The 275,598-nt window shown below is 39.0% G+C and overlaps 4 protein-coding genes and 1 non-coding gene across 8 annotated transcripts; 3 read left to right on the forward strand and 2 right to left on the reverse strand.

Moving 5' to 3' along the window:
* Positions 1 to 2,707: 2,707 nt before the first annotated feature.
* Positions 2,708 to 5,907, forward strand: LOC122970211. The gene is made up of 2 exons (XM_044336289.1): positions 2,708 to 2,821; positions 3,829 to 5,907. Exons 1-2 carry the CDS (start codon positions 2,807 to 2,809, stop codon positions 4,936 to 4,938), a joined length of 1,125 nt encoding a protein of 374 aa, XP_044192224.1. The 5' UTR covers positions 2,708 to 2,806; the 3' UTR covers positions 4,939 to 5,907.
* Positions 5,908 to 10,318: 4,411 nt separating this feature from the next.
* col22a1 (collagen, type XXII, alpha 1) lies at positions 10,319 to 71,812 on the forward strand. 2 transcript variants are annotated; one of them, XM_044336315.1, is made up of 65 exons: positions 10,319 to 10,515; positions 13,214 to 13,362; positions 13,457 to 14,023; positions 18,799 to 18,879; positions 27,436 to 27,547; positions 28,328 to 28,451; positions 28,902 to 29,177; positions 29,324 to 29,404; positions 33,919 to 34,035; positions 34,153 to 34,197; positions 34,310 to 34,372; positions 34,610 to 34,648; positions 36,319 to 36,372; positions 36,476 to 36,529; positions 36,625 to 36,678; positions 38,181 to 38,234; positions 38,345 to 38,389; positions 40,814 to 40,867; positions 40,988 to 41,041; positions 41,581 to 41,616; positions 42,219 to 42,248; positions 42,681 to 42,734; positions 42,915 to 42,968; positions 46,276 to 46,329; positions 46,994 to 47,047; positions 47,184 to 47,237; positions 47,358 to 47,411; positions 48,206 to 48,259; positions 48,374 to 48,418; positions 48,505 to 48,567; positions 49,012 to 49,065; positions 49,283 to 49,324; positions 49,483 to 49,515; positions 49,737 to 49,790; positions 50,221 to 50,274; positions 50,396 to 50,449; positions 50,537 to 50,590; positions 50,761 to 50,814; positions 51,430 to 51,534; positions 52,947 to 52,991; positions 53,530 to 53,607; positions 53,700 to 53,735; positions 53,819 to 53,872; positions 54,043 to 54,087; positions 55,938 to 55,973; positions 56,058 to 56,171; positions 56,459 to 56,512; positions 56,765 to 56,818; positions 56,958 to 57,011; positions 57,180 to 57,233; positions 57,403 to 57,456; positions 57,579 to 57,632; positions 57,758 to 57,811; positions 57,901 to 57,945; positions 60,165 to 60,218; positions 61,269 to 61,322; positions 61,481 to 61,534; positions 64,884 to 64,955; positions 65,045 to 65,080; positions 65,176 to 65,220; positions 66,388 to 66,567; positions 66,667 to 66,733; positions 66,847 to 67,029; positions 68,078 to 68,155; positions 68,258 to 71,812. In XM_044336315.1, exons 2-65 carry the CDS (start codon positions 13,272 to 13,274, stop codon positions 68,449 to 68,451), a joined length of 4,869 nt encoding a protein of 1,622 aa, XP_044192250.1. In that variant the 5' UTR covers positions 10,319 to 10,515; positions 13,214 to 13,271; the 3' UTR covers positions 68,452 to 71,812. The 2 variants fall into 2 exon arrangements, with proteins under 2 accessions (XP_044192250.1, XP_044192251.1); XM_044336316.1 differs by lacking the exons at positions 34,153 to 34,197; positions 34,310 to 34,372; positions 34,610 to 34,648; positions 36,319 to 36,372.
* Positions 71,813 to 72,041: 229 nt separating this feature from the next.
* Positions 72,042 to 102,355, reverse strand: LOC122970229 (collagen alpha-1(IX) chain-like). 3 transcript variants are annotated; one of them, XM_044336317.1, is made up of 38 exons: positions 102,164 to 102,355; positions 98,017 to 98,102; positions 96,468 to 96,539; positions 95,325 to 95,454; positions 92,719 to 93,115; positions 92,265 to 92,345; positions 90,123 to 90,140; positions 89,487 to 89,576; positions 89,324 to 89,359; positions 87,425 to 87,496; positions 87,023 to 87,067; positions 86,897 to 86,932; positions 86,760 to 86,783; positions 86,586 to 86,639; positions 85,709 to 85,780; positions 85,111 to 85,149; positions 84,854 to 84,910; positions 80,357 to 80,410; positions 80,060 to 80,113; positions 79,915 to 79,968; positions 79,750 to 79,803; positions 79,582 to 79,635; positions 79,431 to 79,484; positions 79,249 to 79,302; positions 78,664 to 78,717; positions 77,730 to 77,774; positions 77,529 to 77,582; positions 77,371 to 77,424; positions 77,179 to 77,232; positions 76,951 to 77,022; positions 76,817 to 76,852; positions 76,696 to 76,740; positions 76,541 to 76,573; positions 76,134 to 76,280; positions 75,769 to 75,823; positions 75,461 to 75,655; positions 74,858 to 74,944; positions 72,042 to 73,552 (listed from the first exon to the last, which is right to left on the reverse strand). In XM_044336317.1, the coding sequence occupies exons 1-38, from the start codon at positions 102,190 to 102,192 to the stop codon at positions 73,350 to 73,352; spliced, it is 2,850 nt and encodes a 949-aa protein (XP_044192252.1). In that variant the 5' UTR covers positions 102,193 to 102,355; the 3' UTR covers positions 72,042 to 73,349. The 3 variants fall into 3 exon arrangements, with proteins under 3 accessions (XP_044192252.1, XP_044192253.1, XP_044192254.1); XM_044336318.1 differs by lacking the exon at positions 90,123 to 90,140; XM_044336319.1 differs by lacking the exon at positions 85,111 to 85,149.
* Positions 102,356 to 111,023: 8,668 nt separating this feature from the next.
* fam135b (family with sequence similarity 135 member B) lies at positions 111,024 to 159,605 on the forward strand. Its single transcript, XM_044336632.1, has 20 exons — positions 111,024 to 111,365; positions 118,540 to 118,636; positions 123,085 to 123,164; positions 131,298 to 131,437; positions 136,171 to 136,241; positions 137,678 to 137,851; positions 139,325 to 139,451; positions 143,210 to 143,369; positions 143,758 to 143,807; positions 144,798 to 144,953; positions 145,983 to 146,056; positions 146,151 to 146,305; positions 146,384 to 148,388; positions 150,106 to 150,272; positions 150,577 to 150,668; positions 150,793 to 150,890; positions 151,825 to 151,976; positions 152,183 to 152,293; positions 152,863 to 152,976; positions 155,248 to 159,605. The coding sequence occupies exons 2-20, from the start codon at positions 118,560 to 118,562 to the stop codon at positions 155,451 to 155,453; spliced, it is 4,209 nt and encodes a 1,402-aa protein (XP_044192567.1). The 5' UTR covers positions 111,024 to 111,365; positions 118,540 to 118,559; the 3' UTR covers positions 155,454 to 159,605.
* Positions 159,606 to 260,132: 100,527 nt separating this feature from the next.
* LOC122970589 lies at positions 260,133 to 260,234 on the reverse strand. The gene has a single exon (XR_006399269.1). It is a non-coding gene; the product is annotated as a small nucleolar RNA U13 (small nucleolar RNA).
* Between the last annotated feature and the right edge of the window lie 15,364 nt (positions 260,235 to 275,598).

Below are 275,598 nucleotides of genomic sequence, written 5' to 3' on the forward strand. Positions count from 1 at the left end.
ATGTTTTCTTTTCTTTCTTTCTTTCTTTCTTTCTTTTTTTTTGGTGCGTGTGTGTGCATGATTTGGTGTGGAGGACTCCCTGGGTTACACAGCCTGGGTGAAGCCATAACACACTTGAATAAAAACGATGAGCCTCCTTCTGAAACCCTCTGTCTTCTTCTAACTGCCTAACATCTTCAGCTGCTTGACTGTGGAGTCATTTTTATTTCAATTCACAAATTCACCAGGTGAGTTTTTCATTGTTAAAAACTGTAGAATTCAGGCCTGGAGTTATATAATTACATATTCATTAAAACAACAGTTTCAATGATTTTCTAAATATGCTGTAGGCCAGTTTCTCAAACTTTAAACTTTCTCAACTTTAAAATTACTCATACTGTAATAATTAATTAAAAGCTAAAATGTTTCTTTCTTCCCAAGATATTCCTAAAAATAGAACAGGTTTAGAGAAGTGCGGCCTTCTAACATTTCAAGCCAGAGGAGACTGACTTCCAAGATTATTGCCAATAAACACTGTGAGCTCTACTGAATAAAACCTCATTCTTAAAAATCCAGACTGTCAGGCAAGGATCAGACCACAGTGGAACCAAATCTTTGCTGCAAAAGAAATAAGTTGATAATCCTATGTAAAACTAATCACTCTCTATCTTTTCATTAGCCTCAGTAATAAGGATCATTCCCTCATATTTACATCCTAAGAAAAAAGTAACACATCTGTGAGTCAAACCTGAAACCTGAAATGACAGTTTATGTATTCATTTAATTGTTCTTGAATCCTTCTAATTGGCATGAAAATAGTCTAAGACATGTCTAATATTGATAATATGCAACTGCAACTGGTATTGGCATACCAGTCTTCAAAAAAATGTGTCAAACCAACCTTATGGCACAAAATGCTACGTGTCACGAATTCTGGTAGAATGTAACTGAAAAAGGATCTCTGTTGTCCAGTCGCCCTCTTCTCTCCAAGTGGCCCATGTAGTGCAGCTGGATGTTCAGTAGGTGGGAGAATGAGCAGGCAACATCCCTTTTTATCCCTTCCCACACCGCAGTAATTATACTGCGTGAATGTCAGGCAACGCAGAGGGCGACACAATAAGAACAGTGGCAGAGGGGCGTTAAGGCCTTCTCTTGGCGTTAAGCCTGTAATTTTGCATCTTAAATGATCATGTAAGCAGAGCCAAGTTGCTCTGCAGTGGGACCATCTCCACCATGCCAATGATATGATGAAGCTTTGCAATAAGCAGGTGCTGACATCCTGCTTTTTTGGGAGCCCGAGGCGAGAGAACGAGACAATGGAGAACAGGAGATTTTCAATGATGATTGAGTCTGTCTGCCTGATGAAAAATGGATCTACTATAGGAAGCACAACTGCACGCTTACAACAGTCTCATCCATCGTAGGAAAACTCTGCAACAGTCTGCCTCTAAATACAATAAATGAGGCTGATGTGGGAGCGATGGAGCTAAAATTTAAAACAAGCTGCTGTCTGAAAGTGATTATGATCTGCAGATATTCCTGCAGGAAACACACCCCACATCATTGTCTTATCTAGCCTGTCTGAAGATATTTAAGCTGAAAAACTATTACCAACACCGGGGCTCGGGGGAGAATTAGATCAAAGTTAAACTGAATGTAGACAGTATAAAGGACATCTTTCTGATATTGAGTTGCAGCACCTTTATCCACAATTCAGTTACTTCAAAGGTTACAAATCCCTCTGTAACACCTTTGCCTCCTTTTGTATCTCCTCTTTTTTGTTTTGATCTTAAAAAGTAAAATCCATACAGAGTTTTACTTGGATTTACCTAAATGAGGGCACTTCATTAAAAATACACATTAAAAACGGTTGAATCTTATATTTGAAAACACTATAGAGGCACTTTGCTGCTGCAGATAATCACATATAATCATTTATTTTTCATTTGGCATATTTTCAATTAGGCTCTGACTTGCATTATCATTGTTGAATGCATCAATGCTAAAACCCTCAAGCATATTTCATTTGCTCATGTCAATTAATGAGTATCCCCCCCCCTCACCCAAAAAAAAGAGCCAATCTGAAAAAAATATGCATTATTAACACAATTATCTACCTGTCTCTGACCTGTCAATTGCCATTTATTTCCTTGGGGAGTCTTGTGAGGTTCTGACCCTGGGGTTGAGATACTGTGATGACATATTATGTACTGTTTATTTTTATGTGCTAACTCAAAATGAAAGGGAAACTGCATAGAAACACTGTAGCTTAAGAGAAATAGCTTCACATTCTGTATGTTACAATATATTCACACTCAAAGGTAACAGAAACAGAATCATAAAGGATCAAATTCAAATGATTCTACATGAGGCCACTAGCTTCCTGACAGCTGGCTGTGTTCTGCATGTAATGATGATGAGGCCACGAAACTCCACTGTTGATGCCAATATGCAAAGGAGGTCTCTGGCACCATCTAGTGGCAAGTGAAAAAGAAAAACTCCTGATTTATTTGATTCCCACATTATCAGCTTTCCATTTATTTTATGTGACTAAAAGATTGCCGTGAGGATGATGAACACAAACTTTTGTCAACAAAGGCATAGCTATGAGTGGGCATATTGGCTGCCACTAAACTGGAGATCATAAGAGATCACTCTACTGCACTGTGACCCTAATCTGCTTAATTACATTAAGTCTGCTAAAACCTGCTTCAACTGCAGTGTCATTGCCTTTGGCCAGGTGGCACGGACCAAACAAACACAGGCACAGTAACACCATCGTTCCGCTGCAGTGCAAGAAATGATTTAACACAAATTCAAGGAAGAGATGTTTGCCAAACCAGTGAGTATAGTTTTTAACAGTTTATTAATGGTAACAGACATAGGCAATGTTAGTTTGTGTGATACACAGTGAAAATGATGGAATATGCTTGTAATACACTTTATCGGTTACTTCTAGCACAAATATAATGATTTCATCATCTTCATTTTTCTAGTAGTGAATAGTACAGTAGTTACATGTATGCCACCTGTGCAGAAATTCTTTTAGAGGTTGGAGAACTTTGGGCACTGCTGGCAAATTACACATTATACATATACAATTATAGTATTATGGAATATTTTGAGTCAAGGTTTATGCGTAACTGTAATTGTTGTCTTGCAGTAAAGCCATGGTACCACCTACTGATAAGGCATAATTCATAAACAATTTATAAGTTGTAACTACTGGCTTCACTATGCTTTTAGAACTGTAACAAGCAATAACTGGCTGCTGATTGTAGTAAAGAACCATAACTGCAGACCATTTTTATTACAAAGTAAGAACCACATGACAGTTTATTGATGATTTACTTATTTTAATAATCCACTATGTCTGCAGTTATAAATGTTACTAGGCTACATCGTTCTCAGTTCATAATAATTTATAATAAGTCTGCAGTATAAGTTGTTGATAAATGGATCTAGGTCCAGATTGGATTTAGGTCCAGATGCTCTGCAGTTCTTCTTCAGAGGGTAAGTGGTCAAACAGTCCCTTGAAGGGGTTTTACTTATGAATTTGTCAATAGAACTTCCAAGAAGTTGTCTCTTTTAATGGCTTATTATCAATCTATAAAGCATTAATAAATGAAAAAAAAATCTATATACATAGAAATCTATAGAAAAATCTATAGACAAGAATTAGGGTTAGGGCTAAACCTTAAACTTGTTAGTGGTATTGCAATTGTTAAGAGATAAGTACCATTATTATTTTCAGTGTTCTGTTGAGAAATATGTCTATGTGGTAGCAGAGGCCACATTATCATTTTAATGATAAGATTGATATGAGTCACTGATTTCTCTTTTGTTCAGGGGGTTCCCCAGCAAGAAGAAATGTTGACCATCCAAGTTAAAAATACCATGTTGCAACTGAATGGTCAAAACCTTAAGCTGGAAGCTAAAAATGGCCGCAATTCAAAAACACCTGGCCTCCATCTGTCAACAACACATGGAAAGGAGGCAGTGGGTCGACTTACGGCCTCCTCACCGACCCAAGAGGGCACGGCACAGTTGGACTTGTTGCTGCTCAAGTCACCCAAGCCTATCTTAGAGAGGGAGGCCGAGAATCGACCAGTCAGACGCCCTCTGAAGCTTGCCCCGCTGGAGCTGCCAGAGGAGGTGAGGGAGTCTCAGAGGCAAAAACTTAAGGTTATCCAGCAGGAGGCCAAGCCTGCAGCCTGTAAGCTAGATGGGATAGTGAATGAGCCCTGTACAAGGAAGGCAAAATCCTGTGTGAAACAGAGACTGGTAAAAGCTGCAGTGTGCCCTTCTGCTTCCACTGAGCCACTCAAAGCCAAACAGCAAAAGAAATCTTCAAGGCCCCAGCTGACACGTTCCGAGCCCATAGAGCAGAATGCAGACAAGCATCTGGCGGATGTGGTGTGCCGAGGTACCCCAGCTCCTCTGTGCAGCAAACCTGTACCTCCTTTACTTTCTCCCCGAATTAAAGCTCAGGCCGCATGTGGTGGAGAGGCGGCATGCCAAAACCCCAGCACCCTCCAACAGGAGATGGGGAGGAGGCGTGTGAGGCTGAGGAGAGCACAATGCCTAGAAGAGGATCAGTGCAATTCAAACACGTCAACAGGGGGATTATCTGCAGATGAAGGCAAGCTGGCCCAAGGTGTCCAAGGCAAAGGGCAACGGGCAGACAGGGCTCTGAGAAGCCAGCCGCATGCTGGAAAAGGCATCAAAGAGTCTCCTGCAGCCTCCTGGGAATATAGAAGTGTCAGGAAGGGCCATCATGAGGATTGCAGTCAGCAATCTGCAAGATGCACTATGAATCGACAATCGGCTGAAGGTGGAAGCAGCGAACATACACTTGATGATGTTAAGCCAAATGCTTCTAACTGGAGATTAAAGAGGAAAAAACCCTTGATCACAAAGCATAACAATGCAGTCCCTCTGGAATGTCTCCAACTGTAATTATATTGGATCTGTCACTTGTGCAGCTTGGGACTTTGCAAAATGTAGTCATGCTTAGAGATGCACTTGTACAATGTGGAGACCCACCAGAAACAAGCTTATCACACATTTAAGCCGATTCATAGTCTAATAAACAGTGATAGAGTATACAGGGATACATGAACCAAGTAATGTGATTTTCTCAGTAGATGAAAAATCATAATTAGGAAGCATAAAAACTGGGCAAAAACTGTTCCATTACAAACCGCTTTACAGAATTAGTCCTTTTAATGAGCACAAATATCTCAAATCTGGAAAACCAGTTTTTTCTTTCTTTTTAAATATATGCATAAAAGAAGAAAACAAAGCAGGTTGCTGAGAAACTTGTTCTCAGGTGTTTTATTTAAACATTTGAGTCTTTAGTATTAAGACATGTTGCTTGCACTAGATTTTTCTTCCATGCTTTTATGAAATGAAATGCCCCGTGTAGTGCACTGTTGTGAAATATCTGAGGAAAGTAGCAGAGGTGTAATTCCCTTACATTTTGTTGGCACAGAGCCAGACCACTTTCAAGTTCATTAATGGTCTGGTAGTCTTTCCCACTGTGCTCCCAAAATAGAAAATAAATAAATGAATGAACAGCATTTCATAAAGTGTATGCCAGGTCCTCCAGAATTATAGATTGTCCCATTTCCAAAAGCTACTCCCCAGATCAGAGTACACACTGATTCAAGGTGAAGCAGATAAGGTACAAAGCAAAGCTTCTGGCACATCACAGGATGAGTTAGACCACTATAGTTGATCCAAGATAATGAAACAGCACAAAGATGCCTCATAGAAAAAATGTGAGCATGATCAGTAATTAAGAGATAAATTAATGGGTGGTTTCTGGTTGACCAGCACTCAATGAACATCAAAAAAGAATCCTGTACACGAGAATTAATACTGTGATATACTGTATATGTAAACACATTAAACATCTGAACCAACTGTTTTATCTGCTGAATGTCCCTCACTAAATCTGAACTTATGATTTATACGAGTTTTACCAAAACATGTACTTTTTCATATTTGTAATATTTCTGCTTTTCTGACTCAAAACAGAGATATCAGTATTGTTTGCTTTTAAAAAGGCAGGATCAGGCCAAGACAGTTGTTTATGACTGTCTAAAACAAATGAGACTAGAAGGAAGATCAGTAGGCCTACATGATTCCCAAAATTAAGGCCACCTCTCTTTTAAGCCCTGATTTGTGTTGTTGCAAAGAGCCATTGTAGTTTTTTTCTCCATTTTTCTTAACTTCACTGAAGAGGATAAACATGTTAGATGTGAGTTCACCCCGGTTTTTCACTCAGGGGCATCAGACCAAAACACACGCTCAGCACCTTTGAGGTCCTACAGACCAAAAGTTGCCCTTGTTCCACTTGGCTTTGTATCACAGTCTATTTGTTTCATCAGTCCTTCTGAAAAGCTGAAACATGGTGTTTTCTGACCATTTTCAAATCTGTCACTGGTTTATGAAGTTTCACCACCTGTAGACTTTAAAGGTGTAACTTTGAAAGGTTCCTCCACAAAAACTGCCATAAACTCTAGTTGTAAGCAAATAAATCTGGTGTGATGGCAAGAAGTCACACTTTTCTCAACCAAATAATTAATTAGTTACTGTTGAAATCTCTATATTTAACTCAGCTCATGGGTAAAAAATCCCCATAGGTTTAGGGGTACAGGTCGAGTGGCAACTACCACGGCTTGAGGCGGAAGCTAATGCAGTAGTACCTTAAAGTGCAATGCCACTCACAGCCACTAGATATGGCTCCAAACAAGCCTTTTCCCATTCAAAAAGTGTCAACTTCTCTCTAAAAATGCTAAATCGATCATTTTTTTCAATTAATCATTTTTGTCTAAATCGCTAAATTCAGGCCCTCTAATAAGTGCTGGTGGTCATTTTGGAAATTATTGCTCCGTTAATAAGATTTGAAGACTTACAGTAGCTTTGATATTTGCCGTGTGGGTGTTGATTGACAGCTGATATACAATTTGCTCACCTGCTGCCCTCCCCGGCTCCAGGACTCGTATGGAGTTTGACTATTGTCACAATATTTCAGTTTAATGTATTTAATTTGACTTGATTACAATGCCTGTCCTGTTATCACAATTTAGCTAAAGTAGCTAATGTTAGCCCAAGTGTGCACCGTTTGGTGTTCCCAGTCAGCTAACTTTCACTTGATTACAAGGTAGCCAGGCATGTTTCGAGAGCGTGAAAGGTAACACAGCGCACTCCTTATTTATAATGTTCCCGGCTCCAAACAGAAAAGATGGGGCCGACCAAAAGCAGCAAGCAGGCTCCAGTGAAACCAACGAATGACATCACATTTAACTACGTTCATCTTTATATATAGTCTATGGTACGGGTCTACGGGCAACCTGCTATTAGTTTGGTACTGGAAAAACAGTGTCATCTTGCTGTTTTGTGCTTTAAAGCAGAGCAGCAGATTTCCTACCAAATCTGAGATGGTGGCATCTTCTTGCATAATGAAAAAGAAAGACTAGGACAGCACTCCAAATTGACTTTTTTAATTGACTTTTTTAATTGCCACACGGATGATTCGGGAAAGATGCCTGTCTTCAGTGTGTGTGCTGGCAATTTCACGATCAATAGACACCGGTGGAGTTAATTATAGATGTCCACAACTGGCACAACAGGTCTATCCCAGCAGGGGGAGCCACAATCATATGATGTAAATTACTATCATAAAACAATTTATAGAAAATAATAAATAGAAGATAAAAAAAAAAAACAAGATAAAAAACAAACTACAACAAATTGCGTTCACTTTATTGGAAACAAGCAAATGAAATCTCCTCATTCAACACACTGGGAATGAGGGTATCAAGGGAGTGTATTCAATACGTCTCCCTCTGAAGAAGGATTCTGTCCCTGTTGCCACCTCTCCGTGGCATATTTACTGTCTTTATCTTCTGGCATACAAGGAAAAATGTTATTTATAGAGCAGTAAAGGTTGTGAAACAGTGTGTTTTTCTTTGCTTTCCCTTTTTTGGGGGCAGCGTATAAATTGTAATAATGTATACCACTGGCCACTGAAAATTCTTGATTCTGATTGGAGGCAACCCAAGGTGGGAATACCAACCGCACAAAGTGGCCAACTGTCTTTAACAGTGAACCTCGCCCAGGCTTACTTTGTGGGAATTAGTCTGTGGTCATTTTCTGGATTGCAATACTTTGGAAGTCTGCACTATCAAAGCAAAATGGAAACTGAAATGATGATGATCTTTGGGCAACACCTGCAGTTTTCCTTATCATGAGGGCCTATCTTGTACAGGTGCCCTGTGTCAAAACCTTGTATACCTTTATTTTTTGTGTTGATTTTATACAAACTTGCTGCCTTTTCCCCAAAAAATACCACTAACCAAATGATGCATTTTAAGCATGTGGCGGGAAGTAATTCCATCAGCGGAGTTCTGTTCTGTTTTTAAATGATGTTGCCATATGTAGTTTTCCATGTGCAACATACCTGATGATACTGAAAGGCAACAGGTTAGTACATATGCAATGCAAAGACAGTGAGAGGATGCAGGGTGTAAACAGGGGCCACGACTCAGATTTGCCCTAGACCCCCTAATGGTAACATCTGGCCCTGGTTGGTTGATGTCAAAAATAAATGTGATAATTACTGTGGCATGAGGAAAATACTAGTTCAGCCGTTAAAAATGCATAAAGTCTGTTCTGCCTCAACATGAATTCACAAATTAATATTTTGAACATAGTCTGAAAGAAGATGAGCCTCTTTCCGATGTGGGAGGTTGAAGTCTGGCTGTCAGTCAAATGACAGATGGCTTTCTCTACACTACATGGTGCTTGCAGCCTCTCGGTCACCCTGCAAGCTGGTCACCTCTTTAGCCCTCTCACATAAGGCGACAGACGGTTCCTCAGACTGACACCATCACTCATAATGTGCATCTGCCCCGAATCATCAGCCCACTTCCCATCCACTTCACACTGAGCCTATACATAGCCTGGCCTGTGCTCACTTTCCTTGGCTACAAAGGCACCGTAAATAGGTCTGGATGTAACGGCTAGCTTGTTTGTTGTCCCTGACATTCAAATATTGACACTGTGTTTTAGAGCATTTCGGTGCCTCAACAGCTCCAGAGCAGACTTAGATGTATTTCTAATGCAGCGAAAGCATGAGGAGACAGCTGTAGGAGCACTTTAAAGAGGAAAGTTCAACCAAGAGCTGCCAGCACAAGTCTTGTGATGCAGAGGACTTCAGAGGAGAAACACAGAATGTTTGCCAGCCAGGATGTCGGACACAGACAGAGACGGAACTGGCGTGTTTCACGGTAGCTTCCTCTTGTGCCAGAGAGCATGACCGCACATGATAACGACATCAGTGTACACTGAAATGTGAATCACAGACATCTTATACATCTCTTTATCAAATAAAAACACATGTAGATGCACAGGTTCACAAACAGGAGCAAGTTTTTATCAAGGCGGATAGGTTAGAAGTAAAGAAACTGCAGGGTAAAATATGGAAAATGTGACTTGCACCGTGTTTTGTGTGTGTTTGTTTGTTGTAAGTAAACAATCAGTTCTAAAAATGGCATTAGATAAAATGAAAATCGGATAAATTTAATAACAACTCATAATCTCTGAGGAAATTGGAAAATGACAGAGGGAAACAGTAAAATGTTACAATACAAGAAAACAGAACACAAATTAGAATTGGAGAAAATGGAGGAAAGTCAAATAAAAAACAATTGAGGAAGAGCTGCAGAAACTACTGAATGAAATAAAGATATATATGTATATACTGTGTGATTATATATGCAAATGTGTAAAATAAAGATATATATGCGGTCTGACATGATTGTCAACTTGTCAAAACAGCACGGCATGAGTAATATAGATCACAGAGCCTTACTGTAAGTCACAGCAAGGACAGACATTTAGCACAAAGCTGCAAGCACAAGTGTTCTGTAATCATTTCCCCAACTTAAATACAGCCCTTCTCCATAAGTGTTTGGCGGGTTGAAGCCAACGCGGCCCGGCCCACCACCATCCTCAGGGCGGCTCCACTGTGGCTATCGCAGTGGCAAAGGCCGGACAGTTGAGGCGGTTGCCAAGAAGCCATGCCTTTCTTTGAGGGCAACACTTCAGATGGGCGCAGCCATAAAGGAGGAGAAAAAAAGGACAAAAATATCCAGAAAGTTGAGTCTATAATTGGCTGCGCCTCTCAACCTTTTTTTATGTGTGAGCACGGCCCAGTCAAGAACAGTAGAAGCCACCTCGTCCCCTAGTGAAACCCTACACTTTCCCCCCCTTGCAATGCCCGCCCACTCTGTCCACACATCCACAAGGTTGCTGAAGCTCACCTCACTTTTTAACATCACTGTACACTGGATTGTCACCCTGGATTATATTATAATCTCATTTTAATTTCCTGCCTCTGGAGGGGAGATATTCTGGATTATTGTCACCTGGTAATGATGCTGCACTGCCACTGATTCAGGTTGTGAGTGCTGGAGGCAGAGAGAGACAGATTCCTCCAGTAGCGCTGACTGATTGACAGACCAGGTAAGAAAAAAATCAGCATCATAAAGTCACCAATCTATCACTGATATCCTCTTTAAAAATGGACTCTAAAAATATTTATTTATTCTTTATCAGTTTTGAATTGTTGGCAAGAATTGCTTTTTTTTTGTATCCACATGCTGTTCAGATGCTCTATCAGAGAACAGACTTTTGGACCAACTTCCTCTTTATTTTTCCTCTTCTTCTTGGGTTGTGCATGGGGAGAAAAAAAAACAAACTGTTTCTGTTTTTTACATTTTGGCAATGATAAATGTGGGACTTCTGTTAAAGACATCTACCATACATTGCAGTCCCAGGTCTGCCATTGAGAGAGGAAGTGGAAACAGGTCTGGTGATACAGACCAACAGTTTGTAAGGAATCTGGCTCCAGGATCAGATGTTGATAGAGTTGCAAACCAGCTTGTTTTTAGCTTTATCTCGGATACTGTATCTGATTGTAAAACTGAAAACAGATTAATTCAACACAACACTGGGACACCCATACAGTGTATTTAAATGTAATCAGAGTTGAAAAGGAGACGAATTAGAATATGTTAGACTTGTACAAAGTTGGGTAAAGAGGATTAGGAGAATGAATCCAGATCTTGTTCAGCTGCTTTCTTAAGGTGGCTGAGGTTTTTCTTTTTTTGACGTCTTGCTGGGCTGAATTTCTTAGATTTTAAATGCACACTAATTGGGGCAATTAGAGAGATTCAGCTAGTGTGCCTATTCTGCTCATTAATAGCACCAGTGAAACCAAGTAGCAGAAATAGCCCAATGGAGAATCAGATAAGGAAACTTGTAATTTGCCAAAGCGTTTTACTTCACCCACAGTAAATAATGCACTCTCTATTTCACAGGCTACAGTGCAGTAGGCCAAGCCGCAGTCAGCAGACAGCTGTGTTTAAATTGTGTCCCTCCACAGCATTTCCTGGAATTACTTTCAGTCTAAGTCACTTTCTATTTCAAAGTCATACAACAATATACTTGCGATACTTACATACATTACCCCTTCATATAACTAACCTTTGTAGTTATAAAAAGTCTAAAATAAGCAACATGGAAGCATTTTTGGCATAGATGGCAACATATTTATCTTTGCAACAACAAAACAGGTGAACTACTGCAAGTGTCAAGGGAACATAAATCATCACAGTCTGTATCTGTTATTAGAAATATAGCACAGAACAACTGGATCACATGATAACACCTTAGCTTTAATTCTATTATGTCTCAAATAAATTAAAAGTTTGGTATTTTGGGAAATAGTTAAGTCAAGGCAATTTATTTGTATAGCCCTATATCACAAATCACAAATTTGCCTCAGAGGGCTTTACAATATGTACAACAATATAATACCCTCTATACTTAGATACTCATTATATAAGGAAAAACGTATTCTTCTTAAATACACTTGAGAAGAATACACTTAAAGCTGAAATACACTTACTTGCTTTCTTGCAAAGTTAGATGAAAAGATTGATTCCACTCTCTGATATGAGAGTAGTATCAATCTTCTCATCTAAGTCTCAACAAGAAAGCAAATTAATGTATTTCTTAAAATGACAAAATATATTTTTTTAAATATTCCATTGAGCACATTCTCAAGGTTTGGTTGCCATTCACTTTTGGAAAACAATTACATTAACAGAATAATTCAATGGAAATATCAGAGAGTGCAAAAAGGTGGGGAAGGATGGTAAAGAACTTTTCAGGACATAAGTGACTCATATTATTGCTTTCCAAGTTGTGCATAACTCAGACTTCTCTCAACCTCCCCCCGGTGACCCCCTGTAATGAGACACTCCTCCAGTCAGGATGAGCCCATGTTATGGCTATGGTCAGTCACACATCAGTCCTAAGGTGGGCATCACAACCACTGGTGTACAACAAGGGCAAGAATAGTTTTGTGTTTATAAGACAGTTTTGTGTCAGTGCCACCCAGACAATGAATCCAACAGATACACCCTGATTGCTCCTTTGCAACAAGCTGGTGGATCAAAGCTGTACAACTTTTCACTTTAGCTGCCCCAAAACTGGACAACTAGAGATACCTGCATGAATTTCAAAATTTAAAAGAATGCCACAATGGAGAATTCTTGTATCATAAAATCAGCAAACTCAGAATCAGCAAACTGCACACTCCTAGTGTCTTTTTCTGGCTGGTGGGTGGAGATAGTTAAAAAAAATAGTTTGGCAAGAAGTTCCAACAATCTTTGGTGAGTCAAGTTTTCTCTGGATGGAGTACTCACTTGCTGTAAAGAGATGTGCATTTCAGTCATAGGTTTCAATTATCACATACTGAGAATGGACAACATTTCTTGTCAGTGTCCAAAAGGCAGAAATTCAAATAGGGGACAATGGAAAGATAATTTTCCTTTGTTGTTTCTTTATACATATAGAGTGCCTATTGCACATTTAAATCAGCTCTCACCAGTCTCTTGTCAGTATACAGATGTGGCACCTTTTGTGGCCTATTTTTTTACAGCAATCTCCCTGCACCACGGGAAATGTTTCATCCACTTTGGTTTCCCTGTTGGAGATAAAATTTCTTAAATTCTGGTCATTTTCTAGTAATACAAAAAGGTGCAAGGGCTTGACAAACAAGATTTATATTCCAAAACAACAGTAGAACATTTACTGCAGTGACTGATGCAGTACATGCAATAATAAAATGTTGTTTCCACTGACCTTTCTACAGATTGGACAGCTTGATGGTGGTAATAAGCTAAACAAAAAAGACCCAAACCAAGGCCAAGATGGAATTACGACTAGGATTTAGGATCACCCTGGTCTTGATCATTCTGGCCTTGACTCTTTCCAGCGAGAGAGTGGAAGCACAGAGGGCAGGTAAGACCATTAAAGCTGAATGTTTGGATATAAAATCAGTAATAGAGCCTATATTGACTGTATGTGACTAAATCCTACTATCTACCTATGACAGGATGTAAAAATGTCCACTATGACTTGGCATTTATCCTGGATACCTCATCCAGTGTGGGAAAGGAGAACTTTGAGAAGATCAGACAATGGGTGGCCAACCTGGTGGAGTCTTTCGATGTGGCACCTGACAAGACGCGAGTAGCCGTTGTTCGCTACAGTGACACGACCACCACTGAGTTCAACCTGGGGAAACACAGGACCCTGGAAGATGTGAAGCGAGCTGCCCGTAACATACGCTACCTGGGGGGAAATACAATGACTGGGGATGCTATCAGCTACACTACCACCAACATCTTCACAGAGCGGAACGGAGCAAGGCCCATTGCCAAAGGCATTCAGAGGGTGGCCATCCTTCTCACAGATGGCCGAAGCCAGGATTATGTTCTGGAGCCCTCGAAAGATGCTGCCAAAGCTGGTATCAGGATGTTTGCTGTGGGCATCGGGGAGGCGCTAAAGGAGGAGCTGGAGGAGATTGCCGCTGAGCCAAAGAATGCCCATGTCTTCCATGTGACAGACTTTAATGCCATTGACAAGATCAGGGGCAGGCTGAGGAGGAGGCTCTGTGAGAGTAAGTCAGCCATCAGGCTCTGTGCCAACACATCACTCGCACTGCATGCCACATGGCCTCTTTTTGAAGTGTTTGCCTCACTTTGAAGAGTGGGCCTCACCCTGAACGTGCACTTAATCAAATTAAATTCTTATTTTAACCTTTAACCACGATACCGAGGAAAGACGCAAACCACAAAACCCCACCCCAACCACAAAGAGCTGCTGCACATGCATGCTGTGCTATCATGGCTTCTTTTTGACTGAATGTAAATCATGTGAGGGGGCTGCTGCAAAAATTGTAAATGACAGTTTTCTAACCAAGGCATTTCTGTGGTGTAGCTGCTTTTTTGACTGCTGCTTTGGTGCAGAGGTGTTTAGCACTGGAAAGCTTGTCTTACGCTAACCTCAATGGTTTTCCCCTAGAGCACTGAGAAAATCTTTCAATACAGGCACATACGCTTAGAAAGCACTGTGATGTCACATAAATTTAGATAGTCAAATGAATTAGCTAAACTAAATAAAGTAGCAGTTTTATGTTGTCCAGGAGCTGTGTGGGAAAGTGAGAAAGTATCCGTGTGTTTTCATGGGGAAGATGGATGCTTTGCACTCCAACGCTTGAAATTCCTGACTAAAATTAGCCAGACAGGAAAGAAAAGGATGCCATGAGTCTTTCCCGCAAACAGTAAATACAAAAACGGAAATGACATGATTACATGGTTTCACACTCTGATGAGCAATGACAAACTCACAACTCTCACTTTAACCTGCCTCTAAACTGTCAAGTTTGACAAGGCAAAAGTGGAGATTTCTTCTGAAGAAATTGTTGATTCAGACTGTTTAAAAAAGCCTTTATTCTTTTTTGGGGGTGCATATCTTCTTGCAAAATGATACTGCATGTCTCTGACCTTGCTCCTTGACTCCATAGATTTTCAATCTGCCAACAAACGCAGGTTATATACTGTATGATAAAACATGCTGTACAGCAATTTTAGAGCATAATGCTTTGTAGAACTAACCAAAGGCTAAATTTACACTGAAAGAAAGTTTGAGTTTTTTCTTTCTGTAATCTCTAAAATCACCATGAGTGAGTCTCTAAGTATATCAGTGGTCAGCACAACTGGCTCACTGAGCAATGCAAGTTATTTCCACCCAGAAAATTATAGCTCTAATGTTTCAAGTGGGTTGACTGCAGCCGCTCCAGTGTCCACGTTACATGTTTTCACCATTTTTTAATCTATAGGTTTAAAAAAAGGCCATTATTTATTCTGTCCTGCACTGATTCATTAGAGTATATGTGGCCTCACATCAGAATACCAGCTCATAACATCACACACATGACCTTACATGACCCTAGTGACAAAGAACTCTAACACCAAAGCTCTAACACCTAAAGTATGTTTTAAAAATTCAGCAGCCATAATGATGAGAGGTAACACAAGTAATAGTAAGAATTAAAATTTTATCAAACTCTGGCTGCAAAAAAAAAAAAGAAAAAAAAAAGGTGTGTAATGCTTGGGCTTCTGCTGATACTATGAATCTGTCTGAGATATTCACTTCCAAAGGGCAGGTTTTACATTGCTTCCATTTTAACTCACAGTCACATCCCTAAATTATAGCTTTAGGGCCACAAGTGCAGGGAGTAGCTCAGCTATCTAGCATACTAAGTCTCAGGGCTGTGCAACACCACTGTCTTTAAAAAAGGGTGACGCACTTCCATTCATTCACAAAATGGTAATTTTTGGTGGCGTCGCTGGCTTTATAAACAATATAAACTATGTATCCCTTCTTCCATTATGACTTTATAAACACTTAAAGAGAAAAACAAGATTCCTTCAGTTGCACTGCTAAAAAAGCTCATACACAAACAAAGACAAACTTTACAGCTGAAATTAGAAATCAAGCATGTGAAATATAGATAACAGCACTTACCAAAAAAGCAACCGAATGCTGACAGTTAAATTAGCTGCTTGGATTTTCCCATTAGGCATGCTCTGGGCTTTGAATAGAAAAGAAAAACAAGCCATGTCAACAGAGCTGTCCTCACAATGAACACCACAAAGGTTAAAAGCCTCTCTGACTTGACGATTTTTATAGATGTGATTTAAGAAAATTGCAGGCTTTGATAGATGTTTGGCAGATACATGATCTATTAGGGAGCTTGGAGTGTCTCACTAGCTTTTTTTTAGCCACAGATAATATTTAAGGCTGACAGTCAGGACACAGATGGAGTGTTGGGCTAATAATAGGTTTAATGAGAAGTACCTCTGAACAGATTGATTACGAAGTGATGAAAGGATCCTGATTTGTTATTGTTACCTGATCCATATTATCAAAATGTTCCTCGCCAAATGGGATATGACAGGAAGTTTTAATTCTCCTATTGTAAAATGAATAGGAGCAAACATACATAGACAAACACACACAGAAAAGCAAAGAAAATAGTATGACTGTAGATGATGGTGGTTATGTAGTAAAACTTTAAGGGGTGAAAGGGGGAATTTCTCATGTTGGTGAGTCCAGGTTTGCTTATGCCTTGAATCTCCATCTTAATAGCCAGATAGATTTGGGTTGATAAGTGGAATGTATTTTTCCATAAAATCATGCCTCCTGCAGCTTTAAAAGGTAAGTTCACCCCAATTTGCCTTGGTATCTAGCCATGAAGATATTTTTGATTTTACTTTTTGGCTCAACCCCAATACAATGGCGGTAATCAAAATTTTGTTTATGATGCTTGCAACATTGAAAAATTACATTAAAACAGCTATGCTAGCAGCTCTTTGAGCATATATTCATAGACCCACAGGTACTTTGAGCTGAATGCTAACAGTATGCTAACATGTTCACCATGGCAGTGCTAACATGCTAATGTTTAGCAGGTATAAAGGTTACCATATTCACCATCTTAGTTTAGCGTGTTAACATGCTCACATTGCTAATAAGTACAAAACAATGTACAGCTGAGGCTGATGGGAATGTCATTAGTTATGCAGGTATTTTGTTATAAACCAAAGTATCAGAGTGAAATTTTGACTGAATTATAGTGCTGGTAAAAAAGTCAGAGAATCAAAAAGTTACAATTACAATTCATTTATCTTAAGGCAGATGAATGTCTTTAGTCTTGAGACATTTTACTCATAACCACAAATATCAACCTCACAATGATGCAAGAGGAAATGTCAGGGCATCAGCAAAGTCACTTGGACTCATACTTTGGGCAGTGTGAATTCTTGCCAATCCATCCAGTAGTTTTTGAGATATTTCAGTCTGGACCAAAGTGGTGGACCAACCAATGGATTGACATTGCCATCACTGTTACTCCAGAATACCCACAAACCTCCCTACCAACAGGGAGTATTTCTCAGCTATAAAGTTTCAATAAAACTTTCGTAGTGAGGTCTGTGGAACTCTGTTTCTGAAAAGAAAACATTTTGTTGTTCAGAATTTTAAATGTAAATTTTCAATGCTGCAGACAAAATTCAACACCTTCAAGTGAGAAAATGTGTGTGGTTTTAAGATCCTTTGAAATTGTCATACTCATCTCTAAACCAATGTTTACATCTATTAAACTAAACTATCTGCATTCTTTAGTGGAGCACACAAATAGCAAATACCCCTCCTGTCAATAAAAACCTAACCTGATGGTGTTGCCTTTCTCACTGTCATCACCATCACTGAAATATGTGTGTGTGTGGAAACATAAAACTGTGACTGCTTCTTGGGCCTGTGAATGTGCCCCATGCTGTAGCAGAACCACTCTCAACCACCCACGCACACCACCCTTCCCCCAGACATAAGTCAGGAGAGATGGAGGGCAATCTGTCTGTGCTGGTGCTCTTCAGATCACATATCAGTCATAAGGCTGCATTTCAGTGAGATCACCACTTCCTAAAACAACAAGCCCTCCAAATTAAACGACCAAATAGGTCATTTGAACATGCACTCCAGAACGACCCATAGGAGTGTTTTCTAAACCAGCGCCTCTATTGGCAGTAATTGATAGGAAAACATCATTTGTCTGTGCTTTCCAAAACCATTACAAATCAATGTTAAAAAACAACGATGTTTTATGGTGTGACGACGCTGTGGTTAAGGTCTGGTTAGGTTTAGGCACAAAAACCACTTGCTCAGAGTTAGGGAAAGATCATGGTTTGGGTGAAAAGATCACTTGCAACGTAGTGTGGGTTAAAGTTCCTACTTCCTTGAAGTTATGCAACCTTTGTCGTCGTGGCAACAGTAAACACCACAACAGTCATAGTTATGGTTTTTAAAAAACTGTCCTGACTCATGTTTGGAAACATGACACTCGCAGTTGGAAACGGGAAGCGAACAGCGGCGTCCTGCAGCAAAGTCTAAAGTATACTTTTTGCAAGTTACGATCTAACCAGCCACCCAACCCGCCACCTCTGAATATGGAAATTTGTCACCTTATATAGATGTCATCCGAACTGTGTCACTTCTCTGGGTCATAATTACTACGGCCTCTAGATGCCATCTGTCACTCAAATATAACTGTAGGTCGTTTTTGGCGACTGACATTATAACCTATAGTGTTGTTTTTCTTGGGAGGACAGGTTCTCCTAAACCAATCCAACACTTACAACCCTTTTCATCAAGCCCCCCCATAAAGTATTTGAATGTCTGCTTCTCATAATAAAACAATAACACAGATTTCCAACAGGAAGATAAAAGGTTACCAGTATTTGAGAAGTTCACTTTGCCTACCCTGTGTTCCCATAAAAACCTCACATCCTGACTTACAACGTGTCTAACTGATCTATTGTCCTTTCTCCTCAGATGTACTGTGTCCAAACATGAAGGTTCAACCTGATCGGTTTAAGCCCGACAGCACCAGTTATGGTCTTGAAGAGGTTCCAGGTATGTGCAAACTGCTACTTTCTTCACAGCAACAGTTGGTGCTGGCAACACTTGTCAACCACAAAGTCAACTCTTTATTTTTCAAAGCATTTCCTACACTCCCACGTTTAGCTTTTTTACATGAAGAGAAACAAAGAGATACTTTTTATACGCAAAGATTAAGACCGTTTTCACCCACCAGTTTCCTCTATTTCTATGTGATTGGAAACCGAAATGGTTTTATTCATGACTTGCAATGCGCTATTTTTCTAAAAGGATTAGAGAAGGATTCATTTTCTGTCTTATCTTACAGTGCCATCATAAAAACAAAATGCTGACAGGTTTGAATTTAACCACATTTACCCACTTTTCATCACAGCTAACCATTCTGTAAATGTTTCGTAAATGTAGATGTATTCTGTCTACAGTTTCAACCAGCCGTTGGCTTCCATTTCCATAGGATATGAAAATCCATTAGTAGATTCTTGAAACTCTATCATCTGCATAATTTTTAAAAAAATCAAATTTGCAACAACATGCATTCAAAAATGGTCAGAAAGTATACATGACTTCTAGTTAAAGGAATAATTTGATGTTTTGGGCAATACCTTTGCTTTCTTGCTGAGAGTTAGATGAGAAGATTGATACCACTGCAGTTTTTGTACAGTAAATATGAGGCTACTATCAGCAAGCAGTTAGCGTAGCTTAGCATTAGACTGGAAACGGGGGAAACAGTTAGGTAAAGGTAAAAAACCTACCAGCTCCTCTAAAGCTCACTAAGTAACACATGATATCTAAGTTTGATCAAACAAATAAGATATAACATGTTAATTAGTGAGATTTAAAGGTAATGCTAGGTGTATTTTGTCTTTACCTTTGGTAGGGATAACTATTTCCCCCTAATGCTAAGTTAAGCTAACCAGCCGCTGGCAGTAGCCTCATATTTACTGTACAGATATAATAGTTCAATCTTCTCATCTAACTATCAAGAAAAAAGTGAATAAGCGTACTTTCCAAAATGTCAGACTATTTCCTTAAGGAGGTGAAACTGATACAATCCTTTAAATGGAGCTGGGAGTTTTAAATTCAGTGGCTGAACTAGTCCTCTACCAAGTGAAGTGTGTGACTAGTCCTCCATCATTGATGTTTTTATTTCATAAATTCCAAGCTGCTGTGTTTAAAGTTTCTCAGAACTCCTGAATAGCGTTTATCCAGAAAGGTCGGATGTTGTTATATGAGTGTCTTTTGGGGATCTGAGTTCCTGTCTGTCTCCCACCCACATCCATCACACTAAGAGAAAAAACAGATGCACAGGCATGACTGTTGGGGCTCCTGCTATGTTGAACTTTGTGGAAAGAAAGATGTTCGACTGGTGAAAGCAGTGTTTTACAATTTCTGACTTTTAACACATTTGGCTGGCACAGTGACACATGGTAATCTTTGTCAAAACAAAGGGTCAACTGATATGAGATTTGAGGGCAAATGACATTTTGCCTTTTAGCTGTTATTTTTTCCCCAAAATCAAGGAGTCTGTGAGGGTTGATTGACCAGCGAGCCCTGTCCCAGAACGTGCGCAGCACGCTCTCAAGTGCACCCCGAATGACAGGAACACAGAGAGGGCCAATAAAGAGACAGACAGGGCTGGTAAAAACTTAATGGATTTTTTGATGGTCCACCAGCCCACCGATGCAGCATCCCACTGGGATTTGTCCTGGTATATGGCCAGTACACCACTGATCTGCTGTGTCCATACTACTATTTTAAAGCACTGGTTCTCAAACTTTTTCACATCAAGGACCTCTAAACTGACACAAATTAGACCACAGACCCCCATTTAGTAAGATTTTGTCCCACAGTCCCCCATCTGATAAGATTTTTGCTTTCAGATGTTTTATTACAGAGAACGTATTAAAACCCATGACCAAAATATTCATACATTCTGTCATTGTGTTATTTCCATCCATCCATCCATTTTCTTTACCGCTTATCCTCTAGAGGGTTGCGGGGGGGCTGGAGCCAATCTCAGCTGACACTGGGCAAGAGGTGGGTTACACCCTGGACAATTCGCAAGTGAATCACAGGGCTAACATATAGTATAGAGACAGACAACCATTCATACTCACATTCACACCAACAGGCAATTTAGAGTCACCAATTAAAATAACCTGCATGTTTTTGGTCTGTGGGGGGAAGCCAGAGCATCCGGATAGAACCCACGCAGTTACAGGGAGAACATGAAAACATGCAAACTCCACATAGAAAGACCCCAGCTGGCCAGTGGGTTCAAACCCAGGACCCTCTTGCTGTGAGGTGACAGTGCTAACCACTGCACCACCGTGCCGCCCTATTGTGTTACTTATGGATGGAATTATATTGAAAATAAATGATTCCCCTTTTTGGTGGGGACCCCCTGAAACCTTCTCAAGGACCCCTCACTTTGAGAACCACTGCTTTAAAGGAATAGTCTGAGGATTGATACCACTCTCATGCCTGTATGTTAAATATGAACCAAATTCCAGCAGCCAGTTAACTTAGCATAGATCTCTTTAGTAAAAGTTGGACTACTTCCACAATGTAGAAATACTAATTTCCAAATGGCCCTTTGAGTGTTATATTATTATGCATGTACTAAATAGTGTTACTGGATTATTAGTTAATAATGAGTTAATGTGTAAGCAGCATTTTAATCTCAACAAAAGCCCTTTACTACTTTATATACTGTTGGATAGCTCAACTTATATTTTGTAAACTGATCACGTGTTTTGTATATACAATCTTATTCTGCAAAGTAATTAGTAACTATAGCTGTCAAACAAATGTAGCTGAGTAAAAACATTTCCCTCTGAAATATAATGGAGTAGAAGTACAAAATAGCATATAAAGGACTATAGTTACTTTACTACATCAGTGAAGCCATGTTAGAGGTAAAGAAAGTTTTATATCACAAACTGATAACAATATTGACATTTCTCACCTTCTCAAAATAGGTTGCTGAAAGTTGAAGTGACTTTTTGGTCCAAGTGGGAGACCATCCAATCAGCAGTGATTTGTTAGTATAGAATGGAAGAGTGTGTGCTTCTGATCAGAGGTGACAGCATCACTTCACACTGTCGAGACACATTATCACATCCTTGCCATTGGGCAAGTGCTAATTACGTGGTTATGCTTTCCCCCAAACCGCAAAGGAATTAGAACAAATTTTAGATAAATCACTGAAATCCACTCATGTTTTCTTAAGCAGACGTACCATTTTGTCAGATGTGCTGTAAGCACCCTAATTGGAATAAATCCTTTGGGCTGTATTTTGTTTGTCTTTCCAAGTCAGATCCAAAATCCAAGTCATACTCCACTGGAGAATTATATGAGAAAATCCTTTTTTAAAACTGCAAGCTATGTTATTGAGGAATAGACCATAAATATACACTAACTCATTTATACTTCATTTACATTCAGCTACAGTAGCAGCACCACAAATGAAATGGTACTCCCAAAGAATTACTATAATCACTTTAAATCCTTAGTTTCATCATGATGTAAGCTTACTAATTTACAAATGGATTTCTATACAATAACGGTACCCACAGTATGGTCCAGGTACCACCAGGAGTACAAACAATAAGGAGGCGAATCATGTGCCCTGAACAATTTTACTTTAGATGTTGGCACAGTGAGAGAAAGTACAAGAATGATTATTGATTTGCTCTCTACAGTAGAGATGTGCAGAGAGCCCAATATTTGTATTTGTATCTATATTTGTTGAGGCAGCAAAATTATTTATATTTGTATTTATATTAATAAAAGTGGAAAGAGGCATAAAAATCCAGTTTTTGTTTTTATTACACTTTTAATTTTAGGATATTAAAGTGTTAAAAAAAAGTCTCCCAGATCGTAGATGACTGTGCTGACTATTGAGCTAAAACCTTACTCATCACCTCCTTGCAGACAGACCTCTACCTATTTATACACCCATAAAACAGAGACAGCACATCGTGTAATGTGTAGGGAAGAACTTCAAAGGCGATTCTTGCCTTGCACTTTTCATTTACTGCCTATTTTTTACAACCCAACTTTGTGGAAAGGAGAAGGGGAACAACAGATTATGGAGAGTCCCTTGAAAGCACTTCACGTGTGTCAGTAGCTCAGCTTTATCTCTGGGGAACACCCCCAACTCCGGGAGTGATGTCAAAATTAGCAATGTGCGTCATGTAGCAGATGGATGTGATTCCCCTCGTTGAGACTTGCTAATAGATGTAACAGCAGAGCAGAGGAGAGAGACTGAGAGGGCGATGTAACTGACCTGCGCACTGGTATTTTACTGGTTTTTAGCAGGTTTTTTTTTATCTTCCTGAAAACAAATAATTTTTAAAATATTTGTATGAAATAATTATTTGTAAAAACCCCTGCACACCCCTACTCTACACTACATATAGCACTAACAGTTGTGTCATGATCAGATCTACTGTAAGAGACAAAACCTGCATTGGGCCTCTCATGGGGCAAAATGTTATCAAACAGCAGTCTGAGGTCTGAAGCTCCTTGACATGACAAAGATGTCCTGGGTTTTCCAAACTGCAGTAATTCTGTAACTGCGGCATTGCCTGGAGAAATACATTGTCAAACTTTCTTGAGTAAAGTACATGTTTTTTAGTTTGTGGCTAAGCACATAGAGATTTTCTCTACATACAGAGATGCACTAGACAAACAGTATTTATCGTCACTACACCAGCAGCTCCTGTAGGCTTATAATTACACAACAAATTTTCTCTAAACTCTTTCTACACTGGTGCAGAGAGAATGTAATTCTCCGTGAGAAATGTCAAGACTATTTGCCACTGATTATGATTTGACAGCCAAGAGACCTGTGGTTTGAATCAGACTTGTATTTATCATGGGCTGTCTGGTCGGACCCCTCAGGGTACTGAGCACACACAAGAGGCTGCAGAGTGTCTTTGCGGCTCTGCTCTCACTATCTACTGCACAAATGCTGCCATCTGCTCTGATCAAAAGAAAGCTGTGTGTGTGCATTCGCCTTTCCCAGTCAGTGAACTCATCTGGCTTTTCCCGCAGATCACCCCACTGGTCGTTTTTGGCTGTCCAAAATAACTTTTTGGGTTGATTATACGCTATTCACTGCCAGTCCAAATTACAGCTCTGCGCTGAGATGGCCCCCAAACTGCCACAGAAACGGCGCGGTGAGCGAATGTGCATGATGCAAACATGGTGACAGAGAGAATCGAGGCCAGCAGATCTCACAGCTGCATGGCTTCCTTGAGAAACCCTTCAGCAAGACTGATAACCAGCAAAACATGACTTCTGAACCTAACAGCATGGCCAAGGCTCAAACAATAGAGCTGAAGCAGAGTTAGAAAACATTAGTTGCTTTACTTTTACTTACTTTTAAGTGTTATTTAGCAAAAGTGCTTCCGGGTTATCCATTTGAGAACATGCTGAGGGGCTTCTGCATCTATTTGTATCACTGGTCATTGTATAATTGCTAGACTGCTGTTCTGATTCAGCCCAAGCCCTTTGAACATGTGCATGAGTCTCAGTTGATCCTTAAAGTTGGAAATTTTTGAATTTTAAAGACAGTAGGGCTATCATTAGACGATGAAGCTACAAAGCCTTAACAGGTAGGCCCATTACGCTGATTGAAACAATAGCCGTGGATAAGTCTAAATTCTAGGATGGTTAAAGCTCACTGGATAGAAAGCATGACACTGTTTCTATAAAAAACTGTGCTGACAACATATGAATTACCATGAAATTAAAATGTAAGTAATTGCAGTTCAACTAAAGAAATGACAAAACTTCAGCAGTTATCTTTGACTTCCAAGTTATACAAAAATGATTGGCTTATTTCAAATTTTAGGCTTGGTAGCTGTTGTGTGTGAAGTTGAAAAGTAATAAAATTGATCAAGCATATAAGCTCAGAACTGAAAATGATTCCCCACATTGATGCTTAATTGATGTCAACATCACAAAAATGATTAAAAAAACCATAAGACCCAAGGCAAAATGGTTGGCTTTTAGTTTTGCCAAAGAAGAAATAGCATCACCTACTGACCAGTGGAGGTAACTGGCACATAAAAGTGAATCAATGGCATCCAAAATGATGATACAGTGCTGCTTGAAAGTTTGTGAACCCTTTAGAATATCTAGTCCTAAAACTAGATAAAGGGAACTGAATTAAGCAAATGAGACAAAAACATTAAACTTATTCATTTATTTATTGAGGAAAATTATCTAATCTTACATATTTGTGTGAGGCAAAAGTATGTGAACCCTTGCTTTCAGTAACTGGTGAGACCCCCTTATGCAGCAATAACTTCAACCAAATGTTTCTGGTAACTCTGTAGCCCTGCACATTGGCTTGGAGGAATTTTAGCCCATTCCTCCTTACAGAACAGTCTCAACTCAGGCATGTTGGTGGGCTTCCACAGCAATTCTATAGGATTATGGTCAGGACTTTGACTCGCCCATTCCAAAACATTAACTTTGTTTAATGTTTAGGGTCGTTGTCTTACTGCATGACACACTTTCTGTTTCTGAGCTTCAGTTCACAGATGGATATCTGGACATTTTTCTATAGAACTTACTGGTACAACTCAGAACTCATAACTCCACCAATGATTACAAGCCGTCCTGGTCCAGAGATACTGGTCCTGGTCCATGATACTGCCACCAACATGTTTCACAGATGAGATAAGGTTTCTTATGCTGGAATGCAGTATTTGTTCATTGCACCACTAGCTTGCTAGCTTAAACGTGTGTTCTTGAGCAAACTGTAGATGGCAGCAATGTTCTTTTTGGAGAGAAGGGGCTTTTTTCCTTGCAACTTTGCCATGCACACCACTGATATTCAATGTTCTCCTGATGGTGGACTCATGAACATTGACTGTAGCCACTGCAAGAAAGGCCTTTAGTTTCCCAGATGTTACCCTGGGGTCCCTTGTGACCTCCTGGTATTTTACACGCCTGCTCTTGGTGTGAGCTTTGTTGTTCAACCACTCCTTGGGAGGGTGACAATGGTGTTGGATGTCCTCCATTTGTACACGATCTACCTGACAGTCGACTGGTGGTGTCCTCTTTAGAAATGGTTTTGAAACCTTTCCCAGCCTGGTGAACATCAGCAATCCTTCTTCTAAGGTCCTCAGAAATATCCTTTGTTTGAGCCATGACACACTTCCACAAATCTGTGTTGTGAAGCTCAGACTTTGATAGTGAAGACCCAAATTTCTCTTCTTTAAATAAGGCGGGGCCTCCCAGACTCACACTTGATTGTCAACCCATTGATTGAAACACCCGACTCGACTAATTTCCCCTTCAAATGAATTGATAATCCTAGAGGTTCATATACTTTTGCCATGCACACATATGTTACATTGGATCATTTTCCTCAATTAATAAACAAACAAGTGTAAGGTTTTTTCTCATTGTTTAATTGATGTCTCTTATCTAGTTTTAGGACTTGCATGGAAATCTGATCATGTTTTAGGTCATATTTATGCAGAAATAGAGCAAATTCTAAAGGGTTCACAAACTTTTAAGCAGCACTGTACATGAGAGCTGTCCCCCCCAAAAAGGTCTTCCTCACGTACTAACCAGGACAGAGAAACTCTCCACCTTGTGGTCATAGTAATCTGTTATCCCTAAGAGTGCATCTGAGACACTTGGTGGCTCTTGCTGACAGACAAAGTAGTTGTGGTGGATGGCTAATCCCCTCGGTAATTCAGTCTGTTATGACAGCTCTTATTTTTTATGTTATTTTTTACTCTGTTGCTAATGGCACAGCAGCAGCCTGCATTGTACCACCTGTTTCAACGCTATTTCTAAAAACATCCACTAAGCTTTTGTAAGACTCTCACATTACTGCCTTTATGTTCTGGTGTCCTATTTTAAAGATAAGTGCATTGGTCTTAATATTCCCACCGGAAACCTTATATTTCAGAGATTTTGTTGCATTACTATGGGTTGCTGGAATATGCTTAGGCTGTCCCCATCCTGATGACTCACTAATGGCACAGTCTGCTTTCAGAGGAGCTCAGTCCACACAACATAACCACCAGCTTTCAGTGAGATTGGCTGGACAAACTGGCAACATTAGTGCAAGTACAAACTCTGATCCTGCTGGCATCGCCATAGCTACAGCACTTGTTTGTTGTACAAGGGAGTGTCCTTTCTAAACCACCTAAATATGGTCTGTGGTCAGACCACTTCAAATCACACACTGCAGGGCAGCATACACACACATGCATGCACACTCAGACTCACACTAGGAGTTTACCAGCGATGGCAACTAATTTTTTCCTCTGGCAGAAAACCTAACAAATGTTGGACTGGTAACAAATGGCTCTATTTGCCATCAGTTCAGTAATACTGTGATTTTCATCTCACTCCAAAAAGCCACAAACACAGGGGCTGCAGGGTGTGGTGAGACTGACCCAATTAAACCTCAGTATACCCCAAGAAATGTGACAAAACCATAACTCAACCTCACGACTCAAGAGCCTGGTGTGCTTATTTATGTGTGTGAGACTGTCCTGAGTCCAACTAGGCTATTTTACTGTGTTGCTGCAGGGTTCGACCTGATGGACTACTTCAATGTGAGAGATATTCTGGGAACCAGAGTTGATGATGGCCAAAGCTCTTATGTTCGTCTTGGCACCATGCCCATTGTACAGCAAACAGAGTAAGTGACCATCAAATTATACTGCAAAAAATACATTGCACATGTCAACATATTTGTAAGGATGTGACATATTTAAAGTGGGGGCCCCAATTTGATTAGACACAACTTTATTTGGGAATATATACCATGGAAGCACAATATTGCCCAAAATTATAATGGAAAATGGAAAATATGGAAAATGGAAAATTAGATTTTGATGATGAGGACCTGTCCTTATTGATACTGTACTTCAGTGGTGTTCCAAATTACCAAAAAACAATTGACATGAAGGGAATCTGTGGTTTTCAGAGGGAACAAAAATTGACCACAAAAGGTTACATTTTGATGTGGATGATTTAAACTTTAAATACATTTTGGGAAAAAAAAAAAAAAAAATTTAAATCCTCCCTAGTAGGCTGATAATAGTTTTGATAAAATGTCATCTACATATACACAGTTTTAGCTAATTATTGTAGATAAAAAAAATACAAAAAAACATAATAGCCCAGCATATTCACAAGAAACTATGCAAAACATATCACATACAAAATAAAATGTTTTATCAAGATAATAGGGTTAATTCAGCCCAACATTTATGAAATATGATCAAACATTTATTTCTTAAAAGGATTGGAGAGTAGGAACAGTGGCTATTAAAAATGGTAGTTAGGTGAAACATAGACTATGTCTTATTTTAGGTTTGAACTATTACTGTATGTGGTCTCTGTGTGTTAATCACATACCTTGAGTAAAATAAAGTACAGTTTATGTTAACAATAACAATGTGCTTCTCTTCCACAGAGATGTGTTTCCTCAGGGGTTGCCAGATGAATATGCCTTTGTGACGACATTCAAATTCAGGAAAACCTCAAGACGTGAAGATTGGTACCTCTGGCAGGTTTTTGACAAATATGGAATCCCACAGGTGGGTCAGCCAAATGTAAATAGTAATAAATGTGACTATTATGAGTCCAGTTACAAGGTCAACTCATGGCTTTTTTAGCTCCTTTTTAAAATTATTGGTTGTTATACATATTTATCATTCTCAAGCCATCTAGACTCCTTGTAATCCTTTTCAAATTTTCAAAATGAAACCATATTTAACAATGCAACATGATTCAATCACTGTATAGCTCTTCTATAATGTAATAGTTCTGCAAATTTTAAAGCATCCTTAACTTTTTTCTAAAAAGGACCAATTGTTACACGACAAGGACTTTATGCCTTATTTTGGCTGAATTTACTTCCATTATTTGCTTACACTCTCATAACACAAGCTTGAAATTAAATGTACTTCTCTATATGTTGTCTTGAACCTGACTGCCCTTATTTTTCAGCTCCTACTGTTAACGTTATCCTGCCTCTGACTTGTCAGGTGTCCATCCGTCTGGATGGTGAGAACAAGGCGGTGGAGTACAATGCTGTCGGGCTGACAAAGGACGCTGTCAGAGCTGTGTTCAAGAACCCTGAAGTTGACAACCTGTTTGACCGCAACTGGCACAAGATTGCCCTCAGTGTGGACGCCAAGTCTGTGTCTCTGTACCTGGACTGCAAACACATCCAAACTCTGCCAATTGGAGACAGGGAGGACATTGATATTCAGGGGAAGACAGTCATTGGGAAGAGGCTGTATGACAGTGTGCCAATTGATGTAAGTCTAAACCTGCATTACTAAATTTACAATTCAATTTAACAATATCCTCTACTCTGGAAATGTTGTGATGTATGTAAGCCATATTAAAGTTTTAAAATTGATCTATTTATCGATGATGTGTCTGTCTACCTGTGACCATACAGTTTGACCTCCAGAGGATGATGATTTATTGTGATTCCAAGCATGCAGAGCTGGAAACCTGCTGTGATCTACCCAATGGGCCTGTGAGTACTATAGAGCTACTGCCTGTACCTTTTATTGAATGTGAAACCAAGTTTTTGGTTATTATAGACACTACAATGCCACAAATATTGTCTCTGTCATATCTTGCTCCACAATAGAGATTCATTGGCTGTCTACAAATATCGCATTGTATCTGTTTGTAGTAGATTTGTTTCTAATTGTAGGTTACTTTAACACAGTAAACTGTCTTGTCTTACTAAATAGTCTCTACTTTAAAACACTGATTTTTAGCTTGACACACAAGTTTACATAAACAATCTGTTTTTGGCTTTGTTAGCTAACATGGTGCCAGCTTAATTTTGCAATGCAACTGAATACCGTTACAGGCTTCCACAATGGTGCTAGTCAGATTTGCTCACAACAAGGTAGTGATGGTTAGCTGTTAGCTAAGAAGTTAAAAAACAAAATGTGTTAACTGTATTAGTGAGAAAATTTAGTTTTCAGTCAAAAGAGCAAGTAAATCAATCACTAATATTTGCTCAAGACAGGAATAATAGAATGGAATAGTTCAACATTTTGGGAAATATATGTTTAGTCTCCCCTGGTTGCCTCACCTCATGGTGACGACACAACTCAGGAAGTTACTGTGCCAGGCCACTGTTAGCCAAGAAATAGGGGAGACTGGGGGCAAATGTTACAAGGGGCAATTGTAACATCCCAAATCGCACCAAACAGAAATGAGACAGAACCATGAAACCCATTATACACATGGTCTTTGATGATCCCTCTCTGCCTGCCAAAGGACAAACTGATGTCTCATAAATGTCAGAGTTTTTCTGCCAAGACTCATTTTTGAGGCATGAAAGTAATTTTTATCTATCTATTTCATCTACTATTTTCCTCATACTGTCTTAACCTTTAATGTCTATGAATTAAAATCAGTCTAGATGACCATTCTATTGTCTATCATTTGATATCTTTCTCAAATGTTAGCTTCATAGTTTCTAGCCAGCAGGGTAGTTTGTGTCATGGGTGGTACGGTTGGGGGCAACTGTAACACTGTGTTACAATTGACCCTGATACTATCTTAATGTGTCCGACTTAGTAACGGCATCAAAATATATATATATATTTTTTCTAATAATTTAAGAAAAGGGTTGTGTTCAGTTTAAATGTCTATATATACTCTAATTATTATATGTTTTCTGGCATAGTCCAGTGGATTAGCCTTTTGTCTCTCTATCTGGGGACCCAGGTTCTATTCCTGCGGTGGTATGGTTGGTGGCAAGTTACAATGGTCTGTGACACCCTCAGAATGGTGTCTGGCTTAGTAATGATATCAAAATAGATAACTGTTGTTTCCTAATAACGTCAGAAAAGTTATTCTGTGTTCAGTTTAAATATTTATGTATATGAATGAACCATAGCCTACTGTACTATGCATATTGGATGATTGATACATTTAGTAGTCCTACGACATTTGTCATGTGACCTTGTACTGCTTCATAAAAAAAGAGTTTCAGGCAAGAGAAAGACAGGGAACAGCAGCTCCAACTGCATGTTACAACCCAGCCAGTAGGGTTTTCTCAGTGGAGCAAGAGATCAAGTTGGTGGATTACCTGAAGGAGGCATCAGACCTGTATGATGGGTTGTTCCTAAGGAGGTTAAGGATAATAGGTCTACACAGAGGCCACACAATGCATTTTATAAGCTATTAATTATTATGTTGTGTGTGTGTGTGTGTGTGTGTGTGTGTGTGTGTGTTGTGAAGAGTCTTAGGGTTGGGCATGTGGTGGTTATGGTGGTTCTGTATAAGTAAATGTAATGGTATTTGATTGTGGTTGGAATGTTTTTGGGCCAAAACATAACCATGTTTAGGGCTACCATAAGTCTAGGGCCAGCTCTGGATCGACACAGTGAATGCACAGAATAGTTACAGTGGAGTAACATGCAGTTGTTATAACAAGAACTATCCTTAATGAATATTAATATTAAAAACAGTACTACACACACACACACAAACATATATTTATATATATGCAATCTTGCCTATCAACTGGCTTTGGCTTTTGATCTTAAGTTCCCAGCTTCATGGAGTGCAAAGGACATGGCAGGGCCAGATTGGCTTACTGGCTTTCTTCAGAGGCACCCTACACTTTCTATCCACAGTCCCCAGGCTACAAGCCTTGCCAGAGCCACAAGCTTTAACCAAAACAATATGGGGAGGTTCCTGAGTAATCTGGAAGAGGTCATGGAGAGATACAGTTTCAGTGCAAAAGACATATGAAATGCAGATGAAACTGGTATAACTATGGTTCAGTACCCCGGCAGGGTACTGGCAAGATGGGGGGCCAAACAGGTGCCAAAAAAAAAAAAAAAAGCTGTGACCTCTGCGGAGCGTGATTCTCTGGTGACCACGATGGTAGCCATCAATGCCTTGGGTAACACCATTCCTCCTCGCCTTACCTTTTCAAGGAAGAACTTCCATCTTTGTCTGAGATGGACCACATGGATCTATTGAGACAGAGAATGGCTCTGACAGGATGCAAGAAGAAGATTTTCTTGTCTTCCTGTGCCACTTTCAAGCTCACACAAGATCCAGGCCTCAAGCCAAAGTCTTGCTAATTCTGGACAACCATGCCTCCCATCTGTGAGTGGAAGGGATTGATTTTTGTAAGACATGGAACTGTGCTCTTATCTTCCCCCCTTATTGTGTCACATAAACTTCAGTCTCTGGACTGCAGTGCCTGCTGAAGAAACATGTCAACCATTTCCAGGACAAATGCATGAAGACACACCCTGGGCACCCCATTAGCATCTATGACCTATGGTGAAGGATGCCTTGCCACTGGCTCCCACTACCACAAATGCCCAGGCAGGCTCTAGGTGCTCAGGAATCTGAATCCTTTAAAAAGGGATATTTTTTCTAATCAGAAATATGCCCTTCACGTGTCACTGACTGTCCATGCCCACCACAGCCCTCAACCTCTGCCTCAGAGTCTGCACCTCTTCCCCAGACCCCCCCATCTCAGGCTCGTCTGCCTTGGGCTCCTCCATCTCAGGCTCCTCTGACCCGGGTATTCTGCACTGTCTGCCTGGAGAGCTACTCCAGATCAAGGGGGGGTTTGGATGTCCTGTGTATCATACCACTCCTGGGCCCATGAAGCATGTACAGATGGGAGCAGATATTATTTGTGCCACAACTATGAAAGCAACTGAGACGTGCCCTGCCAACCTCACTTCATAAAATGATAAGGATAAGATAAGAGAATAAGAGTTCCTCCATTTGTTTTGAGTCTCATGCTTTGTGTTGGGAGCACAGTCACATTTTGTCAGTTTTCAGTTTTCTAGCTGTTTTTTAATAACTGTTGATTATAGTTTTTTCTGCATTCTTCTCAAGAGATAAATTTTCTAATTCTAATTCTATGGATTATCAAGTTGATATGTTGTTGGTCAAATGGTTTGTGACTCACTTCTTTATGTTGTCAGTTACACTGACTTTTTAATGGTGATGAGGAGGAAACCCTTTTTTTGTGTGATGCCATTTCTGTTGTTTATTAATCATAACTTGTTTTTATATTTATATAATTAATTTAACAATTTTAATTAAACTGGAATAATTGTTGAATGGAGATAAAATTGTTTTAACTATATCTAAATGTTGATGAGGGGAAACCCTGTTTATGTGATGCTGTTTCTGTTGCTTATTCATTAGAAATTGTTTTATATTTGTATAATTATATGATTAATCATACTGTCTTAATTCAACTGGAATTAATTGTTCAATGGATATTACATTGTTTTAACTAGATCTATATTCTTGGGAATTTGTTGTGGTCCTTGGTATTTATATGAAGGTATTACGTATGTTGTAACAATTGCCCCCATATGCTGTTACAATTGCCCCTGGACATGGGGGGCAGGTGTAACATTTGACTTCTAGTGTTTCAATCAATATTGTAACTCTAACATTGCTTGAAAAACATTTGATGACTGTTAACAAGTAGAACACGGATACTAGTTACCTACATAAAAATTGTACCTAAATAGTTCAAGATGATTTGAGTAGTCACATCAAAACCAAAAAGTTTTACAATTGTCTCCCCTAGTTCACAGCATGTAATTCCCCATAAACACAGCTGTTTTTTTTTTTTTTTTAAAAAAATATATGTTTGCGTATGGATTGAACAAACAAGATAAAATGTTTTAATTGTGCTGAAGTGGTATTGGTTGGTGCATTTTTGAACTTTGGACAAAGCTAGGCTAGCTGATTACCCCTTCTTACAGTCATTCTGCTATGCTGAGCTAATAGCTTTGTGTCTCCAGCTATGTATTTGACGCACAAACATGGGAGTGGCATTGTTCTACTCATAAACACTTAGCAAGAGTGTTAACAAGTGTTACCAAAATGTCCAAGTTTTCCTTCCATGTTAGGTTATAATCAAGTCAGAGCAGTTTGATCCTGCCACTATCTGATTAGCATCAAACTGCTCATTCATACTATCATGCTATCATTTTTTGACAATCACCATGTGCTTACATTTTATCATTTCAGTGCCCTAAGAAAATTGTGACAGAGGCCCCCCCTCTGGCAATCCCCACTCCAACACCTACAAGTGTGGAGCAACAGAGAGGCCCTCAAGTCAACTGCTCCTGTCCTGCTGGAGAGAAGGTAAAGCCTGTCACCTGGTTTTTACCAGACTTTATCCCTGCCTATTATTTCCACGGTTGAGTGGGCATCTTTTCATTAATGGCTTTTGAAAGATGTCTGTATGTTCATTTCTCACAGGGAGAGACTGGTACACGTGGCGTTGCAGGTCCCAAGGGTGAAAAGGTCATCTATCATTGCCTTTAAACCATAGATTGTGTGCGACAAAACATCACAGTTTCATTGTGTTGCAGAGCTGGTCTGTGTTTTTATTGTGTGAACATTCCTACCTTTACAGGGTGACACTGGCCCTCAGGGCGCCATCGGATCACCTGGCCTCAGAGGACAAAAAGGAGAAACTGTATGAAAACTTAGAACGTCCACATTTACAAGTGTAGTTTCCTTTTTAATGGAAAGATAAAAGATAACAATAATAATAATAGCTAATTAATTGACTTTCGGCATATTAAGCTTTGTTAGTAGATATATTGTCAAACACACTTCAGTCATTTCAGATTGCATGCCTTCTAGCTATAATCTCTTCTGCTTTTCTTCCTGCCTCCATAATAATTAATCCTTATCGATTAATTATTTGCAGGGCAAAGTAATCTCTGTCAAAGGTGACAGAGGTGAGAAGGTAAGTAAACCTGTCCTTCATGATTCTGCATGGGCATTATCTTAACCCAGACATGTTTGTCTCCATGCATATTGTATATGCATGTATATCTTCGACAAAACATTCTAATTCTTTCCTTATAATAATATATTTTCATATATTTCTTTCTATCTATATTTTTCTCTAGTTTTCTTTCATATGGTATTACATGTTTTACCTCTTTTCTGTCAGGGAGTGGCCAGGAAAATGCTTATAGCTATTATTGTCAGAATTACAGGACAGGTCACCACAGAAGTGTAGCAGAGAGGGCAGGCCCACACAGACGCCCACCCAGTCTGTTCAAATCACAGCCTCTGTGCTGCCTGGCAGTGCCAGCTGGGAGTCTCAGAGTATAATTTATTCCTCGAGACAAAATCCTCAGCATGCATCATTCAAGCTGTCCAGAGGGGGCCACTTAAAATGGTCATAAGAGGTCCAGAAGAACAGACATATATCTTCTCACTTCTCTGTGTTATCTTATCTACTTTGGTTGTGAGAGTTTGGAGGAGGAAACCGTAAATTCGTTTGTATCATAAAGGTGTGCAAACATAACTGTGTTCTCACTTTTTAAAAAGCTATTGAGTTTTCTCATTTTGACGACAGTAATGCAGAACTCATTTCATGATAAATTTGTTTTCATTTTGTAGTTCTTTCTGCTGAAAACTTCACTGTTTTGATAAAACTGCATTAAATCAAACTTTAATGTGGAGCATCCCTGTTGCTTTTCTATTTCTTACTTTTTGCATGAGCATCTGTCTTTCTGCCGCAGACGGCTGAAATTTGTAGTTGTAAACCTGATTCAAAAACATGACGTAAGCCCTCCCTGCGTAATGGTTAAAAATGGCTGTCGGTCATCGAGTCGCATGGGGTGAAAGTGAATTCATCCCACTTTGATTGCCTCTAATTGCATTCTAACCGACTAGAACAGGCAATTTCCCATGTAGCAGTGTTGTTATAGATAATGTCTCTTTCATTGTAGGGCACGCCAGAGTGGGGGCCTCTTTCCTAATCTCAGTGATGAAAGAAATGACGTGTGTTAAAATGATATAAGCTCCTAAAATAATTAAAGGGCAACCTTCTGTGACTTGTAAAGTGGTTTATGAAGCAGAGGGAAGTCTTGCGGTGGGCAACTATGTAATTTAACAGCCATTACTTTTCACTCAGTCCAGTTTTTCGAATTCCAAGGGATTCCTTGGCACAGCAGATGACATCAGTGAACAAACCAAAAGTCAAGACTCTGAGGACAATGGAAAGCCATTGTTCCTTGAGTCTCTGGTTGGACGTGTGACCTGACCGTAGTGGGTCTTTTTGAAGCAGTTGACAGTTGTTAGCATATTCTGGCTCCCAAGCCTTCACTCAAAAGTGTTTTTGTGTATGTCCATCTCTGTAACTCTTTGTGTTCTGTGTGTAATTTTAACTTCTGTCTTTTATCCGAATCTCTATGTTATATTCCATTGTTTTTTTTTAATCAAGACCATTAATTTGTCTCTAACACTTTGTTCTACATTAATCCTCTGACCACCATTTACTAAACCATGTTCTGCGATGCTACCAGGTTTTGACAGCACGCTGTTGTCGCCCGCATTACCGGCCATCATGCATGCTTGTATATTGCAGCACAGACAAAATAAATAAATACTTTCTGTTTACAGGGTGATAGAGGCAGCATAGGGTCGACAGGTGCTCCTGGACAAAAAGGAGAGAAGGTGTGGCACTTGTGGACCTGGACATGTGGCGGATTTGGTTTTATATTTGAATATTAAAAGTTCACTTGCCGGTATTAATTATGTGTTTCTAATTAACTGACAGGGACTCGGTGGTGTGCCAGGCATTGATGGGTTACCTGGAGACAAAGGAGACAAAGTAAGACATATATTTATTTATATCTCAGTCTAACGCACAAGCTTTGCTATGTAAATGTGTATGTTTTTATCTGGTTATTTTTCTTTTTTTTTTAGGGTGCAGCAGGACAGCCTGGTAAATCAGGACTGCCTGGTCCAGCTGGACAAAAGGTGGGTGAATGTGGTATTCCAATTTTTAACCCATTCACGAGTCAGTGCACATCCATTTGGCTCAGTGTTGAAGGATTTTAAAATAACTTGGTTTGGGGAAAAAGAAAAAAAACAATACGTAACTTTAGTCTGTTTTTGGCAATGATCTCAGAGACGCACTTGTACTGTTAAGTGGGCGTACATATATTTTTCTGGACCATTACCTCTCAGCTTGTTATTGATTTCCTGTGAAAAAAGGGGGCCAGTTTGGTTGACTTTCCGTTGGATTCAGCACATGGGGGAAGAGCCAGCGTTAGGAGCATAGGAGGAGGATGAGGGGTGCTGGCTCTGGCTTGGCCAATGGACTGTGACAAGCTGGCTGAGACAGCACTGGAGGGAGTGATCACCCCTTTTTGATAAAATAATGGAAATACTAAAACAGTGAAATACTACTCTTATGATGTGGAAAGTCTGCACATGAAAAATTGTGAGAAAATACTACTCACTTAGGCTTTGACCTGGGACACAGAAGACCTGTAATTGTTCAACGATAGTTGGGTTCGATAGTTTTGGCTAATCTGCAGTATGTGTGACATACTGTATATGCACAGTATATACAGTATATATATGTACGCACAGAAACAGAAACATGAATCTGTCTAAATGAATGCTAGTGTAGCTGCTTGTCTGCTGGATATGTAGTTAGGCAAGCTAAGAAGCATATAAACAAACAAAAACAATTAACACAGATTTAAAATTAGGCAAACAAAACAAAACATTTTGTTAGTAGGCTGTTAGCTTAACTCTGGAGGACAGAAAACTTATTTTGTCTCATAGTACAGTATGTCAAAATGGATCCATTCCTCTCAGCAATACATCAGTTAATGCTCTGATTAAACTAACAGTTAATACACACCTATCAAAGCTATTTTACTGTAGAGCACCAGAGCAACATATAGATGAGGCCAAAAAACACAGCAACGGCAATTTTTTTTTCTAAAGCCATTAACTATCAAAGTCACACTGTCAGTATTGGGGAATCTACATATTAAAAGCATATTTCTCTGTGTCCGATGATGATGATAGAAAGTGTCTTCATAGAACTTGTGATTTTATGAATAAGGCTAAAAGTTATCCCCATGCATTCATTATTGCAGTAACAGAGAGCAATGCACACTGTGGTATACAGTATATTTAAGTTGATACCTAATTGAAAAAAGAATAGTGATAGAAGAAACTTACACTGCAACTTAATATTTGAAGATACATTTCTGTTTTTTTTCAACATGAGAACAGAAGGAAGGAGGTCAGAGGTCAGAGTTCAAGGTTCTCCCATGTGGTGGTCTTGTCACTTACAGCTGCTGTTTCCTTTTTGGGGTTTTGGATTTCGTACTTGGTCAGTCAAATTTCTTACGTTGATTCAGCTCCGACTCAGCAGGTCCCAGCTGGCCTGCAGTATATTGCTGAATCAGCAACAGTAACATGGACTCTCGATTTATAATGCGCTCTGTTATACTACATAGGGAATTCAAGGGGATGCAGGAACCCCTGGTGCACCAGGACCATCAGGTGTCACTGTGAGTATAATCTGAATGCACTTCACCATATGATCATTTAAGATCTGATATTAATAAGTGATAATATTGATTTTGGAATTATATTATGATGTTGCTGTGTTTTGTCATAGGGGCAATCAGGTATTAAAGGTGAAAAAGGAAGTCCAGGGTTCAAGGTGAGTAATACTGAAATGTATTCTTGATTAATAAGGATTTATTAAGCAGATGAATGTAAACAGATCACCATGCTTCACATTCACACAGTTCCACATTTGGGAGCTTCTTGCTATAATTGTTGCCTTTGAACACACAGCTCCACTGCAGCAGATACATTTAAGGAGAGTTACTCCCTGCCCCATGTTTTCCCAGCATGTCCTGGGATCGGAACCATAATGTCATGTGAGGTTTAACCTGTACAAAACACGGTTCATACTGCAAATCCTGACGACAGGGTTAACTCTGAGAGAGAGAGACAGAGAGAGACCATTCTTCTCACAGGAACTCAGAACTGAGGGGTGTAATTGTGCAAACAGATGTGGCTTCCTTGATTCACTCTCCACACTTCCTGTCTGGGACTGTGTGGGGGCGTTTGGCTATAATGCAGCTCATTCAGGCCTACATAAGCTTTGTTGATGTCTGAAATTTCCTCAGAGCTGCTAAACACCTTCCTCCTGTTGCCATCACAATGGTAATAGACTGCTAATAAATCAGTTTAAAGTTATCTCCTGCCATAAACAATTGTTTTTAACCACAGTCACATGAGACTTGTTGATGCTTTATATGTCAAGATGTTCTCGTGATCATGATTTCAATGAGACTTGAGTCTTGGGTAACAGATCAAGTAACCACAGCTGGAAATGACAAGAAACAGTTGAAACTGTTTTTCACTTTTTATCATGCTGTCAACTTTTTTAAAATTAAAATGACTTAAATAATCTTTAAGTAGAATGTAATATACACAGAATCAGTTCACTGATTACTTTGCCATATGACATGAGGATGTGTGGCAGGTTCTGGGCATACTGAAACTCCATTCAAACCTGCTGATGCCAGTGCTTTAACATGTTTAGAGCAGTATGTCCATCAGTCAGTTAGTCAGTCAGTCAGTCAGCAATTTCCTGTAGGTGAAAGCTGGAAAAGCACTTGCCTCAGTGAAGTGATAAAGGGAGTTTAAGGTTTAGAGCAGGCACCTAGGGAAGAAGTCAGGGTGGCGTTACCTGACTTAAAAGCCAGGGATGTGTTTTGGCTCTTTTCTTTATCTGCACAGCCATCAGTGGTGGAAGAAGTACTCAGATCCTTTACTCAAGTAAAAGTATCAATACAGCAATGTAAAAATACTCCATTACAAGTAGTAGTCCTGTAAAAGTCCTACTTAAGAAAAAGTACACAAGTATTAGCAGCAAAATGTAGTAAAGTATTGCAGTAAAAGTAGTGGTTCGGTCCCTCTGACTGATATATTATTATATATGACATCATTAGATTATTAATACTGAAGCATCAGTGTTACAGCAGCATGTTACTGTTGTAGCTGCTGGAGGTGGAGCTAATTTCAACTACTTTATATACAGTTAGCTAGTTTAGTCCAGTGGTTTCCAACCTAGGGGGTGGGCCCTTCCAAAGGGTCACCAGATAAATCTGAGGAGTTAATGGGAGAGAAAAGAAGAAAAAACATACTTATGATACACAAATCTGGTTTCAGTTTTTTAACTTTTTCTCTAATCTTTGATTTTTGGTGAAATATTGGATCAATTGAACATTTATTGAAATGAAACCATGTGATAAGTTTAGAGGGATAAATCTGTATTTGGTGGAGCTGTTAACAACTCATAGACATCTGAAATGTGACCCTGACTACACACTTTGTAAGACATCAAAAGCCAAAAAGGTTGGAAACCACTGGTTTCATCTTTAACAATGTGTTGTATTTTAAAAGCTTGTTATATTATCCATTGTGTCAGATCTTCATCTGAAAAGTAACTAAAGCTGTTAAATAAATGTAGTGGAGTAGAAAGTACAATATTTCCCTCTGAAATGTAGTGGAGTGAAAGTATAAAGTAGCATCAGATGGAAATACTGAAGTAAAGTTCTTCAAAATTGTACTTGAGTACAGTACTTGAGTTGCTCCTCATGCTAACTGTACAACTATACATACAGTAGATCTTTCATAAAAAATACCTAACAAACAGGGTGTTTGGATTCAGAAACGTAAGAACTTTCATGAGCTGTTCACTGTTCGACTGACATTTATTTATATAAAATGGCCTGGATTATTATTTAAAGGGACACTTCAGTGATTTATTGTTGCATAAAGTCAGAGGTCTTGTGAGAGACAGATTTTTAAAAAGAATGGTCAAAGTGGAAGCAGCAGCAGGGATATGGCTCAAACTCCAAAAACACGATAAAATAACCCTGATGACATCACCACCATTATTTTTTCAGTCTTTAGAAAGCTCCCTTTAGAGCCACAGACACATATATCTGTTCTCAAAGGCAGAGTAGTACAGTACTTTTGGTGAAGAGTAAACTGATAATCTTTATATTTTATTTTACAGTGTAGAATATGTTTGACTTTCTTTCTTCTACACTTGTTTCCATTTTAGGGAGAGGCTGGTTTGGATGGACTTCCTGGAAAACCTGGTGTTCCTGGGAAAGATGTAAGTTGTGAACGTCTGTTAAGCTCCTGTAGTAACAAACAGATTTCAGATATTAAGACTCTGTTGCAGATTTGGTGAGTCATTTTTGTATTAACGAAGTTTTTGTCTGGAATTGATTAGGGTTTGAGAGGACTGGTTGGTGCACCTGGGGCCAGCGGAATAAAAGGCACAAAGGTATGCCCCCCCTCCTCTACTGTGCTGTATGCAAAACACCCTGTTCACTTGATTAGAAGCAATAAAAAGAGGATATTGCCGTAAGCATAATGTTATTAAGCAGTGCTGATATAAATCATTTCAAAGAGGTATCATCAGTTTCCCGAGGTACTGTCTGTACTCTGCAGACATTCCTCAGTCTCCTCCGTGTACCATCAAAGTCAGCCCACTCATTTGTCTGAGAAAATAAAATGTAGAGTTCATTTGTCTGTCTGTAATTTGTGACTTTGATGATTCTTCCAGTGGTGCTCTCATGCATATACCACACCCATATGCATGCACAAGGATGCACGCATCCACACATATGCACACATGCTGCATTGCCTTGTACTTAAGCCACAAGTTTTACTTTCCTTTAGGCCTACAGTACAGTGAGTACACACACGTGGCAGCACATAAATTATGGTTGTTGCTATATCATTATCATATTGCCTAAGGGAATTTGCTCCGAAAGTGATTTTAATGACAGGGCTTTCATTCTTGTGTGAACTGTGTCACAGGGGGAGAGAGGCCTTCCCGGATTACCTGGGGATGTGGTAAGTACCAAAAAATAAACCAGAGGGATATAAGAAATAAGAATTACATTCCCCGGCAGACTTACTTAGTGATAATGAAGTTAGTGAACTGATGGAGTGAGAAAGGTTAACACAAGTTATTAAAACAAACAAACAAAAACATATAAGTCTTATAGTACATTTGAAATATGATCACTTCTACATTTTTTTGATTTTTATTATAAACAAACCAAATCATTATATCCAAGACTGACCTGCTGACCTTTTGCTTCAACAAGAAGCACTTAACTAGAAGAGGGTGCTATTCTCCAGACAGAAGAAACTAAATTATTGAATGTCTGTCACTAGCAGATTGTTAAGCCAGTAAAGGACTAGAGCTAAAACAATAAGTTGATTAACTCGTTAGTTGACTGACAAAAAGTTGATTAATCCTTTCACCATTTTTCAAGCAAAAATGCTTCTCAAATGTGCTATGAAACACTAACAGTAGCACATGGGTGAGATGAGGGTTTACCAGTCTCGACTGGAGCCCTATTTCTTCATAATTAGACCAGGTGGCACAATGACTTTGAAGATGACATATATATTATTACCTTAATATTCCTTCTTTCATTTGATTTCAGTATCAACAAGAAGGCTTAAGGGGAGACAAGGTGAGTGATTGATGAATAATTAGTCATGTTTTATAAGGATGTCTCTGCTTGATAGTATTAATTACTATAAAGTATAATTAATTACTGTATATATTGTGTCGAAATGCTTAGCAGATGCTTTATGTAATATTGAACTTCAGTATTGAAATATATTGGTCAACAGGGACACAAAAACAACTAAATACACCACTATAGACTATATGTTGATGTACTTTGTGCCATTTACTTTGTCTGTCCAGTGTGGCTAGGTAATTTGTTTGTTATCAATTAATACCATTTTCATTATACTGTATATGTTTAAGTGATTCATTATCATGACAAATGTAAAGTGTAAATTATGACAGTCATCTAAAGTACTGTAATAATAGAAATTATATGTATACTGTACTAATACAATGTGTAATACATACTAATATATTTTACCTGTTTCAGGGGGAGCCTGGACCTCCTGGGCTTCCAGGGGCCGATGGCCCCCCAGGACCTCCTGTAAGGATCATGATTTATTACTTCCTTCCTACATGTTTCCTCCTTCCTGCTGTTTAGCTTTGGAAAAGTTTATTGATGTGGAAAAGCCACCTGTTCAGATGCATGTAGTGCAGAGCTGTTCATGAAAACGCCAGTTGTGCTGTATGAACTGTAGCTGACTGTTAACATTTCACTCCCAAGGGTCCTCCCGGTGTTCAAGGTCTACCTGGTGAGCCTGGAGAGTTCGGCCAGAGGGTAAGAATCTCAGTTTGATGGAAAACTGTTGAAGGTCACTTCCTGACATTTCTTCATCACCTCAGTATTTAAGAGAAGCTCAAAGATGTACATAGTTGTATATGTAGTCATCAAGTTTAACAAACCACAGTCTTGTAACCACAAAATAATTTGTTTTTGACTCAAAATTAAAACAGGTTTTTGTAATCACAAGAAATCAAATCTTATTATATTGAAATAGGGAGAAGTATTTTCTTAACACAAAATAATCATTTTGTGATAATGAGAAATATTTTCATGCATGGAATGTTGCGAGTTCTGCTTTTTTTACTGCCTAGTCTGACTAAACATAATGGTGTACAGAAAAAAAAAAACTGTTTTTCCTTAGCTCTGTCTACTGAGTTTTGACTAAAATTAGATAATTTTGCCTCAAGAGATGCTCTTGTAGAACAAAAACTCTGATTTGCAGTCAGTAATTGGAAATTTATACTATAATCCCATGGCTGTGTGCATCATATTCCAATGGGATTATTTAGAATGAAGAAAACAGATATTTATTTTTCATGCTAATCAGAGCTTTCTGTTATCGGCGCTTGTAGAAAGCAAAGTGGATATGCTTGTAGAATTATCTAGAGAGGCTGTCCCCAGTCTCTCATATGGTCACACTGGCCCAATCACACAGCAGTGTGTAATTAAAACAGACACAGTTGTTCTACATAATTTGTTCTTCCAAACCATTAACAAAGATAGTGACCTCTTTTACCCTTTCTCTACTGGGAGCAATTAACTTGTCATCAGCAATATGTTGGAATCAACTCAGTTGGGCTGCAAAGTCAAGCCAAACCTCCTCTGGCCATGAATGGAAGACTTTCTACCACCAGAATGCACTTTGTCCTCAGCCAGACAAGTTTCCCTGAGGTCGTGGGATTTATAGTTTATTAACATGAATAAAGCGATTACATTGTGTTCAGATTTCACAATATCTAGAAAACCACCCTCTGTGTAGCATTGGAGGTCCTGCTGAAACATTTTACAGCCCCATAAGATGCTTTCCAAGTGAATCCTTAAAAAAACAGGCAAATAGAGAGGAGCTTGACCTATTTTCGTGGTTCAGGGTTGTTATAACTCAGCTGAAGATGCACAGGGAGAGTGTGTGTGTGAGGAAGGGGGGGGGGGGGGGTAAAAGGTAGGCTGAGAGCTGTGATAATAGGGTGGTCTCCACTTCTGCCAGCACTGATAGAGTTGGCTGAATGGTTCAGTTGCTATAGATTGAGCTGCTCTCACCTCCAGTGCAGCAAAAGCTCTCATCAGTTGCCTGTGTCACCGCTGCTGAGGTCTGTCTGTTCACCTCTTTCCTGATATGACAGCTGAGCGCAGTCTGAGCCTGAATGTGGACAGTCTTAAAGGACTGCAGAGGATAGCATCAACAAACTGTAAGAAGAAAAATAAGAAGATAAATTGAAATAGCCAGAGCTGTAGCCAGCATTTTGTAGACTGAGAAAAACACAATATCTTTTAGCTTTCTTGTCCATTTTAACTAGTTTAAAATACAAACAACCAAAAAAAACAACTATCTCGACTTGAGGGATGAAATGTAGGCTTATCTCATGAGTTAATTTATTATTTGAATCTTACTTTTTAAATATGTATTTTGAATTTTTTGCATTACCAAAATCAAATCACATGAATTGTATGCTAAGACTGTCACTGCTACACTGCTAAGCAAGGTAGGCTACATTAGCTATAGCAGGAATTTTTCTAGGTTTCAGTCCTTTTTCTCCTTTATGACTGGATTTAGCTGCTGTTTCATTTAGTTAGGTGACTGGCTGTATTACTAAGAGGTTGGTTCACCAACGTGGATATTTTTATAGTAATAATAGCGCTTTTTAAAACAGTTACAAAGTGCTTTACAATAAAAACAGAACACATTTAATATGCCAAAACAAACTGAGAGCCATAAAAAACTAAAGACATTATAAAAACACAAATAAAATGAAAATAACTAAAATGCCATAAAATATAATAACATAACCAAAAAGCAATTTTAATTTTTTAAGTTTTCAACAGTGGTTTAAAAGATGACAGAGTTGGCAGCCCTGATCTCCTCAGGCAGGTCAGTCCAAAGTCTAGGAGCCCTGACTGCAAAGGCTCTGTCCTTCATTATGTATCAGTCTGGACCTTGGAATAACAAGAAGCGACGCATCCAATGATCTCAGGGAGTGAGAAGGGACATAGGGCAATAAGAGATCTGATAGATAGCTCGGGGCAAGGTCTCTTGGGGCTTTGTAAGTAATCAATAAAATCTTAAAATCTATTCTAAAAGTGACAGGTGGCCAATGTAGGGAAGCCAGGATCGGTGAAATGTGATCAGGTTTCCTAGACTGAGTTAAAATCCTGGCAGCAGACTCTTGGATGAGCTGGACGTGGGAGAGAGATTTTTTGCTGATGCCAGAGTGCAGGGAATTACAGTAGTCCAATCGACTGATTATGAAAGCATGAATGACAGTTTCCAGATTTTTGGCAGAAAGAAATGGTCTAATCCTTGAAATATTTCTGAGATGATAAAAACAGGATTGAACCATTGCATTAACATATTTATCTAGGGTGAGGTTTTAATCAATATACCAAGGTTTCTTTTAAGTTATTTTTAGTTACAGGTAACAGGTGGGGGAAATCTGTAATTAAATTTAGTCTTAGCTTTAATGTTAGCTAAGGCTAGTTGTGGTTATCTCACCAGCTAGCTTTTTGTTTCTCTTTCTGTGTGAGTATGCAGTGCTGGGCGGCACAAACATTTTTATGAAAATGAAATAATTTTATAGCACAGTCATTTTTTTAAATTTTAAAACAAATGAGAAAAATGTTGTAGGGCAAAACTGCTCCTAAACTCAATGCAACTTAATTTAACCTCTCATAACTTTATTTACCTATAATTTATAACATAGGTCTTCCCAGGAAACTTTCTAGGAAAATACTTGTAAATTTCTAACATGTAAAATTAAGTTTGACTATTTTATTTCCCAGATTTAAGGTTAAGGTCTTGTTTCAAAGCATTCTCCTTGCTGCCAGTTCTAGTGGAGAAATGCCACAGTAAATCACAGTGGAATAATAATCAAAGAATACTGGAATCAGTCTAAAAAGGTGTAAGATTTTAGCTGTATAATGTAAACTCCACTAAGGTTGCTAAAAAAACTAAATTCTCAGAAAAAGTACAGAGAACATGACCTGAGAGTCCTAAATGGCTATGCTATAGCCCAAATGGCTGAACTCACTGTATGCATTAAATGTTTTATAATTTAGTGTTTGATTTAATTTAACCATTGTCTTTCAGGGAAAGAAAGGTGAAAGCGGCTTGCCTGGAGTGGATGGACTTCCTGGACCTCCTGTAAGGACAATTTCATAGCATATAAGCAATAAGCACAAATATCTGTAATACAAAAGAATCACTTGTTCAAAATGACCTCTTATTTATGTACGGCTCATGTGAGTGCACCTTAACGACCTCTCAAGGAGAACTGAAGAGAATTCATTTGTTGTTTTAATTGTGTGGGCTGCTCAATGTTTGATGTGCCCCACATAGCAGAACATTACTGCTCTCTGAAAGGTGTCTTCACTGTGTGTTTTAATAGAGGGCAAATAAATTGGCTAGATTAAAACCAACAGGTTATGCCAATTAATTTTCCAAATTGCTCCCTGGAGCAAAATAGAAATACATCTGTCTTCAAGTGGTATCCAAGGCTGAATGAGCTGTTAACAGTGTCATAATAGCCCCCTCTACTGGCTACTTTCAGGTACTGACACTTATGTTCACTGTCTGATGGAAGTGTGGGAAAAATCGGAATATTTGTTATGAACATTTTTGGAAAGAAAATATCTGGGACATTTGGGACAGTCTTTCTATTATACATCAATACAGCCAAATCTAAAAAAATAATAATAATAAAAAAAATATATATAGAAAGGGACACACAGAGAGGTAATATTTAAGTATGTAGTATTACTATGAGATTATGATAAAATGTTTCAATTTTCATTTTTTTACTTTGCAGGGACCTCAGGGTCCAGCTGGGCCACCAGGAAACCAAGGACATACTGGACCGCCTGTAAGTGACCGCAAACAAATATCAAGACACAACAATTATTCCTAATGAATATGATAACTTGCTACTGTATGGCAGCGACAAACTGTCTGTTACTGAATGATGAGCATGTTAAAAAATTTCATCTTTCATTATGAAGGGTCTACCTGGTGAAATTGGATTTTCAGGCAAACCTGGAGAGCCTGGAAAGCCTGTGAGTTGCTGTTTTATCCTCAAATAAAAGCATAATTTGTTGTTAATGGAACTTTTAGTCATAAGTGCTCAATCATTCTTGTCTCTGTTCATATCACTAAATGTCAACTGATCTTCAAAGGGTCTTCCTGGTAAAGATGGCCTGGATGGTCTTCCTGGAAATGATGGTGGCATGGTCAGTATAACCTTTAGAATAACCTTTCTTCAAACCTTTTTTTTTTTTTAAATGAAAAATGTGTAAGGCTGAAAGTGTTGCTCGTAATAATGAGGCCACAGTTAATTATTACCTGACTCTGCAGGTCCCCACAACTCTACTGAGTGTTTTAGCATTTTCAGCTCATTGTTATGACATCTTTACTGTTGTAGTTTACTCTTGCCGCTCTTATCAACCTTGCTTCTGGCTACAGCAGGCAGCTGTTGTCAGGGAAAAGGTCTGATAGGCCCACTCTACTACCTGTTCTACCTTCCCAGCACCAGGCAACTGTTTGTTAACATGGTAGATTTAACAACTTTTTTAACATGTGTGTATGTTCAGCTTCCTCTAAATGGCCAAAAAATAGATGAATGCTGCATTAAGTGTAGTCCATGTGACCACTGCAATATCAGTCACTGTAAGCTACAAGCCGTAAGCTAGCAAGAATAGAAGACTTCTGCATAACCTAGAAAAATGTACTATTTAAAACTAGCCTTTTCCTTTTAATTACTGCCCACATCACGATTTGTTCAGCAACTCATTTATGAATCAAGTGTCTGATTATAATGTCTGATTATCAGTCTAAACAATTACCAGTATAAGCAAAAATATATGCTTGATAGATTATTTAAAACATGGATTTTAAATTGATATGAGTAAATTTTATGTGAGTTGTGTTGTTGTACCTTTACCTACATGAGGTACCTGGCAAATTTGTCTGGTAAACACAGATTTTGAAAGTATGACATCTGAATCGAAATCTTGTGTCTCTGAAGGGGCCCAGGGGAGAGCGCGGAACAGATGGTTTTCCTGGCAAGTCTGGACCTAAGGTACTGTGACTTAATCTTACCCAGAAACAGACACTACTGAAGGCACATGCAGCTCATGAGATAGTGTGTATATTTTCCATATGCATTTTAATGGCCAAGTGTTCTTCTCTCTAGGGTGATGATGGGCCTCCCGGACCAAGAGGACCTCCAGGGGAGAGAGTAAGTCCACAGTTGTTGACTTTTCTTTAGTTTGCTAAGGTAATGAAACATATATTATATTATGTCATGTGTGTGTTTTTCTGTAGGGAGAAGCTGGTTCACCTGGACAACCAGGAGCTGATGGATCAAGAGGAGACAGGGGGGTTCCTGTATGTGTGACTATATGATTGGCAGAGCACTTTATTACAACTGGGGATATTTAAAAGCACAGTTTTCAATGATTTTTATTTCAGTGACTCCATTACACCTAAAGACCCTCATTTGTAAAGATGATAAAATGTTTTTGATTTAGTTTTGAATTGTTTAAAGTCTACAACGGTGCACGGGGAGACACTCGCTAAAGGTTGCTCTTACACGTTAGGTAATATAAATGATTTTTGGTTAATAAACTCCTGTGAAATGAACTGTTCCTAATTTGGCTGGGTAACCTCCTTGGACCCTCTCCTGTCCTCAAATGTCACTTTGATACCCACTGCTCTTGGAGGAATGTTCTTCCAATTAAAAAAGTTCTCTCTTTGCCTCTGCTAATGTGCAAATATCATCTGTGGTCTGTAGAAATATGTTTGATTTTGAATTTGCCTGCTCTCTCACAGGGAGAGAGGGGAAAAGATGGACCACTTGGGCCAAAAGGTGAAAAGGGCGACAAGGTAAAAAAGAAATGAGGCCTCTTTTATATGTTAGACTGTTTTATAAGGTGAAATTAATTGCAAAGCATATGCAGGCTGAATTCTCATTGTGTATCCTACCGTGTTACAGTAGTTAGAGAGTTGTCCTCCTCTGTCTCAGTAATGATCAGCCTGCAGTATTAGCTATAATAAGGTCATTAGTATGCAGACAATGTGAACATATTGTCTCTTGCCTCAGGGTGAAGTAGGAGCCAGGGGACCACCTGGTGCTCCAGGAAATGTAAGTAAAGTTTCTCCGGTTTGTAATGTGCATGGTAACATACTGTACATCAACAGGCCTGCAGTATATGACATAACCACGATGGATGACATGGAGCCAGTGATACTGTTTTACTCAGCATTCATGGAGATGTGATAGAAATTGTTTTTGCCTTACAGGTGGAAAATGTTATTCCTGAGCCTGGTGAACCTGTAAGTAGATGGACCAAACTCTACTGTGAAAATCATTTTTTAGAGAACACAGTTTTTTAGTATTAAGCTGGTACTTTAAATGTAAATATAATGTTATGTAGATGGTATTATCCTGTGCTGGGTTTATAAAGAGTTTAATCTTCTTGTGCTCTTACTGTTCCGGACCACTACCTCTTCTGTTTCATTAAAACTTTAATTGCACTGTTTGTTATTACTTCTAGGGAAAACCTGGTGAAAAGGGAGAGAAGGGGGAACAAGGAAAACCAGGAGAAATGGTGAGATTTTACTCCCCAATTTGATGTTGCTGTCTTCTCTTCTTCCTTTAAATGTAACCAAATTACATTTGTCAATATGCAGAGGAATCCACTAGATGTCAGTAGAGATTCAGTATGGAAATAGTGACAGAAACTCTCTACAATGCGAGAGCTCAGGGGGCGTTCTTTAATTGGATGAGTAAATTAAACTGTACTAGACAGTAATGCACTGGCCTGATTATCTATCCACTTCACTTTATAGATGTAATGTATATTATGTGGGCCAGAATAAAATGCAGAATATATTTGTGCATTTAGAATGAGGTAGACCAAACCCCTTTCTGTACAAATAAATATCTGCTAAAATGAGCAGTCTTGTAATAATAGGCTTATTTGTATCTAGATCTACACTATTAATACTAATGTGTTAATTCATGTGCCTTCTCTGAAGGGTCCAAGAGGATTACCTGGTGAACAAGGCTTTAAGGGACCACCCGGACTACCCGTAAGATGCTAGCAATCCTTTTACCCTCCAGTAAACCTTTGAAACTGTGTCAACTGTTTAGGTTTAGGTAATGTATTGTCATTTTAAATAGAATATGTCTGATCTGCCATTTTTATTTCAGGGTCCAAAAGGTGACACTGGACTTACAGGAGAGATAGGACGTGTTGGAGATCCTGTGAGTCGTTTGATTTCATGTCATTCACCTTTTTACACCAAGCAGGAAGATGTATATCAACTGTAATGGCCGATGTGTTTTTCCCAGGGTCCACCAGGCATAGCTGGTCCTCCGGGTTCTCGTGGACTACCAGGGGGTGTGGTAGGTCTTTTCAAATCTTTTAATTCAAGGTGCAAGTCATCGATGTCTACTTGCATTTTATTTAACTAAATAAGCATGATGTTAGTACAGTATCAGCTTTGAAAATAAAAAATGATGTGAAATACAAACAGAAGCCACTGATATTGAATCACTTCTGTTCTGTCTTCTAGGGCATACCAGGAATCATTGGGCCCCCTGGTCCAGCTGGACAGAGAGGAGACAAGGTCAGTCACCTGTTTTTAAAGCCATGGGTATATTTGGTCGGATGTTATTTTGAAAGTATTCAGACTATGTTCAGAATAGTTTTGGCATTGCAAAGTGAAAATAAGACTGCAGAGAAGGGAAAGTGACCTTGTATGTCCCCCAATTATTGTTTTTGTAAAGAAGTCTTTGAACTTGTTTCAATCCTGCAGCAGCAGCTACATGTTAGAGTTTCACAATAGCAACAGCACACATTCCGCTGTCTTTCATGGCTTTTCATTTTCTTTGTTTTTGGTTTCCACAAGTTGCTGCAGTGAATTTTTTTTTTAAATGTGTGAATCAAAAAATCATGTATGTCCCTTGCTCTCTCTAATGTTATCACGATCCACTCACCTAAGTTAGGATGACAATTTAGCACTATACAGGACATGATGTGTAACTGTCTTTGATCAGTGCCATTGGAGTTATCAGAAGGAACCTCTATACCTCCTGATTTTATGAGATATTCTTAGTAAACATATAATTCAATTTGCAATGAAAAGTAGTAATCATATTTTGTATTCTGAGCAGCAGGGTTTCATACATCTGCTGATGAAATCTGTTCTTATCTTAACACTTGATTGTAACATTTGTTTTAGGGTGAAGCAGGTAAACCAGGACAAGCAGGTCCTGCAGGCCCACCCGGAGAGCCTGGTTTGATTGGACCCCCAGGACCAACAGGGAAGGGGAAAGATGGGCAAAATGTAAGACACTCATGTTTTCTGTCACTCTATTTTTAAATTTCCTCAGCCATGCTCTTAGTTATATTGCGTATGCACAGAACAATAATTAGCCATATGTTTAGTGAAATAGAGTAATTTTTTTAATGTTCTAAATTAATTGTGAAGTAACTTATGTTCAGCTGATCTAAACTGAGGCACATGAAAAAGGGTATTAAAAGGAAAACAACACAAACAAAACGTATAAAAAAAAATAAAAAAATCTAAAATTAAAGGTCCTCTTACTAACATTTGGAGCTTTGAACAACATCTCATGGTCTTGGTTGAGAGCTCTGAGACCTAGCAAGTGGACCGTTGAGCTTAGATTTACTGTTCCATAACAGAATTGAATGATTTGTTGAAAATGAAAGTGGTTTTGTTGATATTAGGGATTGTTTGCCTTGTAATGATCATAGTCACAATTCAACCTGTTTTCTATCTAATCACTGGAATAAAAAAAAATTATTCACAGTTTTTCAACCCAAATCACAAGTAACCCACAACTGTATGGCAAAGAAAAGGATATTTGGTCATGTAACATATAAAACATGAGATATTCACTTATTTGGTGTATGATCAAGGCTTTATAGCTCAGTTTGTGCCAAGGGGAAGAGTAACCGCTTCAATACTTTTCTACACATTGGGTTTTTACTGTAATAAGGTTAGAAGAATATGAAAGAATAGGATACACATACATCAGCAGAGTTGTTTCTCTTTTTTCGTAATTGGCATCATTTGTAGATGGTATAGAATGTAACCACTGTACTTCAGCTTCTCACTGGGCTTACACTGGGCTAGTATAGTCCAATGAGGAAATGTTTTAGTCCCTATAAAACCTTTATGAATCATGTTTTTCTCCAACTGTAAGTGGTAAGTTTCTCAAAACTGAGGGTATTATTACTGCTGTATATAATTATAAGCGTTCATCAGTTCACATTCAGCTATTCTTAATAGAAATAGAAACCTCATTCATTTATTCCACATGTGTTCTGCTTCATCTACTCGCCTGTGCTACATGTTGAACCACAACATAATATGACTGGCTGTATGGGAAGAAAACGAGCCTGAGTAGGCACATTTTACGCTGTAGCTCAACATGTTCCTTCATCATTTTTCACCTCAGACATGTGGCCGACCTGCTGACAGGGCAGGAAGAAACAGGAAAAACATTGTTAAGACATATCGCGTTAAAGCAACACAGGAGCACAACAGATTTGGCTCACAGCAGTCCTGTTTTTTACAGCTGCCAGGTGTGGCCCTAAGGCCTTGCTACAATTATGTGCATGAAGAATAGAAACTCATACACACTTTCTCCTCTAAATGATTTTGTCTAAAGAGGCCTAATCCCAGAGTTTGAGTACTAAGCATTTTAATTCATGTCATTTGTGACATTACAGGGGGAGCCAGGACCACAGGGTATTCAAGGACCCCCGGGGTTAAAGGTAATGTAATTTAAGACGTTTGCAAGAAAGCTTGTGTGTATGTGTGTGTGTTTGAGCTTTGTAGGTTGCCTCAGGTGTTTTTTTTTTATCATGCACAGGTGCACTTTTGTTGATGTGAAAAACTTTTTTCCTGGTACGGATGAGAAAAACAATTCATTTTTGTTGAAAGCTGCAAAAGCAATTTCTATGTCCACTGCACTGTGACTGTTGCTCTGATTATGACCAGCTCTTTGCTGTGAAGAGCTTGATGTCGAGGGCACAGAATGGGAGAGGCTGCACAGGGGCATTTTCCTGATTTATGGTGTCAAATCGCTCACCCTCATCACCGATACATTTTCTCTTCTGAGTACCAAAATGTCAACTGCAGATTGTATTTTTTTTCATCACAGATTAAAAACAGAGTGTTATTTCTGGGATCAGCAGCCATCACTGAATGTTACAGTTTCTGTGCCAAATGAGACTCTTAGCCAAACAGTATGGCTGGACTGACATTATCTGATGAGCAGCATGATGAAATAAACTTTTTTTTCCCCCCCAGGGCCAACCAGGGTCACGAGGAGAACCAGGGTTACCAGGGGACAGGGGTCCTTCTGGAGAAGGAAAAATGGGACTTCCGGTATGAACATCAATGCCAATTTTACTGTAGATTATATTCCTTCAGTGTATTTATTTACATATTTCTAAATTTACAATCTTTGTCTTTTACAGGGGTCTCCAGGAAATAATGGGGAACCTGGACCTGCAGTAAATATCTTCTAAAGATTAATATTGAATATGTTTATGCCTAACAAATGTGTTTTCCTAATATCTGTTTATCTGGGTTTCAGGGCTTAAGGGGTCCACCAGGAGTTGCCGGTCCTCAGGGCCCAGCAGGACATAATGTAAGTCCAAAAATGAATAAATATATTCAGTATATACAATATATACACTTGGCTCCATTTGTCTGTCATCTCTAATTTGGATGACATTTTAGTAGCTAACAAACAATATATCTAATATACAACTTACAGCTGATAGAAAATGTAATTCCTTGCCTTTCCACCAAATGCAGGGTCTACCTGGAAGGCCAGGAGAGAAGGGATCACCGGGAGAGCCTGTAAGTATAGACATAGGTACAGCACTATCGGTGCTAGTCGTTGTGCTGACATGTAATATATGAAGTGTTCTTTTTCTTCTCCGGATGTTCGATCAGCTATAGTATCTCCATTGAATATGAAGTGGCATCTAAGGAGAGCCTAATTATGTACTAAAAAACTTAAATTTCTCCAACAAAAAAAACCAAACACTTATTAGGCATGTCACTGAAGACTTTAAAGATGCACTGATCAAAATTTTAGAGGGGACCTATTATGCTTTTCCTTATTTTTAGTCATATATATAATATTACAATAACGGATGTTAAAAGTGGCTGGTGTGTCAAATAATGAGGTAAAGGTATGAAGAAGTAATCTCTGTGAGCAAAAACCAAAGGCTTCAGACTGCTCTGAACACTCGGTTTCCGGTGATTTTTTCTACTTTCAGCCTGAGCTGATGTCGGCTTGTGACGGATTTCTTTATATGCTCATCTGCTAAATGCACAGCATGCAAGTTCATTGCTCCACTCCGCTAACATTATGGCCTTTTTCCATTGTTTTGGGGGTAGTCACACTGAGCCATGACTCCAGATATCGTCATTTGTTGTTGTTTTGACTGGTTTTTAGAAGCACTGCTAATTCAGTCAGGAACACTTTCCACTTCCTGTAAATTCTTCACAATAAAAGTCTCCTGTTATTTAGTTATTTAAAAGCTTTTAATTTGAAGCAGTAAAGCAGGAAATGTTGGGTTAGCATTGGCAGCAGCTTAACACAACTCTGATACTTGCTGCCTCTCGGCAGCTTCAAAAAAGCTGGCTAATCAGAACAGAGTGGGCTCATCGGAAGGGGGGCCTAAGAGAGACAGGAGCTAAGACTGCCTGTTAAGAGACAGAGGCTGAACTGAGGGGCTGCATGAAGGGCGTATAAGATAAATAAGGAGTTTTTTTGAACTGTGAATCATGCAAAGCTACTCTAGTGGAGTCCAAGAATAGAGTTAAAAGGAGAATGAATATTAGACTTAGATTTGCCAGGTCACCAGAAACCCCAGAAGTTCTCTGAGTATGCTGGATGTGTAAAACAGGCAACAGTTTTCTAGCAAATTTGTCTTAACAACTTTATACATTCCATAATATATGAAATGTGTGTGTGAGTTCTACCCCCAAGTGGCCAAAAATATTACTTGGGCTATTTAACACATAAGTACACTAAAACATAATGAATATAGAACAAGGTCCATTTAGTGGAGGCATTCAATCCAAGGACCCAATGAAAGACATTTAAAAACAATTTTAATTGATTGTAATTGTTTAGTTTATATTCATATCGTGTTGATCTTTATGTGTGTCCGTCTAGCTTATGACTATGTTACTTTCAACATTTTGTTTTTATTCTTTTTGTGTCCCCCTGCCAGCTGCAAGCTTTCTCATCTATTGTTTTACCAATTTTCATAATTGCCAATCAAAGGGCATTTTTTCAAGTTAAGGCTTCCATCTATGTGGCAACAGTTTGGGCAAGTCCCTTTCCTGTTCAACCATGGCAATGCCCCATGCACAAAGTCAAATCTGTGAAGAAATTCGTGGAAGAACTTAACTAGCCCTGACCTCAGCCCCATCCAACACTTTTGTAGTGTTCAACATCAGGGCTTTATGGTATTTATAGTCGTTTGTTGGTCACATGATGAATCAGTTAAATGCATATAAGGGAAACGAAAGCAGTCTTAGACAGCACCCTGATGAAGGCGAGATAGCTGATTTGTGCAACGTGTTTAATTTTGATGGATTCAAGTTCACACTGGTCTGCACCTACCGAACAGAGACTCCTAATCTAGCATTCATTTATTCATTAATTCCTTCTTTTATTCACTGTCTCTCAGGGGAAGGCAGCAGACCTCTCTGACCTAAATCTCAAGGTAAGCACCATCTCCATTCTTGTTCAGTGAGAAAAATCCTGAGTCCAATCACTTTATTACACACATATCTCTGCCATCTTTTAGGATGTGTGCTCAGACTGCCCTGCAGGTCCACCCGGACAACCTGGTCTTCCAGGAATCCCAGGGGACAAAGGACACCAGGGACCTCCGGGGAAAAATGGCCAAGATGGTTACCAAGTAGGACAAAGTCATTAATATCCAGTCTGTATTGTTCATATATGACTGGTCCTCTAATGTAAAAGCTATTATGATAACTCTTCTTCTCATCTATAAAGTGTGTGTCTCCACTATATTAGCCCTAAGTGAGGTATGAGGTGCAAGCTACACATTAGTTATCATCAATCACAGTTGGTGTGACAGATGGAGAGGCTCTGTCTGCATCATTAGCTCGGCCTCCTCTGGGGGCAGCAGTGAACGATTAGGACTGCCAGGACAGAGACTGATGGTCTGTCGTGTCATTACAGGGCCCGCCGGGACCAGCCGGACCTCAAGGGCCCCCTGGAGCTGATGGAGGAAAGGCAAGTTTGCACAATAACCGCAACCCATAATCGCTCTCATGGCTAAATGCTGATTAGTTGCTTCTATCAACAATTCTTCAAAGTTCAGGTAATAGGGTGAAAAGTTTAATTTCAAAATATTGTTAAAAAAGGGTGTGACGAGACTACAGCCTCCTCCCTACTAATTTTGGGCATTTTGAGTTTTTATTTTCTTTTGAAAAAATGTTTTTCAGATGGACATTTCACATGACATTTCTCTCTTTTTCACCACAGGGAATAAAAGGTGATCGAGGACCTACTGGAGCCCCTGGAGACAAAGGGGAAAAGGTATATTTGTTGTTTATGAATCATGAATCTCACACTTTACTGTGGCTTTTTCTCTGTGTTTAAAGAAACATCCATTACAGTATTATCTGGTATGAATCATGTAATTATATTTTAATCACTATTTGTTGTGTATTAACAGGGTCACCCAGGACCCCCTGGCCATCCAGGTGCTGCTGGATTAATAGGCACACCAGTAAGTTGCTATTTTGGTCTCATTTTCTCTATTTTTTTTTGTAATATTTGCACTTGAAATGGTCTAAATACTTATGTTGTTAATAGGGCTCATTTGTTTGGATTTTGTCTCACAGTCAGGCATTGTATATCTGTTGACCTCCACTGACACTGTCTCTTTCCTCTTCAGGGTAACGATGGACAGCCTGGCCCTGTCGGTCCCCCAGGATCCCCTGGAGAAAAGGTCAGCCTGCACCCCATGTACTTTCCCCTTAGAAAACATATTACCCATGTGTCATTATTGCACAAACCTCCTCCCTCTAGCATGTAGGTCAGCTAGCCTGTGTGGTAATAGTGGCCATTAATCATTTCTTTTTCTTTGTGACGATGACCTGTTTGTTTGTTTTTGCTAGGGCAAAGAGGGTCTCAAAGGAATCCAGGGACCACCGGGTCTTCCTGGCTTGATAGTAAGTGAAGTGATTTAATGTACAGTTTCATGAATATACATAGAGTTCTTGCAGTGTAAACATTCTTAATTGCCCAAAGTTTTTACAGCTGCAGCTAAACAGTCAATTCCACTAATCTGCAGGGTCAACCGGGAAAAATGGGAAAAGATGGCAGACAAGGTGAAACAGGAGAACCTGTAAGTAGATGGAGATAATCCAAAGAGCATATCAAATTTAAATATTGGCTACAAAACATTGTTTGTTTTTAGATGATAGGATAATGTGGTTAGACATGATGCTGTAACTATTTCTGTCATTCCAGGGCAAACAAGGTGAACCTGGACCACCAGGAAATCCTGGGCTCCGGGGACTCCCGGTAAGTAACCACCAGTAAAGATATCTAATGGAAGGTGCTAGCAGAGCAAGTGACTGTGGCTGATTCACTGCTGTTTCACTTCTGTACAGGGCTTTAAGGGCCACAGGGGAGAACCTGGTGCTCCAGGACCTAAGGTAAGTGTGGCACTTTTTGTTTTTCACGTAGGGTTTGGTTTGATTTTCTGTCATATTGCTCACCTAGTGCTATGATAAAAATAGGGGGGAAGGGACATATCAGTGTTGACCTAACTTATATGAAACTGTACTAGAGTAATTATTTCTCTTTGTTGGACTCACGGAACAATTTTTTGCTTGCAATTTACTTTACTTCCTCAAAGTAAATGCAATGCCATTGCAATAGAACTTCACCAATTTCCGCAATACCAAGAATAATTTAAAAGAACACATAATTAGGATTTTGAAGCACAGGAAGCAACAGCATATATCATGACTTTTTTTGGCAAGGCCATGCAGTGAAATCTTCCTCACTTTGTGACAACAGTGCTCAATTTAATAGTTCAAACCTGAAAATTGAATAAATAAAAAGCAGAAAATCCACCTTGATGCAGCTTTGTCTATGTTTGGTGACAGTGGTTTCACTCTGTTTTGATGAGGTGTGCAGTTTTCCAGACAGCAAGTCAACAGCACTGGATGCTGGAGCAGTTACACAAAACAAACTTAGTGTCTCAACAGGCTTATCGCAGTCATGTTTCCTTCAAGAAATTTAAAATAAAATGTGACTGTAATCAACACAAATCATAATAGCACATCTCAAAGTGTAAAAATGCATTTATCCCAATTATCTTTCCTATACACATATCGGGGCCACTGTGCAAACATTAAAAAACATTAGATTGTGCCTTTAGAAAGGTAACCCCCACTGCTTTAAAGCCACAAAAGGAAGATTCACTGCAGAAGTTCAGGGAATAGCACACAGCTACAGTCAGTGTTTGGCATGCCGCACTGCGATGTCAAGATATGTCTGACACTTGCACTTTTTACACACACCTACTCTGGGAGGAACCACTGCACCTGCTGCTTTGTCTCTCACACAGCATACACCCGCAGGAAAGGTTTCTGCTACAGTGCCGTGACCAATAGCATGGCTCATTACAGACAGCTCTGACTGAGCCACAGCGAGGCAGGCAGCCTCTCAGCCCTGCAGCCTGCACTGGCACACTGACAGCAGACAACTTATTAGAGGAACTGTGAAGTGTTTCCATAGACACATTGAGAATTACCCTCCACTTCTTATAATTACTGTCACTAAATATCTGTCGTACGGAAATGATATTCACTATTATTCAGGAAATTGAAAGTAAATGTATACAATGAGAAGTACATTTCTGGCATAGTGCCTCTTTCCATTTTTGGTAGTGTCATATAGATCTTGATGATCAAGCTGCTTTCATCTGTTCTGTGGACAATACAGTACTTTGCTATAGAGCCCCAAAAGGACCGAAAGGCACTAAAAGGTTATCTGATAAAACAAAAATATAACTGATACATCAATTAGAGAGAGTTAGTTAGATAATTGAAATGGAGCGTAAAAAGGAATATAGTGTTATGGCCTACTTTTCCCTTAACCTCCAGTTCATTGGTATAAAGAGAAATGTTTTTGTGTTTGTTTTTTTTTTTTTTACTTTCAGTAAGTTGATAAACTAAATTACTCTTTGAGATAATCTTTGTCCTTTACCAGCCCATTTTATTTTTCAAATCGTAATTTTTCCTTACCACAATTCCAGTTTTCCTCATGCTTAGTAGCTATAGATAGCTATAACATGGGCATGACCATGTGAGTATGCAACATCAGTGGTGAAATCTTGAGGGCTGTGTGGCTAGCTAGCTTACCTGAAAACACTATTAGCTTAACAAATTGAGCATTGTGTCAGCTTACCTAGCTGCAGCTAACTTTCATAAAACTATACACCAGTACAGGTAATGTTAATCACCTACAGTATAGTATATTAAGTACTGCTGAAGAAAACTGTATAAAGTCCTATAACAGCAGCTTAAACATGTTAGCTGGCAGGCTAATGCTAAAAAAAAGGTAGTTAGCGTACACTAATATGCTGTTCAAAAACATATCATATCAACGTTATCTTCAAGTAGCTGTAGCATTAGTTGCAGGAATGCCATAATTAAGCTATAATAGCTCTAGATAGCTATAATCATAGAAATTAAACATATATCACATAGAACTGAACCAAAATTAACCTGAATCAAAATATTCGCTTTTATCGTGCAGCATTGTCTCTCTGATCCATGACACTTTTCACCTGAGGGATCAAATAAACCTCACCTTAAATTAGGCCTTGAAGTTCCTCTTATTTGGTATATTTTGTCTTAAACAGGGAGAAGATGGAAAGTCCGGATTGCCTGGGCGTGACGGCAAACCTGGGAAGGAGGTATGCTCAATCATATTGATTGTGTCTTTTCATGACTTGCAATGTTTATTTTCCTGCAATGTTTATTTTCCTGCATGCATACACATAAAAATTATAACAACCCCAGGGCAAAAATGCAACTCAGTATTTTTTCCTCTGCAATTCTCTCAGTCCATATTTCATACACAGAAAAAAGGGTGCAATAAAGGCTTTATTCATGTTTAAAAAATATACAATACAGAGGAATAACTTCAAAAGCATAAAAGCCACATGAGAAAAAACAAATCAATACACCTCTACCATGGCTTTATCTTAAAAGCAATATACATGCCCGCACTGCAAATATTTGTCTGGCTTATTAAAACCTTATAGGACATTCTTTGTGATGCAGCATCCCCTCCTTGCTCTGTCACCCAGCTCTGAAAAAGATCAGCTTCTGGCACCTTCCAGTTCCTGAAAATAATCATTATTGCTGTCTGGAACTAGTCCTGCATTGACTAAAGGAATGCAGATAATACTCCTAAGAGAATTTAGAGAGTTTTGGGCAGAATTGTAAATTTCAGCATAGCAGAGAATCTTTAATTATGTCTATATAACGCTGGAAGTCCAGTAGTAGCTGTGTAAAATTTTAAACTGTAGTAGCCTTATTTCTTTTGACTTGGTAAGAGAGTTTTGTCCCATTCATCTTCATCAAATGACAAACTGAAAACCCTTTCACATACACATTTAAAGCTGCAGCACTTTTATTCCTCCATTTGTCTAGTAGCAGGATGTAACACTTTGCCAAAAACCCTTTTACCTAAGTCATCCCCTGACTGTTAGGCTTGGAGACATGTTCTCTGAGCACAAGTCTACCTAAATTAAGAATACTTTTTCCTCCTACTCCTTCCACAAAAAGGGCAGTTCAGCAATGCAGAGCATCAGATACTAGAGGCTGCATTTCAATAAAGACTAAAAAAGCTTTCAGTTTTTTTTCTCCGTATGTCCTGAAGATGAGATATGAAGATGCAGTCTCAGTGTTTCCAACATGTAAAACATGCAATGAAATTGTCTGCTGTTTTGTTAATGCAGGGCTCTAAGGGACCCCCAGGACCCGAGGGACTTATGGGACCAAGGGGAGATTCGGTGAGTCATTTCCAATCACTGTCAGGGCTTTCTGACGCAAACAGAAGACAGACACAGCACAGTGTCAAACAGATAAATAGATATGGACATAGAGTGGCACTGAAGTCATTTCTCTTGCTGTCCTTCCCTATCATTTTTTTTTTTTTTTTGCCTCCCAGGGCAAGCCAGGTGAACCAGGACCATCAGGAAAAGCAGGTCTCCCTGGAACTCCAGTGAGTTATCTGTTCCTACTCTACAGTATATAATCTTTGAATTCAGTTCTCTCTCTGTCTAGCTTTTTGTATCCTGGATGACTAACAGTGAGAGAAGAGCCGTGCTCTGATAAAAATGGGAACTGGTGTTCTCTGTTTCACAGAATTATCATGTTTCGTTTTCAAGAGCTCCAGAATAAATAAGAGGCAAGAAAAAAATGAGGGAAGGGCGTTGTCAGAGCAGGTGGATCAAGCAGTTTCTGCACAGGGGATGTAACAGAGAGTGAGAGGAGGATGTGAAGTATTTCTTGGAGAGATGAGCTGTCAGAGTATGATGGAAGTAACTGTTGTCCTGATTAGTGAGGGACCATCGCTGTCCTATGGGTGAGTTGGGATGGAAAGGAGTTGACCAGGTTGCTATGAGAAGGAGAAATTTGATTTCCAAGTAATATCAGAACACAGAGAACAGGTTGGAGTGGAGTGTATCCTAGAGGGATAGGTCTATAATTCCCTCAGCAGGTTTGTGCGCCATGCAGAGGTTTTGGATTTCATAAGTGCAACCATAGACAAATACCTACACAGAGTCCCTGGTGACAAAGGGTCTGATTCATCTGATGATTCAGAATGCTAACAAGGTCATGTGGGGATTGGGAAAATGCATCAGGGATGCCAGCCTTTCATGCCAAGTGCGAGGATTTGTAATAAAAACAGTGGTGGTGGTTTTTAAGGTACATTTTTCCAAATTACCTGATCATCCAAACCAACTATGAGAGTAACCACTAATGCCTCCCATTTGAAATGAAAGAGAAAAAATACCCTCAGTGTGAAGTGTTGCCTTGAGAGGCTGACTTGCATTTCTACTTGAGAGAGGCTTTAAAGTAGAAACATGTCCTATTTGACTTGGGGTGCTGTTTTGGAAATTTAAGTGGAATTCAAGTATGGTTTAATACTTCAGTTCACATTTTTTGGTGTCTTTCAGCTGCAAAATGTCTTTGTATAAAGTAAAGTGCACATCAATCAAAGGGCAGCTTGGATAGTAACTGTAACAGTACACAATTAATCATTGATGTTCTTCAGCACTGTTTATAAGAAGAGTGTCAGTGAGCTTAGCAAAGTGCAGGCCTTAACATTCAAGATCTGATTAAAATTTATTTGTTCACTTATCTCATAACTCTCTCACTGTGCTGACACATCATGTTTTTCTCTGGAAGAAAAAGAAGCCAATTTCATGCCATATTTTTAGTTTCATTTTAAATATAATTATATAACTGTAATATAACTGTAAATAGCCAAATCGTCACACAATTGCACAATTTGGGGGTGTAACACCAGGTGAAAGGGGGGTAGTAGGGCCAAGCAAAAGAAGGGGAGATACCAGGACTAAGTCACAGTGGACTGGACATGTGTCTATGACAGAAATCAACTTTGTCATAACTACCAAGTGAGGCACAGTGTGAGCCTGGGCAGGTAGGATTACAGTAAAAAGCCAGTTTAAAAAGTTCAAATCAGTCTTTAAGCCAGCAACAGGAAAATGACTAGATCAGGTGATCTACAGAGGAGAGATACAGCGGAAGCAACTAGTCGGCAAGTGAGGAAATATTTAAAGAAATATTCAGAATCTGCATATGCTGGTTTCAGTGTCCACCCTTACAGGCTTTGACATGTTGAAGTGTGTTTCCAGTAAGTCTACAGAGCTCAGGACAGCCTTTTAAGCCTTTATATGCACCTCCTTTAAGCCTACTTAAATAACTTTACTTGAGAGAATTGCCTACAATTCAGTGTTCTAGTGTTCATCAAGCACCGTATATAATTTTTTATTCCATGAAAGCATAATCATGTTATCTTATTTAAACCACTTATGATATATGAGACTTGCACTTATGACCACAAAAAGGCCTCTGCCCAGGTAACATGTCCATGTGCTGTCCCAGTCCTCATAAAGCCTTTGAAGCCTTTGCACTCTATGGACTGGTACAATTTCGCTGAGCACACAGATGATGTTAATTAAAGTGTGTTAGGGTTCAGTGATTAGGGTGACACTGGGACTGAGGCCTGAACATGAAGAGTAAGGTGTGTGAGACTACGCAGGGGAAACCATGACAGGTATAATATGTAAGGGGAATAAATTGCAGTGGATAATTCCACAGTAGAGATATTGAGCATAGCATTAGCTCAGACAGGCCATGAAGTCAAGCCTTGCTCACAAACCCAGCTACGTTGGTTAACAGCAATTGATCTCAAAGCCAGCCCACATCAGCTGATGGCTCAGCTGATTCTTTCTTTGCATTCAATAGGCAAAACCCCCAGCTCCTCCTTCATGCTGTGTCTGACTAAACATGTCATTTCTGTTGTCATTGTTGCCTGCTCTGTTCTGTACCTGGAGTCTTTGCTGCTGCTCTACCAGCCTTAAGCTTTCTATGTGGGCGCATGGAAGTGCAGGGAGGTCCCTGGGGGGTCTTTGCTGCTGCTCTTCCTGCCTTAGACTTTCCATGTAAGCACATGGAAGGACAGGGAGCTTCCAGAACAGAGCCATACCACCAAATTTAACGACTGCAAATGGCAATAAAAGTCTTCTTTTGACTTAAGTGGTTCTGACTGAATTGTAATTGAGGAGATTTTATTTTGACACATTGCTATCATTTGTAACAGAATGCTAACATGTTTTTGAAAGAAGCCAGCTGAACACTTTTGTGTTGGCTGATGGATGGTTTCCTTGGAGGAGGAGTAACTGTTGCTAACTTGAGGGCAGGCAGTGTACTATCAGAGAGGAGTTGATGGTATCAGTCAGCAGAAGGAGCAGATCACCAGAAATAGCCTGGAGGAGGGAGGAGGACCGGAACCAGATGCAGAAAGGTTAGAAGAAGAGATAAAGTGATTTTAGTGGAGGGTGAAGGTATGTAGAAGTAGGATCAGATATTGCCAAAAATGTTATCAGATGGCCAAATTTACCACACAAAGAAAGGAGGTTGTAGTGAGTGGAAGCAGGTGCAGAAGACAGAGAAGAGTATCCATTTTAAGAATATAAAGCAGACAATTTTTAAAAAGTGGACATTGAAAAAGATGTAGTGAATTAATCTGTGATTTCTGCAAACATCAGTCAACCCTTGCTCACTGTGGCTACCACAACCAGCTTGTCTTCAGGCCAACATGTCCCTTGTAAATATGAATTTTAATCCACTCGAGCTGGCATGTCCCACCACAAGATTTCTTCATGAGATTTTTATCCAGGGCAATGCTGCATGGCGATAAGAAATCCAGCTAAATGTTAATCTTGCTGAATCCTCAGTAATGAGCAGAGCTTTTAGAATTCAAGTTCAGTATGCCACGTGTGTGCCATGTGATGAACAGTCATGTCTCTGCCATCATACAGGGTCTTAGCGGACCCAAGGGAGAGCCTGGCAACCCAGGATTACCGGGCTTTAGTGGTCCTAAAGGCCCTGCAGTAAGTGCTTGTGTTTTAATTAAAACAATAATTGCTGATCACACCTCTGAACAGCTATTGGTAATGATAATTTTTTCCTTGATTTCCAGGGTCCACCTGGTCCAGTTGGCCCAGAAGGAAAACAGGTAAGCAAGACCTTTTATGACTGATATTATAAAATGTACATGCTGTATACTGTAAGTGGATTTCTTGCTCACATCCACTGTCTGGTGTTTTGTAGGGGATGCCAGGCAGAATTGGTGATCGTGGCCTCAAAGGAGATAAGGTGAGTATTAGGGATGTAAACAAATACAAATACATTATTCAGATATGAACAGATAATGCACTCACAACAAACAGCATCAGAATATTTGCATGAATATGTGTCACAATCTGAAAACGGATTTTCATATGTGTGTCGATAGCTTTCTCATTTTTTCATGGACACTGTAACATTGTCTATGGGAAAAATTACTGTTAATCACAACTCTATTAACAGTTGCACAAATTTAATATAAACTCAGTTTAGACTGACTTTTTTTTGAAGGTGGGAATCATATACACAGAACCCCTGAAAGGTCATGGTAGGACTTTTTTTTCTGAACTACTTTTGCATTCCCTGGTAATAAGAGGAAAGCTGAGCTCTGACAGTATACATCCTCTGGCTTTTTGAACGACCTTATGTACAGTTAGCTAGTCTAGTCCAGTGGTTCCCAACCTAGGGGTTAAGCACCTCCAAAGGGTCACCGACAAATCTGAGGGGCTGTGAGATGATTAATGGCAGAGGAAAAAAGAAAAGAGAAAGTTCTGATACACAAATCTGTTTTCATTTTTTTTTAAAACTTTTTCTCTATCTTTGATTTTTGGTGAAATACTGAATCATTTGAACATTATTGAAATGAAACCATGTGATAAGTTTAGAGGGAAAAATCACTATTTGGTGGAGCTGTTAACAACTCATAGACATCTGAAATGTGACCCCGACTACACACTGCTTTTTGTAAGACATCAAAAGCCAAAAAGGTTGGAAACCACTGGTTTCATCTTTAACAATGTGTCGTACTTGAAAAGCTTGTTATATTATCCATTGTATCAAATCTTCATCTGAAAGGTAACTAAAGCTGTCAAATAAATGTAGTGGAGCAGTACAATATTCCCCTTTGAAATGTAGTGGAGTGGAAGTATAAAGTAGCATCAAATGGAAATGCTCAAGTGAAATACAAGTACCTCAAAATTGTGCTCAAGTACAGTGCTTGAGTAAATGTACTTAGTTACTTTCCACCACTTCCCTAAAACAGATAAATAGACACTGATACAAACAGATAGAAGCTTTGTATTACACCCCTAGTACATCTGGTACATAGGGAACATACTCAACTTCTCTTATGGCTCTCCTCAGTGTTCAGTAACCCATTCAAGCCTAAAAATGTACAAATACTGCCATTTATTCCAGGGTGATACAGGTATTAAGGGAGATAAAGGACATTCAGGAGATCCAGGTATGCCTGGAAACCCTGGACCCCCAGGCAGAAAGGGCCACACAGGGATGATGGGAATGTCAGGACCACCAGGAGAACTAGGATCTCCTGGACCACAAGGTCCCCCTGGAAACCCTGGTGCCCCAGGCCTACGGGTGAGTCACATCCCTGAGAACATTAAACTTAGTTTGATTTTGAGGATTTTAATTAAGTTTTAATAATTGAGTACATCATGAACATCTCTGTTGTCTCAGGGAGAGTCAGTATCACTGGAGCAGATGAGACGGCTCATCCAGGAGGAGCTGGCTAAACAACTAGATGGTGAGGCAGTAATGTTTTGGGGTGTCATCTTGCCTGTAGTGCTCATTCAGATGTTTCATTCATTTGGCTTTTGAGATTAACGGCTGTTTTCCTTTCTGTGCATCTATGTCCAGCCAAAATAGCTTACCTCATGGCTCAGATGCAGCCAGCCCACGTGAAAAGTACAGCAGGCCGCCCAGGACCTCCTGGCCCGCCAGGTAAGGACGGCAGTCCTGGACGAACTGGCCCCCCTGGCGAGCCTGGTATGCCTGGACAGAATGGAGGAGAAGGACAGAGGGGACCAATGGGCCCTCAAGGTAGGACAGTCTTATTGGATGTGTGTGTGTCCTTTCTTTTTATTCCTTCACTGTTAATCACAACACTAGCATGAAACTGTGGTGATATCACATTACTTATATCACTCTCTGTATTAGTAGTGAAATATATGATTTAGCAGGAGTTAAGGCTGACCTGGGATCATCTACATCAGAAAGCGGAGAGGACATAGTCATAAGATGGATGGAATGTTGCTCATCAAAGAAACATTTGTTGCGAAATTTAAATGGGAAACTGAGAAGCATTGTCATATATGTATGAAAAGACATCTAAGATGCATTGGGAGTCAAAAAATCAGTCAAATCAGTCAATTTCAGGTTTCTCATAATCAATAGATGGCACCATAGGGCCCATCTGGGATGCACGTTAAAAAGTATTCAAGGGGCATTCAGTGGCCTAGTTGTTAGGACATTCAGTATGCCCTGGCATGAGGCACCCCAGTACCCACTCTTTCTCCATATTTCCTGTCTGTAAAAAGAAGAAGGAAGAGTTTTTGAATGAGTTTCTATTACACTTCCAAAAAATGGAGAGTTGAGAGAGACAAATTGAAAGAGTAATGGTCCAAATTGATGCAGCAGGAGCTGCGATATCCTGGCTAGTATGGTTGAAGCGCCAAACACATTGGATCCTACAATTCCCCAGTTTGCAATACAGGCTTTCTGTTAAAGATTTGTAGTCCCCGAGCCCAAGCTGAGATACTCAAGTGACATCACTTGACGGATTTTCTCAGACTAGACAGAGCTGCTCTGGACCCACACAAGATATTATACAAGTGTTTTCATACACTATAATGCACTTCCTAGTAAATTGACTTGTAAAATCTTGGAAACATCCCTTTAAGTTTACTGTTTAATCCTAAAATAAGAGAAAAAGCTGTGTGTAGCAGATGAGTACTGCTCCAGAGGTTCTGACACACATAAAAACATGCCTGATGTTTCCTGATGTCCATGTTTTAAGTTCAGGTTTTCCACAATTCAGACAAGATGACTAAATATCATGGTGACCATGTATTTTACCTGTTGCTTCCAGGTGAAAAGGGAGCAAAGGGAGAAAAAGGAGACACTGGTGTTGGTGACAGAGGAGAGCAGGGCCCTCCTGGTCCAATAGGTAACCAGTCTCTGAGTGTATACATTCATTTCATTAGGTCTGAGCAGTTCTGGAGTGTTGCTGTCATCTCAGGTCTCTAACTTACTCCTTTCTCTGCTACAGGTCCAGCTGGTCTGCCTGGTTATGGTAAAGATGGAAGCCCAGGACAATCTGGAGCCCAGGGAGAGCCAGGAAACCCCGGTCCACATGGTCAGCCTGGCCCTCCAGGTCCTCCTGGCCAATGTGACCCCACACAGTGTGCTTACTACGCCAGCCTCGCACACAGACCCCACACCAAAAATGTCAAGGGGACTTAAAAAAACAAAAGAGACACAAAGAGCTTGAAGTCCAGCTGTATTTATGAACTTGGTCGTGTCAGTCCAAATCAAGAACTTTTCTTTTTCAAGATAACCTCAGCGTGGAGGGCTGAAGCAATATGTGCTGCCGGTCAGATTCTTTGTTCTGTTTGTTTTTGGTATGAAGCTTGGGATGGATGGGGATTGAACAGCGGGGACTTTTTCAGCTCTAATATGGGGTAAAGAGGGCAGCTAAACACTTTTTTTCCCCTGACATGCATGCTTCCTGTAAAACATATAGGGAGATAACAAGGATGATGTGATTCCCTCCTCTTAACCCCCCCGTCGGGAGTGAAGATTTGGGAGTCTGATATTGTATCGTTTCATCAGTAATTATCTCAGAAGTTCAGCTAGGCATTTCTTGCAGGAATATGTCAGCACCACGGTCTTTTTTTTTTTCCTGCCTCACACCATTTTGCATCAATTACCCCTCACAGCCCACACTGTACTATGTCATACGATAGATTTAGCACAGTGTCACTTACTGCTCTCTAAATTGATCTGTTGCTCTTCTACCAGTCTATTGGTTTAATTACTTAGTCAAGGGAATTATCTGTTTTGTTGTCATTGATGGGATTGATGGGGGGGGGGGGGGGCAGTGTGAGGCGCAATCTCAAATACTAATAGTGATTTAGTGTAGTAAGTGTTAAAGAGTTAGTGTGGAGAGTGATCAATGACCACATTCATGCACTTCTTGCCTCTAAGCTGATAGCTGTGTTTCATGCAGCCTTGTCTCTTATAGTATAGCACCCTAAAACAGGCAGAAAAATAAAAGTATTTTAAGACAAATCCCCCCTTAAACAAATTGGAATTTTGCTTGTTTTGTAAAAGTGAACAAGTCTGATTTATTTAGACAGACATGAAACAAGACTTTGTTCTGGTAATAAACTCAAGGCTGCAGATATCACCTGTCTCTTTCACAACCCATAAATTAGAGTCTTGGCAATGTTTTTTCTAGCTTTGGAAGAGATTGGAAAGGTTTCACTCCAAAATTCAGTCTATTCATTGCAACACAGTGCCCATATTATCAATCATTTTGTATGAATTTGTATCATTTGAAGGTGGATATCTAATTTTGTATACTTATCTGTCCAGAATAGGAATACATAGCATGTATACGTAACTCATATATGCCATGTAATGATTTGTTCCAAGCTCACCCACAAGATTCTTATTAAACTCGAGTTTAAAAGACAGAATAGGAGACAGACAGAAATGTTACTGTTAGATTTGTACTTTTATGTTTAATGAAGTGTCTCTGGTCATTCTGTCTTTGAGGTATGCATAGACTCGAGCAGTAAACAACTTTGAGGAGGTGGTATAATTGCAGCCTTTGTTCACCTTTCTTGAAAAGCTGCTTGTTTCACACTGCTCTCTCTAAATGTGTCACTTCCTTTCTGTTTGGTGAAGCTTATTAAGTGCCTACGCTGCGGCAGGCCCCGGCCAGCTCAGCCCTGCTCTGAAAAGACATTGCTTTTCTTATTTGTCCCCTGGAACTTAAAATTGGAGAGTTGCTTCCCTGCATCCTGATGACCAGACCATTGTGTTAACCATTTGAAAGATGCTTGCCTTATGTCCCTCATGGACCAATTACGCCTCCCCCCATCCTCAGATGTGCTGGTCATCTAGAACCTATTAAATAGCCTCCGCAAAGGTATCACATTTGTCATACTTTCAAAAAATGAAGAAACACATCAATAACCACAAGAGCAACGGGCAGGTGAGGGAGCAATTTTCAAGAAGTGGTGTCACCGGAGGATGCTGGTTCACCATAAACAAAATATAAAGATCTTATGTGAGCTTCCCAAGACATGACCTACAGGTCAGAGATTGTCACTGGATGGTGCCAGTCATGCTCGCCATCTTTAGCTCAGGTTACCTAATGGAAGGTCATTCATGAAGAATGTGAAGTTGTGGCTCTGACACTTTGAAGATGTTGGTAAAGCAGACTCAGTTTCAGTTTGAGCAGTATTTCTCGACTGCTCTGGAGGCAGAAGAAATCTAATTAGTTGAGTCAACCCAAGACTCATTTTTGAAAGAGAAAATACATTTTTCACCTCAGAAAATGACAATTTGAATTCATAAACAGTAAAACACCCTTTCTTGATTCAATAAAAGTAAGCAAGTAAGGCTGTTGCTACAGCCTTACTCTGGTATGACCAGTAGCTTATGGTGGCTTATGTTAGCAAATTTTAGGTTGAAATTACTGTGTAACTGACATTACTGAGTCAGCTCACTGAATTACTCTACCTGTGCTACTGTATGCTACATTTGAACATTTACAGTCAACCTGCTATTCTCACTTGTTGCCACAGTAACTTCTGTTCAGCATAAGTTACATAAGCTTTAAACAACATCAGTGTTATTTCTGAAAGAAAGTTGGTTAACTGGTAGCATATGCCAGAGGAAAAGTGTGATATTACAACAGAATGAAAATATAAATGGAACTGACAAATGTTTAATTAATTTGTGGTCATGGCGTAAAGTTGAGCAGTTAGCAGGCTAGCCTGTTAACTTATCCAGATACCTAAAATGGCTATAAATTGGCTGGATAGGTTAGATAGGCTATCTAGCTATGTAGACAGACCTGGATAGATCATAATATTGACTATTTTTTCTTTAACATCATTTAACATGTGGTCACCACCTTTGATTTAACTCAACCAATGAATTTTTAAATTTTTTTTTATCTCCAGAGCAGTTCTGCCTCTGAGAAATGTTACTGAAACATCAGTCTGCATTATCAAATACTGTACTTGTAACTACAGTAATTTATGGTTCCTCTCATTTAAGCAAAGTGGTAGAGAGCAGCTTTAAATGCAATGAAGTTCAAATTTACAGTATGTTCAGAGTCAAATTGGTTCTAAATGTGTGAATGGAATAAATGACCTGCTCTGTCATCATTGCCATACCATCTAATGTGTCTATTAGCTGCTTCTGTGTCAGTGGTTTACTATTGAACAATCAAACCGTATCAGTATTGCTACACCAGTAGACTAGAATACATGCGTTACAGGGTGGGATGGTTTGTTGCTGCACACAGCTTAAAATTTTAAAAATCTATACAGTAGGCCATACATATTTCATTATACAAATTAGCTCTTTTTGCTGATTGATTTTTTTTAAGTTATACTGCTAAATTATTAATGATTTGAACCAATGCAAATGTGTTTTAATGCATTAACTGAAATTTATTAACCTGTTTCATTTTTTTCCTGATAAATTGGTGCTAAGATATTTTAAACCAGTAACATATTGTAAGTATTGGAAAGACATGTGTACTGTATTGTATAATAAAGACTGGAATGGATTCATTTTATAATACAGACCTTGCTTAGTTTTTTTTTCAATAGGTAACACTTTTCTTACTTTTTTATACTTAATGCATCATTTTAAGTCTAACGGGTCAGTGAAAAGTGTGCAATAAAAATTAAGTTCAACCATTATTACTGTATCATAAAAGGAATGTAAAATGTACATTTCTTCAGTGACAAATTTATTCAAACTTTTTGAGAGTTATGCCACTGATGAATTTAAAATAAGGTCTATTTGAAGTATACTCTTTTCCTCTGCCATCCATCATGTTTACTGTCTGCAAGCTGAATATGCAAAACAATCACCTGTCCTTTGCTGAATCTAATTCTATGAGCCTTGTGCATCCTTCTATTTACACACACAACCTAAAAACATCTATTAAGTCAAAGATCTGTTAAATCAGGGGGATGTCCCTGAGATGGCTGCTATGCTGACTCTTTCCAGCTGCTTGGTAAAGGTCATATTTGATCTGTGAATGTATTTGTGTTGTGCCGACAGAGAAAGGGATGATGTTGACTCTCCTTTGTATCTAGGCAACAGTGAAATACCCTCCTGACTCCTGATTATATCCATAACAACCAAGGGACCTTGTTTTCAATACAAGACCATATTACTGTAGAGCAGCTGTGGAATTTCATTGATTGAATTTTTGCCACACGCATACCAATCTTCTTAATTCTCTAAATCATGCAATGTAATAATATGACTCATTGCCACCTGCACATTTTTGAATGGTAATACTTTCTAAAAGAAAATAGTTTATATATGAGTCATCTTCATTTAGTACAGCTATGCAACACTTCCAAAACATATCACTTTATTACATTGTTTGAAAAAGAACATTAATATGACAAAATCAGGAGAAACAAAGTCATGATCCTAAATTAGAAAGTAAATTGTTGGAGTTGTCAGCTAGTTGTCAGCTCCGGTCTGCAATTGTAGCGAAATCTTAAGATGTTAAAATTAATATTTTTTAAGTTTTGTCTTGGAAAGCAAAGACACAAAGCATAGTTCCACTTCACCAAACTCTGCTCCTAACTGGCTCATTATTGCATTGAGAGTCACTGGGTCAAAATGGCAGCTGGTATGCAGCTACAGTAAAATAGCAGAAGTAATGTTTTCAGTTCACTTATTCAAGAAATTAAAAAAAACATGCATATCAGAGACATGTACCTTTTTAATACTTTACTATCTGCTCGTATTTGTTTTCATGAAGGTACAGAAGGACAGCCAGGGGTCAGCAGTTGTAATCGGACAATTCATGGGCCTGTGGGCCTGTCGTCAGCTGGAAGAAGTTGCTTTGGCATCAGTAGCAGCTATCTTTGAGTACACACCATCAGATAAGCTCTCACTAAAATCATATACAAGTTAAAATGTCTATACAGTATTCTACAGTTGTTGCTTTGTCTCTGTTTCCCTTTGTGTCTCTTAGATCCGTGGTTCCAGTGGAGACTCCCAAAGATCACCACGCCTGGAATTCTGAGAAGTCCTTAAACTCGGTCACTGCAGGATGAGATCTGAGTGTGTCAGTGAACTGTGATGTTTCATGGGTTTTTGTAGCTGGCCGACTTCTTTCCACTGACCATGTAGAGAGGTGGAATTCGGCCTATGCAGGTTGATGGGTCACAAAGGCCTGGTGGCCCTGAGGGCCCCCTTGGACCGGATGCTCCTGGGGCACCGGGACTTCCTGTGTCACCACGCTCTCCGTTTTTGCCATCCTTACCAATACCGGGAGCACCTGGAGCACCTAAGATGGAGATACAAAACGTGATAAAGTCAAACTGAAATTAAAAATATATCATATATATATATATATATATATATATATATATATATATATATATGAATGATATATTTTTAATTTCAGTGTATATATATATGTTTTGTACCATAAAATATCATCCTCTCCATCGTTATTATTTATATTTCTGATCAAATGAAGTGCAGTGCAGAACTTTTACATATAAATGAACGTCTGTGACATTCAAGCCCTTGCCAAACAAGTTCACACTGTGCTGATTAAGCATATTACCGCCAGGTAAATCTCTCTGTATTTCACAGTATACTGGAGTTTTCAATCTGTTGCTGGTGGCGACATTCCTGCGCTGGCTGGATGAATGCATACTGCACATGCTACCAGAGACTTCCTCCAGCCAAGAGGCTAACTTCTGGTTAGCTCTCTGCTATCTTGAATGGGGATAAAATAATTCAGTCATGCAGCTCTTCTAGATTTTCCAAATGTTATCGGACCGAATGGATCAAATTCCAATGGTGAAATGAGTCATTTCGCGATGCTTGTGTGACACTCAGAACAATTTATCCACCGTTTTATAGCAGCAACAGTAGCAACGGAGTAGGCTGTGGCGGAGCCTATGATGTAAGCAGGTGTTGACAGTGTTTTTGTAATTACTCTCACAGCCAGAAGGGGGAGACAAAAGTCCTGCACCCCAGCTTTAAGAAGAGTATATGTATATACCTTATTAGCATGGATATAAGACTACCCTGATTATAAGACAACCCCCCCTTTTTCATGACTCATTTTTGGAAAAAGACTTACAACTTGGATGAACTTACTCTTATTTGAGTTGCTGTTAGTTATGGTCATGCTGAGTTTCACTCCTCACCACGGGCGGAGCTGCCCTTCCACACACACGCAGAGCTCCGCGGAGCAGAGGAGAGACAGTGAAGTAGTCGAGTTGACGACAACACTCATTATGTTACTGTTACTCAATTGTTTGCCTACTTTTGAGCCACTTTGTTCAAGACAATCACTGTGTCTCTCCATCTTTCAGGCCCCCTGGCACTGTAAGCTAGTTGTGTGAGATGATGGCTCGCTTCAGTCAGGAGGGGAGTGCTCGTTTTACAGATTTTTAGCACCATCTGTTGTTGTGAATGTATATTGACATTTAAAAGTCTAGACCCCAAATCTAAGACAACCTCACTTTTTTCAGACGTATATAAACCCCATCTTATGTTCGGACCAATACAGTACATTAAGAAGACCTGAGGTTTGTACTCTGCAACTCTAACTTTGACAGGAATGTAGCCTTACCCGGTACACCTGGTGCGCCTGGGCTTCCTTTGACTCCTACACCGTCCTCTCCTTTGTCTCCCTTATCTCCCTTTTCTCCCACATCACCTGCAGAACAGAGCGATAGACAGAGAGGAGACACAAATTAATGGTGAGATGAAATGCAGAGGCATACTGTTTTCACAGTTATGGAGATGTAATTAGGAAACTTAATGACTCTGCTCTGATTCAGCCTTGTTTGGTGAATCATTGATTGTATAATGTTATGCATGGGTGGATCTCTTCCATCCACAGAGCGCTCTACACAACTTCTTTCAGTGTGCTGTAACTGTGTGAAGACAAAAGCTTGCTGCCAGCCTTGTTTTCTTTAAAGGCTTCATTTAATTGCTTGCCACTGTATGCTTTCTGGATGCTCTCCAGGAAAATAAAGGAAAGGCAAAAAGCTATCGCAGCAGCACAGCTTATCTGTCATGGTGCTGGTGAAATACACACTGCACAATATTTGCAAACCACTTAAGGGTTTTCTAAAAACTGCTGAAGCCAGCAGCTTTGGTTATATCAGGACTGGCATTGTTGCAGCTCAGTATTAAGCAGTGGAGGATAGATATAAAACACGTGACTGACCTTTCTTGCCTGGTGCACCTGGAAGTCCAAAGAAGCCTGGATGGCCTTTGAGACCCATTGGCCCTGGAGCTCCTGCTGCTCCTGCTGCTCCAGGTGGTCCAGCGGGGCCAGGAGGTCCTGCCGGTCCAGCGATACCAGGGGCACCAATGGCTGCTGGCCTCTTCAGAAACTCTTTCATAAACTCTGCTAGTTGTTCTAGACAAGCAAAGAGCAAATCTTCTTAAAACTGAAAAGCAGTTACAGTATTTATCCACAATAACATGTTATCATCATATGGAAAAGATGTGGTCAAAGTGAAGAAATTGTACCTTCAACAACGACTGAGCACATTTCCCGAAGCTTCTCATCACTCACTTTTGGGCCCTGTGAGTTAATGAACGCACATTAAAACTTCAAAAATAACTGCTCATTGTATCAGATATGACCAGTTTCTTACAGTTGCAGCTATTGTATATATCATCTATTAGCAGAATACACAAACTGAGATATGGTGGCTTAATACTGAAAGATATAAAGAAATCTCAGAAAATGTCAGAAATGTACTTCGATTGACAGTAAGTAAATATTCTGCACAACTTTCATGAGCAAAGAATCATCAAATGAATTTGGTACTTGAAGGCCACTACTGACTACTATGTCTAATAGTACATATATCAGCAATACCAACACTTACAGGTAGACCTCTGGGGCCTGGTGCTCCAGGAAGGCCTGGTTCTCCCTCCAGCCCTCGAACTCCCATTGGACCAGCCAAACCCTCATGGCCTGGCAGGCCTGGTCTGCCATCAGCTCCTGTTGATCCTCTCTGGCCCTTCTCTCCATGCTTAAGGTGAAAAAAATCAATCATTACCAGACTACTATGTCCATGTGTGATTTCTAGTTTGTTAGTTCGTAGGTGTTATATGCAATTCATGGGAATGTGTATCGTTGTAAATCCTTACTGCAAAGTTACTTCCTTCAGTGTTTCTTCTGGAAGTGTGGGGTAATGTAATGTAATGTAAACCACTCCAAATATGTGGTGATTTTGTGGAAGCATTTCAATGTAAAATATCCTGTAGCAAGAGTTTTGAAACAGAATAATACCTCTCCTTTCATTCCAGAAACACCAGGAGGGCCCTGAAAGACACAAAGATTTGTTTGACTTCTTTCAAAATCACTGATAAATGTAAAAAAGAACAGCAAGTATATTTCAAAAATAGTTAACTGTGGTTATCAGAGCAAAACTCTGAAACACATACCTGGTCTCCCTTGACCCCGGGATCTCCTGCAAAACCTGTGTCCCCCTGGTCAGAAAAATAACATGTTGAGTATCCATATGGTCTGTATATAGATGTAAATGTAGATTAGAATGGTTCTCACCATGCTTCCTTTTGGTCCCACTGGTCCCATAGGTCCCTAAACACGTGAAAAAATGTTATATTCACTGCACCTGGACATTCTCATGATATAATCCATGTTTACAAGTAACATTGATAAAATGAGATTTGTCTAACCTGGTCACCTTTGTGTCCAGTATGACCTTTTATTCCTTTAGCACCAGTGTCACCTTTATCTCCTTTGTCACCCTGTAAATACAACATAAATTCCATAGTTTTGATATTTTTTCAAACCTTGTTATTATTTCCATAATTGCTGTAGATTTCTTTGTAGAGCATTTTGGGTAACACTCTAATATTTTTATGATTAAATATTAATATATCTTTATAATAAAAATGTCTCACTTGGATGCCTGCTGGACCTGCAGGCCCCACTGGCCCTTGTTTTCCTGTTTCACCCTGGAAATTGATTATAGATACAGGTTATACATGGTAACACTGATGTACCTTAAACCTCTTTGAGCACAGAATTCAATAGAAAAACACAAACTGAAACCTTAAAATCACCCACACACACAAATGGAAATGTGAACTCACTGTTGCTCCTTTATCTCCTGGTTTGCCATCTTCTCCAGCTGATCCAGGCTCACCCTGTACCAAAACAGATGAGGACATGACTCATGCATCACATTAACTGGCAAACAGACAATTAGACTGTGACAGGAGATTTGATGGGAGAGGGAGGGGTATCTCACTGTTTTTCCAGGAAGTCCAACTGGCCCGATGGGTCCCTCGGCACCAACATCACCCTAAATCCACAAGAGCGATTGTGTTTCTAAATGATTATTTCTATTAGCTTCATTGCCTCGCAAACAGTGAGTTCTAGTAGTGCAGCAATAACATTTTGGATTTACTATGTGGACATGCTTCATTAAATAGAAGATGATTCCAATTACCTTTGCACCAGGGGGTCCAACTACTCCCTGCTTGCCTGGAAGCCCCTGGAAACAACAACAAATCATATAAAAGGAAATTAATGTATTACTCCTCCATGGTACACACTTCAATCCTGGAAAGTTTATGTGCGCTGTAAAAAAATTATACTTAATAGAAGGTATAACACAAATCTCTGTGTAATGGGTTTGTTTATCATTTCTGTTTCTTATCAGTTCTGATTTGTTTCGTTTAACAACAGATATGAACACACCAATATAGATCTGATCATCATATGATGATGTATATCATATATCCAGATTACCACCAAAATCAAATCAACTGATCCTCAGGTCAAAGGATGATTGCTACATTTCATCTAATTCATTATTTCCTAATATATAATAGTAGCAAAAACAGACATGTGTTCATATTCTGACATATACATAACCACCCTTCAATTTCATTAGTAGAGGTTATCAAATAATGCATTTTTCTGCTGAAATGATTCACTCAGTTCTCAGTGTGTAGTTAAGAGTACAGTTGACATTTGATCTAGAAATTTTCTATCCTGGAAATAAAAGAGGAGACTGTGGTTTTTTTGAGGATATCATGCTGAAATGGTATAAAATATATTGTTTTACTGTGCTGCTTCTAGTGTCAGGTTTACTATTCAAATCATACTTGTAGCCTCTCACCTCATACCTCTATAGGCAAAGGTAGATGTTCTCTTGACCTTAGATTTACTTTCTTTGACTGTAATGTTCTATTTATCTGATCTGCTATTATATGAAGCTTCAGAGATGAGCTTATCCTCCATTCATTTCCCTGGCTTTGACTTACTTTACTGTCATAAGTCATAATTAGCAATATAACATGTAATTGATTGATTGATTGACTTGCAACAGACTGTTATTGTCAAACAAGCACATATAATCAAAATTAAATTGGACTTACTGGAATGCCGACAATCCCCCTGATACCACCAGCTCCAGGAGTACCAGCCTCTCCCTGTTGGGTAGATTCAAATTTTATGCAAGTATAATCATGAATAGGATGTGAACAATATATATTAGTATTTTATTGACTTCAGCTAAACATTAGATAATTGCTGTCTTGTGGGCCACTGCTTGCCTGACAGCTTCCTTTTTAATTTGTGGATATTTTCTTTCACTTTTTAAAAAAAATGTCATTAAAATGTTGGTAAATTAAAGCACTACAGTAACTTTTGAAAGAAGAAATAACACAATCTTCCTCTAACAAATGAAAAGGTGAATTCATAAGAAATCGTATCAGTTTAGTATACTGATTGGCTGATACAACCTGTCTTGGTCTGGTATGACCACTAGCTTATAATTGCTAACAAACACTGCGTAGCTGACATTACTTAGTCAGTCACCTAGCTGACAAGTCATTGAAACAGCTTTTAGTTTAATGTACCATAATGGTCTAAACATTGTATTACTGGCTTTACATCCTATTAAATAAAAAATCTTGGGGACTTGGTTTAATACTGAAACCAAATATTAGCTCGGACGTCACCTTGGCGCCATCAGCTCCAGGAAGCCCATCCAAGCCATCTTTGCCAGGCTCTCCCTGTAAAGTCGCACCACACAGTTATAACACAAACAGAATAACCAGTGCTGTGCTGAAAACTGAAGCTGTAGAAAAGTTCAGAATTACAGAAAATCAACAAATCCAATCAATTCCATTAGCATACTTACAACATCTCCTTTTTCGCCTGCAGGACCCCGCTCTCCTTGAGGTCCCACTGCTCCCTAATCAACATCAAACCATTGATTTTTAATGGAAATAGTCTTTCAAAATATATTTTGCAATACATTTCAGTGGAATATCAATAATAGTGGAACTCACTTCGTCACCCTTAGGCCCCTCCAAACCCTGACGTCCACGGATTCCCTCCACACCCTCAGAGAAGAAATACATTTACATGCATTTACATTTCATCCTGTTGCTCTTAGAATAAATAAGAGTAAAAACAGAATAAAAAGATATAGAGCTGATAAAACTAAGAGTGCTTACAGGAGCTCCAGGTGGGCCGGTTGGTCCGGGGTTGCCATTGAAACCAGGAGGACCCTAAAAACAGAGAACAGGTTTAATATGTATGTTAAAAAAATGTAGAAGTCACATCATCACCTTTAGGCTCTGCCTGCTTACAAAATGTAGACAGACTTTGGTTGAACTTACTCTGTCTCCCTTCTCTCCTGCAGCTCCTGGGAATCCAATGGGCCCTCTTTGCCCCTAAATAAGACAAAAGACACATATCACATATTCTCAGAAAGATACACAGCACTGTCAACCCAAACTGTGACTGTGGAATATGTTTCCTTACATCATCTCCCATGCGACCTGGTGGACCCTGAGCACCTTGTGGTCCAGCCTCTCCCTGTGGAAAAACAAAGACAACAAATTAATTAGGATGCAAGAACAGATATAATTATATTAAATTGTTGATAGGCTGCAATCAAATAATTTATGCACAAATTGTTCTTCTCTCTGGTATCAATCTCTTTTCAGACACATGACAAAGGAACCTGACTTTGTCAAGTCTTAAAGGTAAGAAACTGTTGCTGAAAGGATATGCCTTTTTGTAGACAAGATATTTTTCTATTTTCACTCTTGTACATACCTTCTCTCCAGGCTCTCCATCTTTTCCATTCTCACCAGCCGCCCCTGTGTGTCCCTGAGGGCAACAATCATATGTATCAACATTTTCTTTTTAATTTATTAATACATTTATTTGATTTAATTTTATTAGAGCCACAGGTCCATCTTGTATATTAATTGTAAAGTGAAAAACCTGAATGTAAGTAAATAAGTAAGTAAGTCATTTTATTTATATAGAACCTTTCAAGAGCAGAGACATCACAAAGTGCTTCACAGAGGAGGTAAAGCAAAAACATACACACAGACATAAAACACAATAAAAAAGAATAAATAGAAAATAGAAAAAATACACAAAGGCAAGTCTGAACAAATGGGTCTTGAGCTGCTTTTTAAAGGTGTCCACAGAACTTAAATCCAATGGGAGAGAGTTACAAAGTTTAGACCTTAGAGACCTGCTGGTGACATAGGACTGCAGTAGATCTCTAATGTAGGCAGGTGCCTGACCATGCAGACCTCTGTAGGTGATCACAAGAACTTTGAATTGGATTCTGAATTTGATGAGGAGCCAGTGAAGAGCAATCAGTATCAGTGTCACATGAGACCTTTCGGAGGACCTGGTCAAGAGTTTAGCAGCAGCATTTTTGGACCACTTGAAAATGATCCAGGCATGTTTTGCTGAGGCAGGTGAAAAGGGAGTTAAAATAGTCAAAATGGGATGATATAAAAGCATGAATTAACATTTCCATCTCTGCTTGAGACACAATGGGCCCGAGCTTTGCAATGTTTCTCAGCTGGAAAAAACAAGAGCGAATCAGACACTTGACATTTTGGTCCAGAATCAGAGCCTGGTCCATAGTGACACCTAGATTTCTTATTGATGATTTAACCTATGATGTAAGAGACCCAAGACCATCCTTTATCTTAGAGACAACACTAGGAGGGGCAGAAATAAGGATTTCAGTTTTTTTCTGCATTTATCTGTAAGAAATTATCTGCTATCCAGTCTTTTATAGTGTTTAGGCAGTTATATAAAACTGACAATTTGGCTATGTTTTAAGTCTTAAATGAGACATATAATTGAATATCATCTGCGTAGCACCGATAGGAGACACTTTATTATCTGTCCAAGGGGAAGCATATACAAGGCAAATAGAATAGGACCAAAGACTGAACCTTGGGGCACACCACAATACAGAGTTTCAGATAAGGAGGCCAAGCTGCCAACAGATACTGCAAACAAGCAAAGATATCGATGTACAGTGTAATGTATGTATGTATGTATGAGTTTCCTATCCTAAAGAAGCAGATGTAACATTACTAAAAAAATATTTTTTGGTTAGATTTCTGACCTCCTGAGTAGCTAGTAGTTTCCATTCCTCTCATATGTAGGTAATGTTTGCCATGTTTCATCTTAGTTTAGTGTAAAATCTTAGCATTAGGTTGTTAGCATGCTAACATTTGCTTATTGGCACTGAACTCAAAAAAGTTACTGCAATTCATCCTGAAGGGGACACGAATATCTGTAGGCTACTAAATTTCATAACAATCCATCCAGTAATTGTTGAGACATTTCACTATGAACCAAAAATGTAAACCTCTTGGTGCTGGAGGAAATGCCAGGGAATCGCAAATGTCTGTAGGATTCTTCCTCTGAGAAACACATACCTGTCAAAATATTTCAGTCTGGACCAAAGTTGTGGATGGAGAGCATTGCCATTGCTAAAAATCTATTTGCAAAGAATATTTTGTTTGCTTTTTAAAATTATTTTATTTGCTTAAATGTTTAGTCAGATATAGGTTTGCCTCGTGCAATAAAAGACAGTGCTAAGTGGCTATTCAGGAATTACTTTGTTGTTGTGTTCAGAGATGCTCCAACATCTAAAGTAACGGCTAAAAAAAAGCAAACATTTAAATGTAGGATGCTACCAAATTCACATTATCTCTTTCATGATGTCCATATTGCTTAGTGCTTATCTAGGTTTGTTTTGCTGTTAATGCACTTTATGAGTACAATGCCGATAGTCATCACAGTTGCCAAGTCTGCTTACTATAAGTGACTTTGGGCTTGTTTTCCTGTAAAGTCACTTACAAATGTTGGTCGTTGTGGTTTGTGTTATTTGGACTTGTTTTCTAAAGTGTAGGTGCTTATTTGGCCTGTATGTCCAACATTAAATAAAGTTTGAGCTCCATCTAAGTTGTCAAATATGCTGCCTGCTGTCAAAACCACGTGTGCACTAATTGACATTAAAATTCTTGGCGGTGCCCTAGTGGTTCACCAATTAGTGTGAGTACCACGTAATGTTAGACTTTGTCCTTAGCGCAGTGGCCCGGCTTTGATGCCAACCTAGACCCCTTGCTGCATGTCATCCCCTCTCTCTATATCCCATCCTTCCTGTCTCTTTCCACTATACCTGCCTTATGAAGCAAAAATGTGGTGCTACTATACTCTTTTTATTAGCGCCATACTAGGATACTAAGAGAGGAAGCTTATTTTATTTATTAATTAATTTATGAATTACATACTAAATATTTGTTGGTAAACGCCAGTAAATAGTTGGTGCCAGGATGTTTTGCTAGCCTGCAAAACACTCACACCAGAGCAGCGTCAGCCGATAAAGCATGTTTTTTGCGTTTTTTAATTTGGCATTAAATAAGCAGCTTTGTGTGTCTGACTGTGGATGGTGGAGCTGTTAAATGGATTTGTGGAGTTTGTTGGTTGTAGTGGTGGCTGTTAGCGGTTAGCTCCGCTCGTTAGCATGCAGGCAGAGGGTGCAGCCGCTGGACTTCACTTGGTACCACTCAGATCTGGACTGTCTGGAGAAAGTTTATGGTTTGTTTGCTGTTTGACAGACAAGTATCATTTATCAGTGAGTGTATTGAGCTGTAGGTAAGCAGTCTGAACTCAGCAGTGTTTTCTCTGATGGAGCTAAAAGTCCAGTTTTCATGTGGTTTGTGGTCCCGGTGTTAATTACTGACATTGTGAGAGGACATGAGTTTTAACCTCCAGACTAACAGATGTTGCAGATTTAGAAAGAATTCAGGCTGAAATTAAGTTATTTTTCTGCCTCTAAACAGTGAGATCAATAAGTCAGAGGCTACAGTGAACCAGGGTACAAATAGTCAAGTGAAGTCAGGTCAAGTCAGTTTTATTTATATAGCGCCAAATCACAACAGAAGTTATCTCAGGGCACTCATCACATAGAGCAGGTCTAGACCGTACTCTTTAATTTACAGACACCCAACATTCCCCCATGAGCAAGCACTTGGTGACAAAGGAAAAACTCCCCTTTAATAGGAAGAAACCTCAAGCAGAACCAGGCTCTAGGTAGGCAGCCATCTGCCTTCACCAGTTGAAATAATTTGTCTAGTTGTCTCAGATTAGTTTTGAGCTTTTCAAATGATGATCGGTGAGTGTGTAATCGTAAATCATCTTTTAAACCTGTGAAAAACTCTTGTTTGCAAGTTTGTAAATGTGCTGAAAATATTTGTAGTTATAAAAACAAAAATGTCTAAATGATATTTTGTGCACAAATTATATCACCAAGTTTCACTGCTCACTGCTCGTGCTTTTGAGAACACTGAATAATTGATTGACAGAAAATTATTTTGATTATCATAATCGTTCAAGTTATTGTTCAAACAAAAGTGCTTAAAGCTTGCAGATTCTAGTTTCTCCATGTTAAGGTTTTGATGCTTTTTTCTGTTTTATATCATAAACAGATTATTTTTGGGTTTTGCACTGTTGGTCAGACAAAACAAGACATTCAAACATGTCACCTTGGACTCTTAGAAAAGTGAGATAGACGTTTTTAGCTGATTTCTGTCACCTTACGGACTGAGCAACTAATAATTTAATTGAAAATATAATCCATATCTGATTAAAGCTGTGACAAAAGATTATCATCATTGAATAAGATGACAATTAATCATTTGGTCTGTAAAATGTCAGAAAACTGTCCAAGGTGGCTTTTTCAACCTGCTTGTTTTGTCCAACTGACAGAAAACCAAAAATATATAATTTAAGATGATTTAACACAACAGAAAGCAGCAAATTCTCAGATTTGGGAACCCAAATCTATCATAAATGATTTATATGGCTAAGTGTGTGGGGTTGGGATAACCCTAAGTGTGTGTGGTGTGTGTGTGTGGTTGTGGGGGGGGGGGGGGGGGGGGGGGGGGGGGGGGTCTGCACTCTGTATATTTTCCAGCTTTTTTGTCCTTTGCCAATCATATGTCTGAGAACTGCAATACACATGAAAATAATGCAACTTTGCGATGTATATAAAGGTTCAGTGTGATGGATTGAGCATCTGGATTTATAGATGTTGGTTAAAACATGCAAAACTACTCCTTTGGTTCTTTGAATAGCTCTCAACCCTTACGGAATGAAATTTGGGTGAATATAAATGGAGATTTTTACAGTCCCATTATAATATAAAAGGTGTAAACAGCTTTTCCACCCTAACAAGAAAATGGTCATATTGGTAAATACAGAACATCCGTCATTAACCTCCCTCACCTTCACTCCTGGTGGCCCAGGCATCCCCCGAGGCCCAGCAGGGCAGGCAGCAGGACACTACAAACACACACAGTGAGACAGACAGGATGGAAATGAGACATGGGACAGACACAGCAGACAGCCAGATCCTCAACAAGCACAGCTGCTGCAGAGTATCTTAACTTTAATGATTCAGTTTGATGAGAAATTCACTGTCACCAATCCAAATACCATGCATCCAGGAAACATTTGGCAGTGTGAAAGACAAAAACACTCACAGCTTCCCCACTTCCCTCATTGCTGGCACCAGGCGGTCCCTAAAACACAGCAGAGTCACATCTAAAACATCTGCAGGGGTTTAGATGTCTACATAAATCCACCACAGCCGAAATTCCCAAAGAGGTAATGTGTAAAGAGACTGCAGCATGCAACATCGTCATACACTCATGATTTCACATGGAAATATGAGCTTAAGAAGAAATGTATGAGTTAGTATGAGGGTTTTAAGGGTTAGTCCTGTACAGCAGATGTCCAGTATGTGGCTGATATTGGCCAATCAGTGTTGTCAACTTTGACATAATACATATGAATCATTTTGTTTGAGTCTACTTTTTAAATTTTAGATTTGATCATGGCTACATTGGCTTTTAATCAGAATTCATGTAATGAGTCATTCTGATGAGAGATAAATAGTAAGAGAACAATATAAAAAGTAAATACTTGTAATTTGTGGTATTGGTCTAATTCAAATACATGGATATCAGCACAAAATACTGACCACCAGCAGCTGTAATCCCAAATATTGGTATCTGAATAGGCTTAAATAAATAGTAGAGGTCAACAACAATAACAAAAAAGGTTAGGTGTGGCTCTTACTGCTGGCCCTGGTGGACCAGGAGGGCCAGGAAGCCCTGGGGTGCCGGGTCCCCCTCTGGGTCCAGGTTGACCCTACAGGTGCAAGAAATGTTATCATAACATGTGATATCAAACACATAGAAGGAAGAATTTGATATACAGCCAAACACAAAATATTCTTAACAGTTTTATGTTGCTGTAAAAATCATATTTAGAGCTTGTTTGGCAACTTTTTTGAACTGATAACATATGTTAGGTACAGATTCCAGATGTTGATGCTTGCATCCATTTTAACTTGTCACTATGTTTACAACTACTTTAAGTGATGAAAGAACACCTTCCACTTCAGTAAATGTTTGAATACAACAATGTAAAAATACTCTATTACATAAAAACACTAGTATTACAAGTCCTTCATTCAAAATCCTACTTAAATAAAAGTACAGAAGTATTATCAGCAAAATGTTATTAAAGCATCAAAAGTAGAAGTACTCATTATGCAGAATGGGGTTGAAAAGTACAAAGTTCTGCTCCACAAATTTATATTCAATTCTTGAACTTCACTCTAAACTTTTTGTGAAATATCGGCTAATTTTATATAAATAAAACCTTCTGAGTAGTTCAGAAGGAGAATGTAAGTTGGGTGGAACTTTACTTTTACTAGTACAGGTCAATATTTCCTTCTGAAATGTAGTGAAGTAGAAGTATAAAGTAGCATAAAATGAAAATACTCAAGTTAAGCACCAGGGTGTCAAAATTAAGACATACAGTACTTGAGTAAATGTACCTACTTTCTACTACTGACTATTTTCACATTGGTGCATATCAGCATCCATTTAAATTAAAAATGTTTGTTTGCTTTATCCCTTCAGGCTTGTGTTTTAATTAGAACTCTGACCTCAGGCCCAATATTTCCTTCATCTCCTGGGATTCCTGGTTTCCCTGGTGGTCCCTGTCAGAAACAGACACACACCAATTGGTACAGCAGCATGTTCACTGCTAAGGCCATGTATAAGATCATCTGAACAAGGTTTCAGAATAAAAACAGAACACCTAAGCTGTAAATACATACAGGGGGTCCTTGACTTGTTGGGCCCTGTGAAGCGAGAGACAGAACAAGATATCAGTCATTTGTAGATTTTTTTAAAGAATACAGACTACAGTTAGAGACATTATAATCAAACATTGATAAGAAACTTGTCCACTTACAGGTGGACCTTGGAGCCCAGGAAAGCCAGGAAGTCCCTGTATTCATGGGGGGGAAACAAATCAGTAATATTGTCTCTGTTTGTTGAAAGATAAATGAAAAATGAAAAGTTGTAAGTGGTTACTCACTCTCTCTCCCACAGGCCCTCTGGGTCCCATTGAGCCAGGAGAACCCTGCAGACAACAAACACCTAATCAAATCAATGTTGACACCTATTGCCCAAAACTCACCTCACCCTTACACATTCACACTCAATCATACACGCACCTAATTGCCAACCTTCATTGACCATACTCATAAAGTTATCCCTTGGCCCTGAAACATGACAAAAACTGCTCACTGTTATGGATTTAGCTCATATTTTCTATATTTCTCCAATTGGACTCAGGAGAATACACACAAACTCGCACACACACACACACACACACACACACACACACACACACACACACACACACACACACACACACAGACAGTACTGGCAGATATTATAAAGAGTGTGTGTCAGTGTGGGAGGTGAAGTTTCCTACAGCTGGTCCTGGAAGGCCAGGCAGGCCTCTCTGTCCAGGAAGACCGATCTCCCCCTGCTCCCCTTTGCTGCCCTAGGAAACAGACACAACACAAGAATAAAACAGCTTTATCTCCTTCCTGCATCTCCCCACACTGTTGCTAAGATACACAGAGGCAGTGACAGTCAACATTTAATCAATGAAAGGTGGGCCCCTTTCGTTGTTACTCAGATCAACGACAACCCAAGCTCGTGTAAGGCTATGCAGATAACAATTGGGCTGGATGGCAAAAAAAGCTACAATTAATGACAGGCACCAGTAAATATGTCCAGTTAACTCTTAGGTTCAATCAGTAACGACTGCTAAAAAGGTCTTTTTCCAGTCTATATCAGTGCAAATATAATAATAATGATTTTCAAGAAAACTAAAATGAAAGGAATGAAAAGTAAATAAAATATAAGGTACAGTACATTGATCATTTGAGAGGTTACAGAGTGAAATTTAAAAATTGTTTTGCTAAGACATGGACGTGATGCCTTGCGAAAAGACCCACTAGAAGCAAACAAAGCTGGTTGGCAGGTAGCTTGCTTGTTAACAAGTTAGCTCAGGGAATTTTGGTGACTTTGTGCTAAGCAGCACTACATTTTTGTAGCTTCGTAAGAGAGGAATGTATGAAGAGAAATCCCAGAAACTACTATAATGATCCTCCTATCCTCAGACATTTATTGTATCTACTGCAGGTAAAGTAACAGGTTTAGAGTTGGGTTTGGGTTGCTTTGTTTTGTAAAGCTTAGGATTCAGGTATGGTTATTTTCAAATTAATATTTTTAGTATTTCCGGCATGTATATTTTATATTCGCTTTTATTTTGTGATAGTAAACAGTAGAGGCAGATAGGAAATGTGGGGAGTGAGGACAGATGACATGCAACAAAAAGTCCTGGCTGAACTCAAATTGAGGACGTTGCAATTAAACCTAAGGGCCAAAGTATGTTTTATTTATGAAGAAATGTTTCTCCTTCTTTCTCTGATTGTGCCAATCGCATGTGTCCATGCATGTCATGTGTCTCCAGTAGATTTGAAATGCCCAATAGGAAGAGGGAACAAGACAGAGGCTTGGTTTGAGATCACTCCCTCACAGAGGGGTGACCATTCACTACCTTCTTCTTTAGTAAGTAGGAACTGAGATTGCGGAGACTTATAAATCATCATCATTTTTGCATCATCACTGACTATTAAATGCATTGCATTGTGGGATTACTAAGAATGAAGTGTATATGCCATGGACAATACCTTTTTCGATACATTGTAGGAAATTTTGAGGGCCACATTGTATAAATTACATACATTTCAACTCAGAATTTGGACTCTAAAAATGACAGATAGTATATATAGTGCACTATAAAGCAAACAGGGAGTGATATCTGACACTCACAGAATGTAGCCAAAGGGTTGCATAACCGGGCCAGGCTATCAGTCATGGATGTAATGAAACAGGATTTTAGCTTCCAGTGTTCCAAATTTTGGCATTACCATCGGGTTTAGTTGTTTAAAGGCTTAAACACACAGGTATGGACAAGGTTAAAGTGTCAGTTATTAGCAATTATCTTAGCAAATGTCTGAATATCATGAGCCAGTGAGTGCTATACATCTTATTTTCTTAATTTACCCTAAACCCAGGGCAAACATTTCATTGAAATTCTGGCAATGGGGACCCCTAGCAGAAGTAACTTCTGGGTTGACTTACAAAAATATGTCAACAATAGGAAAGATACACATCAGTTTTGAAATTCTTTGAAACTCTGGACGTAAAAAGAATCCTTCCCCTGAGGTATCACATGGCAAACAAACAATTGCAGATAAAGGGAGAATGGATCAACATCCTGCAAAAATATTTTGTTTGTACATCATTTAATACTTACCGGATTGCCTGGGCTGCCAGAAGACCCTGGAAGACCCTGGAGAGATGATGAAACAACAAAGTCAAAGGAAACAAAGATGTAAAGAGCAGAACACTTGCTGTATCTTAAGATACTGTAAACATTTTGTAGAAAGAATTCCTATTAATAAGAAGGAAACATTTACATCTCTTCCATCTCTGCCGTTTTCTCCTGGGGGCCCACGGGGGCCCTCTGGGCCAGGGGCTCCGGGGGGGCCTTGGACTGATTTGTCAGGCTGATAGAGAAGACAGTCAGTCAACAAATGGGACAGATACTAAGGACTCTATAATAAAAACTATGAAGATAGGTTTTCAGAAGAGACTGTAAAATTCTAAAAGTTACACCTTCAAGGATTGGACGTTCTATTTTCTTACATTGTAGTAACACAGAAAATTGGATAAAGGCTTGGACTAAAGAGGTCAACCAAATATAAATGGTACTTACTGCATATATAAATGTAACCTGCATGCTCTTGTAAATGGGGTCTTAAATTCTCATGTACATGTGTCTCAACTGCATGTTTCTAATATATATACAGTATATATTCTATATATCTTTATGATAACTTGATTTACAGTCTGAAGTCACTGCCAATAACATGTGAATTGGTGCAGAAATTTATGAATGTCTATGTAAACAACCTGAAAATACAAACAAAACCACCACCATAAATTAGATATAGAACAAAGCAATGAGGCAATTAGGCACCCGAAGCACTGAAGTAGATTATTGGCTTAAAATCACAAAGCAAAAAGAAGGTAGAGTAGAATTAAATAAATACCTCAGCATTGGCATACATCTGAAGAAGCAAGAAGAAATCAGATAAATGGAGAGTTAGTGAAAGTTGTCACACCACCCTCACTAAAAGTGTCAGCAGAAGCGAACCTGTTCATAATCATAGTAGTGAGTATATCATGCTGTCATTTCAATACAAAGCCCATAGTACCAACACTCCCCATGTACAGAATCACCTCACAGCTCGATGAAGACATGTTAGCCTGAAATCTAATAGAGTGCACCAGGCCAGGAAATATTTCTGTCTACAGTGGGTAGAAACATTAGCATCTTGATTAAAGTGATTGAATAAAAACACTCTCTGGCTAATCCTAATTCATTGCATTGCAGACTTAACACAGAATGTGAAGTGAGACAGCAGAGTGGCATTTTCATTATAGGCTACAAGTATTTCTCTGAGGCAGAAATCTCAGTAATTGTGCGAAAGTGACACTGAATTGAAAGATAGTATCTAATCATAAATGCCATAAACCTTATACAGCCTTAAATTACACAATGTGTGTGTGTGTGTTTTCATTTCAGGATCTCATTTTGCCATATATTCTCTGAAACACAGAATGTCTATGCTGTAGGCATATAGACACATTTCAATAAAACACTTTCTCCCCAGTTTACAATATTGAATGATCCCTATCCACCTTAATGCTGAAAATTCCCATGTTTACAACTTGTGAATGTTGTATGATTGCAGAATTGGTTGTGTGAAGGTTAAAATGCAGTGAATTGACAACAAAGCACTATCTCCATTCCATTAGGGTTTAATTACCTTGATTATGGGTAATGTTGCCTAGCGCAAAGTCTGAATCAGTGCGTTCAGTTTCCCAGTAGTAATTACAACTTGTGTGTTGACATGAATACTAATTAGGATAACTCATATATGGATCCAGTTTCATCAGGAAATCATCATTTTACAGATGCTAGATTTTTTCAAAATGCCATTTCTGACTTTTGACTTTGAAATTGTAACTAAAGAGTAACATTGTGGCCAAACAGCATAAACCTGTGAAAAAGGCAAACAGTAAGAGTGGATAGAGCTAACTTATGAAGCTTGTTAATGAAGCTAACTTATGAAGCCTTTTGCTTTTTTTTTTACTAGATAAAAACGCACACTAAGCTACACTAGTTTGGTTAGCTTGTTAAGCTAGCTACGTATGCCTGCAACTATGACTACTTCCAACTTTGATATAGTCATGGTTGCCTATGTAGCCTACTTAGTAAGCCTGAACGAATGAAAGAAAAAAGTCATTTCCATTTGTAGTTTTTTCTTAGAGTACACTGTTTGGTTTTGCCACATTGTTGTATGTTGCATGGCAGTAAAGACTGGAGAAATAGTTTTTTAATGGTCTTAAACAGCAGCTGGCAGGTGTTACATTGCAGTCCTATCAGCTGATGATCAAACAACAGCAGGTTGTGGCTGCACTAGCAAAAGGTACAGTATAGTATATTAGGTAAAGAAACACATGTAACTTGCTAAATAACTGTATAAAATAACTGAATAACTAAATAACTGGACTTTTAATTCATCTTTGCACAATTTGTAAGTGTGAGTAAAGTTAGTGCAATTCTTTGCAATTTAACCTTGCAAATGGACACTGTTGGAAGGCTACATGTGGTACTTCTGTAGTTGTTTTCTTGCTTCAAAAGTTGTGGCACACACCATTTCTGGCTGAATTTAAATGACATGGTAACCACAAATATCTGGCATTACCCGCACTGTGCAGGTTGTGTTTCTGATCTCAGTTTTAATTTGATCACACCTCTTCTTTGTTATTCAAGTTTGCTGGTTAGCTAACTGAAGTTTGTGTTTTGGCTCCTTATACTGAGGTTTAACACAGCCAATGAGATCATGTCTGCCTGGATCTAAACAGCTCTGCTTCAAAGAAATGTTTGTAGAATTAAAACTCCAATCTGCTGTTTGACAATTAACTGGCAAAATGTTGTGGTTGTGGAACTACAACCTCTGGATGCACTAAAGGAAACTGCTTGGCAGAGTATTTTTTACACTTCTGCAACTCTATCTCAGCATTTCTGCCTTGTTTCCTTTCAGCACACTGGAAGCTCTATCAAACCTGAATAAAACCACAAACCACAGCAGATGCTGAGCAGATCCGAGTCCTTGTTACTGTACCTCGGTGGCAGGCAGCTCATTGCAGCTCTCTCTCTGGGCTCTCTTTGGGTCGCAGTGAATCAACATCCACTGAAGCTCAAACTGAAAAGAAGTGTTAATATTAGTGCATATACAAAATGTGGCATTCATTTTCAGATGTGACATTGAGTAAAAATCTTGACATGCTTCTTCATGGCGCAGTTATTTCTTTGTAGTTTTGAATCAATGCCCTCTATGGGTTGTTGAGCTTGATTTTCCACCAATGCGATTTTCTGCAGGGATTAAGTTTTTTTTTTCACCGGAATCCAGCTGAGCAGCTTTGCTGTGACAGCAGCACTTCAGAATTATAGCAGAGCTCAGCACACATATAAACCTGAGCATGTTTGTTCGCAGAGAGCACTATTTCACTAGTAGTTTGTAAGAAGAGTCAGTGAACAGGATTAAATATAGCAGGCAATTCTGCATCCTCGCTTACCACTACGGAGGAGTCGGGATCAGCATCCAGCCTGCCAATAAGAGTGTCTCCCTCTGTGTTGATGGGGCCTTTGCCCTTGATGGGTTTCTGATCCACGGGTTGGCAGTCCACATACAGAGTGACCTGGTCGCGCTCCACACCGATCATGACCTTGTGCCACTTGGTATTGAAGAGCACAGACAGGCCAGGGAAGGTGACGGTCTGCAGGTTGCCATCGGCACCCATCAGGAAGTACTCCAGAGCCTGCTGGTCACCATTCAGCCTCAGTCCGGCTTGTTTGTAGCCGTCTTCGTCGACTATTTGCCAGATGTTCCACACCTTATTCACTGTGTTCTTGATCATGCGGAAGGTCGCCATGAAGGAGTACTCGTCAGGGAAACCGCGGGGAAAGTTCAGCCTGAGAGGGAAATGGGGTTCAAATCAGCTGAAGTATTGGGGTACCACCTACTACCAACATAATGTTCAAGTTTGTGAAGTTTGAGAGATATTTTAGCATGCTTTTATTGATTGACAATCAAAAGAAAACCTCAAAGACATCTCTCACCCAGCCAGATTATAATTTTCAAAATAAATTTCATGTCAAAGTTAATTCATGATCACAAAATAACCGCTAAGAAGAACTATCCTCAAATCAAGCGTGAGATAAAAATAACTTCAAAGGTCCGTCACCCATGTCTTTGAGATTCAAATACAAATGAATTAAAGCTACATGCTTCAAAGAATCAAAGACAGGTTTTAAGGCATGCTATTATATCACAAATGAGATACTGTGGAAGAGGCTGCCTAGGTGCATAAATCACTATTTCAATTACAATGTGCAGTCCTAGTTAGCATCTGCAGTCTGGTGCTTTCTGTGTTTTTAACAAGCCAGATTCTCAGTAGGTGGTGCATTCATAGATGGGCGCTGCAGCCGTGCTTTTACCATCTTGTAAATGATCAAGGTGAAGCAATAAAGAAGGAGTTTCCTGTAACCCAATAAAACAAATGAAGACCACTCTCTAGCTTTGCCTGAGGTGAGAAAGTCTAAAGTATGTGCTGCTTTTGCCCTGCAGAAGAGAGGAGGGAGTGCAGCTAAAGCTTGCTGGCGGGGACAGACTTCAAAGCACAGTCTGTGCCACTGGACTCGTAGGGAAATAAACATGTATTTACATTCAGTGTGACAGGCCCGAGTGGCGTAGATACAGGGTGCCAGTGAGTTACATAACAGCCTCTGAGAAAGCTGGCCTGCAGGAAAAGATTAGCCAAAACAGAGCGGAGCAGGCACACTGGGAAACACCAGGAGACGTCTTTGGTTATGTAAAGTGATGCAGCCACTAACCTGCACACTCTGTCCCGCATCCAGTTATTTGAAATTACGCTTTGAACAGCATGCCTTTCACTCGTGTTAGATAAATACAAAACACCAGATCTAAATCTGTAACATATTATCTACCAGGGCTACATCATACATGTTTTCATTATGAATGAAACTGTTGCTTAATTAGTCAATTCATCATTTTGTCATAACAAAATTCCCCTAACAGTTTCCTAGAGCCCCATACAACATCTTCAAAGAGTTTGTTTTGTCTGACAAACAGTCCAACACACAAAGGCATTCATTTTACAATCATACAAAATGCTCACAGTTTGGAAGCTGTGACTAATTGAGAGTTTGCCATTTTTGCTTGATAAATAATTTAAAGGGGCACTCCACCAATTTTATACTTGAAGAACAGTTCAATCGCAATTGGGAGCATGTGTTACTAATTGGAACTGTGGTCTTTGAAAGACATGGAGCCTAACAGAGAATACTATTGCTTGCATTATGGGAAATGTAGGATCCAGTGACCCATACTTTGAAGTATGGTTAAATTACAAGTCTAGGTCTCTCAGCTGCTTCAATTTTGACTCCTCTTTTTAAAATTCTGAAAATTCTGCAAGTCCTCCAAATCTTTAGAGGTGAAATATTAAATTGCTTCCTGAATACCATTTTAAATGGTTAATTAACAGTTATCAAAGTTGTCAGTTTTCTGTTTAGACTATTGGAATATTTGATTAATTAGCTTATTGTATCAAAAGTTTGTATCAAACTGATTTTTTTCATTTTTCTAAGGGGTTGGGCTTTCCCATTAGGAGCCTATGATAGTGAATTCATAGCTCAAGGCCACCAAAACGGGCTAATTCAACCATGCTGCTATGGCTTACCTTTAATTACAAACTAGGGAAAATCTTCACAGGAAGCCAGTGATGTTGTCAGCACCTGTTATTTTACTTTCATTCTACACCATTTAAGGAGTCTGTGCAGCAGAAGATAAATCATTACCAAAAAGGCACAGTGAAATATGTCTCTTTACATCTCCCAGAGATAGAAAATGTTTGAACACGGTCAAGAGGTGCTTTTCCAATCTCTCCACTGACACACATTACAAAAAATGCCTTTGTGGTCTAAGAGAAGCAAAATAGGTTCAGACATGTTTTTCTCTACCAATTATATGCTGCTTGCCATGCAGTAACATCTGTGCCGGACCTGTAATAATGCAACACCTGCATTGGGAGACCACTGCTGCTCTCCAGCATTCGTGAGTGTTTTTATCTGTTTTTTTTAAAACCCTCTTTACTGTACTTACATGGTTGGAATTTGGAAGTTGGCCTCCCTGTCGAGGCGGTAAGCCACCTGGTGGGGAGTGGAGCCATCCACCTTCCTCACACCTTTCAGAGGGATCACATCCAGCTGGAACTGTGTGATCAGATCAAAACCTATAATGGATAATGAATGACGCACATGATTGTGGTGATGGTAATAATGATCAGTATAATGTACTGTATGTGATAAATATAGCAATGATATATTGAAATAACAAACATATTATCCAGTATTAGAAGCAATAATTGACATTATTAATATGATAGGTAATAGCAGTGCTAGCAGATGTAGTGACAGCAGTTGTTGTTGCTTGATTATTAGCATTTGCACCACTACTGGTATTATGAGTGCATGAGTGCTGTTCTGCATTATTATGTAGCAATGATTAAATGATGGTGAATGATTTTAATATTTTTGATGATGGCTGTCATTTGATGAGTTTATTGATTGATTGAGTCACTTTTATTTATGAATAATATTTTTTCAGGTCATGATCAAAAATATTTAGTTAATTGGTTATTAAGACATAGATATTCTCTATGTATCTCCACAAAGCTGTCAAGTTTTCTCGTGACTAAGGCAAAACCATTTTGGTAACTTAGAACATCTTGTCATGATAAAGGAATAATTATTTCATGATCACAAGAAATTTATGATAAAGCTTATGAGGAGAGAACAAGATGAGGAAGCAACAAAATGAATAATCTTTAATCCCATGTGAAATTAACAACTTTTAAAAAAGAATGAAACACACATTACTTCATCAAACCACAGAGCAGAATGTGCACAGATGTGTCAGAGGAGTGAACTGTTTCCAACAGGGCAGTGGCGAGCAATTACCATCTTGCTGAGTTTGAATTGTTCCAACTAAAAAAATTCTGTAAAGTTCAAGTGGAACATTTTATTTGCCTCATTTGAAATCTAAAGGTGTCTTGGGGCATTAGGCGGCCCACCCTGTTCAACTAATTAAACTTACCACCTTCCTTTGGATAGTCTATTTTCTCTTTTATGGATTTTAGCGGCTTAGGCTTGTGGTTTTAAAACTGCTGCTTCTACTTTTGTTTGAACACCCCCACCCAGTTATGATAATCTCCACGTGTTCCAGTATCACCAGAGAGTGTTTCACCTGGAAGGTCATCTTGTCCGCTTCTCATTGGTGGGCAGACGGTATCGCCATCCAAGCGGTTAAGGTCCAGTTCTGATAGGACAAAACAACAGCAATAATCTTGTTACGCTAGTTCTCCGCTGAAGTTGACAAATGCAATATATTACCGGTCCCTTTAATTCAGTTGGCGTATTCCAGGAGACATATACAAGGGAAAAGCAAGGTCTTTAATGCCAGACTGGATTAACATCACAATGCACTGTGGTGCATTTTTAATGTTGGGCTTTCTTACAACCACACTTACAGTGTTTCACATATTCATATATTCCAAACTAATCAACACAGTCTTTCAAATTTATTGCAGACACCCCTTTTGATCCAAATATGTCATCAAAGATGGAAACATAATGTTGATAAATACTGTGGCTAGTGTTGCATGACTGTGGACACATAAAGCCAAAGCCATAAGTCATCAGAAATGTTTTAGAAGGTCAATATGGCAGATGGCAACTTCCCTTTTTATTTATGTGTGTATGATTTATAAAGATGGAGGTCCCCTTTGTTCGAAACTGTAACTTGCAATACATCATACTGCCATTTGATTTCTGCTTTTATTATTAATATTTTTCTGTTGTTTGAAAAATCTATAATTTTATGTTGGCAGTGTGTTTGTGTTGTTAATCCACTAAAGAAAACAGTGGCCTAGTTTTTCTTTGCCATTAACAAACTGTCATTAATATAAATTATGTGTGACTTAAGATATTTTCTTTTCATGCAGTAGAAAATCAATTCCTAGGCTGTATCAGAAGAGGGCGCTATCCTTGAGTTGCTAAACTGCACTTCTAAAGGGGAAAAGCCTCTCGAAAAACTCCATGGAACAAGCATGGTGACAGCCAGAGGGGCTCCCCAGTCAATAACCTGAGTCAGCTCATTTACAGTGAGAAGCGTGAACACAACACATCTGGAAGCTGTTCTTAGATCCCACATAACTGCTGAGAAATGAGATAAAGTGGTGAGACGGTATTTATAATCCCATATTTACTACGACTAAACACTTATCTGACTGTGCATGTGGGCCTCAAGTTGTTAAAGTTACTGCCTGCCGCAGCATTACGCTCAGAAAGCCAGTCATTAGTGCAATGAGCGAGAGATGAACCACAATTAAGATGTCACATGCAGTTGCATGTGCGCTGTGACAATGAGGTAAATTTTCAAAAAACAGTACACCTACTGTATCTGGCACTCACTGTAGGTTCATGTTAGATTTATTGTGTCCCCAAACAACTGCAGAGAATGGGCTTGTGATTATCAGAGGGGACATTTAATCTGATTTAATCCTACGACACAGACCAGCACAGCATGTCTGCTATTTCTGGCGTTTGCTTTGTGAGTTCTGATAAAGAGAATGACCCAGCAACAGTCAACACACAGGCTTTAACATTAACCCACGTCTTCTTTGTCTGTGTTTACAAGACAAACAGATTCACTGTAATAGTGGCGTCCATGGACTATATGGTACATTGAGTTTGTGATGTGTCAATGATTGTGCATTGCGCTGTGGGTGACTTACGTCCAAGTGCTGGAGCAAGGAGGAGGGACAGCAGAGCCATACAGACAGGGGAGTAAGCCGACATCGATAGATACCATGGTTGCTTTCTGTTCAGGAATGACGGAGAAAATCAGTATTCAGTCATGCATCTAATGATCTTTGACAGTTTCTTTGTGTCTTAATCAATAAAACACCACAAGGATGACATGAAGCTATTTCTGGTGACCTCTGTGGTCATCCTGAGTACATGGAAGTGAAGAAAAAGTTAACATCGTTCTTGCAAAATTGTATTTGCGTTGCCTTCCAGTACAGATACAAAAAATTACAGTCAATGGCATATGACTCTAAACGGCAAGTCAGACAGTTATGATATTAGCTGAATAATTTAAGTTCAACTTCAATTGGTTTGGAGGGTTAGCCATGAAATCACCATTTTATGCCATGCTAGTTAGCTAAACTAGTTAGCTACACCCAGAAATGAGCTTAAATCAAAATTGCCTCACATATGGTGAAAATATTCAAAAGATAAGTAAAGCATGATACTTCATTCTTGACCTCAGAAATAGTAGTCTGACAAATCAATCTCAACTCAAAGTCCGCTTGCTAAATTTTTCCAGAGCTTTCAGCCTTTTCAGCAACTGCGTACCGTATTTGTTAATAACTGACACATCATATAACAACAGATAAACACAACATTTATTTAAACTAAGCAACTGAGCAAATTCAATTTTCTGAAGAAGCTTTGGAAAAAAATAGACTTTAAGTTTGGGGTTCTTTGTCTAAAAATGAATTATATTTTCATTCTCAAATAGCTTTATCATTCATGATATTGAAAGATTAGCAGGCTAGCTAACTAGCTTACTAACTGTTTGGTACTGTAGCTTTAAACTAATAAGGGTACTTTGAGGCCAGGTGAGTGAGACTTGTAGTCCTTTTGACCTCTTGCCTTTCATCTTATGCTGCTCAGCCAGACAAACTGTTGTTTTTTGGCTCCGCCCATTAAGCTCTAACTTGACCAATGACATTTCTACCCTTAAAGCTGCCTTGTTTCCAAGTCAGAGACAGTCACCAGAATAGCTTTCTTGCTGAGGATATGAATCACTACAAGCCTTCAGAATCATTTACATGAACCAAATACATAAATAAACATAGATAAAGTGATTTATCATGGCATACATCAAAATTGCAGATGTGGGTTTCTGGAAGAGGTGGATGATAAATGGTAGTAATAGTCATGCAGCTTTTTCAAGGTGATCTTACACAGCAGAACATGTGTCTCTGCAGTGGTACATTTTGTCCACACTTTCACTCGCATTATCACACTTTCCTCCTTTAGCTTCCTTGTATGTGTTTCCTGAGCTGTGACAACTCTCCACAGCAATCCCAAATCCATCATCAACATGAGTGATAGTGATGGGACCATCTTCGAAAGGCAGAGGTTGTAACTCGTCAATCTGGGAAATAGATGAGGTGGAGGTGGTGGTGAGGGCGTGACCTATCTCCAGTGTGTGAACTCTTACAAATACATTTGCTTGCTTGAGGAGTGTGTGGATGATGGTGTTTAAATGGCATTTAATTAGTCTCAAAAATCTGTGCACATACACAGGCCATTTTTTGTGTTTTCACAAATAGAATAAAGGTCTCACAAATCTGAAACTGTGTTTTAATGACTCTCTGGAGTCTCCTTGGTAATCTGGTCCAGATTTGACAGGTCTAAGTATAGTGGTTTTTGATCTGGACCTACTCTAATGTGGTCTTGATGAAGGAATATCAGTGAAATCATCCTTTTTTCTGTTTTCATAAGCAAAATAAAGGTTTCACAAATCTGAAAATGGGTTTAAACAGGGTTTTGCTACCAGGTTGAACACTTTCACAAGTGTAAGTGGCAAAAAACAACCAGACAAAAAAAAAAAGAAAAGAGAGAATCCGCTATCATTATTTATGTTTCTCTTTCTTCTCTCAGGCAACTGCCTGTCTTCTACTGTTTCAGTGATCAAACCAAACAGCCAATTAAAAGTCATGGTCAGTATTCAAAGTGACCAATCAAAGGAGCGGAGACATCAGCCACTGTCTATTCTATCCCAGCCTGGTTTTTATGTGCGCAGATTTTGAGATTAATTAAAGGCCATATGTTTGTGAGTGTACTGTCAGAGAAGTGAGTAATGATTAAGTCAGCAAGGTCTCTTCAGAGGAGGCACTGGGCTCTAACATTATGCCTTTCAAGTTAAAGGAGCATCTTCAGAGCCCCAGAGGGACTCACTGGCTGCCTTCTATGCCAACCCATCTACAGTCTAGACCAGTGCAACTACACATCAATGATGAAATCTCATATGAGGGAAGCTTTCTCTGTTCAAATGTACAATTCCATAGTTATATCTGTCTGTTAAATATGAAGCTACAGCCAAGAAACTGTTAGCTTAGCTTAGCAAAAAGAGTGGAAGCTGGGGAAACAGCTAGCCTGGCTGTGTCCAAAGGTTAAAATATCCACTGTTTTTTGTACAGATTAAACAAACAACATTTTGCTGCCAGGCTAGCTATTTCCCCTGCTTCCAGTCTTTATCCTATGCTAAGCTAACAGACTCTTAGCAGCAGCTTCATATTTAATGAACAAATATGAGAGCGGTATCAATCTTCTCATCAAACTCTTGGCCAGAAAGCGAATAAGCATTTCCCAACATGTCTATTCCTTTAAGTCAGGTGACTATAACCATAAAGCAAATAAACACAAATATGAGTCAAATCAAATCTTTTTTTTCTGCAAACTGTCATTTTATACTTTGTTTTCCTTAATCTGGATCTCCTCACATACGATAATTATAGACTATGCTTGTCTTGCATTTCCTCTTTTATAGTATGTGGTCATGCTTTTAGTTCTGTAGATGACTATTGAAAAGAAGAGAAGAGAAGGAATCAAAACCAACAAAGGCTTTGCATGTTTCTTTGGCACAAAATGATTATAGGGCATTTCAGGTTGCATCTCAAATTGTAACAAACTTACAAAGACAATAGCTGCTTTAATTCCTTTGCATAACAGCCAAAGAAATCCACAGGGCTAAGTTGTCACTTTAAATAAAGACATCAAAGCTATTTGAAAGGTTGATGGATTTAAAATGTTGACAGTTGCTGTCTAAATGTCAGCTTTTGAGCTTCACATTTTATTTGCCCTGAATCTGACACGATATGCTGTCAAACATGCATCAGTATCACATTTACTGTAAATATAAATTTGTGTAATGTGCATCCTGAAAATTCAGAGATTTGTTTGTACTCTCTCTCTCTCTCTGTGTCTCTCTCTCTCTCTCTCTCTCTCTCTCTCTCTCTCTCTCTCTCTCAGATACTGTATTAAGAGTTGTCAAAGTTCAAAAGTAAAGAAAAATACATGTAAATTAAACATCTTGGGACAAAAAATTTCCCAAATATATTCCAGTAAAAGTCTTGTCATGTAATCAATCAGTCAAGTCAATTAAATAATGACATGTCATCTCCTTTCATTCCACACATTCATCAACATTTGATGGGACTTCCCTTTTGCTGCCACCCATGTCGTGATATCCCTGAGGTCCTCTCAGAATGCTGAGAGTGAGCCAACACTCCTTGCACGATTTCTGCTCTCTCATTTGTCTTAATTACCCAAAATGGATGAAGCAATCAGCCGTACAATTGAGTCATGTTAAAGTTGATTGTTGCAGAAACAAAGGCTCTGAGCAATAGATGCGTAAATGTGTCCTTACAGATGATGATGATGCTGGAGGCGTTACTATTCATTCAGGCTGTTTCTAGACAAACTGAACAAACACTGAAACACTGAATGGCTAAAGTCACTTAAGAGCTTTTTTTTTTTAAAACTTTTGCTCTGTTGAAATGTCACGCAATAGAGATTTATAGGCTGCATGTGTGTGTGTGTGTGGGCCAGATTAAATTGCAAATGGCCAAGATGGCTAAGCTACAGATCTTCTTGCACTTATCAGAGGGTTGCACAGAAGAAATAGGTAGATGATGTTTCCTCTTTCTAAATGAAGATTAAAAATAGCTGCACACTGGGAACCACTATAAGTGAACACCTAGTCTGAACTGGGTGTTTATTATAATGAAAAGTGCCACACTCAGAGATTAAAGATAAAACTTGCTGATGAAGAACCTTGACAGAAATTCAACATGACATACTTACCTCATCAAAGCAGAGCAGTGGAAAGCCATGTTTCACTCCCCTTCCTCTTGACTGGGGACAGACAGGCTCAGCAATAACGCGCAGTGGTGAGATGCAGGAACAGAAGGAGCCACAGACATGAAATTCCCCCCTGAAGTCAGTCCTACCTGCGCATGTTGGGGACTGACTGAGAGGAGCGGTGTAAGGGATGCTCAAGCATTTTCTGTGGACATATAAAAGTTTGTTCAATGGGTTCCCATTGGCCAGGAGTTCTTAAGGAGGTGGTGTCTGTGTTTTATTACCAACACTTAAAAAGATGCAGAAGCCTGTGGGCCTCTATGTGTAACCCCCTCTCCTCCTCCTTTCTCATGTGTTTTTTTTCACTAAGGTGCCCCCTAATGACATATGCTGGCTGTATGTAATTCTCCTAATAATTATTGTCAGGATAGGGAAGCCACTGAGTGATGAAATGTGGATTTCATAATCACGTACACTCATCAGTTTAGCTGAAGAATGCATGTTAGCCTGTAGTGTTGACATGAACAAACCTTGTTATTACCTGAACAGCCTCAGGCGGATGAGCTGTTTATATATCCTGCATGTTATGTAATTGCATTACACCTATGATGTTTAATCTGCTAAATAAACTAGATTTTTATGTTGGAAGATCTGAGAGTCTAAAACTATCTGTGATAGGCTGATTTGTGGTAGGGAATACTCTGTGACATTCTTCATTGCTCTGACTTTATCTGGCTTGTGCAGACATTCTGGCATTTCTTACAGGTATGACTTTCTCATCCTCAAAGAGATTCACCAGCTGCTATGGTAAACAACAATTTTGAAGTGACAAGAACCACTTTGCCCGTGGGCAGAGATGTCTCTGAAGCACTAAGAAAATGTCGTTTGTGTTTTAAAAGGATGAATGTGTTACAAATGTTGCAACACTTGCGTTAAAAGGAAGATCATTTTGATCTGAGAAAGTGATAAACACTGTTGTCCAGCAGCATAATGACTGCTTTGACTTATTTTTGCAAGGATGCATGCCACGGCATAGAACTTTCATTAATATTTTTATTTATAAAACCTGTTTCCTGTGTGTAAATCTTAGATTATTGATTTATTGATCCTGGCAGTTGCTGTCCCTGCTATATGATATTATATAGTAGATGTTCTACGATTAAGGATCAGTAACCTTACAGTCATATGACACTCTGTAATTTACTTTAGCCAATAATATAAAGGTCAAGGATAAAGTATTTGTTATTATATCATATGACTTGTATTGATTGCTTTTATAGCTACACCACAATGCTCGCCTGAAAGAGCTGTAAGGGAAACATGATACAGTGACTGGGCCTCCTCAGAGATCTGGCAGAGAGATCATGTGTCCAGCCTGGATAATTGAGAGCTCACGCTCTCAATGAGAGAGCAGGCACAGACAGTGCGGGCAGAGGGAAAGAGAAAACAATTTGTGATTATTCATCCACGCGGCAGGCCCCATGACTAGCATACTTGTGACCTGGAGTCGCACACACCAAGGCCCTCAAGAGTACAGCTTGATACTGTTGTGGAAATGTAAAAGCAGGGGTGTTATGATCTTAAGCAACAATAACAAGCTTTGGTCCACCAAAATTTAAGCGGTGTGAAAGTGGCAACTTTGCACCCTGGTAGGTTTTAGATGCAGGAAAAAACTTTTTTGTGGGTGTATATTTCTTTTATGAGATGTTAGAAATAAATGTTTGTCGTTCAGTGAGGATTATGTGTTATGTGTTGTGAATTAATTGAGGTCAGTATGACATAATAAACTGTTGTGTCTTTTGCTCTAATCTATTCAAACACTGTGGCTTTTCAAAAGTCAGCTCAGTTATCCTGAACAAACTGGCTTACAGTTTTGTTAGTCAGCCAACAGTGACATAATATGGGAAAGGATGCAAACAATATGTTAACTAGCAACAAACCATAGATTGGATGCAATGAATGTGACATCACTCATACTGTAGTCTGAACAAGCAAATATAGGTTGAGAGTGCTAGCACACTCCCAAACATAACTTTCTTTAAATTAGCTAAATTTTGATGAGGCAACTGTGACTGTTACAGGAAAACACAGAATTTTAAATTCTGTAGTGTAACATTAGCTCATTAAGTCAGTGAACTGATTCAGTTATGTTGCTTACACAGCAATAGCTAATAGTTAATCTAAAGCTTGTTAACTTTATCACTAGCCACTATAAGCTATGTTATTACTCATACCACACCATAGGCATATTGAATTGAGATTCAAATTACAAATTGAACTTTTCATTTGTAAGAGGAAGAATGTGTTATATCTGCTTTCAGCAGACAGACTTGTATATGTCTGTCTGCTGCTGTCAGGAAATGTTTAGTCTACCTTAAAAAAAAAAAAAAAAAACTGGAGCCAGAGGTATAGCTTGAAAAAGACATTTAGTAAGTCAGGTAGTGTTGCCCAATTGTTTTTTCACATGTGGTTCTTTGCTGCTTTGGCACCTATGGCTGGTGAAGTAGTGACAGCTGGTGCACTAGAAAGAAGGAAGGAAACAGCTAACATAGCCCTGTCCAAAGTGAGAAAATATGCCATAAACTGTGGTGGCTGCTGTTTACTGTTAATGTTAGCTTGTGAAAGATACAGTAGGTTAGGAGGCAGAGGAGATGTAACAAGCGGACAGTGATGATCGTAGTTTTCAAGGTAACATTAACTTCAAACAAATGAGGCAACACTCTCATCAAAATAAACTGCCTACTCTATTCACTTCTGATATACTAAACTTTTGATTTATGAATGAATTAGCTGTTTGTGACACTAGCTTGAGACCTCAAAAACTGCTACATGCATGAAGGTCTGTTTCCAGGTTTCTCCAACAAAACACTGAAGAAATGAATATGTTTGGGAATCATTATTAGCATGATTTTGATTTATTTGAATCTGAGTCTTTTCACAAAAATGTAGGTTAGTTATGGAAATGACAAATTAAAAGCAAAAGGATCGTCTGTGTTTTGATGGTGGTGGTGGAGAGTGCTGTCCAACATGCCACTCCAAATCTGACATCGGTGTTCACTTGGGCTGAGATTGATGACTGTGAAGCACATCATTTTCATAACCACTCAGTGACTCTTTGTACCCTGTATGGAAGCATTCATTATGTTTCTTATTCATCCTTTTGTCACTTGCCTAGACAACATATTAGTTTGTCAGACAATATGAACTGAGTTGAGGGTGAGGTAGATGTGTCCATGATCAACCACTCTCTGCATTATATCACCAAAGAGCACTCTACATAATTTACTCAGACAAAATGTCCTGCTAATAATAACAACTGTACAAAAACTGTGTGATATCATGATGTTGATAATGAGGATGTTGAGCCAAGTCAAATTAAAAGCTAAATGCAGCTAATAGAGCCTACAACAGCAATCATTTGTAATATTCCTTTCCTAGACTAGAAATCATCATGCAAGTCTGATATCGGACTGTGTGAAAATTAGTGTCCTTGGTGTGCAACCTTTCTGAAATTTCTGCCAATTTTTTTCAGACTATATGGTCACCTGGGCCTGCCAACTGTCTGAAAAAAAAAAATCAATAGTGCGCCTCTCTTAATCAAGAGTACTTGGAGCTTATGGCAGAATGCCATGAGAGAAAAGCAGCAATTGACTTTGGGTTGTTTTAAGTGGAAGGTGAACAGGGAACAGTGGAGGAAAACAATCATCCAGGATTCACTTGGTGCATCAGAGGCACAAAAGAACCAACAAGGCCAGGCAAAGCAAACTAATTTCCTACTGTTGACAACAGTTAAACACACAGTTACCAAAGCCAACAGCTTATGGCCCATGGACATTTTTATTCATACGTTACATAATCCTCCCCTCCCCTTTATCTGACAAGTGATTTGTCTGTGAAGAGTTGTTTAACTAGGACAGATGGCATTTTAATTGCAGTACCTGACTGCCAGGACAACCCAGTCTCACATCAAAATGTGTAACAGCTACGTTGATCCACAGAGCAAAACATATTAGTTTCACAATTATGGCTCTAAAATTGTGGGATCCCTACAATTTTTTTTCCTTTTGGCTTATTCTTTTCTATTGGCCTGCATCCACATCATTTGACTGTCAAGTTTCTGTCTGTGAAAACGAAAAAATGGCTGCCATTCCATTTATTCCATGGATGTATTATAAGAGCTGGATAGGGCTCCACAGCTCAGCCTTGCAGCCAATTTTTCCAAGTGGTCATTCGTGATATTGCAGCAAAAAATTCCCTTGCAGCCCAAATAGCATTTTCCCAATAGACCACTATTTTAAAAGAGATATGTGTAAAACTGTTGACAGGACACCATGAACTGCAAACAAGTTCAATTATACCTTTTTCTATTATGAATTTTTGATCTATGGAGATATTATATTTGCAAAACTTTCTTCAAGCCAATGCACCATCATATGCACCAGCTGAGCAATTCTTATTGGACTGAATGGGTGCCATTTTTGTCCAGTAACCAGCTCTTATAATACATTCATGTTTTATTCTAAGTGGAAAATGCAATATTTTTTGTTTTCGACATTAAATTGCATTTTGATAACATTTCTAGAGAGAAATATGCATTTTATTTTCATAATCATCATTCAGTGAATGTATGATGTTTAGTTTGTCAGTTATTATGAAATTTTTTAGGCTTTTTCTGGCTATTGCTGCTATGGTGGTTTCTATGGACACTGTTATTACTGAAACCACGTAGTTGTATGTTGTCTGAATCATTGTCTTTGCATTGTGTAGTTATCTGAGCTGTTGTTATATGTGTTATTTTATGTAACTGTTTGATGATGTTCTTTCAATAAAAAGTTAGATTTTGGAGCACCCCAGGAATAAATCCAGAATTTTAAGCTTTGCAATCGCCTGACTAGAGGACCTGCCCCGAAGTATTTCCCTAACTGTCATCATGTTAAGGTTTTCTTTTAATGATTTCTTTAACATTTCTCAAAACAAAAACATGAAAGAGTCCTTAATAACTCAAAAATACGATAGGTTAATGTTACGGCCATCACTTTTAGTTATTTCTCCTTCGATTCTGATAAATAAAGTTGTTTTTGTCAGTTTTTAATAGCGGTAGGCTCAGGAAGTGCATTGTGTTGTGGGCTGACTTGGTGCTTTGACTACTGTTTGTCTGCCGTTGGTGGACTTCATTCCATTTCAAATTGCCGCCAGTCGTCCGCAACCCAAATCCAAATGACCTTATCTCTGTTAAGAGAAGATGTTTTGTAGCCTGTGATTGTAAAATGTGAAATTGCTCATGTAAGTTTATATTTCCAAGAATATGTGGATGAGGATATGCAATATCAAATCATCTTTCTTAAAACATAGAGTCTTCCTCAATTAATATTGATCCATGTTATCCAATAAAGCGCTCCAATGTTGTGTGTGTGTGAGAGAGAGAGTGTGTGTGTGTGTATGTGTATGTATGTGTGCATCAAATCTTGTACCATGGCCATATAAACAGGATGAAGATGGTGTTATCAAACTGGACTTTACATTTCACATCCCTCATTTAATCCCTGCTCTTGTCACTGTCATATATTTCATCAAACTGGATTTGTGTCTATGAAATGAGAAAATTAAAACTTTGTCGTAGAGCTAAATCAAATACATCGTTGGAAAGCTCTCAGTCTGGAGAGTAACATATGTCAGGATGAAGATTCTACATGGCTCCTGTTTTGAAACACTGACCTTTGAACCTCGACCTTGGTGCATGTTTGAAGGCTTATAATTCAGCAATAAAAGGGGCTTCAGACATGGGACCAAGTGTTGTAGAGAGTTCTTGACCTCAGCTATCATGTGAGGATAGTCAACAACTGAGGGCGTTGTCACGTGTGGGTAAAATGTGGTTAGGATTCATTTTCACCCATTTAACAATTAGATATTTAAAATCTGATTACACAAGTGTGTTTACCATCCCCTTAGGATTCAAAATGTTTGTTCAGCCACATCATGCATGTATTAAACTGCCTCCAATATGTCAATAATTGCAGTAGATTAATGGCTAACTTTCCTGCAATTAGAACTGATCTCAGAGCAGTTTACATGGTAACATACTTTGAAAAGTCTACTTTAACTGCGGGGGAAACTGATCTGGTGCCAGGAACAGCACTATTTCTGGCCTTAACATTAACCTATTGTATTGTTGAGTTATCAAAGACACTTCAGTGTTTTTGTGTTGAGAAATGTTAAAGAAATCATTAAAAGAAACCTTAACATGGTGACAGTGAGGAAAATACTGGTCAGCCAATCACAAAGCTTCAAATTCTAGATTTCAAATTGAATTTATCCCCGGGGCGCTCTAAAATCTACATTTTTATTGAAAGAACATCATCAGACGGTTACATAAAACAACACAAATAACATAACAGCTCAGATAACTACATAACGCAAGGACAGTGATTCAAACAACATGCGACTACATGGTTTCAGCGATAGCAGCGTCAATAGCAACCACCATAGCAACAATCAAAAGCCTGAAAAATCTTCGTAATAAATGACAAACTAAACATCATATACATTCACTGAATGAAGATAATGAAAATAAAATGCAGATTCCTCATTAGAAATATTATCAAAATGCATTTTTAATGCCAAAACTATCTTAAAATATTGCATTTTCCACTGTGAATAAAAGGAATGTCAGCCATTTTTTTGTTTGTTTGTTTGAGCAGACAGAAACTTGATAATCATGTGACATGGACGCAGGCCAATAGAAAAGAAAAAACAAACAAAACGTAAGCATCTCACGTTTTGCACTGAGGACCAACTAACCTATTACACTTTTGATGTGAGACTTGGTTGGCCAGGAACAAGTGCTGGTTAGTGGCTCTATGTCCATTGTGACTTTGTTGGTTCTTCAATTTGATTAATGATGCCAAAAAAAGGAAAAAAAAAAAAACATATATATGTACACACATATATATATGTATGTATATATGTGTATATATATATATATATAATTTTAGCCTTTTTTATCAAGTGTTGTCTTCATTTAGCTGTTGATTGTAGTAAGCTTACATACTATATAGCATAGAGATAAATTTTAATGTGTCCAGTTATTTGTGTTCTTAGTTTCCACTTAAAAGTTTAGCTTCCACTTGTTCTAGAGCTCTTTCATGCACATTTCCCAGTCTCTGAAAAAATATGCTTTTCACTTAATCATTATTCATATTACTTATTACTGCAAGGTGCAAGATTTCACTGCACCTTACACATGGCCAGATAGATTAACTTTATGGGCCTCGGGGCAAAAATAAGATGCTGGACCTCTATTAACCTCTGTTCTTCCCCTGTGGAGAGTGTGGAGTTTTTCTATATTGTGGCCACAGAATTGCTGTGTGCTAAATTAATTGAAAACATATATTTAGTAGTATGCAACACATCAGCACAAAACTCAAATAATGAAAGTCTTAAAAACTTATTTTGACACAAGGCCTCCCTCCGAAACACAGCCTCAAGATCAGGTAATGAGGCAGGATCCATTTTAAAGCTGCAATATTCAATATTTTAATACTAACATTGGGAAAAATGACTGTGTGTAATATGAAAGGTGGCGCTTACAGTGACAAACCCACAGGGAATAATCACCCCACTCCGCAGTTTACCTAAACTCTATGAAACGTTTTAGTGTCTTTCATCTTCCTTTACATACATGGCCACAACTTTACTCTTTTGTTTCAGTCTCAGTGCTCTCATCAGTGTTGTCAGCAGTAGTGTTCAGCTGTTAATAATGAAAAAAAAAAAACAAAAACAAACAGCAGACAGACATAGTTAGCAACCAGCTTGTGAACATAGTGCAGAATTTAGCAGTTCAAGAGCCAGATCCCTTTAGAGCTGGTGGAGATCAAAACAGAGCTAAAAGAAGAGAGAATATTAGACTTATAATCATCATGCTAATCTTACTCCATGTCTGCTGCATGAGCAAATAAGATATGTTTGTTAAAATGTCCCAAGTCCCAATCCCAAGTTGCCAAAAAACATTTAATGCAGGCTTTAGACCCTTAGTTCATATTGTGCTCTAGTGGGGCATATTAGGTGGGTATCTAGGTTAAGTATTTCAGTATCTAGGGCTAGGTAGGTGTCAAAATAACATAGTTGTGCAGGGTATCTTGCCTGCCTTGCCTGGTTGGTAGTCCAGTCCTGATCTTGCATCATGTGTCTTGAAGTCATTTTGGTTTTGAATCTCACTGGCATGAAAGCTGGGAACTTTATGAATATTTTTGGAACTTCTGTCATGTTATGTTAAATAATTCTGTAAATTGTAATGTAAATTTCCCAGATTGAGTTCCCATGGACAAACCCCTATTATCCCAGTGTTGTTATATCAGTTTCATATAGGAGCTATCCAATAAATTTGAGACTGTCATCTCAATGGACCAAAAATAAGCTTTTTTTTTTTTTTTTCAAATCCATGGAGCTACTCGTTAATTATCATCGACTGTGATAAGGGGCACATTATAATTAGGTTAGTGGCCCACCCATTCCATATTCCCTAATGGTCTTACTTTACTTTTCAGACGACTGTATGATGATGACACACTGGGAGAAGTTTATTTTTGCTTCTCTAATTCTGCCATGACTCCAAGTCACGTGACACCCGCACGTTTATTATTCCATTAATGTAATGTTTGCATGACACTACCCATCCTTTGTCTCCTCGCATGGTAATTTCCCACTGCACGGTTCACTTCAGCTTTTAGGGGGCAGTTCTCTGACGTCAGCTCGCCCGCTGGACGCACACTATAGTGCAGCAAGCAGCAGGGCACACAGTGGCTGGGTGCTGACTATTAATATTCCCCTTATGAAACTATCCACACTCTATAGCCTATGTATTGTGTGCAAAACGCGGGGCGGACCCGGAGGAGAAACACAAAGCCAGTTCCCGAGACAGACGCTGCCGCACTTTCTCAAATTGAAATCCCCGTCAGGAGAGAGAGACATAAGGGGTTGATAGAGAGAGAGAGAGAGAGAGGGCGAGAGAGAGGCAGAGAGAGAGAGAGGAGGGGGGGGAGACTGCAGAACATACAGGGTCTGGATGAATAACCATGGCAACAGCAGCAGCAGCAGGAGAAGCGGTGGTATAAACATTGCAAACCGCGCATCCATCCGCAAACAGCGATTTACTCAGTGAAGGCTGGATCTCGACCCTCTGCGGATATTAGACTTCATCACTGTTAAGGTGAGGCTGCTGTATTGTACGTGTGACACCCTCCCGTCTGTTTTAATGGGATGGTTGTTGCCTGCATGTGTGTGAAACATGAGAGGATTGGGAAGCTCGTTGTATTGTACATTACAGCAGAGAAAGCAGCTAGTGGAGACTGCTGGTCGGTTACTGTGTGAAAGGGGATGGATTTTATAATAGAGACAGAGAGAACAGTTGGCTGAATTTCTACATCATATGTGCATCTTCTTTTTGGCAGCTAGTGTATGTGTGTTCAACTTTATGCATGTGTCCTTTTGTAAATAGACCCAACAACACTACCCACTGATAAGTTAACAAAGCAAGAGGTAAATTAGATTTAAATGTAATATTGCAACCTATTAGAGATAATCCCCGGTCAAAATAAATGCATGGAAATTAATTCAAGCACTCTCATGCTCAAAAAGATGTTAATGAAATATAATTGCATTTAAATTGACAGTCTAAGCTGGACACTGTGGGCTGTGCAGTTCTCTATGTCAAAGCTGCTCTTGACTCTGCAGCAGTGTGTGCTGTTTGTCATCAGTTTTACACAGATGCTGTAGTCTCCTACACACTGTCTGAAATGAACAAAGACTTCAAAATGCAACAATGCAGTGCACTGTCGCCTTTGTCACAGCAGGCTGCAAAGTGATAAAAATAGAAGTTAAACAATGATGCAAGGTTAAATAGATTACAGTTATTGAAGGTTGCACGTTGCATTCAGGAACACAGCGGTACAGCCTATAGCTATCAGGCACTCATGTGACTGATGTAAACATTTCATTAGAGCAGAAAACCACAGGATCATGTTAAGAGTACCAGAGTGTGAACAAACTCAAGTAATTCGACCAAATGTCTATCTTTACACGTTTCAATGACATCTTTGAAGAATGCATGCACACACACGCTATCGTATAGTACAATGTATAGCGCTGCACTGTCACACAAAAATGTTTACAGTTGTGAATACAAATGGAGTTGTGAATACAAATGGAGAGTCTGTTATGATCTTGACTGTAGATTGCACGCTTCTTTCTCAGCTCACCGAACACCACAAAAGAATTCTGAGGTACACTGAAAGTAGGATTTTCCAGCTGGCTACTTTATTGGCTGTTTTTGCAGAAAAGCCCTTTGATGATGAGAGAATCTCATTTGGTAGATAGTGAGGATGCCAGTCACATCCTCTCAAAGTCATACTCAGAGTTATTTAACTCTATAACTCAGAGTACTCAGCCTCCTGTCCATCTTTGCTGGGACTGGGCATTGTAATTTTAACAACAAAGAGCCTGTAATACAGCATCAGGAAGGATTTTAGCAAAATGCTGGATTATACCATCACATGATTGCTGGCTGAGTGCTTTCCTGTGAAGGACACACTGTCTCCTCATATCCAGTTTGTAGAATAGTCTAAACTTTGATTTGACATAACTAAATATCTGTACTTGAAACCTGGCCAGAAATCCACAACTGCACTATTTCTATTATTGGAGGAAGTTGTGTAACCCACTGGTGCTTTGTCACATATCACTATATTTGGTGATAGTCCTGTGTGTGTTGTTCCGCAGAGAGAGTTAATGAATAGAAAAATGCCTGAGATTAATTTCCAGCCCTTTGAGCTGTGCTCACAGCAGCTTCCAGTCATGGCACAATGACTCTCTGTGTTACATTGACACCTACGCCCACGTAGCCTGCAAAATCAGCTCATTCCACATTCAGTCGCCATATGAACATGTTGCCTCTTCATCCTCCCAAATTGAGACTGGAGATATCAGTCAGCATTCCCAGCTGAGCTGACACCAACAGGAACAGCTCGAAGGCTAGGAGGGCAATTTAAACGGCAGCCAGGAGTTTTTTCTTAAGGTGGAGGAATTACTGAGGCTGCAAACTCTAGTCTTCAACAAGGCCTGTGACTGTGTGTGTGTGTGGCCTACATTAAATAGTAATCAGAGAGCAGATGGCTGTTTTGTAATGATTAGTGTTTAATGATTCGCAGCAAGTAGAAAATCAGAAAGAGATAGTTTGTAAAAGTGCACAAGCAGCAAATCATAAGACTTGGCTGGGCTACAGGTTGTGCATATCTGTGTTGGGCTCAGCAGCATTGTACAAATATACAGTGCAACAGCACAGCATGCATTATATCCAGGATTTGTACAACAAAAGGAAGGTGAGCTGGGCACAGTGGGTATTGTAGAAAAATAATCAACATCATGACTTTTGTTGGAACCTTTAACAGGTTAGTGTGTTCTACATGTTTAGCGTGTTTTCTATTCAGTGTGATTGCTCAGCAGTCTTTCATGCCATCTACAACCTTTCAAATTGAGGCACATAACTCAAAGGAAGATCAAACAAGCTAGTTACAGCTTTTATAAAAGAGAGAAAGATTAGAAAAGAAGGAAACTAGTAGCCACTGGCAGGGCTGTGGCCAGAATTGTAAAAATACTGGAGTCATGTGGAGGTTCCATATCCACTCATAAAAAGGGAGCCATTACGTTTTGTTAAATATTGGAGTTTTTCATAGTTAGCAGTTCAATTCTATTTTCTGCAAGACTTATGTAAATTAAGCAGTTGTATCAGGGAAATTTCTCTAGAAATCAACAACTTCATGTACAATTAAAAGAAATAAATAAACTCTAATGCAGAACGTTGTCTCTATTCCCCCTTTAATTGATCAATTAGCTTTTTCCAGGGATGATATTATCAAGAAATTACAGACATGCAAAATAAAATGTTAACACTTTATGTCCTAACATGAAGGTCTAAGTGCTGCTTCAAAACCCTGTAAAATTGTGGTGGGGGAAATACTGGATTCTGGTTGAAAAAGCTAAAAAATAAGCCTTCTGGGAAAAGTTAATATCTGTAGGATGTTGCTGAAACCTATAAATTACCAGAAAAATGCAGAGGACATGACCTTGGTACCCTCAGTCATAGTAACAGCCCTGGCCACTTGGTGTAGTGTCTCACCTGATTCACCTCTGAAAGGACAAGGCTGGCAATATTCTGTCTTTTTCTTTTTCGGCAACACATTCAACAAAAAGACCAAAGCGAAAAATGAATTTATTCTACCAATACTCTGTGTAGCCAAAGCCTTTTTTAAAAACCAAACTGTAAATTTGTGGCCGTGTACATCTTATGTAGCAATGAAAAGGCAGGAGGTTGAGTGCCAGAGTCAGGCCTCAGAAACTGGAAAATTTTGAAAGATGGTGGATTTGGTCTTTTCATGAGATTTATTGACAATATGAAAATGACAGAAGAACGTCAGCCATGACCTTTGAAGAATCCTCTGCAGTTCTGCTTTTGCTGATCAGCTGTGTTGTTTCATCATCGTCCTGATCCTCATTGTCAACGTTGTCAAAGGAAGAACAGTGTAGATGAATGACAGCCTTTGAAGTTGTCAGTGTGGGTGTTGTGCTTTGTGCCTTGCTGATTTGATTAACTTATTGATGAATTTTTGTGAGAGGCTGACAATTAATGGATGTAGTCTCTGTGTGTGTGGGTCGATTATGCTACAGCCATATTGGATAAGCAGAGATTGTTTTGGGGGGAGACCATGTGACTGTGAGCCTTTATTTACAGTACACAGTGTTCATTCTTAATGCCTAACACATTTCTGGAGAAGTGAGCACACTCTCTCTTCTTTATGAGACAGCAGGTAACAGATAACCGGCACTTTTGGACGCTTACAACTCAGTGAATTAGGGAAGCAATAAAGCTGCTTAATCAGCGCTGAAAGAATTGTAGGGTGTACATACTCCAGTGTCTCACTGTCTCACATTGAATTACCTGTTATTGGCTCATGATATTATGATGACTGCCGTCATCTGTGGTCACCCTGGTACAAAGCTTCGCTCTAATGGAGCTGCAAGTGTGATGAGTGTGTGTGTCAATGTTACACAAGAGTCAGCAAGAAGAGGCAAAACAGTGGTGTCATTTCTTGTCTCTTCTGGCCATTTGTGGCAGTGGCCAGCTAATGTACAACGTAAGAGAAGTTTATTGTGCTTCTCAGGCATGTTGGACTGTGCTACCTGGCATTACTTTCATGTGCTTTAACAAGAACATGGTTGGTTACCCCTTTCTTCTCCTCTAGACTGCTGGTTTTTTGGGGCAGAGGTTCAGGTTTTATTGAAGATTTACCAGTCCTTCTTTTTCTACACTTGACAAGATTCTTATAATATCAGGATGATTAAGGTGGAGAAAAGTGCTTCCCTGCCAACTGAGAAGAAACCTTAGAGTCACCCTATTTGCACAACTTTGGGAAAGGACACTAGAATAAATTGCTCTGCTCAGTGAAGTGGAAGGACGTGACAAATCAGAACTTAATCAAGGTATTTTTACATTAAAGGGAACAAATCCTAGACCAACACCCTTAACCAAAGTGGTTTAACCTAATCCTTCACTCCAGACAACTGCACCAGAACTAAAAAAATAGTTCACATTGAAATATCAAACATTTTAGACATAAATTATAAATTGACTTTTCGCTAAACCCCTCCCCCAACAGTGATTGTCCAATCATAGCTTAGTAGACATGGCATCCCTGTCAAATGTTTCTCCACATGGTGAAGTGGTGTGCTGGTGGTGGATGTTTTGAGCCTCTGCATAACTAAAAACACAAGAGAAAAAGTGTGTTTATCTGCTGTTAACTAGCTAACTAGCTTACCACCTACAGTAGTAACTAAATTGTCAAGGACAAGGGGATCAGTACGAGTAACTTAAATAATTTGTTTGTGGGGTTGCAGTTCATGCTAAAAAAAAAGCCCTGTTCATGTCTACCACATCCACTGTGTAATATTTCCCCATTGCATGGAAACCAGTCTTGCTATTAGAGTTTTTAGGGTAATGTTAACGGCTCTGTCCTCATCCTAAAAGCCTTTTCTCTTGTTTTATTAAAAGTGACAACAGTATGCTTGTGCTTCTGTTTAATCTACGCATCTGAATAGACCTAATGTATGTAAGAATGGATCTTACATATAATCATAGATCATACATAGGCTTTAGCCTCAGCCTGTTCGGACAATGTCATGTAGGCTATGTATTCATCAAGTGCACTCACAAGACCCTTTTAAAGGATTCTTGTTTTAAATTAGGTTGGATGGAAACTCTGAAAAGTCAGCTGAAGGTGATCTTTTCAATCAATTCATGGAACTAACATTAGCTTAGGTAACTCACTTGCTACAACTGATAAAATCAGTTGTCATTTCAGCCAACGGCAGCTAGAAATGAGGACATGCTTTTGTCTACCTCTGTCTGCAATCAAGAACCATTGTTTCAAAAATTGCTGTGAATTTCATTGGTATCTGATCTGGCACATAATCATCATAAATAGCATATGCACCATGTGAGAATGCAGTGCTGGGCAAGCGTAGCAATAGTAATAAGGGAGGTGGGGATTAGCAAACCGTCAACTGCTGATAGTAGCAAAACATTTTTGTAGGTGATGATGTGAAGACCAGTGGTATTCACAGGATGTCTGCAAGCTGCAGGATGTCTGCTGTAGCTAATTATCACTAACTTTTGCATTTTACTAGCAGTGAATGAACTCACAATACCTCTGTGTGTAAGCCCTGCTATAATAAAACAAGCCTGTCTTGAGAAATCTACACTGCTTAAGGAAAGTGTACTGAAACAGTATGTACAGTATGTTTTTAAGGCAGCTAAGTTGAGGACTGGTTGTAATGCACAAGTGAAGTTGCATTTCTGAAAGTTGGTTCACAGCAATAACTCTGTTTCTGTAACAACACATCTTCTATGCACATCTTCCCCTCTAGTGATTGTCCTCCATGTTAGTTATAACACTCATAAGAACATTGACCGAAAACCACACACATTATGTTTCAAAGCATTTAATAAGCAGTTATTTGGTACACTTTACTCTAAACTCTGTCAGTGTTTCATCTCCCTTCAGTTGGTGGCGGCTCAGTTTCACGTCGTTTCAGCCCTCAGATCACTTTCACTGAATGCTTTAGAGTATAAAGTCCATATTTATTTTCTCCTCATGGTTTCAGACATTGTGGATTTAAAGTTGAATCAGCTGGTTCATGTTTGGAAGTGCTGTTTTTTCCATCAACAGAAAAAACACTCCTCATATGGGTGTGAATTAAGCTTCTGAGTGCTGGGATGTGCTGATCACACATTCATTTAGACAAATCCATTTTTAGTGGTCTGATGCATTTAGCCATTTAGTATTTGCCTACATTTGTCTCAATGAGCTGAGGCAATGAATAGAAGGCTGCATGATTGCATGAGCCAGGATTCCTATCTCGTAGGCCTTAAATACAAATGTGAGGGCCTGAATGGATGTAATATTGCGTTTGTGTGGATCTAATATTGTGCTGTGAAAGGCATAAGACGAAGGTATTAGACACCCACATCCAGGAAAAGATGCAACTTAACAGATAAAAATAGGAATGTAGGTATGAGGAAGATGCATTTTATTTATTACCAAAGACAGAAAGACACTCAGCTGATCACCTGATCTTAATCATGTTAAATAGGCTTCAAATTAGCCTTAAATTTCAACATTTTTGTGTCAACATGAATGAAGAGACCTTTGTTTCTGAAAATCACAGGACTCTAAACCTCTCCACTGAAGCAGAAGGAGTGCTTGGATACATTAGGCTTTTAAATAAAAACATAATGGTGTACTAAAATTATAATATAAGTGTGCAAAGAAGATAGCCTGTAATTGTCCCTTTTGCAGGTATCTGATGTTTAATTAAAGGACAACATACTAAAGTAGTGCAGTGCATATAGATCTAATTGTACTAATGAATAATTATACTAATGATGTACCGGAGGGGTGACATTTACAGTAATAGAAGCTGATTCTAATCAGCTCACAACATACCTTATTAAGACAGATACAACAAACGGAGCAGTTTCCACTTTCACACATCACCACTCTGAAATAATTAGATCACAGGGTGGTGTTCATTTTTCCAACAGTTACCTGGACAGTGATGATAATAACTATATTCAGACCAAGATGTCTGTCTTGGACTTGTACAGTCCGTTCTCCACACTAGACTGTGTGAGTCATATTACCTCAGTGGAGAGAAGAAATAACAGTGTGAGCTGGTTTTAGAAATGTCATGATTTGCCTTATCTTTCTGCATGTCTTCTTTTGGCCTATTTATCTGATATGTCTAATTTACTCTGTCCTATCTTTTGACAGGTGATGAGTGGGATTATATCATGTCTGAAGTACAGGGAACACTGGAGTTTTCTGTAGAGTTGCACAAGTTTCACAATGTGGATCTTTTTCAAAGGGGGTAAGCAATTTATCTTCACAGAAATCACATCTTTGGAGTCATGATATTTGTTTATGTTATCTGGCTTCACAACTGGCAACTTACTCACTGCACATATTGATGTGGACTGCTTACAGGCTCAGATATATTTTAATATTCAAGCGTTATGAAGGGTAGCTGTTTTTTTATTCTTGTCATTTTTTTTTTTACATAATATGCCTTAAACTGAATTCAAAAAGTTCTAAACAACTGAACTCAAAACTTTGAATTTGTAAGATACAAAATACCGTACAGCCAAGTACAATGGTTTTAAACTGAGACTGACTATAATTATGAGGGACATTATACACATGGACTGTTGCTCCCTGAGCCATGTCTGGAAGGTGTCACAAAATAAGTTAACAGTTCATATAAGCAAAAACGCATATCCGTGCAGTTCTGATATAACCTTTACTAATTGATACAGTAGTTGTAAGTTAGGGACAGAGTGCTTTGACCTTTATATAAAGTACATTTTCCCTCTGACCAATTAAACAACACATTTATACATAGGCTACCTCTATGAATTCACTGTGATATGAAAATGTAAAAGAGGATGAGTGTAGATTTGACTCATCCTGCAATGATGACAGCACACTTTCATTTATTGGATAAATCAAAATTATGCACCCCCGCCCTCTGTCATTGCTGCTGGATGAAGATTACTCTATGATGAAAGCAGAACAGGGTAGCTATATATTTGGTCAACAATGAGTTAAAGAAAGAGTATTTAACTTTTGAAAGAAGAAATAACACAATCTTTACTTTACAAATGAAAAGTTGAATTCAGAAGCAATAAAACACACCTTTGCTCACTTCAATGCATCCAGGCATTTTGCAGCTACAGCCTTGCTTGGTCTAGTGTCACCAGTAGCTTATGGTGGCTAATGTTAGCTAAAATTAACAAACTTTGTTTTACCATTTAAAATTTATATTATGTCACAGAAAATTATGATTTCTATGAAAACATTATGTGCAACTTGTAGTAAGTACAAAACAGAGCCAAAAAAAACAATCCATTCTGCAGTTACTGTATTCTCAGGGCTCTAAAAGCCCTCATCACACTTACTGCCAATCCAAATATCCATTCTGATAAACTAAGGTCTTCATAATTCAGTTTGTCCACATCCCAACTAAATAAGACAGCAGCTAAATCTGATCAAGATGGGAAAAAATAGCTGAACTAAAATTGCTAAAAGTTAAGTAAAATTATTTATTGTATTGATTTCAATATGAATAGTAATAGTACTGTAGATAGACACAAAAACCTTTCTGTCTGCCTTTGTAGGGCAGTACTGAACTGATTATGGTAACACAATATACATACATTACAACAACAGAAACAACAACTTTAAATTTAATGGGTACTGTACTAATAAGTAGGTAAGAGTGTAAATAAAAGACATGATCAACAAATTTTATTTTTCCAGTGAGTTTCACATGATATTCCATTACATAAAATGGGCCATGTTTATCCTGCCATGATGCGTCTGCAGGGAGATTAAGACCGTGGCCTCGGGCTGGCTGAAATGCCAGCTTTATCAAAAAGATTTCCCCTCTCCAAATGGGATGGGCTAAAGCTTCATCATGGTAATCCCTTCAGCTGAGTGCACTAATATGTTTGTTTTTTTACTGGTTGCCATGTTGCTTCAGATAGCAGAAGAGATATGATGTGAACACTCGACAGAATTGGATCCCAATGTAAAGACGAGGCTCCGCGGAATAAGAATAGTTCAGTTAACAGGACCTACACATCTTGTCACACTGAAATGTAATTGTTGAAATCGATACTAATCCCTGTACCAGACTGGAGGACCATGCAGCTGTACACTGTGAAGGGCCTAGTACACTGATTCCATTAAAATTACTGATTAAAGGGCCGCTCAGATGTTGCATCTAAAAATGTGTGGAAAACGACAGCTGTGCTGCTTTCATCCTTTTATCCAAGGTGCATGGGAGGTTGCACTACTGTTGCACCTGCTGTTCCTAAGCAACCAAAACCACTTGTATCTTTTTGGTTATTAACTGCGGTTAGCAACCAGCGGTGGCTGACCTTTCAACTGGATGTTGTGACGTCCTCGGACGGGAAGGGTGTAGCAAGTCCTGTGGAGCTGATTGGTTAACTCTTGTCATATGACCTGCGGTGTGCTTGCTGCAATCGAAAAAGTTGAGATTTTTCCATCTCGGTGTGCCACGGAGATGCACGGAAAAACAAGTGCGTCACAATAAATGCGTGCCACAACGGCGTTGCTCTCGGTTTTGAGCATGCATTTCCATTGAAAATAATGAATTAGTGTGCGCAAAAGATGCAACATCTGAATGGTCCCTAAGTATGCATTTGATTTGTAAAGAAGGCAACAGCGATAAGCACGGTGCTTTTCGTTTCCACTTATGGAGGCAAAATCAGAGTCCAAGATACTCCCATTACAAGCTACAGCTGCATTTTTGTGATATTATTTATTCTAATTTAATTGTGCAAAAAAACCAAATTCAAACTACTGACCAGTTTATATGTCCATTTTCCTCTGGCATCTGCAATTTATACAAAAATGTTTTAGATGTTCTTAGCCTATAACTTCTAGATAGATAGACTAAGTAATAATGTAGTTTATACACATGTTGAGAAATAAACACTGAGCACAAAAGTCTATAAATCACCACTGTAAGAGGAATTGGATCAGCTCCTGACCAGTTACTGGCCACTGAGTTGACCTATTTCATGCCATAAACATCCCTTATTTATTTATCAACCTTCAAAACCTTTTCTGTGCTCTTCTCTGTCAAGCCTCCATCTTTAAGAGGGCTGTCACTAAAACGCTGATGTGATGACTGTGTTCACAGCCACGCTTTGGTCTCTCAGATTGCCAATGTGTCCCCGGAGAGCCGAAATGGGCTTTTACACAAAGCTGCGTTGACTTGAACTGTCAAAGTGACCTTTTCAAATACATGTTTTCCATTGCTGTCCATGCCTATAGTGTGAAATGTCATGTGAATAATCCATATTTAAGTCACTAAGACTGTTCTGCTTCTATTTTATAGCCCTGTACTGATATTCTACAGTAAATATTTTCTTATGATTCCATTCTTTTAAATTTCCCAACCGGGATCAATACACTATCATTAATTTTACCTTAAATGTTTGCCAGTACTGTGGAATTCTAGCACTACTAGTGTTCTACTATACAGTATACTTTACAGCCTTTGGACAGAGGTGCATTATCATGTCTTCTTTATTATTTATAACCCTTTATCCTTGAATAATTTAGCTACATTTGTACAATCCATGGCCGATTTTGTTTAACATGGCATTGTTAACTTCTCATCCATGTTATGAAGAGCACTTCTGAAGCTTTAAAGCTGCACGTGTCAAGATGTTTATGTAAAACCTGTCATGTCAGTGCTAAAATAGAGCATCCCATGTAGAAATATTACCAGAATGGTCAGTTTGAAGTTAGTTCACATTAGCGGTGGCAAAAAGGCAACACCACTGTAACAAATATGATTTAGGTCATGTAAGCAATGCAGGTACATTTATTAGACTTTATGGCCTTATGTTATTATGTCATGTGGGTCCTGTTACATGCTGGTTACATCAAATCATTTGTTATAGTTTTATTTTCATGAAACGGTTAGTCACGGAAACTTCAGCTCGCTTACTCAGTCACAGAATCTTGATTAGATTTGTCCTAGTTTCTCCTGGTCAGTGAATTGGTATTTTGCTGAGTCATACTACTGTATATGTTCTCCTGTTTTGAAAACATGTCAGCCACCAAATGTTTAATAAGGAAAAACCATACCTGAAGCAAATGGCCCTTGTGAAGTTTATGTTTTGACACTTGAATATTGGTTTATTTTTGGTATTACTAGTTAACACAATTCTAGGTAGCTAGCAAGTACCCAGCTAACTAGCTAGCTAACTTCAGCACTATATTCAAGCTGTTGTACTCTTCCTGCAATTGTTATTTTGAAAACTGTAGGTAAATTCTACTTGAAGTCCTAACTTGTGTATTGAAGAAATACTAGTTTTATACAGTTTAAAATTCCAGGTAAGGCTTCTGACCCAAAGTCAAGATGCTGTGATAATTATTGGCGTGAATGCTGGCAAAACGCCATTGCTCTCTTTGCTCTTGATTCATTTGCTATTCCATAGATTCACCCTACCTGCCCTCCACCCTGTGGCTCATTAAAACTCACTTGTGAATTAGTAATGTCTTTGAAACAGCAGCGATTGAACATCCTTTCTAGACAAAAACAAGATTCTTGTTTTTGCTTGTATTAAGGATGACACACTGGCAAATATCATTGTGTGAATTTAACTGTACTATTCACATTATATATTTGTCTCCAGGAGCTTTGGGTCTAGAGTATCAGTATGTACGTAAATGTGTGTAGTGTGGCTCTAAGTGTCATATTTGTATCCTTTCCATCAGGTTCTACCAGATACGAGCAGGGTTGAAGGTCTCACCTCGAGTGCCCCACAGGTTGATAGTGACAACACAAGACAATACAGGTAAGGGCAGATGATATTTAAATCCTCAATCCACACATAATATTTTTAGACATCTGACTTTTATGTCAACACTGTCCTCATACTCGTCTGGGGATAAGCTCCCAATTTGCTATATTGGTTCTCAGTAATCATAATTTGTTTTTGCACTTTAGCTGGATGAACCTGTGCTGCCACATTTGTCCAGCAAACGTTAATGGTTTTGAAGCATGTCTGGAGGATTTTAGTTGTTTTAAGGCCAGGGCTTATATTCAGTTATGCATATGTAATAAAGATACATTTTTGTGGGATATATCAGAAAAAATGATACATGACCAACACATTTAAAATACATTTATATTTGAGCATTAAGATAAATCCTATATAAATAAGTAATGTGTTTTTAGGGTGTAAATATTGGTTAAACTCCACAAAAGCCTCAAAAGTACAATCTACTGTACTACTAGAATGAATATAAATTATGCATACATGAACTTTACCACAAAAAAAAAAAAAAAAAAAAAAAATTGACAGGTTAAGATATTTTTTTGATGTTAGTTCCTGTAGTTTGGATCATGTTTGAACACGTTGGGTTTCCTTCACAGTGTCTAAGTCCAAAGGGGAATGAGTGTGAGAAAATCTCACTGTCACAGGGAATAGTTTCATGACTACACATTCTGTGTCTGAATTACACACATTGTGTTGGACATGGTTGTCTTTGAAGTTTCCATGAAAACAGTAATCTTTCACAGTGTCTTGTGTTAAAGTGCATGGTAGTCCAGAGTAGCCTTATTTTCTGCCTTTGCTGGAACAAATGAGCATCGTTTTACAGTGTCGTGTGAATGTGGAATATGAACATTTTCTACAGTGTTCTGTGGGTTGTAGTCTTCTTACAGATTCCTTCACGTCTTGGTTGTATTTCTGACATCTGTGGATTCAAAAGAGTTTCAATTAGAGACATGACCGAGATTTTTCTTAAAATAGAGAAATCCACAAATACCAAAGTAAAGCAACCATACATTATGACATCTGCTCAATAAAGTGTAGTCAATTTACCTCAGAATGCACAATAATCTTTCATTTTAACCATGCCTGAAAGAGAATTAAAAAGAAACATTCATGTTAAAAAATATGTACTCAAAAACTTACTGTACAAAATAAGTGAATCTACTGGTGTGTTCCTGCCATCGTTCTAGTTATTGGAACTATGTATCAGAGAATGAGAGTGGTGTCTGCAAATTTTATGGCTCTACCTTGTCTCAGTGATTTAGGACATTTGGCCATCCTTGGTTTGAAGACTGACTGAGTCACACTGCAGAAAATGGCTTTCATGTGATTTCACTTGTTTAAAATGTAAATCAAATTCAGTTTCAGTATTCTTACATCCAATTATTAGTTGATGTTTGCACTTTGTGAAACAGTATTTTTTTTTTTTGCTCTTGGAGGAACATTTTTCACTTGTTTTACATGAGGGATTAAAAACTGAATATGACAACGTGTCTCTGCAGTTCAGCATAGAACACAATAGAGCAGCTTATCTTTAAATGCCTTACTTACTTCAAAGAATACTGTATTAATTTGTGGCCAAAACACACAAGTTTTAATAGTTTCTTCATGTAAAATTCTTGGCTTTTCATTAAAGGTTTGTTGCTAATTAAAAATAGATGATGACCAAAAAATTTACCAGCTAGGTAAATGACAATATGCAACCAGTTATAATAAAAACATAAAAACACAAACGCTGTACTTCATGCTCTGTGCAGTTTACATCCTTTAATTTTGAAATGTAATCACATGCAGATGGTTTCTATCATAAAAGACTCTTCACGTGTCTTGTCTTCTTATGTATTCAAAGGTTGTGACACAGTGTGTCTGAACCTACCCGAGCGTTAAAATCTGGATCTCTGGCAATGCAGGAAGCCGTTTCACTGGAAATACTGATTTGCAGTAATAACGGCTATTTTTAGCTTGTCATGACTGGTGCACCGTGTGTGTGTGTGTGTGTGTGTGTGTGGTCTGATTTAGCTGTACTTGTGAGGACCACTTCTCCACAATGCAGTCTACTGTTCCTTTGAAGAAATTTTGGATTTAGGTGCTCATTGTGATTTCAGGCTCAGCAGCAGGTCATATTAAGATTAGAAACTTTGTGTTGGAGTGCCCCGGTAGCCTAATGGTTACTGTGCATAACTGCAACGTCCCTGGTTCTATTCCAGCCGGAGACCTTTGCTGCATGTCATACCCATCTCTCTCTCCCCTTGTTTCCTGACTGCATCTTCGCTGCCTGCTGTCCAATAAAGGCAGCAATTTTAAAAATAAATAAAAAAAAACTGTGGTGTTTGGCATATGGCACCCTACGATTAAGGTAAAAGCCACAAGGGAGCGGCAGTTTAAACGTGACAGCCATAGCAGAACCAACACGTGTGCATGTATGTGTGGTGGCAAGGACACGGCTGATTGTGAAGGCGAGATGTGACAGTGATTCATGTCATTTCGAGGGTTTTCTCCTGAAACACAGTGACAGGAATACCAGCAGGGAAGATGTTTTCCTTACCTCATTATGGGTAAAGAGAAAGAGAAATCCTACTTAAGTAGCCAAAATATTAATAGATTGCAATGGAAATGATGAAAATAGCAGTTCGGCAGTCTTGCTCTCAGTAGTCTATTTTTAGGGTCTTAAATCCTGGAGGTTCAGTTTTATATGCTGTCAGGTGAGGATAAGGAGGCAGAGTACTGACCAGCTGGAGGAGGCTGAAGGAAAACAGAAAGTTTTTTTTGCTGTACACACATCGTTTCAGTCTAATAATGTGAGAATACAGACAAATCTGCTTTAGTTCACACAGTTCAGTAGTATTTTTTCAAATTTTGCAGCATGTGATGTTGTTGTACTAAACTGACTAAAACACCCAATATAAAAAGATATAATTTGTACATTCACATGTATTTCTTTTTGTATTTTTCTATTTGTATTTTTCAGCAAATTACTACATAGATAATTAATGGAATAGTTTTGTTAAATATGCTTATTTGCTTTTTTTCTAGGGGTGAGATAAGAAGACAGAATGCCAATCACATGTCTATGTGTTACGTACAAAACTGGATTCAGGATGTGGTTAGCATAGCATTAGCAAGGGAAGAGGCAGGGGGAAACAGCTAACCTGGCTCTGTCCAAAGTTTAAAAATATCCATGCCACTGTTGACAGACTGGGCAGTTTTCTGCATTCTACGTTCAGCCTTAGTGTCTGATGAATAGCAGTGGTGCTCAAAACGTCACCTTGGTGCAATAAATAAGTGGAAATTGGAGCCCTGCAGTGTGCAAGCTATTTATTCTGTTTATTTCACGTTCAGCCTTTGGGCACAATCGATTCAATTATCGTATTCTAAGTTGAGATCACAAATTTGGACACTATTTGTGAGGTTGCCAGGTTTGGTGCCATTGTGCTGGTGCTGACACCAAAAGCAAAACCTGTGCTCATTGACCATAGCTGGCAACCTATGCTATAACTGGAGAGGCTGTACATAGGTACTGGGTGGATAGATAAACACTTGCGTGTCAATAAGTAGCTTCAACACGCAACCTTACCTTAAACATTGTCATTCTTTTCATTTCAAACTGCTGTAGAGGTGTTGGTTGGCATATTTTTCACACTTTGGACAGAGCCAGGTTATCTGTTTCCACCATCTTCCAGTCTTTATGCTGATCTGGGGTAAACACCAAAAGCAATTAGATTGATAATGATCTTCTCATCTCAGAAAGCAAATGACTGAATTTCCCTAAATGTAGGGAAACTATTCCTTTAAGATTTACATATGTCCATATTGGTAGATGGGTACTTGATTAGATTTACCACTACATTCCTACGTTCAGTGTAAATTTCTATACTCCTAAAATGCGGATATTACATTCCTACATTCAACTCCATAAACCACGTCACATATTCCGTAGCTCATCCAAAGCTCTGCTGCCTTTATCTAATCCACTGACTGCAGTCCTATATTTCACGGGGCAATAGCATATGTGGTAAATAAGGAACATTGCAGCAGGGTGCATAACTGTGAGGATCATATCCATATTGTAATTGGAAGGCTGCTGTCCTTCCCCTCCCCTTTGCGGCTCCTTCCACAAGGTCATGCATTAAACCTCACAGGCTGAATCCTGAGCATAAATATGACAGCGGCAGGGCACTGGCCAGCCAAAGGAAATACATTCATCATACACAGACACAGGAAATAATCCCTTACTGTGTTCTCTGTGAAAGTGTATGCTTGACATTTCAATTGTCTGTGCCCTTCATACAAATGAATTGTGTGTGAAGGATTGTGCCAAACACTCAACTGAAGCATTTAATGACTGTGATTCACGCGCAATAACATGGTGATTTTCAAGTCAGAATGTTAAGCGGGAGAATTGGATTGCTGCTTACGGTGTCTCCTACTGCATGGACTAAGATACTCCTTCATATTAGTATCATGAAGAGCAATTCTGCATTGAGAGTTTGGTGGGTTTTACTGATAGGGAGTGACTAGCACACACACATACACACGCACGCACACACACACACACATGTGCACACACTTTCACACACAGCAGATGTATAGTACCAGAGGCTGTAAGAAGATTATTTCCAGCACTGAATCACTGTGGCTAAAGCTTAGGGGCATTTCAGCAGGTTTTAATGTGCAGGATGTGATAACGCCCCAACACCTGTGAGGACTGCAGTATACCATAATGCAATAACTGAGTTGGTTTGATGTGTCACTGCGAACATGAACGCAAGCAAGAGAATGTATTTCAGTCATGTTTATATCTAGCAAGAAAAGTGAGGGGTCAACGTTTTTGTTGCTTTTGTTACTTTGTTTGACATTATGGAGGACGATTTCTGCCAAGAAATGAAAAACAAAAAAGCTGGAATGTCTTTATTGACAAGAATAGAATAGAAATAGATGAAAAATTATGAGATACTTATCTAAGTTGAAATTATGACTTTTTAATCAATAACAAATTAAATAATCAGATATTAAGTAAAAATTGGGACTTACTAAGACAAAATTATAATGTACAGTATATCCAGATATTTAATTTAGTAAGTCAAAATCATGACAAAAAGCAAGAGTTAGAAAGTTAAAAAAGAAAGAATAAGTCAAAAATCTATTTTGTAAATTAACATTATGACATAATACATCATGTTTACTGTAATTTAGTGAGTCAAAATCATGACAAACTAATGTACAGTTATTGTTATTAGCAAATTTTTAAAAAAGAATTTCTATAATTCTGACTTATCACAAATCAACTTGTGTGTATTTATTTTTATCATCCCTGACATTTTCCTGACATTTCATCCATTTTTTCCTGGCAGGAAAGGGCCTCTATATACATTACCCAAACATGGAAAACATACTGTAATTTTGGAAACAATTCTGACAAAAAATTTGGTATACCTTACAACATGCATCCACTGTAACACAATGCGCCATCAGCATAAAATACAGCTTCAAAAATAACAATTACCTGTCTGTCTCAACCAAACTATAACATTATGTTACATTACAATGTGCAGGTGCTATGTTCTTTCCCCATGTATGCCACCATCTTTTCCATCAACATCAAAGCAGAGATCTCATTCAGATCTCTTATCAGGGTCTATAATCTCTTCCGCTCCCTCGGTACAAAATGTAACATTTAATCAATCCTGTAAAACAAACTGGCATTCAGAGGAGTGTGTGAAAGTAGCAAGGTCAACTATAGCAGTTACCGTTCATTAATTTTGTGACTTTGACCACACTGAAGGGCCACCCAAAGGACAGAGGGCATGGAAGCATCTGGGTGAGAGCACAAGTCGTTCAGGTCAAACACACATAGAGAATAATTAATGTTTAACTCCTGCACACGATAAAGAGTCTCTAATCCACCTAATTTGTATGTCTTTAGACAGTGGGAGAAAGCCAAAATGAACACAAGGAAACATGTAAAAAACAAAAAACTGAAAGTGACATTCTGACTGTGAGGTGTCAGTGCTAACATAGAGCTACAACTCCTTCCACATACAGTGCATCCCCAAAGGGGTTACGCTGTTTCTGTCACACATCCAACAACAGTCGTGCTCCCACACATCCGCCATCCTTGCTGGGGCTGCTTGATGCGGCAAGTAGTGACAGCATTATCAGGAGGAGGCCTGCAGAGAGAAGGAGAGTAAGAATGAGACAGAAAAGAGCACAACCTCAGCAGGGGATTTCAAAGACCTCTCACGGCTCGCAGCTGGACAGCAACTCTGCCTCTATGACTGCAGCCCTGCAAGGGGAAATGTGCTAGTGGCAGAGAGTACACAGCCATTGTATCGCAAAATTGCTGGGACATAGGAAAGGTTGAAAATTTGAACACCAGGGGTCTGATTTATCAACGATGCAAATGCACAGTTATGTGCATAAACCATAAATGCTTTTATTTCTACACACAAAATCAGATTTATCAATTTATTTCTTTTGCTTGAGAATGTGTGTCCATTTAAAATCACTCCTGACAATGTGTAGCCTATCAACAACCCCCTAGTGCTATACAGTTGTAATCATAGATAAGCCATTTCCTACATTACAGAAGTTCCAACTCTATCATCAGCTACGTAAGCATAATTGATAGAATGTCTACTATTGTACCATTTTTATTTGGAAAGCAAGGAAATGATTACTTTCAGCGTGAAATTATGTTGCCTGTATTTTGCCAGTATCACTGCATCACTGAGCATCTGTGTCTCCATTTAAAAGATCTGGAGGACCTGTTAATAACAGTTAATTGCAATCACTCTGCTTGATCTAAATAAAACAGGCATATTTTAATGCTGAAACTGTCATAAACTGCAGCAATTAAAAATCTGATTGAAAGCAAATTATGAATTATATTAAAGTAGTTCTGTGCCCAGTGATCATTTTGTGTACTTCAAGTGTTTTCTTGTTTCATATATTTTCTTCTTATTTGACCATCATGTAAAGTAAAAATATTTTTGCTTTGTCATCATGCTGTATACATTTTTTCTTCCCTTTGGACAAGTACTTTGTGGAAGCATCAAATAAAACAGTTTGGTTCATCTGAATTTCATTTAGTATTACGGCATTCCAGGGTTCTCAGTTAAGATAATGTTAACAAGGAGGACCTTGCACAGTATATTTTTAGCAGTCAAAGGAAACGAACCATGCACGCCACATCACTTGCAATCGAGGTGCATTCTCTCATAAACACTTTTTTTTATAACAACAAATGAAAGGTGGGAATAGTGGGAATATTGTAGAACACAATGCCAAATACAGTAACACCAGTAACACCTCAGGAACACACATAAAATGAGACTTATGCCCATCTGTCTGCTGCCTGTGTTCATGCTTAGAAGCTTTCCCACATGCGCACATCCAGAATGCTACAGTATCTTAACCTCATTGTCTGTTAATGGTTTCCATCTTTAGCTTTTAATGTGTGGTTCCTTGTAGTTCCACTACAAGGAGCAACACATTAAAGCCACTATGTCTGTCAAAGGGATGTAGTTGATTGTATATGGAATTCTGTATGTTAAAGGAGAGGTTCACAGATTTTTAAGTCTGTCTCAGGTGCCCATATGAACACTGAAAGAGGATTTCCTCACTGTAATCATTCCTCCTGTTCATACTGGCTATTAAAAGATCCCCTTCAAATGCGCTTTCATCGTAAGTGATGGAGGCCATATTTGACTTGGATCAAACATGAGCTTCTAAGACTAATACACATTTCAAATCTAGAAACATATGCACTTAGTACACATTTTCAAATCCAAGTATATATGCTCAGATCCCTTACAAATCCTGGTAAACATTTGAAAATGTCAAATCAGACATTCATGAGTGTCATTATGCATTTTCAAATCTGGGTACATATTCACAAATCTCAGTACACACTGCAAATATCAGGTGATGCATTTGCCAAATCAAACCCTGGCTTTATTTTCAGTTTTCATAATTGTGTGCATTTCTTAGACAACTGCCTTGTTTTATCAATTAAATATTTATATTTAGTACTGTTTTATTGTTTAAACATGTGTGTCATATGTTATTTCTGTAGTTAAACCTGCAGTTGCATTTCAGTGAATCACTGTTATAGCTGATAGTTATTGTGCATGTTGTTGTGTCCCACATCAGGAGAATGCAGCTTCAGCTCCGCGGGGGTTTACGACGGCACCGTGTTCAGCCGGATATTTCAGATCCTTTACAGAAATGAGGAGATTGCGGTGAATGATTGTATGATCTTCAAAGTCCACCTACTATTGGATGGAGAAAGGGTGAGTCATGCTGGTGACATTTTCTACACATGCACACACACACACACACACACACTCACAGAAAAACGCATTTTGTGAGAGCAAAAGACAAAAGGAGAGAATTGCGAATGCCATTTGGTTGCTTGCGTTTTATCAGTGGTCTAACTGTAAAATGCATAACAGATTTACAGCTGTATGATAGTTTGTTCCATAGCTGCAGCTTGTGAGTGTCTCTTTACACATTTGAAATATTAAATGGCCATTAATTCATACAGTTTATCATCTTCCTCCTACACATGTTTCTGCTAGAGTCGCCATTCCTACTATTACACAAACAATAAATACACCCTTTTTATAACAGAGATTTAAGCTAGCTACAGTAATTAGAGCAGATATCTAACAGAACTACAGTATGTAGTGAAGAAGTAATATCATCATACTGAATAATGGAATAGTAATATTACGCTGGCATTTTCTCAGTCTTGAAATGTCAGTGGGTGGGAGGTTTTTGTCCAGCAGACTTCCTCAAGGTGTTTCCAGCTTGCTAAATCTTTTGCTATACATTTAGCAGCTTTACAGACTCATACATCCCTGGTTACTCCATGTCTCAAAAGCAGCTAGCAACACATTTTGTAGCATTTTTGGGTAATAAGGAGGAGTGTTACAGAAGATTCTCAAAGTTTGCAATACATTTGTGTATCTGATGCTCATTTGAGTTACTTGCATGTGTCCAGGCTTAGGCTTTTTTGGCTTTGGACACCTTAAAATGAAGCTACTTGTGAAGTGTATCTGAAGGGTTGATCATGTTGCATATGTCTGTGAGTTGTGAGCAGTTGAGCTAAAGAGTGATGTTCCCTCACACTGATTCCTTTTAATTGTTATGGAAGTCTGAAAAAGTATAATCTTATAGGATTATGTGAAAAAAAGCAGATTTAAATAACAAAAACAAACAAACAAAAACATACATTTTTGAGGCAGAAATATTTTTTGTCTCCATTAATCATTTTACACCTCCTCAGATTTATCTTGCAAGCTGATAGATGAAGTTAAAGTCTGACCCCTAAATTGGGAACTATGATGATTTTATGTTGTATGTTTCTGTGGCAACATGGCTTTAGTTAGATGCAAGCAACATGGAGAACCTGTCCAGCCTATGAGAGACAGCCATTAGCTGGACACAGGCAGTACTATCACTGCCTCTTCTAACACAGAAAGACTTACTTTATGTTGAAACCTTAGTTGCTGCACCTTCTTAAGGTTTGTCTAGACAGAAGGTGGGTCAGTCATTTTCGGTGGTCCGTCTGAGTCCAGTGGAACATATATGCTTGTATTTTACTCATTACAGTTGTCTACACAGGCTGTGTGACCACAATCCAAAGTGCATTTTTGTTATTCAAGTGTAGTTTATTCCCTTTTACACACATAGCTACAAGGATTGTGTATTAGGGTTTTAGCTCTGCCAAAATGCAGGTGACCTACACAGTAGGACTGGGCCTGAACGCATCCTGTGCAGACATTGATGGAGGACTGAAGCTGCTGCTGCTGTACTACTGATGTGCTGCTTGAACTACACCGTCTGTATAGACACAGTGTTAAACCCTGTGCCACAGACCTCTTCACTGCAGATCCTGGGAACTATTGATTGTTGTGCTTCACAAACACAGCATAGCCCCTCCTTCTGCAAAGTGCTGAAACTGTAGCAAATAGAGGCATAAGCAAATTAATGATCAGCTGTGATCTGTACTGGCATTTGTAGCCAGTAGTTACTTTCCTTGTGTAGATTTTTACAACAGTGAAGGGTACAGGCCTTAAAGAAACTCTTAAAGGCAAGAAATCTCAGCAATTGACAGAGTAAGTGTAAAGTCAATAACAATGATTGAACCCACCAACAGAATTGGCCTGTGGCACAGTGCTTTGTCCTTTCCTGAGGGCCCCTATTTTTTTGTTTTTGTTGTTGTTCTTCGGGGAGATTTTTCGTCTTTTTTTTTAATATATAAAAAACTAGTGATATTGATGGTTTTGAAAAAGTAATGAAATGAGTGGGTAGAGTTTGGGCCCCCAAATGCCCCAGGATGTCATATAAAAGTATTTAGTGTGAGCCATTATAGACATAGAAACAATCATGGAGTTCAACAGTTTGCCTCTTGGAATTAACGTGCTTTAATTGACAGACAAATGTAAATTGCCTGTGCCCCACACTGCCCATGTTTAGTTCAAATGATCAGGCATGTAAACCTGCCAGACAGTTATTGATGTACTGTCCTTTATGGTTTCATCGTGGGCACGACCCTGAAAATCCACTCTGCCTCTCTTTGTTGTTGGGAGCCATTGGAGCTCAAATTGATCAGCGGTGACAAGGATGAGACAGGCCCGAGGCTGGGGGAGTTAAGATGGCCCCACTCAAAGCTAATCATCCATATGATAGCCGTAGCTCACATATTGACATCACCCTGCACCATCGCTCAGCTGCTCTATGACATATACATAGGTCTACAGCAGAAGCCTGAATTACTGTAGAGGCTTCAGTCAGAATATTCTGTCTCACATGACTCTGCGCTCCTAATTTTAGAAGATTTCATTAAATGAAGGCATTCATGTGGAGGTGTGGAGATAGAGGAGCTTAAAGGCATATCAGATTTCAGCTGTAAGCTCTCCCGAAGGCTCCCCGCTCATTAACCTTCCGGAGGTTATCTGCTGCTCACAGCTACAGATAGCATGGACAAAAATAGCTCCTCATTTCCCCTGTGTACACCCGTATGTATGCTTAATCAATCAAAGCATCAATATTGGACAGAACTGCAAAGATTTGTGTGTTTACTGAATGTCTGTCTGCGTGTGTGTGTGTGTGTGTGTGTGTGTGTGTGTGTGTATGTGCGTGTGTTTTAGAAAAATATGAGGAGAAAGAGAGGAAGAACTGTGCCTAACCTTTTATTATAATTAGCATCACTGCACCTCAATCTTCAAAAGACTACATTACATCCACTCGCAGCTCCACCTTTGTAGTTTTCTCATGCCTTTTGTTTTTCCACTTTGTTGTTCAAATGTAAATAGGTTCTGTATATTTCCATAAATCATGAACTATGGCACTTTGAACATGAGTGTAATTGAATTCTGTTCAACCTACATTAGATAAAAAGAAATACAGACCTTCAGTTAGTATAGAACACACAGAGAACATAAACAGAACTTTGATGTGTCTAATTCAGCGTTGCAAACAAGGTTGGTCACATTTGGGTTGTGTGCCAAATAGCAGTATTTATCTACTCCCCACTGTATATAATGTACTATAAATGTCCCCGTTGGTTGTTTACTCTTTGCTGATTCTGATTTTTTATGTTTTTACATACAGATCAGGGACAAATTAAAGGAAAACATGAATAAATACAACAAAAAATGCAGATGCTTTAATACACAGCTTGAGGGCTCACTGAATGGTTTGATGTTGCATGTTTGATGGAACCTCTCACCACCATCATCAAAACACCAAATGACTACAAAACTCCCCCAAATTACGCAACAGTCCATATTGAAAGGAAAGGAGAGAGAGAATCTGGCCTGGGGATTACTGAGAAAGATTGGACTTATGGGAAAGCCAAAGACCACCAATTCAAGGTCCTGGCAAGACTTCTGTTGGAAGAACATAATCCAACATTTTATGACTCCAGGGCTGAAATTTATACAAAGAGGCTCTAATTGGTAAAGTCAATGCTGGTGGCAATATGGTAAAAATTGATGTTGATATTCCTTGGGGTTGTCTTTTAATTTAATTATTTTGGCAAGAGATTGCTAAAGAGATAATGAAAAACACTGTAATAGAAGTTGACTGCTCTTTTGGCACAGAGGAATATCTCTTTAAAATAAGATGCTATGAAAAGCCCTCCAAACAAGGATGACTTAAGTACAATTTAATAAATTGTTTGGAGTGTCTCATCTTTAGCTTAAGACTATAATATGAGCAATCAGAAAAATTTAAATACATATTTTATGTGACTCTGCATCTCAGTATCCCAATGAATTATGTCCATATCATGATTTACATCCAGTGCAAACATTCATTGCCACTGCAGGAAGTAGACTGCATTTTATGTAGCGAGATGGAAAGTAAGTGAGTGTGTAAAGCAGCAGAGTTTAATACGGGGGACCAGAGATTGCGTCCCGCATACCTGCAGTTAACGTTCACCTTTTTCTTAACTGTAACCATGATCTTTCCCTAACATTAAGCACATATTTTACGTGAATTTTAAAAATGTTGGCATTGGATGTAAAAAAACAAAACAAAACATAAAAACTTGTTGTTACTGAAGGTAATTTGGGTTTTTTGCAGAATCATCCAATATGTTCTTGTTTGGTGATAGGGCTGGCTTATAAGATGCAACCCATTACATACAGGGTGTCATTGAAATATCTTGTCTCTGTACAATTATTGTGTTGCTCATGTCAACAAACATATTTTGCATGAAAATTAAAAAGTAGAAAAAAACACTAGATAAAGGAATATCTTCAGAAGAGTTCTAGAGACTTGTAGAATCTATGCCAAAGACATTTGAAGTTGTGCTGGTGACCTGTGGTGGCCCTGCACACTTATGTTGGTTTGACTCCCACCTGTATGTTTTCAGGAATTTTGAGACTTGTCCCACCATTAAACCTTTAGATTCCTTGGACAAAGTCCCTTTCCATTATTTTGTCTAACCTCTCCATGTCATCTTGTTCAAATAGTGTCCATGCATTCACAACACTGCACCAATGTTTTGCAGGTGGAGGAAGCCTTGAGTGAGGTGGACTTCCAGTTGAAGCTGGATCTTCATTTCACAGACAATGAGCAACAGTAGGTTTTGAAACGTGTGTGTAAGTGTGTGTGTATGTGTTTGAGAGGAAGAAAGAGTTTTCCCTTGTGCAGCTTTTATGGAAGAGTGAGAATGCAAACGAGGCATGAATAAGGGCTATTATGTCTTTTGGCTCATAGCCATCACTTTAAGCACCTGATCACAACTTTTGTGCTAGCAATATGTGATTACTGTGATTTATTTGTCTGTTTGCTTGGGACAAATAGAAGGATAAAAGTGTAGTCTGCATTAGCACATGCAGCAAAACACACCATTTTTGTAGGAGCACCACTCTGGTATCAACCAACAGCTGTGCATTATTGAAGTGAAGTTAGTGTGTTTCTGTATTAAAACCTTTAAACCTATTGACATGCCATTTTTGTCATACCTGTGTGATGATAGTACTTGTCAACCCTACACAGGAGTGAATTTTGAAGCTCCTCTATATCATTGTCATCCTTGTTTTTACTAAGAGTTAGTGTAGAATATCTGGTCAAGTCAAGTCAAACTTTATTATCCCACTAGGGGAAATTTGATGCAGCCAGGTATATAGAAACACACAATCATCATAAAAAAATAATGCAATAGATCAAATCAGATCGCAAGGACAAACAGTACAATTGATCACTTTAAAATGAAGACAGTGCAAAAAAAGCAGCTAAATGCCGAAAACATGAAGTGCTTAGGTGCAGAGATCACATGTGCAAATTCACAATTCTAATTGCAAACAAAAGAGTCTTTGTAGACTTTTTGTCCTCTGAGCAGGAACTTTTATCTAAGGCCTGAAGGTAGGAGGTCAAACTCTCTCTGCAGGGGGTGATCAGGACAGTCCAATATGACCTGGACCTTCCTTAGGACCTGCCTATAGTAGAGGTCAGAGAGCTGTAGCTGACTCACCCCACACCTGCTGCTGGTCCCCACATGAGCAGCGCCCCCTGAGAGATCTACTAAGTCTGTATTATTATTCCAGTCAAGATGCAGACTCTTTCACTGCAAGGACAATACACATGTCCTTAATAATGACTAAATAATGGTTATTAATGAGCAGCAGTCCACATTCTCAAACACAGATACAATAGATATAAACATTCCTTTTTAGTATGTGTAATAAATTCGCTTCATTCGTACTCCCTTAATTAATCTATACTACCTGTAGTTTTGAATACAAACCCAGTCTTACTGATTTAATGATTTTTTTTGATCTAGTGGTTTTATTTATGTTTACCTATTGTTTTTTTTTTTTGTTTTTTTTTAATTTTCTCATTTTTAATTTGTAGCTCTATTTTATTCTGTACATTGCAGCTGAGTCTGTTTAACTGTTCAGTGAAATTAGCATGAAATATGAGGAAAATAGTAAAAACAAGAATTCAGCTGCAATTTTAGAGTATTTGTATTTATGTATTAGTTTAAAATATATCTCTCCTCTTCCATTCCTCAGGTTGGCAGAGATAGTCACCGTCCCATTGATCAGCAGCCGGACCCTCAGCCTCCACTTTCACCCGCGGAGAGGCCTCCACCACCATGTCCCTGTCATGTTCGACTATTTCCACCTGTCCGTCATCTCTGTCTCCATACATGCCTCACTGGTTGCCTTACATCAGCCGCTAATCAGGTAGAGCGAAGCAAGGCTTTGCAAACATTTGCATGTCACGGACTTTGAAATCACACAAAGCACAAAGACCTTTTCATCTTTCATCTGATTGTCTAATTGACCATTCACTGAGCACTGACACCCAAGTTACTGTTGCTACACCAGTCAAGCTTTCCACTCTAGCTGTCTGAAATGACAATTATCACTGGCAGATATTACCTGCTAGCAAGAAAATTAAGCTAACTTTACCTCCATGAGTTGGGTGAAAATGCTAATATTGAAAAACCCTCTCATGATGATAATATTATGGTGAACAGAATATTAATTTTGCTTGAATTTTGTTTTAGTATTTTAGTTGATGTTTGTGTCATATTTAAACACCATTCAGGTTAAGACAATTCAAGTCAAACAAGTGTTTGTGAATAAAGTAGAATCTGTCCAGGACTTATACAGCAGGTCTTGACCACTTGTAAATTCCATTCATACCTAAGAGAAAACTCTTAAATATGAGGAAATAGATGAATGCCAGACATTTTCTTAAATCACTCATATGTGCTTCTTAGAAACATATCTGTTCATAAGAGTAGTTCTTGCATGAAGCCCATTGTTCTTGTATTGCAGTGTAGATCTAGTTACTCCTAGTATCTTAAGTATGATAAGGAAATTGTAAGATCAGACTCTTTTTTTGTTCTAACATAACCCTGTTTCGCTGCTTATATTATTACTAGGCTTTTTTGCAAACTGTTGTAACATTCCTTGAGTGTTATCTTCCCCAAATTCCAAAAAAAAAAAAAAAAAACAGCAGCTGCTACTAATATAAGTTAGTTAATGATAGACTCTTTGGTTTTGAAAGCTTGGTTAGGCAGTAAGCTAGTTAGCCAGACATGCAAACATTTGCAGCTCAGGAAATAGCAAGCAAACACTGTTTTTAACTTTTGCTCTTGTGTTTTTGGTTTTGGAAAGCCTAAAAAAGACACCACCCTCCAAACTCTTTAAATGTTGAGGTTAACTCTTACTGTACTACAGCCTGATGTACACTGCTTCAGCATGGGAACAAATCCAAAGCTTTACTGCTATGACTAGTTACAGTTTCTAAGTTATGATTGGGAATAGGTCCTTCTTGTTCATTGTAGAACTGTATACACCGGTGAGATTTAAGGTGAAAACTCTAATTGCAATTGTATCCATAATATCAATGGAGACAAACTTGATAGAATGAACTGCTAGCACAGCTTTATCCTCCTTGTGCTTGTTTTGGCAGACACAAGAGTGTATTGGTTAGCTGCTTAAGTGGATAGTTTCCCAAACACTTATCTGATGAATTCAGATGTCAATATCATAAACTCAGTGTTTAGCCATGCATTACATAGATTACTGCAGCACTTGATTGATTAGAACAGTAGCAGCTCCCATCTCTCAGCTTATCTGTCCTCCTTCGCATGGACACACACTCATGATTTGTCCCTGTATGTGTCCTCCCTGTTCTCTCTCCAGCTTTGCACGTACAGGGAAGGGCTCCTGGCTGGGAAAGGGCTCGCCAGAGAGCGCGAGCGACCCATCTGCCATGTCTGTAGAAAACCTTGTGTTCGGAGCTGGCTACTGCAAGCCTGTCATCTCTGAGGTATGTTAACCTTTAGCAGTTCAGCAGTAGAAAGTCAAACCCCATTTTGTTTCACAAAGCTGAAAACTGCTCAAAATGAGCAAGGCATTGTCCCCATTTAGCTGGTTGTTCCCTTTTCTTTGTAAGCAAGCAGCTAAATGCCAAGTGGTGACGTAAACGTGATCTCAGTTTAGGGACAGAGGCCGATGGATTTAGCTGTGATTTGTTTTGGCATGTCACACAAGAAACAGGATTCAGTCCAAGAGCTGAGCAGACAGTTCTGATCTGGATTATAGATCCTGGACCTGTCTGCGCCTCATCTTCAGAATCGGTCATTTGTCAGGGCTCTGTGGAGGCTTAAAGACTAGAGGCCAACACAGAGATTATTATGGGGCTGCACTATGGCTTTTCATAATATCTGATTAACCCACCTGCCCAGGCATGCAGGCTCCAAGCTTAGCATCTGGAAATGATACCAGCTCTCCCTGGAAATGATGGTGTAGGCTTGTCGACTCCCTCTCATGCCTCTGTGCTCATTAACAGTACAGTTAAGCTGCACAAATACACGGTGAGAGATTTAATAATCCAATTATTGTTATCATAATGATTAATCCTGATTATATATGTCTTATTTTACAAGAACTCAATTACTTTATTACTTATTACTAAACTTCATTCATTTTAAGAGGCTGCTAAAAAGTACAGTAACTACTACACATAATCTGGCCTTGTTTGCATTGATTGGTTTAAAACCAAATTTTCTACAAATTATAAATGGTGATCTAGTGTCAGGGAGTGAAATTATATATTTCCATGATCTGGTTTAGTCTCCAACATTTAACCAATCTATTCTTTACTACAGAGATCAGCTGTGTTCTAAGTCTATACAAATTGTTGTAATCTTCATAGACGTCATACCGTTACTGTTACTAGTGAAAAACTCTGGAAAAAGCTAGTAAGTGGATCTAGAGTTAAAGGTACAGTTCAACATTTTGGAAAATACACCTGTTTAAGAAATACTTCCAGTGCATAACTTCCTGTAAAACCAGAAATTAATGTTTTTACAAGTTTGTTTGTTTTGTTTTTTTTTTTACCAATTAAATAATCAGTTGTTTTCCCTTGCTTTCAAACTTATGCTAAGCTAAGCTAAGCTAAAAATCTCCTGGCCCTAGCTTCACATTTAGTGTACAGACATGATGGTAGTATCATCCAGCTTGTGGCCAAAAGTAAATAAATGCATTTTCCAAAATGTTCCAAAGACAAAGATAAATGTCTTTATAAAGACAGATACACATTTTGGAAATGGCATTGGCAGTCAGGCCTCTAACTATACTTTGGTTCAAAACTTAAATGTCTCAACTATTGGATGGACTGCAATAAAATTTGATACAGACATGCATGTTAGCATGATAACATTTAGCTTAAAGCACTGCTGTGCCTACAATAAGTACAGCCTCAGAGGACTGTTACCGTTACTGTAGAGGTCTTGCTGGAGTTGTTTCACTACTGTCTACAATTTGTTTTATTTTTTTTTAGCTGTAGGCAGTTTCTCCTGTAGAGTATATTTAATTTCATCACCTCCCAGTGTCACTATATTCAAAACCTGCTTAGTATTATTATAGTATGCAGCTCTTCCTGCCTTTTGAATGACATTAGTAGCAGGTCGACATTTCCCACCCCTAACAAAGTAACTGACTCATGATGTAACCATTATCTTTTATCAAAGCCATCTCTTATCTTTAGTTTTATCTTGTGTTTGCCAGTTGTTCCCAACTTTGTATAGCTGTGAAGGTGTTGGTTCTATTTTTTTCATCTTTTTATAACATAGATCTCTCAGGTCCCTGTGGACGTCAGTCTACACTGTAAATCTTAATGAGCGCCCCAGTTGCCCCCCCTCTCTCCTCCTGGTTTTTACTCCCACCCCTAGCTGGGCACTTTAATAAGCTCTGTGTTTAGCCAAGCAGGGGGGAATCGTTTGATCACAGTAATGAGTTCTGCTCACAACTGCCACGTACTACATAGCTGCAGGTGAAATCTACACAGAACGCCTCCTCCTCCCTCACCTTTATTTATTTAGAGCTTTTTACCTGCGGCTACACTACGTTTTCAGCACTTTCCCCTTAACACCACAGCGTTTCCTCAAAGTGTTATGCTGTTTTTTTCTTGAAAAACAAAAATCACATGTTGTAGATTTCCACTGATATCAGCTGAAGTGCAGTTACATCTCAAAAAGGAAGGAAAAAGTTCCCTCAGTGGAAAATGATGCTGTTGGAAGTGAGATACCTGAACGTCTTTGGTCTTTTTGACGTAATACATGGTTGTGCAGATAACAAGTCAAAACTCATGTCAAAAATACTATCCTTTCAGCATCTTGTCCACCTATACAAAACATCTTTGACAGCAGCAGTGATTAGACTCTTGGACACCACTACCACACACTGTGATGATGAACTGTAAAAGTTGCATCTACAGCAGTAAACAAAAGCAGAATTTCTCATGTCAGGTGAGTTAGAACTGGGGCACATCCCAAGCATTGTCATCAGAGAGAAACTATGGTTTTAGGATAATGACTAGTTCATACAGAAAAATAGCTATTTTTCTTTGCACTTCAGTCGCAGATCCTGGCAGGCCTCTATAAAGGTAAAGAGAATTATGAAAGTAAACATACAGATGTTCCTTCCTGGTTTGGGTATACTGCACTGCTGCAATTACAGAGCGCTCACAGGTATGATGATAGGGCCGGAGACTGAACTTGCTCAGGGCAAATTATAGTACATCCCCAGATACTCAGGCATTACATGCCTGTCAAAGCTCTGAGCCCCACTGGCGCTGCCAAAACATCCCAGCCATGGGAAGAACTCTGCTGGTAGCTGTTTCAGGTCAGGGACCAGCGGAAGAGGGCAGCCGCTGGTAACATTCAAGGCTCCCTGGCTCCACATATGACGGCTGGTGTCTACAATGTTAGTTGTTTAAGCAGAAGGCCATTAACTCCTCAAGAAGATAAATGAGACACACACCACGTCTGTGGTGATTTGTAGCTGTTTAGACAGACACTTGTGTTACACTCAACACATAGTGTAGATTGCGGTCGTGTAATACAGTCAATATTTTACTGTATTGTTAGAGAGCCATCTACTGGAAATATGGCCTGTACTGCAGATCATATACAGTATTTAGGTAATAGACTCAAAAGCAGAGGATACTGTACTTTAGCTACTTTATTTTCTTCTGCATCATATGCATCACAGTCAAACTGCTTTCAGCCTTTAGCTTTGCACCTCAGTTATTATCTGAAAATGTGTCAGTGTATGATTTTATCTCAACAGATTTTCAGTTTCTTAATCATTTTCTTAAGCATCACTTTGTTATACCCCTTACTCGTCAAGTCCCAAATTCAAAGCATCACAAATGGTGATGCTTTGGACTTTGAGTCAAGTTCCTATCCTTGTGAACTTTTAAAGGTCATAACAGGGATGCTTTACATCCTCCTGCGCCAAGTACACTTATTGATCTGCTTTTACAGCGCACAGCAAGCTGTGTTTAGGAGCCATTTGTTGCTAACGTCTTATTTGATCTCCCAAGTAATTATCATTACCTTGCCAATGCAGAAACAAGCCGCTTTTAACACAAGGGCAATGACAAGCCTATACAACTGTTGCTGTGGAGGCTATAAAGTTCAAGTATGTGTACATGTCCATTATTAAGGCAGGCCATTTTGTGAGAGGTGACTACTGACCTACATAGTAGCTGACATTTCCTCTGTGGCTTTTTCTCCGCAGGGAAGCTTTTATGTGCCCAGTGAAAACTGCCTGCAGAGAGCTCATACGTGGCATCGAAGGCTCTGTCGCCTCCTGTTGGTTGCACACAGAGGCCTGCACACCTACTATACTGCTCTGATGAAGGAAATCCCACAGCTCCAGCAGACTCCACTGGACTCAGGTGAGCATATGCAAAGCTCTGTGCTGAAACTCAAAATCGCATTAGTGGAAAATTATGTATAATCTTACAATCCTCTTTGTACAGTGCATGTCCATGTAGATTAATACAGAATATGGTTAATAGTGCACAATTAGACGTTATGCCCTCAGCAAATTATTTCATTATGTTGTTTTTCTCATTCACCCTTTTATACTTTAAGTGTTTTGCCCCAAAGAGACTCATTTGAATGATTTTTGTTTTTATTCAGGTTTGGTCCTAATTAGTAATAAAAAGATTTTCAACACCATACATTTTTGACTTCCAGAAATGTGCAGTAATCCTGTCTTCTCGCTTGGTACACAGTGTAAGCCTTTGCACTAAGCTCTGCAAATAATTTTCCCTTCCACAGAAGTGCTGCCTGTAGAAGAAACTCTTAATCAGATCACAATAGAGTTACAGGTATGTGTCGTCCAAAGTGTACATTTATCCACTCATTACAGCTTTTAATGTTAGTTAAAGAATAGCCACATTCTTTTTGATTCTTTTTGATTTGCCATTTTAGTGATGAAATTGTTTATTCATTCTAAACTTAACTAAAACATCCAACTTACACACTATACTGTACATATTGTATGTTAAATAATGCAAAATTGCCAAGTTGGTGTGCGGCTCTAAACAGTGAATTCTATGTTCAGAGGAATTTCTGTGGCTTGAGAACCAACACAACAATTTGAATTAATTGAAAGAAGCCCTGTCACTTTTGTCACCTTTTACATAATAGAAAGACTACAATAACTTACAGCACATCTGTTAGTGTTTTCTGTTGTACTGATTATTTCTTAGTTTACTCAGAATAAACAGGATGTTTAATCATTTGCTATCCATCTCACAGCAACCTATATTAATGAATGGTACAAAACATACTTCATATAGATAATACTGACTGCAAATAGCTTGTATTTAGTTTTTACCTTTTACTATGAGACATTTGATTTTGGCTTAGACACGGCTAATGTTCAAGGGGATGAATATGATTGTAATATTTGCTTTCTTAAAATGTCTTAAAACATTTTTGTTAAAGTCATGAAGTGGAACATCGATGCATTCAATTCTGAAAATAGCAACAGTTGATAAAGATGGCTTTCAGGTATTAAAGCAAGTCTCTAAAAATATTGTGAAATGTATGTGTGAACTGATGTGGTGGCCCATGCGTTACAGAGAACAACATGGGTTGATTGATTTAAGTTTAACATGAGTTTCCTACAACTGTCAGTCATGCAAGTCAGATTCCAGACTCAACACTGTCGACTGTAAATATGTCAGCAATAAAACCAAGGATCCTAAAAAAAGAATAATGTAAATGGTGTATTTTGGGAAGTCTTTGATAGTTAATGTATTCAGTTGATAACATAGAGATATGTTTTTCTCTGACCCATCTCTGTCCATCAGCTGCAGGAAGGCCATGAGAAGGTAGCAGAGCAGATCAGCAGGGACGTGAGCCAACTCTGCACCCAGCTGGCTGCTCTGTGGAGCCGCTTCCTGGAGGCGGCTGTGCTCAACCCCCACATCCTCTCCTATCTGGCCCAGGAGCACCACACGCTCAGGGTGAGAGTCACACTCCATCAGAGGCGTGCTTATACAATGCTCAAATGTTATCATTTACTGTTTGTTCTCTGAACTACAGTGCCGATAGTGTCCATATCAGAGTGCAATGACGACCAATTGTGGAGATATTTTTAAATTTAGATATTTTCATCTTCAGCACCCACGCCGAAATACAGAAATACTACAGAACAATCCAAATAGTTTCATAACCACTGACATGAAATTCTTTTAGCTCTGTCCTTAAGGCATGATGTGCCAAATTGCCCCAAAAGGTAAGGGTTCTCTCGTGCCACACTGAAATGATCTCTCTGGGCAGAACAGAAAATGTACAAATACATTTTAACAAGTTGTGATAAGAGAGGAGCTCACCCCATCATGCTGTTCTAGGAGAAAGGTATCATATGAATTGTAAGTAAGAATTATGACTTAAATTGACCAAACTACACAGAGAAGTAGTGAAATGATAAGACGCCATTCAGGACCTCAGCAGCTTAAACCCAGCTGAGCAGGCTAATATAATTTCCAATGCAATTTCTATCTAATCACTGGGCTGTTTAATATGAATATGAAACCATTCTCTATGTGCTTCACAGTGGAGTAGCTCTCCAGGCTCTCTTATGTGACAGTTTTTTCTCAGTTGTCTGAAAATAATGAACATGTTTGCTTTCGTATTAGATTACCTCGGGGGGATACTGTCATGCCTCCACCCACCAGCGGAGTTCGGATTTCAATTAACACTTATTCTGTAATTATTGTGGGGTGAAAATACACCAGAAATCGTGTTTCTGGTGATTTGCCTGTCATGGTGGCTGGGTTTCGAGGATGATGCATTTCTAATTGGAACTGGAGAAGCACAAAGCTTTGGGTCAAGCTTGTGTCACATTCGAAGAAGAGATTCAAATCTCTCTTCTTTGTGCACATTTGGATTGTTTGAGACTGACTGCTTTCATCATCTTGTGTTGTACTGTCATTAAAGATCATATTGAGGCTCAACCAAGGTGAAAATTGTTTTGTTTCTGGAAACACCAGGTCAGGAGGTTTTCAGAAGCATACTTCTTCACTGAGCACCCCAAAGAGATATCTCTGACTTTTCAAGAGGAACTGTAAGTATCAAACTATCAGAAAAAGAAGAATTAATTCAATGAATGAAAAGACATGCATTATTCATGATATTGTAATTATTATATTTTATATTAGAATCAACAGACACAGCCAGATAGCTGCAGAAGTCCGGAGCTCAGACTACCTGACCAAGATGCCTCCTTTACCTGTTGAGTGCCTGGACATTGATGGAGACTGGAACAGTCTGCCAATCATCTTTGAGGACAGATATGTGGAGTCTCCTCAAACAGGTATAGAAAATGTGGATCCTAAAAATATTTAAAATATCATTTATTATGTTTCAGACTGTAATGTCCTTGTCTTTCCAGAGTGGATATCACATGTGCCAATCCTTGCAACCGCTGATGAGCAAACCAGCCCAGATCCTGCCATCACTCCTGCCAACAGGATTCTTGAAAGCAGCCGGGGAGCCAGATCACCAGCAATACCCCAGGATCCCTTGGACAGTGATGACTGCATGGACTTGCCCACATATGTATCACTCATAGCAGAGCAGAGTAAGACCAGACCCAACATCAGTGGTACCCAGAACCTCATTCCAACTGAGGAAAGCACTGAACCCTCTCTAGTAGACGCAGAAGGTTTGGAGGAACCAAAGGAAAAACAAGCCCCAGTTGAGAAGAGCTGTAGTTCAGGTCTGAGGTATATTGCAGTTAAACCTTCTGATGTTGACCCTTATAGAGAAGAAGCAGTCCTAGCTCTCTCCTCAAACCACAACCCCCTCACTGACTCTAATAACAGTAGTAATGAATCTCCTGCTCATCGCGTAACAGAAGATACCATCCAACTTTGTGATGCCACAAACGACAGCAATGCCAGAGAAAATGAGAACAACGAAGAAGAGTCTGATATCGCCATGCCATTAAATCACTCCATGGATGATGAGAGTGAGGATGTCCCTGTCATCAGCCTACCCCCTGCCTATGCCCATCCAGTTATACCTTCCTTTCCTGGTGATCTCAGAAAAGAGATTACTCACCGAGGAGGCCTGGTTGGCTCCAAGATCATGAAGCGCTCGTCCTCAGTTATTTCTGACTCAGGTATCGAGAGTGAGCCCAGCTCGGTGGCATGGCCTGCGGAGGCCGCACTGCGAGGCAGACCTCCTCTAGACTTCTCCAGTGAAAGGGAGATCCCACAGCAAATAGTGCGTCGGCACCCAGTCCACCGCAGCTCTCTGGAAGGCCTGCAGATGGAGAGCAATGGTAGCCTTCCAAGTGGAGGCATACAGGCCTCACTAACCTCTATCAGCTCGCTGCCCTACGAGGAGGACCAGCAGCAGAGGCAGCTCAGCAAACTGACCAAGTCAGTCTCTGCACCACAGATAAGTAGCCCAGAGGACACTGAGGAGGACCATGTGCTGCTCAACCAGGAATTGGATACTAAGAGCTTAATGCAACACCAGAATTCATGTAGAGTCAACTGCTCTTCTTTGAAGAGCAACTTAGATTCAGAGCAATCTGAATCATCCCTATTAGACATGAGTTCAATGACAAATCTTGGCAATAGTCATAAGGAAAATATCAGCTCTGAAAAGTCAAACTCTCCACAGTATCTGTCAGAGACATACGGAATGAAGTCAGTGTTAGGTGGAGTGTCTGAAGTGTTGCTTTTACAAGAGTCTGTAGAGGGCCCTCATGTGAAGGAAGGCACTGTTATTAGCAGCCAGAGGGAGAATATCAACCATCAAACACACATCAGTGGGGTAAGCGCCTCAGTGGAGGATGTGCATCTTGTTGAATCGGAAGCAGCGTCCTGCAGCTGTGGAAACAAACCATGTGTGCATAAATGTGCAGCAGATCTGGAGAGTGTTAATAGTGGAGATGAAAGATTCCATCAGACTGAACAGCTTGGCGTTGAGGACCAGGAGGGTTTGGATCCTTCCCAAAGTCCTCTAGAGCCCGATGCTTCAGGACACTCCAATGACCGCCCCAACAGTACCACCACCACACAGAGGCCGAGTGACCTCATAGGGCTGACAGCCAATGATGTTGCATCATCTGTTGACCTCAATGGGATATCAACCAGTGAGAAAGAGCCGTTAGACAGCCAGACAAAGCCCTCTAAGATCCCCAACTCGGGCCTGGCCTTTATGAATAAGAAGATGGTAGAGGTGGTGAACATGTCAGTATCCTGTGCCCCGACCTGTCTGCCGTTTTCTTCTGCTCTGAGAGACTCTCCGTCCATCAGTGGAATGTCCGCTCGCCAGGCTACCTCACCTATTACCCATCAGCCCCTGGGCTCTTTTGGTATCATCTCCTCATCTTCACTCAATCCCCTGAGCATGGATGACGAAGCCAATGAACGAATGCTGAAGTGAGCTTATGTTTTTGCTAAACTTAGTGTCAATAATCAAAATTTGCTGTAAATGTGCTTTAAACTCAAACTGAAATCACATAGCATGTTTTTCCTGCTACACCATACAGATCTGCTTTCTAAATGACACTTGGTGTACTCTCTTTAAATTTCTCCCTTTTGTTTTTGCATGTACCAGACATGGTACCTGCAATGCCATTGGTTCTCTGTCTGCAAAGATAGATATTTGCATATAGCCAATCAAATCGTTTAAATTTAAACATTATTGCATTAAGAAATAGCATCACCGTTCTGTTGTTGGTGACACTGATTAACAGACAGCAGCTGGTCACACAACACAAAAGAAGCGAGAGCGACACACATCAGCCTTCTAGCTTTTTCATACCACAGTTAAGAAAACAGTCTGCTGTTGTCTTAAAGGATAGTTGCACAATTTTTTCAATTCTGAACACTGAAAAAGGTTTTCCTCGCTGTAATCATTCTTCCTGTTCATACTGGCTATTATAAGACCGCCTTCAAATGCACTTTCAATGTAAGTGATAGGGGCCAAAATCCACAGTGTGTCCAGTGTGTGCAAAAAGTTTATCTGAAACTTATATGAGGCTTCAGCAGTCTTGAGTTAGTCATATCAAGTGGGTATCTGCCACATTTACAGTCTTTTTAGCATCAAATTCCCTCTTTGTGTTTCCTTGGACAGTGTTTCCCTGTTGAGCTGCGGTGGAACTATAGTAACAAAAAGAGAGACTTGGGTACTAAAAAGACTATGTTGAAAGATATCTACTTGATATTCAGAGGAGGCTAAGGGAGCATATCTACAAGGTTTTTTTTTTCCTTTTAGCAATTTAAAAAATATATCATCTCTTCGAGATCTTTGACTGAAAAAAGTCCAGTGAAAATGGTCTTTCAATTGGACTTTATGCATTCATATATGTTTAAATGTGTTAGTTATTTATGTTCAGGCAGGTGAGAAGACTGATGTCTTTCTAACTTGGGTGAAATAATGTTTCTGAAAATGCAGGCCCTCTTCCAAGGAAAACTTTGCTGGAGTGAGATTATAATCCACACCAACTATAGGAAATAAGGCCAAAACACAAGGTTTTATGGGTATGTGGAGACGGCTGTTGACATCTGGTGCAGTAGCTGGCAGTTACTCATGCTTGGAAAGCCTAGCATAACAAACATAAGTGAGGGCATTTGAAGCAAGGAAAGTCAAGATGAGGTGAAATGCCTCCTGAGTGTATTAAATCACATCAAAGGGTGAAGACAAATCCATTAAGATTAGCTTAAAGTACAGTACTGGAATCGGATTTGTTTTGACTCCTCCACGGCTAAAATCTGTAACCTGGCTGGATGACAGGGTAATAAAACTTAGAGGACTTACTTGTGAGTCTGTGAGACTTTTGTTTATAAGCCTTGGTTCCTTGGAAGTGGGCAGTGTGAACTGAAATTAATCAAATATGTAAATGTAAGGCAGGTTTTCCATTACAGTTTGGACCAAAGGGAGAAAATTGATGCAACTTTAAGAGATGCACTGGTAGTGGCAGTTTTTTTGTAAAATGAAATCTTAGATCAGCATTTTACTTGTGTATGTGTAACTAAGGTTGTACATTATTTGCTTGTCTATGCACATTGCTGGAACTTATTTTTCAATTTATTGCTATCATACAAAATATAATCCCTCTTGTTCTTTTCTGAATGTCATTCCCATTTTCTCCAGTTTCTTCAAAGCCAAAGAGGAGCTGTTCAAAGAGTTGAGCTTTCAGGCCAGCTTGTACAGCGACCTTCCTCTCCTGGCATCAGATCTGCCCTACTTCCCCCCCGAGGAGGACGATGAGGAGTTTGATGATGGCATACACCTTGTGGTGTGCGTCCACGGGCTTGATGGTGAGTCTGCGTACAGCTGAATGTCTTGGTTTGTACAATCCTATTCCGCTGAAAGAACATAATAGCTATTAAGGTGACAAATCTGTAGCATACTGCGCAACCTTTTTTTTGGTGTCCATTTAGCGTTGTAATTGTAATGTAGTCTCTGAGAGTATGTCCTACAAACTTAAAATGTCACATTGCACTATGTAGTCTGCGAATACTAATTTCTTAACACATTCCAGGAGTCTCTTAAATGATTAATGGGCACTCTTCATAAGAGCTGAGGCAGAAACTGGATTTATAATTTCCTTTTTACTTCCAGGAAACAGCGCAGACCTTCGGCTGGTGAAGACTTTTATTGAGTTAGGACTTCCAGGATCGAGGCTTGACTTCCTCATGTCTGAAAGAAACCAGGTACATCTCTAGATGACAGCGATTGCAGCAAATTGATAACATGTACAGTGACATTTTGCAAAAGTGCTTTAAGGCAGTTTGTAGAATACTGACAGCTGTTCTTTTCTTTGCTGTTTCTCTGCAGATTGACACATTTGCAGATTTTGACACCATGACAGACAGGTTGCTGGATGAGATCATTCAGCATATCCAGCTGTACAATCTCACCATAGGCAGGATAAGGTCAGTTGTTCAACTTTGATACTGCACAACATACACATTACTGACAACTCTCCTCTTTGACTGATTTTGATTGATTAGTTGAGGCAAGTCAGAAGAGGGGCAATCATCAACTTAAGCAGCATTTGCTTCGGTCAGTAGATGGCAGCAGAGACTGTAAATTGATTCTTGGGCTCAGATTGCATGTCTTAACATCTGAGAATCACTATTCATGATAATATATAGACTGTACAAACTCAAAATGGATAAGGACACAAAATGGATGAAAAGCTCTTATCTTACAGTGCCAATAAGTTTCTGACTTTCACTTGATAGACTGTACACTTTTATGCAGCACTGGGCTGCTTAGTTCCAATCAAATTAAGCTATTCATCTTCCCACTTAATTGCCCTCAATGTGCCAATTTATTTTTTGTAAGAGTTTCTACTCAAGTTTATTAACTTTCTTTATTGTGGGGTATTCTCTGGAGAGAAAGTATCAAAGACAAAAGCAATGGACTGCCACAACAGCATCTGGTTCATTCCACATTACCTCTATATTTAGTTTTGTAGGAGACAGATGAGAAGGAGCAAACATGGCGATGAGGGATCTTGGGTTGAGCATAACAGTACAGTAATTAAACTAAGTGACAGACATAGCTTCATGAATCTAGTGTTTTTCACTGCTGGGAAAGTTATTATTTCTTATAGTATGTCCTATGTGTTAGTATCATTAAATTGTCATTGCCTTTGAGAACATTTGAACATTTAACAAGTTAATTAATTTTCTGTAATTACCAGTGCAGTTGCATGAATCTACAAATAGCTCCTGTCTGTACAAATTCCTCCAACGCTGCTGACAGTGTCGCAGGTCAGCAGCGTTGGAGGCACTGTTTTTCCAACCACCCACACAAGTTGCAAGTTTATCTCTCTGAAAGTTATTTGTCTTCGGCCAACAGCTTCATCGGACACTCTCTGGGGAACATCATCATCCGCTCGGTGCTGACAAGGCCTCGCTTCCGCTGCTATTTGCCCAAACTGCACACTTTCCTCTCGCTGTCAGGCCCACACTTGGGAACACTGTATAACAACAGCACATTGGTCAGCACAGGTGGGGCCACTGCTCAGCTCTGGGAAAAACATACACTGAAGATGTGCTGTATTTACAATGTGCTATATTTCTCAGCGCTGCATTTCGATGTTTTCTGCTGCAGCATCTAGTCTTTTATCTAAGAATATCATCCATACTACGCAGCTTCTATGCTGGGTTTTCAAAAAGCAGGGTGTCTGATTGTGTATGTGTGTGTGTTCGCTCAGGTCTGTGGTTAATGCAGAAGCTGAAGAAATCAGGATCCTTGCTACAGCTCACCTTCAGAGATCATGTTGATCCACGGAAAACATTCCTCTATCTCCTGAGTCAGAAACCAGGTACAGTATGAAAGTGACTAAATTTTAAATATAGATAGTATATTGACTGCCTCACTTTACAGACTATTACTTGAAGGCAGTCTATTCAAATATTCATGAGAATGTTGTCATCTTGTCTTTTTTGTCAAATTTCTGTACGTCAGCTCACTAACACTCAAACCCCTAACAGCGAGCTGTGAGAGGCCTGTGAGAGGCCTCCCCACTGTGTGAGTGGAACAAAGCAGTCGTTTGTCACACAGGCTTGAAAAAGATAAGCCTGAAAACTCTTTTTTCCCCCCTCCAGAGCTGTGGCAGGCTGACAAAATGATCCAAACCCTGTCATTGGAAACCCACCAGTGCACTCTCTTAAAAGCACACTGACAGGAGACTAGAGAAAATCACAGTTTTATCGTATCAAGCCTGTCACTGTACTTTGTGATTGTACTCAGTTTTACAACCAATTCACTGCTTTCCTGTCTTCCTCTCTCACTACCTCTCTCTCTCTCACACACACACATACACACACACACACGCTGACACACACACAGACAATCTGCAGTCATTTACTCATTTGTTTTGTGTCCTTTTAGGGCTCCAGTTCTTCAAGAACGTGGTGTTGGTGGCGTCTCCACAGGACCGTTATGTTCCTTTCCACTCTGCCAGAATAGAGATGTGCAAAACTGCTCTCAAAGACAGAACCACAGGTTAGACGTGCATTTATTATTGCTATCTTGGACTCTTGTTTGTATTTTTAACATGAATTTTAAAAATATTGACAATATCTTACAATATTTAAAAAAACAGTCAGGGATGGACCAATTCTACCTTTTCTTTTCTCTACTGATACCAATGAGTATGCTGAGTATCGATCCAGATACCCATACTGGTGCTCTTTTTTGCTTTTGTCAATTTAAAGTCTGTAAACATCACTGTGTTTAACTGATTGGGGTCATTTAAAGTGACGCCTGGGACACACTGGATGCGTGAGCAGCGCGTGTGTCGCTGAACTGCTGCGTCTCTCACGCTTGCAGCCTCCACACTGGACGCCACTGGCAGCCCTATCTTTCTCGTTTTCGCATGACACGCACGTCTCATGTGGGCAGTGTGGCCACTCTAACCTGTTAACATAGGCGCCGAAATGAAAAGCAAGATGTTCCGCAACGCACACATGCTGCTCACGCATCCAGTGTGTCCCAGGGGTTAGACTATGTAACTTTTGAAAAAAGAATAACAACTCTTCAATCAAAATATTGCATTGATCAGAGTGAAAAACATTAGGGTAACTGCTTCCAGCATCACTGCTGCAGCTTCTGTGTCAAATGAAAATTATGTTGGCAGGATGGATGTGTCATTTGCTACTGATGGTTTTTACAAAATAACCCCTCTCCCAACAAGAAAATGGCAGTCATGAACACAACATCAGGCTGAGTGAAGGAATGAAATGAAATGAAATGGAATGAAATAAAATGAAATGGCGATTCAGTTTGATTATTATATTCAATGTGGATCGATCACGTCTGGTCCATACTCAATTCGCTGCACAGATACTGATCCAGTTTATCATGTTGTCATCACTAATAACACATTTCCTCATGCTTTGACAATTTTCTTAACTGTTTTGTTTTAAATCTAAGGTTCAGTGTCTCCACCATAATTTTGTTCTTGGCAAAGTTCATCATAAGACACTAAAACTCAACATCTAAACCCATACAAATGATGTTATCCTTTTAGTTCAACCGGGCATTCTTGGGAGACTGTCCTGTTAATCAACTCACCTGTTAAGTGATGAGAACATGCATGTCGGTCCACCACTTTGATCCAGACTATTTCAACAACTACTAGATTAATTTCCATGAAATTTGATACAGACATTCATGGTTCCCAGACAATGAATACTAATGACTTTGGTGAGCCCAGCATGAGGTTGACATTTGTGGTTTTTAGTGAAATGTGTCACCAACTGTTGGATGGACTGCCACGCATTTGGTACAAATATGTACAGATGGGTGACAAATTAAAGGAAAAAACGGTACAGGCCTGAATGCTTGACCCCTACAGTGAGGGGATCCGGTGGCTCTGTTATGCTTTGGGGAGCATTTTACTGGCATGGCATAGTGTTCATCACTCCAGAAGAGTTCCAGAAACTTATAGAATCAATGCCAAGGCTGAAGAACACAATTTTTCAAAAAGTTATTCCCTCATTTGGTGTTTTGATGATGGTGGTGGAGAACGCTTTCTAACACGTCAGTCCAAAATCTCCCGTAGGTGTTCAGTTCGGTTGAGATATGGTGACTGTGAAGGCCATAGAATATGATTCACATCATTTTCATACTCAAACCGTTCAGTGACCCCTCGTGGCCTGTGAATTGGGGCATTGTCATCCTGGAAGAGACCACCCCCATCAGGATAGAAATGTTTCATCATAGGACAAAGGTGATGACTCAGAACAACTTTGTATTGATTTGTAGTGACCCTTCCCTCTAAGGGGACAAGTGGACCCAAACCATGCCAGCAAAATATCCCCCACAGCATAACAGACCCACCAGATCCCTGCAATGTAGGGGTCAAACATTCAGGCCTGTACCGGTTTTTCCTTTAATTTGTCACCCATCTGTATGTCCCTCTCAGGATAAATTGTAATGAATTTCATCTAGCGCTACCATCAGGTCATAATGATCAGACATTGATCAGCAAAGGATCTTTCTTCTAAATATGGATAACGTGTGAATATAAAGAACTATAACCAGGGACATGTGACTATATGCTCATCACATACTTGTATTATGCAACTGGTTTCATTCCATTATGTTTTGAGTTCAAACACACCACAAGGGACAGTTTGTGTCGTCAGCAATGTGAAATAAATATAATGGGACTATAAGCTGTTGAGATAACCATGGCACAATGCTCTTATGAAGTATGTCTAGTCATGGGCGCAGTAGCAATCACCATAACCTCTTATTTTTGTACTAAAGGCCCTGTATACACCGAGATGATCAACAACCTCCTGCAGCCACTTGTGGAAGCTAAAGAGTGCCGGCTAATCCGCCAGAACGTGTTCCATGCTCTGCCCAACACAGCTAACACCCTGATCGGCCGGGCTGCCCACATTGCTGTTTTGGACTCTGAGCTTTTCCTAGAGAAGTTCTTCTTAGTGGCAGGGCTCAACTACTTCAAATAAAGGCGCTGGTGCTGCAGACCAACTGGATACACCCTGTTGGTGGCTGGTGGAGCTGATTTGGAAGATAAGGTCCTTACCATCAATATGTACAGTATATGTAATGTATATAAACCCTTGTATTCAAGAGGCAAGGCCTGTATATCCAATTTGTTAGGATTGTTAGCAGCTGTTATCAAAAGATAAGTGTATTGTGACTGTTTAAATTGCTAACTCAGAGGTCTGAGTTTGGCGTGTATGCAAAACAAAACATCTGACATGTATCACTGGATATATTGCAGATGTTTTGTTGGCCTTATGAATAACCTTTCAGCCAGAACACTAACAGATGCTAATTGTGGTCTAAAGCATTTAACTACTTTACCTTTATAGTTGGTTTAGAGCCTTCAGTATCACTGGTTGAATGAATTCTTCTTTAAGGTTCACACTGATGATAGTCTTGAACTATTCTTAGGACTGAGGCAATAGATGCGCAGCATTTATCCCCTTGATTGTACAATAAGTATTTTGTTGGACAAAACATAGATGTTCCTTTATACAAAAATGAATATATTGTTTAAATTATTTATTTTTTATCTGCTTCTGTATCTATATTGTAACTAGTCCATCTAAATGTGATCTTTTTTGTGTTGCTATCATCAAATCCATCAAATGAAAATCAGTGTTTATAAAGTATACAATGCAGGTTGAAGTGTTACCCCATGTAGCCTATAATTCAGTACACTGCATATCTACTTACATATTGTGTGCCCCTCTACATCAGTTCAAACTGACTGAGCTGGGCTACAGTATAAATTAGCATTACAGTATCTTTGATACTAAATGGCTCTACTGGTTGTATAGCCATTTTTTAGATTATTGTTTGCACTGATTCATTGAAAAGTTGATTGACTAAATTCAATTAAGTAACCATTAGCCAACCCCCCCCTTAGTTACTGTTCCTACTCCTGTCAAGCTTTCCAGCCTTGCATGGCACATATGCAAATTACAATGATAATGGTGGCAGATTTGCCGTCGAAATTTGTAGTAATTTTTGAAACAAAGGTTCTTGATTTCTGACGGAGGTAGCCAAAAGGAGGCTTCCCATTTCTAGCCAGCAACTGTATAGTTTTCTGCCTGAAATTTCAACTAGCAGATATGATCAGTCATGATCAGCTTTAGCTAGCCAACTAATTAAGCTAACATTAGCTTAATGAGTTGGTTAAAATGCTGTCTCTGGCAGACTTTTTAATATTTCTGACTTGTTTCAAAATGAAAATCCTCTAAAAGATGTCTTAAATATAGACTTGATGCCTATATACATGATATAGTGCTAAAAGACTGAGGTTAAAGCTGCATGTCAGCATCCATACTGGATGATGATCCATAGAAGACATGGAAATAAAGAAACAGCATTGTTCATGTATTGCACTAGTCCTATTATACGTTTGATAAGAAAAAATGTAAGACTGTTATTTCAGTCTAACTTAATCCTGTTTGTCTGCTTACTTGTTTTCAAGCAGTATGTTTTTACTCTTAATGTTAGAAAAGAAAGCTAGGGCTTTTAGTATGCAGACTGATGTGTAACTGAAGTGTTTGGCAAATGTAATGCCATCTTGGGTAATGCTGGCTGGTGCTGCTGAAGTGTGAACTTTCCCAAATCCAATACAGAGCAGGACAGAGGTGCTAACGTTACCCTAATCTCCAGGGCCAACACCGGCTACTACACATCGGATGTGCTGGTTGTGAACAGGGCTTGTTTTAATGTAACATTTAACCCCACAAATGAATGTAGTTAGTTAATGATGTGCTCCTTGGCCTTGGAAGTAATGTTCAGTTACCCCTGTAGGTAGTTTGCTAGTTAGCCAGAAATGCTAATTTTTGCAGCTGATAAACACAATGATTACTATTCCTTACACATTTGCTCAAAAAAAAAGGCACCACTTCCCCAACTCTTTGAATGCAGAGGATCACACTTACTACAGCCCCATGCACACCATTTCATATGGAGAAATCAAAAGCTTGACAGGTTACAGTTACATTTCCTAAGCTATGATTGGACAATCGCTATTCTGGGGAGGGGTTTAGCAAATGGTCAATTATTTTGATAAAATAACTAACAATACTAAAGAAAATCTTTAGCATTATAACTACCACTATAACACAATTCATGTGACTTATTGCCAGTTTACTCCTTAAATCATGTGATAGACAGGCAGGCAGAAAGCAGGCTTACTGATATAATCAACTTCAAATATACTCTATATATAATGAGAAAAAGAAAACGCATTATCCACTATACAGTGCAATCCTATGGTCTAATGACCATCATGTTCTTAATGAGCTGTTTTAAATTGTAGATTAAAATCCTCTACACAAGGATAGACTTCATAAGCCACTATGGAGCTCATTATTTTTTTTAAATGGCGTTAACACCTTCAGGGTGAATCAGGGTGTCATTGTTGCTTTTGGAAAATGGATGATTTTGCTTAATACCGACTCACTGCCAAGATTCTCCCTCATACACTTTCTATAAACCAACTACAATATGATGCATGATGATAGCAGGGAATCACCGTCGTAGCAGACGCTGTGTCGCGTTCTTCAACATGTCACGATGCCGTATTATGAACATCTCATCAGCTAATTCAGATCTATATTGTATAAATGATTTTTATTCTTCTCCACAAACTTTGCTGTCACATTCAAACATGACACAAGAGTTGTCATTTTCCGGCATACTGGCAAGGGCTGTTTCCTTGCCACTGTGCTGTCCATCAAATGATGTTTACATTTTGACATTTAGAGAACTGTTATCATAGATGTCTCATATGCAGCGGTGGTTGTGCATCTGCTGTATATGTAGTTATGTACATACAGAGAGCTATATTCAACCTTTGCACTGGTTTGATGGCAAGTGCACTTTATTGACAACCTTGAATCAACCTCCACTAGCTTTACAAAATCAATTTTTTCCTGTATTTTTGTTGTTGTTTATACATGCACAGCTTCTTTAGATCTGAAGGTCATGTCCTGCACTCATTGTAAACTGACCTTGGCTGTCTGTCTTGGCCATTCAAGCATTGTATCGTCTTCAAGTGTGCTGTCTCAGAGTGCAAACGATGGCAGCGCAAAGTGCTCTTTTCTGTGTGGAAGCTGTTGCCGTGGCGCTGCGTGGTAAGCACAGTGTCACCGTGATTGACTCTAATCAAATGGGCTCCTTCAGGACGCAGAGATCGTTCTCAAAAAGCCACTAAGCAAAGCTGCGTAAGCAATCTGTAGGGGCTGCCATGCATCATGCATCATTTCCCAACCTGCCCCCCAACGCACACACACACAAACACATACTGTATATGGATGAGGTTTTAGCTTGTTTGCTTTTCCTCCCCATGTGTGTTTAAGGCCATGTGTGTTTACCCAAAGGGGTCAGTGAGAATCAATGTGGGGGAAAAGTGTTTGTGGTATTGAGCATGGCCCCTTCAAGGGCAAATACAGGTTTGAAATTGTTTCATAACATGGGTGTCTTGTAAAAGGTTTCACATGAAAGTGCGGTATGAGATCTGAGAGAAATGTATTTACATTGTGCTCAACTCCATTCACGCAGAGCTTTTTTTTTTTGACTAAATATGTCTCTGAGAGTGTTAAGTGTACATTTATGCTGCTGTCATAATTGAGAGTGAACTCAAAGGTGATCCATAAATCCAATAGATCCTTGCAAGTGCTGTCAACCTTCAAAACTAGCTGACTTGAACCTTTTTGTATTTGATTGCCCTTTACTAAGAGTCCTGTTCCTGTGTAGTGTGTGTGTGTGTGTGTGTGTGTGTGTGTGTGTGTGTGGAGAGAGTGGAAGAAGGTGTGTCATGTGAATATGTTTCAAAGGCCCCATGGCAGCTTTCTGTCACGTGTATGAAAGGAGATGTGTAATCATTGTCTGCTCTTTGCTGGAACATCCTTCATGTGTTTAAATGAATGTAAAAAAAATGTTTGACTTCACTGTGAGGAACATGTATTTATTTCATTCTGCAGTTATTTTGCTGAATGTATAACATGTAAAGTACAGTAAATACTACTTCATCTGTGCCAATACTACTCTAATATTTTTCTATGTTGCTGACTGTACTGTATGTATTCCTTAGTAGCTTGTGTTCAATGTAAAAATATAAATACAAATATATATATAGCATAGTATTATTATAACAGATATGATGTTACAATAAAAATGTTTCTTTTGCACAATTTTCTTTGCTGTTTGTGTTTTAATTCTGTGTTTAATTTCTTAGTGTCACTTATGACATTTCAATCCTCAGGTTTACTTACTGACATCTGGAGATGCAGTATTAGATACAGCTTTATAATTGAGTCTGTTGGGGAAAGCAACATGATCTGTGAGACTAAGACTGGATTAGTGGAAACCAGACATTGCTTTTTAATATCAAAAAATCTAGTTTAACCCCAGTTTCACACCCAGTGTCTATTGTAGCCAACATCAACATTCATTTGTCTCAGTCAATGAAATTTCAAAATTTGACTTGGTCAAGTAAACTAAAGAGAGTTGTGAAATTGAACATTCTTTGGAGTATAATATCAACATACTAAATTCATCAAACTGAAAGTTATTTTGCTGATTTCTTAAATGTGGAGAACATGGGATTTGACAGTAGTGACATTTAAAAAGCAGCTGAAGAATAGTTAGAACAACCATTTCAGCCCTAAAACGTGTAATTTTTGATTATATCAAGTTATCAAAGAAATGGAAACAGTGGTGCGGTTAGCACTGGCTCCTCACAGCAAGAAGGTTTTGGGTTTGAACCCACCGGCTGGCTGGGGCCTTTCTCTGTGGAGTTAGTATATTCTCCCCATGCCTGCGTTGGTTCCCTCCAGGTGCACCGGCTTCCTCCCACAGACCAATAACATGCAGGTTAGGTTAATTGGCGACTCTAAACTGCCTGCAGGTGTGAATGTGGGTGTGTCTGTCTTTATATGTCAACCCTATAATCGACTTGCAGCCTGTCCAGGGTGTACCCCGCCTCTTGCCCAATGTCAGCTGAGATCGGCCACATCTCCCCTGTGACGCTATAGAGCTGTATCTATAGCTGTATAGAAAATTGATGGACGGATGGATCAAAGAAATTCCTTCATGTTTTACATTTAGAGTATACAGCCACAGAGGCTATTGATTAATGTCATAGGCCATTTACAACCATGTTCATCTGGAGGCATTTGAGATGCCTCCAGATGAACTCACTCGACCTCAAAACCCATTAAATGTTATGTGTCACATGAGGTGTTTGACCTAGTGGCAGACATAACCAACATACAGTACATGCTTTGTGGTTTTCCAAAAATCCTTTTGAGCTAGCTTATGACTCTCCACTCCCACATGGACAACGCTGGTGCAGTCACTTGATTTTCCCCAAATTATTTGGTTTAGATAAACCAAAGGGATTTAGGGATTTTTTTTTGTGTGTGTTGCCTTTTGGATTCAGTTGAAAAGCTGCATCTGCCAGTGTTGCAGCATTGAGAAGCAGGTGAAATATTATCTTAAACAACAGGATTAATGGCCACAAACTACAAAAATAAATCCCAGGTTGTGACATAGAATTATCATGTGTTTGACACCAGGATTCCTGAAGGCAAATCCTAAAATAGTATAGCATCATATAGAATCATAGTTTTTGTTGTAGAATGTATGGGAGACACAAAATGTTTGGTTAAAATATTCAAGTTATTCCAAGTTTTCTTGTCAGAACTTCTGAAATAACATTTCAAGGATAAGGCTGGCGATATTCTGTATTTTTGTATTGTTAAAAATCACATAAAAAGACCAAAATCAATAATGTGTTTCTTAATACTTTGACATCCACACATATGACATAGTGCATTTGATGGGGACTATTTTCAGCTGAGGACTAATACACATTTAGTGCTTTAGTAAGTACCTATGGCAGCAGGATAGTGTCCGTGTTCATTGTAGTGAAGGAACATGTCACCCAGTGCCACAGTGTGGCTCACTCTGCTCCATAGAGGAATAAGATATATCAGGCTTTGGATCAATTCATTTATGTTTTTTGGCATTTTCAAGGGATTTGTTGACAATCGGAAATATTTATAATATCAGAAAGAAATAAGAAAGAAAATTAAAAACACAAAATTAAATTGTCATTCTCCTTATAATGTCATTGGTAAATGATCAGTATTATTGATATTAATGCTGTTCTTACTGATTTCACTAACAAAGACCACGCCATTTGAACGGTATAAAAAGTAGATTTATTTGGATTGTCGAGAGGGTTCAGGATTGGATGAGGATAATGTATGGTGGGCTGGATGGGGGTCGAGGAGAGGGATGAAGGGGGTCGAGTGCCAAGGGATGAATCGGAAGCTGAATGTTGGTCCGGGTTGTGTACGGTGGGATGATGGGGTCGAGGAGAGGGATGAAGGGGGTCGATGGCATGGGGATGACCAGGGACCAAATGGAATCACAAAGAGGCTGGAGTGTCTAGGAACCTGGGGGTCGAGACTCAGGGTGGGGGACATGTCTCGATGAGCTTTCTGCTTCGTCATCCCCCAAAGTTATCTTCATTGGACTAAGTGAGAACGGGCTCTTTGAATGTTGCTGAGGTAGGTGTGGAATCTTGGGAAGACTAGCAGTCGAGAATTTTATGTATTTGATTTTAAGAGGTGGTCTGGGATTTCGTATTTTGGAAGCGGTTGAAGCGGCTCCACCGTGTAAGAATTGGCCAGAGTACGGTTAGGAATGTGGACTGACTTTGTTGATGTGGGGAGACAGGTTTCCTGTGTGGAGAGTTTGGTAGTGGGCCAGGAAGTCTGAAGTGAGGGGCAAACGTTTGGCATAAGATGTAGTTCGGACTTACAGATAACATGCTGAAGTGTGCGTGAAACAAGGCTAGGTATGGTGCCCCTGAGGACAGTGCCAAGGATTTAAATTTCTAGTTTATTATGGTCAACGACGATGTAGTAGGCTGTATGAACGAGGATGACTGGAAGACCACTCATGCCCCCAAAGAAGGGCTGCGAAGATGATGTGGTATGGTTCATAGAGGGGGGGGGGGGGGGGGGTACGGCAGGATGTCATGGGATTGGGTAGTACGGTTATCTCGGAAAGCACTTGGGGGCGTCAGAGGATGAGGGGGTAGGATAAGTGGTGTGAAGAAGGGTCAAGGGATGCAGGAGCGATGAGGACTAGTTGAAAACCGCAGATGGACCAAGAATAAGAAAACGGGCAAACTGGTGATTGGGATGGTCAGTCGGAGCATGGTTTTGGGCATGTGATGTTTATGAGTGTATGAGATATCAGCGTGACTGCAAACCATGCATGGTGGTGGGATAAAGGAGGGTTGAGGGACGGGATGGAGGAGGTTCGAGGACTGGGTGGAAAATGTGATTGAACCAAGGGTGGAAAAGCGGATGGCATGGTGGTCGGGATGGTCCACTGGCGCATAGTGTAGGGCATTTAACATCTACAGGTGTTAGAGATGATGGCACGATTGTAGACAGTGTTCAGTGGTGGGTCGGGGGGCAGGGATAGAACAGGAGGAAATGGAGTGGGTCCAGTAGAGGGAGCACCGTGGCTTGGTGCGACTGTGGCTGTGGCTGAGGTAACAGCAGGACCAGTAGTGGCTTTGGGAAGAAAGAGAAGAAAAGAGCTGCGGGGGTGGAGCCGAAAGCGCTGAGGTAACTGCAGCTGAAGGAAGGGAAGAGGAAAGGATGAGGGGATGTATGTGCAGAGGTTGATTGTGCAGCCTGCGGACATGGGGATGAGAGAAAAGATGAAAAACAAGAGACAGATCAGACAGGGGGGAGCAGGCACAGGCGAAGATACGACCTGGCCCTGCGAAAGGGCTGAAGCAATTGGCTGCGTCGTGACATCATTGATGTGCGGCGTATGGGTGGCACTGGTCGGGGAACCCGGAAGTGAGCGGCCGTCCAGGGTAGTGGTGGAGGTGGAGGCAGAGAGGAGCAGGAAGAACCTGGCTTTGTTGTCGGTTCGGCGAAACGGGATTCGTACCTGGAGTTCAGCCTGGCCTTCAGCCGGGGCTGAAGAAGTCTGGGTTCTGTTGTAGTAGGCGGCATCGTGACGTCATCAGTGTGCGGTGTGCATTGACCCGGCGGCGGACAATGAACCCGGAAGAGCGGGAGGATTTGAGCTGCCAGCTAGAGAGTTGATGGAAGTAGAGTCTGCATAGAGTTGGGAAGTTTGTCTTTATCATCGTTTCGTAGGAGTGGGAGGACTGTCTCCTTGAGAGCTCACTGGAGGTGAGCAAACATTTGGTTGAAGATGTTAATCGCTTGGAAAAGAGCCGCGTCCAAGTGGGCATTGCGTGGATGCGTGTGGAGAGTCTGGATCCCAGCTGATCAGAAGCGCGGCGTCTGGAGGAGAAGGGTTCCATGTGGATGTGGTGAAGGAGATATCACGTTGGTACTGCTGGATCTGGTCGTGGGTGGTATGTTGCCGAGGAACGTGGATCACGGAGCACGGGCGGGAGGTAAGCGTTTGCGATGCAAGCGTGTCGTAGGTCGCGTGATAACTGAGACAAGCGGGAGAGAAAGGGGGTAGACATGCTTATATAGGTATGCATGTATAATTGAATTAGTGAGGCACAGGTGACTGAATTTAGTGAGAGAGAGAGGGGCGTGGTCTTGTTCCTGAACCTTTGTTATAACACTAACTCCATAATATAAGCTGAAGTCACTGGTGTATGCTCTGATCGAAATGTCTTCACAAACAGTCAGTGGAGTATGGATCAGCTCTGACAAAGATCCTTAATGTAATTATCCAAACTGTATCACATCCATCATATCAGAAACTGATTGTCTGTTGCTTGATTTGTCCTAAAAGACCAATAGAGACCCAGTATAGCCTGCCTACAGACCAATATATTCACTGTCACTCTGTCAGTGTCAGTGTCTCTGAGCAGTGCTAGTGCTTGTGTGCAGATATTTCCAGCCCCCCCGAGCCCCACAGTCCACAGAGGCAGATTTGTCATGGCCTTTAACTTCTGTCTGTGTATATTCTATTAACAAGCCCTGTAGTGGGACAACAATGACTCCCAATTTGTATTGTCCGTTGGTGACACACGCAGTAAACGAATCATAGCAGCAATCCCCCTCTGACGCCCCATTTCAACTGCATCAATTTATGACTTCCAGGTTTGGGATACCCCAGAGCTATAAATCCAGGCCGCAACAATCCATACTCAATTTGATTTCAGGGTGTTCTTTCTCATTCCACCGTCCATTTGTCACTGCATGTTGAACTCATGATCCAACTGAGGCTAGTTGGAGTCCCTCTACTTGCTTTTTTCCCTTCTTTCTTGCCTTCCTGAAATCAATAGAGCTCATTTTTCCACCCTGACCCGAAAGACATCACTCCATTGCGGAAAACTGATGAGGGAGCCGTGCTCACACATAGTAATGCATTTCATTTGCTGCAAGTTAACAGCAATTGGTTGGTCACATTCACTTATCATCAAATGCAATGAAATCACAGCAAATAAAAGCCACGCTCTTGTTTACAGCTCAGCTCTCGCACAAACACATCCCCTTGGAGACCTATCTTATTCTGCATGTGTCGCTCCTCCTCGGCCATAAAGTGGAAGAAAAATGATTTTGTCATTAAATCCATCACTCAGAGTTGATTGAAGCGGTGTTCATTCCATTGTTTGCCTTGTGAAGGAGGGAAACCATTAGTCCCAGAGTGATACTTTGGGCAGGCATCGTCAATAAGCAAGCCGCCAGTGGGAGTAATTATTGCTGCATGAAACTGTCGGTGCTGGAAGGTAATAAGATCACACATGGTCTCATTATCTCCCATGACACTGATGAGCAGGATTTCACACCTAAATATCAGGAAGATAAAGCAGCACAAATGCGGCAGAACGGGACTTCCAGTACAGCTTTGAATGATGTCTCTTTATCTTGAGTTTTTTAATCTAGAAGTGTAAAAGATGCTACAGGGGAAACCAAATCACTACAGATCTTCCTGCGCCATCACGTGTGTGCAGTTTGTTTGGAGAATTATTCTTTGAAAGCATGTTCCAAGAAAGTGTATTATATTATTATGAACAGCAGACTGCAGGAAAATAAGGAGTACGTCCAAAACAAATTTCTGCCTTTCTACTCACATTCTTTTCTGTAATCTGTCTTATCATGGGAATTTCATATCTTATTTCCAAGAAAGTATTTTGAAACTGACAACTTTGAACCTGCAATGGTGCAAATGAGAGAGAAGTAGGGCTGATTGTGTCTGTAGACCATGATTTAGATCCTCCAGAAATCCATCATTTTGGCTAGCCTCACTTTGTGCCTCTCATCACATCTGAGTCACAGAGCTAAACATCCCATTATCTGAAAATCCAGAAGGTTGTTAAGCAACACTTACTGCTGTTCTAAAAGTATTTCCACAATCTTTAAAGACTCCTCTAATGTCTAACTAATCTGGATGAGAGAATACTGTGTCTGCTGCACAATAAAAAAAGATTTTTAATTCTGTAAATACCTGCAGAACAGTGGTAAGTGTTGTTAAAGGACCTCGGGACAATTTGGAAAATCACATGCTTAACTCTGTGAGTAGAGAGTGATGGTAATACATGTGAGGCATAAACAAGGGCTATATTTTGACCTTTTACTTTCCACATCTTTCAATTTTGAATATGCTTACAAGGTTGGTTGATCTTATAGAAAGTATTACTTCAGCATTTACGTATTGGACTTTTAAGTTGTGGGACTTGTGAGAGACTTGTGATCCTTATGTACAAAATGGGTAAAGTTCCTCCTTGCTAAAAAATGTAGTAAAACTTTAGAATAAAAAAATAAATCTTCAGGTCTAATTTTATGAAAATGCTGTAATTTCATACCAGATCACTCTATTTCTTCTGAGAACAAAATGACCTGCTGCTGGCAGAATTTTAGCTGTCATCTGGGGCCTGCTGTTAATGCAGCACACCTCCAGCCAGAGCTGAGGACATCCAGCTCCTTAAAATGAAAATTCCATCTGTCACTCATGGGTGGACATTTGCTCAGACAGAAGGTCATGTCTACTCTACCATTAGTGTTTGGTCTCCATCAGGAAACCTATCAGAGCTGTTTTCCTAGAGAGGTAAAATTTCAGGAGGTGCTTTAATTGCTGGAGACATTTCTGCAAAATCAAGAGAAGTCATGTCTTCTATAAATCATTGAGTAGTTTCTCCTAATTGAAACCAGAGTCACTCAGACTGAATTCCTTGTGAAAGAGCAGACGTCGGTGACATTTCTCATATATATACCAAGAGTTCATGTATGTAATGAGATAAATATATTTTCAGAATTTCTCCCATTTCTTCCAAGGACATGACTACTTTCTGTTATGAAAACTCTCTCCAGCAGATGGTGCTACTACTCTCTGTTCTCATCTGTTATGTGACACAGGCAGCAGTTATTAAAAGGTTCAGCAATGAAGCCATTTTGTTAGTAATATGAGTTTGTTAGTAATATGAGGCAAAAAAAAAAAAAACCCAACCCACAATTGGTGTAGATTGTCTCATTGCTTTTTGTGTAGGCCTAGTCTTTGTGCAGCTTTAGATACAGACTGAAGAACTGTGGAATAATGCGTGTGTGTGTTTGTGTGTGTGCTGAAAGCAGGTTTACAGGTATCGCTATCTGCCACCAGTGAGCTGATGTAAGCCTATAGGTCAGACAGATCTCTAATGAGCAGAGCAGAGTGAGAGACTCAGTACAGTGCAGAGCTATGGGCAGTGATATTGATCCAGAGACATTTAACATTTACTGTAGCATCAGCATGGGCAATAAAGTGTCAAGATGCCTCCTTTTCTCTCCAGTAAGTGGTTAGAGAACAGGGAAAAACTTCTGATTAACAAAAGAAAGAATGAAAGGCCATGAAACAACACATCCATCTGTTTTAGCTTTCGGGGCATCCAGTCAGACAGAGAGTGTTGCAGTAAACTGAACTTTTTATTTCACCTTTCCTCTGGTGTCGGGATAATAATATAGGGATATATTAGGATAAAAACATAAAAGTGAGTCAACAATACCCACGAATTTCATTGCTGGCAGAGGTGTGTGTTCCAATTTTATGCCCAAGAAATGTTACCATATTGGCAAATTTTCTATAAAACATTTACCCCCTGAAAGCAGGCAAAATGTACATGGATCGTTGTGGTACAGTGGCAATAATTGTAGAGTGAAAGTAGTTGCTAAGTGGCCACCAAAAGATACTTTTAAAAAAACATTTAGAAACCGCTAGCCTAGCCCAATCGTTCTCAAACTTTCTCACATCAAGGACCCATAAAATAACACAAATTAGACCACAGACTCCCATTTGATAAGATTTTTGCTTTTAGATGTTTTATTACAGAAAGCGTATGAAACCCAAAATGTGAGTGTGCTACCAAAATAGACATACATTCTGTCAATGTCATTAAAATAAACTATTCCTCTTTTTGCTGGGGACTCCCTGGAAACCCCTCAAGGACCCCTGGGGGATGCCACATTGAGAACCACTGGCCTAGTCACTCGCCATCAGCAGCTGGCTCTCTGCTACACTGTATAGCGCATGCTCCCGGCCAAAATACACAGAGCTACTTAAGGCCATAGCACCTAGTGGAAACATCATGCCATGCCACTGATTGCTGGTGAACACACATCACCAGTCACGTCCATATCATTTCTCAGCTACGGTAGGCTGTAACTGTAGAGGTCAGTGAATCCTGAAACCAGATATATCTGTGGGGGATGACAGGCTGTCAAGAAAGAGAGAGGGAGTGATACTATGAGGCACAGAGGGGACAGAGATGGTTAAAATGATGTTGAACAATGCAGATTTAAAGGAAAAGTTCAACTATTTGGGAAATACACTTTGTTCTGTGTGTGAGATGAGAAGATTGACAAGAATCACATTTTTGTGCATTATGCACATGGAGTCAGGACATGGTTAGTCTATTTAGCATGGGGAATATAGCAGATGGAACAACTAGCCAGGCTTGCCTCCAGAGTGAGAAAACGCAGCTATTAATACCTCTTAAACTAACACCTAATCATTGAAACCTGAACACAAGGTTAAATCTTGGATCTTTTTCTTAACTAACAATTTATCTGTCCGCACAGGAAGTGTGTGCCCCATGTCTATGTATGTTATGTATGAATGAAGTCAGGAGGGGTTTAGCCTTGCATTAACATGTGGTATCTTGTTGGTTTAATTTGTACATAAACAGAAATGTAAAAATGATGAATGTTGTGGTTTTAGGGATTACTTTGATCAGGTGGAGGCTTTGCTGTCACAGTGAGGTTTCCAAGTTTGGTACCTGTACAAAGACTGAAACCATCACAAATTTCAGATTTGATTTGATTTAATTTATAGGCTACTAGCTTTAAAAGAACCTTCTGGTATTTTTCATCCTGGTATTTTTCTCATAATTACGTCCAGTCTCACTAATTCATGCTAATTTTGCACTCGCCTTCTCCGTTAGACTCCAACTAATTTTATAGGGAGATCTTTTGAGGCCTAACCGAACTTATTCATCTGCGACATACACTGATTTGTTTACAAGTGTGAGGCTGTTGGTCGCTGTTGATTCAGAATGTAGCGCTTGCTAGAAAAACAGCAGTTACAATAGTCAATTCAGGGGGCTAATTTCTGTGTTTACTTTTGGTCAGACTCAGAGCCCAAGGTTTTTATTTTAGCATGTGAAATTGAAATTTATTTGGAAAGCTTGAGAGTTGTGCTGCTTGTCCTAATACTTTGTCGAAGTTTGCCTTCAGCCTCCAGTCTTTATGCTAATCGCTAAACACATCCCAACTCCATCTTCAAACGCACAGACATTAACATCAATATTCTCCTCTCAATCTCAGAAAGAAAGCAATATATTTCCCAAAATGTTTAATTAGCCCTGCATGTAGGGCCTAATTCATAAACCAAACCAATTTTTTATTTTTTATTTTAGTATCACATGCTAATTTTTGTTATTTTAGCTTCACATGCTAGTTTTTTTTGTATTATTTTAGCTTCACATACTAGTTTCCATTATTTTAGATTTTCATGCATCATTTTATTCCAATCAGCCATAATGTGTTGATTCTATAATGGCATCAGAAATATCATCAGAACAAAACCCTCACATTTACTCATTATAGCTCCTTGCAATGATGTGTTGTTTCTTACATAGCACAGCTATAGGCTACTTTCTTCAAAGCCTTAGGGACACAGAGCAAGTGACAGCTATGATATGATTCTTGAGGGAATTTTCAAGCTTGTTTGGTTAATCAGTATGAAAAATAACATATAACATGACATTTGGTCTGTGAAAAGTAGCTGGAGGTTCTCTAAAATCATTAAAATGCAGAGGAATGCATATATATCACAGGTTTTACTAATGCTGAGAATGTGGAAATGAATTCCCTGAGAAGTATTCAGGATGGTGGAGATTCAGCGTCTCACCAAAAACTGCCGGATGGAAAAGATAAAGACAGATCTGGCACGGGGGTTTTAAAAATATGAAGTAATCTCCCTATAATCCTAAGAGATCCCAGCATGCAAAGAAATGGTAATCCCATGTAATGATAGATGATCCTTACAAAGGTCCACTCTCTATCATGCAAAAGAAAGTCTGTAAAAGAAAGGTGAAAGAGGATATACTGTGCTGGAAAAATATCCATATGGGCTTTATGTCTGGACTCTCAAGTAAGTCATCATGACTTTCGCCCTTCAGCTAAATGTGCTGTATTGGCAAAACCACAACATGCTGAGCAAGAGATATTGTGTCTTGATATGTTCTGAATCCATTTCATTTTTAACGACAGATTAACCTTGATCCTGCATATCTCGGGATTATCCACTCAGTGACAAGTGCATATGGTGTGCTTTTCTGAAATGCATCCAAATCCAACATCACAGCCTCATGCATTCATACACATTCATTTTCCCCCCCTTGTCAGGATCTGCCTCCTGATCTGGAGCAGGGCTAGGACTCTTGGGAATCAACATCTCTGTCTTTAGATGTCAGGGGCCGCTGTGATCCTCCTCTAAACATCACACAACTCCTCCAAGGCAGAATCAGATGCTTTTTTCGCACAACATTTGTCCTCCAGTTGCATTCTTGTTTACTTCTATTTCTCGCTGCAGTCTCAACCTGTTTTTTTTCTTGTGTTGTAGAAGCTGCAAAGGTGTAAACTCCTTTAACTCCCTTTATATGGAGCTGCAGCAGTCCTGTAGCGCCCAAGCCCTGTAGGCCAGCCTCAGGCTGCAGACACAGGTGATGAGATACAGGTGGAAATAAAAACTGAAGTGAAGATTTTAGTTGAATAATGCATAATTACATAACAATATAACAGTAAGCAAGATATTATACCTTCCAGGAGACATAATCATGTAGAGAATGCAGAGAGAGGTGACTCGAAGTTCTTACTTCAGAGCGCTTCAACACAGAACAGTCAAACAAGTCTGTTTTGTTGATGTTTTATATTCCATAAATAAAGGATGACAATGGATTGAAAGAGACAACAGATCTAATGTTGATGAGTCCAGCTTTTCTCCTGGATAGAGTTCTTGCTCAGTGCTGTATAATGGAGTTGTTTTTCGCTGAGGTTTTGATTTGTCACTGTCTAGGATTAGAGAAGGAACTTTATTTGACACCAGACATTCTTTGAATAAAATAACAAATCTGCAACACCTCAGAACGGTGTAAGTGACAGAGCAGGCAGACACAAAGACACAGGTTTTAGATTTCAAAAAGGTGGGTTTTTACTTACCCAAAATGTGAGTGCAGACAAAACAAGAGTGAATATTAACTAAATTGGGCCTTAAAAGGGGTCAATAAAGTAGAACTGAACGCAAAAAAGAACTAAACAACTGTATGTTCTTGCTGGCCAATCCATTCATTTTAACACATTAGAGGGAACAAAATGTTGCAGCAGCTACAAATAAGCACTAGGCAGGCAGTTTGCTACCAACACAATATTAATTGTGGAAAAAACTGACAAAGGTAAAAAAAAAAAATAAAGTAAAAAGTACATCTACCACATTTTAGGATCTTTAATCTGTGCAAAAAGAAAATGTGTTGAAGAAAAAGTATAGAAATGGTTTATGGACTTACATGCTGGACTATTGGCCGGGTGCAGTGACTTGTCATGACCTTGAGGTAACCAAGCAACCAATTGAGACTCCAGGAAGTCACTGTATCTTGCTCTTTTTCACTTTGTTTTTTTAGCTTTGCACAAAGACAAGTGTAGAAACTACAATTTACTGTTTTATGGTGGTTTATGTGCCAGACTATTTCTTGGCCAGGCACATGAGCTACCTGTAGTCCCTTCTGGTTACCTGGCAACTGCTCAATACCAAGAAATAGTCTGGCACATAACCCCTTGTGAAATGGTGAACTATCATTTTTATACTTCGGTTTCTGGATTAAACAAACAAAATTTAACACACTAAAGGTTGGTGCTATAACCGTTGGACAGAGCCAGACTAGTTGTGTTCCCCTATTTCTAGTCTTTGTGCTAAACTAAGCTAACTGGCTACATAGAGTGATATCAATCTTCTCATCTAACTCTGCCAGAAAGTGAAAAAGTGTATTTCTCAAAATATTGAACCAGTCATTTAAGATTAATTTAACAAAAACTAATGTGGACATTGGACAACTGTAAAAAACATGTTTACAAATGGCTGTTTACCTATATAAAACTTGCTTGTAATTGAATGGAAACCTAAATGGGAGAAAAGGTCAATTAAACTAAATAGGTAAGGGTGAGTACACATGATTTTATCCTGCTGGTGGAGCTGTCGGTGTGTCACCCATGACGGTTTTCTCTGTTTAGTCTTGACTTTGTGATTTAGACGAAAGAGATCTGTACATAAAATAATGCATAGTGTAGGATCACAACACTGTTCAACACTGCTTCTTCTTCTTCTTCTTCATTTTTTCCTGAATGCTTTTTAACACCTATTGACACAGGGCTTCAACAGGGATAAGTGGGGGAAGGGGTGGATTGAGATGGATGGTGGGACAGATGGGGAAGGATGGATGTAATAGCTGTTTCAGTTGCCATGCCAGAGTGGTCATATCTGCAGGATCCTGTAATCAGCTTCAGACACAGTACACAAATTTGCTCACCTCTTATGTTCTCCCCCCATAATCTGTGAATATTTAGCTGTACATATGCAGGTAAATAATTAAGCATCAAAGCTTAATTCAAAATTAATTAGCACATTAGTAGATGAAGGTCATCCTCAGAAGATTTTTACTTTCCTTATTGTTTCATTAATGCGAGGAAGAGGAGCAACTGGGATCCATCAATTCTAAACATGTGGCCTCCCCCGCTAATACAGTTAATTGGCAATTTGATTAAATTTCAGAATTGAATTGAGAAGTTGTCTATTCATCCCTTTCATTTTACAGAGATATAGTTTTTTTCTCTCCAGACTACGTGGGAGAAGTCTATTAATAAAAAGTAATATGATTCTGAGCTAATTTTTAAAGCTACTGAGCCGTTTAATCACTAGCAGATGTGGATTCTCAGTAAAGATAGTTGAGACAAAAGATTTTTACCAGGATTTCTTTTAAATGTCATCACGGGTAACTGTGTGATTTTCATGTGGAACAGAAGAGTTTGCATTGTTGGCAGAATTGCTTTCATGAGGAAGCAAATGGAGACGTTAGCTCAAACACTAATGGTTTTTAAACATGAAGCCTCACTCTGCCTCAGCGAAGACTTCCAACAGGGATTCTAGCAAAGACAGGGGGGATAGACCACTTTATGAATTTGAAAGGAAGGGGGAAAAAATATGCAAGGAGGAATCTGTATTGGCCTGTTCAGGCTTCATTGTACCCTCATGCTAACCCTCGCAGAGCAAATCAACCAGCTGGTTGGTGTTTTTTTGTGCATATCGTATGAGGCGCAGTCAACCACATTATGCCCTCTTGCATGGGTGTGGACGACGACCTGTTGTGACCACTCTCAGTTTCATTATCATTTCGAAGCCTAACAGTGCGGTCGATGTGAGGTAACGCAGAGTCAGACACCAGGAGAGCAAGAGAAGAAGAAATACAGTGAAAACCCTGCGAGGTGAATTAATGAGGGGCAGGTGATGAAAGGGTTACAGAGAATTCACGAACACAGGAAGCTCAACAAAGAACAGTCAGGAGTCAGTTTTAATTGAAAGGAGGCCTTGTCTCATTTGGGTAGAAGCGGTGCCAGCGGCTTTGATGTCGGGATTTCTGACTGTCAGGATTACATTTTAATGGTGACCAGGTAGGACAAAGAATGAATAACAGAAATAAAAGAGGACGGTTTGTTCAGGAGAGTCGATGTTATGCAAGATTTGCAACAGAGAGGAGATCAATGCTGATGCATTTTTCATTATCCAACGGTGGGAGGATGTCAGAAACTTACACTGCTACAGAGCTGGACTTCGGTGAGGAGCGCGTACATGCTGACTTTGTACCTGTTGCTCCAAAGTCAATACAGAGCAGTAAAAACAATAGTAAGACTCAGTTTTAAAGGTGATGCAATGTTTTCTGCATGGTGGTGTTTTCCTTGCTACCAGCATAAGTACCAAATTCACAAAATTTTAGGGATACAGTTGTAAAAGCATGATGGTCATCATTACTGTTTGACATAAAAGACTTTTGAATGGTGTGGAGCTGGCAGCCACACAGCTGGGGTCTTCTGAGGCTAATACTGTGCCAGCATAATTCAGATTTACTGAACCTGCAATGTGATCTACTGTGATGAACAAAATCAATCCGGTGTGGGCGTACCGTCTCCCTCCCACTGTGGAATACTGCACATTGGTGAAGTGATCTGAAATATGACTTACTTCACTCTCTTTCTTTCTTTTTTTTACCCCCCCCCCCCCCCCACACACACACACACACACACACACATACACACCAAATGTCAAGGGAGAGGAGAGATTCGGCGAGCTCCAAAATTTACACAGTTCACTATTCAAACAGCACCTGTTCAGTAATGATAGATCAACACTGCAAGGAGAATGAGAGAGCATATTTAATTGGATGTTTACATGAGGAATAACTTCAACCATATGGATTAGATTATTGAACCATATGCACTACTTGCTGAAGTAATACATAGCTATCCATAACCTCCAGAAAACAACTAAATGCAGCTTCAAAACCCATACAAAATACCACACATCTCCTTAAAAAATAAAAATGATAAAAACAGGGACATTAAACACGTCTTTTTAAAACCTTACAAACATCACCATATAGTTGCCTGAAGACTTAAAATAAACAAGAACTGTGAGTTATGGCCCATTAATAGCAGAGTTTCATTGGAGAATGAAAAGTATCAAGTGAAATTAAAAATATGTTCAGGAAAAGGCACCTTTGCTTTTAATCTCACAGTATTTTTGGGATTTACACTCAATGTGATCTCAATTAGCAAAGAGAAAGAACATCTATTGCACTACTGTGTGGATGATGTATTTGCATGTGTTTTAGTCATGGCCATGTTAACCTGCTTGGTGGGCCCTACAAGTAAACATATTAAACATAAATTTATTAAGTAATATGTAGTTCAGACACAATTAATCAATTAGTCAATTGACAGAAAAGTAACTACAATTCTGATGATCATTACTTAATTATTTAAATCATTTATTGAGCAAAATGCCAAACATTCATTCTAGCTTCCCACATATTTGAAAAAATTGCTTTTCCTGGTTTTGAACTGTTGGTCAGACAAAACAAATTCAAGAAGTAGTTGAGTCAAACATGTAAAACATGTCTTTATGTTTACTGGTGGAGTCCACTTGTGGCTATGTGAATAGTTTCTTCTAAAAATGAACACAATCCTTTTCTAACTTAGCCACTAGCGTTGTGGTTCTAGGGATGATAATGTCTGTCGGTTGGTCAGTTGGTCCAGACTAAAATATATATTAGATGTTTGCCATGACATTTTGTACAGACATTCATGTTGCTCAGAGGATGAACCCTACTGACTTTAATGACCCCCTGACTTTACCCCTCTCCGCACCACCATGAGTTTGACATTTATGGTTGTGACTTATATATTTCAACAACTATTGGATGGATTGCCAGTTGGTTGCAATCTGCAACCTCACTGCTAGATCCAACTAAATCTTACACAATGGTCATTAAAAGGTACTTTGTTGACCTTTCTTGTAGAAAAAAAAAGTTTACATTGAGTATTCCTTACCAAAACACATTGTGAGGTCTAACGAAAATGCTGAATGCATTTCCTTCCTCACAAAGCTGATTTTTTGAATATTTTAATTTGTGTGTTGTACATATAAAACCTGGACTCACTCATAAAAACATTGCTCCATAGTGGTGCTAGTGGTCAGTACTCTACATGGTACCTTTAAAGACTCTTATCACTTTTGTTAACATTGAAATTGGTGGTAATTAACTTATTTTCAGTTAATCTAATTACCACATACCTAGTGCACTCACTGAAGTTGGATCTTTAATGTTCCCAGAGCAGCTCTCTGCTTTACCCAGTTGATAATCCTTCCTTGGTTTCAGTCCTACAGCATATTACAAAACCTCAAAAGAGCAAAGAGATAAGATGGATATGGTCTATGATTTACATTTTGTAATTTTCTATATATACTTAACTTTGCCAACAACCACTGCATGACAAAGTGTTCTTTCATTATACTAATATACCATTGTGTGACCTAAAGTTCGGCTGCGCTCCATTTGTCAACCCATTTACTAAAGACAAAACTGTCCATTCTAGTAGTTCAAATAAATATGTCCTCATGTATCATTGCTTTAAGATTACAGCCATACCATTATCCATTGCATAAACTCCAGAAATAACATGTCATTAAAATAAAATTCTGTAAATTTAATTAAGTGAAATCATTAAAGGAGATGACTCTTTCTGGTTCATTCATCTACAATGGGATGCCATGCATTACTGAGCAACACTGCAAAAGCAAAATATATTGTAGATCAGTTTATTTGATTTGATTATGCTTTGGTTCAACAGGTAAAGGCTACGGGTTTTTATGATGGCCCGATCTGTAAACAAAAACCCTATTAGCTCATGATAAATGATTGTCTTTCTGTGAAAAAACTGTTCCATCTTTTTACCGTGTGCCTCTTAATTATGTTCCTTGGCCCCGGTGAATTTAAAGAGGTAAATAATGATATGATTTTTTTATTACGATTCATCAACTTTGCCTTTTGCTGCCGTTTGAGCTGGAGAGTGCCCCGAGTCATCATCTCTCATTAAGTAATGAATAGTGATTGGTATGAAATTACTTCATCCCACTCTGCCGCCTGTCCATTAGTCTGTTAATCAACAGCATATGACTGCCAGGCTGCACAAAATCCTCTTGCAAACAAATCACCCTCGCCCTCCATCCCTTCCCTTCCCCTAAAATACAATTCCTAATTTGCATAATGAGGGCCAAAGGAGGGCAATGTTTGCTCATAATCAAAATGCATTTATTCACAGGAAGCTATCCTGTTGCACCCGCTTAATTCACACCTGCTCTTTTCTGTAATCAAAGCCAGGGTTCAGGTGGAAGCACAGGCCTTGTAATGTGTTCTCATAGGGCCCAGAGTCTGTGAACTGACAAAAGAAAGATGTTTATGATTCAGAAAGCTTCACAAGCTTGGAAAACTACAAGAGAATCAGGAATGTTAACCTTGGCCAAGAAGATGTGAACATAACCAGCAATAATTCTCACACTGGGGTCCCAACACTGCTGGTCTGACTAAAATTGATTTAGTCAGTGAATTAGGATGGTAATTGGTTGGTAGTCCACAAACTAATGTTTCTTACTATATGTAAGGTAACATTGTTCTGGCATGCTCTCCTTGACGTGACCTTTAGTCTTTTAGTTTTTGTGCTGATACGTTGTAGTTATTTGTCTTCTTAGTCTTCTTGCAACACGAAATGTGACAGAATATTCAATAATAATGTACACATGCCCACCATTTCATTTTCACCGTTACAAACATTTTATGATTTTTTTTTTCACTTTTGTTTGTAATTGCATAGTCATAATCTAAAGCAATTGTGCTTGACTAAAGTGAAATTTAAATGATACTGATGCCTTCAAGTGTTCTGAGGCATCCTTAAAGCTGCTCTGATCACAATTATTTTTAACAGTGTGACAATGTGTAAGTTGCTCAGGGGTTTGCTCATAGTGATGAGAGAATAATCACTGAAATCTTCAGTTCTCCTCAGCTTTATAGTGTTTTAGCATCTTTCAGCTAATGGTTTTGGTTCACTCTCACCGCTCTCATGAGCAGGTAGCCATTTTCAAAAAAAATCTCATAAATCTATCGTGTGCTATCTGCCAGGTGCCTAACAACAGACAAAGTAAGAAACTACATGGTGAATATCTCGAATCTTTTAGCAGCTGAAGAGCTAGATATGTCCCTCATAAGTGGGTGGAGACCAAACCAGAGCTAAAAAGAGAGTGAGTATTAGTCTTACAGTCATTGGATGGCCAGAAACACAGCTCTAAATGAATGATAATGTTGCTCTTTACCTGCAGGATGTGCAACTGTTAATGTTTGCCATGTTAAATTTATGGTGATGTCAGTGTTGTGTTTACAGCTTGTTGCACTACCTGCAAGTAGCCAAAAAAAAAAAAAAATCTATTTATGCAGGTTTAAATAAACTGTAGTATAAGAAATATATTTTGCTGGCATTTTTGTAGGAATACCCCTTTATTCTTTAAGCGTGTCTCTATAAGAATGTTTTTATGTATGTTGTTATATATACAGTATATATACATTATATGCACACACACACACATATATGTAAATATATATATATATCGTATGATGATGCATGTTAGATTTGAAAGAGAACATCTGTAGGCACACTGCAGTTCACTGTGGTAACAGTCCTCTAAAAGACACTTGCTGCATTCCCAGTTTAACAAGTTCCCAGTTTAATGCAGATTTGTTTGGAGGTGCAGCTGTACAGTGAAGTCTAATAAATTTCAAGCAGGACCCTGGAAGGTAAATCATTACTCCCAAAATCTATGATACTTTTTACTTTTTAAAAAAAAAAATATTTGTACAGTTACTATCCATAGATAGTGTTAAACCAACAAAAACAGATTATCTTCAGGGTTCACAATTGAACACTAAAATAACCCCTAGAACATAAGGGCTATAGTTATAATAAGGCGGCTATAATATCAGCTTAGCCTATAGTCACCATGCATTAGAAACCCTTGACCTTTTTCCATAAAAATGCTGAGCAGTGCGTGACACACACATCTGGTCAAAAGCACTGTGGTGAACCAAAGTTCTGAAAACCTAAGCTTTTGTGGACTGGCCATATGGAGCAGAGGGAGATTTACCAGTGCACCGGTTGACCTGTGATCCAACAGTGAGTCCAATAGAAACAATGCAGAAGGAAAAAATCTCATACTGTTTGATAGTTCATACTGCATCCTGGATTTGACTGGTGGGCTGGTTGGGTCTGTGTGGCATGAAGTCATTAATTAATTACATCTTCCCTGAAAACATTACTTTGCTATGATCCACCTTTAATATGATGATGCACAACACAATCAGTCTGTCATTGTCACTTCAACTGATGTACAAAACGTTTCCAGAACCATCAGAAATGCTGTAATTGCCTGGATGTATGTTTTGAATCCAAATATGAAAATCCTCAATCAGAAATATGATGTTGTGTTCCATATTATGTCCACATTGTTAGGTGTTAAGGATATGTGATGGTAGGTGGAGTATGGGTCACTCTGTGTCAAATTTCCACGTCCATTCTTTTATCACAGTCTGCCACTGGATGCCACAGATCCCAGGTGCTAATCCTGATTAGCATCTTGCTGCAGCACTTCTGCACTGCGCCTCCCAGAGGTCACTTGTCAATCAAACTGTGTGCTTGGTACTGTGACGTCTCTTTGATTTACTGCTCGACTTTGTGTAAGAACCAGCAGCACTTTTTTCTTTCACTGTTTAGTTTCTGTTGCCAGAACCTAACTTGCTCTTCCATTAATTTCAATATGATGATATAGACAGACATTTATTTAAATGTAAATGTCACAAATTATTACTTAAAATCATTATACACTGACATTTCAAGACGAAGAATCAAAATAGATGTTAAGATCTTTTTCTTATAACCAGTGTTTTTCAGTACACCAGCAACCAGAGCAGGTCATGTTCATTATGAGTTCACCTCAAATGTGACAGTCCCAGTGTAACATGTAAATGTGAATATGCTTTGACCTAACAAGGACACCTTGTTAACCAACATCATTCTATATGATGAAATGAGAAAAAGCCCCCTTATCCATCTCTGTCAGAAAAACAAGAAGCCTAATAGAAGGGATAAGGTCAAAATCAAATGTCAAACGTGTTTACCCTCCAGAGGCAGACAGATTGGCCATCATAAGCACAACAGGTTCCCATTACTGAAACATTCGCTCTTCCCATTTTGAGCTGCTCTGGCCCCTTACTCGGGTTTAATTGTGTGAAAATAAAACGAAAGAAAAGAGATGCAGGAACGGTCCAGTGCTGTCTTTTCCAGCTAAACGCTACATGGTGTTTAAGGACAGTAAAGGTCATCTTTTCATGAATGATGACACATTGTGGGCCTATAAAGCGGGGATTTTCCCTGTGATCGTTCAAGGCACGTGTGAGAAGGAATGTGTGTACGTGTCTGCAAAAAACAGATAAAACACAATTGATTGTGGTGCTCCTTGCTATTATCCACAAAATATTGGAGAACTACGAGCAGCCAAGTGAGATGGATTCTCCTGTTTCTCTTCTGCTGTTCGAGAACATACAGTGTATCATGTGAGGACAATCCTCAGTGGTACTGTACATCTGCTGTGCATGGCAATCATGAGAGCGAAATTGCTCTGTAACACATTTTGAGTGATAAAGATTCATGGCAGGGTGACCTGAAATTCCCTCATGTCATTGTGTAATTCCTGTGCTTCATTACATGTATAATGGAAGGTGAATGTTTAAAAAGAGTGCAACCGATGCTGGGGCAATTTATTATTCGCTACGAGGCCCAAACTGTTGGAGATCAATAGAACAGGAGTTAGAAGAGGGCTAGGGGTGCAATGTGTCATCATTTTAATGAAATATAGATTTGGGACTATTAAACAGCTTGCTAGTGCAGGTGAAATTGCTCACTTTCTCCCTGCTAAACAAAGCCATCCATTTTACTGTAGAAAAATCAATAGCGGGCTGTGACCAATATGTACCTTTCAAATGTGGGTACAGTTACATTGAACAGTAGCTTATGAATCATAGCAAAGGGGACCGCATCTTTTATAGTCATTGTATCAATATAAACCTCTGTTGCTCTCCGCAGAGTCTCCAGCAGAGTCTTTCATCATGCAGCACCACTGAAACAAAGCAGAGAAAAAATGAAGTCTCTGTCCCTACTAGCTGCATATTATGTGCAGGTATGTACAGGATTGTCTATATATTTGTCTAGATAATGTATTTTACATTGTTAGTATGGTTGTCATATGGAATGGTGTGATGACCCCCAAACTAACCATTTTTTTTTTTAAATCAAGTCACAGTTTAGCATGTCAACAACAAGACCACAAACCAACATCTGATCAAACCATTTGTGATGACCATTAGGGGCTGGGAAGTAGAATTCTAATATGGAGTTGCAATATTAGATAAATAAAAAGTTAAGTACATACAATGTAATATTAGCTATTGATTGTACATTTTGTGATTCAGAAGTTAGTGTGACTAACACCAAAACAACTGTACTTCGGATGCAGTGACATATGCAGAAGTCACACCAGATCCCAACTCCATTTCTATAGTAAAACAGTATAGTGGAAAATATTTGGTGGTGCCACTGTTAAATTTATTCTGGGCTAATTTACCAATCCAAGCATTGCTCTGTTCCTTCGATGCACCAATCACAGCATAAACTCAGACATCATCATTCATCTTTCTGTTCTAATGCCTCGACTACCTTTCACATTGACTGCAAGCTACAATAAGCCACTTTGAAGATGGTGAAAACATGTGCAACACTCTGATTGTGTGGACGGTGTTGTTTTCATTTCATTGCCACAGCCTGAAACAAATCAAGTTAACCGTCAAGAGTGGATTACACTGTGGAAGAGATCTCACAGTCAGGTCAACATCAGTATCAACACTAAGAACACTTAACAGTACCTTAATGGTATTAATGTTGCTATAATGTTAACTGAAATTAGTCTTACATAACAATTACAAAGAGGGAAGGGATGGGTTGCTTCTGATTAGTCAAGTGTTGACAATGGTCAGCCTCAGGTGGATGTGCTGTTTTACTATTACTATCTTGTTGGACCTCCAAAATTAATAGTGTCAGTTTTTATGGTGCAAAATGAAAAGGGCACCAAAAAAAAGTCCAATTTCATATTTCTGTAAATATTGACACCTGGGGATCCTGGAGATTGTCCATTTTACTGCCGTTACTCATCTATGGCTTTGTTGTTTAATACGTGCAGTTTCATATGAATAAGGGAGTTGAGGCTTGATGAATTGTTGAACATTTGGATAAATCTCTTACTATTTAAAATTTAGAGGGGTGATCACAAAGGTAATTTGGGATATTTGTTACAACAAAAAAATATTATGAAAAGCAATTATATTAATGTAATTCCTTTTAACTTCACAGCACTGGATGTCTGTCAGCTGACACTCTGTGAAGCAGTAGTTCAGTCAGGTCAAGTCTAACCTATTCATCATGGGCTTTTAGGCAAAGGAGCCTGACATAAATGGACTCAAAAACAAGCCATCAAATAAAAGTAAAAACAAGAGAGAAAAAACAAATCACTGTTGTAAAGTATCTACAATTAGAAGATGCGCATGAATAACACAGCAGGACTCAGTATATAAAACATCAAGCATCACATTGTATGCTTAAGTCCTGTTTAATAATAATAGGCTGCTCAATGTAAGTAGAGTGGATTCACTGGATGCATGTGGTGTGAGATTTGTTATCTAGACACATTTTAATTTAACTCTGTGTGATATGTTTGTTTTAGAGTTGAAGTGCTGCATTTAGACAGAAAGATCAGAGGAGGAGAGCTCTTTGTATCAAGTGGTGCTCCTCATACAAGAGGTCTCTGTCTCTGAAAGCTGTGCTAATGGCCACTTTTAAGGCAACCTAAGTGACCCTCAAAAGTGTGGGTGATGTTAAAGTGGAATAAATGGTTCCATAAAAGCCAGCTAGGATGTTTTGTCATCCCTCTTGAAAAATATCTTTAGGAAACATGTATTTTTCTTTGTCACTTTTGTCAGACAGATATGAGACCCAAGACCCCCTACTTTATTTTGAGGCTTTCAAATAACTATCCAACCTATGATTTGGAGATATCAATTTGAGCTTGGCTGGACTGAATCTCTTTTCCATTTTGCATAAAATTGACAACCATCTGGGGAAGCCTTGGAAAATTGCCTTGCACTGAATAAGTGATGAAGAGATGAGTCTACTGTCAGTTGTAATAATGTGGCTGCTTTAAATGCATTGGCACTATTGCTGTGCATAATTACAGCGGCAGGGGATGCCATGTCTTTGATCTGTATCATGTAATGCAACTGAGCTTAATGTCTTTTCATAAGCGATGTACCTCATTTTGGGTGGTCGGTTATCATATTAGTCTCTCTTCAACAGATGTGCTGTCGATACCTATTCACAAGACACGGTGAACAAAATGCTTTGTCTGAACTCATATAACTACTTTTAGAGAAATGTCAAAACCAATCCCAGCATTGTAAAATTGGGCATTAGCTGACCCTAAGTGCAGTTGAGGCTGACAAAGCACAGGTTAGAGTTATGTTAGAGAGTAATGTTGAGTATAGCTCTCGGAAAATCAAGCAATGCAGATGTGAGCCTGATGAGCTGAATTGTCCTACAGTGGCCACTGTACAACGTACTGACAAATTTGATTAAGAAAAAGGCCTTTCCTTTACGGCCACTGTCAGAACAAGCTTCAATTTGTTGCCGCACTACTGGTAATGATTTAAATACTTTTTAGACATCCAATAATTTTGTTTTCTAGAGAGTATGGACATTACAGTCTCACAGGGTTGCTAGTTTTATTTAATATTACACTATATGCTAATATATGCTTGTGTTAATGCTAACATTATCATGATAAACTATGATTATATGATTAGCATTAAGTTCAAAGCACAGCTGGGCCTAAGTGCAGCTGAGGCTGACAAAGTACATACAGATTAGACTAATGAAAAGTGAGAACTGAGGATCTGTTACTGAGGAGCTGAGCCTCATGAGTGGAATGCCTGTGCAGCAGCCCCTCAGAAAGGTTCAATTAATTCATCAATGGGTGCCTGAGTGTCATTAATGTAATGACATTGTTGACATGTAATGAAAAGAAGTGCATTTGTAGTTTTTTGATGACTAGGTCTTCATGTCATGCAGCTATTCTGCTCTGTTGTGCTGTTTAACAAAGATACAAAAATAATAATAGCAACCTTTATTGTCATGGCCTGCGTGTAGGAATCAGATGTCCATCCAATTAATTTTGCACTCATAAAAACACAAATGACTGGGATGAATTTAGTCTAATAAAATGAATCAGAATTTTTTTTCAGAGAGTTCTAACAAAAATTTACGTCAAATTTTTATTTGTATTCCCTGATATGACAATCTGTGTTTCATTGGGCTTTTACAGTTCATTAACATTTCCCTGCCCAGCCCAAGCTATGGACATGGCAACAGTTTTGCAGAGTAGAAATGTATGATTCAATCCAACAGTAAATCAATTTAATTTAAAATCCTTCATCAAATCTGATCTTCTAGCTTGTGATGGAAAGTAACCAATTACTGCACTACAATTTTGTGGTACTATTTTACTTATTATGTATTTCAATTTTATACTACTTTACACTTTGTAAGTGTATAGTACTATAGGTAACGTGCAGATTCATATTTGCCACATATGAGCTTATTATACAACTTACAAAATATGTGTTTTATTGATTCAGTTGCCCAACAATATATGAAATAATTGAAATTAGTCCTACTTTGACCAGCTACAACATTAAAATGCTGCAATATGTAAAATATTATTACATAACAGGGGCCAATGCATAATGCATAATGAGTACTTTTACTTTTGATACTTTATTTTGCTGATAATACTTAAAGATCCCCTCCAGACATATCTGAGGATATATAAAAACAGTCTGATTTGAATAATAATTTGTGTCTGATATGTGTTTTTCTCTAAAAAGTTCAATTAGCTCCATAAAAATCCTTAAATTACATCTACTCTTTCTCCCTCATTGAAAAATCCAGAATCAAAGAATATGGAAATATTGTTCATTTCAAAAGTTGAACTGCTGGATACAAGATGTCTCCTACTTCACTGAAAAGTCCATTGTCAGTGTTTGTTCACTGGAGGCTTCAAGTTTCAACATCACACCTGCGTAAGTTGAATACTGGATCACGATTGGCTCCAAAATTGTTATGATGTCACAAATCATACTTAAAGGTTCACACCTTAAACTCAGATTTAAAGGGGAGGTATTATGCTTTTTCTTATTTTCAGACATATATATAATGTCGGATGTTCATGTTAAAAGTGGCCGACGTGTCAAATAAGAAGGTTAACGTATGTAGCAGTAATCCCTGTGAGCAGAAAGCAGCAGCTTCAGACTGCTCTGAACGCTAAGTTTCCAACGGTTTTTTCTACTTTCAGCCCGAGTTGATGTCAGTTCGAGACAGGTTTCTTTATATGGACATCTACTACGTGCACAGAGCGTGAGTTCGTTGCTCCGCTCCGGGAGTAGCCACGACGCCATTACACAGCACAGCAAAGTAAAATAAGTAGTTTACCTGTTGGAGGTGTGCTGGTTGTCTGCAGCTCTTCATAAAACATCTCACTGTGGTTTCTGCTTGTACTCCTCCTCCCTGCATTATTTCTAACTGATCGGCTGAACAAATAGCTCCAAATAGCTCCATATGTTGTTGTTTCGCCCGGTTTTTAGCGCTGCTAATGAAGCTCTGCTAATTCAGTGAAAAACATGTTTTACTTCCTGTAAATACTTAATAATAAAAGTCTCCCATTAGTTAGTCACTTAAAAACTTTTAATTTGAAGCAGTAAAGCAGGAAATGTTTGGTTTGCATTGACAGTAAAGTTACACAACTCTGATACATAAAGCTGGGCTCATCAGGAGGGGGGCCTTAAAGAGACAGGAGCTAAAACAGCATGTAAGAGAAACTGTGTATATTGAGGGACTGCATAAAGGGCCAGTATAAGATAAATAAGGAGTTTTTTGAACTGTCATCATGCAGAGTGGAGTCCAAAAATAAGAATGTAGAGCTGAAATGAGCATAATAGGTCCTCTTTAAGGTGAGCACAGAGAAACTTTCCACTTTAGGCAGATGAATGTGAACAGTTTTCTGCTGTCAAACTCTGCACATACTGTACATCATCCTGCACAGTGAAGCTCAAATATTCAACAGAAGGAGCAAGAAGAAGAATACATTTTTGACTGGAGGGGGACTTTAATACTTTAGTATACTTTACTTTACCAAGTAACATTTTAAATGCAAGACATGTTAACTTGTAGTGTAGGAGTTCTTTCATAGTGGTATTGCTAATTTTACTTAAGCCTTAACTTTTGCCACAGCTCAACAACTAACTGCTGTTTCTTTAGCTGCTAATATTGAACTATGTTCATCAGCTACTCTCTAACCTTGTCTGTCTGCAATTGGTGCTGGACACGTAGCGTACTGTGGGTTTTTTACAGTTTTTTTCACTGAAAACAGCTGCTACCTGAGTATGGAAATGATGCTGATAAAAACAATGAGATAGAACCAAAACAGTGAAGTTGTGAGCCATAACACCAAAACAATGATTTGAAACATGCTGAAACACCTCGTAGAGGTGAGGAGAACTACAACTGCGTGATAATTCTCTGTTGATTAATTGCTACAAGCAGCTTTCACATACACATACTCAGTTTTTTGTATGCCAGTTGTAAAGGTGGGATTGTATTGTATAGATGTGGATATACATATAGAGATTTAGTGTCATTTCCCACTTTGTAGCACAAACCTACTCCAGTGCTGCTGTAGGAAGTGAGGGGAGGGGGAACAGAGATTGAGCTAGGTGCTTGAATAATGCGTTGCCTCATGGAGTGTTGATAACCTTTCAGCTTATTATCCCAATTAGAGTACACAGCTGGAGGAGAAAATTAATTCAACACCGGGCAATTTTGTTTGTTTATTTACCGATGTGTGCGAATTGGAATGGGATAAACAGAGCTTGATGATCAAGGCTTCTGCTTGGCGCCGCAATGATTGTCATCGTTTTAACCAGACGCACAATCCAACCATTTAATTTCCACAGCAACTTTAAAGATGCATGAGGTCTAATAAACACTCTCCATTCATACTCATGTGGGCAAATTAAGCCAATCATGAGCACATTTGTATAATTACATATATAACAAAGACATGATTTTATTGTCAGAAATATCTAGTAAAAGATGTGACAAGTGAGTCACAATAGATGACATTAAAGACTGTGGAGACAAATGAAGGCTGCTACAGTCAAAAGGCAGAAAGCACTAACTATAAAGTAAAAGAAAAAAAAGAAAGAACGGGGGAATTTGTAATCAACCAGCAGATGGAAAATTTTCTTTTGAGATCACACAGTTGGCACATTTTAAACTGAAAGATGTATGTGAGCCAAGAGGAAATGGTGCTTTCCTCTATTCTCCTCATGCCATAATGTGGGTTTCCTCTGAACTGGTGTAATTCCCTTCCCAAGGGGACAAGGTTGTTCCACATGAGCTGGTTCCCTAATAACCAACCCAAGCCTCCCAGTGAAAAAGCCATTAAGGTCAAGTCATGCATAGTTGATTGAACATCTCGTCTGGTGGTCTGCTAAGGAGAGCCAGGAGCCTAAGAATACCACATTAATCAGAGGCAAAATGTTTTTATGGTTATGGAGCTGCAGATGTTCTTTAGGGGACTTTTTGGCACATTTGTATCATTAGTGCACAAGTCTGATTTAGCAGCATATTTTCAGCAATGACTTGATGTATGAGCATGAGGATGCATGTAAACAAAAGGAAGGGATCTTTCAATTGAGCCCAAACAGTCCAGAGGGATTGTCGATGGTTCTAGCTCCCAGGGAAGATCCAGCAGCTCTCTCCACTAGATATTACTCTGCTCTCCAAAAACCATGATGACAGTAACCTGCTGTTGTGCAAATGCAAAGAGGTGCTTCAAGAGCACCCTGATCTCTCCTCCACCTCCTTCTATTCACCGCCAGCCTGTGTTCTCCCTGCTCCATTAGTCCAGACACCACATCCATCCCGCCGAGCCTCGCACGGGGGAGGCAGAACCAAGGACGCCGCTGTCTGTAACTGTGGGTGTTGTGTGTGTGTGTGTGTGTGTGTGTGTGTGTGTTGTAGCATGGTGATGGTGGTGGTGGTGGAGTGTAGCACCTACGAAATGATGCAGCCAAGCATGAAATCACCTCTCTTCAGCTTTAAAGGGCTTACATGGATTTTTAATGATGAGCCCGTATCTTTTATATGCCAAATATACTCAATGACTCCATTCTTTTTAATGCATATTTAACAGTAAGAAAGAGGATGGGACTATAACAAGATTAATGGGATATGCATAGACGCAGGTGTCTCTCTCTCTCTGGGTTAACATTGAAGGTGTCATGTTACATGAGGCAATCCTTTGCATTTTTAATTCAGTGATTTTTGTGGGTTAAGCACAAACTGGCCATCAGACTGACAAGAGGACAAATTCAATAAGCAACCGTTCTTGAATCATAATGAAAATGTTTAGTTTAACACTTTATTTTGCACTTAGGCAGTTAAGCATTATATAATCAGTTAATTAATGTTATACAATATGCTGTTGATATAAGTTATAAGGAGATTTTTGTGTTTTTTAATTCCTTTGTTATTACTAAGTCCTCATATCCATATACATCCATAACAAGTGTATAAATAGCTAATGAATGTGTAACATTGCAATCAATAGTAATTATATACAATAATACGTCTTTGATAGTTTTAGACATATCATCAAACTGCTGCACATATGCATAAACAGTAATACATATTTTATTTTATTTTTTTACTATTTTAAAGCCTAACACTAGGATTTGTGCATGTGCTTAATTATTTAATACATACTCTACAAAGTTGTAGTACGGTATTATAAGTATATCTTTAAAGGGGACCAATTATGCTTATTTCCAGCTCTATATTTTTATTCTGGGACTCCACTAGAGTAGCTTTGCATGATTCATAGTTCAAAAAATAACTCCTTATGTATCTTATACTGGTCCTTTATGCAGCCCCTCAGTTCAGCCTCTGTCTCTTAGCAGGTAGTCTTCACTCCTGTCTCTTTAAGGACCCCCTCCGGATGAGCCAACTCTGTTCTGATTGGCCAGCTTTCTGGAAGGCTGAAAGGGGCAGCTGTATCGGAGTCATGTTAAGTTACTGCCAATGCAAACCCAACATTTCCTGCTTTACTGCTTCATATTGAAAGCTTTTAAATTACTAAATAATGGGAGACTTTTATTGTGAAGAATTTACAGGAAATTAACCAAATTAGCAGAGCTTTGTTAGCGGCGCTAAAAAACGGTCATACAACAACATATGGACATACAGTATTTGGATCTATTTGTTCAATGGATCAGTTAGAAATAATGAAGGGAGGTGTGTCTACCCCCAAATCAATGGAAAAATGCCATAACGTTAGCAGAGTGGAGCAGTGAACTTGCATGCTGTGCGTGGAGCAGATGACCATATAAAGAAATCTGAAAGTAGAAAAAAACATTGGAAACCGAGCATTCAGAGCAGTCTGAGGCTGGTGCTTTTTGCTCACAGGGATTACTATTACATAAGTTTACCTCAATTTTTGACACTTTGGCCACATTAAATATGAACATCTGACATTGTTACATTATATATATATGACTGAAAATAAGGAAAAGCATATTTAAATTTATGAATAATTCAAACCTTAATCAAGCATGTGTATCTGCCCATCCATCCACTCATCAATCTTTGTTTTAGAACACCAAAATGCATTGCTGATTTGTCCACTTACAACTACAAATTACTTTCCAGGAGTGTGCTGTTGGACAATGATTATTTATAAACCAGAGTCGGTGTGTATTTTCTGCTGAGAGAACTGTGTATTGTACATTTAGAACCGAGGCCTGTTCCAAGAAGCAAGTTTACTGAGTTATGTGGACAATTTTTCTGTGAAAAATCAAGAACCTCCACCAAACTGGAACATGGACTCATGTAAAAGAGTCTGTCTCAAAGGATGACGCAGCCAAGTTTTCCACATTTTCCAGTTTTCCTCAGTAAACCTTATTAATGCACCAGTAAATAATGTTTTATTTACATTGTTGTTAACGAGTTATTACCCTGAAAATGGGATATTGTAATTTATACTGTACTGTTCTTCTTGTTTTGTTGTGCATGAAAGTATATCTTATACAGAACTTAAATCATTAGAATGGAAGCATTTCCTGATTGTAGTATATTCATTCACCAGTTAATTATTATTAATGTTGTATAAACATACAAACATACAGACATACTGTAAAATTTCACATTGTTTTATTAAAGAAGTCATTTTCCACAGGGCACAATAATGTTGGATACCTTGCTGAGGAGGTGGAGGTGTGCAGCCTGTTGCCTGGAGCTCTTCATCTAACAGCTCACTGTGGCTGCTCCTTCTTGATCTGTTACTCCCAGCAATATTTAAAACTTATCCACTGGCAAAAAAATGACAATATAATTGCTGTCTTTGTGGTTACTTTGCAGCACTAACCTCACAAATACATTGAGCTTCCTGTGAGAGCAGCAGTAACACTGAATTACATGCTTCATTGTTTCCTGTGACTCCCTCGTGCTTGTGAAGGCAATTTGAATCTTTCGGGGGAACGGCGGACTCTGCCACTACTGATCATAAATAGTATCAAAAATGGGGTTTGAATTCATGAAAATTTGAATAAAGGAAATTAACAATAATGCACGGAGAACTTAACAATTTCTTAGCAATTTCTCAGCAATTTCTTAGCAATAGCAAAACATAAAAACATAAATATAAACAGTGTCTGTGACACTAACACATGCTATCTGCAATGAAAAATTGAAGGAGGAAAAATGGACCTAAACTGGACACACAAGTTGTGCTTAGGCCACACAACAGGAGGAGGATGTGGTTTTACTGCAACAATTTTCATTATTCTAATCATGGAAATCATTTAAAATGTTGATGCAATGTTTGTGTGAACTTCAAAATTGTTTATAATGTCCTGATATGGATTTGAATAACCAATTACAAGATATAAATATTTTTGGCTGATAACAATTTTACAGTGTGTTGTAAGAAATGTATTAACTATTTATAGATGCACAAATTATTCACAGGCAGGCTTAAACCTGTTAATACATGTACTTAAAATTACTAGTAATAGTATATGTATATAGATATGATTACAGTGTTGTCAAACATTCATTAACTGTATCAGCTGTCAACAAATACATATCTGCTTACAAAAACACTAAAGTGTTATATGCATTTATAATTGTTTAGGTACTGCTCATAAATAGACAGGTGAAATAGTTCAGTCTTATCATTTACACTTTTGCAAAGCAATTAAAATATTTGCTTCTTTTGAATAGTACTGTGATATGTTTCATCAACGGAAAAAAAAAACATGTTAAACAAGGTGTTTGTCAAAGTACTGCACAGAGGTGAGATTGTACTTGCATAAAATTTCATCAGGAGCGTGGTAGCAGTTCCCATCTGCTCAGCACAATGAAAAAAACTCTCACCCAAGTCTGAGGCTGTACTGCTGGAGGGGAAAGCCAATCAAATTAATCACTTACTCTTTAACCCTACTGGGAATCACTGTGTGCATGAATAGAGAAAACTGTATTTATAATGGGCCATGACCCACTGATAAGTACCATGGGTGAAGTGTATGATTAAATTAATGGGAGCTGGTGACATGTTGCTTGTGGGGGCCAAGAAGCCCAAAAAGCCCAAAATACATCTCAATGTGAAGAAAAAAAAATCAACACCCAGGCCATTATAAGGAGTTACAGAAAACTTAAATCATTATGGGCTGCTATTCAAAAGTCAAGGTGGAGTTTCACTTCAGGTTCTAATTGTGTCAAGAAGAGATGGGGGACACTAGCCGTCAATTCCCCATTTTTCATCTGTACGGACTGCCGAAAATATGTTTGCCTTTCTGCTCCTTATCTGAGCAACTGTGTCTGCACATTCCAGAGACAGTAGTGAGTCAATTTGCATGACATTTCTGCAACAAAGGCACTTTTTGTCATTGTTGGTTTGCATCCCTGTGGTGACCTGAAGAAGAGGGAAATCTTGTTGTCTGGGGAAAAATGAGCTTCAGTCTGTGTGACAAACACTTGAGCGGGAGTCTTTACACAGCTGAGGGCTTCCTCACCAGCGCTCAAGCATGTTGCTGCTGTCAGTGGGAGTACTCGCTTCTCCGAGCCGCCATTGTTGAGGTTACAAGTCAATAGTGGGAAATTGTATGCAAATGTGACCTTCAGTTAAGTTGCCCATCTCCATGCAATTTAGGACAGTTTGTTCAATTTTTATTTAAGTGACTCAATAATTGCTCTACTTTCCAGACTAGAGGGAGAGTCACTCAAGCTCTCATTTATCCATAGACATTTTAAAAGAGTGAAGAGAGAATTAAAAAAATCAAGACATTGGAGAATATATTAAAATCATAATATTTTTGCAGTAGTGTTCCGTAGTAGAGTGCACAATGCTAGATTAGAGTTTTTGCTCTAGTAATCCAAGTTATTTCTCCTTCTTCACACCATAGGTTAACATGTACCTAAGTCGCAATCTTGTCACCTGAAAATACCCTTTTTGTTTAAAACAATAAAAAATGCACATAAACTGCACACAGATAAACTGCATCACATTGTATTTATACTAGAAGAGCTATGCAATCATGAAACATATGTAACTCAAAGAGGTCATGCATTACAAGTATTGGGAACACTCTTTTGAGATTTTGAAAATAGATTCATAAAACTTTAAGGAAAATTTTGCAAAGCTGTAGTTTTAGGACGTGTTATAATATCATAAGAATGAAATTGTAATATGAAGGCAAAAGTAACATTTGTCATGATGTATTTAGCCAAAAAAGTTGGAGTGATATGGGATTAAATCAGATTTTAGAGAAAACCATTATGACATCACAGGAAAAACTTTTTTCATTTGAAAAATAAAAAAACATAATGTTATAAGAATATAATTGCACATTTAAAAGAAGCCATAATATTATGGCGGAATATTTTGATTACATTTTGTTTTGTTATTTATTTTGAGAAAAAATATATATTACAAGAAAAAGTTGTGGTTTTATAAGAAGAAAATCAGTCTATTTTGAAACAAAACATCATAATGTATTACATAGATAAAATCATAATTTTGAGGGAAAAAATCTTTAAATTACAATAAAAGGTTTTATTTTACTGGAATGAGTCCATGTTTTTCTTATATTAAAATGTAGTATTTTGCCTTTATTGGACAGCTGACAGTGTAGATACAGACAGGAGATTTAAGGAGAGAGAGTGGTATATGGCATGCAACAAATGTCCCACCTGACACTCCAAGTTTTTGGATGAAAACAACAGAATGTTATGAGAATAAAGTTGTAATTAGGGGTGGAAGTCATAATACTTAATAGTTAATTAAGTATTGATAATTTTTCAGTAATTCTTACTTAACAAGAATAAAGTCTAAAATGAAAATTAAAACAGGCAAAATATTTCTTGGATTTCTCTTTTACTGACATTGAACATGTCTGACTGAGACCAAGAGAGGAGTGAAGAGATATTAATTTCTTTAGAAAATGTCATCTTTCATGTCAGCTGTTTATGATTGACTGTGCTATGGACTAGATGTGTATATAAACCATGTATATAATATTGTTTAGTTACATTTATTGATTATACTGCTTTCTACTGTAAGCTCTTATTTTGTCATTTCTGAGGTAGTGGTATAACATACTCAGAGGATTGCCATCCAGTCCTATTTGGCTAACTGTCAAGGAGTCAGCTTTGATGGGTTGTGAATGTGGGCTGATGAAAGCCATGTCCTGTAACGTGCAAACTGAATTAGGTCCATCTTCCAGTACATTATTCACTGTCAGAGTCACATTATTTTTTAATGGACTATAAGAAAAGCTTTCTTTGAGGAGATCCTATGCAAAGCCTTGTGTACTGAGTACAACTTTTCAGGAATTCTTTGGACTGAGAGGTATAAATCAATAAACACAGGGTCAGGGTCTGGGTAAACTTTCAGTGGTTGCTTTACTTTATGGAGCTTCTAGCTGTTACAAACTCTGGAAGCCCACACAATGTCATCACTTATTGATGGCCAGACTTTCTCTTGCCCTTCCTTTGCTGCTTCCACTCCTTGGTGCCCTTTGTGTAGCACTGTCAAGTACTCTGAGTGCAGTGATTTAGGTATAACTGCTCTGTTTCCTCTCTGTATATTGTTGTTTTCGACAGTGAGCTCATCAGGGAAAACAAAGATGGTCTCATCTCTTCTGGGATGCTTCATGCACATGTTGGCCCTCCTTTTTCATCGCAATGAAGTGTTTGTGAATCTGCAGCTGTGTGTTTGCAGACTCCTTCCAGGCCATGTGGGGATATCAACTGGACAGCCATGACCTCAAAATCTTCTTCTTCCTCTTTCTGTGGGAAGAAGTTCTGTCTTGCAGGGCTAGAAAGAGTGTTGGCGATTGACCTTTCTTGTAAAGTAGAGAATTAATTTCTGTAACCTCAACAATATACGTTGCAAGTGTTTGGGAGCTGTGTAAAATGGCCTCTTATGGCTTGTTACCAGAGGTTTAAGGTTTTATTGTGATTCCAACACACTGCACGAAATTCATATTTCTTGGGTCCCTGTGAGGCTGATGGTCAGATTAAACAACAACTGGTTTTACAGCAAGTATAGCCGCAGAACTTGCACATGCAAAGCAACTACATTGCTAGACAAGAATGACTACATTGGATGATTGCGCAAAACCCAAAGTCCAATATAGACATTATTTCCTGGGATACTGGGCTGTGCAAAGAAACTATTTCAGTAGGCTGAGCCTGATTTCTACCTCCCTAACCTGTTTATTTCTTCACTTTCTTTTTGTGAAAAGCCCCAACCCCTAAAGTCACTACTTTTAACCAACCTCTTTACCCTAACTAACCTTAAAGTTCCCCTCCAGACATGTTTTAAGATTTATATAAAATACTCTTTTTTGATAATAATTTGTGTCTGATATAGTTTTTTTCACAGAAAATGTTCAACTATCTTGTAAAAATCCTTAAAATGACATCTCCTCCTTCTCCCTCATTAAAAACTCAAGAATCTATACATATGTAAATATATATTCATTTCAGAATATGACTGCTGGACACAAGGGGCTTCAAGTTTCCACATCCACCTCTTAAAATTAGATTTTCAATGAGTACAGAGAAACTTTCCACCTTCAGCAGATGAATATGAAAACAGCCTTCTAGTGTCAAACTCTGCACATATATCATTCTGCACAGTGAAGCTCAAACATTCAACTGTAGGAACAAGAAGAAAAATACATTTTTGAGTGGAGGGGAGGGGGAGTTTAACTTAACCCTGAATGCACCTTAACTTTGAACCAAGTCTTCTTAATCCTAACTAAAATGAATGACTCCTATGGCCACTGAGTTGCTGAACACAGTGACAGAGAACTTCAAGCTTGATACAGAAACTGGGAAGAAGCAACACCTCAAGGTGTCCCAAAGGACACCTCAAGTGGCAAAAGTGCCTTTCGGGAAGTTTTCTGCCACTCGAGGTGTCATTTGAGAATTTTTCGGCCACTCGGGGTGTCATTTGGGAAACCTGATCACGCAATTGAAAGCATTTCCAAATTGGAGATTTTATTCATTCCCTAATATTTTGCTATTTGGAAATGCTTTAAATGGGCAACCCTGGTTTCCCAAATTACACCTTGAGTGGAAAAAAGTATGTTACCAAATGGCACTAACTCAGGGTGGTCCACTGACATACAAAAGTCTCTAAAATGTCACCAGGTAATCCTAAATTTCTGTTCTGCCTTTCAGGTTACTCCACTGAAATTTTTATCAGTTTTTAATACAGCTGGGAAGGTGGAACATTTTACAAGTCAAAGTTGGGCTTGTAGAGAACAACTGACCCTAATTTGGTGGTCCTGGCTACACGTTAAGGCCCCCAAAAGCCCACACGAAGGTCCCAAATGGACAATTACAAATGGTAAAAATATTCCCAAATTTAAACTCAAATGGCAGAAAATGTCCCCAAATGTGCACAGACATAAGGAAACTGAAAAGTCAAAAGGGGTCTTGTTAAGGTCATTTCACTTGATTTCGACCCTTTATACTAGAGCTGGAAAGTTGCAACTTCTTCCAACTTACAGTTGGTGTTGAATTGAAGTGCATGAATTGGTGACATGAATTTGGTGGTTCAGGATGCATGTTAAGACTCCCAAAAAACAGCTCAAAGGTCAAAAGGTCACTAGATTCCATTATGTTTAAGGTTAGGGTTATATTGAAAAATTTAAAATGTGCATATTTTCCCATAGAAAGTTCCGGAAGACCCCAGATTTTGTACAGACTGTGTGGATGGGGCCTAGAACAAGCCCACATAACCAAATCCCCTCTGTGCCATCTAGAAAAAAAATAGGTTTATTTGGAATAATCAAGTGAGGAGGGAGTGAGGAATGACTTGTGGAACACCCTCTGTCAAAGTTGGTCAGTTTGGAGACAATTTTTTTTTAAACATGTTGGAGCCGTGATTTTTTACTACGTTTTTTATTTTGTCCCATCTTGGTTTGACCCCATAACACCTAGTACGCCAGTGCGGGAAGCTTGCCACCCCCCATTATTTTTGAATGGGATTTTTTTATAAGGATAAAAGAATGGGAAGATATGGCCAAATGGCAAATATTCAAGTGCTCATAAGTAAACTAATTTCTTTCAGGAGCATCCGTTGGATGTGGAACCAGGTCAGCCTTGAAGTTATACTACATTACTACATGCCATGTAATAAATATACCCCATTCATTCAAACGGGATCATTTCCCTTATCCAAGTGAATCCAGACATCTGAGGGATTGACACTGTAATACCTCGCCCATCCCGACATCTGAGATGGATGTCTCTGGATGGATTAATTTAATTTTTTATTAAATGATCACATCATTAAATAGATAAAGCGCATCTTACGCGTCTTACTTCCTGAGCCCAAGGGCAAGGGGCCCGCCAGATACCACTGTGAGGCATGCACAAGGCAAGTCCCGATAAAACCTTGTAAGGCCAGCCAAGCAAGATGTCCTTGCAAGTCCAGTCTTACGAGATTTCCTATGACATGTCCTCATGAGTCTGGTCTTATGAGATTTCCTCGTATGTCTGGCCTTACAAAATCAGGTAAAATTACCGTATAATTAATCAGGCAGTAAACATCACTACCTGGGCAGTCAACTGGGTGTACTTCACCCAAAAAAGGCAAATCCCAGGTCAGGGTAACGTCCAGGTGAATGAGAACACTGAAATTCCAGCTCATAGACTTTGAATGGCAGTGGTTCACAATTTTGAGGTTTGCACTGGCTTCACACCAACAGTTATCCTGCAACCCATTCATAATCATGTTTACAAGAGTATTTGTCCAGACAAATGGGGTAAAAAGGTCAAACAAGTGAGCCTGAGGTAAGTACCCTAACCCAACCATTAGCCCCTAACCCTGTCTAACCTGTGTACCTCTTCACTTTCTTTTTGTCATTAGGGTTAGGGTTAGGTTATAGGCCTTACCTATAAGAGGTACTCTAACCTGTACAACCCTCTTAGCTTACTTTTTGTCATTGTCTAACTTTATCATGCACAGTAAAGTCGCTTAGGGTGTCCTGCAAATATTTGTTTCATAAATTTCAGCAGTTGTGTTAATGCCAAAGGGTTTTCTCGGGAGCAAAGAGGTGTTGCGTACATGTGCAAAGTGATGAAGCATCATCTAATTTAATATAGAGAGAAAAATCAACACCTGACATCTGGGCTGCTACTGTACTACTTCTGTTGTGCGCACAGGGTGGTGAAAGCCTTATCCAAATCTTTTGTGTCTATGCAAATGCTAACATTAATCTCTCATTTCTGAACCATATTGGAAACCCACTAAAATCGTAAAGCTTGCACTTTCTCAAGCTTTTCTTTCACATTTATGTACATAGCTGATAGGATGCATTTTCTGCGCAAATGCTACTTATTTGGCAGGTGCGCAGGGTTTTGGCTAATGTTAGATCAGACTCTCAACGGGACATGTCTGACACTGTCACTGCTACTTTCATAAACCAGTCTTTCTCTAATAAACTCAGAGTTACACTTCTTAGTTTAATTTCACACATACAGTTTGCCTCAATTGTCTCTCCAGGTTTTTGATACCTTCTAATAAAGTTGTACCTCCATAACACATTCTGGGTTGCATATTTCTTTGGATTTTCTTTTTCAAGTAATAGATGCATGATGACACTGCAAATAAATGTCCACTCTCTTTCAACAGCCTCTTGTACTGCAAGTCTGATTATATAGGATTATCAGAACACAAGAGAAAGCATCAATAGTGTTACTGCCTATCATCACTGTCAGTAATTTTCACTGGGACTATTTTTTCAGTAGAATTCCAATGAAAGCTGATCACAGTGAGGTTAGTGGATTAAGGAAAGGCATGTTGCTGTGAATTTTTAAAAATGCAATTTTTGTTGGTTTATGTAGCACAAACTACATTCCATTCAACTCAAATATATGTAATTTTTGTAATCTGAGTGGACTTACTCATTAATGAATAATATATGTGTAGTATGCTTAGCATAAGAGGTGTGCTTAGGTCATGTAATTCAAACATACACCTGATTCTTTTTGATATGAAAATTAACCTTTAAATTTCACCCTGTAATTAAATGTTGTTGGATTGTTTAATTGGTGTATTCTGCTACCTCTAATTTGAATAGATTACCTCTGCTTGTAAAAGATATAACAGCAGGTACATTTCCCAAATCATGTACCTTATGAGTTTTACTCAGCTTACTCACAATACCCTTGACTTGTCACAATGGTGCCATGGTGGGAGAGAAAAAGTATATTTTAATTGAAATGATGAATAGATACAGTTAATTGTTGTTTGTTCCTCTTGTATAATGTTTATATTACTTTTGCTTTCTGATAAAGTCTGTCTATGATATCTTGAAATGTAAAAGATTTAGGTGTCAAAATACATTCAGGCTTAATGTACTTGGCATTTTCAGTTAAATTGCAGGATTATAAAATAACAACATCTTACTGTGACAACATAAAGTGATGATTTTTACATAATTTTGCTAGGGAAAGGTGATGATTTGCATAAAGTTAGATGCAGGTTTCTCAGATTTAAATTGGCTAGACCCTGCACTACGGAGTAGGAGGCTGGTATTGGACGTTTTATCATTCAAATCCACTGAATAGGTGTTTACAATCTCACTTGGTGAGTAAATGAGAATCAGACTTGCAATGCATTTAACTGCCAACTGCCCTAAAACTAAAAAATACCTGTAAAGAATAGCTGTACTGGGAAGATGTTCATTTTAAACATAGAGTGTATATACTGTATATGGTATACAACATATCCTGATTAATCCACGACGTCCCAGGTGTTGCCTCCAGTAGTTCCAGTGCTTTTGTTTTCATAATAAATATAATGTAAGATTTATGAAGCTGTATTCATAAAGTTTTGGAACTACAATAGAGGTCTAGTAATTTTACAAGCATTTAACTGCTATGATATGGTTTTCCACAGTTGGTGAGCAGAAGGTCCTCTTTCAATATTTCTTTTAGATGTTTGCTTTTCTCTCACTTTGTAATTTTTCTGTTTTTGTGACCATTTTACCTGTTAACAAGGTACCAGATATCCATCCTCTGGGTTACAAAACAAAACTCTCAATTTACCAGGTGATATTGTAAAACACCCTTGGAAAGGTCGGAAGAAACTGTCGGGGAACAGGGCTGTTTCATTCACACATTGACACAATAACAGATGGAGAGCTCTTACAGTAGCTGCCTCAGTAGCTCGCCTAGTTTGAATAGCCATACACAAAAGAATTTTTATTATTAAAAAACAAGTGTTAAAAAAAGCACAAAGTGATTTTCATATGGTTTCAATTCTTTTGTCCATAAATGCTTAAATGCATATGCTTCTCCATCACTGTTAATAAGAATTGAGCCTCCAAAGAACTGTAAAAATCTCCCTCAAAGGAAAAGGGGAAGGGGAAAAATAACAAAAGCAGAAATGTGGTATTTATTCCATAATCTCTGACTCTACACTATTTGACATCCGAAAGTTTGTGGGCAGGCAGACAGATTGTCAGTCTGAGACGATTTGTCATACAGGGCCTGGCAGGTCTCCATTCAGTTTCAGACACTCTGGCACAATGTTTGCACCACTGACAGGATTGTCAGAGCTATTTGTCACAGCTCTGTTTAGTGATCAGATTGGTTGTACCCTCTGTGGCCTCTTCTTCTCCTGTCCACAATAAATGGCAACAGTTAAACCTTTGGCACTTAATCAAATGATCTGCTCTCTGTACGGTTGTTTGTTTCTTCTTTTCCAACACCAATGGTGTTTGAAGACAAAAGTCCATTTGCCTAACCAACTAAAATCAGAAATCACCCTGCATAGTGAGTGAGTAGAAAGATTAACCCCTTCATTAACACCTTCATACATGTTATGGTCATAAATATGTACACTTATTTTATATAAATTCAAAAGTTTTTTTTTACATTTTATTTTAAGACATCCACATTTTTGGATGTACTTCACCATGACCTCAAAGGATCAAAAGCAAATTTTGGGTCTCAAATTTTCTGCATCTTACAATTTGGTTTTATTTACACATAGCATTACAGTCTCACTGAGCAGCTTGTGTGGCTGCAGATGCTTATAGTCTTGTTATGTGGTTATGCAGCAACATATGGGTCAATTTTTTTAATAAACAATGTTAATTTTATAATTTTTCTAAACTTAAAGCAGCATTTATTGTTTTTAAGCCACTTGGGGGCAGCAGAACAAGCAGTGCTGTACTGTACAAACACTGACATATTATCACCCTACAAAGTTGTTATTGTGAACATTAGCAAAACACATGCTGACATACACTTCCAGCAGACATGGAACAACATTAGTATGAATTTGGAGTCACTGTGTCTCTTTGACGAATATAAGTCAAATATTCACTCTTCTTTTGGCTCTTTTTTGGTCTCCACCAACTGCTGATAAAAACATCTGGCTCTTTAGCTGCTAAATACTCCACTATGTTCACCTGCTACTGGCTAACTTTGTCTGTCTGCCTGGTGCTGGGCAGGAAAACATTTGGTTTTACATAGATTTTTTTGTTGAACAGCATCTGGAAATGAGGCTGATTAAAGCAGTGAAAGTGAACCAAAACACTAAAATTGCAGGCTATGAAACCCAAATTGCTCCACAACGCTAAGGGAAACTGCAGAGTGTTGATAATTCTCTGTGAGTTTGTCACTATGAGCGACCCATTTCACATTACATGCAGCCATTTGATCCGTTCTTAATAGAAACATTTTGATAAATGCATTTTTAATGCTTTCAATATATGCATTAAATTGGAATCACGTTCAAATACTGGCTATTCTCCTCTATTTTTACACAAATACACTATATCATATGTACAGAAAGTGCAAGTAAGGATTTGTAGGAAATAAGTGAATAAAGTAATGTGAGATTGATTTAATATTCTTCATCATTCATCTAAAACTCAATAGGGCTTTGTTCACCTTGCAGTTCTTTCCACTCCCACTGTGAGCCAGGTAAATGGATTGAGTGCTCGTTTACTTGGAATGTTCTTTGATATCATGCTCTGATCATTTTTCCCTTTGACTTTGCCTTCTTAACATACAGGAAGCAACAGAACCTTAGTCTGTATTTTTGCACAAATTATGCATTCATCTTTGAAGTATTCCCACCTTTGCCGCGTACAAGATCTCAATCAAACGGAAGAGAAATGCCTGGTTCATTATTATACAACCATTTGAGTTAGGTCTGTGCCATTTTGGCATTATGACACATTCGGTAAAATAACAATGTGTTTGAAAGGAAGTCTGTATTATATCACACTAGCAGCAGCTGCCATCAAATGCACAGTATGTTACTGGAAAACCAATGGCAACCAGTGTAGCTTGTTTTTTCCTCTCCCACCCTTCCTCCCTTCATCTCTTTCTCTTGCTCTTTAATTATCTTTCTTTGACTCTCACTTCAGAAAATGAACTGTATCAAATTAACTGTGTTGGCATCCACAGGGAAATCAATAGACAAAGGGGCTGGGATTGTATAACTTCACAAAGATATTTTTTGATTGAAAAGGTGAAAGTTACATTGCCTGCATGGATTTTCTCATGTCTCAGTGTCTCAATGTTTCTTTTTTCTTCAGTTTGTGAGATTTTTACAAATCAAATTAATCAAACTGAACATAGTTAGTGCCTGGGTATGGAAAGGTGATTCAGAAGAAGACTGGAGATAAAAAAAAACACACTTACATTTCAGACAGACAGTTGGTGCTGAAACCCAGAGCAACCTATAACACTTTCCAGTGTTTCTTTCTCACACAGGGCTGTTGAAGGTATTGGGGTCATGTGTTTTGGTGGATGCCGGCAAAGCCAGCACAAAAACACAGAACTGTTGTAGCTCTATCACAAATGTATGAAGTGCTACATTTTACATGACACAGGAATTTTCTGTTGCACAATATACAGTGAGAGAAGCTCTGTAATGACAATATTGTACTGCTCACTTATGAATTGATTTGTAGTAGCCCTCTATCTAAATGACCATAATGGCCATATTTTGGCCCATTTACTGCTCTGCTTTACATTATAGATAAGTTTAATAGCTTTGAAAAATGGCCCCAAGTAATTTAAAATCAGTTCTATAATTAACTTAAATTAATTAATTCCGTTTTTTGAGCAGCCTCAGAGTTCTGGGGGTAAAACGGAATCCCTTAAATGTTTTTGAAGCAAGAACCAATTTTGCTATTCCTGTATCTTTCGAACAACGGCATGTTAATGGGAGGTCACTAGGACATTTTACATATTCATTTTCCATATAGTAATTTTGCTATTTTGGTCCATTCTGTACACTTGACATCTATTGCATGTCTGTCGCGCTTCCTGAGGATTCTTCCATTTTTTTCTTTTCTTTCTTTCTTTTTTTTTTTTTGATGGTCTAAGGATAGAGTGTGTTGTATGTTGTACAGATTGTAAAGCCCTTTAAGGCAAATTTGTGATTTGTGATAGTGGGCTATATAAACAAAATTTGACCTGACTTGACAGCAGACTGGACGTATTTGGGAACTACTGTTAGTCAAGCTCCAAAACCACTGGATCATACATTTCCCATAATGCAACTTTATTAGACACCCCACTTTGCCTCCTAAATACCAATTTATTTGTAACCACACACCTCCAATTTTTAACACAGACATTCTGTTAAAAATTTTAAGTGTCATGACAACCTAAGGGTTATTTTCTTATACTGGACAAAGCTCCTCCTCTGTGTAGTATTCCTTGTGACAAGCAAACTGAACTTCATGTGTAATATTGGAGTGCTCCTTTAAAGTATAAAAGATTGGGGTGAAGTTTTGCTTCAATGGCTATAGAACTTTATCATTATGTTTCTTTACAACAATATTAATTTGAAATTTTACTTTTGGTGGACAGGCCTTATATAGGTATACTCATTATAGACCAGTGATTACTTCACTACTTTAATTTTCAGCACCTGCTAAACTTGTTAAGAAAACACAAATTATTATGCTACCACTTTTGAAAGGGCATACTTCATAGACCAGTTTTCAAATGTGTATTATACAGAACCATTTTGGGATGCCTCTGTGGCCTGGTTGGACATGTACCGTGTAATTGCAACATCCCCAAGACATTCATTGCATATCATCCCCTTGCCTTCTCTCCATGTTTCCTGTTGACCTTTATTGTCAAGTAATAAAACTCCAAAAGAACAACAATAAAAAATAATTAGAAAAAAATTGGGGGGTTTCAGAACAACCCTGTGTCCTAGAAATTATGTTTCTGTATGACTAAATTGTTTTCACAATTATGTTGTGTTGGCAAACATAATCGCTGCCTGGATTATAATTATGTGCAACATTTACTGTATACATCATATGGTGGGTGTACAAGATGCAGGACTCTCACAACAGAGACCTGAGTTTGCATCCTGAGTCCTGCGTGTAGTTAGGTTTAGGCAACAAAAGCACTTTGATCCTAAAGTTAGTGAAAGATGGTGGTTTTCATTAAATGTTAATAAACATATTGTGAGCCGACTTTTTTCTTCATTAAACCAAGACCATGGTATTTCCCTAACCTTAACCAAGTGCTGCCAGTGTCTAAACATAACCATAAAAAGTTTAATATTGTTGTAATTTCTACTAGCAGATATTGTACTGTAAGATCGGATATTCTGGTGGAAAACAAAACAACTACGTTGTCTCTGAATATTTCACTCTTCAGTATCAACATTTTTGCAACTTGCCAATTATGTTAATTAATTAAATCAATTAATATATTTTCTTATTATTTTGAGAGAAAACATAAACTAAAATGTAAAGTAGCCAGCATTACGTTTCTAGCAAAACGTATTTGCTGTTCCAATTTCGTTGGATATGAATGTAATTTCTAGGAGACAGGGTTGTTCATGGTTGTGAGAAATCCCTTTGGGTGTTCTTTAATTCATCAGGAAGACCTCTCTAATGAACTGAATCTGTTTTCCTATTAACATTTACAGTTGCGGACTTGATGGATTATTGTTGTAACCTACTAACATTCATATTCTGAATATGTTGTAAGGAAGACATAGGAGCTTACAGACTTAAAGTGGTACCATATAGTGCTTACAGCCTGAATTCAGTGCTGTCTTGCAGGGTTATTATGCAGGAGGACCACTGCAGGAAGACAAATGGAGGAGTTAATGATGTCACTCCTTCCATGGAAGGGATTTATGATGTCATTTTGTAATGAATTTCTTTTGGTGGGCCTGTTTCAGGTGATTAGTGATTTTTATAAGTGTGAGGGAGGAGACAGACATGCATTGGGCTTTCCAATGGACTCTTCCTGGATTCACATCAAATGGCCTCAATTTTACCTCAACCTTGATCTGTTTCAGGAGTCTACTGTACAGTACTATATGGACTGTGTACAAGTTTTTCTGTGGTGCACAGTAATAAGCAACTTCTTTGAAACTTCTCTTCATACCATTAATTGAGTACAGTGAGAACATAAGTAAGAACCATATGACAGCCAAGCAATGCAATCCTCAAAGGTGACAAGATATTTTCTTAATTAAGTTAGCTAGAAGCTACAGTGCTTCTCTCTGCTCAGGGAGCAGAAGTGTCAAAGTGGCCATCAGTTCAGGAGCTTTTCAGTGATACCAAACTGACTGTTGACCCACAGCCTGCGAGTTCAAAGCTTCACTACGTGTGACCAGGATGTCTGCTGAATATGTGCCTGCCTACTTAGTGTCAGATGAAAATTAATAGACACAGATGTACTCCACAGCTTAGAATAATCACGTCGCCCTCGGGGCAGTGGGGAAAGAAAACCACAGTCTAAATATCTCATTAATTCAAATTCAAGGAGGTCACGGGGAGGTTTTGCCTTCATGGCACTGACATTTTAATCAGACGTCCACTCAAGTCTCCATTAATAGAATAATGGAGATTATGATAGCATTCGTTATATAATAATACCTTTGCACATGTGGACTTTTTCTATTCTCTTTGAAATCCACCTGTGTGAGATATCCCAGCAGTGATTGCTGCTCTGCTGAAACTGAGCACAGTGCAGGAGTACTGTCTCTGTATTCTATGTGTCCCAGCATGAGATATACCTCCCACTGATGTGAGTATGATTTCAGCGACATTTAATTTATAGGCTAAGGTCCTGCTAAATGACACAGTTACACATTTGAGCTGTGAAGGAGGTGTGTTGTCAGGGTAGTGCCAGAGATTCAATAATCCAGCTTTAGTCTTTATGGGGAACATTTTTATTACCATCTCTCACTCAGTGTGTATCTTAGAGAAGGATGGCACTCAGCGTCCCACTCTTATGGAGTGCCTCTCACTGTTAACAGCATAAGGGCTGTTGATATGATGTGTTGCATCACACAGTATGAGAGGAATGGGAGGAAGTTTTTAGTGAGATTGAGGTATTAAGGCATCTTCAATTTATGATTAATTTCAGTTTCAGAACTAATTAGCAAGGGCTGCATAATGACAGCAGCGACCTATACTAATGGGAAAACATTCAAAAAGAGTCTAACTGTAACGGAAATAGGAACAGTGGTATATTAATCTGTAACAGCCAGATCAATACTTAAACACATAAATAAATCTCATTTAAACCTAAAAAATCAATGAGAATCAGGTGAAATTCTGCTCCACAGAAGGTAAACTATGAAAGACGATTTATTTTCTACCGTTAGTGCTGTGTGTGTGCTCACACATGTGCACATGTGTGTTTTTAATTAACAACTTTAAACACATTCATGTTGACTTTTGTGAAATGAACCTCATGCGCATAAAGGAGAACATTTGTCTTGCATACATCCAAATGGAGTCGGCACAGATAAGGAGAAGATTAGAATAAAATTCATTCCTGTTATCAAGGATGGATTATCCCAGCAGGAGTCCTAGGGGGCAGACGTTTTTTCTCTTGGACCCCCCTCACGCTCAGTCAACCCTCTGTATGAACCCAGCATGTTTACCTCATCCAGCTGACTGTCATTCCATCCACTGAGGTCTTGTTTTGAGATCACCCAATGCAGAATCATTTTATTTGCTTCCTATGTAAAACATCATTGTCGTTTTCTAGTGCAGGGATCTGCCATAGGACATCTTGTTTTAAGATATTACCAGCTGCTTTTCCTTAAAAAAAGAAACTTATTTGAATTCTGCAACTCAATTTCCCACATTATTGTATTTTGTTTTGTGTCTATAATTACAAGAATATAGAATGAAAACTGCATTGCTTTATATTTATTGAAAAAGTAATCTTAGTTATTTAAATGCTAATAAGACATTTAAAAGTAAAAATAAGATCATGCATGACAGCCAAAACCACTGAGCTGACGAAATATATATAATGATAAACAACAAGAAATTAATTTAGCTGATGCATAGAAATGTCTATGATCACTGCAATACAGTACAGTACAGTGGCATATTTTAAAAGAAGCATCCTCATATTAGATTTGAGAAAGCTTCCCCTAAGAGTTCAGATACAGTAAGTTTTTTTTTAAAGCTCCCCATCTCTCTTCAGTCTGACAGCCAACAGTCAGGACAGGAGAGGGGGAGACGTGATTGCAGAGGCTGTCTGGACTTATTATGTCGTGCTGAGTGAATGTGTGCTACAGTAGAGGGAGAATTTGCAACCCAGGAGAAAACCAGGAGAGGGCTAGGAAAATAATGGGTTTTCAATTTGTTCCCCAAACTCATTAATAATCTGTGATATATATATATATATATATAAATCTCACTTTATGTAAAACTTTAAACTTTGTTACTAAATTGCAAAGCACTAAAATATCTATTAAAGCTTTTGCTTCTGTCTAGTAGGTCTTTCCTTGAAAAATCATCTGGCACACAGGAAAAGATGTGGCTGATTAGTTTGTAGTAATGGTTTTGAGCAATATATCGACAGGAAAAAGAAACCTTTTATCATCATTAGCAGAACATCTAAGATAAATAGGATCAGTGTTGAGCAGACCAATTAAAGCACCACAGTAATAAGCACCAAATTGGATATCTAAATATTCACACACACATAACTTTATCTGCTCGAATAACTACGCGTAATGTGAAAGGGGTAACTCGTAGTGACGAACAAACAGAAAATTATAACCTGACTGTGCTATTCCCTTCCGATCAACAGAGCGCTTTGGCATCTTTCACCTCATCTTTTAGGTGTTATGGCCTGCAATTTTACTGGTTTAGTTGACTGTTAATGCTGCAAATTATATCTTAGACTTGCAATAATGAATTTGTAGTCCACTTGGGGGCATATTGTAGACTCAGTATTGACATATTAATTAAATAGATATGGCTAACATATTAACGAACAGTTGCTTATTTAAACATAAAGCAAGATTAGCATTCAGTTGGAGTCATATTTCTGGCCACCGTGTTTCTCATCGACATGGTTTCCAAACAGAGTAGCCAGTTCTTTTCAGTAAAATAAAAGCACTGTACACTACCTGTCCAGCACCAAACAGCAGACAGACAAAGTTAGCTTCTAGCTGGTAAACATTGCAGAGCATTTAGCAGCTAATAAGCCAAATATTACCCTAAGGAGCTATTGGAGACCAAAACAGAGCTTAAAGTAGAGGGAATCTTGCACTTAAATTCATCAGGTAACCAGAAACACAACTCCAAATGAATGCTAATGTTTCTTCTTGTCGGCTGGATATGTAAATTGGTAACTGTATGCTAATACGTATGTCAATATTGAGTTTACAATTTGCTTCCAAGTGGCATTCAAATGAATTATTGTAGGTCTAATTTGCAGTGTTGGGCAGGCAAATTCAGTAATGATTTTATTGCAATTTCCATGAGAGAGAAACTACACAAATAAATTAGATTAGTGTTAATGCAAACTAGCTTTTGAGATGTCTTGAAAGTTGAAATACATTCATAAATATATATATATTACTTCATGTTGGAAACAGTGCTTGACAAAAGTCTCAACAAAGTCTCTGGAGCTTTCTATCATATCACATGTGCTTAATCACCTAAACTGCTGTTTCCAAAAAACTGATCCAAAACTTCCAAACTGATCAGCTACAATTCAGTGAGAACTGGGCAAAGTCCATCTGCTCCACAACAGCTAGTATATGGCCCTTGGGGTGAAATTATTTTGTCAACATTAATACATTGGTTTATGAAATACTCAAACATCCATCTAATTTCAACAAGACCACAATAGTGAGTTACACCGTACATATTGTTCTATCTCACACTGGCTCCACCTCCACTGGCTGCTACTTTCCTCCAATCACATGCACGTATTCACCCACTGAACTTTGCATAAATGTAGCTGGCCAATCAGGATGTGCCTACTTCAATACGTGTGGAGTCCACAGTATACAAGGAAGCGTCCTATTGTCTGCCATCCATTGCTCTTCAGCAAACGGGAAGTTTGCCCACTGCTCAACTTTCTCCATGGATGGAGTCACCATTTTAAAACGCTCATCACTTGTGTCTTGGCTTCCTAGCCGGCACATGCCGTCATGAATTCTGCTTAGAATGCCTTGGTTGAGAACGCACAGAAAGAGATGTTCAGCAGCCACCATCCTGCACAGACTGCTGACAGATGCCTGAGATGCCTGAGATTAGATGCCAGCAGCGGTGGGATCACTTTCGGCATTTCAACTTGATGCTCCACTGCGAGGAGAGTAGGAAGTGGGAACTTGTGATTAATGAAACCAAGTCCCTCGCTCTGGCCAACAACACACTGCCGCTGCTCCTGGTCATCCCCACTGAGACGACAGCTTCATTGCAGATGAGGAAGATAACATCTCATCAGTATCTGGTGCATCAGTATCCTGTGGAGCCCCACTGCCAGGGTCTCTCCACCGAGACTTCCTGCAAGTGATGACCATCACGGCAGACTGTACTGGGCTAACACTGCCCCACCCCACCCCTCCTGCTTCCATCCAAGCTGGTGAGCCGTCTCTGTAAGAGTTTCTATGGACTGGTAGAAGGTTTGGCAGTTTTGGCGTAACTTCTCAGGGTGTAGGTTCGAACGGATGCTACTTTCCCTATGACTGGAGGAGGAGAAGCCGTGGCTTAGCCGCCATCAGCCACTTGCCCACTCTCGGAGAGGAGATGAGGTGAGGTGTAACAGCATGATGGAGAGAGTGGCGGTAGAACAGAGCACCCATAGTTCCTGCCATCTTCTCTTCTCAGGCTTCTCCAACAGAGTCACCGTAGCACCACCCCCCTGAGTTTTCTAGCCCCCCCACAATGTGACAGCGAGGTTTTTCCACCCCCTCCCACCATGCTGTTCATGATGTTTGTGAATGTTTGCCTGTTACAATGTTCTGATTGAAGTAAAATACATTTCTAACAGAGCAAGTTCCCACACCCTCCCCACCTCCCCAATTCCCCACGCTGCCGTGGTGAAGTTGGCTCAGTCCGCTCCACATGGCATATCATGGCTGTCCACACAGGAGATGAGGAGGATTGAACACAATAACACAAAGTCTGCTGCTTTCACAGAGCAGCTGGCAGGGGTGCATCCACAAATCTTCATCTGCGTAAACATTGAAAATACAGGTGTATCCACTGATGGATTCGCAAAGTACAAATAGTTTGTAGCCCTATTTATGTGGCTTGTCCTTTATGTACATTTTCATCCCAATCTTTGCTTTGGTTGGTACCATCCTTTCATCAATAGACACGTGTTTTCTGGGATGATAAAAAGCTCTGCAAGCAATTTTGAGGCTGTCCATCAATTGCTTGATTTTTTGCCAGTTTGTCATAGCCTGCTGTTCCTCCTTTTGAATTATTTTGGAGGTCTATGTCAGGGTCACTGATGTGCTAGCTTCAATTGATTGCCTTGAATCGGTCTCTGGTCATAATCCTCCCTATGAAAGGAATCTGCCATACATTGTCCACTTTGCAGTAGTATTTGACCTGGGGGCAACGTGTGATGCCCATACATATCAGAATACCACAAAATCTCAAAAAGTCTGCAAACCCTAAAGGTTCCCATTTATATTTTGCTTCTATTTACCTTTTCCTTTCAACATATTTGTTTGCATTGTTGCACAAACTGACAATGATCTCTCTGGAGAAAAACTGCTGAAAAACCTAAAGTACACTATAGTCCTGTGTAAAATCAAGCAAGGACCCTGGGTTCCAGGTGGGAAGGAATTTATTTGTGAATGGCACCAAATCTCCCTAATCTTCATTTCTCCACCTCTCTGGCTTTTTTGTGATATCTGGGTCAGAAGTGCTGGCGTGTCTGGGAGGAGGGTTGTGTGCTCTTGTCCGGATGACAGTGTGGGGGCTGAAATCTTTCTTGCTCTCCTAGGAGGAGATTCAAATATGTCATCAGTGGAGTCTTGTGATTGGTTCACTCACTCCACATTAAAGCGTCTTTCGTCAGACGGATGTAACAATTTACGTGCTTATCCCTGCAATTGGCATTTTCCCTGAAGTGTTACTAGGTCTTCAACTGGGAAATTGAAGGTACAGATTTCCCTGAATATTGATCCCTGCTCCCATTCACACATGACCCCATACATGATATGTTCCTGAATATTTCAGGGATAGACTGCATGTGTGAAAGGGGCTTTAGATTTACTTGTTTTGGTTGCAGACCACTTCACAGCTGCTTTTCTTCTTTTTGGCCTGACCTTTTCTTCATCCTCCTCTTTATCAATCATAAATAAACTCCTATGAACAGAGGGAATTTTCCATGGGGAACACCTTGGTGGAACCACTAGAAAAATGGATGGTCTCATTTTGACCTTTTTCCTCTGTGATCTCCTTGGGGTGGAGGGAGAGACTGGAGCAGATGGAGCAGAGGGAGCAGGTCTGACAGCAAGGATAGCTGATGAAATTGATGGTTGTACATTAATGAAAAAATAAACAGCTTCAGCTGTATTCATGAAAGATCCAGCAAATGTACAGAATTACAACAATCCCACTCATCAGGCTGGCTGGTGTCTGTGCCTGGAGACTGAACTGTAGTTTATGATGACTTGCTGAAAAGCAAAAAAAACAATGAATGACAATATGTTTTGCACAGACAATTACAAAACTATTCACATCTCTCGCAAAACAGGCTGGCAGGCGGGGATGGTAAGGTCCAACACACATACACACACACACACACACACACACACACACACACACACACAAATACCCCACCCCCTCCTTTATGATCCCCATTAGAGTGAAAAGCTTAGTATACACATGAATGTTTGTGTCTTTTTCTGTTACTATAACATGACATAATTACTGTAATTACTATTATTTTGTCATCATATTATTATTGAGAGAAAAAAGTTACAACTTACATAAATTTGAGGTCATCCTGAGCTATGTCCATACCATGGAAAAACATCTCTTCATTATCAGATAGTCCACTTTCAAATCCAGCAAATCAAATATATTATTTTGTGCTTATTTTTCATACAAAGTGGGATGTAATGTCAGCCCCTTAATGGAGACAATGCAGAAATTTGCTGTAATTTCAAAACTGGATTACTCGACAGACAACACTTTGTCACACAGAGAAACAATAGCATCACCAGAAAGGGTATGTTCTGCTGTTTATTTTGATATGTGGTACATTGTGAAGTGATAGGGACTGCTTGCACATACCCACAATTCTGCTATGGCGAGTTTCCTCCACCTCTGTTTGTACTTCCTCTTGGATTAGTTTTTGCCTCTCCGTTCTTTGGGCTTTACTGTAGCAAGGTCTTGAATTGCTCCTGAGCCTGGCCTGACCAGTTGCCACAGTGCCCATTATGATGCTGTACCACAAGCTTGCCTCACTGAGGAGACTTTGGTGTCAGCTGAATCTTGGTAGAGCAGGACTTCTCTGGCTTGGGTTGCCTTCAAGTCCTTTGCCAGACTGCTGAAAGGAAGCTTCAGCTTGGTTTTATGGCCGTATAAGGTGATGCTGCTTAGGCTCCACAGCAGGCCCAGCCACCTATGCAGGAACTGGCTGATCTTACTTCTGAAGCCCTCCACAATGTTGATTGGGACTTTGTAGATTAGCAGTGGCCAGATTAGTCGAGGCAGGATTCCGTGTTGATATATCCAAGCCTTGAATCCAGGAAGCCCTGACTTGTCCACTGTGGAGAGCCAAGTGTTTAGGTCATCACTGGTTGCTTGGTGTGCTGCTGTGTCCTTTTTTGGTGAGATTGCTGGTGAAGATCTTACCTAGGCTCTTGACTGGCTTTTCTCTCACAGATGGAATTTGGGTGTCTCCTACAGAGAAGCAGAACTGGTCAGTTACTCTTCCTTTCCTGAGGACCAGAGACCTGGATTTTGAGGGCTTGAAGCTAGATCCAGACTAAAAATCCTCAAATAAACTATTGTTATGTAGAAAGTCACAAAATTGATTTACGACTGCTTTCTCAGGGATATTAGAGAGAAAGGGAAGGTTAGATATAGGTCTATAGTTGGCTCAATCAATATATCAAGACTTGATAGGACACAGGACTGTGGTACATAGCCTGTTACTAAAGACAGATTGATTAGATCTTGTAAAGAAGTGCTAACTAAGGGTAAGACTTCCTTAAGCAGCCTAGCTGGGATGAGGTCTAAGAGACAGGTTGATGGTTTAGATGAAGATGTTGTTGAAGTTAGTTCAGGAAGGTCAGTTGGAGAAAAACAGTCTAAATGTATATTTGGGTTTTACAGCTGTTTCTAAGGTTTCTGTGTTTGGGGATAAATTAGTGCCTGTTGAGGGCAGGAGGTGATGAATTTTGTCTCTAATAATTAGAATTGTACCATTAAAGAAGCTCATGAAGTCATTACTATTGAGAGCTGTAGGAATACATGGATCAATAGAGTTAAGACTCTTTGTCAGCCCGGCCAAAGTGCTGAAAAGGAATCTAGGGCCGTTTTCAGTCTCCTCTATTAATGATATTTCAAGACTATCTTGCCAAACTGAGTGAGATTATTCCAGTATGGTGGAACACCTTATCCTTTCAAATTTTGTGATGTTTGCTTTAATTTTAGGGTTTGGGAGTTATACCATGGTGCTAACCTCTTTTGTTTTATTATCTTCTTTATTTAAAGGGGTGATGGAGTCGAGTATTATTTACGATGAGTCTGCAGCACTATCAACAAGATGATCAATTTGGGGGGGACTAAAGTTAGCATGTAAGCATGTATTGAGACATGGCATTGAATTCAGTGCTGATGGAATTGCTTCCTTAAATTTAGCTACAGCACTATCAGATAGACATCTAGTGAAGAGATTTTTGTTTAATGGCGTGTAGTTCAGTAATAGGAATTCAAAAGTTATTAAGTAATGGTCTGATAAAATAGGATTTTGTGGAAAAACTGTTAAATGTTCAATTTCAATGCCATATGTCAGAACATGGTCAAGGGTGTGGTTAAGACAGTGAGTGGGTTTATTTACACTCTGAGAGAAGCCAATTGAGTCTAATAATGAGATAAACCTGTTATTTTAAATTATTTTGATAGAACTGATTTGGCCTATTGATGATGCAGTCACCTCATAAATCATAACACACTGCTCTGCCCTTCATGAAAGTACATAAGTTGCTTTTAATAATCAAAAGTATTGGTATCGGTATCAATATGCCCAATATTAATTCAGAGTATGGCTCATTTTGGTGAAAATAAGGTTTTTTACCTTTCTATGATAGGAAAGAGGCCTTATTTGTGCTTTAATCGCGTTTTGCTTATGAGTTATTGATGTGTTCATCACTCTTTAGTGTCCTCTGGAAACACTTGTCATTTCTGTAATGCATTGTGGTGTGGTATTTACAGTGCATTTTCTAAATGCTGCGTATGTGTTGTCAAATTGATGAAGATGTTTTCTTAAGTTGCAGTACATTTGCCCTTGTCGGACACCGTATGGGACAGTCTGATTTCCATCAAATTTGGTTCAAATATTCATGGTGCCCAGAGGATGAATCCTAATGACTTTGGTGATCCTCTGACTTTGTGTCCCAATGGGGCTTCACTCTTGTTTAAATCATAACTTAGAAACATTATTTGATAATAGTGCTTCTACTTTATAACACCCAGGTATGACGTTGTACAATTATACTGCTATATATTTACTCAGAGAGGCAGACACATTTATACATTTTTTATTGTTATTCAAACATTTTAATCAAATATTTGTAATCAATACAGGGACAATTTAGAGTTTCCAATTACCCTAACCTGCATGTATGTGGGATGGTGGAAGGAAACCAGAGTGCCAGGAGAAAACCCATGCAGACACAAGGAGAACATTGAAACCCCACCCAGAACCACCCATCTGGGCATGTGGAGGTGTTTCTGTGGTGCTGCAGTGCTGATCTCTGAGCAAGCATGCTGCCCTAAAGTTCAAAAGAAGGGATTGAAGGGGAGGCTATCTATTTAACTAAATCTTCATATAGCCATGCAGATAGTTTCTTATTTATGGTCCAGTGTCTTGAGATATCCTCTGAAATTTTGTAGTCTTCTTGTCACTTTAGATAAAGGTAGAAGTAATTAGTATTTTACTGGGTGATTTACAATCTAAATTGTAGCTCTTGACAGCAGCATATTAACTTTGTTTCTTGGAAAATTAACAAGTCTTTCTTTGTTTTCTCAAACCAGGTGCTCATACGTTTTTAAGTTGGGCCTCTTTATACTTTATGTTTTCACATCATGGGGCAGCAAAACGAGTCTGGAATGTCTTAATCAAAACTGTTTTTAGAGGCTGAGAACATTCATAGCTCATTGCATTGTCTGAGGTTATTGATTACAAATGTTTAATCTGACAGAAGACAGAGTAACTCATAGATTCAAGTTAAAAGAACATGATGCTAAATTGAACCAAAATAGAGATGAGAGATGATATGGCTTCTATTCATAGAGGGAAGCTCCACAGTAGCTTGTCATGTTGAGGAATAAGGAATATAATAGCTACTAAACTGAGAAGCCTATAAAATTTCTCTCCTACAAGTTGTAAATCATTTATATCATGATATAAATATAAATCTCAGTCAACATGGACTAAGAATCTAAAGCCCTGCCAGAAGCCTGTACAGCATGCATGTTCATGACATGTTACAATATTCAGTACAAAATACTACAGAAGGAAATAGACACTGATGATTTTGCTATTCTTAAACTGTGTCCCAATTCAAGATTTCATTCCAAATATATGCAGAAAAGACTCTGCAGTAAAACATATGGTTCAAAAACCATGGATGGAAACTAAGCCTTTTAAAAGTTGAGGCTGCAAAAAGAACAGTAATTTGAGGCGAACAATGTTCTATGGCCAGCTACTGTATGGATTGAGGTAACATTAGTCTAGAGCTAATGTTGATCACTTAACTTTGCAAACATGATTGAGCCATCAACACAGTTTGTGCTGTGAAGGAATACAAGATTTGGTAGCCTAAATGTTGCATTTTAATTTCGTGTTTGGGTGGTCAGCTGTAACGTTAGCCTAGTTTTGCAGCTGTTCATAGTTTGATTATAAATGTTAACGACCTTGGTCTTAACCTCTGAAAATTACTGTATACAGTATTACTACATATGTTTTGACATTAAATAAGTTATGCATTGTAAAAAGAGTTAACACAATAATCTTTTATGCTGTATTCTGTGTTGTATTATTCTACATTGTATGTTTGTTGACAGTAAACACCCTTTTTATTATTATATTTATATATATTTATATTATTTCTATTTTGCCTAATTGTTTATGTAATTTCTTATAGATCAAAATAATTTCAACATTAAATAGTCTATACAGTTAATATGTAATATGGGATTGTGATATGCTTCCACTGTATGTCCAGAGGTAGTTTTCCAGAGGGTAGGGCTAAAAGGAAGGCACTAAAGTCACCAAATGTAAAAGGGTTTATTCCCTTGGGAAGCACTTACAGTAAGTGGCGCTAAAGTAAAGTAAAATAAATGGGCACAGAAACCATAGGGTTTATCCTCTGGGAACCATGAATATCCAAGTTTATGGACATTCAACCATTTCTTTTTGAGATACACTATTATGTCATGGTGTCGTGTTTTGTTCGAGGGGCAATTTTCATGGTGGTGCCAGTGGAAAGGTCAAGGGGACACCAAAATGCTTAGAAATCATGTCTTGGGGACCGTAATTATCATTATTATTATTATATACCAATATCATGGTTAGAACCCAGTGTGGAACTATTTTATTATAATATGGTATTTGGTGATTAATATAGAGCTGTTTTCATATTATTTACCCCTTATCCTAAGGCAAAACAACCACAAAGGAAACTATCACAGGAAATATGTGATTTGATCTTTTCCCACGTAGACGTAAGCTTTCCTTTTGTGCTTTGCTCTCAGCTCAAAAGTGGCAACCTGGTGTGCTAGAATGGAAGCAAATTGCTCGTTCCTAAGCAGGGCACATATTTTGATATTGATTGCAGCGTATCGTCGCTGTTCGAGGAGATTAGCTAAATTACCCTCCCCATAATTGTGACTTGCACTTAAGTACGACTCCACTGTGAGGGAAGATTTAAAATTCCATTAGTGTCAATGACAGCTCGGCAGTAGGTTTAAGAAGGGTCTCGTCTGATCAGCGTCCAAAATGTTCAAGGTAATTGATGATGAAAAAATTAGCCTGCCACTGCAGGGTGATTGATACCGGTGACTCTCTAATTACAGAGCGGAGCCTATCCAAGAGGCCCTTGCACTTATGCATTGAAAATCTCAACCACTTTCCTCTGCACTCAAAGAGTAAATGACAGGGGATCATAATTTTCATTCACGGTGTACGTACTGTATGTGTTCTAATCACTTAATGGCTCCTGAGTCATCATAAGACTTTTAGTTTCCTTGCATTCCCACCCCCTCTCTTCAGTATTATGACATTTGATTTGAACTAATTGTGTCAGAAAATACAGAAAATTATGTTTTTGGCTTTGCTCTTCAGCTACTGTATATGGGCTTTTCACCTGTGGGAACTTGAGAGAACTCTGCACTAATCTACATAGTTTTCCCTAAATGGCTTGAAGTATAGAGGAGTTGAGGGATTTAGCAGTTAGTTGCTGATATGATAAATGAATCTCTAGGAAATGATTTTCAAGTGTGATTCATCCAGACAAAACTGCGACAGTGCAACTACGCTGAGATTTCAGTATTTCCCTCATGACTCATTTAATAGAGTCAAGTTGGATAAAAATAGTCATGCCACTATTTGTCTAGCATCATCTCTGCTAATGTTTATGTAAAATGTGCAAATTGATTAATTACATTTCATTACAAAGAATCCATACAGTGAAAAATTAATCGCCTATTAAATTTGATCTTCTCTGTTATTGTTTGCTGTTATCCCCACAAGTCACGGTACATTCCTGATGACATTTCTATCTTTTCAGGGGTGTGTGATTCGAGTGAGTGAAATAAATTGCCTTCTTATGTTTCAAAGAGAGATATTCATGCCTAGATATTTACTCAGTTTAGAATCCTGGTACAAGCTCTTCTTCCCCTCGTCCGCGATCTCCGTCTGCCTTCTCCGCCACCGTGCAAGAACAAGGTCTCATCTGCTGCTTTATTTCACACTTCACTTGCCTTATTCTTCACTGAGCAGGACCTCCGACTCATCAGAGCCCCATGCCGACTAGAGAAATGTTATGCAAATGTTCCCGTGGTGTATGAGAAGTGGAAAGGAGGGGGAGTATATTTGAGCAGAACCCTCATCCGCTCCCTGCACTAGTTCTCTTTTAAAGGGCAAACTATTTCCTCAATGAGGCCGTAATGAAACATCTTAAGCTAAGTGGATATGAATTTCTGCAGAGAAAAATAGCAGCAGGGCAACAAGGTGAAGTGAAAAACAAAGAAGTTGAATCAACCCCAGCTATGGGAAAGTTTGAAAAACCCTTAGGTGAAATAAGTTATGGCTGTATGACTTTGTATAGCAGTATCTGAGCAATACATTTAATAAATAATGGATGTATTTTCTTGAAGAAGTGCAATTTGTCGCTGTTGCTGCCCTCAGTTTCACCCCAGTGTCACTAGGTTGCCCTGTTTAAGATCAACCCTGCCACACCTTTAACCACTTAGGCATCAATAAAATATTGACAGTAAGAGCAAACTACATGGTGAAATATTTATAGGTTGAGTGTTGGACATGGTGGGACATTAACATGATGTGAGAGAGAACTGATGAGGACTTGAGAGGTCAGTGAATGCCATCATAGCCTGATATTCCTGGCTGAAAATGTGTTTCAGAGGAAGATTTTTATCACCTGTGACATGATATTGCACACACATAAATGTCATTCCTCGGCAAGTATTACCACGTCATGTCATTTAATGCCGACAGGTTCAGCCTGCCTTTTGTTCCCAGTTGATATTGTGCTGTTTAATGCTGCTTCTTTTATGTTCTGAGACACTTGCCACCGGACTGATCTGATCCCTTTTTATGCCCTTGGCATCCAGACACCGGGAAATGAGAGTAAATTGAATCAGCGTCATGAATGACAGAAGCATTATGTTCAGGCGTTGGCCGTCAGTAGCCAAACTCCCAACAGGAGAGGAACAAAAAAGGATAAATCACAGTTACTTTGTAGCTCTTATCCTATGAGGTACATAGAAACTAGGGATGTTAACTAATATAAATACATTATATGGATATGTGTGTTTTTTTAGACCCATTTTCAGACCCATTCTTCTCCTTCGTAGTCATGATTCAGTAAAAATGAAACACACAGACATCATACACACACTGAATCAGCAGAATTAACTCTTTACAGTGGATATCCACCTAAATAAACATCTATAAGTCTGTTTAGAAATCATAGGCTACATTCACATACAGGCCTTAATTCTCACTTCTGATTTTTTAGTCAGATCTGATCTTTTTGTGTTGATGGTTCATATTCATGTTTGACATGTAGCCAGCTCCTTAATAGATCTATGGTGTGAACACCGTTGCGGTCCTACTGTTACCGGCTTTGAAGTGCTGACACTGAAGTATGATGACAGGCAATATGTGCAGAGAAGTGAGATGTAAAAAAAAAAAAAAAAAAACATTAATTCTGATCTGACCATTAAGACAGCAGTCACATAGCCAGAGATCAGACATGAATCAGATCTAGGACCACATATACAAGTGGCCCAGATCTGATATGAAAAAAAAACAGACAAACAAACAGATATGGTTCATTCGCACTTCTTTGAAAAAATTGGATTTAGGCCACTAGCTATAGAAAAAAACACACTCCTTCAGATCTTGGCTAGCTCATCAGATTCAGCCTCTTTCTTCAGTATCAAAGTAATCCAGTGTCTATTGTTGTCTTTACAGTGCAAACAGGAACTGCTAGCAGCCAAAGCAGCATGACTCTCCACGATGCAGATTTGCCAAAATGTAGATTAGATTTTCTGCAAGGTCATTTTTCTCTACGTTTAATGTTCAGCGCGGGATGAAGCTTGATTATAATGTTATTTCTACCAAATTGTCTGACAAGGAATCCTGGCATCTTGCAACTTGACAGTACACAGGAGCTGATGACCTGCAGTAAGAGACTGTCTCAAAAGTGCATGCAAATTGGCCAAGAAAGATTTTCAGATTTTTGCTAATAGCGTTCTCATTTTTCACACTTTAAACTAACTTTATTTTCATGTGGATCTCCTCCAGATTACTACTAACATTACATTCCTCAAGGTCTCATCCCATTACACAACCTCCAGTTTTTATAGAAAATTCATGCAGTGAGGCCCAATGCAATTCTGACTTGTATTCTCCCATTTTTAAAACATCCCATCCTTTCCCCACTATCCATTTTCACCCAATTAACAATTAGCAGTCACACAGCTTTTATTAAAACAAGACTTACTTTTGTCTTTTGTGGAGGTGAGGTTTAAATATAAATAGGCATATGTTTAAAACATTGTGTTATTTTGTATGCTTTTAGACAGCAAATACATATAAGGAGAAAAAAGACACCATTTTAACACAGAAAATGAAGCAATCTAGATGATTTCAAAAACTTCTGGTCCACTTCATGTACAGTATGAATTTGAATACAGATATTGTTGTGACATAAACAGAAACAGATCGTAGATTTGCTTGTTATCTTTTGATTATACTAGTGTATAAAAAAAATAAATACTTGCCTGCAAAAGCAAAGGGAGAAAAGTCGAGGATATAATCTAAAGGTCAGCTATTAATTCACTGCTCCCCGGGGACACAACTGCCAAGGTCATTCAGCACCATGGCCCTGAGTATTTCTCACCTCTGAAGCAAATGAGCACCGTGTCATCTTACATCGGGGTGTGATGGCTTTTATTTTCTCAAAAGCTCCATCCTGCTGTCAGAAGCTACACTCTGAGTAAAGCAGTATATCCCTGCACCTTTAAAGGATCTACTGTGGGAGTGTTGAATACAAGGGTAAATGCCAAAGAGAATAAAAATGGATTCACACATTTGATGGTAATTCATGCTCTCCTAGGATGTTGTTTTTGGATGCGGCTTGGGCTTTGTTTACCTCTGATTCTAATAAGAAAAAATGTCTCTCACTTTTCATACCAGTTAGTACCCAACACACACTTCTCCCTTCAGCCTGCCAGTTGGTGAGCTAATGTTCAAGCTTTCAATACTCCAGATCCTGCAACTATAGTATAAACAAAAATATTTTTTTAGCTGGGAAGGAATCTATTTTTCCTGTATCTTTTTTCTTATCTTTTCTGGTTGTGAATTTGTAAAATATACGTCAATTACTTTGTAATTCCATGGAAACAAACAACAAGACTTTCTTTTACAGTCTCATTTCACCTTGGTATCTGAAGGGAATATTAGAAACTATTTCTCACTGATACATGCACAGCATTCAGCAGAAAACTAATCTCAGAATACCAAACATACAAACAACCTTACAGATATAAGAGTGGTTAGAACAATTTTACTGCCCACAAAGTGACCATAATACTGTGTATTTGTGGAAGTAATTATTCAGCACTGACTTCACCTCCTGTTGTGATTTCTGCCCACCTTAACTTGAGATACCCTGTTAACAGCAATTCCTCCAAATGGAACAACAAAACAGGTCATAAGTCATTATCCTCCAAAACAACACAAGTGTTTGCTGGTTTTATCGGCACAACGACATAGTTCATTAGTGCCTTCCCCATCTGTTACAAAAGTTATTTACATGAGAATTTTCTGAGCTGCCACCTCTGTGGTTAATGCCAGGTTCAAACTACACAATACCAGCCCAATAATACCGAACTAGACAGACGTAGGGTGTTGGGACTGCAAAATGTGCATTGGGTGCGACAGTTGATCATTTTATCCTGTTTAGGTTGTTGTCATAGTGGACAACAACCGATGCCACATCTGAAATCTTGACGATGTCCCAAACAACTGTAAATGAGGCAAAAGTGGAATGATTTTGCTGGTGCTGCTCATGCTAGGTGGAACTGTGACACAGAGGAAAGGTTTTGTGGTGCTATGGCAACCTGACAGATAGATTATACACAAACACCATACACACTGCTTTGGACACCATTGTTTGTTTTTGGAAGTTGGTCCCTGGCACCTCCTACTGATGACATCACACAACTCGTGAAAGATGGCAAGCTATGTCTGGTTGGGTACCAACATGTAGTCTGTCATGTCTCTTGGTAAAGTCACCGCAAGAATTTATGATTCTATAATCGCTTAATTTGACACAGTGACATGTTATCAGACAACAATATTGTGTAGCTGAACCTGGCATGAGGTTTGTTATATTTAGGCCACAAAAACTACAACGATTATGATTAAGGAAAAGAACGTGGTTATGGTTAAGCATGACTAAGAGTCTCTAAATGCTAATGTTGTCATGCTAACACGTTAATGATGTTAACATGCTGATGTTCAGGAGGTAATGTTTACCATCTTTACCATTTTAGTTTACCATGTTTGTTTGCTATGCTAACATTTGCTAATTAGCACTAAAAACAATGTACAGTTTAAGCCGAGGATGATGGGAAGTAAATGACTTAGAAATAATTGAACATAAACCAAGTGGAAATTTTGACCTGATGACAAAGTTATTATTCTTCATCCTGAGTAGAACAGTAGATGGAAGTCTGTACCAAATTTCATGAAAATATATCAAATAGTTTGAGGTATTTTACTCAAAGCCACAGATGTTATGGTGGCACTAGAGGAAAAGTCAGTCCTCTGGTGATGAATGTCTCTACAAAGTTTCATGACAAACCATCCAATAGTTGTTGAGATATTTCAGTCTGTACCAAAGGGTTTGATTGATCAACCATCCCTAAAGCTACACTGCAATTAGACAGTCTCACAATTAAATTATTCTCCATTCCTTAAAGAATGCTCCTTGGAGTGGTGGATAATAGAGGAGCAGGTTGTAACTTTTCTGATCTAATATGCTGAAAGCGTGTACCAACAGTGTGTAATTAAAGCTATAATTGTTAGCAAATCACCACCAAAATCAGCTCACAAATTCAAGGAGCATTATGCAGCTTATCTAGTACAGCTTGACAGAGAGAGAGAGATTTATTTTAAAGCAGTGATAAAGTGTCAGTGGCAACATTTTCAGGCAAACAGTATTTCCGATCCTGACTTACCTAATTTATGTTTGTATACCTGTAAATAAGAATATATGTCTGCCTGTGCCCTCTGCCAGTGACTAAGCCTGCAAAGTAATCTTGTTACAGCTGGAGTTAAAAATGCTGGATTTGAAACACTTGTACAATATTGAGTCTTGGGTGCAGAACATGATCTCTTCAGAACTTTCCTCTGCAGCCAGCCTTGATCCATGGCTTAGTTGTGGAGGGGAAAAAATCTCACAACAAACTTGAATAAATTGCTACTGCAGCCAGGAATATTCATCTTTCTTCTTTCAGTTTCATCTTCAGCTCAGAGGTAAACTTTGATTCACTCTCACCATTCTCATCAACCTCCTTTCCAGCAGCGGGCAGCTGTTTTCAGCAAAAAAAGCTCTGATAAACACATTGTCTCTGATAAACAACACAATAGCAACATTAGCTTGTGAACAAACTGTAGCATTTAGCTGCTTTAGAGACTGATATTTGCCTCAGGAGTTGGTGGAGACCAAAAAAGAGCTCAGAGGCAAAGGAATAGTTAATGTACATTTGTCGGGTACCAGAAATACAACTCTAAATGACTGATAACATTGCTTTGTGTCTGCTAGATGTGTATATAAGCAACACAACAAGTGTGCCATGTCAACTTTATGAGGTGACAATGTGTCAGTTGCGATGGCATCTTGTTTTGCTGCCCCCAAGTGGCCAAAAAGCCAATGGGGCTTTAAGCAAAAAATATGTCCCCCTAATATGTCCCCCCTGAATCGTACAGATCAAACTTATCCAAAAGCCAAAGATTTTGAGTTGCACAATTATCATTGTCATGATATGGCTCAACAAAACCCTGAAATATTCTGCTGTGCAAATGATCACAAATGGAATTGGTTATTACAACTTTGTGTGAAAAGCTTGAGAAGAAATTGTTTTAGACTTGCAGTGCTCAAATCTGAATAAATAAGTTAGAGTTGGTGTTCTTATTTGAAATGTATGCACTTCATTTTGGATCTGGTTTATATTAAGCTCATCCACTTTTCTTACTGCTGGGACATATTCTGCCTTCTAAAACCATGTAGCCAAGAACCCTTCTTGAAACTGCTAGTTTTCAGTGTGTTTGACACTGTTGTTGTGTGTGACATTATCTTGTGTGCCATTAAGCTCTCATAAGTTGATTTGTCAACACATTGTAATGTGCCAAGTATAAAAGCATGAAGCCTGGGAGGACATGTATGAGAATAATAGAGGGCCAAGGGGGACATTAACTCACCCATCCATTAATTGCACTGACTGTTGTCTGCAGCCTGACATTATGAAAGAGAGCTGGTACACAGACAGCCAACAAACTGCATATAGAGTGCATTAGCTTTAGAAAAGATAACTTTCATTGCAGTACTTAGAAAGTAATAACACTTGAAGTCATCTTAGGACTTCTGACAGTTGTACTGCATCACACAGGAGAAATCAAAGGTTACAATCTAAATGCTGTTATTAGCTTTTGATAGTGGCAAACCAGACAACAGTAGTTACACAGGAGCCTCACTGTCAATGTGACGACTTATGAGAAATTCATGCTGAATTTAATCTATTATTCACTATTTACATAATTGATCAGATTGTCTACAGGCCGTATTAATAGAAAGTGACAGTTCTTAAGATGAGAGGTTTCACGGGGCAATGCAGTGGGTTCAGGGAGCTGAGCAGCTGAGTCGCCACTGATTTAATGCAGCATTTTTTTCCCTGTGGCCCCAGAGTTGGATGGTGATGAGGCCATTGGAGGCTCTTAATGAGCCAATCGAGTTAGGTAAATCACCACCTGTACCCCAGCAAACGAGATGATTTCAGGCTCAGAGTGAGTGAGCTCTGGCGTCGTTTGTCTTCCTCGTCGGTTTCCCAGGGACGACTTGGATTAAATGGGCTGTATTTATCATCAGTGACAAATGTAAGGGTTATGGTCTAACTGTCACACCTTTGATAAAGTCAAGCCAAACAAATAATATGCTTAAACATTGCTTGGACTGACACTGATTCACATTTGCTGATTAATAATCCATGACAAAGAAAATGGTTACACATACCATTGATGCCACAAAAACCCAATAAACCTCACTTTTACTGTAACAGTTTATAACCCTTGGCTCCTTGACTGTCCAGTGGTCCACATTTGATTTTAGATGTACAGTTTGTTTGCCTACATTTGCCCTTACCTACATTTTGCCGAAGGTAAAGAGACACAAATGCTGACATACAAACATGCTCTGACAGCAGCGATGATACTGAACTGGTGTTAGCTGTTGGTGGAAGAGGGAGACCTTTGATGGCTAATTAGTGCAGGCAGCTGTCAGAACAGTAATGGCAGAGATTTGAGAGTTTTGATACTACGGTTTTATTTATGCTTTCACAGCTCGCTTTGTTCTCTCAGGGATTACTGGGTTGCCGAGGACGGCGCTAGAGAGAGGGAGGAGAGGAGAAGGGAACATCAGATTTCCTCTTCCCGCGCTGGATGTGACCACATTAATTATAGATATTGGAAGCAGCAGTTACATTCATTCTGCATATTTTTAGAGTATGAGAAGCTGATTTACTTCTTTAATCAAGACGACAGGTGTCAGCTCGGTTCAGAAAAAAGATACTGAAAGCTGCTTAAAGTTGTCAGACAGTGACATTTTGAGCAGGCTGAGGTGTGAAGTGTCTATTTGTGAATTCTTGCCTGAGGCGTGCAGGTGATGGCCTTACATATTGCAGGTATGAAATTACTATAATATATAACCATTTACAGTATAGAGTACTATCTAAAAATCACTTCATTAGTAATGACCAGGGACGGACAGGACTCTGAAGAAGTACTTTGACATTATTTAAAATTTGCTGTGGTAGAAGTTCTTTAAATGCAAATATGTGCTCACTGGAGTAAAAGTGAGAGAAATATTGTACAGATTTCCCTTTATAGCAAGGAAATAATTCCACATAGAGGAAGATCAAGAACATGCTCCCCTACCTGATATTTTTTTCATAAACTGGGCCTTCTTATTTCTTAATGTTCTTCAATAATGAATCTATCCAGCGGTATGGTGAAGTATAATCAAACACATGAACTAGCACATTGCTCTCTGCTCTCTTCTCCTATTGAGAAACATTGATCAGTTTATCACAGCTTGTCAGGTCGCATCAGTCTGTTGGTACAAATCAGTGCCGTTTCACTAGAGGTGATGTATTTGTAAACCCAGGTGTTTCTTACGTTTATATATCTATGTGTTAAATATTGTATGAGCAACGTAGCATCACACTTCCTCAGCAGGCCCTTTTGCAATTGCTAATTTGAATAATCAGTAGGCTTTGACACTTTACATATCTACTTCCCTATCTTTGTTGTACAGACTTCAAAGTGGTCAATGACATTGTGTTCAGTTTTTGTTTTTTCTCAGAGTGTCAGCATCTTTTTAAAGCAGTTATCGGTGAGGGTTAGGAGCATTTGTGGTTGCCTCTGAATGCTCCCAAGTGCTTCTGAGCACTCATGTCTTTTATTTAGTATGGTACTGAGCTTCCTTGTATGTGTGTGTAGGTGCTTAATGGTGCAGACACACAGACTCCGGCAACAATAGATCTGAACGCACTGGACCACTGAACGCTCCAGCCGGTGAGTTTGGTGGTGTTTGGTTTCTGCTCCACCATTTCCATCATGGCAGCCGTGTTACAAACTAGCTAAACAGTACACTAAAGTATGTTTCTGAAAACATTTGAGGCGAGAAATAGGCAATGCAGTAACAGAATCTTGATTCATAATTGATCAGCATGGCCTAGTTTGACAGTTTGATCTGAATTTCGTGAGCCAGCCGCGTTGCACTGGACCGACCTCATTTGCATGATGTAGAGGTCGAGTCGTGATTATGCAAATTCAGATACGGCGGTTGATCCATCAATGCGCGATGGACATGCTCTTGCTCTCCATAGAAAATGAATGGGATCTGTCGACTTGACAACCGTCAATGGATTCGGTGTGTCTGCACCATAACACACTGAGGGTCCTCGAATCAAAACTTAAAAGATACTGCAAGTATATTATTAAAGTTAACTATGTAAACAATTTGACTATTTGTAGCCTGTTGGTGACCCTCCCTCTCTAGAAGCTGCACATGGTTTAGTTTACTATAGGTTTACAAAAGTAGACAGTATAATACTACTAATAATACTGAAACAGAAACTCCAAGAGAACTTCCAGACTATCATGTCTGCCCAGAAGAAGTGAAGTCAAGCTACAAAAACAGAAGAATAATACAGGCGAGACAAGCAAAGCAACCTGAAAGAAAAACAACACCTAGCATACAATATCAGATTTTTAGCCATGCTAGCAGCCTGACTTCAGGGATGGATGATCTGTCAGTCTGTCTTTCCTTCACCACTTTGGTCCAGAAATATCTCAAAAACTACTGGATGGATTAAGAAATTTGGCTCAGACATTCACGTTCATGTATGAATTTCATCAACTTGGTGATACCCTGATATTTCAGTGCCACCAGCAAGTCAGAATTTTCACTTATCCAGTGAAATATCTCATTAACTACTGAATAGATTGGCAGAACATTTTGAATAGACATTCATGGTTCCCAGACAATGTATCCTGAAGATTTAGGGGTGGGACTGAAAAGCTTAGAGACAAGAAGTTAAGATCATGACAAATGGAAGCATTCAAATCCTTTAAAATAACTAGTTCTGCATTTAGCAGCAGCAGAATTACAGATAAAGAGGGAGGTCAGCAGAGTGGATTCAGGGCCACAGTTCCCACTGAGTCCAATGAAAATACCAGTCAAGGTTGTGCTGCTGAAGCAGTGGGCCAAAGACAACAGGAATATGCTTGATTTGTTAACAGGATGACATTATTTGGCTCTTTACTCAAAGAATAAAAACTCAATTACTCAAAGTAATTTGTCTGTGTGATTAGGTCAGATCTTACAGTGGGATTAATAAAGGAAGAAAGGCTACTGAAATTATCTATGTTTGGGGTTGTATTTATTACTGCACTGTTCAGTTTGAATTCCAGTTTAACACTAACACTTATGGTTGGTATAGAAAGATTGGAACATGAAAAATACAAATACCTGTACAGTGTAACATAATACAAATGAAACTACAATAAAACTGTAATTTGGCCAATGCTTTGGTTTATTACCAAATGCCTGCAAAACTGACATACTGGCGTCACATCTGCATTTTAGCATTGTCATTGTGAGCATGTTAGAATGCTGATGTTAGTGTTTAGCTCAAAGCACCACAGTGCCTAAGGGCAGCCTCACAGAACTATTGGAATAGACTCCATTTTGCTTTCAGTAATATTTGCTCAATCACGATATAAACAGTTTATTATTCTAATAACCCCACGGATGCATGTGTTTAGTTGTTGATTCAGTTATTTGTACGTGCGTGAGTATGGGTGTGCACATGGGCAGGATTGTTGTGCTACATCCCTGCTTGTCATTTTTCACAACAGTCACAGCACAGGAGGCTGGAGTTTGAAATTGGTTAAACTCAGTGTTTACAACACTCAGAATGGGATGGCAATCACAGAAATGACCAGGACAAGGAGACACAGTATTGTGTGTGTGTGTGTGTGTGTGTGTGTGTGTGTGTGTGTGTGTGTGTGTGTGTGTGTGTGTAATATAATTCTTTGGAAATGAATGTATTTCCAAAGAATTATATTAAGATAAGCACACTTCTAAATTTATGTGTGTACAAACATAGTAATGAGTATGTAAATTTGAGTGTTGAGTGAAATTTCATGTGCTGGGTGAACACTGCAACTGAACGCTGCAAAACAGTTTTGTATTCTTGAGCTAACTTATATTTAGGGAAGTAATTTTTCCAATTTGCACAACTGCACATTAATGCAACATTTTGGCAGATATTTCAGTCAATCTGCACCGAGGACTTTTGAAAGGTGGAAGTAATCAAAACAAACATGTGAAAGCATGGTTTTGGGTGGGTCAGCCAAATTAAATCTCTTTAGGGAAAACACTTGGAACACAGTCTCATTTTCGCTAGTGATGGGATAATGGTATGTAACACCAACAGCAATTTTATAAGTGAGAGAAGTCAATCTCTAAAATAAACTAACTTCTGTCAGTGCCGGTGGAATACTGTATTTGGACACATTATAAGTGACAGTAGCAGTTTGTGCCATTCCCATGATGTGGCAATTTACTTCTTAGTAAAATAAACTTTGAGCAGTTACTCATTGGATAAACAAGCATCAAGTGATCAAGTTCACTCTTAGACACTAGTTGGCAGGAATTCATAGATTATCCATTAGATAGAGCTGTGACTAATGGATGCAGCTTACCTGTCTTTTGTGGATGCATTTTATGAGGCACTGCTGAGGGACTCTCCCATTTTCACATGACGCTTCAGAAACGATGAGGCCATTAGGACTTGGCAGAGAACATGATACATCCTAACTCTAATTTGTTTAGTCCATATTAAATTAGCTCATCTAAGAGCTCATTTGCAGAGGATAAGATTAAGTCCTACCCTCTCTCTAGTGTTTTCTAGTGTCACCTTGGGCGGAATTTCCTCTAAATGTGGTGCAAAATGATCAATACCTTGAGTAGTGTAAAATGGCAGGTGACATCCTCTGAAGGGGAGATGTGATAATGGATCCCATACCACGTCTGTTACCAGCAGCATGTCAGGAGCCTCTTCCTCCGATCTCTCCTGCGGTCTGCACGAGGTGTATCACATCAGCTGATTGTTTTCAATGTGTCTTTGATTGATATCAGATTCACACTGTTGTCAGAAACCAGAAACCAGAAGCTGGCTCTCATGGGGTATTGGTTACCTGCGAGTCACCACATTACCTTTGCTACAACTATACTTTGATACATGCAATGGCACCACAATACCCCACATCTGCTGCATCTTGCCATCCAGGATGTGTCATGTCCTGTAGATCAAAGGGAGTAAATGGAGTCACTCAGTTTTGGCAGATCAATACACCCCTCAGGAACGTGTCCTATGGTGTGACAGCTCAAGTAACAGATATTTCTCTATCTTTCTCTATCATTCCTTTCTTTTTTTTTCTTTTTCATTTTTAAAGGTACATTGGAAGGTACAGCACTGGCTCCGCAGTTGTTTGATTTGTTTCAGTAGTCTGATGGTCAAGGTAAAGGCTATATGGAAAACTATTTGAAAAGAGAGACACGGTTGGTGACTATAAGATATGTAAGAATCCATTCATAGAATAAAGCATGGGTGTAAAAAAGATACTGTACAAGATATTTCATTTTTACATGAAGATATGCAGATGTTTTGCAACTCACTGGCTGCCCTGCAACTTGCCTTTATTTCATCACATAATGTCTCTATTAGGGATGTGCAGAAAGGCCAGTATTTGTATTTGTATCTGTATTTGTTGAGGCAGCAAAATTATTTGTATTTGTATTTGTATTTGAATAAAAGTGGAAAGAGGCTTCCACAAAAATCCTGTTTTTGTTTTTATTACGCTTTTAATTTTAGAAAATTAAAGTGTTACAATAAATGTTCATAAATAAACCACCTTATGAAGGAGGTCCCCACACTAAGTCTTGAACTGGAGTCTCCCAGATCATAAACGACTGCGCTGACTACTGAGCTAAAACTTTACTCATCACCTCATTGCAGACAGACCTCTAACTAACAAATATTTTTTTAAATATTTGTATGAAACAAATATTCGTAAAAAAAACATTATTTGTGCTTTGCCGAATAATGTATTTGTATTCGGGCACACCCCTAGTCTGTATGTCTCAGCCCTGTAGACTGTCAACCTGTCTGGGGTCTACCCGCCTCTTATGAAATAATATCATAAACGTTTATTGGCAGATGCAGAATAATCCAATTTTCAAGCTGATACTAATCAAAGCCCTTTTTTAATATCTTTTGTATGTACGTTATTTACCATGCTACCATGTCTCCAAGGATGACAATGTCAGTAGGTCGGTCTGTCCACAATCTACAGTTGGTTCAGACTGAAATATCTCAAAAATTATGTATGGATTGCTGAGACATTTTGTACAGATATTCATGGCGCCCACAGGAAGAATCCGAATGACTTTCTGATCCCTTGACTTTTCATCTAACGCCACCAGCAGGTTAGATTTATCACTTTTCACTTAATGGTTGCTATGGTGGGATGACAAGCAGCATTAACCTCTTGTGAGGCCCGGGCCAGAATTCACTGGCACCAGCTTCTCAAATATGAATATTTGCAATTTTTTCCCAGATTTCTATTATCTTTGGGTTTTTGACTATTGGTCAGACAAAACAAGTCATCTGAATATGTTAACTTGGGCTTTGATAAAACACAACTTCACAACAAATGATGCTCAATAGAAACTAAAAAATATTGTCTTAAATCTAGATTTTGACACAGTGTCCCTCTTCAAAAGGAACCACAAGATGGAAGATGGCGGGGGGGGACCTGTCATGGTTAATATTGTATTTCAGTGGAGCAAATTTCTAACTAATTTCCAAATAATCAAATTATGTTAACCCAGATGATATGGAGTAAACCTAGGGCTTTTGTGGACCCTGGGGATCTGGGGCCACTGGGCAGTTGCTTGCTTTGCCTGGTAATCCAGCCGTGGCAAGCAGTGAGCAGTGGCAAGTTGTAAAAGTTTGATAATGGTGAACTAAGGTGGCAGCAGTAAAAAGTCATTTGTATACAATAGAGTGGAAGTCACCCTTTTCCTTGCTGCTGCTACCAGATTCAGCTGCAGGGTTGTTTACGACATAGTGGTGTAACGGAACGTAGTTGATCCATGATCCATATGGATTGCCCCCCCACAGTTCAGCATGCATGTGAACAGCAGATTAATTGCAAAATTTAATGTCTAATTGGAGACAAAGTAAACAAACTGCTGTAGCTACAAGTCATGCAAAGACAGCATGTCGCTAACAGGGGTTTTGAAGAGCAACGACCAAACCAGCTAACGGGTCTGAAGTGACATCTGCAAGTATGTTTACATGCTGCTCAATGTGCTGCAGCTGAGCGGCTGATTGGCTACTTAGCTTCTAACTGACGTTAATGGTGCACTTTTCCCCGGTGAATGTTTGTTTTTGTTGGCTCGTTCAACAAACTAAGCTGCAGGACAAGACGTGTGTTCATGTTTGTAAGTCACCATCAAGTTTTGATGACGTTGACACAGGCTGTTGATTCATTCACTACCATGTTCAAAGGAAGAAGGTAAAATGTCTCATATTGCACTTTAATTTAACAATTTTTCATTTAAGACCATGGGCAAAAGTTCCTTATGTGAAGTGTTTTACAGAATAAACGGAAAGCAAGTTATATTTGTCTCCCCCCACTTTTTTTTTTTTTTTTTTTGCTGATCCAAAAAATGATCCGATCCATGACTCAAAACCGTGATACAACCGTCAGCTTTGTGATCTGTTGCACTCCTATTACAGCATAATGGAGACAGTTCAACCCATTAGTAGTTAAAATCTTGTCCATTTGGTTTTCCTTTCTTTTTCTTTTCTATTGAGTAGAAGAAAATTGTAATGAAGTTTTTTGAAAAATAAAAATCAGTCAGCTAAAATGTAAGCTAAAAATAGGCCAATGTTTTTCTATATTAGTATTAATCTATTATTACTATTATTACTTATTAATTCTACATTTATTTTAATGAATTGCCTCTTAAAAACAACAACAAAAAAAGAACAACATATGCAGTAGTTTTGGTAATCATTTTCACCGCCAAAAGCTGTTGCTGTGGAGGCAGAGGTGGAGAAATAAGGTGAAGCAGTAGAAGCCTCCCTTCACAGTGACTGCATGCCAGTACGTCACCAAATTAGAGATGCCACCAGCGCTGCTCCAGCTCAGCACATTTAAATATTGACACACTTATTTTTACATATTTTAATAACCCTCAAAGTGTACTCTTACAGTTATGTGGTCGGTGTAGTTGGGTTTAGCATGATCATATCATACAGTATTTAAAATCCAGTCTGTATTTGAAAAATAAGCCTTGATAAGGTTTGACTGTACAGTGAGCATGGATATGACTTCCTCATGATACACATATTGTATTGGTAGATTTTGTCTTAATGATTTCACATGCATACTTTTGCTCGAAACAGCTTATACATATTCACCAGCTGTTTCTGAGGGACAGTAGGAAGCTATTTTCACGTTGGAAACAACTGAAAATTATTGGATTATGAGAGAAAAAAGAATCATCTAGCTTATTCTGATATTTGATAGGTGTTTTTAAGGACAGGGACCAATTCTGCAAAGAAAGAATGTTAAGATACTGTAAAGACAAAGAAAGCACTGTGCATGAGTCAATGCATTGAAGAGGAAAAGAGAAATAGAAAAGAGAAACAGAAACCTGATGATTATAAACAGGTTACACAGAGACATTCACACCATATGGCCTTGTAAATATTAACAATGTAGCTACTTATACCTACAAGCTAAACCAATTAGGCAACTGCAGCAGCACAACTGCTGCTCATTAACATTTGTACACAGCATGCCACCACATGTCTCTGTACTGCAGTTAAGTTGTACTGAATGTAATAATGCTATTGATTTTATGTATTGGTTAAATATATGTAACTGTTGCTTTGCTGCCTGCTGATGTATTCTTGTCTTGTCAACTACATGTGCTCACATTGCATCAGTCTTACTGTAGGCAAGCGTGCACAAGAGGCAAATCAGCCTAATACTATTCAGCTATCCAGAGGCAATCACAAAATGAGCACGCTGACCAAGCCAATATATTATTACCAACCCTATTTGGGCTCTTTTCATAAATATAAAAATAGATATTTTTTCTGGTGGAGAATGTAAAGAGGAATGAAATAACTCAGGTATAAGGGTATAAAGATATCTCTGTATGTATAAATGAACAACCATGGTCAACAAAAACATGCTGTGATTCCTATCAACGGAAAATGCAGGCAATTTGTGTAGAGGCAGCCTTTTTTTTGTCAGCTCTATTTGCTAGATTTCCATACCCCCGTCCCTGCTGTGCTCCTCTTGCACCGGCCAGCAGGAAATAGGCATTCAATGCTTTCTAGATGACTTCCTGAAAGAAATGAATCTCTCACGGAAAATGAGAACAATGAATAATGAAACAGTGGATGGGATGTGCCTGACCCATGCTATTCATACAACCTATGCCGTTGCAGAGAGCCATGTATGAAATTGAAGGTTGTGATCACAGGGCTGGAAAGAGCCATGGGTAGGACCATTAGAGTGAGGGGAAACAAATAAGTTTTCTTGGTGCACATATAATCATTTGATTGAGGCTAGATGCAGACCAGAGCGCTTCACTCAGGATAAATCTTGCATTTTGTAACCGTAAGATAAGTTATATATTTCTCCTTCATTCATAACACCCTGCATTTCTTCTAGGAACAGTGGAATTTTCAATCAGACAAATATTTCAACCTGTGTAGAATTGAAAAACTGATTTAAAACTTTACCCTGCCTGTACAGTAAACGCCTTGAGTTTAACTGAAGGCAAAGTTCCTCAGGGAGGAATAATACAATCAGAGCTGAACAGACCATTTCCACTGTATTTTATGGCAGGAAAAGTGTCCTACCAACAGGGAAAATAATCCACCAATGAGTGCGACTATGGCTGTATAGTGCCGGAAGAATGCCAGTGCCAGGAGGTATTCTGGGTTTTGAAAGCCTGCTTCTATGCCTCACATTAGCCTCAGCAGGACGGCCAAGAAAAGCAAGGCAAGAAATGTTACTTGCGCCGTTTAAAAAAGAGTCCGACCACAGCCCTCCAGCTACTGCTGCAATCCTGACATGAAGGAGTCAGCTTGAGCACTTACAAATCTTTCTAATCCCTTTCAACATAGAGCAGCATTTGCCAGACCCGTGCTCCTCTGGGGTCTTAGAGGGAGAGTGTGTGTGTGTGTGTGTCTGTGTGTGTGTGCTTGTGTGTTTGCACATAGGTCTGTCAGTTAGGGTAAGTTAGGATGTGCGAAGGACTTTTGAGAGTCACTAGGAGGGGGGAAGCACAGCGGCTGCTCAGTATGAAACTCCACACTGTGCTGTAAAGCTATCATTTACCCTATGGGTGTCTGGGTGGCTTACCACCTGTGTGTTACCAAAGGCTGTGGATGGCAAGATTAAGTAATTACTGAGCACTGTCAAGGCTCATGAGTGTGTGTTTCATGTCTCACATTTTCATTGAAGTGAATGAGTTCAGTGTTCATTTGGCTATGTATAATCGTATTGAACGCAGTGGCATGGATGCCTATCTGACACTGCTTGCTGACTGCTGTGTTTCGGGTCACAGAGTGCTGTTTACGAATCATTGATTTTGTTGTACAACAGCAAAAGACACAAGCCGAGGCTTCGCCTCATCACCGCTAACAAACAGAGGGGGGGCCACCGTGAAGTGTCACAGCAACCCAGTTATGTTTTTGTAATAAGTCAGTGTTCGCAGGCCAGTTGTAGGCCCCCGGGGGACCTTCAGCGCTCGCTAATTCTGTCGGAGTCGCCAATTCCAATCTAATTCAGCGCGTCATTTTCATCTTCGAAATGTTGGAATGGGTAATCAGATGATTGATTGAAGAGAACTGCTGTTCTGACAGAAAACTGACATGGACACAGCTGGCTGCTTGTCAGAGGGGATGGCTGAATGATATATGAGTATCCATGCTCAAAACAAAGCAAAAACCGCCCACATTTGCAAGGTGATACCAGAGCTCTCACTAGTACCTGTGTTCACTCATTATCCGAGCATGTGATGCACATCCAAAGACCTTTTTGCCTGACTTCTATTGATAGCTTCCACACATTTGTGCCTCATCTGTAATATTTGCTACTCTGAAAAACCTCAGCAGTGAGCTTAAAGGATAAGACCTATCTTTGCTACACAGCAAGCATCCAACAATTCCACATTACTAATTATTTCATGCAATTCAAAGTCTACCAGATACCTTGAGTAATAAAACTGTAAAGATCTTAATTTCAGTTTGCCACAAAAGATGAACTACGTCTAACATCAAATCGTCATCTCTTTCCTCACTTAGTTTAATAAATGCTGTGACTACAGTGCAGCAGAGTGATACTGAAATGCAAGAATACTCCCACACACACAATCTCATAGCTCATTTTAAGTACAGACACAATCATTAGAGGGAGAAAACACAATAGAGCTACACTCCATTAAAGGTTAGCACTGTAGATCGCTGCTGTTGAATGATGATAAAAGATAGTGTGTTATAATTAAAGTTTGAAAGGCTAAAAATAGTATGGCCCCCCACCCAACCAAATATAATGCAATAAAGCAACACCACAAACTATGGCTGCAAAAAACAAAATGTCACATTGTAAGCTTCAGAAAAGCAGTATTTAGGAGAGCTTTTGTACTGGATTACATCACATTTTGTCCACCAACTGTATAAAATGTGGGAGAATCTACAGGAATCTTAAATCCAACAGATAGTACTCCTATGATCTGATTGATGCAGAGGAAAAGCTGTATTGATTGATTAGAGTCTCTTTATCATGTTTATTGATTGTGTGTCTGTGTGCTGTGGATTACAGCCACATGTCCATACTCTCAGCTTCAGAGAAGAGAAGGAGAAAATGCTGCTTCAGGTAATGAAATATGAGGAGCTATTGAATTGGAAAAATAAATGCTTTAGAAAATATTGCTCTACAAAGCTAAATTGACGGGCTTCTGAAATGATCATTATTTATTGTAGGGATGGTGGGGGGGCACCCCGTTCAGCATTTTTCATGCAACAAGATACTACACAATGGCTAGACTGTCTCCACATAAAAGACTGGGCAAAGAGAAAAAGTGCATGCGGCAATAAGCTTAAAGAAAGCAGGATCAATAACCAATCTAGGGAGCAGAGAGGGTCAGGTTGAGCATGGGGAGGTTATTATATACTGTACCTCAACAACTATAATGGAGGACTCCTCAATGTGTTGGGCAGCAGTGTATTTCAGAGGAACCTCAGGTGAAAGTATATGTAGTGGAAAGTAGTGTTATTGCTTATGGTGGATAAACCATTCAGAGCTTCATTGCACTGGCATCTAGGTTTGTGGGACCAAGAAAATCTGTTGAAATAAATTCAAACAATGTGACAAGTTAGATGAAGTGACAACAAGACAAAATGTACAGTTAAATTAATTTTATTAATTGAGGGAAACGCTAAGATTTAAGTGTTGAAAGGTAGCAACCCTTTGTATAAGCTTAAGGTTGAGGTTAAATAAAATAGCTAAAAAGATGTTTTAATACATTTTTTGGTGACTTGGGTCGCCTATTTACATACTCAGCAGACACAGAATAACATTATCATTTATTTAGAGTTGTTTTTCAAGTCACCTGAAAAATGTTTTTCCAATATTCACCCTCCTTTCAGCTCTGTTTTAGTCTCCAGAGTAAAATATCTGGCTCTTTAGCTGCTAAATGTGATACTATGTTTACTAGCTAGTTGCTAACTTTGTCTCTGGTTGAGTGCTCTTCAGGCAGTGTACAGAGGGTTTATCTGAGCCTTTTCACAGAAAACAGCTGTCTGCTGGTGCTGGAAACAAGGTTCATGAAGAGTGACAGTGAATGAAAACAGTGAAGTTGTGCAAGGCTAAACCAAAACAATGAGCTGAAAGACTCTATAATACTCAGTACTCAGCTGTGGAGAATACTAGAGATGGAAAGTGATTCTCCATCCAATGCCAGTGTTGGAGCTAGGAATAAACCAAATAACAAATGATCTAGATCTGATTTATCTGTTTCAGTTAAAGCAGGCTGGTTGAAAACATTTTCAAATAAATGCAGAGCTTGAATTAGTCATGTAGAATTGAATACTGTGATGTTAGCAGATGACTCAGATTAATGGAGTCTCTTACGGTGTGGTCTGGTTATAAGAAACTGGGTTTGCAGATCAGATATCACAGAATCCATTATGATACTGGACTACTTGATCAGGGAAGAAGCCCAACCACTCTTTGTGCTCTTTATTTACCTGCTTGTTGTGTAACCCTGTGTGTCATAAAAGCATTTAGTACGTAGCTTCTGGACATATCTAAATGGCCTCTCTAAGTCTTGTGGGAGACAATTTGAAGAGGAAGTAGAGGCAAAAGTGTTTGTCAAGAACTGTTCATTCCTAAGGGACTATAAATTGTACAATTTGGGCATCCCCAAACTGCATTGTGAGGATTACAGCAGTGAATCAAATGCAGCTTTGTTTTTTTCTATTGTGTTTAGAAGAAATAAAGAAACAGACCTAGGTAGTCAGTTCCATTTTCAGGCTTTAACATGAATTTATAGGCTTGTCACAATATTTTTATTTTGTGCATTTTGTAGGAGGGGCTGCTAGCCAGACTGCTGCTAACGTTTGCTCAGCTGGTTTCTCCGATAACTTCCAGATGTCCGATGACTAAAATCCCTCATCCGGTTAAAAGATAGTTAAAAATGACCAAGGTCTAAAAAGGTTATCATAAAAATGTGGTTTAAAACTGAAAAAAGTCCATTTATAACAGTTTCTGTTGAACAACCATAACGTCGACATATTATCTTGTATGCGTATACTCTTTGGTAGACGCCATTGTGGCAAACAGCCACAACGCTGATGTATTATCTTGTAGGTCTATACTCATACTGGTAGACGCAATTGTAGTGGACAAACACAATGCCAAAGCTTGCATCTTGTGCCCATATACTCTTTGGTAGAGGTATGAAATGGACCGTTACCTTGATTAAAATTACAGATTTCTCTGGGTTTGAAAATTGTTGGAAATATTTGGGATAATGAAAGTACACAACTCCACAAAATATATAACATAGGTCTAGTTGCTTTTAGACATTTTAATGCGGAAATAGTTACATATTATAGCTTTAACTGCTTCATTCAAATGTACAGAGGAGGATACCTCAACAACTACCTGTACATGTCAAATTCTTAACTTCTAAACTGTTCAATCATGGTCACTTTGTAGCCCCATAGTCCCTTTTCTGTGACCCCCTGACCTTTCATCTTGTGCCACCATGAGGTCATAATTGCTACTTGTATACAAGAGCTATCAAAATGTCACTGGAAGATTTACATTAACTTTACTGAACACATTCATTCTCCCCAGTGGATGAAGCGTCTCCATTTTGGAGACTCCCTGAGCTTTTCTCAAAGCACCACCTTCAGACCAAAATTTGTACTTGTACCCAAGATCCACTATTTAACAGGCAAACTGCCATAAAGCATCCGTGTTTCCAAGCAGATAAATCCTTTTGAGACTGTCCTCTTCAGAAAAGCAACACCATGAGTTGTTTTAGCAAATGCCCCAAAATGACATATCTTTACATTCAAGTTACGTAGTGGTTGTAGTAATTATGAGTGTCTGTCAGGAGCAAGGGTGGAAGTAGTTTGATGTTATTATAGAGCCACAAAGTCTACATGGTCAAGGTGGAACTGTAGATCAACAAATGTTTCCTGTTTCCTTCCAACACTCAACATTAGTTTCTTGTAACCATGATGGTGGTCAGTCCTTAATCTTAGCCAAGTGGTTGTTACTGTAACCATGACGATGAAGGTTCCTTAACCTTAACAAAGTAGTCATCTTAAACCAACCATGATGTTTTTCTAACCTTTACTAAGTATTTATTGTAACCCTAACCATGATCTTTTCTTAATTGTAACCAAGCCATGTTTGCGCCTAAACCTAACCAAACTTTAACCATAGTGTTGTCACATCCATTTCTTTTTTAAAATGGTGATTTGTAACTGTGTTGAAGGCACAAACAAATGATATCGACCTGACAATAGGGATATCAGATCATAAAATGTGTCATTCTGGAAGGCAGTTACAAGCAACATATTTTTTTGTTTAATTTGGAAGACTTGTTGACCCGTTTTAGTATTAAGACCCCTTGGACTTCAGAAAAAATCCATATATGATTTTAATTCCCTCTAACATATTGGGTGTAATGAACACTACAATGTCCAAAATGTGGAGTTCAGCTCTTAGATTTACATCACATTGATGTGACTTTTGATGGCTGTCAAAGAGTAAGTTATATGAGAATTGCTTCCATCATAATTTTATTCAAATGCTTTTATTCAAATGATTCAGATGTGATGCCTACTGATGTTCACTGAGTGATCCACAAAATTACAGTTTACCCCTTGTTTTTATTTACCCAGACCTGAAAAAATGATAGAAAACTCAGTGAACACGAGCAGCTCAGGCGTGGTTTTCCCCTAGTCTGGCAGTAACCCCTCACTGAGTCCAGCTGTATTTATGGTTCTGGTTTAACAAAAATCTCAGCAGGCCCGCTCCTAAAACAGAGGGGAATCTCTGCAGGAGCAACATGATGAACATGACCACAAATGCAATTTCAGTCTCAAATTTAGCGGCTTCCAACAGCTTCCTTCACTAGAATTACAGAGAATATCAGCATTGCTATTTTTCACCTCACTGCTATTTTTCTTTATGTGTCATATATACAGCCATACATCAAACTTACACTCACCAGCCACTTCATTAGGAGCACCTGTGCAATCTAATGCAATTCAATACAACAGCTCTGCCATAAATTATACATTTATGAAGCTTATACATTTTTGCAGTTTTTGTTGACATTGTTAGAATGTAGATAATTCTACTTTATATTTATTACTGAGGTCATAGTGGGTGGTGGTGGTGTACTGGAATGCATTATATTGAAAAGTGCTCCTGATAATTTGCCCCCCTCATGTATGTTAATGTAGTGGACAAAATATTAGGAACACCATTATTATTCTATTTTATGTTTATTATTGAGGTCGTACCTCAGTGATAAACATACAGTAGAATTATCACCTTTCTGACAATGTGAACAAAAACTGAAAATGTATAAGCTTCATAAATGTAGAATTTATGGCATAGCTGTTGTACTGTATTGCATTAGATTGCACAGGTATACCTAATGAAGTGTATATTGACCTTAAATTAAATCACTCATTACCACTTATTACAATCACTAAATTGGATATTATACTTATAATTAAAATAGAAATCAAAAAAGTATTACCTCGCATACATCTGATATGACTTATTCCTCTGTGCAGCAGAGCTCCATCAAAAACACATCAGTAAGCCACACCGTTCCACATGTTCCTGCATGAAAAACATGGCCACTGTAGTTTATTTTGAGTAAAACTCACATACTCCATCTTGCTGCTGTAAATACTTCCAAGAGCACCAAATGTGCCTTAATCCACAGCTGAAGTAGCCCCCCAAAATGCACTCTTTACTCCTGTTTGAGTAATGTTTCCTAAACTACAAGTCCACAGCCATACTAATTGCTCTGTGAGGTGGTAGAATGGCTACATGTTTATAATAACAGTGCTAAAATGTTGATGATTAGAATTTAGCAGGTATAATCTTTACCATGTTCATCATCTTATTTTAGCATGTTAACATTTTCTAATTAGCTCAAAACCCAAAGTACAGCTGAGGCTGAGGGGTTTTTTTTCCCTGATGATGAAAGGTTAAGGGATTGCTGAAGTTATTATAATTCATCCCGAAGGAGACATGAATGTAGGCACCAAATTGCATGGCGGTCCATCTGCAGTAATAGATTTCAAGACATTTCACTCAACAAATGTCGAGCTCATGGTGGCACTAGAGGAAAAGTCAGAGGAATCCTCAATGTCTCTGCAATACATCTTCTGGGAACCATGAATATCTTAACAGAATTGTGTGCCAATCCATTGAGTAGATATTGAGATATTTCATAGGATAAGTCAAAGTTTTGACCTTCTAGTAGCACTACAAGAAAAGTCAGGGGGTCACCAAAGGCATTAGGATTCATTCTCTGGCTACCAAGAAAGTCTGAACAAAATTTAATGGTAATTCATCCAATACTCCTTGATATATTTCAGTCTGGACTAAAGCGTGGGACCAACTGACTGACTTTGCCTTCCATAGAGCCATGCTCCTTGCTTGGCTAAGAAATATCATGCCCAGCTGTTTCAGGAAATGACTAAGCCTTTTTTTGAAGTTGAAACTATATATTTGTGTCCCATTCATAAAGATTTATTTCTACAGTGGGAAAAAATTGTTTTTGGGCTGAGCACAACAGTCATTACTCTGTCTCATTCTGAAATTCTAAATACAAACCCTGGTCTCCACTGTCAAAGACTCCACCATTCATACCAAGAGTTTCCCTACGACCTGAGTGCAGTACAAATTTGTAACACTTCCTTCATATGAAAAAACATTGTTAATGAACATATTCAAGCATCCAGCATTTACTGTATGTTCCCTGCAAAACGTATGTGGTAAAATGCATTAGTAGTATATAAACCTTATTTTTAGCAGACAGGGTTGGGAATGAAGGGATGAGATTCGTGGTCTTCATGGATTTACGTTTTGACTTTATACAGGCTGGCAGTATGATCAGAAGAGCTTGGGTTTATTTATTTATTCAATATTTTGGGGGAGTAATTTATGGCTTTATTAAATAGTGATAGTAGAGAGATGAAACGAAACGAGTGAGAGAGACACGCACTTTGGAGGACTTGTTGACTCTTCTTACACAAACAAATGATATCGACCTGACAATAGGGATATCAGATCATAAAATGTGTCGTTCTAGAGGGTAGTTACAAGCAACATATTTTTTTGTTTAATTTGGAAGAGTTGTTGACCCTTTTTTAGTATTAAGACCCCTTGGACTTCAGTAAAAGAAATAAAATTAGAAAAATGATTTTAATTCCATCTAACACACAGGGTATAATGAACACTGCAACTTATACATACACTGAGTTCAGCTTTATATGCCATCTGTCCGGGAGAAATAAAATCCAAGTTCAACTGATGGAAAATATCTGGTCCCTATTGTTATAAATCCTGATGAAGTAGACTGGATAGAATGATCTACAGTAAGAGAAGGATATATAAACTGTAACAAGTCACTCAGTCGGTTGATCTTTCATGTTGTTTGATACTTTTTTGTAACTTTGTAACTCCATGAACGCATATAATCTCACTAGCTTTGATCAAAATCAAAAAACATTATGAACGCTAAGAAAAACAAAGTGAGAATAGAACAAGGATTAAAATACTTTTAGACTGTCATCAGATATGAGATTGACCTCAAAAACAAGACTTGTATCAGGTGTTATGCTATATAAATAAGCTGCTTTAAAGAATGTAAGACAGCAGCCAAAATAACTCACTTAGTTAATTAAAAGTGGTGAAAGATCAATAAAGCTCCTGGTCCTAAGTCTCCAGTATTAATTAAAGATTCTCGCTTTGAAGAGCACTTTTTTCTCTTCTATATCTAGTTAATGAGAAACTTTGAAGCTGTAAACGGCTCCAAACTAGATGAATGAAACAACAGTAGATCAAATTAAGCCATGGGAATCTTCACCAGAGTGTCAACTGTGAGCCATTTTGTACTGAAGAGAGTATCATGTTGAATCTGTCAGTCCTAGCTGCAAGGTTGTGGCATTAAGGGTGGATATCAGTTTTTGACCAATCTAGTTTCACAGTCAGAATTTATATGACATATTAGGGGTCTGGGACAAAGCAGCGCTGCACTGGAATTGTTCCACAGTGGCCTAAAGCGCAGGAATATGAGGGAAATGGCTTTCATTGCATCATAACCTTGACCGCAGTGACTGCTCTGCTTTGAGCTTTGGCCATTGATGCACTCGAGGGCCACTTTGTGCCAGTATTACCCCTCCATGTCATCCTGCCATCACAGTGCAGTAAACCCAGTGGCAAAAAATAATAAAATGAAATGTCAAATCAAAGAGAGGACAGAGAATGGTCTTTACCACAGGGCTTAGAGTTTTTTGAGTGAGATGGAAAAGTGGATTTACTGCTGCTATTCTATGTATTCGGTTGATAAATTGAGTCAATGAAATATGGAATGAACTAAATTCACATGCAGCATGTGAGTAACATGTTCATCCTGTGACATGAATGCTGATGTTTAGCATTACATATAATATTTTAATATGAATATATAATGTCTACCTTCATTTTGAGAGATTTTACTATAAGCAAATTAGACATCTGCGTTTATTGTGTCAGTAGATTAGATTTGGGGGTAAATCTGCCTGATTTACAAAAATTACAACTTCGATCCACCACAAACAGAAAACAGATGCTCAAACATTCTTCATTTAGCATCAGTACTTATTAAATTTATTTTAAAAATGTATTTAAATGCCAAATCAAGGTTTTCACAGACATGAACTGCAGCATTGTATTTGTGCACTTGCCAGGGAACAGAATGTAGTGCCCCAAGAATCCCAGAAGTCCACACCACAGGCTTCCTCCTTCAGTCTATTTTTATAAATACTGAAATATTCATTATTGGAATCAGTATCAGTAATATTACATCCATTTGTCCATTCTTAAGATTCCTATGCAGGGTTGAACAAGGGGCTAAGGGATGGCCCAGCATTCAGGTCATCAGTCTATCACAGGCCTGACAGGTGAATGACCATACAAACATGTGCACACCACTGGACCACTGTGCCACTATCAGAAAGTGAGGAAAAGAGATTGCCCAATTTATGCTACATTAAAGCCCATCTGTGCAAATTTCTTACTGTATGTGATAATGGCATCCTTCAAATTATTCTGATGATACATATGTTTGCAGAAAAATTATATACCCCCAACCTCCAACATGTTGCTCTGTGGAAAAGGACCCACTCACTGTATAGATATAAAGGGCTCATTCTAAGCTAATGAAAACACAATGATTCTTATTTTCAGGTGATTATACACTAATTAAAATATACTTATGAATATTCCATTTCTGCCAAGTCTGTGGCCGCTTTAATACCTTTCCCTCATGATTTTGCTCCTTCAATAATACCATTTATCGTTCAGCGATTTTCCCAATTTCCCAATGTTAAAGGTACCCTGAACACTAGTAGCATTATTTTATGAGTAGGTTCACATTTTGTTTGTATCATGTGCACACACTGCAATATAATACACATTCCTTCCAACCATTTCACCCTGGTTCACTTGGCAAGATGGCAAACATGGATGTATGTTAAAGTATGTTGTTTCTTTAAATGGTTTTGCAAATGTTTGATGAGAAAGAGGACCTCAAGGATTCACACAACACATTTTGGTGAGAAACAATGAATGTAAACAACACTATTTTGTTTGTTTACACAAAAACTCCACATGTTAAATTGCAGTTGGGTTCTATATCACCTCTGATGGTTTTTCCTCTGTTATTAAGGATGACAAATCTCAGCAGTTTGCCATTGATCAAAAAGTAATTCTAGAGGACAGCTGAGGAGATGTTTATGTGGTACTTTGTGGTTACCAACACAACATTTGTCCATGCATTACTATACACAAAACAGATCCCGGTTGTGATCCTGCTTTTTAATAGGTCAACAGGTGAATCACAACTAGGGGACTGTTTTACCAAATTTGAGACATGCAAGCTGCAAAAATGATTTCCTCTCATATTTTTTATTTTTATTTTGTGTGGATGTTCTTCCAATCAGTCAGTTATGTTAAAGGGGAACTCCAGATTTTACACATCAAGGTCTGTTTACAGGTGTTGGGGAGCACTACAACATACTATATGTGTAGTGGGACTGACAAAATGAGGTTATCGCTCCTCACCTCTGCTTGAGACTAGTGCTCCAGGCCACATTAGCAGCTATTGGCATAACACACCTGAATCTGTAAAGATAAGTGAATTGAGTTAAATAGGCGCCAGGTTTTGAGAAGGAAGAAGCATGGAATATATAGATGTATGTAATTAAAAAGACAATAAAGGATGATAAAGGAATTTGCTTTGGCACTAGGCGACCTGGCTGACCCTTGGGCTCCACCACTGAACACAGTAATCATTATGTCAGTGATACTGATGATCAAGACACCACAGTCTCACATTAATATGATCATTTTTTGCATCTATAAAAAAAAATTTGTCTATTAGAACACACCTTGTAACTGAAATGTTGACTTCAGTACAGCATAATGCAACAACCTTGTATTGTGCAACAGATTTCCCTCCCTTTGCCCACAGAGAAAAGATGCATGTTGGTGCACCTCGCACCTTGCTCATGCAACGATATTATCAACAATGCATGGATCAAGCAGATGTGGCAGCCTCCTGAGAATCCAGATGCTGCAGGGAGGACCTCTGTTGACCTCACAGCAGACCTGGGATCAGTGTACTGTGGGCCCACAATGATCATCCTAGGGCCCTTTTAGATGAGGTGTGCATAATGGGGAGGTTTCTCTCACTGAAGGATGAATCAATGTGGCATGAAGAAGAGAATTTCCACCCCATTTCCCCCCCTGATTACCCCACCACATACAGCTCCTTAATAGCTTGTTGTGTGTCATAAATCTCTTTTTACCACCATAGCATCACAGATGTATTACAGTGTATGCCTTACATATTAAACCAAAGGTGTCATTGGGACTTTGTTGGTAGCATGTTGAGACAGCACTGTAAGGATTCAGACAACATGTTTCATTTGTCTGGTTGCCAGGAATGTCTTAGCCAGCTCATAGAGCCATGATGTGCAACCGGTCTGCTTATCTTCAAACAGCTCTCTGGTTTATAATAAAGCTGTCCCTGTATGGGATAGAGTGAGGGATGCTGCTTCTTTCACCTCACAGGTGGGACAGCAGTGGATGCTCAGGCCCACAGGCGATACAGAAAACACAAACTGTGGGTGTGCAGGGGCTTAGGGGTCACCGGGTTCTTCTGTCACAGTGATCAGGTATCAGTGTGTGGAAAGAAACTGCTCCATATGGAATCTAAATCAAATCAAAATGACTGGTTTGCCTTTTAATTTTCTTAGAGTTTTCTAGGTAACAACAATTAACAACAGAGAGTTGATAAAGTTAATCAATAGGAATATGCATATATGTACATAGAGGTGAGTTTAGATTACACAAATTGTCATTTAAAATGAATTAAAAGACAAATTATATGTTATTTAAACTGGATTTTTGGCCTATTGGGAGCAGCACAACAAGCTTATAAACACAACAGTGGCACATTATCACCTTATAAAGTTGTTATGGTGAATGTGTTTGCAGATACATCCAGCAGATATGGAGCAACATTAGCATTTATGTTTAGTTGTGTTTCTGGCCACCTAAGAATGTAAATCCAAAATTCACTCTCCTATTAGCTCTCCACAAAATCCTGAGAAGAATATCGGGCTTTTTAGCTGCTAAAGGCTCTACTATGTTCATCAACTGTTCGCTAACTGTCTGTTTGCTGTTCGGTGCTGGGCAGGTGGTGTGCAGTGGGTTTATCAGACAACAACTTCCTCCTCAAGCATTACAGTACAATGATAATACTGAAAGTAGAAGAAAAAATAAAATGTCTGCCACTTCTCTTCCTCTTGCTCCCGCTCTCTCTGACTCTCTTGTATTTCCCTCTTCGATTTGAAAATGACCCCCAACTAACCATTTCCACTTCTCTCCATTCACCTATCTTCCATGATAAATATTTTAGGAACACACAGCTGGCATAGAGTATAACAGTAGTAATGATTTATGAAAGTAACCATCTTATGTTTTGGTAGTTTTTATGTTTGGAATTTCAATAAGAAGAGGTGTTATTCTATTTTAACTTGAATTTCAACTTCAGTTTTGTTAGGTTATTTTTGTAAAAGAAAAAAAATGTAACTTTAAACTTACAACCTTAAACAAAACATCTCTAAGGAGTAGCATTGGATAATTGAATTATTCCAACCCAATCACACCAGACTAACATCTGGCAACATTGTTAATATTGTGAGATTGCCTTGGCTGCACAAGTTGTTGTAGACTTAAATAAAAACTCTGAAATCAATGTATTTCTTTGATAAATGAGAAAAATGCTAACTGCTCCCAAGTGCTACCACAGCTTCAGTCTGATTTCTGAATTATGACTGATGATGAGGCTGATAAAGCTATAGATTTCAGTCAAGTATTAAGAAGGAATTTGAAAACAACCTTCCAGTGAAAATGCTTTTTATTTAAAGTCAAGACATCAAGAAAACAAGAAAGATATTTTTGATTAGAGTGATCTTTAAAGTAAAGTCAAAGCTGAGGATAAAAAAAGATCATGTATCAATTAAATAACTTTGCAGACATAAACTAAATCCCAGCAGAAGCATATTGATTCAGTCTGTGGAAAATTCAGCATCAGATATCAGGACAGCAGAAAGAATATACCGCTGTAAGACTGAACAATAATTTCACTGAGATGCTGTTAGCCTGTAAACTACATCTTACAAACCCTCACAGACTCATAATTTAGATGACGAGCTCTAGAGGGAAATATTTAGAGTTTGATGCAACATGTCTCATGTCTGAGAGTAGTAGCAGAGGTGCAAATGGATATATTCACACTATCCAGCACAGGTATGTTCGCACAGCTTACTATAGTGTAAGTCATTTTTACAATCAAGCAGTTACTGATGTAATGTACCCATCCTGATACTCTTATATCATCTTGTTTCAGAGAGAAAAATGCAGAGTCTGTACTAGAAAACACAGACTGCTCACAGAACTCCAGCTACATTAGGCGATGGGATTTTACTTTGCTGTCAGAGCTACATATGCAAATGTGACAGCAATGTACCAACTGGTCATGAAGAGCAGTGGGAGAGCTCTACGCATTAGTCATCCCCGCAGAATGAACCACACTGACAGAACCACTAATTAATGGTTAAAAAAAGATTCAAGAGTGATTTCCATCCAGCTCTCCTCCACCTAATCAGTTTATAATAGCGTTTTCGTCCTCCAGGATGATAATGTCTTCTCTCGGATGTCTGCTTGCTCTGTCATTAAGCCCTTGTAGGAGTTGAAGTGGATTTGTCTGTAGATGTTTTGTAGAAATTGCGCTTTTACTGTCAGGACCAGAAGTAAATAAAACAAAAAAAGGGTGTGATTAAAAAAAAAAAAAAAAAAGTTGATCAACATACACATCTACTCATCACACGGAGGTAGCTTGTGTCTGACACTAAAGTGAATATAGAGTTGCCAAGACATCAGTGGTTCATGCATTCAGCTTCTGTGTGTGTCCACTAGGGGTGTGCCCGGATAAAAATACGTTATTTGGCAAAGCATGGTGGGTTTTTTTTACAAATATTTGTTTCATACAAATATTTTTAAAAAAATGATTTTGGGAAGAAAAATACCAGTGCTCAGGTCGGTTACATCAGTATCTCAGTCTCTCCCTTCTGCTCCGCTGTTCCATCTATCAGCAGGTCTCAACTAGGGGAGTCACATCCACCTGCTACATGATGCACATTTCCTAATTTGGACATCACTCCCAGAGTTGGGGTTGTTCCCCAGAGATAAAGCTGAGCTACTGACACAAGTGAAGTGCTCCTAAGGGACTCTCCATAACCTGCTGTTCCCCTTCTCCTTTACACAAAGTTAGGTTGTAAAAAATATGCAATAAATGATGCAAAGCAATAATCACCTTTGAAGTTCTTCCTTACACATTACATGGTGTGCTGTCTCTGTGTTATGGGTGTATAAATAGGTTGAGGTCTGTCTGCAATGAGGCGATGAGTAAAGTCTTAGCTCAGTAGTCAACACAATCATCTATAATCTGGGAGACTCCATTTCGAGACCCGGTGTGGGGACCTCCTTCATGAGATTATTCATGAACATCTATTGTAACACTTTCATTTTCTAAAATTAAAAGTGTAATAAAAAACAAAAAACAGGATTTTTAAGCCTCTTCTCACTTTTATTCAATTACAAATACAAAAAATTTTGCATCTCAACAAATACAGATACAAATACAAATACTGGGCACTCTGCACATCCCTAGTGTGCACAGGTGTTACTGAGAGCCAGCATGTACAATACCAGGACCCTGAAACTGAAGCAGCTAAATGGAATTCAGCCAACATTCATTTCATTAATTACACCTGTGCTTTTCCTACAATCATATGTCAAACTATCTTCTGTGAAAAAGGCCTCGGCCTCATGCAAGAACCACTCGTACGAACACATTTGTTGACAAGTGGCACGTACAAGTAAATTAAAATAACTTGTCCAATTTTCTCGCACTTTCAATTTCTCTTATGTACAAATGAAATTGCGTGTTAATTACATACTGGACCATGATTGGCTCTCAACTAATTGTGATGTCACAAATCCTGCTCATTAAATAAAGTAAATAGCTAAAATAATTTTAGTGTGAAATTGATGTTCTGTTCAGCAAAAAAATATTTAAATAATAATGGTAATAATAATAAAAACACAAAGTGCTTAACATACACAGAATCACAACATTTACCATAAACAAGGATAAATAGGGATAAATACAAGGATAAAATGTGATAAAGTTAAATTACAGTCCTGTCTTATAATTAAATTATAAGACAAAATGAGACAAGATAAACTAATTGCTGGGTAACAACACATTAGATGACAGCAGTGTTAACAAGATTGTTCTTTTTAACAACAGTAGTTGCTAGGAGAATTCTCTCTATAACAGCTACTCTTGCATCTTTATGCAAGCTGCTGTTGGACAGGACAATGTGACATCACCTATATTATTCTTTCATCCATTTTTGTGACTGTCACATCCCCTTGACCACCTCCCATCTAACTGTGAAGACCCTCTGGCAGTAAAGAAACACCACCTCCGCCATGTCTCGCTCATCACTGTGCGAGTGTCTTTGCTCGCAAATAAGCCAATAGCTTGCTCATTTGCAAACATTGTGTAAATAAGCAGCCTACAACATTCTCCAACAATTTATGTGACTTTGTGCCAGGCAGCTAAAAAACATGCAAAAACAACCCCAAAACTACAATAAAGATATTCTTTTCAGCTGACATTTATCCACAGCGGGTACTGAACTTCCTGATCCGCCACTGCATCACTTTTTCTGTGTCAGTTTTTCGGCGAATAGCTGCGGAGCCTCCGGGTGAATTTAGACCTTTTTCAAGTTTTGACCCTTCTGTTTTTAATGTTACTTGGAAATGAGTTGCATGGTGTTCAGTGGGTCTTCGCAGTTAGTCATAGGCTTCTTTGCTAGCAGGACGTTTTTTAGAATCCAACTTCATGTCAAACCATTTCCCTCTTTTTCTATCACATTACTGCACTGCTCTGGTGACATCGTTTGAAGCTATATTAGCACTACTGACACTGCTGAATTTGTTCTATTTTTATCTACTGATTTCTGACTGCAGGACTTCAAGCTGTGGGAGTCTTTTTACTCTTCGGTAACATTTTTGTGAATGAAACGAACCCACTCAAACTCAAAGCTTTACACATATCATTTATGCTAATGTCACTTCCTCATGAACATTGAACAAGTTGAAATGAGCAATTTAAAGTTTGTGCAGTTGAGAGTTTGCTGAATATGACTTGGGACTAATACGAGCAAGCTTCATGGAGTAAGAGAGGTTTAGGATAAGAATGTGAAAATGTTCTTGCATGAGGCCAATGAATTTTATAGGGGTAATTCACAAAGACGTAATAAAATTTGAGTTTGTAAATTTATGCTACACTATCCCCAGAAACTCATCAAAATCCAACAGTTGCTTTTCTCATCATCTTGAAATTGTTTTATTAATCAAAATGGCGCCATATGAGGAGGGTGATGTGCCGGGAGCTCACTAAGAACAGCAATCAAACAGGCGAAGAGGGAGTACAGACAACAGATGGAGTCCAAGCTCGCCTCCAACAACCTGAGGCACTTATGGCAGGGACTCCAAACTATTCCGGACTTCAAAGAACAAAAACAACAAATCACAAACACAGCACCCACCTTTCTCTCAGACAAATTTCCTTTTACGCCAGGTTTGACCCCTCTGTTATAGCGCTTGTCATGTCCTCCCCTCCCCCGCCTCTGCTGATGACTAGAGCTCCCCCCTACCAATGCTGCTGCATACCTGCACTGCCCCTCCCCCCGCCTCCACTGAAAACCTGAGCTGCCAACCACCCCCACGCCCCTCCTCCATCACCACTGCAGACCAGGACTACACCCTCTCCATTACTGAGGCTGATGTTCGCTGGCCGTTCATGCAGATCAACCCATGCAAGGTGGTCTGCCCGGAGGGCATCCTTGGGCGCATCCTGAAGGTCTGGGCCCATCAGCTGGTAGGGCTATTCAGGGAGATATTTAACCTGTCCCTCTCCCTCCAGACTGTCCCCACCTACTTTAAATCCACCACCATCATTCCCATTCTCAAACGACAGAAAGTGGCCAGTCTCAGTGACTGGTACCTCATAGCCCTCACCCCCAAGTGTTTTGAGAGGCTTGTAAAATCCCTCATCTGCCTCATGCCCCCCCCTCACCCTCGACCCTGCAATTTGCATACTGCCCAAACAGAGCCACAGAGGACACTGTCGCACTGCCGTCTCCCACCTGGGAGGGAGGGACACCTATGTGAGGATGACTGGACTACAGCCCAGCGTTTAACACCATAGTGCCCTCCAGGCACGTCAGTAAGTTCAAGGATATGGGCCCAAGCACAGCACTGTAATTGGATCTTGGACTTTGACAGACCACCTCCAGGTGGTGAGAATGGACAACTGTACCTCTTCATTACTGACCCTCAGCATGGGAGCACCACAGGGCTGTTGTTCTCAGCTTAGCTCCCTCCTGTATTCCCTCTACACCCACAAATGCGCAGTAACAAAGGCTACAAACACCATTGTGAAGTTTACAGATGACACAGTTGTGGGGTTGATCTCTGGCCTCAACAAGAAGGCCTACAGGGAGGACATGACCACGCTGGAACAGTTATGTCAGGACAACCACCTCTCCCTGAACATCTCCAAGACCAAGGAGGCCATTGTGAATTACAGGTGAGAGAGTGAGTTTGGAGAGGGAGGGGGCAGGGCCACTGTGCCATCACCATCAATGGCACAGCAGTGGAGAGGGTGGACAATTTCAAATACTTGGAGAGTAAACATCCATAAGGACCTGACATGGGCTAGCCACACCACCACTGTTGTTAAAAAGGCCCAACAGCATCTGCACAGCCTCAGGAGCCTAAAGAAATTCGGCCCGAGGCCCCAAATCCTCAGGGACCTCTACCAGGGCACTATAAAGAGCCTTCTAACAGGCTGCTTCACCACCTGGTACCGCAGCTGCACCAGTATGGACCGCAAGGCATGTGCCCAGTACATCAACAGGTGTGAGCTGCCCAGCCTGCAGGAGCTGTACACCCAGCGGTGTCTCAGGAAGTCCCTCTCAAATCACGCACCAGCACACTGAGGAACAGTTTTTTCCCTCAGGCCATAAACCTACTAAATAAATAACACACAGACACAGACACACACACACAAAGTGCAATCTAACCTGCAGTATTCTGACTGATGATTGTATATGCAACCTTGTTGTGCCTTGATTCTGTTACAGTATAGAGAATATAGCTATATAAATGTATTTATATATAAATATATATTTACTGTTTTTCTGTAATGGCGCCTCTCAGCATATTTCACACGATTGTACTTGTATAAAGGGACTGACAATAAATTCTGAATCTTGAATCTATTACGGAATAGATTAATAAGGCCTTTGAAAAATATGTCTATTAAACTGACAACACACCATTTCTGTCCCTGTATAAGACTGAGGTGGGAGGACAAACCTGTGTCATCTCTTACATAAGAAAATGAATCTTGTTACACAGCTGATGAATGAAATGTAGACTTGATAACATCCCAAAGCAAAATTCTTGTTTCCTGCTTGTTAGCTTAATCCTTGAATTATTCTGGCCGAGCGTTAATTTATAATATATATAAATATATATATATATATATATATATATATATGTTAAAGATTAAAGGAGCATGTCTGATTTTTTTTTCAAAGTTTAAAGACTTTGCCCATAGGTCAGGAGAAGTGTAACCCATAATTGGCAAATAAATGGGAAATATGTAAATTGCAGAGGATTTAGAGTGGCATGTCTTTTGGGGACAGGACGTATTTTCTTTTTATGTAGGCTATCAGTGTACCTGGACTAAAATAAATGTCACATTGAAATATCTGTATGAGCCTTGCATATACAGTAGATATATAATTATAGTATGCACAGATAGACCATTTGCTTGATATGCTTGATAACTTTTGTGTTTAAGCTGATATATTCTCAGACAGTGAAAAGAATGGATTGAGAAAGCAGCTGTTGTTGGGGTGATGCTCAGTTCATTCATACCTTTGCTATGGAAATGAAGTCACCGCTACACTTGATATTTGTTTTCCCGGCCTCATTTTTTTTAAAAAAGGTGTCGGAGCAGTAACTTGTTTATCACAATAGCAATTCAATTGAGTGTTTGTCATAGACCGCTGCACTGACACTGGTTATTTGAATAAACAAAAATAAATCATCCCCCCCTCTCTTGCACGGAGTGAATGCAATAATCATGCACGGTAAGTGAAAGGCTCAGCTCAGTCCATGAAAAACCACTCATAAAATAATTTTAGTCCGGTTTAAACATCTTTTTCTGTCTGATTTCTTATTGATTGCTGGTTTTGGTGGATCCATGCGGTTTACAAAGACAAATGTTGCCCAGTGACTGTCTGATTGTCCTAAACAACAACATATTTTTCTTTTTGAAAGGTGAACAAGATTATGATGTATGTGATCACTGTCTTACATCAATCCAGCACATGCATTATACTGTAAGTAATCCCAATAATCAATGCTGTTAGAAACACGGTGTGAAATCAGCACCCAATCATGTTTGTACCTGCTATGAACTGCTGTAAAAAAGGTTCATTTGACTTTAGGCTTTGTATTTATGAACACTTTACTTCAACATTCTCTATTTAGCATATATAATCAATAAAACTCTAACTAAAACAGTAATAGATGGTTTATAACACACTATAATATACTTGTATATAAGTGTTACATAATGTATTTGTTAATTATAACCTCTCAGTTTGCTCAGTTGTCCTGGAGAGTGAAGAAGTATTTATAAATAAAGTAATATTTCATTAAGAGACATTATAAATGAGAACTTCAACTGTGTTACATTATATTGTCATGCCTTTAAGTTGCAATACACGACATTCAGCCACTAGATGTCGAACTATAGCACCAACATCTCAGATCGAAACAAACGTGTGTGTCATTTACTCAATAAAGTTGGGAAAAAAAAGAAAGCCGACAGCTCACAAAACTCAGATCAAACTGTCAAACTAGGCAGTGCTGATCAAATATGGATCAAGATTCTGTTAGTGCATTGCCTATTTCTCACCTTTCATATTTAATATAACATATTTTAGTGTACTATTTAGCTGTAATTTGAGAAAGTTTGTGACCCAGCCGCCATCTTGGAAATGGACGTGGAGGACACGGAAGGACTCACATGCACGGTCACATGCACTAACATGCACGCACGGCTGGTGTAGCTACCGAAACAAAGAACAGAGAAGCTTGGATAACAAAATACACAGAGGGAGTGTGACTTCATTCACTGCTCAGGTTGCCATTACTCCATTATATCTTTACATAGCAAATACTAGTTTGTTGGCTCAATTCATTGATTAATTCATTTATTGCATCTTTAAAAAGGTATGTTAGTTAATAAAAACATAAGTAAAACAAAAATTGTCCATATACCGGCGTACAACTTAATTATAGTGTGTTTTAGAGCATTTATTTTAACACTTTTTCCAATGCTAAATATACGGCCTCATAGTTTGTTGCTCTTGATTTGTAGTTTTTGGATTTTAAAAAAGACCAGTGAAATAAATAATACATTTTTGAAGTTCTAATTTTGTCTCCCTGTGTTAAATTATCTTTTGTTGTATGACAAGTTAATGTCAAAAGATAAATCATTCAGTAATTTTATTTTAAAACTCCTCTCTTTTCTCTGTCTACATTTCCAAAGAATATGTCTGAGATGTAATTTATGCATTTCACCCTTGTTCTCTTTCTGGTCTATCAAAGCAGGTGAAGGAGGTCTGAGTGGAGGCCAACAGCGTGGCATTTATTTTGTCTGTTAACAAAAATGCAAAGAAATGCGGGATTGCAAAGCATCTAAAAATAACTTCAAGCCAAAATCGATATCATTCAAAAATAGGACAAAGAGCTACAATATGAAACGCAAAGAAATGTAATTTACATTGAAAATTTTGTTTATCAGACTTTCTTGTGACTTGTACCCTTGAGCTTGGTCTTTAATTGGACAAATGTTCTTGGGACAGGGACTTTGTGTGGTGTGGCTCTGCTGCTCTTTCTATTGGTCAGATAAACTGCCAGTCATATCAAGCCAGAAACCAACCACAAAAGCAGAAGTAACCACAGAAATCTGCTATTAGCATTGTTGTCAAAATACATTTTGCAGTGCCTACAGTAATGTTACATCATTAGAATGGGTTTAATCTCACCTACAATGAAGAATAAATAAAAAGCTTATCAAAAAAAAACTTAATCAATCCAATAAAAATGACATAGCTCACCTTGTCAAGAAATCCAGGAATTTTGGATGAATATACCTGCTAACTAAACACACCTTGAAATGGAAACAGAAATGTGAAATGGAAAAATCCATCAAACCTTCAGGATATTTGGCTAAATGTTAACCAGTAGACACGGCAGTTCAGTGAGGACGGAATGAAAATCACAGTCTCTTTACCAAGGTGCTTGGAGGTGGTAGACTTTTTGGCAAGCATACATGAGGCATGTGGTATGAGCAAATCAGGTAGTGCCACAAGACGTTTAAGAATGTGATGAGTCAACAATCATTACAGTGTGCAATTCAGAGAGGGATTTCATGAGCTGCCATACATACATCATCTCCATTTATCTTTGTGTTTCCCTCTCAGAGAAAGAGACAGACTGAGCAGCTGAGGGCTTCAGTCAGAGGCCATGCAGACTCCAAGACAGCACTGCCTGATCTGCCTGCAGTCACAGCGGACCCCTCCTCTGGCCCTGCATGTTGAGCAGCCACCAGGCGACCTCTGACCCGTGGCTAGTCACAGGGTTTTGATCCTACCATCAGCCAGCGGCAGCACAGCTGTAGCAGCAGAGGGAGGCCTCCTCAGGCCCCAATTAGGCTCCCAAGTCCCAGCCGGCCCGCCATGGCAGCCCTCCTCCAGGGAGCTGGAGCCTGACACTGATGTGGCTGTACAGCAGCTGAAGGGGAGGGCAGCGGGAGGTGCTACCTTTGAGGCAATGCCAATAAGTGGTTTAAAAATGTATGGCACCCTTGTCAAACTTTCTTCATTTCACGGTGCCATAGCAACCGACTTGGGCTTGTGGTGTGGCTAGCGGGAGGAAAAAGGAGGGTCACATTTGTTCTCCCTGTCTTACTTACACACATGCGTGCACACACACAATTTCCAATTCAGTGGCTCTATTGGCAGGGAGATGATGTTGGTGAGACAATGATGCCCAAGATTTCGACAAAATGGCATGATTAAAAGAACAGAAGTTTGTGGATTTAGATGAAGTTTGTTATTTAGAGATAAAAACAAAAACAGTACTGTGATTTATAATCAATGCTAAATTTCCGTCCTGGGAATCAAAGTTTTATCTTATTTAATCTTAAAATAACTTCTCTTTCTATTATGTTACAGAACAGAAAAGTTGGGGCTCAGTACGCACTATACCTCGGTTTGGGGGTCATGGTTTTGTATGCATTCAGTACAGCAGGGAAAACAAATGCAGAAAATAACATTTTTGTCATTTATTTTGAAATATATAATGGTGGCTTATTGACCATAGTTTATGCTGTCAAAAATAATGCACTCAAGTGTAATGAGCTGTGGTCGGGGAGCAGGGCGCTGTGGCCGGGGAGCAACTGGCTGTGGCTGGGGAGCAACGCATTGTGGTCTTGTTGTGAAATGTGCTTATTACAACCTTTGGACTACCAACAGGAAAAACAAAAGGGGTAAGCTATGTTTTGCTATTGGTCTGGAGCTTGTTTTCTGCTCCTTTGTTGAGGAAATAATATTGTATTAGCTATATGTGTGCTCGAGAGCGGGCGACTTATCATTGCGGGGGTCTTTTGTTGTGAAACGTGTAGTGGTTGATGGAGGCAGCTAGCTGCTTCATTAGCTGGAAAGCTAACATCTTCAGGGTGTTAGTCGGATAGCCCTGTTTTGTTGTGTTGCTGTGTCATTATGCTGGTCGTTTGTTGACAGTGGGAGAGAAGCAAAAAAGGCGGAACTCAACTGCAAGGGCAGTGCAGCACCTAAACATTGCACAGCGTGCACACACTAGATTATCTTGTAGTTCATCTGCACAAAAGGCAGCGGTTGCAAGCATGTTTTTGATTTAATGAGTAAATACTTAGCTTTGAGAGATGAACATGAAGTATATTTTGAACTTTCTATGCTGTCACTCAGAGACTGATATTTAGCGGAGCAGAGCAGTGAACTACAGCAATAACAAAGGAGACCAGCTGACCAACACACACAGCGGCGTACCAACTCTGAGGTGAAGAAAATAACTCGGTGCTCAGTCTGTTTCACCTCAAAAACCCTGTGCCTGCTCAGCGTCTTGGACAGTGATGTCTTTCCCTGGAGCTGTTCACAAAGAAAGCACATAACTCATTAAATATCCACATGAGTACAGATTAAACAAACTAGATATATCATGTTAATTTGTAAGATTTAGAGGTTCTGGTTGGTGGATATTTGAACTTTGGAGAGTGCCAGAATAGCTGTTTCCCCCAGCTTCAGAGTTATATTGATGCCATCTAACCTTTTCCAAAATGTTAAAAGGAGACTTATTATACTTTTCCTTATTTATATTTATTTGTATATACTTAGACTTGAGTTTGAACTTGATCTCTGCAGTCTTGAAAGTACTCTGAGACTTCATTGAAATGTTGTGGCAGGGCTCCGCCTACTGTACCCAATGGAGTCCAGTAGAGGGCGGAACCTGTGTTAGATAGAATGAAGGTTATGATATTGTAACCTTAGTACTACAAGCACAGGTGCAGCCCTCTACCTATGGACCCTGCCACTCCCACACCGTCCACTGAAGTGGTTTTGGGATGGGAAAATGATTGGAAACATTGCGAGACTACTCTGTACCAGGCAAGATGCAAGACACGGAGTGGATCGGAGCGGTGACTTCCATCCTCATCTCTGTCTCCTGCCACCATGGAACTATTTAATAAATAACTTCTCATTGATAAATCCCTCCTCATACCTGACCACATCTTGGGCAGGGGGCTTTCATGTGCCTAACTGAAACATGGCATAAACCAGGAGAGTACTCTGTGCTTAATTAGGCCTGCCCTCCATACTATAGCCAGGACAGATTTAGTGATTTGGGGGCTCCAGGCAAACTCTCTCTTGCTTTAATTTCACCCTTTCACTAACCAGTAATGTCTCAAAACTTCTGTCTTTAGTACAACTATTATCGCACAGAGCTTTTAATTCTAACCATTTTATATAAGGCTGGATAGTTTAATCAATTCTAATGCACCGTATTTTATTTGTTCTATTTTGTGAGTAAAATCCGAATCTGCAACTGTCAGGTAGGTGAGTGGAGCAGGTGGACCCAAACACAAGAGACAGCAGGCAGGCAGGATACAATGCAGAATATTTATTGAATATAAAGTCACTGGGAACAGGAACCTGGAACAAAGACCATAAATGCAGGAACACTGAAGATACTTGGTCTCTCTAGAAACACAAGACATAAACGCAGACAACTAGACAAAGAATGAACAGAAGACCAGGGCTAAAAAGTAACTGAACTAACGAGGAGATGAGGTGCAGGAGTGAACAGACAGGGAGCTGATTGGCTGGGGAAACACAGGGACCAGGGCAGGGCTGATGAGGATAACACAGGGCAGGTGTGGGGAAAACAGAGCAGGGCAGGGCTAATGAGTCCAAATGCAGGGCAGGTGTGGAGGAGTACATGAACGCACAAGGGAAACACAGAGCAACAGAAAACCAAAACCCAGAAAATACAAAGTGTCAACGCAACCTACACTAACCCATCCAAGAATACCCACGAACACAAACCCAAGTACAACACAACAAGCAAAACATATGACTAGAAAGACTCAACAGAAGTGCAATACAGGAAACCCCAAAGAACACAAAAGAGTCCAAAAACACATGAAAGTCCATTCAGTATGTGACAGCAACGTAACCAGTAACATTTATCTGTCAGGTAAATGTAGCAGTACAATGTTTTCCTCTGAAGTAGAAGTAGAAGTAAACAGTTGCATATTTTTTAAGTGCTAAGTTATTTTGGGATACAATGAGTTAGATAGCTGCCAAGTCTCACGCTTTGACCGTGAGACTCAGATTGACACAGATCTCACAATCTTATGCCACAAATGCCTTTTCTCACGCTAACTGTTTTTAAGTGAAGGAACAGCAGTTTTTTTCCCAAGTTCAGATGACTGAGGGGCGAAGAGCATAACAAGGTTGAGGCAGCACTTTTCATGGTTTGTCCATGAACACAGCAATCATCATTTGTTTGAACCAAAAGCATGCAACAACAAATGATTACGATGTGTGTTCCGGTGGAGTATATGTGCAAAAAATATGTGCAATATCTGGAGTGTAGTGGGTCAATTTACCATGAATAATGCTCATTTTTACAATAACAGTAACATAATTCAATATTTTTCATATCTAAACATCATAATAAATTTATAGCTGTTGGGGCCCTTTTAGTTGGGGGCCCCAGGTAATTGCCTACCTTACCTTATGGTAAAGTCCACCCCTGATGTAACCCTATATGACCAAAGAAACAAAAGACATGCAGTGTGACTTTTGTACCAGTGAGCAATGAATGAATGAATGAAGTAAATGAATGAATGAATAAAGCTGATCACACCCCCAGTCTCTCTAGAGCCAGTGTTTGGTTTGCCCATTCTGGGCTACTGTAGAAACATGGTGAGCAACATGGAAGTCTCTGTGGAAGAGGACCCGCTCGCTATGTAGATATCATGGATGTATTATAAGAGCTGGATACTGGACTGAAAATGGCACCTATTCAGTCCAATAAGAATTCCTCTTCTGGGGCATACACCTGGTACATACTTGTCAGCTTCAGGACCACCTTAAACATAACAGTGTATTTGAAAAATTCAGTCAGGTTTTTGTTCAGCACACAGCAATGAAACAGCTCTGCTCATGGTCATGAATGACCTGCTGATGACAGCTGATGCAGAGTCCCCTTCTCCTTTGATTCATCTTGACCTGAACGCTGCATTTGACATTGTGGATCACACTATCCTATTAGGGTGCCTCCACAACACAATTGGACTGTCAGACTCTGCACTCAAGTGGTTCCAGTCCTACTTTTCCTGTAGGACTGGGTATGTCTCCCTGGGAGGATGCAGGTCTAGATCATGACATGGGATGTCTTTTCATTGCTATGCTGATGATACCCAACTGTACATCAAAACTGCCCCAAGCCCTTCTGCAGCGATGTCACACCTCAGCACCTGCCTTAAGGAGATAAAGGCCTAGAGGAGCACAAATTTCCTCCAGATAAACAGCAGTAAAACTGAAGCTCTCCTTATTGGCACTGCATACTAGATTCAGTCATTTCCCATACCTCATCTCACCTTTGACAGCCACGACATCCCCCTTTCCTCCTCAGACTCTAATCTGGGTGTTCAGTTTGACCCTCAGCTGACTTTTAATGACCATGAGACATCTATGCAAAACCTCTCTCTACCATGTCAAAAACATCTCTAAACTTGGCCCCTCTCTAACCCTATCAGATGCAGTGAAACTTCACCATGCCTTTATCTCCTCAAGACTGGACTACTGCAATGTGCTCTTCCCAGGGATCCCTGGCAGGAGCACCCAGAAGCTCTAGTACATTCAGATCAGCACTGCCAGGATCCTGATGAGAGTGCGAAAACACAAACATATAACACCAATTCTGTTTTAATTGCACTGGCTCCCTGTCTCCTTCAGGATTGACTATAAAGTCCTGCTACTCACATACAAATCTATCAACGGACATGTGCCTCCCTACTTACAGGAACTAATCATACCACAAACCTCCACCCGCATCTTCAGATCTGCCAGTAGCTTGCTCTTTCAGGCCCCCAGTACTAAGCTCTGCACCATGGGGGATCGAGCCTTCTGCTCTGCTACACCACGCTTGTGGAACAGCCTTCCTAACCATCTGAGGTTAGCACTGACCCTAGACTCACTGAAAAACACTTAAAAAAGGCCTAAAAACCTTTTTATTCAGGAAGGCTGTTTCACTTTAACTCTTAATGCTATTTTCTTTATGTTGTTTGTTCTATGTTATTAATACTGTAGCACTTTGAGTTTCACTATGAATAAAAGGTGCTAAACAAATTAAATGTATTATTATTATTTTATTATTATTATGTCTGCCGAGGGGCAGCTTCCAAGAGTTGGGCAATCAGAAAGGAGTGGACTCATCTGGGGGGGGGCTTTAAAGAGACAGATGCTAAAATGGCCTGTTTCAGACAGAGGCTGAACTAAGGGCTGTGCAAATGGTCCTTAAATAAGGAGTTTGAACTGCAAATCATGCAAAGATATTCCAGTAGAATCTATCTATCTATCTATTTGTCCATCCGTCTGTGCGTCCATACTGTACATGCTGAATTCACACTGATGTTCAGATTATATAATGTAGAAATGTTCACAGCAGTACTTGGCTGACAGCACCTTCCCAACTTATGTTAATGAGTATCTCCCATGTTGAATTGTGGCCAACAGCCTGGCAGTGTGAGGGAGTGAGAATCTGTGCTGTCAATTATCCAATGTGAAAGTAGCCTGGTAGGGACAGCTTGTAGCCTCGCTGCTCATCGACCAAATATAGTCAGTCTAATGCACGCTGCTTTTCCATCAGCCGCTTTAAAATGCTTGCTTAATGCACATCAAATCCTGTAAATGAAGTCTGAGAAGTGCATTATGAACAACAGTTCTGTCAGAGCAAATTCTGGATGGATTTAAAGGGGCAACATGTGAGGGTTACCCTGAACTGTAAACACAAAATTAGTCATAATGTGTCCACAAGGAGTTTGGGGGGGGGGGGGGTTGATCAATACAAAATGACTCAGTAATTGTCTGGCCTGGAGCTGTGGTTTCTGGCTTCTTTCCTAACCCAAACCCCCCACTGTTCACACACAAACACACAACGCAACCCCACCTACTGGCATTTTCAACCACTCAATGACGGAAAGCAGCCAAACGGCATCACAAAACATTTCAGCTCTGAAGGTTAAAAAGTGAAGCTGACACACTGACAAAGCTGCATTGTTATTCCAGCATTTATCATGGCGACATGTTTCCTCTTCACTAGATATTTCTACATTGTGAAAATTGGGCTTGTAAAGGGGTGGGAGGGTCTGTGCCAAACACCTGGTGATGCTTTTGGAATCCCTCCTGCTGACAGAGCTCAAACATTTTGGTTCACTTTCTGGGTTTAACAGAAGGGGGGAATAAATTTGATCTGCTCTAATGCCATTTTCTATACAGTACATTATGTGCATGTGAAGAAGACAAAGCTTTCATTAGGATTGAGAGTACGGTCATGGTAGCCCTATCAAATTCCACCAGACCAGCTGAAGCTATTCAGCCTGGATGCAAACCTCTGTGGAAGGGGTTTCCATGAGTTCAACCCTTGCCAATCATTCCAGCACTTTGTTCATTTGCAATTTTCGTCTTTTTGTCATATTTAATTACATTTGGGATAAGTGAATTGTTTCTCTGGCATTAAAATAATTGCATTTTCAGAAAATCCAAGTTTTGTGTTTGGAGCGGGTCACAAGACACATAAGATCCTCCTCAGCTGGGCAAAACATGGAAGAAAAGAAGAAATGAATGGACGCTGGCCACATACTAACAGAGGAGCTCCGTTTTAGAGGTGAAGGTCATGTTTTCACATTTTCTCACTGGTTTATACATCAGTGTAGGAAGTTTTCCAGTGTACTGGCATCTTGAGAGACATTTTCTTTATCTTAGTTGTCATGTTTTGAAATAAATTCAGTCTGACTATTTTATTGTTAACTTTTAATGACTATTGTTACTGTAATTATTACACCTAGTTGTGAAGATGGTGCCAGTTTAAAGCTATATTTTTCCAAAATTGGCCTTATTTTTCATTTAATTTTGGTGATTTTGGTGGGAAGCCAGTGAAGGATCGTGTCCTTGTTGTTGCGCTAGTGACTCCTAATGTAAGTGAGTCCTAATGTATCCTGTATAGTGGGAGATGGGATTAGGGGGGATGGTGTGGAGCTCAGCACCATTCCACCCTCCCTGTGCATGTTTTTGCTGCCAAGTCAAAAGAAGCAGCAGGTAATTTCATGTGTGTCTATTACATAAATGTTTCTTAAAGCTTCATTCAGACATCACAGAACCAAAACTGGAATAGCCACATATTATTTGCAATATTTGGCATCCGGTGTGCAAAAGGGAGTGGTGTCACTGAACAGTTAAAAAGTTAGTTTGCCACTAAAACCTTAATGACCGTGAAAGTGGCTGCTGGAGAGCCCCTCTTCTCAAAAGTGAATCCCTTAATAAATGTTCTCATAAATTTAATCATTTAGATGGAGAATTCTGCTGGCTATTTCATAATGTGCAGCTATGTCCAAGGATAGAATGACATGATGTTAAGTCATATAATTCCTGTTTGTTTACATGCTGGATGTAAAGCATTTTGCTCATAGTCATAATTTTATCCGTGCTGTTGACCTGAATGAAAACCAAAGTATACTGTAGGGAGGTAGTGCTGTTCTGGTTATTGTTAGTTATTCATTTATGTACCTCTTTCATCCAACACCAAAGGGGGCAAAATCATTTTTATAGATTGATCTGAAAAGAGCAGAATCTCCTTAAAAACATTATATTAGGTAATTTACAGAATTCCATGGTTTATTTTTTTCATTGTGCACATGAGATGATAAGTGATAACTGTATTACACTGCATGTTTTACCTTGCGCTGCTGCAGCCTTTATATGAATCTGATGAAGCGAATTTTATGTAAAAGTGGTGCTGGCTCATATTCAGGCATTAGACCAGCATGTAACATTTACATAACAAAGGTGAATGTGTGAATTTCAGTTTGTCTACTGATTTGACTAGATGATGACTAACAAGGGGATACTAAAATAACTGCAGAGAATGTTAGGTATTTTATGAAAGGGTTATTTTGGAGAAGATGCAGAAATCATAGAAGCAGGAAACAAGCTTCTTTGAAAATGTAAAATCGTGGACCCTCATACTCATATTGTGATGCCAGTTTGCACAGTGTGGTGATGTGTTGCCTTCTCATTCAGTGATGGATTACTTTTTCCAGTTGTTTTGTATGCTCCTATTCTGTTGTTGGAACAGAATAGGAGTGAATAAGCCTAAGACTTTTGGAAAAGTGAGAAATATTACGCAACCTTCCAGAAACTGAAATCAGGATAGAGTTGTCCTTTAACAAAGACAGTAAAAGCACAAAGGACCCTTGAGTATCATTAGTGGAAGTCATTTGAAGAAGCCCAGTTTTGTTCCCGGTAAAGAATTGCTTGGATAAAGACAAAAAAATGCTAATTTCACCAGCTTTTGTATGAACGTGACCCTGCTGGAACTCCTGGGGAGGATTTCTTGTCTAAGGTACCCCAGAGATGTTTTATTTTTCCCCAAGTGATTTATTAAATGGGGCCAGCTGTATAACAGTGAAGGGCTGTGATTGGGGGGGAGGCCTGGTATCATTTTCCCTCGGGATGTGTGCGCACACAGCTATGTGACAAATTAACATTAAAAAGTGTCTCTTGTTTCCAGAAGCGAGGGGGGGGAGGGACTTCCTTATAGCTGGTTTATGTCATCTCACCACTCCCACAGACAGCAGCCACCCTGACCATTCAAACAGCTCTCAGCCACATTAAACAGAGCCATTTAATTAAATCTTAAACTAAATTACCTCACTGTATTTGCCCTAAATATGACCCATCATAACATGATATTATCTCTCAGGATGAGCAGCCACATGAGATTTGTACATCTGCAGGGATTTCATGACTATCAAGGTAAAAGAAACATAAACCAGCAGTTGTGATGATTTTAAATCCAAAAGCTCTTTTCTTTTAATTGACAGATAATAAAGACATCAAAATTCATACTTAATTTAAACATGAACTAAATATTTGCCCTAAAATACATCCCTCATGAGGTAAAGCTTCTGAATACATGTGTCTCATACATGCAGTTAAAATTGTATGGTATCCGCATGCACAAATCAGTGTGTAAATTTCAGCTCCCATGCAGACATCTGCAAGACTCACTTTCACAGCTCTGTGTAAATAGAAATGGGAAAGTTCTACTTTTTGTTGTCTGTACAACATACACCGTGAGATAAACTTGAAGGGAACCTATTGCTATATGCTTTTCCTTATTTTCAGTCATATATATATATATATATACAATGTAACAGTGTCATATTAAATATGGCCAGAGTGTCAAATAATGAGATAAATGTATGTAGAAGTAATCCCTGTGAGCAAAAACCACCGGCTTCAGACTCTGAAAATTTGGTTTCCAGCGTTTTTTTCTAATGTCAGCCCAAGCCAACATCAGCTCGTGACAGATTTATTTACATTTATTTAGTCATTTAAAAGTTTTTAATATGAAGCAGTAAAGCAGGAAATGTTGGGTTTTCATCAGTGGAAACTTAACACAACTCTGCCATCTAAGATGGCTGCTCCTCGGCAGGCTTCCAGAAACTTGGCCAATCAGAATAGAGTGGGCTCATTGGGAGGGGGGCATTAAAAAGACAGGAGGTAAGACTGCCTGTTAAGAGACAGAGGTTGAACTGAGGGGCTCCATAAAGGGCCAGTTTAAAATAAATAAAGAGTTCTTTCACACACAGGCTCCACCATCTATTGGTGGAGTATTACCCATAGAGTCCCATGGGTAATACTCTCCTCCAATCACAGGCAATTGTCCACTGAAATTTGCATGTATGTAGCCAGCCAATCAGGATACGCCTACCCAGTTCCATGTGTCCCACACAGCATAAAAGGCAGTGTCTGACTGTAGTTCCCATCCTTCTCACTTCAGCAACAGTGAAATCAGCTCACTGATCTTACTTCTCTGCGGATGGAGTCGCCACTCCAAGCTCCGTCTTGCTCGTCATGTCCCAGTCTCATCACCACCGCCGACGGGCATCTCTTCTGCTTTGAGTGCCTCAGACGGGAGCACGCAGAGAGCGGCATGATGCAATCCCCGCCCTACGTGCATTGCCGGAAACTTTCTTCAACTCAAGAGTGCTGACAGACCCCCACAGAAGCCAGTATACACACAGGGAAAGTCAGCAATGCTGAAATGACTGTCAGCGGGAGGGAGCGTCACATTGGCAAGGGCTATGTTCAACAGATAGATTCTCTCTCCGAGGAGATCCGGGACCTTTTACTGAAACATGCCGTCTTGATTGTTCACACTCACGACAGACAGAAGGGGTTTTACTCTGCATAATCCCTGGTACTCAAGAAGATGGGAGGTTTTGCATGCTAACCATTAGGAGATTGCGACTGGTACACCACCTGCTGCAGGCTGTATGTCAACCAAGAAATCCTCAATTAAGTATTTCTGATTCTGATTCTAATAACTGGAGTGAATTCATTAAGTTCTTTATCGTTTCTTATATTTCTCAAATATGGCTCATGTTCATCTCACGTTCTTCTCTTTACTATAACCAGCCGCCCTGTTTGAAGGGTTACTATCTGCAATGGAAAACAAAATCCAGAAAAGTAAAGCAAGTAGAGTTGAGCCGAGCCAGTACCATGTGGCAGAAAAATGGCTCCTCTCCTCTAACGACCCCCCACTACCACAGCCAGAGAAGTCAGCTTTCGCATGGAAATGATAATGCTGTAGGCTATGCAAATGCAAACCAGCCAATTAAAGTGGTAGAGGAACTACATTTAAGAGCTTCAAATACTTCAAATGTAGAAAACCAAAAGTCAAGTTTGCTAATATAATTTGGTTCATGTTTTTTTTTATTTATTTATTTTTTTTTATCATTGGTATCGCAGGGGTTGGTTATACTCTTTTTATAAAAGCTACTCACTCTATTTTAAAGGAATATCTCTAATGATCACACATAAGCAAATGGGTTCTGATATTTACATGCATTTATCGCTTCTGAAGCTTCCCACTCACCAACTGTAATTTTTTTTTTTTTCTCTGTAGCCTAGCTTTAACGGTCCAAACTGAAGGTGAATATTATTGATAAAGCGTCTTTCATTTTTTCCCTCAATATTCAGTGTTAAACTGACTCCAAAACGCTCTGGATGTATATCATTCACAGAAAACCCCCTGCGTCTCAGTTGTGTTCATGTCAACAGCGACGGTGAACACAACAGCTGTGAACGTGGTGCCAAAGCTTTGTGTCTGCCCTGTAGGTCTCAGCGCTGCCACTGCTCCGAAGGCCCATTACGTCAAAAAATAAATACTCTCCCTGGAATTTTTTTTCCCTTAATATCTTGCGATTTTGACCCAAACCATGATCTTTCCCTAACCCTAACCAAGTGTTTTTGGTGCCGAAACCTATCCAGACCTTAAGCACAGCATTGTCACATTATAAAACAACATTATTTATCTTAACAAGCGCATCAAAATACAGTAAGATATCAAGGGCAAAAGATGACAGAGGTAGCCTAACAATAAATAATGGCAGTGCGTCACTGATAATGTTTATTACCTGACAAAACTGATTTTTTTATATATTACTGGTGTCTTCTGTTAAATTTGGCGTCATGTTTCACTCTGTGGAACCCCGATTTAATAAATCAGTAGTTATAAAAATGTGCAAACTGCGTTGTTACGGCAGATGAGGATTTTCTGGGAAACATCACATTTATTCACTTTACATGGAGGTAAAATTAATACTGAATTATGTTAAAAGTTCTCAGAATGAGTTAGTGTCTGTTTATGAGAAATCATAAGTGATCTTTTAGAAGCATCAGATGTTCAACATATTGTTAAATTCAACAATATGTTTATGGAGGTTTTCCTCTGACAGTAGGAAACAGTTGAGGACTTTTTCTGATGATATTTAAACTACATTTAACTGATAAAAATGTTTACTGTTACATACGTTTTAAATGCAGGATTTTTACTCCAATAAAGTTGTTTCACAACATGACACTTAATGTCACAAATTGAACTGGCTGACAGGACAGTAATCCTTGCTCAGTATGATGCTAACAACATGTTAATACAATGAGAAATCCCATAGAAAAATGGAAAAGCTAGCAGAGTCAGTATTACACTATTTAACTTAAAACAATTACGAGATGTGAACAAAAACCCATTAACCCATTATTAACCCATAATAACTTTTAAGATGTAACATGAGCATTTCTAAACAAACAACATGACAAGGGAGCCTTGAATTAAGACATGATGAACGTAAAGTGCCACACACAACTACAGCATGTGTGGTGCTAAGCTACAAGAAAGATAGCTCACTACGTTGTGGTTAGAGGGGTATTATCCTAAAATCCTGTCTGCAGGATTCAAGCACTCTGCTGCCACCTTGTATCTACAATTATCTAGTGTGGCCCCCTCTCTTACCGCCACAGCAGCACCGTGGTAATGCGGCAGTAAAGCTGACAAATGAAATGAGTAATATCTGTATGTAAAGCATAAAATGAATATGCTCGAGTACAAGTACTGTACTATAGTTTCTATACATTCTACCTCTCCTGTATCTGGATACACATGGTTGCCTTTCAGTTCTCTGTGTCAGCAGTGGGGTATTGCTATTTGCTTAATCTCACCTCTTTTCAGTGTAACACAACTGGACTGAAGAAAGATATTTGAACTTTTAATACTTGATTTAAACCTATAGAAATGTACTGAGACTACACAAACTGCTAGGCCGTGACAGGTCACAGTGTGGAAAGGGTTCCATCATTTTTCCTACTATGTGACCGATCTACTCAGCAATATTAGGCTGACCTGAAGTAACAAAGGGAATACCACTGAAAATAAAAATGAATGGATGAAGGATGAAGAGGCCAGTCTGGAGCAGAGGATGAAAGTGCATGAAATCCTCCACTGCACTGTCAGAAAAAACACACACACACACACACAGAAGAACAATCCCAGAGGTCAAGAGCTCCATCTCTGTACCTTTTTTCTGAGGGCATGGAGAGAAAGGAGCACTGACAGTTTCATCATCTCATCCAACACTGATGTAACGCTATAGCTCAGACGTGTTCACCCAGCTGCCCAGGGGATTGCCCTGAACCCTGAGACAGAATCAGTGCCGACTGCGCTGAACCATCAGAAATGACTGACCTCAGACATGGGCATTTTTAGAAAGCATTGTGTCTTGAGTTCATCTTGTACCACTTTCTAATAAAGCAGTGCTTATAATGGGTTTATAAATTGAAAGCAGTGGTTTATGGGTAATAAATAACTTGCTAAAGCTTTGTATGTGTTTAGAAGGCAGTAATAAGAAGAATTAAGAACTCTTAATTTAGTCATTAATGAATGGTATTAAAAACAATTCATCAAGTTGTACATGTTGAGAAGCTGGTACTGTTTCATTATGCAAGTGCCTACAAGAGCATTAACTCTGCCAATGGCTGCTAAAGGGCATGCTCAGGCTGGGGCTCCAATGGCTGAGCTACTGTCAAAAGGATATCCAGAGTTTCTTTCCTGGACCCTGGTGAGAGTAGACTTCCCCTTGAGGGTCTATGAAGTGCCCTAAACAGAACACGCAGCTAATATAATACAAGAAGGTACAGTTAAGTCCTGAATGCTGGACCCTTGGTGTGCCAGAGTTTACTACTTGATTCAACAGCCCTTTGGTATTTGGCAGCCATCCTTTAGGGGGCCCCCTTGCAGCCCGCATAACCTCTTCTTAAATTTTTCATTCTCCTAGCTTCTTTCACTTCATTTTCACTCTTCCCTTTATATCTAGATTCACACTTGTAGAAAGACACAGAAAGGGGTGAGCTGGGAGCTGGTTTTCTATGAGAAACAGTGAAGCATGATTGGATAACTGGCAATCAGAGATGGGCAGGTTGTGCATAGTGTAAAAATAGATGACAAATAAAAAATAAATAATTTTGAAATAGATATATATAGAGAAATATCTGTTGTATTGTATCTTATCTGTTAATCTGTGTCAGTTTGGTCCGAATTAGAAACATCAGTGGACTCCACAGAAAAGTGGATTTGGATTGACAACTCAGTGGATCTGTCCACTGACATCAGGAATTGTCAGCTGTTCCTGGCAGCCATGCTGCTCTCTGTGTATTTCTATTACTCACACTCCCCTATACGTTCTGTATGGTGTCTGTTTTATTTGTAGTGTGTCTTGTCTTATATTTTCTGTCTCTGTTGACCAAATAAAGAGGGGGAGAAAAAAAGAAATGATGGTAATAATTGGATTCTGGTCCAGATGCTCTGCAGCCCATTTCCAGAGGGTAAGAGGTCGAACGGTCCATGGGAGGAGTGACATGATGGAGCAGGATAAACACCAGCCAAAGTGATTTTTTGGGCAACATGGCAACCAAAAGTTGTTTTTTGTAATGGCTTATAACTGATCTATAAACCTGCAGGTAATGTGCTGCTCTGTAACTTGCTGCTGTAAGGTTTTAAAATCTCACCTGAGATTCTGTCCTTCTTTCAGTTTGTGGATTTGGGCGACACAACTCAAGAGTTTCATGACAGAGCCACAGTGATGCTCAAACATATCTTTAAATCATCTCAAAAAAAACTTCTATTTGTGCTATTTTTCATTCAACTCCTGAACTTATGGCTAGAACTTTCACTGTGACATCAGAGCTCACCTGTCTGTAGGCTGCTGCCGACAGGACTGTCATAATAAAATAATGCCTGACAGTCATAAACAGATCGGTTGGACAAGCTGTGGCTAATTTAGCTTATAAATTGTATATATATTATATGTTCATGTCTTAATGACACATATGCAATAATAATTCTGCTCTTGGAAAAGGGGAGAGATGGCAATAAATAGTAAATATTTCTCTCATAAATTACAAAGATCAATGTTTGGATTGATTACGGAACATTCTTATTAACTAAGCTCAGCTGTTACTGACACTTTGATTCTTCTTTAAAAAGGATCAGATGTCTTAATTTGCTTCTGGGAGGAATTTTCACCAACAGTAATAAAGTTGTTTAATTAAACAGCATATCTGAGCAACAGTCACAAATTAGCTAACAACACCTGACGCCTGAAATTAAATAAAAATTTCGTCCAGTGAAGTGTTTGATTCCGTGATGTTTGGAAGGTTTCAACTATGAATAACTGCTTCAGATTCTCCACCACACCAACTCCACTACTGCTGCTTCTGCTGGGCTGCTGCAAGTCAACAATGCACAGCTTGAAGTTGAGGGTTGCCAGATCATCAAGTCGAGTATCTCCCATATCCTGCTCTTTCGCACTTTATCGTAATAACGCACTTTTTTTTGCAGGAAACACCACAAACCTGGCAACTCTGCAGAGATCTTTCCAGTAACATTATGTAGAGTTAAATCAACTACATTGTTTGAGATCGGTAAAAATAATGGTAGGGACAATGCAGCAATACCTTGATATTGGTAGGGACATGTCTCATACCCAAATCTATGCCCATGGTGTCAACAACTTATGCTGGAGCTTTACTGTACATTGTAAGCAGCCATTTAGGACATATCATGTGTACTCTGTTATTACCTCTGTAAGTACCAGGAATACATACACTATAATTTCCTACTTACAATATTTTGTCTCAGCTAATATACTGTACAAGTTCACACACTGCAATTAAAACATTGTGAAGTGTAATAATAATAGATAAGAATAATAAGTAGACAGCACATTGATTCTTTCCTCTATTATTTATGTGCCATGTTCCTGACCTTAGCTAATGTGTAGTGGCTGAATAAGGACATTTTAAACGCCAAACATCCTCAGATTAACAAATGTCATTTAGAAGGCCAATGTTCCATGAGTAGAAAAAGGTGTTAAGGTAAATAGTATAGGTGATGGGCTTTTAAGTTTCCTCATGATGGTGTCTTTGCAATATCCTCTCACCCTACGAGTCTATTCATAGTGAGTTTGCAGTGTGATAGCATGACTTCGGCGTTATTTCATTCAGAGCACCGTCTGCTTATATTGCTTATATCTCCCTGCATGCACTGAAAGCATAAACAATTGTTTTAATCTCGCAGCTCTGCTAGCACTGTTGGTTTACAGAGTGTATTTACGCTGAGGGCTCTCCCTCACCGCCGCTGCTGTTGGCATAAAAAGTGAACAATACAGTAGAGGTGGGACTGGTTATCATCAGAACACATCGGTTTATTAACCAGACTGACCAGTGGAAAAGCCAACAAAACTGCTGCAGCCTCAGCCTCACACTGGGTTTATTGGGGAAATATAGTATTGTTGTAACTGAAAAAAAGATACAAAAAGGAAAGGAAATGTGTTTGCGGTGCGTTCACTCACAAGCCCAGACACACCTTTATGGGCGCAGAGGACTGCACTGCGGTCCAATGCTGCTGGGCAAAATCTGTTAAAGGATTCTGGCCTCGACAGCCCTTTTTTCTGCACTGATGAATAAATAAAAATTAGATAAGAAATTTATTGTCTGCGATGGCCTGTGTCAGGTGTAATTGATCCAATGAGGCTGAAAGTGCCCACTCAACTAGCCCATTATGATTTCTGGATTGAGCATATTACCGCCGCCTTTGACCTATTAAAAACAACAACCGCTTTTTGTCTGTTTTTGTTTATATCTCTATATGTATTGATGGGAGGCACAAACAGATGGACTTTAATCTCAAATTTCACACAGCTGAGAAACAACTTCAAAGTAGAACAGCCTGAAGGATGGAAGCAGAGCGAAAAAGAAAAAAAAAAGCTGAAAGAATAAAGAACAGCAGCATTTACATGAGGAGAGAGATGTATCCAAGGCAGCAACGGAGGGGAACATACAATATTTAAAAGGTTGGAGACTGAGACAGCCTTTGCAACACAAACTTATTTGATCTGCAACTATTATTCAAGGGCGTATCAAGGTAAATAATATCCCTGCAGTGTTGGGTTTTGAAGTTAGAAAAACATGCCAACTGCTGAAACTCATCATGAGCTTCCCCTTGGAGTTAATAAAACTATATTTAGTTCAGACTTCATTACAGAATGTCAGTCCTCAACAGTCAGGACAGTGGAATTGCCTCTATGATTTGTTTCCCCTACATGACACACCGCGGTGAACATATACTGACTTTGAAGTGTGGAATCAAAGGGAGAAGAGCTTTGCATTGTACTCAGTACTGCACGATCACAATGCGTTATTTTCTCACTCTTTCTTCTCAGCAAGAGAAAAACTTTATTATCGGCAAGATTATCTACAACCTAAACATGATTGTACAGCACATGAAAATTAGACAGTAACATAATGTACATAAGAAAGACACCCTTTACACAATATGCACAATTTATACACAGCATATGGTTGACAAGTAGCTATATTGAATTTGCATACACTAAAGTTTCATTTTTCAGTATTGTTTAATGGAATATTTTATTTCATTGTTAGTACTCATGTGTAGCTGCTCTCAACTTGTATTCCCCTCTCTTTTTTGTCTTAGCCTTTTGTCTGTGCCTGTGACTCATTCTCCTTGTTTTTGTTTCTTTTAAAGTCTCTCTGATATATCTGTGTTTTTTTGCCCCCGATGTCTTTTCTAAAGTAGTACCTTTTACTTTAAATCCCTTGTTTTTTTCACCTCTTTTTCTACGATTTGAATAAAATGCTAATTACAAGCAATAAGAGAACAAAAATAATTATATTCCTCAGATACACAAAAAAACGTATGTTTAGTGTATTGTAGTTGAAAAGATTGCCATTGGCCAGCATTATGGCGGTGGAGCATTCTCTCTGTTATTGCTATTATTCACTCCTGTTCACTCGAAGCCCTGTAATGATCGATCCTTCACAATCTGAGTTTCCACTTAGCAGGCTACACACTGACCTGTGGTCACATTAGCACTCACTTCCAAAGGAGACTGAGGGGCACTTCAACATTGATCAGGGCGTTTTAATCCCAGTAAGATTAAGAGCCCTCCAGTTAATTACAGAACAAAAGGCAGGAGACGGTGGCTTTACATCCTGAACATGATTAAGAGGAATACAAGTGGATAAGCACACTTGACAAAATCAAAGCCATTGCGTTTTTTTTTTTTTTTTTTGGTTTAGCCCAAAAAAGGACTGATATAATTGACCATTACTCAGCTATATGTAGGACATGTTATACTGAAAGTAGCTAATAGTAGTCAGCTTAATCTCCCTTGTGTAGTTTCTTCCTGTGTTTGATTTAAAGGTAGAGTCAGTCATTCTGGAGAAAGATTGTTGATATTTGAACTAAACACCCAAACAAATACATCCCTCCCTTCATGCTCCTTCAGAAGCTCCACCCCCCAAATTCATCGACACACATTGCCAAAGCAATGACCAAAAGAGAAATATGGTGGAATCCAGAGCGAGACACATAAGCAGAATAAAAATTTCATCTTGTGAGCACAATAGTCCATCCACACTATCCACCTCTCTGTGGCCTCCCCACTTCTCACTCTACCTGTGTTCAGTGTCTCTGTCCACAGAAGCAGCCGTCAGTCAGCTGCAGCTCCTGGAGAGCTGAGAGGACAGTGTCCAGACAAACTGCCTCCACCAGGCTGACAGCAGAAATTTACTGAACCAAAATAGTTCGCATGTTGGTTCCACAGGAAGAAATGGACAGTGTTTGTATTTACTGATTCTTTGATAAGTTAATAAGTTCAAAAGACATATACAGCAGGACATTTGTGTGATTTAAACAGCTGCCTGCTCAAATTACACTTAACTAAACGCAACAGAAA

Source organism: Thunnus albacares, chromosome 19 (assembly GCF_914725855.1).
Source record: "Thunnus albacares chromosome 19, fThuAlb1.1, whole genome shotgun sequence".
In the NCBI taxonomy this organism is placed as follows: domain Eukaryota; kingdom Metazoa; phylum Chordata; class Actinopteri; order Scombriformes; family Scombridae; genus Thunnus; species Thunnus albacares.

Excerpts from the sequence above, each read along its gene's own strand:
- col22a1 (XM_044336315.1), top strand. The coding sequence starts at position 13,272 with ATGGAATTACGACTAGGATTTAGGATCACCCTGGTCTTGATCATTCTG. Across the intron at positions 28,452-28,901 it reads ACAAATATGGAATCCCACAG|GTGTCCATCCGTCTGGATGG; the intron begins GTGGGTCAGCCA and ends CTGACTTGTCAG. Across the intron at positions 36,530-36,624 it reads CTGGAGACAAAGGAGACAAA|GGTGCAGCAGGACAGCCTGG; the intron begins GTAAGACATATA and ends TTTTTTTTTTAG.
- LOC122970229 (XM_044336317.1), bottom strand. The coding sequence starts at position 102,192 with ATGGCTTTCCACTGCTCTGCTTTGATGAG. Across the intron at positions 79,969-80,059 it reads CAGGTCGCATGGGAGATGAT|GGGCAAAGAGGGCCCATTGG; the intron begins GTAAGGAAACAT and ends TGTCTTATTTAG. Across the intron at positions 77,233-77,370 it reads CAGGAGATAAAGGAGCAACA|GGTGAAACAGGAAAACAAGG; the intron begins GTGAGTTCACAT and ends ATCAATTTCCAG.
- fam135b (XM_044336632.1), top strand. The coding sequence starts at position 118,560 with ATGTCTGAAGTACAGGGAACACTGGAGTTTTCTGTAGAGTTGCACAAG. Across the intron at positions 136,242-137,677 it reads TTCACAGACAATGAGCAACA|GTTGGCAGAGATAGTCACCG; the intron begins GTAGGTTTTGAA and ends TCCATTCCTCAG. Across the intron at positions 150,669-150,792 it reads TCATGTCTGAAAGAAACCAG|ATTGACACATTTGCAGATTT; the intron begins GTACATCTCTAG and ends GTTTCTCTGCAG.